This window comes from Pleurodeles waltl, chromosome 11 (genome assembly GCF_031143425.1).
Source record: "Pleurodeles waltl isolate 20211129_DDA chromosome 11, aPleWal1.hap1.20221129, whole genome shotgun sequence".
Classification (NCBI taxonomy): Eukaryota; Metazoa; Chordata; class Amphibia; order Caudata; family Salamandridae; genus Pleurodeles; species Pleurodeles waltl.
Genome location: NC_090450.1, coordinates 72,911,252 through 73,199,609, shown reverse-complemented (window position 1 = coordinate 73,199,609; position 288,358 = coordinate 72,911,252). Strand labels below are relative to the sequence as shown.

At 44.4% G+C, this 288,358-nt stretch overlaps 1 long non-coding RNA gene across 1 annotated transcript; it reads right to left on the bottom strand.

The window, feature by feature from the left end:
- Nucleotides 1-106,619: 106,619 nt before the first annotated feature.
- LOC138266561 (uncharacterized) lies at nucleotides 106,620-241,962 on the bottom strand. Its single transcript, XR_011199548.1, has 3 exons — nucleotides 241,859-241,962; nucleotides 198,644-198,714; nucleotides 106,620-106,671 (listed from the first exon to the last, which is right to left on the bottom strand). It is a non-coding gene; the product is annotated as an uncharacterized lncRNA (long non-coding RNA).
- Between the last annotated feature and the right edge of the window lie 46,396 nt (nucleotides 241,963-288,358).

Below are 288,358 nucleotides of genomic sequence, written 5' to 3'. Positions count from 1 at the left end.
TCGAAGGGAGCAGCCACACTAGTGATGATTTTGAAAAATAATTGGCATATATTATTGACTGATCAAGTTTTAGGGTCTAGATTCTCATCAGTGCCACAAGTTACATATAGGAAGAGTACCTCTATCAAGGACCATTTGGTCCACAGCCACTATGTTGATAAACAGCCTGATTTGAAAGCCACACAGGATTTCCTCCCTGTTTACAATGCAAGGCATGCAAACAGAGCTCTGTAGTGAAGGAATATTAGACTGCAGATAGCCAAGGTTCCTGCAGATCACAAAACTGTTAAATTGCAATTCAAGTGTTGTGATATATTGTTTGATATGTCATGTGATAAAATGTATGTGGGCAGCACAATATATGTGGCAAAAAAGAGGATACTGGAACATGTACAGGCGATTAGCGAGGCTGACACAATCTACCGAGTGGCACGACATTTCCAGAGTGAGCACGGTGGCAACTGTAACTGATTGAGGTATTTACGTACATAGCAGGTGCCCATTGAGGAGAGAAGATGAGTCAGGGTGAAAAAACCTTGAGAAGCTTACAATCTCAATACATAATTGAGCTGCAGATAAAGGTCCCTGGGGCCCTTAATACTGAAGAAGAATTATGGTCACACATTGGATAAACAGGAATTGGGTGGAGTTATGCTTTCAGAGGAAGGAGGCTGTATCATGGGAGTAGGTCTTACACATTCTCCACATGGGGATAATTATCAGATACCTGTATAATAAAGGGATATCTAGGGTGTATATGTAATGGTGTCAGCACCTCAAGAGACTGCAAGGAGTGACGCACACCGTATGATGATTTTGGCAGCACAAACAGTTGGGTGGCCAAGTTTATGGGGCTCACTGGCATTTGAATATTGAACTTGTTTGATTTGCTTTTTATTACCTTGATTGATTTTTGTTAATGCTTATAGTGCTGCAAATGCCCTCAACCTAAAGAGATTTGATGTATAGACACAAATATGAATCACGTGGTTTTAATTATGTGATGTACCCAGGTAACGATGATTGAAGAGAGATAATTTTATTTTGGGTCTATATATGTTCAAAGATGGACGCCGCATAGTGATGGAAATTAGCGTGCATTATTTATGTTTATTGTCTTGCAGCGTGACTCAATAAATTGTGGTTGAAAGAGTTAAAGGATGGCAATTTGTGGCTAGTATCTTGACATTGAGGAAGGTTCGCAGCCAAAATGCGTTTGTCAATTTTTATTGCTTCAGTTGGGTGTGAATAAATTCACAATACGGATAGTTGCCCACATGAGTGCACATTCTTGGAATAAAGTTATAGTTTAGCGTGGGACGTCCCTCACGTAACACTGCACTCGCTAGAATAAGAAGCGGTGGTTTGACGGATTGAGTTAAATATATATGGAGTGCATCCAAGTGAAATACAGAGCGGCTGATTCAAATTGCCATCCTTTGTTTGCACGTGTTGGTGATTCCAAAGCTGCCCAAGGTTTATGGATTCCCTTGGCGGGCATAGAAAAAATTGTCAAAATACAGAAATATTTTTGACTTTGGACAAAACATGGCGAAAAGTGCAAGAAACTGTATTTTTTTTTAAAAAAAACAAGAAACTGTATAGTTTTTTCTACAAGCAAGAAAGTGTATTGTTGTTTTCTAAAACTGCAGGAAAGTGTATATATGTATTTTTTTTTCATAGAATGGCATTAACAAAATGTTTGCTTTGTTGAAATTACCCTCTACCCAGATTTCAGGAACAGGCACTGTTGCAAAAAAGATCATTTTTTTTTCCTACAGTGGTAGTTAATTTTTTGTATTTTTTGACATTTTACCTACCAACAGATGGTGGTGAAAACACAGGTGTGAATCTGGAAATCTATTCATTTCTTAAAAGTAGGCAAAATTTGAAATGCAACAAGCATCATTTGTACAGCTCATTTTAGAAGTTAGGTTTCTGGTTGGCAGAGGTATGCACCCTGTCCAAGAGGGAAAACCACAATCCTCGTCAGGGGAAGTTAGATCACATCACCCACCATAAATTAACCTGTGCTCACCTGCTGGTAGCTTGGCACAGAGAAGGCAGGCTTAACTTAAGACGCAATTTGTAAAATATTTGTGCAACACTTCAAACAGTAACACAGTGAAAACACTTTAAAAAAACTCCACCCCAGTTTAGAAAACTATATTATATTAATATGAACAAAAGAAGACCCTAACATCAAAAATCCAATAAGTATAAATGGAGATATGATTTTTTAAAAAGAATAAATGAAACTGTTTTGCTTAAAAACTTAGGTCCATATTTATAGTTTTTTAGCATCGCATTTGCATCATTTTTTGACGCAAAAACAGCGCAAATTTGCAAAATACAATTGTATTTTGTGGGTTTGTGCCATTTTTGCGTCAAAAAGCGGTGCAAATGCGGCGCAAAAAAAGTATAAATATGGGCCTTAAAGTGCCAACTGGGGCTATTTAGTTGCGCAAGACTGAGGTAAATCCAAACATTCAGACAGAGCGCGATGGAGTGCGGGCGAGATACAAGGACCAGATTGGCCTGCTGAAAGAGTATCTTGGTTAGCTGTAAACGGAGCCCAGAGTGTGAAAAATTCTTCAAACTCCGCGAGCAGGGTGGAGTTCACTGTCCATCCCTAATCTTGGTTTCCAGTTGCATCAATGTCGAGGACAAGATGTGAGGAGCAAGGTGGTGAAACGTCATTGTTGATAATTCTGCTGTAGCCGGTGCATCAGTTCCGAGCCATGCAAAGTTGGAGATGCACAGGAATGAAGATGATGGGCCACGCCGTTGGCAATGCAAAACCCCCAATCCTCGCAGAAGTGGCGGTGCTTTGACATTGATGAAGCTGTTGTGTTCTCAATTCTCATAGCAGCGGTGATGCATCAGTATCAAGGGAGTTCCACCAGTCCCAAAAAGCACCACAACGACGTTGCTGTGTGGATTCTGGACTGGAGAAACACTTTATACACACTTTCAAGGGCCCATGACGAGATTGGCACCACTTGGCAGGGCAAAGCTCTCAGAAGGCAGAGTGCAGGTGCTATAGATGATGAGATAGAAGTCTTTTGTGTCCCTGAGCCTTCAGAAGAACAGGAACCAGCCAGAAAACCCTTGGAGTCAATCTGGGTTCAAGTGAGCTGGGTCCAGTCCTTCATCAGCGGGGCAGAGGGAAGTATTTACAAGGGTATAACAACAGAAAAGCAATTGTTCCATATCAGCAGTTCAGAGTGGCAGTCCTTGTAGCACTATAGCAGTCCTTCTTCCTGGCAGAGTATTCACAGGTACAAAAGTGTATTGAGTTGGTAGGGTCAGAGGTCCAGTACTTGCATCCAGTTGTGACTTTGAAGTGGGAGTGACTTCAAAGAAGGGCCTTTGAAGAGTACAGAGGTGAGTCCTTCCTCCCTGGCACAGTCTCACTACAGGAGGGTGTGTAGCCCTTTGTGTGGTGACAGGACACAGCTTATTCAGGTATACGTGTCGGGCTGTTACCATCTACTCCCTCCCATCCTGGCCAGGGTGGCCCGTTAGGATGTTGATTGTCCATCAGTTACATCTAATCTTCCTTTGTGTGTGGCTGTCTGGAGGGAATGCACACGAGCCCAGCTGTCACCCAACCAGAGGTGTATTCAGCAACATGCAGAAGGCACTAGGTGATTTAAAGTAAGAAAATGCCAACTTTCTAAAAGTTACATTTTTCAAATTGTAACTAAACATCTGATGTTACCATTAAAGATTTATTAGTACAATTTCATAGGTACTAAACATGAGATAGCTACTCCTTTTCAATTAGGAATTACAGCATATTAAATGTAATAAGGAATCTCCAATGTTATCCTATGAGAGGGTTAGCCTCACAGCCATGAAAAAATGAATTTGGGAGTTTTTTCACTACCAGGACATATACAAATTAATACGTTTATGTCCTATCATATCACTCTACCCTTTGAGCTACTTAGGGCATCCTCTACGGGTGGCTGATATGTCATAAAAGGGACATTCAAGGCTTGGGAAGAGGTTTTAAATGCCAAGTCGATTTGGCAGTGTACAACACAAAAACAGGCTCTTATATAGCAGGCCTGAGACATTTTTAAGGCCTGCTTGAGTCGGTGGCACATGTAGGGCTGCAGCCCCACTACTAGTACGTAGTTCACAGGCCCTGGGCACATGTAGTACACTTTACTAGGGACTTATTAGTAAATTAAATATGCCAATTGGGGATGTGCCAATCAAATAATGTGTTACAAATTAGGTCTCTAGTTGGCAGTGGTTTGCACCCTGTCTACGTAAGGAACCTCACTCTAATCAGGGTGAGGGAATCACACAGCTTAGACAACCCCTGCTCATCCCCTTGGTAGCATGGCATGAGCAGTCAGGCTTTTCTCACAGGCAATGAGTAAAGAATGTGTACACACATACACAGTAACACAGTGAAAACACCACCAAAGTACTCCACACCAGTTTAGAAAAACAGGTCAAAGCGACAAAATTCAAACATACAGAAGTAAAGATAAAACGTTTTAAAAGTTGACATGAGTATTAATCTATAGGAATCACTAATTGTACCTTTTTAGCACAAAGTACATGGGATGTGTCAAAAACAAAGACTATGGCCCTCATTCTGACCTTGGCGGTCTTTTCGCAAGACCGCCGAGTTACCGCCGCGGTGAAGACCGCCGACCGCGGCGGTATGCCGCTGTGCGCATTCTGACCGCTGGGAGCGTTCCGCCGGAAAACCGCCAGCAGCCACACTGGCGGTCGGCGGGAAAGTGGAGACTGGTCAACCTCCACCGCCACGCCAGCAGAACACCGCCCACAGAATTACGACCCACATTTCTGTGTGGCGGTCTTCTGTTGGCGGTCTTCTGTTGGCGGTCACCTCCCCATGGCTCCTGTCACCTCCCGGAGGACCAACGCACAAGGTAAGTTGATCGTCCGTGAGGGGAGGGGGTGGGGGGGGTGTTGTGTGATGTGTGCGTGCATGGGGGTGTGCGTGTGAGTGTGTAGAGGGGGTGTGTGAGTGCGTGCATGCGGGCGGGGAGTGCTGCTGTGCCTATGGGCAATGTGTGTAGTTCGGCAGGTGCGCATGTCGGCATGTATGTGTGCGGGTATGTGTCCCCGTTGTGTATGTGTGTGTGTAGGGGGTGTGTATATGTGCATGTTGGGGGTGTGTGCATGTCGGGGTGCGTGTATGTGCATGTCGGGGTGGGGGTGGGGAGGGGGTTCGTACCACCTCTGGGGGGTGGCAGGGGGGTGGAGGGTGTGGGGGGAGGACTCGGGGGGGCAGTGGAAGGTGGGGGAGACCCCTATCAGTGCCAGGGAAGGAATTCCCTGGCCCCGATAGTGCCTACCGCCATGGTTCGCATGGCGGTTCCCGACCACCAGAAACCGCGGCGGTAAGCAGGGTCATGATACCGTTGGCGGTCTTGGGTCGACCGCCGGACCGGAGTGCGCAGACTCCAGCCCGTCGGTCATGACCGCCGTGGCTGTCGGAGTGGGAAGTGGCGGTCGGTCGCGGCGGTGACCGCCGCGGTCAGAATGCCATTTTTTATACCGCCGGTCTGTTCGCGGTCCGACCGCCGCCTCTCCGCCGACCGCCAAGGTCAGAATGAGGGCCCATGTGGGCCACGGGGTTGGCGAGGCACCGAAAATCAAAACAATGCATTGGTTCCTTACTACGGAGGGGAGGTGATGCTTTCATTCTTTCCTTGCAGGAGAGGAGATGCGTCAGTTCCTCACCAGCAGGGGAGGTGAAGCATTTATTTTTTTCTCGCAGGAAAGGTGATGCATTAATTTCCAGCCACACATACTTGGTTCCTTACTGTGGTTTGGGTCAATGAGAAATTGATGCTCTGGGGATGATGCATGGAAAATCCAGATGTGCTGTGTTGCTGGTGCTGCTGGGAAACAGGCACTGCATCAGTTCTGCAGCCTCAAGAGAGGCACTGTGTAGATTCTTCTGCCACAGGGCAGGCGCTCTGTCGATTTTTCTGCTGCGGCACATCAGTGCATGGATTTTCTTCTTCAGGTCACCAGCTTACACTTCCGAGGGCCCACGGACTGGAGTTGATACCACTTGACAAGTCAGGAATCCCGGCAGAAGAGTCCAGACACTGGCAGATGAAGTCTTAGATGTCCCTGAGACTTCTTCTTAACAGAAGGCAAGCTCAGTTCAAGCTCCTGGAGAACCTTGAAAAGCCGGATGTAGAAAGCAAAGTCCAATCCTTTCATTCCAAGGACAGAAGCAGCAAGAAGCAGGAAAGGATAACAAAGCGGCAGGCAGAGTGGCAGTCCCTCATACAGCATCCAGCTCTTCTTCCTGGCAGAATGTCTTAAGTCCAGAAGTATTCTAACTTTGTGGAATCAGAGGTCCACTTCTTATACCCATTTATGTCTTTGAAGTAGGAAAACCTCAAAGAAAAGTCTTTGTGGTGTACACAACACCCCTTTCCTACCCTTGCCCCAGACATGCTCCAGGGGGTCGGAGACTGCTTTGTGTAAGGACAGGCACTGCCGTATTCAGGTGCAAGTGTCAGCTCCTCCCACTACTCTAGCTCAGGAAGACCCATCAGGTTATGCAGCTCCGTTTGTGTGACTCTCAAGAGTGAATACACAAACAGCCCAACTGTCATCCTGATCCAGATGTGTATTCTGCAAACAGGCAAAGGCACAGGATGGTTAGCAAGAAAATGCCCACTTTCTAAAAGTGGCATTTTCAAACTTACCATTCAAAAACCAACATCACCAAAAGATGTATTTTTAAATTGTGAGTTCTGAGACCCCAAACTCCACATCTCTATCTACTCCCAATGGGAAACTACACTTAAAAGATATTTCAGGGCAAACCCCATGTTGCCCTAGGGGAGAGATAGTCCTTGCAGAAGTGAAAAATGATTTTAGCAGTATTTCAATATCAGGACATGTAAAACTAATCAGTACATGCCCTACCTTTCAAACACTTCACTCTGCCCATGGGGCTGCGTTGATCCTTCCGTGGGGGTGACTTACCTTTAGTAAATGGGAAGGTTTGGGCCTGGCAACTGGGTGCACTTGCTTGGTCAAAATGGCAGTTCAAAATTGCACATATAGGCACTGCAATGGCAGGCCTCAGACATCTGTACAGGGCTATTCTGTGGGTGGCACCATTAGTGCTGCAGACCCACTCGTAGCATTTGATTCACAGGCCCTTGGCACCAATAGTGCACTACTCTAGGGATTTACTAGGAAATCAAATATGCCAATCATGGATAAACAAATCACCCATACAGTTTAGACAGAAAGCACTTGCAGTTTAGCACTGGTCAGCAGTGGTAAAGTGCCCAGAGACCGAAAAGACAGTAAAAACAAAATGCAGCACACAAACAAAAACAGGAGGTCAGAGGCAAAAAGTTTGGTGATGACCCTGCAAAACGGCCATTTCCAACACCATGTTTAGAGGAGAGAGCACAGGCACTTTAACACTGGTCAGCAGTGATAAAAGGCTCAGAGTCCTAAGGCCAACAAAAAAAAAATTCTGCAAAATATGAGGCAAGTAGGAAAAACTTTGGGATGACGACCACCCTAAGGCTGTCAGGTCTAACTGCTCACTTGTGCTTTTCTCAAAGAAGTTAATCATTGTGATAAAAATAATGAAAGTAAGTTAAAAAAAAGAATAGGTGACAGTATTTCATCAGTAAGTCTTTGCTCTATTCTGGTCACAGGGATATGTTAGTGTTTTTGGTTGTTTGAAATCGTGCAATACCCTAAGCCAACAGGTGAATGAAATATGAATGAAAAATGGGTATCTGGGAAAACTGTGCATTTTTTAAAATATGTCCAGGATATTGAGTCCAGAACTACTGGTTATTTATATGAATTCTTAATTCGATGGGTGGGGGTGAGAGGTGGGGGGTTACCAATACTATCCTGTAATTAAGATGGCATTTTGTAAAATGTGTTCTTTCTTGCAACTGGCTTATATTTGAAAGCCTAAAATGGAGAGTAATTTAAATGATATTAACAAATGTTCTACTAATCTGTTTCCTACACTTCTCCCAATAAGAATGGTACCCCACTTTTATGTGTGGGCCTATATACAGTGACATTTTAGGCCCTAAAAAGAAACATGGAGACATCATATTTTGGCTATGGAAAATGATCAGTTTTGACAATGTGGGCACCTGTGAATTTTTGGCCTTGGTTCAGCTGCAACCCAGGGAAACCTACCAGGACAAAACATTTCTGAAACTTATACACCCAAGGTCATTTGACTTGTATTTATCCAACTGTTTTTCTCATCCAGAAAGCTTAAAAATATCAAACTTTGACTAGTGCTAGAATCACACATTATCCTCACATTTCTATGAGGTGGAAAGTTCTGGAACTGTTTTCACACTTTTCCTGATAAAAATGGAACTGGTCAAAGTGTGAACTGCGTGAAGACAATGTAGTGCCAATGAGGTTTTCACAGTTATAGTTTTAATATGTTGTAATGACATGTTCAAGATTCAGCCACACTTAGGAGGTAGATTTGCAAATGGGCGAATAGTGGGAACATATGGTGGTAAGACTTTGGGCATTGGATGGACATGCTTGAGTTTTCTGACACATAAATATTGGGAAAGTTGCCTTTTTCCCCGTACTTTGACATTCTAAGGGCATTCTATGCTTAAAAACATATTAGAATCCAAGCAAGCAGCACCACCCTGATTTGGCAGGGTTCCCTGGTTGTCAGTTAAACCAGAACCCAAACAGTGCAGCCATTCATCATGGCAAATGAGAATACATTTGTTTTTTTTTACATAGTTTTAACACATAGAATGCATGGCCTAGCAGAGATGTGTAGACCTCTCATCTGCCTACTCTTGGGGCTAGAAATGTTTTCCGATGCCAGAGCATGGGGACTGATGCCAAGATGGTCCAGCACCCCACCTACTTCCTTCTCTCACTTTATTACCTGGTAGTGTGATGAGATTTCATCCCCTCCCTCTAGTTGTGCAGATTATGGGGGTCATTTTGACCCCGGCGGGCGGCGGTCGCCGCCTGCCTGGAGGGAACCGCCATATGGCCGACCGCGGAGGCCATTCTGGCTTTCCCGCTGGGCTGGCAGGCGACCGCCAGAAGGCCGCCCGCCAGCCCAGCAGGAAACCCCTCCCCACGAGGAAGCCGGCTCCGAATGGAGCCGGCGGAGTGGGCATGTGCGACGGGTGCAGTTTGCACCCGTCGCGTATTTCAGTGTCTGCTAGGCAGACACTGAAATACACAGTAGGGCCCTCTTATGGGGGCCCCTGCTGTGCCCATGCCATTGGCATGGGCACGGCAGGGGCCCCTAGGGGCCCCGCGGCACCCCCTACCGCCATCCTGTTCCTGGCGGCCGAACCGCCAGGAACAGGATGGCGGTAGGGGGTGTCAGAATCCCCCATGGCGGCGCAGCAAACTGCGCCGCCATGGGGGATTCCAAGGGCAGTGGTAAACCGGCGGGAGACCGCCGGTTTACCCTTTCTGGCCGCGGCAGAACCGCTGCGGTCAGAATGCCCTTTGGAGCACCGCCGGTCTGTCGGCGGTGCTCCCGTGGCCGGTGACCCTGGCCGTCACCGGCCGCCAGGGTCTGAATCAGGCCCTATGTATGTACCATTTGTACAACCTATCAGCTCCTCCAATTACAACTATTAAACAGTGGAGGTATTTTCTCCAAATAACTTGTAGAAGCTTGTTATGACAGTGTTGCCATGCATTGATGATCATTTTTCCTCACAAAATGCTACATAAGGATGTAAAAGCTCAGTCCAGCTGTAATCGTTATTACGATTTAGGGGTTTTGCCTCCAGATTTACTGATGCATACCTCTTCATTTTTGCCTTACATTATTGGTGTACGCGAGAATTGTTTCTGGTAGACAGAGCTTTAAAATGACAGTCTTTGTTTTAAAGAGCATTTTAAATAGTAAACCTGTTTAGCTTGACGTTTACAAAGTTTCTTCTGACAACATCAATAAAATATAATTTTGTAAGATTTTGCCTCAGTGATGTTCCCCGGCAGTGTTCTGATAGAAATCTCTTGTGGTTGTTTTCCAATTATACTAGATGCACGTCATCAAGGGAAAACTTGTTGCATTGTAGGTGGTAAAAGTAATTCCCCTACTATTCTTTTCGCACAGCAGGAGGCTGTTACAAAGATGGAACTTCCTACACTTTCAAAACCTATGTGCCCTTTTCTCAAGAAAACCCATAGCTGGCCAATGCTCCCAAAAACATTAGTTTCTACTACTTGCCTGCTCTGCCCCATCAACAAACTTATTCTTACTTGAACTCTTCCCATGCCCCTTGAAGCACTTGCACGTGGCCACTTGCCCTTTCATCTCCCCTGAATCACTGGTTATCCTGCCTTCCACCACTCGACAAAGCACACCCCCAAGGCTTGCCCCTACCCCAGACAGTAGAGCACAGCCCCTTTCTAGGCTGTCTGAAGAGTTCTGGCTGCCCCATCTTCCTGTGAGAACCAATTGATGAACATCAGCCAGGCCTAAAGCACTAGTTGATGTGTGGAAAATGACTTAGCATTAGAATAATAGTGTGAAACAAAAAGGTGGCATGTGAATGCATGCAGGACTTTGTGTGTGTGTTTGTGAGCAATCATGTCTATGAGTATGAATGCTGTCTTAATGTCTATGAGTGTGTTTGTGTGAATATATGTGTGTTTATTTCTTCATGCATAAGTAGTATGCATTTCTACTGCCCGCTTTGGTGAAATGATGTCTTTCACACAATGGTGGACATTTCTGGAAACTTGTGGGTCTCCAGGGGATGGTGCCTATTTCCAAACTGGTAAAATGTTGTCTCTGGCACAGTAGTGGTAATTCTTGCCAACATGTGGCCATCCATGAGATGACCCACCCTTGCTAAAATACTGGTCTTTCTATAATGGTGCTTTTTTCTTGCCAACTGGTGGGTTTCATAGGGATGGTGATCTTGGCACTGGCATGGTAACATTCTGACCCTTGCACAGTGGTGAACCCTGATGGTTGTAGTAGTTGCCTCTGGTGTCCTGGAGGTCCATCCTACTATAGCTTTGCACACTGGGCCAAGGACATGAATTCCTCAATTGATTTTCAGTGTAGTGTGGGCGAGCAGACCAGGCTTCTCAGGGTAGTAGTGTGGTGGGCAGAGGCTCAGATCTCACAGTACAACAACCAACAAAAGAATGCACTGCCCAGCCCAGTGCTTGTCATATTAAAGAAAATAAGTATGTTGATACCACACCAATACGAAATATTACACACATTAATGGGCATTCAGATACAGGACCCTATTATTCGATCTTTTGTCCCCAGTTAAGTTTTAGATAATTTATAATGCCCTCTCCTAATTCCTGTGGTGCCCCTGCTATGTATAGTATCTAGCAGAGATAAAAGGCCACAGGCAAAACTCAGGCACAACTGCAAGTTCACCAAGAGACTACATGGTATGCAACTATTAGGTCATTTCTTTCAGATCTTGGACAAAAGGATTCACACTGGCAAATGTTAAGTTTCGAACAGCAGGCTTAACTTTATGTTTCAAGATACTGTCTCTCTGCCTCTTGTTCTGTAGTCTTGTGTTATGCGTTCAAAGTGGGTGCAGTTGCGTGAGGTGCTGAATGACACATTCATTGCACTATTGGCATCTGTGTCAGTGGTGTGGGACCAAAGGCAAAGGTTTCTCTACTCACTTGGGCTGTTAGGTCAAACAAAGCAGCAAGCCTGATCAGCAGGTGCTGGTCTTCAGAAGGTGCAGCCTCAGGGCCCCAGGTGGGGTCCTCGGTTTCGGGGGTGATGGTGGTTTTCACAGGATGTGCCAAATGCCCATAGTTTCTTTGATCAAGCTGCAGATGTGCTGTATAGCAGACTGTAGTTTTGTCTTATAGATTCTTCATGCAGTTTGCCACATGAAAAGTGCAGGCATATCTCATGATTCCTCATGTCGTGAGTTGGTTCTGGCTTCACTTGCAACAAAAGTTGGCTCCAATTGATGCTTCTTGCTAGAGCCATGGCTGGGGTTCTGCTCCTGAACAGTCTCCTTCCCTCTCTGAGCAGGTAGGCTGGCTTTGAAGCATTAGGCAGATCATCAGCTTCTTCAACAAGTAGGGTCCAGGTACAGTCTCCTTACCTCTTGAAGACTGACTGTCATGGAAACACCTTCCGTGGTTTCACAATACCTCTTTGTGGGATGGTTTGGATCCTACCTTCATACTTATTTTCCAAACAGCGGTTGTGGATCCACTGTCTAATTTTCTCTAACTGGTTCGAGGTGGTTTGCTTTTTCTTGCTGTACTGCAGACATAGGGGGTCATTCTGACCTCGGCGGTAAAAGGCGCTTACCGCTGGTCAGAAGACCGCCAGAACACCGCCGCGGCCGCGGTAAACCGCCACGGTCTTTCTGACCCGCAACTGGCAAACCGCCAAAAACCCGACATCCACAAAAGTCCGCCACACCAAAGGTCAGCGAAAAATTGGCAATGACCAAACCTCCACCGTCACACCAACAGAAATACGCCCATTCCATTCCGACCCACAAATCCACGCAGCGGTCTTTCAACCGCGGTATTCCATTGGCGGTACACACCGCCGCGGTCAAAATACACACACACATAGAAAACTCAGCCACATTGGTCAGTTTGAAACACACACACCTGATACACATACTAACACCACTCCCACACACCCAACACAATATAAAACACACACCCACATCACCCACAAACCCCTGCGACCTGAAATTCTTGACGAAGGCTAGAGAGAGAGCACAGAATTGACAATCCCACAACACAGAGGCACACTACACCATCACCCACACAGAATCCACGCACCAAACACCACACACCACCACACGCACCACACTCATCACCATAAACGCCACCCCACACCTCATCCACACCACCCCATGGCACCCCAAAGACACCCCAGGTTCACTGACGCAGAACTCAGGGTCATGGTGGAGGAAATAGTCCGTGTAGAGCCCCAGCTCTTCGGGGCACAGGTGCAGCACACCACAATTGCCAGGAAGATGGAGCTATGGCAAAGGATAGTGGTCAGGGTCAACGCGGTGGGACAGCATCCACGCAATCGGGATGACATAAGGAAGCGCTGGAACGACCTACGGGGGAAGGTGCGTTCCATGGTATCAAGGCACAACATTGCGGTGCAGAAGACTGGCGGCGGACCCCTACCTACTCCCCCAGAATTCACAGCATGGAAGGAGGAAGTCTTGCACATCCTGCATCCTGAGGGCCTCGCAGGAGTAGGCGGAGGAATGGACTCTGGTAAGTCAAATCTCCACTACTGCTTCCCACCCCCACCCCACCTGCATGCCAAACCATACCCCCACCCTCACCCCCACCCCCATCACACCAACTCCTTGCAAATGGCTCACCATCACAACCCACCCATCCCAACACCAAGCCCTGCATGCGACCACAAAGCATGGACACCCATCACCAAAGCATGCCCACTGCACACACACATCACCCCCACAAGCCACCCTCACAAAAGCCCCCACAAGGGAATGCCTGCACTTGGGTACACGGACACCCACCCATCACACGAAATGCCACACACAGAAGCAATAACCATACCTTTAAACCCCTGCAGGACCCGAACGCCACCACACCGCCACAGAGGGTACAGAGATGTCCATCCCACCCCCAGAAGAGGCCCCCAGCGATGACAGCAGCTCTGTCTCCCTGGACCCAGATGACCAGCCCGGCCCATCGGGGACCTCTGGACAGTCGGTTCCCCACAGACAGCCACAGGCTACACCAGACCCAACCTATATGTAGCACTTAAAATAAATCACTTATTGCACATAAAATAACAGGAGTCTGCTTGTATTCTTAACAAATGTATTACACATAACGGTGCAATAATGTCCAGTTACTTTGTGATGACAACATACCAATATCCCTGTTGTCCGTGTCGTCCCCGTCGTCTTCCTCCTCTTCACTCTCCCCAGGCTCCACAGCTGCTACAACACCACCATCTGGAGCATCCTCCTGCAGAAAAGGCACCTGGCGTCGCAAAGCAAGATTGTGAAGCATACAGCAGGCCACGATAATCTGGCACACCTTCTTTGGTGAGTACATTAGGGATCCCCCTGTCATATGCAGGCACCTAAACCTGGCCTTCAGGACCCCGAAGGTCCTTTCTATGATCCTCCTATTTCGCCCATGGGCCTCATTGTACCGTTCCTCAGCCCTGGTCTGGGGATTCCTCACTGGGGTCAGTAGCCACGACAGGTTGGGGTAACCAGAGTCACCAATTAGCCACACACGGTGTCTCTGTAGCTGTTCCATCACATAAGGGGTGCTGCTATTTCGCATGATATACGCGTCATGCACTGACCCAGGGAACTTGGCATTTACATGGGAGATGTACTGGTCAGCCAAGCAGACCACCTGGACATTCATCGAATGATAACTTTTTCTGTTTCTGTACACCTGCTCACTTTCTTTGGGGGGAACCAAAGCCACATGGGTCCCATCAATGGCACCAATGATGTTGGGGATATGTCCAAGGGCATAGAAATCACCCTTCACTGTAGCCAAATCGCCCACCTCAGGGAAAATAATGTAGCTCCGAATGTATTTCATCAGGGCAGACAACACTCTGGACAAAACCTTAGAAAACATAGGCTGAGACATCTCAGATGATATGGCCACTGTTGTCTGAAAAGACCCACTTGCCAAAAAATGGAGTACTGACAGAACCTGCACCAGAGGGGGAATCCCCGTGGGTTGGCGGATGGGGGACATCAGGTCTGGCTCCAGCTGGGCACATAGTTCATGTATAGTTGCTCTGTCAAGCCTGTATGTAAGTATGATATGTCGTTCTTCCATTGTCGACAGGTCCACCAGCGGTCGGTACACGGGAGGATTCACCCTTCTCCTTGCAAGTCCCAGCGGACGGTGCCTAGGAAGGACAACATGGAGCACAGAGTCAAGCAACCCACAGGTTCGTTCACACAGCTTGCACAGTACACGAATCGCTATGCATTGAATGGCTTGTGTGAGTGGCAATGCAAGGCCTAGGCCTGTGTGACGCAGTAGAAATTATGCCATGTGGGCCCTTGAAATGGCGGCTGCCTGACCTGAGAAGTGTGACAGTGGGATGTGAGGTCAATGCGCTGGCGTGGCACACCGTGGCGGTAGGCGGTCAAAGACCGCGGTGCTAAGCCGCATTGGTTAACATTGCACCCTATGGGCTTCAGTAGCCAATGAGGATGTGCGCCTGCGGTACGCACCGCGGCGTGACCGCCATTTTCTATCTGATTAATCACTCGAGACCTGATCATCCACAGGAGAGGACCTATACTGCAAGTGCTGCTGTGACCTCGGTCTGGGAGATACAATGGCTGCTGCGACTGGGGAAAGGGCCCCTGCCTTCACTTCTGAAGAATTGGAGAAACTTGTTGATGGGGTCCTCCCCCAGTATGCGCTACTCTCAGGTCCTCCAGACCAACAGGTTAATACACAGGGTGCACGTTGAATGGGCTATGCCTGTGTTGAGTGGGGTGTATGTAAGATGGTGGGGAGGGGAGCGAATGAGGAGTGCAACGCACGAAAGATGAGAGCATGTGCCACATGGCAAGGTTGGGGAGGGGGGGGCCACTCACATTGACCAGGCAGAAAAGTAATGAGATTTCCTTTACCACCCTGTACATGTCACATAGGTCAGCGCCCATCAGAAGATCGACATTTGGCGTGCCATCGCCAAGGACGTCTGGGCCCTGGGGGTTCACAACAGACGGGGCACCCACTGCCGAAAGAGGTGGGAGGACATCCGCCGCGAGACCAGAAAGACCGCCGAGTCTCTGCTGGGGATGGCCTCCCAGCGTAGGAGGGGTGCCAGCTGCCAATTGACCCCCCTGATGTCCCGGATCCTGGCGGTGGCCTACCCCGATTTGGATGGGCGTGTGAGGACATCACAGCAGACACAAGGGGGTGAGTATCAGCACATTCCGCTATCTTTGCGCGCAGTGAAGGTGTCTGGGTGGGGGAGGAGGGCTGTGGCTATCTCTAGGCCAGGGCGCATTCTGTAGGCTAGGCCCCTCCGTTAGGCATGGCCCTGTGCCCCCGGCCCCCACCTCTGTAGGGTGCCAAGTACAGCTATTCATGGCCCTGTGTCATCTATGTGTGCATTTGTCGTCCATAGACCTGTAGGCCTAGTCACAATAACTGAGTAGTGTACCCCGATTGCGCGGCCTAGTGCAGGGGGCTTCTGTGTCTGTCCTCTACGACAACGGTGTTGCCAATGCATGCACTCAACCTGTCTTCATTTCTCCCCCCCCACCCATTTTCTTTGTCTTCCTGTTCATGTGTGCAATAGCATCATCAGGCGGAGGAGAAGTGGCATCGGCGCACGAGGGAGCTGCATCTCACATGGCCCCGGAGGGCCATGCAACAGACTCCGAGTACACCAGTGAGATGGAGGGCGAGTGGAGCTCCACAACGGGGACCCGTGGAGACGTCAGCGACACCGACACGTCCTCGGAAGGGAGCTCCCTTGCGGTGGCGGCAACATCCGTGCCCACCGCCACAACAGGTACAGCCGCCACCCAGCGCACCAGCCCCGCCCTCCCAACAGCCTTCGCCCCGTGCCCGCTCGGCCAGGAAGCCGGGCATCTCCTTCGCCCCAGGCACCTCAGGCCCTGCCCCAGTTACCCCTGCTGCCCTCAGTGAGGAGGTCATTGACCTCCTGCGGACGCTCATTGTTGGGCAGTCTACCCTTTTGAATGCCATCCAGGGTGTAGAAAGGGAGGTGCATCGGAGCAATGCATACCTGGAGGGCATTCATTCGGGTCAGGCTGCCCATCAGCGATCGTTCAACGCTCTGGCCTCAGCACTGACGACAGCCATTGTCCCTGTCTCCAGCCTCCTTCTTCTGACTCCCTCCACCCAGTCTCAGTCTCCTGTTCCTCTGCCTATCCCATCCACACCATCAGACCAGCCTGCACACACCTCTACACCCAAGGGCAGCTCATCCAGACATAAGCACCACAGATCCCACAAGCAGTCACCCAAGCAACATCCAGATGCAGACATGCCAACAGTCACTACCACCTCTGTGTCCCCCACCTCCTCATCTCACTCCTCCCTCCCTGTGACGTCTCCACTCACACCTGCATGCACACCACCATCAGCCAGTACTTCCATCACCAGCACACCCTCCATTACAGTCCGCACACGTGCAGTCACCACCCCCACTGCCATTTACACGTCCCCTGTGTCCTCTCCCAGTGTGTCTGTCACCCCCTCTTCCAAAACACACAAACGCAGGCAGACACCCACCCAACAGCCATCCACCTCACGACAGCCTCCGTCACAAACACCTGCACCCAAAGACAGCACACTTGACTCTCCTACAACCACATCCTCTTCCTCCACTCCCATACCCACTACACCTACCCGTCCCTGTCCTTCCCAAGTGCAGTTCCTTTCCAACCTTGAGCTCGTTCCAATCACTGACCCACCCCCTCCATCTGGTAAGAGTAAAAAAAGCACCTCAGCCACCACCAGCCCTGCATCTACTATGACCATAGTGCAGGGCTATTGGAGTCCACCAGCTCCTAGGGCAGGAACATCGGCCAGCAGCAAGGGGACAGCCAGCCCACCCCCTGGGAAGAGGTAAAAAAAAACTAAGGGCCGGCGCGACATGCCTGAGACGGCTGCCACCAAGGACAGTAGCGGAGAAGTCAGGCAGCAGGCGAGCTGCCCAGGAGGGCCCCACCAGCCCCATTCCGGTTGTGACGGACGACACCCACGGGCCCAGGGCCCCGCCGTGAGAAGCACCGCTGAACAGGGGCCCGCCGTGACAAGAACCGCTGAACAGGGGCCTGCCGTGAGAAGAACCGCTGAACAGGGGCCCGCCGTGAGAAGCACCACTGAACAGGGCCCTGCCGTGACAAGAACCGCTGAACTGGGGCCCGCCGTGACAAGCACCGCTGAACAGGGCCCCGCTGTGAGAAGCACCGCTGAACAGGGGCCCGCCGTGACAAGAACCGCTGAACAGGGGCCCGCCGTGAGAAGAACCGCTGAACAGGGCCCCGCCGTGAGAAGCACCGCTGAACAGGGGCCCGCCGTGAGAAGAACCGCTGAACAGGACCCCGCCGTGAGAAGCACCGCTGAACAGGGGCCGCCGTGACAAGCACCGCTGAACAGGGGCCCGCTGTGACAAGAACCGCTGAACAGGGGCCCACCGTGACAAGCATCGCTCCGCTGGGCCCTTCCTGTCAAGCACCGCTCCGCTGGGCACCGCCGTCTCAAGCACCGCTCCGCTGGGCCCTTCCTGTCAAGGCCCGCTCCGCTGGGCCCTTCATCTCAAGCACCGCTCCGCTGGGCCCTTCCTGTCAAGCACCGCTCCGCTGGGCACCGGCATCTCAAGCACCGCTCCGCTGGGCCCTTCCTGTCAAGCACCGCTCCGCTGGGCCCTTCATGTCAAGCACCGCTCCGCTGGGCACCGCCGGCTCAAGCACCGCTCCGCTGGGCCCTTCCTGTCAAGCACCGCTCCGCTGGGCCCTTCATCTCAAGCACCGCTCCGCTGGGCCCTTCATCTCAAGCACCGCTCCGCTGGGCCCTTCCTGTCAAGCACCGCTCCGCTGGGCCCTTCATCTCAAGCACCGCTCCGCTGGGCCCTTCATCTCAAGCACCGCTCCGCTGGGCCCTTCATCTCAAGCACCGCTCCGCTGGGCCCTTCATCTCAAGCACCACTCCGCTGGGCACCGCCGTCTCAAGCACCGCTGGCCCATTGACAGTGCCGGTTCTGTGTCGAGCAGGGCTTCACGAAGCACTCTGGGCACCATGCCTCCTCCATTAACAGTGGAGTCGGTAATCCATCTGATGGACTGTGGCTTTGCACTCCCCAGGATGGCACAGTGGGCAAGCCACCCACTGTAGAGACCTGTGTGACTGTGGCTTTGCACTCCCCAGGATGGGACAGTAGGCATGGAGGCCCCTCGTGGATCGGGCGTCGTGGACTCATGTGGCTGAGGTGCCCCCCCTTCCCTTCCCCCTGAGGTGCCTGTAGTTTTATCATCTGATGCCCCAGCAGTGTTGTCTCCAATGGTATCTGGTCTTGTGTGTGGGCTTTGCCCATGTGTTTGTGCACATTGGCCCACGGACTATGGAACTTTGACAGAATGGGCAGGACTTATTGCCTATGTATATATTTTCAACTATGTTCATTCCTTATTTTGTATCTTTCATATTGCATATTTCCCATGACTTCAATGGAGCTATTTATACATATATTTTATGGATCATTTTAATTGTGTCTTTGCATTATTCCGGTGGGTTTGGGGGGTGTCACTCTGACTTGTTGCTCTGCATTGGGGTGTAGGTATTTGGGGTGGGGGGGTGGGTGTATGGCGTATGTGTGTGCCTGTAAGCTTTCCTCCTCCCCCCTCCCCTGTGTCGTAGGTGCAGTACTCACCGTTGTCGTCTGCGCCGGCGTTCGTACTCGTGGTAGATGAGCAGGTAGACAATAGCTGGTAGGATGTTTAATTCGGGTTCCATGCTCTCCTTCTTCCTCGTGGAGTGTGTAGAGGTGAGCGTTTTCCCGTTCGTAGTCTGTTTCCGCCGTGTTTTTATCGGCGGGGCTCCCGCCCCGGAAAAGGTGGCGGATTGGTGAGTTGTGATAGTGTGGGCGGTACATGGTCTGCCTCCTGCCTGTTGGCGGTGACCGCCGCGCTGTTTGTCTGTCCCGCCGTGGCGGTCGGAGTGTTAAAGTGGCGGGAGGTGCTGGCGGTTCCCGCCAGGGTCAGAATTCCATTTTTTGGACCGCCTGCCTGTTGGCGGGTTGGCCGCCACTTTATCACCGACCGCCAGAGTTGGAATGACCCCCATAGTCTTAGTGCCAGGTCCTGGCTCGCACACCAGGTAGTGATGAGGCTGGCTTCAAGCAGGATTGTCACAAATATGCGCAATGTGAAGTGCACCTGGACTTCATCAACTTCCCTCATCTAGAAATCAGAGGAAAAACAAGAGTAGACCCTGCCCAGAAACGTACTCATGGTTAACAAAATAATCTGCGGACTCACCCTTCTGCCCCACCTCTCATCTACCAAATGTAAGTGGTCAGAAAAAATCACTCAACAATTAATTCCTAAAAATTCCACGTAGAATTACTAATAGTTGTGTCTCAATCCTCCTTGACTTCAGTGTCCGACTCTCTTCATTCCAGGAATCAAGGCAATACACTTTTAGTGTTTGGGCAAGTTGTATTCACCCGTTATGTTGTGCCATGCTAAACCAGTGGCAAGCCTAAAAGATCCCACTGGTTCCGGCAATCATACACTTACCACACACAGAGTCTTACTATAATCAACGTGCCTTGTGTAACTTGTGCATGTGCACACTGGACATGCACATTGAATGTCGTTTCAGGGTCTGGGTGTTACCTCTAAGTGGAACTTTACATGAATGGGACAGGTAGCTCCAGTCCTCCTGAGACAAAAAAGTAAACAGCTACAATAATCAGTACACTGCTAACCCAGCCCCATGTCGGTAAAGAGGGCATGAATGCTGCACCAATCCACTTCATAGAATAGGCTTTGGACCCTGGTTTTACCACATTTAGGCCTAGACATCAATGTGCATGCTAGATTAATGTGTAAGCTGGGTCAAGAAAATGATGGGGTACCAGATTCGGAATCAGTTGTGCCACTGAGAGCATGGGTACAAGTCTGTTTACACTGTAGTGTACATTGTCATCCCAACTATGGTCATTCTTGAAGCACCGTGCACAGTCATACTGCAGCACTGACCACTCATGGCCTAATGGAGGTTCTAGCATTATGGTAATAATTCCTGGTCTTCTATGCGTATCCACTACACAATGATGCCCAAACCTAGCACTATGTTTACCTAGAACAATGGTGGTAAGCATGGTTGAAAGTCTAGCAATACGCAGGTGTTCATTGTACATCTATGTTAATTCTTGACATAATATGGACATCCATGGAGCACAAATCTGCTACATTGAATTATGCTAATAATTATTGTGAGAATGAATGGTTTGATGGTGCCTACTCAATCATATTGCTGGCCCTGGGATAATGAAGATATTTACGGTGAGCAGCTGAGGTTCATGGAGCAAAACGTTAACATCAATAATTTTGAATATGTTAAAATCCAGGAGCATAAAGGTGACAGTGAAGATGAACATATGCAATAGGTACCCTGGTATAAAATGTTACCAACCCCTTTCATAATTTGAGGAACAAATACCTCTTTGCAAGTGCTGAGGTTTTGGAGAGATGGTTTGGCAAAGTCAATCCTATTGAATTTGTAAATGCTTATCATACTTGGTGGTACCTTTTTCTGAAGAAACCATGTAGGATCACATCCTGTAATCTCCAAGTAGTAAAGCATATTGCACTGCTATTTTTGGGTCTGACCTACAGACAGAATTAGTTGTGTCACCAGCCACATGTAATAACAAAATAGATAAAAAATACATACATATGTACATAAATGGTGGTGGTTGGTGGGGGGTGGTTTGGGGAAGACCTCTGCATTCACTGCTCTGATTCAACTCTAACTCACATTTTGCTTCCCCTAACCCAGCAAATAGCTTAGGGTACTGGTTCGTCCCACTTCAGTTATTGTCTTTTTGCCTGATCTCATGCTTTCAAATGATATGCATTAAAACTAAACTTATTATTTCTATATGTTTTAAATAAAGTTACCTGCTAGCACTACTGTCCCACTAAAATAATGCCATGTGAAATATGCTTTCAATAAGAAAATATAAAAAATGTAAATGTTCCAATGTTTTCCTGTTAGCAAGATCAATGCTGCAAGCTTGTAGTTTCTCCAGTTAAGTTTTTAAGTTTGGTGGAATGTTATATCCTTCCAAGATCACGGCTTTGCCAGTCAAGTAGAAGGTGATTCGATGACCTAATGAGTCAAAAACATTGTGCTATTTTAGGATCTTAAGGTATATTGGTATGGTCGTATCCACCTTATTAATCAGAATATAGTTATTAAAGCTTCATATCAAAATGTTAAACAATAGTAATTCAAGAAACCAAATGAAGTGAAATTATAGCCACAAATTTGAAGCTTTAATGAATGTTTGTAATGCCATGCATTTACAAATTCAGTAGGATTGACTTTGCCCAACCATCTCTCCAAAACCTGGGCATTTTCAAAGGGGTATCTGTTTATCATATTTTGAGATGCCATGCATTTACAAATTCAATAGGATTGACTTTGTGCAACCATCTCTCCAAAACCTGGGCATTTGCAAAGAGGTATCTGTTCATCAAATTTTGAGAAGGGTTGGTAAAATTTTATACCAGGGTACCTATTGCATATGTTCAGAAAGCAGGAGAAAAATGTGTCTGTGGCAGCTTACTTTAAGACTCGCTTTTGATACTACAAGCAGGACAAGGGGAACCTGCCTACTTCTGTAAAACTGGATGCCCCAGTTGAGATCATTTGACGAAGCATACTCAAAGGGGTTGGGGTGGATTGCCAGTTTTTTCATCATGGGCTTTCCTTGGATGGCAATTCAAATTGGAGACTTTGCCCTTTTTACCCTGACAAGTTGCTCTTGTGTCAACATAGCATGATTTAATTATTGATTTTGGTGCCTTGTGGAATCTTTATACACCTGCTTGAGAGCGCTTATATGAGCCACACGTAGACATGCATATTATGCCAAAGTTGAAACATTTACTTTCTTTAGATAGATACTAATGGTGTCTCAGTCTAAATAAAAGCTGAAGGCACATAACTAGAACTGTAGCCATCTGCTATCTTAGAATTGTAAATAAAACTGACCAAACATGATATGATAAAAAAAAAAATTAAGTTTAAAAATATTTATTTAGATAATTAAACTGCTAATATACGATAATCAACAAAGTGGGTATAGACAACATTTTCATTAAATAACAAAAGATAGCACTGAACATTGTATCTAAAAAGTACAAAATAACCAATCAAATAACATATTTGATAGATAAGGAAAGAATCAGAAGATGAGAATCAAAGAAAAAGATAAAAATGAAACCAATATAGAAAAACTAAAACAAAAATGAAAGCCAATATAGGTGTTGTTACAAAAATGTAAAAGAGGTAAACACAATAAAATATCATAGAGCCAACATAAATCGTAATATACGACAAAAAACATTAAGAGAAACAGCGGGATTTTAGTTGTCCTCTCATATTGTGAGGGACTCATGACGTTCATCTGTCTGCTATAAGGATTTAGGGATATTAAGGTGGCAGAGAAGTGAAATATTACTTTTATTAGCAATATGTTTGCCGACTATTTCAAAGAAAAGAGCACACAGAAGTAAAACATATCAAATCAGTAAAAAAAAAGCCCCTGTTCAAAATATATTGATAGTTTTTCAGATAAAGTTGGATCACAGAAGATTATTATACAACAGAAGGATTGATACCGTGCATATTCTTCAGCATTACAAATTGGATTTAACTGTCTCCAAATTCCTGTGCCCAATGCCCATGTCATTTTCCTTTAGTGGGTCTAATATGCATCAGTTCTTCTGGTCCTCATTCAAATACTGTGTTTGCTCAACTACATACTTCTAAATAACTATAACTATATGAAACTCGATTAAATTTAATTTGCACATGTCAGATGTAAGTTTCTGTCTTTTAATGTAAGCAGTAAGTGTACACAATATAAATCAGACTACAGATAGTAATCAGCCCAACCAAGAATGAAACTTCCAGCTTCAGGTTAACTCCGGAGAAAACATCCATTTACTATCCAATGCAGTTTGTATGATTGTTGTTCTCTGCCGTCAATGCTGTGGCTTTAGGAGAATGTTAAATCTTTGGGGTGAATTATTTCGTCATTTGAAGAAGCAGCTCTCACAAAGCTCTCGCAAAGGAGTTACGAGCCCTGCAAAAGTAAGAAGATAAAATCTGTTTTAAAGCATATGGAAACATATATTCACTATATGTGAAGCCTTTAGCAGATTTTACATGCAATCCCAATAAATGTGCATGACGGGGCGTGTGACATCATAATAGAGAGATACATTTGTGCCGGTATAGGAGTAAACTTGTCATGGTAAACTCTGGGCGAGGTGCGAATGTGAAAGTCCGTAACACACGTATTGACAATATATTTTATTAGATTTTACAATGCTTTGTTCAAAAACAGAAAAAGGGAGCAACCATCATGTAAACATTCATTCGCCTCTTGATCACCATATCAGCTGTTTAGTTATACCACCTGAAAGACTGGGAACTAAACTTCAAGGAGGAGTGGTGCACAGTTGCGGTCACGGCGCGTAGAAGGGGTGGGGCGGCGCATAGGAGGGAATAAAAATAAAATTAATAAAATAAAAAAAAACACTTACCTCCATCGCCACCGCCGCACCGCTCCATCTGCTCCTCTGCTCCCAGCCTGACCTGCGGCCAATCCTGATGCTGCTCAGAGAAGTTTCAGGATTGGCTGGGAGCACCCAGCCAGACAGACTGGGAGCCAATGCATGCTTTCTCCAGCCCGGCAACTATGTTGCTGGGCTGGAGAGGGTCTACTGCACATGTGTGTTTGGCTAGCCCGACACAGCCAGGCTGGTTAATGCCTGTGGCCCTTCCCATTTTTTCCAAAAAACGATAATAGACACAGGCCCATATTTATACTTTCATAGCGCCGCATTTGCGCCACTTTTTGACGCAAAAACGGCGCAAACGTACAAAATACAATTGTATTTTGTAAGTTTGTGCCGTTTTTGCGTCAAAAAGCGCATCTAATGCGACGCAAAAAAAAGTATAAATATGGGCCACTGTTTATTATCGTTTTTTTGTAAAAGGTTTGCAGCTGCTGCTGCTGCTGGAAGGGGGTGATGCTCCTCCGCCCTAATGGAGGAGCCGCCCCTGATGGTGCACTGCACAGAGGACGTTTACTAAACAGCAGAAAGATCACAAGCATCGGGTGCCCTGCAGGAAACAACAGTATATAGGATAGTACATTGTATGAGGGGGCTGTTTAAAACTAGAATGCCCCCACCGGTATAGAAGATAAATTACTTTTCATTTTTTCTGCCCTCTTTATAAGAATTTTCAGAAATACTAAGGGAAACCGTTAGTGCCATATGTTAGAGGACTTTACATTTACATAATAGAATAGAGCCATTGAGAATCATTAAAGGGAAATTATGTGGCACAAGCCTGGACTATTATGCACTTCATAATTGGCAGCTGTCTGTAGTGAAACACTCCTTTTCATCAGACCACTCAGGACATTACGGTCTGGTTTGTCAAATTTTGAAGCCTTCAAATAAAGAAATAGCTTCATAAAAAAGCTAAATTTGAGGTATTTTTTGTAATAGGCATACCGTTTGGCTTGCATGCACAACCAGGACCTATCTTGCAGCAGTGAAGAGGTGTGTGTAGACTGGGGCCAGAGAGGACAGATTTCAACTTTAAAGCTGCACTCTCCCAGGCACCACCTTGCCGTCGCATTTCCTCCCATGAATTACGCAGTGCTGGAGTGAGCAGATACTGTAGCCGGCTGTAACCTCCTCTTATCCTAACTGAGGGTGGTTTAGCAGCTGCTCCCTCCTGCACTAGGTATTTCACGATGTAAATGATGTGATGCGGGCAGGGCATGGAATGACTTGCCACATTGGAGACAGTACTGAAATGGGCAGTGGGTAAGGCAGTAGACGAACAGCATGTGCAGAGGGGAGCAGGCTATTGATGTGGTGCGACGAACAGGAGGACTGGTGCCACTGGGAAGGGAATAATGAGTGTTGCAGGAGGACAAGTGGCATTGGGTCCGGTGTAGTAAGGAAATAGTTGCTGAGGAGCAAAAAATGTTATGCCACGGGAAAGGGATGTAAAAAGTGCTGGTGCGTGATGGGGTTGTTTCATGAGGTCAAGTGACACTGTGGGAAGGGTGGGGGGGGAAGACTTGCCTGCAGGGAAACGGATGACAAGGGAGACTAGTGCAAAAAGAACAGATGATAGACGAAATGCTGAACAAACCATACATACACACCCAGTTACAGATGTTGGCCTAAATCCATTGTTTTTTCACTCGCCAGGCCATTCCAGTTTGGAGCTAGCCAAATGCAAATCAGTCTTGACCCTGCTCCCCATGGAAACAGTCCAGCCCAAACCACTAGACCAGGTACTCCCTGGACCAGAAACAAGCACCCTGGGACCAGTTTTGAAGTATTACCTCCCCCCCAACCCATCAGCCAGGCTCGCCTGAATCCAATGGTGTAGAGAGCCCGGGACCCACATCTGAGCATACCGTTCCCAACTAGGGAGGCAAATGCAAAAAAAACAGATGATGTACTGAATGCTGAACAAATCAAACATTTACACTCAGTCACAGATCTGGGCCTAAATCCATCATTTTATTTCTCACCATGTTATTCGAGTTTGGACCCAGCCTTATGGAAATCAGTCTTGACTGGGACAATAACATACCTGAGGCATCCCTGTGTCCAGCAACCTTTTGCTTCTTGCAGGATGTAAGGTTGCACCTTTCTGGTAGCGTGTTCCAGAGGGCAGTTTACGTGGGGTCACAGAAAGAGAGAAAGGGACACAATGCCTCTGTCCTGGCCTCCCTCTTGTACTTGGCTCAGCAGCACCACAGGACAAATCAATGACTTGTTAAACAGTACATCTTTATCAATATGAGATATGTTTTTCATAGGAATCCAACTCTTTTGGATCAACCTTTACATGACCTTTAGCTCAGAGAGACTTAGAATATTTCAGACATGTTACCTGCAATCCTGGCAAAACACTTCATTCTCTAAGCCCAATGACATGTTAACGTTTCCTACAATTTCCTTCAATTCATGTAATGTTATAGTATTTTGCAAAGGACTGCAATTGGCCCATCATTCAACTCAAAGTCATGCCATTTTGACAAAATGTGCCAGTGTCATTATCATGAAACTTTTTTGACAAAGAGCTTTCAGTATCTATAGAGAAAATGACATACTGCCATGACAATTCTCTCAGCTACTCCTTTGACTCTGAAATTGAGAAATAACAACCAAGAATCAAGTCACTCTCACTGAACATAACACAATAAAACAAAGCTTACAGATAACAAGCAACCATCTAAATGTGATGAAGTTCAGCTGTATATTAGAGATCTAATCTAAGCCTTTGACATAAGAGCATGTGAGCACCAATAGCAAGGACACAGCTAAAAACCCAAGAGACAACAGATGTAAGGGAGAAAAAGGCAGCAATGGCTACGTTGAAGAAATTGAAATTAAAAGAACTGGTTCCATATGCCATCTTTAGTTTTTCTTTATAAACTTGTGTGACTTGTGGCAAAACATAGTCTCTCCCAGTGCTTCACATTGCGAATATGTAAAGACCAAAATCTTATTTAGAGCTTGGAGGAGTGGGAGCACTGCCCCAAAGGGCAAATTCTTCAACCCTGGTAACCTTGCAGTTCCTCCAATCTATTGGGTATAAATTTTGTGAAGTGCACTTTCACCCTGGAGCACCTAGGGTCCAATGAGTGCAGATCAAAGAATGAGACTGAGCTAGAGATGCCTATTATGCAAGGGAGGAGCCACGTTTAAAACCTTGCTGAATTCCAGTAAATAACATCCTTGGCAAATGACAGGGGGAGATGATTCCATTTGAAAACAACAACTGAAAAGGACCATTATCTTTCCACTTTTGAGACTTGTAAGAAGCATTGCTTGGCAGATATCAGGGAGTGGGAAGAAGGATACCAATAATAAAAAAAACTGTTAAGAAACCCGTCTGCAGGTTACACACCCTTCCGAATAAGGCACATAAACATGAACACCACATGCTGCTTGAACAACAACCAGTGAAGACCATTCCAAGGAGGTGTAATATTTCAAAATTAGTCAGGCTGCTGTGTTTTGAATTACATTTAATCTAAATAGATGCTGGCTGTAAGCTCTGGATAAGGTACACTACAGTAACAAATGATTGCTAAAAAAAGAACTTTTACAATCAGAATCTTGTGTGAAAACATGAACTATCCTTCTCAATGAATGGAGGATAACAAAGCTGGGTCTCACTACTCCCCTGATATGTGTTGCTGTGTCAATTTGACGCCTAGCTTGATATCCAGGTTCTTGACACAACAGATGTCCCAAAAAGAGTTTTGCCAGAATGTGGTCGGAGTAAGCAAAACAAAAGCTAAGATCTCCAATTTGTCTCTCTGCATTTAGCTTTAACTGGTTGCGGCTCTCCCAGTTGGCAAGAGATACAGACAGCTATATACATTATGGTGGTCATTCCAACCCTGGCGGTCGGTGTTAAAGCTGCGGCCAAACCGCAAACAGGCTGGCGGTAAAAAAAATGGAATTCCGACCCTGGCGGGAACCGCCAACAAAGACCGCCACATCAACACACCGCCTGCCACGGCGGGACAAACAAACAGCGCGGCGGTCACCGCCAACAGACAGGCGGGAGTCAATGTACCGCCCACCCTATCACAACCTACCAATCCGCCACCTTTCCCGCCGATAAAAACACGGCAGAAACAGCCATTTCGAACGGAAAACGCTCACCTCCATACACCCCACAAGGCATCAGGACAGCATGGAACCCGAACTCCACATCCTCCCAGCGATAGTCTTCCTGCTCCTCTACCAGGAGCACGAACGCCGGCGCAGAAGACAACGGTGAGTACTGCACCTACGACACAGGGGAGGGGGAGGGAAAAAAATACGGGGACACACATATGCGACACACCCACCCCCACCCTCACCCACTACAACACACACATCAATGCATAGCAATACAACACAGTTACCCCCCTCCAAACCCCCCCGGAAGAATGCAAAGACAAAAGGAAATGATTCTAAACATTTGAAAATATTGTATTACTGGCTTAAAAATATATAACACATCAAATACTCTTATATACATAAATGTACAAGTCCGATCATTGCAGCAGGCATTGTCCGTGGACCACTGGGCCCAAATCACATCGGCAAAGCCCACACAGGATACCTGACTCCAACGGAGAGAACACTGCAGGGGCATCAGATAGCAAAACTACAGGCACCTCAGGGGGAAGGGAAGGGGGGGCACCTCAGCCAGATGAGTCCACAACGCCAGATCCACGAGGGGCCTCCATGGCCACTGTTCCATCCTGGGAAGTGCAAAGCCACAGTCTCACAAGTCTTTACAGTGGGTGGGTTGCCCACTGTTCCATCCTGGGGAGTGCAAAGCCACAGTCTCACAAGTCTCTACAGTGGGTGGCTTGCCCACTGTTACATCCTGGGGAGTGCAAAGCCACAGTCTCACAAGTCTCTACAGTGGGTGGGTTGCCCACTGTTCCATCCTGGAGAGTGCAAAGCCAAGGTCTCTCAAGTGGATAACAGTCTCCACTGGTTCTGAAGGGGGACTGGTGCCCAGAGTGCTTCGTGCAGCCCTGCCAGACACAGATGCGGGCCTGCCCCTGCCGCTAATGGGCCAGCGGTACTTGAGATGAAGGGCCCAGTTCAGCGGTGCTTGAGACGGCAGTGGCCAGTTCAGCGGTTCTTGAGATGAAGGGCCCAGTTCAGCGGTGCTTGAGACGGCGGTGCCCAGTTCAGCGGTACTTGAGATGAAGGGCCCAGTTCAGCAGTGCTTGAGACGGCGGTGCCCAGTTCAGCGGTGCTTGAGACGGCGGTGCCCAGTTCAGCGGTAATTGAGATGAAGGGCCCAGTTCAGCGGTGCTTGAGACGGCGGTGCCCAGTTCAGCGGTACTTGAGATGAAGGGCCCAGTTCAGCGGTGCTTGAGACGGCGGTGCCCAGTTCAGCGGTACTTGAGATGAAGGGCCCAGTTCAGCGGTGCTTGAGACGGTGGTGCCCAGTTCAGCGGTACTTGAGATGAAGGGCCAAGTTCAGCGGTGCTTGATACGGCGGTGCCCAGTTCAGCGGTGCTTGAGACGGCGGTGCCCAGTTCAGCGGTACTTGAGATGAAGGGCCCAGTTCAGCGGTGCTTGAGACGGCAGTGCCCAGTTCAGCGGTGCTTGAGATAAAGGGCCCAGTTCAGCAGTGCTTGAGATGAAGGGCCCAGTTCAGCGGCTCCGGCCATGGGTGGAGGTCATTTGCCACCTGAGCTGTGGCTGGCGGGGCCTTCCTGCCCATCTGTCGTGTGGCTGGCGGGGCCCTCCTGGGCTGCAGTACCGGGCCTGTAGGTGTCCTCCTGCCAACCTGGGATGGGGCTGGCGGGGCCCTCCTGGGCTGCAGTACCGGGCCTGTTGGTGTCCTCCTGCCCACCTGGGATGGGGCTGGTGGGGCCCTCCTGGCCAGCTGGTCTGATGGCGGTCTTGTCGGGCGTGCTGCCCTTCCCAGCCTTCCCTGATCGCCTGTGGCCCTTCACCACTTTGTGCGGTGTGCCAGCTGGCTCAACACTTCCTGCTGGAGCCATGGTAGGGGTTTTAGTCCCTGGTGTTTTAACCCTCTCGAGCCGGCCACTGCCTATCTTCGGATGTTTCTCCGGGGGTGGGCTGGCCGTGCTTTGGCTCCGTACTGAACTGGCTGCCCTTGAGGGTGGGGGGACTCCACAGTCCATGGCAGACTGTCATGACAGGTCCCGGTTTTTGTGGTGGTTGAGGTGCTGACTGGAGTCCTATGACATGGACGGGGTGGGGGAGTTGTTAGAAATAGGTTAAGTTTGGACAGGAAAAGCATTTTAGGAACAGTGGGACGGGTAGGTGTAGTGGGTATGGGAGTGGAGGAAGAGGTTGTGGTTGTAGGAGTTTTAAGTCTGGTGTCTTTGGGTGCAGGTGCTTGGGCTGGAGGCTGTCGTGAGGTGGATGGCTGTTGGGTGGGTGGCTGCCTGCGTTTGTGTATTTTGGAAGAGGGGGTGAAAGACACACTGGGAGAGGACACAGGGGACGTGTAAATGGTAGTGGGGGTGGTGACTGCACGTGTGCGGGGAGTTCTGGTGTGTGTGCTGGTGATGGAGGTAGTGGCTGAAGATGTTGTGCATGCAGGTGTGAGTGGAGACGTGACAGGGAGGGAGGAGGGAGACGAGGAGGAGGGGACAAAGTGGAGGCAGTGGGTGTTGTTATGTCTGTACGTGGATGTTGCTTGTGTGAATGCCTGTGTGATGTGTGGTGCTTATGTCTGGCTGAGCTTCCCTTGGGTGTTGAGGTGTGTGCAGGCTGGTCTGATGGTGTGTCTGGGATAGGCAGAGGTACAGGTGATAGGGTATGGGTGGAGGAAGTTGGAGGGGGGAGGCTAGAGACAGGGACAATGGCTGCCATCAGTGCTGAGGCCAGAGTGTTAAACGATCGCTGAAGGGCAGCCTGACCAGAATGAATGCCCTCCAGGTACGCATTACTCTGGTGCACCTCTCTTTCGACACCCTGGATGGCATTCAAAATGGTAGACTGCCCAACAGTGAGCGTCCTCAGGAGGTCACTGACCTCCTCACTTAGGGCAGCAGGGGTGACTGGGGCAGGGCCTGAAGTGCCTAGGGCGAAGAAGATGCCCACCTTCCTGGGTGAGCGGGCATGGGGCAAACGCTGAGGGGCTGCTGGGAGGGCGGTGCTGGTGCGCAGGGTGGCGGCTGTACCTGTTGTTGCGGGGGGTACAGATGTTGCCGCCACCACAAGGGAGCTCCCTTCAGAGGACGAGTCGCTGTCACTGATATCTGCACGAGTCCCTGCTGTGGAGCTCCCCTCGCCCTCCGTCCCACTGGTGAATTCTGAGTCCGTTGCATGGCCCTCCATGGCCATGTGGGATGCAGCTCCCTCGTGCTCCGATGCCACTTCTCCTCCGCCTGATGATGCTAATGCACACATGAACAGGAAGACCACAAAAAAGGGGGGGGGAATAAAGACATGTTGAGTGCATGCATTGGCGACACCGTTGGCGGACAGGACAGACACAGAAGCCCCCTGCACTACGCCGCGCACTTGGGGTCGACTACTCAATCCGTGGGACATGGCCTACAAGCCTATGGGTGACATCTGCACACATTGATGACACAGGGCCATGAATAGCTGTACTTGGCACCCTACAGAGGTGAGGGGCGGGGCACAGGGCCATGCCTTACGGAGGGGCCTAGCCTACAGAAATCGCCCTGGCCTAGGGATACCCACAGCCCTCCTCCCCCACCCAGACACCTCCACTGCGTGCAAAGTCACCAGGATTAGAGTGTACTCACCCCCTTGTGTCTGCTGTGATGTCCTCACGCGCCCATCCAAATCGGGGTAGGCCACCGCCAGGATCCGGGACATCAGGGGGGTCAAAGTCCGACTGGCACCCCTCCCATGTTGGGAGGCCATCCCCAGCTGAGCCTCCGCCGTCTTCCTGCTCCAGCGGCGGATGTCCTCCCATCTCTTGCGGCAGTGGGTGCCCCGTCTGTGGTGGACCCCCAGGGTCCGGACGTCCTTGGCAATGGCACGCCAAATATCGATCTTCTGGTGGGCGCTGACCTATGTGACATGTACAGGGGGAGAAAAGTATTCATCACCTTCCGCATGCTCGATGTGAGTGGCCCACCATCCCCACCCTTGCCATGTGGCACATGCTCTCATCCGTCGTTTGATGCATGCCTCAATCGCTCCCCTCCCCACCATCTTTCATCCACCCCACTCAACACAGGCATTGCCCACAAAGCATGGTCCCAGTGTACTTACCTGTTGGTCTGGAGGACCGTAGAGTAGCGCATACTGGGGGAGGACCCCATCCACAAGTTTCTCCAATTCCTGAGCAGTGAAGGCAGGGGCCCTTTCCCCAGTCGCCAGAGCCATTGTCTCTTCCAGACCGAGGTCACAGCAGCACTTGCAGTGTAGGTCCTCTCCTGTTGAAGATCAGGTATCGAGTGATTAAGCAGATAGAAAATGGCGGTCACGCCCATGGCGGTGCGTACCGCGGCAGTGCGTACCGCGACCGCCGGCGCACATCGTCATTGGCTCCTGAGACCCATAGGGTTCAATGTTAACCAATGCTGCTTTGCGCCTCGGTCTTCGACCGCCTACCGCCACGGTGTGCCACGCCAGCGCATTTACCTCACATCCCATTGTCGCACTTCACAGGTCAGGCAGCCGCCATTTCAAGGGCCCACATGGCTTACTTTCTACTGCCTCGCACATACCTAGGCCTTGCATCAACACTCATACAAGCCATTCAATGCATTGGGAATCGTGTTCTGTGCAAGCTGTGGTTACGTACCTGTGTGTTGATTGACTCTGTGCTCGCTGTTGTCCTTCATAGGCACCGTCCGCTGGGACATGCGAGGAGATGGAGGCATCCTCCAGTGTACAGACCACTGGTGGACCTGTCGACAATGGAGGAAAGACATGTCATACTGACATACAGGCATGACCGAGCCACTATTCAGGAACTGTGTGCCCAGCTGGAGGCAGACCTGATGTCACCAATTCGCCAACCCACAGGAATCGCCCCTCAAGTGCAGGTTCTGTCAGTACTCCATTTCTTGGCAAGTGGGTCATTTCAAACAACTGTGGCCATAGCATCAGGGATGTCCCAGCCTATGTTTTCCAAGGTGTTGTCCAGAGTGTTGTCTGCCCTGCTGAAACACATGCGGAGCTACATCGTTTTCCCTGAGGTGGGGGATTTGCCTACAGTAAAGGGTGATTTCTATGCCCTTGGACATATCCCCAACATCATAGGTGCCATTGATGGGACACATGTTGCTTTGGTCCCCCCCAGCAGGAGTGAACAGGTGTACAGGAACAGGAAGAGTTATCATTCGATGAATGTACAGATGGTGTGTTTGGCTGACCAGTACATCTCCCATGTTAATGCCAAGTTCCCTGGGTCAGTGCATGACGCGTACATCATGCGGAATAGCAGCATCCCTTACGTGATGGGTCAACTCCAGAGGCACCGTGTGTGGCTAATTGGTGACTCTGGTTACCCCAACCTGTCATGGCTACTGACTCCAGTGAGGAATCCCAGGACAAGGGCAGAGGAACGGTACAATGAGGCACATGGGCGGACTAGGAGGGTGATCGAGCGAACCTTTGGCCTCCTGAAGGCCAGGTTCAGGTGCCTCCATATGACATGTGGATCCCTATTCTACTCACCAAAGAAGGTGTGCCAGATCATCGTGGCCTGCTGTATGCTTCACAACCTGGCTTTGCGATGCCAGGTGCCTTTTCTGCAGGAGGATGGTCCAGATGGTGGTGTTGTGGCAGCTGTGGAGCCTGTGGAGAGTGAAGACGAGGAATCCGAAGAGGACGACATAGAGAACAGGAACACAGTGATACAGCAGTATTTTCAATGACACACAGGTAAGAATCCACACCGGCATATTATATTTACTTAAAGACTACTACCTCTCTACTGTCTGACCTTTTCCCCCAGTGTATGGTAACTGAGTTGTGACTTTCCCTTCCGATTTCAGAGCTGTGGGCCCCACTGCGTGACATCTGCTTTGTTTCCCCATGGACTACAGCTGTGTGACAGTGGTATTTTGTCATCACAATGTAAATGAGCATTTTGGCACGGTCATGTCTAATACATTTGTTCAAAATCACAGCCAGACTCCTGATTGTTTTGTGCAATAACTGTGTTTATTACAGTGCTCTATATTGGTGGGTGGTTGCAAATCGGTGAGGGGTGATGGTGGAGGAATGTCCATGGCAGAGTCCAGACTACTTATATCACAGGTGCATTGTCCAGATGCCTGTGGAAAGTGGATCAGGGGCAGTTTAAGGATGGACAGGGTGACAATGTGGGACAGAGGGATGACAATCAGGGAGGTATCCTTTCCTGGCGGGGGTCTTGGCATCTTACTCTGTCTTCTTCCTGGATCTCAGGGCCCGCTTGCGGGTGGTTCTCCTTCTGCAGGGGGTGGGGTGCTGGTGGCCTGTTGGTCCTGTGGCGGGGCCTCCTGTCCACTAGCGCCGGCAGAGGTGGTAGGCAGTTCTTGGTCCATGCTAGTGTGAGGGGCCCTTTGTGGTGCCACAGTGTCCCGCAATGTGGTGACTACCTGATTCAGAGCCCTACGATGGTGCCCAGGGCGGAACTGATGGTTCGTAGTTCCTCCCTGAAGCCCAAATACTGTTCCTCCTGCAGGAGCTGGATCTCCTGAAACCTGGCCAGTACCGTCGCCATCGTCTCCTGGGAATGATGGTAGGCTCCCATGATGGAGGAGAGGGCCTCGTGGAGAGTGGGTTCCCTGGGCCTGTCCCCCCCCTGTCGCACAGCAGCCCTCCCAGTTCCCCTGTTTCCCTGGGCCTCTCTCCCCTGGACCGTGTGCCCACTACCACTGCCCCCAGGTCCCTGTTGTTGTTGGGGTGGTGGGTTAGCCTGGTGCCCTGTAGTGGTGGACACACCGCTGATTGACGTGTCCTGGGGACAGAGGTATGGGCCCGCTGGGTGGGTGCTGTGCTGGTGTTTCCAGAGGGGGGAAGGTCTGTGGAGGCCTGTGACTGGGTGAGGGGAACCGACTGTCCAGAGGTCCCCAATGGGCCCGGCTGGTCATCTAGATCCAGGTGGACAGAGGTGCTGTCATCACTGTGGGCGTCTTCTGGGGGTGGAGTGGACATTTGTGGACCCTCCTGTGCGGTGACGTGGCGTTCGGGTCCTGCAGGGGTATAAAAGTATGGTTATTGCATCTGTGTGTGCCATAGCGTGCAATGGGTGGGTGCCCGTGTACCCCAGTGCTGGCATTCCCGTGTGGGGGCTTTAGTGACGGTGGTTTGGGGGGGGGGGATGGGTATGTGCAGTGGGAATGCTTTGGTGATGGGTGTCCATGCTTTGTGGTCGCATGCTGGGTTTGGGGTTGGGATGGGTGGGTTGTGATGGTGAGACATTTGCAAGGAGTAGGTGTGATGGGGGTGAGGGTGAGGGTGGGGGTATGAGTTGGCATGCTGGTGGGGTGGGGGGGATGAAGTAGTGAAGATGAGACTTACCAGAGTCCATTCCTCCAGATACTCCTGCGAAGCCCTCAGGATGCAGGATCGCCAAGACCTGCTCCTCCCATGTTGTAAATTCTGGTGGAGGAGGTGGGGGTCCACCGCCAGTCCGCTGCACCGCAATGTTGTGCCTGGATACCATTGAACGCACCTTCCCCCGTAGGTCGTTCCACCTCTTCCTGATGTTGTCCCTATTTCTTGGGTGCTGTCCCACAGCGTTGACCCTATCGACTATTCTGCTCCATAGCTCCATCTTCCTGGCAATGGTGGTGTGCTGCACCTGTGTCCCGAAGAGCTGTGGCTCTACCCGTACAATTTCCTCCACCATGACCCTGAGTTCATCCTCAGAAAACCTGGGGTGTCTTTGCGGTGCCATGGGGTGGTGTGGGTGATGTGTGGGGTGGATTGTGTGGTGCTAAGTGTGGTGATGTGTATTGTTGTGTTGTGTGAAGTGCGTGGTAATATTGCTGGGTGACAGTCAAATGGGCGTCTGGGTGCTCGGATCTCTTTTCTCTGTGCGTGTTCACGATTCTGTTGGAGTGGAGGTTTGTGGGTGATGTGGGTGTGTGTTTTATATTGTAATGTGTGTGTTGGAGTGGTGTGTGTATGTGTATCAGGTGTGTGTATTTGTAATTGTCCAATGTGGTGGTGTTTTGTAGAAGTGTGTGTATTTTGAGCGCGGCGGTGTGTACCGCCAATAGAATACCGCGGTTGAAAGACCGCCGCGTGGATTCGTGGGTCGTGATGGCATGGGCCTATTTCTGTTGGCGTGACGGTGGAGGTTTGGTCATCGCCAGTTTCTCGCTGCCCTTTGGTGTGGCGGACTTTTGTGGATGTCTGTATTTTGGCGGTTTGCCTGTTGTGGGTCAGAATGACCGTGGCGGTTTACCGCGGCCGCGGCGGTGTTCTGGCGGTCTTCTGCACGGCGGTAAGCGCCTTTTACCGCCAAGGTTGGAATGACCCCCTATGTGTGCAATAGCCATTTCATATGGATCCTAAGAATAATGGATGCATTCTAGGCATACATAAAAAAGTAAAATCACTTGATTAAGATTGTTAATGAGAGCACACATAGATTAAATAAAAAGGGGACAAAATTAAGCCAGTAAGTACCCAACAGGAAATCTATTGTAGGGAAGACAAGAAGTTGTAAAGAACAATTTTCTGAGCATAAGTGGTAAACAGGTCTTGATAAAAGATTAAATTGGAACCTCAAGCACTGACGTCCAACTTCAGACAGAGACCACCACTTTGGTTCCAGAAGGCCAGCTAGTCCTTACCACTAGAGCAAACTCCTCCTGACTGGGTTTCTAAAATCCTCCTTGGACTCTAGACTATTTAATGTGATGAAAAGCACCAAGAATACATTAGTGGGGCTGCCACTAGTTCCACAAGTGTAAATATCCCATTTCCACTATGGCATGTGTGTCATCACTGATTTTCCCTGCCCCAATCTTTCATATGAAGAATGTTGAACATGAGCAGGGCAACACAGAATGACCCCTTCATGTTGGGGGAAAACTTCTTGTATGTCAGGTGATTTGTATTTATTTATAGGAAACAAACTTTGGTAGATTGGTTTCTCTAAATAAAAAAATTAAACAGGTTTACAGAGGTGTAATATACAGTTTTTTGTATAATGTTTGCTTTCTGCATTAAATTAGGTACTTGTTGTTGTTGTGATTATTTGAATAAGCTTTTCGTGCCATGACGGTGTCGGCAGATTTCGAGGTTTGAGAGTTTCACGCTGTGGGCAGTTGCCAGCAGCCTCTCGTCCTGGATGGTTGTTGTTGCTGTTGTGGGTTCTTTTCCTGAATAAAGAAACTTACTGGAAAATCGACATCTGTCCATGGAGGATTTATTTCAGGAAATACTGTCTTGGGAAGATACGTTCATCTTCTTTCCCACATTTTATGGCGCCAGGAGTGGGGTGAATTTTTCTTTGCCAGACGGGAAGGAATAATTAAACGGACCCACCGACCTCAATACAATGTCCGGAGAGTTGGAGATTTCGGTGCTTGCTGCTTGTTCCAGACAAAGTGAGTTCAGAAAGAAAAAAAAAGTATTAATCGTGCGCCCCTTGCCAGTACTGGTTGCCTGTCAGTCATGTGACGTGAGGAGTGCAACTTTGTTGCTTGGATACCCAGTGACGCACACAACGCGCTGTGTGTTATCCATCGTGTGAAAGGAACCAGTTGCTAGGATACCAGTTGACGCTTCCTATACTTGCCAACAAACACAGATTTTGGACAATGTGTGCCGTGTTCGATGCAGTCGTTGCCCAGTTATTGGACCTGTAGTGTGGTTAGTTTTACGTATTCATTGCGCTTTAGCTTCAGGCTTTAGGCCTTTGTGCATTTTGCCCTGAATATATTTTATTCGTTTGCTAATAGCTTAGAGCCTCTGTGCACTTTGCTCTGCATGCTTTTTGTTAGGCTTCGTACTGTTATTTTCAAATAGCCAGTTCTACGGTGTTGTTTTTTATTCATATCACACTGTTTTGCCTACTCTGCACTAGAGTTCTCCATAACATATTTACTCTGTGCTTCAGTCAAGGATACAGTCTGGTACATTGCCGATAGACGTGGTAAGAGTTTAGACTCGGCATTCCTGCGTAGGGACATTTTGTGATCTCGCTGACATGTTAGTTATAAAATCACTTCCTTGTCCCAGTACACGCAAGAGGGAGATTCCGACCAGGGAACCACAACTTGACGCTGACTGCCTCGTTGCAGATGCTGAACCAAGATCACAGGTCTTTGCTCAGGTATGAGGGCTGATATCCCCATAGTGATTCTAATAGGCAAGCTAGAAGCTTAACATGCTGTGCTCTAGATAGAACAAGCAGAGGGAGAGTAGAAACTGTTTGACAATATGATAGCTTTGTTTTTATGTTTTACTCTCCTGGTAACTATCACAATCCTACTGTGTTGTATCGTTCTGGTTATTGCGGCTCACGCCTTAATATCTAAAATACAGTCGTTTTATTAAAACATTATATAAAACTTATACTGTCTTTGTCATTTGTATATGAGATCATATTGGAAATAAGAGAGTTGGTTTGGATCTGAGTAACCACGACTTCCCTGAGAAGTTCCAAAGATGTCATGCGCTCGGCTGCCAAATCATTCCTTCCACATGGGAGAAATGAGGCACTGCTAGTTAGCTGGAGCAAAAACCGGATTTAGGGTGACAGAGTTCTTTACACGTGGGTCAGACTCAGTCCCCCACACCGTTATCGATCCTGCTACCTAGAAATCCAGTAGTCTCATTTAGAATAATGAGAGCCCACGCGCCGATTTGGTTAAGGAAGGGAAAACAAAAAAAAAATAAACATGGTTGTCTGGTTACTTCTGTTCTCGGAGAAAAGACACCCGCCTGGACTCATTGTTGTATAAAATGGAATGTTACAGCACTCGTTGACATTTGTCAGATAATAGTCTCGTTTACAAATCATTGATATTTCATAGAGAATAGTTTCATTCATATGTTGTAAACTAAGAAGGTGTGTGTAGTGCTGTTTTAGATTTTTGGGGTAGTGTTAATTTAAATAGTAATAATATCTGCTGGGTTCTTCTGTTCTGGTTGCTTGGTTGAAGAGTGATGGTGATTTGTTTAACATTTAAGTCTGGTTAGCCACCTCATTTTGTCCTGTGATGGCGTCATCCCAAGGAGTTGTTCAACCTCCACCTTTCTTGCAGAAGGGTGGAAAGCCAGATTTAAAGTAGTCTAAATGGTTAAGGATTTTTGAGAATTACCTTACAGCAATCGATGCCAATGGTTTCTCGACAGTTAGGAAAATGGCCCTATTGCTTAACCATTTAGGTGTTGCAAGGCAGTGAGTTTTTGACAATTTTCCACCTATTTCTGCACCTCGTAGTGAAGTTTCTGAGTGGAAAGTGTATGTAGAGGGAAAAGAAAGAATGAAAATGCAATACTCAGATGAATCCAGTGTCTTGTTGGAAAGGTTCAATTTTGCCATGTACAGGCAGTCAGCCAAAGAATCTGTTGAAGAATACGTTGCTATGCTGCGAGTATTAGCGGCCAAATGTGATTTTGGTAGCAACGTAGATAGATATATAAGAGACCAATTTGTTTTTTTACTGTTTTTCAAAAAAGATACAAGAACGGCTCCAGGATTTTCACAACCCCACCTTAGCAGAGACAATTGATATTGCAAAATGTATTGAAAGGTCTATTGTCTCCTCTAAGGTTTAGTCTAATCATGTCTCTCACTTAGCGGTTAGCTGTGTAACAGAAGAGAATTCTATTTGTGCTATTAGCGATAAATCGTTAAAATAGCAAAAGCATCCATTGCAAAACATGACTCTGTGTTTTAGGTGTGGTTCATATAATCACATTGGGAATAATTCCTCATACCCAGCCATAGGTAAAAGGTGTATGAAAGTTTGCAAAACAGGACACTTTCAAAAAGTGTGCAGAGGGAACAAGTTAAATCCAGGTTTAACTAACAATTTGTCTAATGTTCAAATTAGCAATGTATATGTGAAGGATTCAGAGGAGGATGCCCAAGAGTGTGCCAGTAGACTGTGTAAAATGATTCTGACTGTGGATATACCTAATCATTCAATTGTAGGGACAAAGAGTGGATGTGTCAAGGGACCTATATGTGAGGCTTTAATAGAGGGGAAACAAGTTATTGTCATGGCAGATTCTGGAGCACCTGTGACAATTTTGGCAGATAGCACCTTTTCTTCTTCATGGTCCAAATCTAATTTTTTGGAATGTCCAGATATAAATCCTAAAGCATTTGGTGATCAAGATATAGATTTACTTGGGTTTTTCCGGTCAAAATTCGAAATTTTAGGCAGGCAAGTTTTTACAAAGGTGTATGTTGCAGTAAATGGGAGAGACATTGTGGACTGGAAGGACCTAGCGAAGCTTTGAATTATTTTACGTCCTGGTCATAACATAGAAATTGTTCTAGGAGATTTGCTGAGTGATGCCATTTCAGGTCTGTTGGTATTGTCTCCAGAGTTAGTATTGGACGAACTGAAAACTAAATTTCCCAAAGTGTTCTTGGATAAAACTTAAGAAAGGAGCCATACCTATAGTTCATAAGGTTAGACCGGTTCCGTTAAGCATCAGGCAGAATTTGAAAGAATTATTGGACAAATTGGTTTCCGGGAGAATAGTTACCCCTACAGACTTGTTTGAGTGGATTTCACTCATTGTTCTCACCAAAAAAGTTCTAGCGATCTTTAATTGTGCCTGTACTTAAGATCTCTTAATTAAAAACATATTCGTTGATTGTCATCCACTTCCCTACATCCAAGAGATGATAACAGGTGTGGCCAACTCTAAAAACAAATCACCAATAGATCTTCACTGAGCATATCATCAGATACCTATGAGTAAAGATTCTCGCATGCTTACCACGTTCGTCATCCCTTTTGGTGCATTTAAATATTGTAGACTTCCGTTTGGGATGGCCTCTGCTGCTAGCGTTTTGCAAAAGATGATGGACACTTTGTTCAGGGATATTGGTAACGTTGTGGCTTTTCAAGACGATATTCTTGTTCACACTGACGGCTGAAAAGCATGTAATAATTTTGAAGACATTTTTTGACATTCTACAATCCTGTGGTATAACAGTTAAAACGGAGAAGTTTAAGTCAATGGTTGAAGAGGTTGAATATTTAGGTCACAACATATCTGGTGACGGTATAAAACCCAAACTTTGCAATTTGGAAGCTATTAAAGGCGCTCCTCCTCCTGCTGATAAAGATGCCTTACGTTCATTTTTGGGGTTGTGCAAGTACTAGGCACGTTTCGTGCCAGTATATGCCTTAATGGTTCAATCATTAAGGTCTTTACTTAAGAAAGGCTAAAGGTTTATATGGGATGACCAGATTGATACGACGTTCCAGAAGGTTAAGGAATTAGTTTTATCTGCTCATTCACTTAAAGCTTTTGTTCCTTTTGAAGAATCGTTCATAACTTAGGATGCCAGTTTGAAAGGTTTAGGTGCTGTTTTTGGGCAGTGGGTCAAAGGACAAGAAAATACTGTAGCATTTGCATCTAGAACACTTTCTGAAGAAGAGAGCAACTACAGTACCATTGAAAGGGAGGCTTTAGCTTGTGTGTGGGCAGTACAAAATTAAAAAACTTCTATATGGGATAATAGCTGTGACGTATATACCGACCACAAGCCATTAGTGTTTCTGCTCAGTGGAAATGGGCTGAGAAAGGCTTCTGCTCACCTGGTACGGCTATTGTCTAAGCTACAGGAATATGATCTAAGAGTAAAGTACATACAGGGAGGGAAGAACACTCGGGCTGATTGTCTTTCCCGTATGCCACTACAGTATTCTGGTGATGAAATAGAGAAGCAAGATCATAAGTGTGTGGTTGGGTTGGTTGATGCCATTTCCGCTTATGATGGTAACATTACGATGAATGAGTGGAAGACAGCTATGACAGAAGACAAACTCCTACTACAGGTTTTCCAATTTATCAACAGTGGTTGGCCTTCAGAGATGAATCTAAGTAGTGAGATGAGAACTTATAGTCACATAGCCGGTGAGTTATCATCTGAAAATGATATTTGTATGAGAGGTAATTTGTTTGTTCCACCAAATGGCTTAAGAGACAAAATTGTGAAGATTGCTCTTGAAGGGCATTTTGGAATTTTGGCTACTGTTAAAAAAATTTAAAAAGCGTATCGGTAGCCTGGTCTAGATAAACAGGTTTCTCACTTTGTGAATAATTGCTCACAATGTGTGATTTTCGACAAACACTGGAAAAGTACAACTAAACCTTTATGTCCTGTTTCTTTTCCTGATAATGCATGGGATAATGAACCATTGATTTTTCAGGTCCATTTTATATCTTGCCAAAAGAGATGAGATTAATAATTGTTGTGATAGATTATTTTTCAAAATGGATGTATTAATCATTTGTTGAAAATGCAAATTCTGAGTCCGTAATCTCATTTCTTGGAAAACTCTTTTATTTAGAAGGTTCGCCTTCTTGAATTGTCACTGATAATGGTGTACATTTTACTTTTAATAAAATGGGAGATTTTATGAGGAAATATGGCATTAAACATTCACAAGTGGCATTGTACAGTCCTGCATCTAATGGCCTGGTGGAAAGGGAATACCGTATTTTGAAGGAGGGTATACAAACCACTGTTTCTACCAATGTAGACATTTCTCAGTTCCTTCAAGACAAGTGAAGTGAAGTGAAGTGAAAATTGTATTAGCAAAGTCAATTAAAACCATCGCTATACACACATCCATGCTATATATATGCTCAACATACTCTTGGTTTAAGAAAAAAATACACATACTTTTTTTTTTATTTATCCTGATCCTAGATCATGTCATAAAATATATCTGCTTATACCTGATTAAAGCCTACTCAACTAGTTTTATCCTTTGTTATTGGTCTTAAGTTCAGGCACTTACTTAAGTCAGTGTAAAAGCCACATTGCATCCTAGTTACTAAAATTAAAACACAGTCGATTACCTAAGATAAATAACAGAAAATGAAACCTAATTACTATTGACTGCTTAATAACTGGGAACTACAATTTACCATTTGAATACTCATGAGTTGTGGACAGAAAAACCAAGCACATGCTGCCTACTCGGCTATTTTCTCCATTTCTTTATGGGCCTGAACCATAAATTTAGTCCCCAGACAAGAAAACGGGATTGAAAGTCCACTTAGGCAACTGATAACTGCGGGCCAGCATGAGCGTATATTTAGTGACCTAAGAATATTTTTCAAATACAATCTCCTATGATCTGACAATGCCTGGCACACACAAAATATATGTTCAAGTGTCTCTTGTCTATAACCACAAAGTCAGCAAGAATGTGTCTGTGCTTGCTGTCTCCATGGAAGGACCATATCTTTAGTTTCCATCATAGCAAATCTCAACAGTGTAAATTGATGTTTCAATGACTGGGTGAAGGGTGATGCTAGGTAATCCTGAGCCCGTAGAGATTTATATGATGTTAATACAGTCCAGGCATGTCGTCTTCCTGCAAACTTATGTGTGTCAAAAGTTGCTCCTCGATTTCAGACCAGCATAGTTTATTGATGGTGCCAGTCTCTGCCGCTCGCATTCTCCAGCAAAATTTGATATAGGCACATTTACTCTGATGTTCATAAGTTTTCAAACCAAATTCTAGGTGAACCTGAGCAGGGGATACTGATCACAGGATCCGAAATACTGATTTATAAGCCTTCGTCTGAACTTGGTTACAAAAAGTTGCATCCTTCCCCAACATTATTTCAGCTCCATAAGTAACTGTTGGCATTAACCGTGCTGCCATAACTGAAAGCAAATGATTGTATAACAGGCAACTCAAATCATTTTTTTGTACTTTAAAACCAAAGGACAGGGAGTGGGCTTTTGCTTGGGCAACAGCATTCTGTGGTTTGAAAGTCAAGAGATGATCCATGGTGAATCCCAAATATTGTCTGTAGGGACAGCCTCCACCCGTGTTACATTGATGAACCATGATTTTTTTTTTTACTTCGTATCAACCAGGCGGACAACCTTAGTTTTACTCAAGTTCAATTCCAGGCCTTGCTTTGTTATGTATATATTGAGTGCGTCAGTACTATGCTGCAATCTGACTGGTGTTTGACTGAGTAAAACTATGTCATCTGCATACTGTAGCCATGCTATTCCTTCCCTGGCCAAAACAGGCAGATGACTATTTACAGGTGCTAGGGCATCGGCTAGATCTGCAAAGTGTAGATTAAACAGCGTGGGAGATAGTACACACCCTTGTTTTAATCCTTTTGCTGTTTGAATTCTGTTGATGAGGTGGCCACCCTTCTTAATTTTTACTTGCATCCTGGTACCGGTATACAGGTCCATCATTGCATTCATTAGGCTGCATTGAAGGCCCCAACCTTTCAATTTTTCCCATAAGCGGGTTCTTGGCACGCAGTCAAAAGCAGCGTTCAGATCAATGAAACATGCAAATAACCATTTATTCTTAGCCAGGGCTAGCAGGTTGGTTGAGGCTCCCATGCCAGCTCTGAAGCCTGTCTGGCTTTGTGGTATTAGTTGTCTTTCATATATCCATTCCGATAGTTGTTGCAGTAAACAGGCTGCATACAGTTTGGCTTCCACATCAATCAAGGCTATCAGTCTATAATTAGAGGGGGCTGCAGGATTTCCTGACTGGTATATCGGGTGGAAAATGCTGCCTTTCCAAGCATCTGGTAGCCGTGTGGTGCTCTGGAAATCATTGAAAAGCAGCACCAGATAATAAGCCCAGAATGTGGTCTCTCCTCTGAAAAGGGCATCAGGATTCAATTCTGACCGGCTGCCGCTTCCAATTTTTAATTTTTGAATGACGCCTGTCAGCTTTTCGATATCTATGTTCATTAGAGTGTGTTCTTGTTCATTGTCAGACGGGGAAAAGTCTGTTTTCAACTTCACTCTAAAGCCAAAGTTTGTCTTACTTGAATCTTTTACAACCTGAGAGGCCTCCTCCTTCACATGATGCTCTGGGATTGAATACATTGTTAATACGTGGGCTTCCTAAGTGGCAGCGTCTATGCCTGCATTCGCTTGTCGATTTTTTCCCTGACTAAGCCCATTTACCAATTGCTAGAACTTTTTTTTGTTCTTCTGTTTGTTGAATATAAGGAGCTTGGTCCGCAAATCTTCATGATATCTCTGTTTTACCATCCAGCAATTTGTCTTGTATTTATCTCTTAGTTCAAAAAGCTTTGTTTTATCTGTGTTCTTTCCCCAGTGAATATCCTTTGCGACCTTTTTTATTCGCTAGAGACTTCGGCCCATATTTATACTTTTTAGCGCTGCATTTGCGCCGCTTTTTAACGCAAAAGCGGCGCAATCTTAAAAAACACACTTGTATTTTGCAAGTTTACACTGCTTTTGCATTAAAAAGCGGCGCAAATGCGGGGCTAAAAAAGTACAAATATGGGCCTTGGTTTTTTAATTTGCAAAGAATTTTGTTGTACCATGGCTGTTCCACTGCTCCACTTTTAACTTTGTTAATTACCTATATTGCCATGATTGGTGGATGCTTTTTAATGCTGAATTTGTTCAATAGAGAATCACACAAATGCTTCCATGTAGTCGCCCATTCTCCTGGATTATGTTCTGCTTGTTCCTGTTTTCTTAGTTTTTCTTTAAGCTTTTCAGTGTCTTCAGTGGTACCTATACAGTGACACACTTCTTCCATCACTTTCTCAAGGCCGGCCCCCTCCATTTCAGTTTTTTGGTATCATAAGTCACTGGGGCAGAGATTGTGATATTTGCAGAAGGTAGCCGATTCCATTTGTGCCGTATCTTAATAAGATGTGGGAAGTGGTTGCTCTCTGAGCATTCTTGGATCTTATATGGAGAGATCAGTGGCAGTGTGGTTTCAATTTTGAATGTGAAGCCAATATTTGATTTTTTTAGTGCCACTTGAATGGTTACTAGTGCAGAGAAGGACGTCAACGACACAAGCCCAGTTTTTCTCACCTTTTATTCAGATGTATTCCGTTGAAGGGTTTTGTTCTGCCTTTACTCAAATCTGTGTTAAAACCCCCAGACACAATGAGGGTAGCATCCTTATATTGCCTCTGCAGCATTTTTAAAATACTGATCAGTATTTCCATATTTTCCCTATTTCGAGCTTTGTTCGGATGAATATATACATTGATCAACAGTAATGTTTTGTCAGAGCCAGAGGAAACCTGGGGTTCCAACTTTATTTGTAGCAGCCAGTCAATTCCCAAATCAATTAGTCTGATGACCCAGTAGATTTTTGTAGAACTGTATGTTGTGAGGCCACCCTTGGGGTGTCCGCATCTTTGACGTTGTTTTGCAGAAACGTTCTTCCCAGTATATCCAGCAATTTGAATCAGCTCCATACACCATGTTTCCTGGAACAAGATGATATCGAACTGTTGTGGGAAGCTCGGAGCCACCACATCGGTATCCAGGTTTTTTAAACGGTGGGCGTTCCAGAAGCATATGTAGATGCTTTCTTCAGATGCTGGATTTTCGTCAGGGCCAATTGTGGCTATTATCTCTTAAGTTTTGCCTTCCTGCTTGTTTGAGAATTGGAGGCATTCCAATAAAAACTTGTTGATACATTTTGTGATGGAGCACACTTTGGTGCTTTACTATTGTTAGGTGTTCCCGTCTACTTGGGGAAGTTTCTACCCCAACCGCTCCTTTTGAAATTGAGCCGCCCTTCTTTTCTTCTGGTAGCAAAAGGTTGGAATTTCGAAGCAGCTCTAATTTTTGTAATGCGGTGCCCCATGCACTGAAAGTGTCTTGATGTACTAAAATGTGATTGATTATGACAGACGTGGCCCAAGATGTTAATGTTGCCTCTTTGTCGTTGTTATTCGGATGTGGAGTAAACTCCATACTCATCAATTCAGTCGGAAGATATGAGCCAGGGACTGAATTGCATTTATTAGATTTAATACTGTACCTCTGTTTAAAATGTCAAATGCCCCCTTCGAGTCATAGCAAGGGACTAATAGTAATTTGTTATCTTCTGAAGCCACATTCTGGTGCAATGTCTGAAGTCCTGGCATTCTTGTTTGTGCTGCACTATTTTTACTGTTATCTGGCCCAGGGTAGTGCTCATTATTAGAGATCTGCTTATTGTTTTCCACAGACTGGTTAAACAAGTTTGTATATTATTCAGCACTTGCACATTTTTGGTTATGTTCCCTGTGTTTGCCAGCTCCCAACATGGCATTATCCCACTGATTGCCTTGACCTGGGCACTGACAATTAATAGTTCTGTTTTCCTGGGATTCACTTACAGCCACCTCACCATAAAAAGGGCTTCTGCCCGCTCTCCGCTGGAAGGGGTGGGGGTTTTAGATGTCTGTTGCTGCAGTTTTAGTTGACTACTGGGAGCACTTGGTTTGATTGTGTGGTTGTCCTCGCTATACGGCTGCACTTCCCTCATCTGTCTTGATTTTATCCTACTTACTACCTTGTTACTATTTTCAATTCTTGCTGATTTCTTGCTCTGCATGCTGTTGGATTTGGTGAATGACTTCCATATGCTGTTTTGCTGGACCCCCTTTAATTTTTTTTTGTGCTTTCCTTTGTTGTTTCTTTTCCCTTTTCATGACGGGGATTCCTGCACTGTTAAGTCGTTGGTGACTGGTTCCACTGACCCACCCACGGGCAAGCCTATTTCTTGTGTGTTGAGACCTGACCAACCCTCTATACTACTCGGAATCCTTTCCTGTCCGGGAGAGTGTGGGATTTTTGCTTTCATGTGGGGGATCCGCTACGTTGTGAGCACATTCCCTGTTCTCAGGGTTTTTGTGGGTCAACTCTCTGCTACAGCTAGAGTGGTCTTGTGTTCTAAGAGTCTGAGTTTTTACCTCTTTCAAGATGTCATTTAAAATGTCTATGGCCCTTTGTGAATTTTCGCCTAGAGTGGCGCACTGGCATGACACCTGCTGTCTATACGAGTGGGTTTGAGCCCTCTTTATCAGACTGTTCAACACTTGGAGCTTCTTGTCAATGCTCACAATATGGACTGCCAAAATGTTGAGTAAGTAAGAAATTGGATGGCTGCGGACATTGCGTCCATAGTTGATAGCAAAGCCTTCAACTAATCTCCTGTGTCTCCAGATGTTTGCGGTTCCACACTAAGTTTAGCCCCCATAATAGGGTCCAATGGGGCATTTGTTTCCTCTTGTCGGTCCAATCTGCTGCAGTTACCCAAGTTTCAAATGTCATTGGACTTAACGTTTTGCAAAAAAGAGTAGTCTTTCCTTGGTGAGCTTGTACTACAGGTGGATCTCAAAGTGGCTTTTAGGGTTTCCCTGGCAGTGTGATTACCTAACAGTATTTCTGAGCAAGTTTCTGAGAGATCAATTAGTGGATGTTCCTCTATCATTATACAATCAATATTGTTTTCTTCTTGCAGTGGTTGTTTAATATGTGATGTAGAACACAAACTCTCACCCCAACTATTCCAGTTACTAAGATTTAAAGTAGAATGTGGGTCATTTTGGTGAATTTCTGCATTGATCGTTAAACCTATGTTTCTAGTCTGGGGATTAAATGTGTTTATTGCTCCTGTGTCGACACAAGACTTTTCCACATTCTGGGGGGTCTTCACATCAACTGCGGCTGTTACTCAATATCGTTGGCAAGCAGTAGGGAGGAAGACTCTAAACCTTTTGAAGCGTCAATGGAATTCGCATCCATCTTGGTGATCAAGAAGTCAGTGATTTTGTATCCTGCCTTTTTAATTTGGCTCGGTGATTTATAAGATCTTTTCTTGGAGTTTGCCGGGTTTGGGGTGGTTTTCCTCTCAGTGGACTCACTCCTTGGCTGAATCCGACCCTCCCCTGGGGAACCTTGTCTTTTTGCTGCTTTTTTTCTTCCCAGGGTTAGTGTCATCCGTACTACTTCACCAAGGTTGACAGACTATGGATCTCATTACAGCCTCTGCGGTCTTTTAAAAAGACCACCAAGGCTGCGGGAGCCAGAATACCGCCAGTGCCAGCGGTATTCCTGGCTCCCTAGTATGACTTTTCCGCTGGCCCAGCGGAAAAATCACATCAACATTGCTGCCGGCTTGTAATAGAGCCGGCGGCAATGCTGATGTGCAGCGGGTGCAGTAGCACCCATCACGCATTTCACTGCCCGAAATTCGGGCAGTGAAATGCGTGACAGGGCTATGCCTGGGAGCCCCTGCACTGCCCATGCTAAGTGTATGGGCAGTGCATGGGCCCCCAGGGGCACTCCAAGTCCTCCTCACCACCAGCCTTTCCATGGCGGTGTCTACCGCCGTGGCCAGGCTGGCGGTCGGGGACTCATAATCCCCAGGGCAGCGGTGCTTGCACTGCTGCCCTGGGGATTATGCGGTATGTTGGAGGGGCCGGCGGTGTGGCTGTGGCTATTGGGCGAGGGTCATAATAGCTGGCGGAACACCTCCAGCCTGTTGGCAGTGTTACCGCCAGCTTACCGCCGGCCGCCAGGGTTGTAATGAAGCCCTATGTCTGGGTGATAAAGCCGATAGTAAGTTCTTGCACAGGTCGAAAATGATTTGGCAGCTTCCCTTACACACAAGCCGCACCGGTCGATTACTGGACGCTTCCGTGCTGAAAGGGTGTGCTGTAGCCTAGTCCCTTTGAAGAACTCGCGCCCTCTGGCTTACCTCTGATTCTCTGATCAGTCACTGAGTTTCCGTGTTGTGGTTTGTTATTATAGTGGAGAGCAGGCCTCTTCAAGCTTCTGTGCCTCTCTAAACCTTTCAGATTCCTTTCAGGATCCCCAGGTTCCTCGAAATACTGTACACAGATGAATGCTGAGGGGAGGGAGAGGCTGGGTCACACCATGTCGCAGTCTCACAGTCTCACAGTCTCTTTGTGACTGCAGCTCTTTTAGCACCCCAGGATTCCAATTGGTGCAAGCCTAAAGGAGTCCTCGAAGTACCATGCACTGGTGACTGTCAGGGGGAGGAGAGGCCAGGTCTCACAGGCTCTTTGTGGCTGTGGCTCCTTTAACACCCCAGAATTCCAACTGGTACAAGCTTGTGGAACCTGGAGAGTGCCTGGAGTACCTGGAGAGTGCAGCACCACAAGCGCACCCCTTGTATGAGGCTCCGCACTGGAGGCCCCATGGCACCGCAGCTCTTTTCCAGCTCCTCTCCGGTCCTCTGGCTCCTTTCTCACCCGTAGTATTTGTATATCAGGAGGTAGCTCACCATGCGCTGCGCGACCACTTGTGACGCCTCCTTACGAAGCCCCGAGGCACCTAGGGCTCCGTGGCTCCTCGACTCCGTAACTCGTCGGCTCCATTGTCTCCTTTCCCGAAAGCCCTGCCACAAACCACCCGCCACTAACGGCACAAACGCTTGCAAAGTGCCACCTCGCCTTCCTCTGTCCACTCCGGTTTAACAAAGCGCAGAACAAACTGTGCTCCTACAGTTCTCTATTTCTTTACATCACACATACTGGGTCCATGAATGATTAGAAAATAAAATCCTTCAACAGAAAATTTGGGCATACCACACTACACTCCATTCTACTACTGCGTTGACTCCTTTTATGCTAATTGGGGAAGGAAAGCAGTTACTAATCTGATACTATCTTGGCTCACGTGAAAGAGTACATATAAAGGGAATGGAATGGAAGTCTTTGAATTGACCAAATTAAAGAACACGGTGTCAAACAAACAATTGATGCCGAAAAAAAATTATGACATTAGAAATAAAGTGAAAGAGTCTCAGGTTAATGTTCAAGACCATGTGTTGATAAAAAAAATGCAAAGGGTTCTGAACGGGAATCCAAATTTTCTGTGCCTATTAAAGTCATTAAAGCGACCAAGAGTTCACTGTTGTTGGAAGGAAAGGGATGGTGGAATACGAATAGTGTGGTACCGAGTTCTACAGAGCAAGCAGAGATTTTCAAAAGAGTATATTCTGACTGAGATAGTCAGTGGATTGCATACAATGGGGTTTTTTACAACTTTGGAGGAGGTGTTAATCCGTCCCAAATGTGACGGAAATACCACCAGCCGTATTACGAGTTCCATAGGATATAATGGACTCGTAATACGGCTGGTGGTATATCTGTCACTTTACCGTCACTTTTGGGACGGATTAACACCTCCTCCAAAGTTTAATAACCCCCAATATGATTTCTACTGACATTTCTATTGGGGTTAGTAATCAAACTGATGAGCAATTGTTTCACTGGTTCCTCCAGAGACTTTGTTAGATTGGGGGAAAAGTAGTATTGGAGAAGTCTCAACTGCTGATGTCGGTAAGGATGAGAATTCAATTGGGTGCTTTAAACATGCTACTTTCTTTGCACACAGAGCAGTCAGGGATCTCTAAACAAGGCAGACAACCTTACCTGGGTCTGTTTTAAATTGGAGATTAATAGTTTTCTATTGAACAGAACTTACACCAATCGAGGCCTGAAGCAAGGAAGCCGGATTGTTTGTTGGCCGCTCTGAGCCCTTTTTTAATATTTGGAGTAGTTCACATCTTTGTCTTCATAGCGTTCTTCCACCAAAGTTATCTAATACTAATGTGTGTCCTGTATTGTGACATGTTGAAGATTCTAAAGGTACCCAGGGTTTGTAGATTCCCCTAAAGGTAATTGGGAACAGCACTGAAATCTAGCAACATTTTTGTTTTGTTTTTTAAAAGAATAGGAAAAAAGTAATGTGCAAGAAATGGTGGTGTTTTTCTAATGGCATCAGTATAAGCCTGGCTGTAAGACCACACTTGTCCTAGCTTTCAATAATGGACAGAGTTGTAAAAAATCACCTTTTGCAACAGTTTTTGCAATTTTCCAAGAAGCAGTCAATACGAGAAGTGAAACCTGTGAGTAAATCAAGAAAACTATACATTTGAGCAACAGGCAATTTATGTAGATAACTAATGGTTTTCTCAAAGGAACTAATCATTGAAATAAAAAATATTTGAAATAATAACGAAAACATAGACATCTGTATTTTTGGACTTGATGGAGGATCTAAAAACGTTATACAGAAACACCCAACTGCTGCTTTCTGGTTACAGGGATTTACTGTGTTTGTTGGTTGTCCAAGAACACATGACACCCAGAGTTGCAGCTTAATAAACATTTATCACTGTGTGCTGACATGCACCAATGCATAAGTTTAAATCTTAGGAATTACAAATTGGTATGTAGGAAATTTAATTTTTGAAATGTGCCCAAGAATCTGAGTTTGAGAATACTGGTTATTTCTATGACTGTGTTTGAGGTGGCCCATGATATCATGTTATATAGAAGGCATTTTGCAATATGTGTTATTTCTTGCATAATGACTTAATTTTGGAAGCCAAAAATGAAGAGAAATTCAATAGATGGGAGTAAATGGTCTGCTGTTCTTTGTTCTCAAACGTCTCTTGATAACAATGGTGCTCCACTTGTGTTAATGGGCTTTTCAATTCTAAAAGGAAAGATTTTTCCTCTAAATGTCAATCTTTCTGAGGATGCGGATAGCAGTGGTATGTAGACCCAGATTTTGCTGGCACCCAAGGAAACCTTCCTAAGCCAGACATTTCTGAGAAGCAGACTGCCGGAGAGCCCTGGGTGGTGTGACTATCATGCATGTCCTTATGCAGAATGCACATGTCCTTACCGAGAATATCCTACAAACACTAACGGTTTGCTAAATTCATACAACTTTTTTTCAAATTTCTGAGAGGGAATGTTCTGGAATTTCTGGGGGATTAAGAAAAGAACTACCACCCAGCATACTCACATTTCTCCCAGTCCCAATTTTGCAGGTGGTCCTATAACCGTTAAGAAAACACTCCAAAATGCAGCATTGAAGCATCAAGGTTTTTCCACTGAATATCAATCTTTCTTAAGATATGGATAGAGGCAGTATCTGGGTTGAGGGTAGGAAGGCACCCAGGGATACCTACCAACCCCAGAAATTTCTGAAAACAATACACCCAGGACAGACCAAATTAGTATGGCCTGCTTGAATCACACTACTTTTTCTTACTCATAATACCCAGCAAATTTCAAGCTTTGGCTAAAATCAAAGAGTATTTCCATGATTCTGTGAGGGAAAGTTCTAGAATCTGTGGGGTCAACAAAGTTCAAACCACCCAGTGTTTCTACACTTCTCCTAAAAAAAAGCAGTGCACCAATTGTCTAAATGGGCCTATTATCCGAAACAGAAACTGGTCCCATATTAGACTGTCAACTTTGAATGTTTGAAATCAATTTAATTCCAATGTGATTATAGTGTTTGTCCTTCCCCCTGACATGCATGAGGTTCACCCACACATGTTTTATTGGTTGATGTGTGGGGATGCATGATCAAAGGACTTCAGTCATTGGGTGAAAGTGCCCAAGATTTCTGTCAGAAGATTGGGGATGTGTTTTTTTTACCATTATTAAATTTGTAGCCAATTCTGGGTAGGCAAACAAGCTAACACCCATGCAAGCCACAACCTCCTGTATTCCTAAAAGTCTGGGGTTGGAGGATTCCCTGGTAGCCAGCTGACCCAGAACCAGAATATTGCAGGCATTCCCCATGACACATGAGAGGAAATTGGGATTTATATGGACATACTTTTGACATATAGGCTCCCACAAAGCGGCTACACCTGCAATGGGATTTCCTCTGAGGGCAGAGGACCGTCTTGGGTGTGGGGGTCAGTCACAATGCCAAAATGCTTCTGCACCTCACCCTGTTCTGTGTATCCCTTCTTTCCATGGTAGTCTGGAGGGCTTTGAATCCCCTGGATGGGCAGATTGGGGCATCTATCTCCACATCATGTGGGTGGTGAGTCAGAAAGCCCACCACCATCAGGGACAAAATGTAAAAAACTGAATTAGGTTCTGGTTCTGCCCATTCTGACAATTGTTTGCAGTCACAACCATGGGCACCAGAAAGTCTTTTTGGCTCCTGAAAGGGATGACTGGAAGGTTCACCTCCTTTCATCTTGCCACAGTGGGCAAAAGGCCCAGTGGAAACCAGACGGAGTTTAAAACAGAAATGGTGAGGGGCATTGTTACTTCTGGCATTGGGTGCTATTCTCAGGCACCAGATAGACTTTCCCCAACTGGGAAGGCAGAATGTGAGGTGTATCCTCTCTTGTCCAGCCCATATGTCAAAACTACCCTTGAAAAATAAATCCACATTTTGTCTTGCTGCCATGGGGATGGCTAAAGTATTCAGGCTCTGGACCCCTTGGGCAGAAAGATTGTTTGCTCTCCATGGTGGTAATCAGTAGCCAGAATAGACCTCCCTCACCTCTTTTCTTTGAATTCTTGGTTTCAAATTACACATCATATGTACTGACCCTGTTTGTGCAGTGATGCACCCTTAATTAGTTGTGCCGGGCATAGACCAGAAGAGTGCATTCAATTACAAAAAACACTCTGTCCTCAGAGCATGTGCAAATTCTGAAAATCTGAGGAAAGGGCATTAGTGAAACACATAGCCTTGGGTTGAAACCGAGGCTGTGTCTTTCAATAGAGGTGGACTAACTACTCTTTGAAGAGAAGGGTGCTTGAACATCCTTGGAACTGCTGTGCCCCCTCTGCCAAGATACACCTTCAGGGTCTGCATTTACTGTGCACCACCTCTATGTATTCCAGTGTACCTCCCAATAAGTTTTTTTTTATCTCTGGACTCATTTCCATACCATTGCAAAAGTGTAAAGGCAAAGTGTTCCCTCGTTTGCATGGAGACACACACCATGAAAATGAGTAAACGCCACCATGTGATCATGCCTCTACAAGATCTGTCCCAGCATCATCCACATGGCAGAAGATGCCACTCAAGCATCTGCGGTCCCTTCTACAATACCAAGTTCCAGAGGGGCAAGGAATGGGAACAAATGCTCAGTGCTCCCACAGAGCACTCTGTAATATGGCTCCTGGTGTACAGTTCACTTTCCGCTCTCCCATGTGGATAGCAGCTCGGCTTTAAAACCGCCAATCTGTCCACTGGGAGGGCAGCAAGATCTTTGGGTCTTTTGAGCCGGGAATGCAGCATAATGAAATGACGGACTGACCCCTAACCAATTTATTTGTTTTATTTGAATGTATTCTTAGTACTTAGTGTACTTTCTTCTCCCTCCCATGGGAAAGATTATATTGGGGGTAATGACTTTTGGAGCTTTAGGGTTGGGGGGATAGCCCGATGCCAGGGCAGGCCAGCCTTCACCCATTCTATTTTTTTTGTTTAAACCTATACCAGACACATAGTGGGGTTTCTCTCCTTTTCCTAGGGAGGTCCGGATGGGGGTAGATCCAACAATCTTTCCCAAGGAAAGCAGAAAGATGTTGTGCTTTAGAGATGGTTATTGTGTCTGGATGCCAGGACAGCCCTTTTTTGTTGAAAACCAAACGCCCTTTGTGTCTAGTGTGCTTTCTGACTCCCACCTGTTGGGGAGGGCAGACTAGGGAATTTAAACTGCAATATTCCCTGCCTGCTAGAAGGACTGCTGGGTTCATTACATCTCAACATTGTAGAAAAAAAGATTGAGAATACACATATTCTACAAGTCATGACTAATTTTATTTTAATTTCTGTTTGTGTGAGGAGATTCAGTTTCATCATAGGGAACTGGATCTTTAGAGTATTTATGACTTTTTGTATCAATTTTAAATATCAGCTCGAAGGAATCAAACTAATATGCTGACAAATTAAATATGTATTCTTTCTCTCCACAATGATCATAATGGAGAAAGTATGTGGCTATTTCAATATTGATTGTTTCACAAATATAATTATGATAGTTTTAATTAACTATACAATAAATCTAGTTTCTCCAAATTCCGGTCAGTCAATTTTGAGGAGACTACAATTTTTGTACACAAAAGTATTATTTAACTGTGGACCCCATTCTCAAAGATTTTACTATGATTAGATTTGACTGACCTTTGCATTGCTACTGTTTACAAGTGTATTGCTGGTGTACTCCTGTTTTACTTCTCTTTTTCTGAGCAGATCCGGCGATTTATAAAAATAAGTTACAGCAAAATCTTTTTATTTCGAGCCCTGTAACTTCTGTAAAATAGGGTCACAGTAAATTAGCTAATTGCACACATTTTTAAACGGTAACTGGGTTGTCTACTAGTTTTAATTGTGAATTTAAGAGATGCTGGACAACTCCGGGCTTGAGCATACGGGTGTACTTTCTCCATTATTCTATGTAGGCCTTTCCCTGTATTACTTCTCCCAGCATTATGTAAAATATCCTTTTTCTGCTTTTATGACTGAATATTTTTACTAGAAGGCCCGGGCTGCCCGCAAGTATGTTTGACCCAGACTCTCACTATTTCAATGTAGCTTCCGTCTCCTAAGAATGAGTCTATTGTGGGCGGGATGAATAAAAAGACTTTTTGAATTCTGAACAAAAATCTGCCTAAAAGCACAAAGTTGCACTTTTTCTCCTTGAGAAAGTACCAGGAGGCCTGCAAGGGCCATTGAAGTTTTGTTTGAGATTTAATGGATTAACCTGGATTAACTTGTTTTAAGCTCCCCGAAGCGTCTCCCGGGACTGATGTCTTTTGTCAGAGCCGCATTTGGATTAAAATATAGTAGTTAATTGATCTCGATGTCCTGCGTGTTTTTGTGGCATTACCCCGCTTACAGAGGAGCACAGTCCATTAGACAGACAACCCAACAACTCACTCTCTTATTCTCCCTGTGTGGCAAACGGTTCTGTGCAATGAAAAGGCGGCGGGGGGTTGAGAGCGCGGTAGGGACTCTTTATTGTATGTGCTGTCATGATAGCGTTTCATCTTTTTTTGTCATCTTCCGGTGGCTCGCTTTCTGATTCTTTCACTGGTCCATTTGTACACGAGGAGCCATGCACTATCAATTAAGCTCCGCCTAAAACTCCAGCTGCCATGGATATTTGCTAGCACAGACTTAACTATAGTTTATGCGCCCTCCTGCAATGGCAATTGAGTCACGTTCAAGTCAGCCATTCCAGCATTACCCTAAACATCATCTACAATTCCCATAATGAATAAGGAATATGTGAGCTCTCCGATATTTAAATATGCACAAGAAAAAAATTGGAATTCGACATGGCATGAGATAAAAAATGGAATTTTACAGCAATCACGTGTTTTATTCATGTTTTTTTCAGTTCATATAACTCACAGTCAAACCTGACTAGAATGTGTACTGATGTTTATCTACAAACACAATGAAAACTCTAAACCCACTAGATTCATTTGATTCATGCCGATTGCTCTGGTTAAGAGACCCTTTACCCTACTTCAACTTTTCTGTAGAAAGGCTACTTGTAGGCTAGCAGAATTGCCCAATAAACTCAAGTAGCAGGATCAACAAGCCCTTCTGCTGGTGTACTGGAGTCTTTTCTGCATTTAACGTTCTTATCTGAGAATTATAAGTCAATATCACAAAACCTACTCAAATTATGTTCTGTAACACACATTTTTATGTAGCATACACAAACCAATTACTTGACTTCTAAATGCACTGGTGCCAGAGCTTGTCTGCTGATGTGAGTTTGCCAACAGAAAGGGTGCACTCTGGAGATGTACATGTGGGTACGTCCTGGCCTAACGAGTAATTGTAACATTCGATCAGTATGTGGTTTCCCAGTGGATGGAGTATTGTTTTTTGCCTTTTAAACCCCTGTGACATTGGTATAAATGTGGGTTGTCCCTCAGGTTTGCATAGATGCAGAGATTCCAGTCTTCTCATCACTTGGTGCCTTGTTGGGCCCTGCATTGCATCGGAAGGTTACTATTTTCCCTAAGTCACAGAAGAAGACTATACTGTTGGATGACCAATGCTGCAAGTGCCATTAGAAGCTGAGGACCAAGATTGTCAGCTTATATTTTGACTTATGTATTTATGTAAGGTACTTATTTTTCTTAAGATGTATAAAAAGGAGTCTACTTAGGTATGAACTTGGCCTCAGTTAGAGCTAACCATAGCCAAGTTGCAAGTGTTCACCTGTTAAACCTCGAAAACAACTTTAATTTCTCGCAAAACATAATTTTGTTTTCTTAGGTATTTCTTAGCATCTCCTGCTCTATGATGCTGAGGGCACGCAGATGTACTTAAACATCGACTAGGTGTTATATTTTCTGAAATGGGAGTGGTGGACCTGCAATAAGTGTGTTGGAAAAGTGGAGCTATGTGAGATATGTATGTATGTATGAAGGTATATGATATTACTATAGTGTAAACCAAGCCAATAGGCAGCAGAGCACAGTACATGGTCACAGATAAGCATATAGTCAATGAGCAATAGACTGCATTGTGAAGTTGTGTTCTTTAAAGAGGTGAGTCTTCAATTATTCCTAAACTGAAGTAGCCCGTGGATGGTCCTGAAGGAGATGGAAAAGTTGTTGCAGATTTTTGATGCATAAATGGAAAAAGTCATGCTTTTTACACTTCTTTGTCTGAAGGCTGATGGTGCTTTGACCGTGATGGTTTATTCTTTGGAACTAAGGGCCAGATGTAGCAAAGGTTTTTACCCATTCTGTGTCTATGGGAAAAAGTGTTTGTACATATGGCCCTTAGACGGTCATTCTGACCGCGGCGGTCGGCGGTCGCCGCCCGCCAAGTGGTTCCCGCCGAAAGATCGCAGCGGACATTCTGGCTTTCCCGCGGGGCCGGCGGGCGACCGCCAGAAGACCGCCGGCCGGCCCAGCGGGAAAGCCCCTTCAACAATGAAGCCGGCTCGGAATGGAGCCGACGGAGTTGCAGGGGTGCGACGGGTGCAGTGGCACCCGTCGCGATTTTCACTGTCTGCAAAGCAGACAGTGAAAATCTTTGTGGGGCCCTGTTAGGGGGCCCCTGCACTGCCCATGCCAGTGGCATGGGCAGTGCAGGGGCCCCCAGGGGCCCCACGGCACCCGTTCCCGCCATCCTGGTTCTGGCGGTGGACACCGCCAGAAACAGGCTGGCGGGAAGGCGGTCGGAATCCCCATGGCGGTGCTGCAAGCAGCGCCGCCATGGCGGATACCCTGGGCCAGCGGGAAACCGCCGGCTCCCCTTTTCTGACTGCGGCTTTACCGCAGCGGTCAGAATCGCCCAGGAAGCACCGCCAGCCTGTTGGCGGTGCTTCCGCCGCCCTCCGCCATGGCAGTCATGGACCGCCAGGGTCAGAATGACCCCTTTAGTGATCTCACTAACATAGAATGGAGAATGAAATATTCTGACCTTACTTAGAGAATGGTGAGGAGCACATACTAAGATCAGGAAAGACTAGATAGCATACTTAGGGCCTGTTTGGGTACTCCGTCACAAATGTGACAGATATCCTGTCCGCCATAACAATTTCCATAGGATGTTATGGAATGTAATATGGAGGATGGAATTTCCATCATGTTTGTTACGGAGTAGCCCCATCCACCAAACTCTAAATCAGGCCCTTAGTTTGTATGTGGTCTCTTGTCTCTTTGACAATCCATTAGCTAAACATTAAGTTGGATAGCTTATTTCCATCTTTTATCTACAGATCATAAGACTCAGCTAGACAACTACATATCTTCAGCTGGTTTGGGTGAATTCGTAGAGGTTTAAGACCTGTTGAGAGCAAAGTATATTTTTTGGGTCTGGTGGATGACAAATGTTCATTACATGGTAAGTGTAACTGTGTATACATTTACAATACATTTTGTCCAGAACTCGGGGTGAGTCAGGGTTTTATTAAATTAATAATAGGTGGACAATCTGATTAGGGACATTTCATCATGTGAAACCAAACATTCTGGTCTGATACTTGTCTCTGGATATTTATTGCTCTGTGACCATAGAGACACCTTTGGTCACATGTTATAACATATATCGTATGTTCATGCCTATATTGTTTTTCTCCTATTATGAACGTACACACATTATGTATTATTGGAGTTCTTCAACTGTGTGTTAATATTGTAGTCACATTTGAGGTTGAGCTCATGTGTTGACTTGGGTATGCTACTGGTCAAATAGAAGATGTAAAATGTGAAATACTATATTTATGTGATGTTTGAATATTCAATTTACTGGTGTGGAATGTAAATTTTATAAATCATGATTATTTTTCTTGCAGCCCTAAGCAAGCTGTAGAACAACTGCGAAACACGTGTTGGCTTTTGCAGGGCAATTTTTCTTAATTTGTCAGGATTGATACTTACGGTATTCTTCAGTCTTAAAAATCGGCGATTGTTAGATCATATATTTTCTAATGTTTCAAAAGACTAGATTGGCCTAGAGATACAATCACGATTTTCACATCTGGAATATGAACTTTATTTTGGAACTTGTTATGCATTTGATGATTGATAGATTTCAAATTTGAGTGTGGTACACAGTAAGGAATTTTGGGCTCTCATAATGTAATCATTATAGAATTGGTAAATTGATTCAATTATAATCACAGTAAAATGTGATTTTTCTGGGCATCCTTGTGTTTTAACCTGTTCCCCACATCCAAAAAGGATATTACTTGTCTGCAGGCATGCCAAGAACCACCAGGTTGGTGAGCTTGTCTGCCTGAATAATGACGTGCTTATTGTGATGATATATTCCTTTCTGTTGGGATCCCAGGCTACATTGCTACCTTGTAATCGAAGGCTCACTTTTTAAAATAAGCTTGCTCTTTGTTGGTTAACTTGTATGTGCATACTACTATTGGCAGTGTACGATGAGTGAATTTAAAGGAATAAATGACAGGACAGTCAAGGATTCTTTTGACGTTAGTTTACTTCATTTGTACCCAATGATATGTTTAGATCTGTATTATTCTGCCTTTTGATCACATGCAATTGCATTAAATGCTGCCCGTCATGATCTCTAGTTATTTCCCTTGCATGCTTTGTGTCTTCATATGTGTGGTGTCAATTTCATCCATCACTTGGTCCTTTAGTTCACATCATGGACAAGATTGTTTTAGTGTTCGAGTAGCAATCAACATTTGTTGTGCCCTGCTGCTTGTTCTGACTCCAATCTAGCTTCTAATATACCATGTAATGTTTTGCTTTTCTACTACATTACCTTATTTGTTATGTTATGGGAGAAATATTCATTATATCAGTTGAAAGACGGTTCGAGGTGGCTGGAAGCCTGCATGCAATCCCCTTTGTGTCGCAGTCTACAAGGAATACACAAATCGCAACGGCAGAACCATTGATATGCATGTGATCACGGATACTGGCAGAAGGCACGAATGGTTAAGACAAGAAAATGAAACTTTTTCAAAGTAGCATCTTCAGAATTGTGACTTACACTTCGACTTGACAATTAAATAGGATTTTAACTCTTTTGCTGCTAGGCCTCCCCTCCCCCTGAGCAGTGCTAAGCCATTAAGGTTATTTGGCAATTTGGGGTACTTTGCGCATAGGCCTCCAACTCTAACTTTTGTACACATAAACTATCCATGCTAAATTTGTGTACTGTTTTCCACATTCTGGGAATTCTAAGGGTACCCTGGGTTTGTGGAGTCCCCTGGAGGGGACTGAGAAAATAGGAAAAATATAGCTATAATGTTTTCAGAAAGTAGGGAATAAGTGCTCCAGATAAAAGTGTCTGTTTTCTCCCTAAAAATAGCATCAATGTACAGTTTGCTGTATTAAGCCACAATCTTCCCAGCTTTCAGGAACATGCAGAGCTTAGTCAAAAAAACAATTTTTTTACCCCAGTTTTGGTATTTTCATAAGAGGTAACCTATTTTCCCGATTTGTTTTGCTCTCATCCCACTTCCAGTTTGAGGTGAAAACCAATGTGAAACTGATAGGTGATCCAGAAAAGCAGCTATAGATTTCTGAAAAGGAAAGAAAATTTCAAATGTAGCTAGGGTTCATATGTGTGAATCTTTTAAAGGTTTTCTTAAGGAAAATAACTGTTAAAATAAAGAAATATTTAAAATGATTGAGAGAAAAAGGACGTTTGTGACAACATTTAACTTTTTGTCACATTGGCCGATTGACAAAAGCAATATTCCATTTTGCCTGCTAGACTCTTCTGGTTACCAGGATATATAGGGGTTGTAGGCTCTCCAAGAACCCTATGTACCCAGAGAAAACAACTGAGGTGCACCATACAATGTATTTTAATTGAGTACAAAGTATAGGCCAATTCTTACAGCGAAATAGGCAGAGTGAAAAATGGCTATTAAGGAAACATATTTATTTCAGAAATGACCACAAGATATAGGCCCTCATTACAACAATGGCGGTCGGTGTTAAAGCGGCAGTAATACCGTCAACAGGCCGGCGGTAAAAAAAAGGGAAACACGACCATGACAGAAACCGCCAGCACAGACAGCCACTTTAACACTCCGAACGCCACAGTGGTAGAAAAAAACACTGCGGCAGTAACCGCCAAAAGACTGGCAGAAGACAATGTATCGCCCACTGTATTACAAGGCACCAATCCGCCACCTTTTCCGGGGCGGAACCAACGCCATCAAAAGCACGCTGAAACAGTACTTGGAACGGAAACCACTCAGCTCTCGACACCCAAAGAGGAACCAGGACACCATGGAGCCCGAGTTACAGGTGCTACCATTGTTGGTTTACCTCCTCTTCTACCAGGAGCAGCAAAGACGGTGGCGACGACCAAGGTGAGTACTGCACCTAGTACACAGGGGAGGGGGAGAGGAAAAAGAGAGTGACACAAACACGCAACACCCCCACCCACAACACCATACACACAAATACATGCCGCAACATTACATATACACCCCGTAACCCTCTGGAAAAACGCAAGGACAAAAGGAAATGATTGTAACAAGTGTAATCATCTAAAATTCAGATATGGAAACAGGTCTGTAACAGATCAGTATATACAAATATGTACAGCAACTACACAAGTCTGGATAGTGTTCCATTCATTGTCCGTGGACCAGTGGTCCCAAAATGAATGGGTGAAGCCCACACATGATACCTCCCTCTAAATGGAGAGAACACTGCTGGGGCATCAGGTCGAAAAAAAACAGGCACCTCAGAGGGAAGGGGAGGGGGACACCTCAGCTGGATGAAGGGACGACGCCACTGCTCCATGAGGGGGCTCCATGCCACAGTCTCACAAGTCTCTCAAGTGGGTGGTTTGCACACTGTTTGGTCCTGGGGAGTGCAAAGCCACAGTCTCTGAAGTGGATCCTTTCTTTTCTCCACTGGTGCTGGAGGGGGCTTAGTGCCCAGAGTGCTTCATCCGGCCAAGGACTGGGGAAGTGGATGCTGTTCTCCACTGGTTCTGGAGGGGGCTTAGTGCCCAGAGTGCTTCATCCTGCCAAGGACTGGGGTAATGGATGCTGTTCTCCACTGGTTTTGGAGGGGGCTTAGTGCCCAGAGTGCTTCATCCTGCCAAGGTCTGGGGTAGTGGATGCTGTTCTCCACTGGTTCTGGAGGGGGCTTTGTGCCCAGAGTGCTTCATCCTGCCAAGGACTGGGGTAGTGGATGCTGTTCTCCACTGGTTCTGGAGGGGACTTAGTGTCCAGAGTGCTTCATCCTGCCAAGGACTGGAGTAGTGGATGCTGTTCTCCACTGGTTCTGGAGGGGGCTTTGTGCCCAGAGTGCTTCATCCTGCCAAGGCCTGGGGTAGTGGATGCTGTTCTCCACTGGTTCTGGAGGGGGCTGAGTGCCCAGAGTGCTTCATCCTGCCAAGAACTGGGGAAGTGGATGCTGTTCTCCACTGGTTCTGGAGGGAGCTTTGTACCCAGAGTGCTTCATCCTGCCAAGGACTGGGGTAGTGGATGCTATTCTCCACTGGTTCTGGAGGGAGCTTAGTGCCCAGAGTGCTTCATCCTGACAAGGACTGGGGTAGTGGATGCTGTTCTCCACTGGTTCTCGAGGGGGGTTTATGCCCAGACTGCTTCACATGGTGTGTGGCAGTTCCCATTCCCACACCTGGGTGTCAGTGCCACGAGATTTCCTGGGAACAGGTAGCATGATACTCCATGGAGGCAGAGACACACTCCACCCTACGGCGACTCAGCCTGTCAACTGCTGGTACTGCCAGTGCTGGTTGTGGTGCCTCATGTACGCTGTGCAGGGTCCCAGACGTCTCCTGCAGCCTCGGACGACTGCCCACTGGGGATGATGTCCATGTCGGCTGTGGTGGCACAGTCTTAGTACGTCGCAGGGCAGGTGGCGGTGGTTGCGGCGGTGTCAGCGGCGGACATGTTGGCGGTGGTACATGTGTCAGCACCTGTGGAGGGAGACACCAGGACATCTCCTGCAGCCTCGGATGGCTGCCCACTGGGGATGATGCTGGGGACTGGAGCAGAGGCAGCAGACATGCAGGTGGGCATGCTGGTGGCGGTGCAGGTGGCGGTGGTTGCAGCGGTCTCCACCGTAGTGCAGGTTGCTGTTCTGACCGGCAGAAGGGGTGTCACCAGTCCCTCACCCTGAGGCTCCGTAACCTGAGCTGACTTCCCTTTAGCCTTGTGTCCCTTCCTCACCTTGGAAGTCGCTGCTGGGACCTTGGCACTGTCCTCTTTTGTCTTGGAAGAGGCCTAGCTGCTTGGTTGGTGCGGTTTGTCCTTACGTCATGTTGTCCCCTTCTTCACCTTGGCAGGTGGTGGAATAGGGTGATCCTTGGCCTCATTAGGTGGTGCACTGGGAGCCCTGATGGGTGGAGGATTTTGTGGCGGAGGTGCTGGGCTGGGATCTGGACACCCTGGCCCTAGGGAAAGGACGGGGGAAGGTGTAGGGAAGAGGTCAAAGTTAGCGAGGAAAAGTTTTTTAGACACACTGGGACTGGAAGATGGAGGGGGTTTGGGAGTGGAGGAAGAGGTAGTGGTTGTAGGAGGTGTATGTCTGCTGAATTTGGGTGAGGGTGAATGGGATGGAGGCTGTTGTGAGGTGGATGGCTGTTGAGTGGGTGTGTGCCAGCATTTGTGTAGCTTGGGGGGAGGGCTCACAGACACACTGGGAGAGGACACAGGGGACGTGTGAATGATAGTGGGGGTGGTGATTGCACGTGAGCAGTGTGCAGTGATGGGCGTGCTGGTGATGGAGGTAGTGGCTGAGGATGTAGTGCATGCAGGTGTGAGTGGAAACGAGACTGGGAGGGAGGAGGAGGACATGGAGGAGGGGGACACAGTGGAGGCAGTGAATGTTGGTGTGTCTGCATGGGGATGGTGCTTGTGTGAGTGCCTGTGGGATGTGTGGTGCTTATGTTTGCCATGTCCACTCTTGTGTGTTGATGAGTGTGCATGCTGGTCTGATGGTGTGCTTGGGATAGGCTGAGGTACAGGGGATTGGGTCTGGGTAGTGGATGTTGGAGGGGGAGGCTGGACACAGGGACAATGGCTGTCATCAGTGCTGAGGCCAGAGCCTGAAATGCTCTCTGTTGGGCTGTCACGCCAGAATGAATGCCCTCCAGGTTACCATTTGTTTGCTGCAAATGCCTCTCGACACCATGGATGGTATTCAAAATGGTTGATTGCCCAACAGTGAGGGATCTCAAGAGGTCAATAGCCTCCTCACTGAGGGCAGCAGGGCTGACTGGGGCAGGGCTTGAGGTGCCTGGGGCGAAGGAGATGCCCACTCTTCTGGGTGAGCGGGCACGGGAAACTCGATGAGGGGCTGCTGGGAGGGTGGTGCTGGTAGGGGGGGCTGGCGGCTGTACCTGTTGTTGCGGTGGGCACCGAGGTGCCCGCCAACGCAAGGGAGCTCCCATCAGAGGAGGAGCCGTTGTCGCTGGTGTCTCCTCCTGTCGCCGTCCTGGAGCTCCCCTCGCCCTCCATCCTACTCGTACCTTCAGACTCCATACATTCACCCGCCAGGGCCATGTGGGTTGCAGCTCCCTCCTGCTCCGGTGCCACTGCTCCTCCGCTAGATGATGCTAATGCACACAAGGACAGGGTGACAAAACAAAAAGGGGGGGAAAGACAGAGGAGAGACATGGTCAATGCCTGCAACACCACCACCATTGGCGGACCCAACACACAGGGAGCAGCCCTATGCTCTAGGCCATGCACTAACAGTTCAGGGGAAAATCACATGCCCATGGTGGACTGTGCCTATACCCATTTGATGCGCACCTGGAACCCACAGGAGCCTGACTCGGTGTAGAGGGCCACTACCACTTTTGGGGTTGGACTGGCACTGAGCCTGCCTAACAATGGATCTACCCAGGCACGCTTGCCCTGCCCTAGGGGAACCCACAGCCCTTTTCCCACACCCAGAAACCTCATAAAGCGCGCAGAGTCCGCTGCATGAGACAGTACTCACCCCCTTGTGGCTGCTGTGATGACCTCAAGCGTCCATCCAACTCCGGACATGCCACCGCCAGGATCCGGTACATCCGGGGGGTCAGGGTGCGACGGGCACCCCTTCCACGTTGGGAGGCCATCCCCAGCTGGGCCTCCGCCGTCTTCTTGATCCAGCGGTGCAGGTCCTCCCATCTTTTGCAGCAGTGGGTGCTCCGTCTATGGTAGACCCCCAGGGTCCGCACTTCCTTGGCGATGGCACGCCAAATACCCTTCTTCTGGTGAGCGCTGACCTAGAGGAAATATAAAGTAGGAATGGATTTTACTCCCCCGTCCGGTTATTCTTACTCATTGGCCACAACCACCCACCTTGGCCCACAAACACATACACTGACCATCCTCACATGCTGGCTTCTGCCCAACCCCCACCTGTATCTTCTATTGACGCCACTCCATACATTCATGTCCCATCCATCATGCTCACAGTGTACTCACCTGTTTGTCTGGTGGACCGTAGAGTTGCATGTACTAGGGAGGACACCATCCACCAGTTTGTCCAACTCCTCCGCAGTAAAGGCAGGGGCCCATTCCCCAGACACTGTAGCCATTGTCGCTTCCAGGTCACAGCAGCACTTGCAGTGTAGGTCCTCTCCTGTTGAAGGTCAGGTATCAAGTGAGTGAACAGATAGAAAATGGCAGTCACGTCTGCGTCAGAGCGTACAGTCACCGACGGCGTACATTGTCATTGTCTCCTGGAACCCATAGGGCCCAATGATAACCAATGCTGAATTGCGCTGCGGTCTTCGTCCGCCTACCGCGACGGTGTACAACGCCAGCGCAGTTACCTCATTTTTCCTTGTCCCTCCTTACAGGTCTGGCAGGCCAACTAACCATTTCAGGTGGCCACATGGCAGGCCAACTAACTGCGCCACAGCAGTTTTGTGCAGGAATACGGACATACAGCGCTAAACACTGATTACATCACATTTATTCTAAACACCCTTGTGAAACCTATGTGGTGTATGACCCTCTGCTCACCCTTATCCTCCATAGGCCACGTCCGCTGGGGCAGATGATGAGATGGCGTCATCCTCCGGTATACAGACCCCTGGTGGACCTGTCGACAATGGAAGACAGACACATCATCATTACCTACAGACTTGATTGTGCCACAATCTATGAACTGTGTGCCCAGTTGGAGCCAGACCTGATGCCAGCTATCCACCAATCCCACAGGAATCCCCCCTCTAGTGCAGGTCCTGTCAGTTCTCCATTTCCTGGCCAGTGGGTCCTTTCAAACAACAGTGGCATGGCATCAGGGATGTCACAGCCAATGTTCTCTAACATGTTGCCCAGAGTGTTGTCTGCCCTGCTGAAACACATGCGCAGCTACATCGTGTTCCCCAGGTGGAGGATTTGCCCACAGTGAAAGCTGACTTCTATTCCCTGGGACATATCCCCAACATCATTGGTGCCATTGATGGTACACTTGTGGCATTTGTCCCCCCACAGAAATGAACAGGTGTACAGAAACCGCAAAAGCTACCATTCTATGAATGTGCAGATGGTGTGTTTGGCAGACCAGTACATCTCCCATGTGAATGCCAAGTATCCTGGCTCAGTGCATGACGCCTACATTTTGAGGAATAGCAGCATCCCGTATGTGATGGGGCAACTCCAGAGACACCGTGTGTGGCTAATAGATGAGCCCAAGGTCCCAACACAGATTACAGAGATATTTGGCTTGGTAGAGTCCCTAATGGTTGGTGTATGTCTCACAGTTTGCCCTCTATATTTGCAGGTGACTCTGGTTACCCCAACTTGTCATGGCTACTGACCCCAGTGAGGAATCCCAGGCAAGGGCAGAGGAACGCTACAATGAGGAACATGGGTGGACTAGGAGGATAATTGAGTGTACTTTCGGCCTCCTGAAGGCCAGTATCCGGTGCCTCCATCTGACAGGTGGCTCACTATACTACTCACGAAGAAGGTGAGCCAGATCATCGTGACATGCTGTATGTTGCACAACCTAGCTTTGCGATGCCAGGTGCCTTTTCTGCAGGAGGATGGGCCTGATGTTGGTCTTGTGGCTGCTGTGGAGCCTGTGGACAGTGAAGAAGAGGAGGCAGAATAAGAAGATATTGACAACCGAAACAACATCATCATCTAATACTTCCAGTGAGACACAGGTAAGAGACTGGCACTCCTCTCATATCAGACTACTGTAGGACATTGCATGATTCTGCCTTTTTGCCTCTATGTATGGACCCTGACAGTTCGCTTTGGCTTTCCATTTTACAGATCTGTATACCACTTTCTGCCTTCTGCTATGTTTACTGCTGCCCAACAACTGTCTAACATTGGTATGTGAAAATGAACATTGACATTGCTATTTTTCTGAAAGTTTGCAATGACACATTTGTGAAAGTACAGACTGACTCCAGATTGATTTGTGATTCAAGGGTGTTTATTTCTGTGCTAATAAGTGGAGGGGGCTGTGCAATGGGCTGGGGTGATGGTGGAGGAATGTCCATGGTGAAGTCCAGTCTATTGGCATCACAGGTGCATTGTCCAAGGACGCATAGGAAGTGCAGTAATGGCAGTTGAAGGTGGACAGGGTAACAGAGTGGGACAGAAGGGTGCAAATAGGTGGTGGGGGGTGTAAAATCGGCAGGGGTGATGGTGGAGGATTGTCCATGGCAGAGTCCAGTCTCTTTGTTTCACAGGTGCATTGTCCGAAGGGGCATAGGAATTGGAGCAAGGGCAGTTTCAGGGTGACAAAGTGGGACAGAAGGGTGACATTCAGGAGAGTCCTATTTCCTGGCGGGAGTCTTGGCAATGTTCTCTGTCTTGTGCCTGGATCGCAGGGACCGTTTGCGGGGTGGTTCTCCTTCTGCAGGGGGTGGGGTCCTGTGGTGGGACCTCCTGTCCTGGGAATGATGGTATGTTCCCATGATGTTTGAGAGTGCCTCGTGGAGAGTGGGTTCCCTGGGCCTGTCCCCCCCAGTCACACAGCAGTCCTCCCAGCTTCCCTGTTATCCTGTGCCTCTGTCCCCTGAACCGTGTACCCACTGCCACTGACCCCAGGTCCCTGATTCTCTTAGGTTAGTGGGTTTGCCTGGGAGCCCTGTAGTGGTGGTCACACTGCTGATTGACGTGTCCTGGGGACAGTGGCATGGGCCCGCTGGGTGGGTGCTGTGGGGGTGTTTCCTGAGGGAGGAGGTTCTGTGGTTGTTTGTGACAGTGGCAGGGGAACCGACTATCCCAAGGTCCCTGATGGGCCAGGCTGGTCATCTTGATCCAGGCGTGCAGAGCTGCTGTCATCACTGTGGGCCTCTTCTGTGAGGGGACTGGATATGGCTGGCACCTCCAGTCCGGTGACGTTGGGTAGGGGTCCTGTTGGGGGGTAAATGCATAGTTATTGTATCTGTGTGTGCCCTCTTGTCCAATGTGTGAGTTACCCTCTACTCCTGTGGTTGGCTTATTGTCTTTGGCCTTGTGTGATTGTTAATTTTGGGGCCTGGGTGAGTATCTGTACTGGACATGCTTTGCTGATGGGTGTCCATGCATTGGTGTGACATGCAGGCCTTGGGATTGGGATGTGTGGGTTGTGATAGTGGAGTATCTGTGGGGTGTTGGGCTGATGGGTGTGAGGGTAGAGGTAGTAGTTTGTGATGGCATGCGGGAAGGGTGGGGGGATATAGTAGCAAAGGTATGACTTACCAGAGTTGAGTCCTCCTGCTACTCCTGCAAGGCCCTCAGGATGCATGATTGCCAAGACTTGCTCCTCCCATGTTGTTAGTTGTGGGGGAGGTTGTGGGGGTCCACTGCCAATCCTCTGTACTGCTACCTGGTGTCTGGATACCACTGAACGCACCTTCCCCCACAGGTCGTTCCACCTCTTCCTGATGTCATCCTGTGTTCTTGGATGCTGTCCCACTGCATTGACCCTGTCGACAATTCTCCGCCATAGCTCCATCTTCCTTGCAATGGATGTCTGCTGCACCTGTGATCCGAATAGCTGTGGCTCTACCCGGATGATTTCCTCCACCATGACCCTGAGCTCCTCCTCAGCAAACCTGGGGTGTCTTTGAGGTGCCATGATGTGGTGTGGGTGATGTGTGAGGTGCTGTCTGTTGTGATGTGTGGGGGGATATGTTGGGGTGTGTTGTTTGAGGTGCGTGGATGTTGTATGAGTGATGGTGTTGTGTGCCTGTGGATGCTGGTGTTGTGTTTGATATTCTCTCTCTCTGGGCTTCTTCCAAACAGGTCGTTGTAAGGGGTTGTGGGTAATGTGGGTGTGTGTTTTATATTGGATTGGGTGTGTGGATGTGGTGTGTGGATGTGTGTCAGGTGTGTGTATTTTGAATAGTCCAATTTGGTTGTGTTTTGTAAGTGTGTGTGTATTTTGAGCGCAGCAGTGTGTACCGCCAATGGATTACCACGGTTGAATGACCGCCGCGTTGATTCATGGGTCGTGATAGTGTGGGCGTAGTTCTATTGGCGTGATGGTGTAGGTTTTGATATGGCCAGTTTATCACTGACCTTTGGTGTAGCGGACTTGTGTGGGTGTCTGAATTGTGGCGGATTACAAGATGTGGGTCGTAATACCTGTGGTGGATATCTGCCGGGGCGACGGTATCTTGACAGCCGTCAGCACGGCGGTAAGCGGGATTTAGAGCCAAGGTTGTAATGAGGGCAATAGAGCTTAGGAGCAATGGTTATTTCTACATCTCTGAATTCGTGGGTAGCCTTACTAGTGTATGATTTTGAGGATAGTTTTCAAAATGTCCTCTTTCTTATACACCGGCTTAGATTTGAAAGGCACAAATGCAAGGAAAACCAATTGGTAATAAAAAATGTCTACTATTCTATGCTCCTACAAGCCTCCCACTAAAAATGGTACCTCAATTGTGTGGGTAGGCCTAGTCCCCATAATAGGAAATGGTTAAAAATACAACATGGATGCAGAACATTTTTCCACGGAAAGCTGACCCACTTTTTCCAATGTGGTTAGCTCTAAATTTTGGACCTTAGCTCACCTGGCACCAAGGTAAACCTAGCCAACCTGTACATTTAGAAAACTAGAAACGTAGAGGTATCCAGGGTGGGCTGAGTTGTATGGCTCTCCCCACGTTTCTTTACCCAGAACACCCTGCAAACCTAAAATATTGAATAAAAAAACACATGTCCCTCACATTTCAGTGCTGGAAAGTTCGGGAATCTGTGGGGAGTCAGAAACTTATTTCCATGCAGCATTCCCCCAGGTCTTCTGATAAAAATTGTACCTCATTTGTGTGGGTAGACCTAGTGCCCGCAACAAGAAATAGCTCAAAACCCCAAAATGGGCGCAGCACATTTTTCTACTGAAAATCAACCCTCTTTTTCAAATGTTGGGAGCTCTAGATTTAAGACCCTAGCTTAGCTAGCACCTAGGGAAACATGGCCAACATGTACATTTTGAAACTGTAGACACCTGGGTTATCCAGGGTGGGCTAACTTGCATGGTTCTCACCATGGTTTTGTATCCAGAATAGCCCGCAAGCCCCAAACATTGAATAAAATGAACTAAAATGAACACATTTTCCTCACATTTCTGTGATGGGAATTTCTGGAATCTGTGGTGAACTACAAACTTCCTTCCACTTAGCATTCCCCCCAGTCTCCTGATAAAAATTGTACCTCACTTGTGTGGGTAGATCTGGTGACCCTGAACGGAAATGGCTCAAAACGCAACAGAGACACAGCACATTTTTTCACTGAAAACTTCCCATCTTTTTCCAGTGTGGGTAGGTCAATATTTTGGACCCTAACTCAGCTGGCACCTAGGGAAACCTAGCCAACCTGCAAATGCTTGAAAGCTAGACACCTAGGAGTGTCCAGGCAGGGCTGAGTTGTGCGGCTCTCACCACGTTTTCATCCCCTGAATCCCTTGCAGACCTCAAACTTTGACTATGAACACATTTTCCTTATATTTCTGTGATGGAAAGTTCTGGAATCTGGAGGGAGCCACTAACTTACTTCCACCCAGCATTCCCCCAAGGCTCCCTATAAAAACGCTACCTCACTTGTGTGGGTACACCTAGTGCCCACAAAAGGAAACGTCCCAAAACACAACATGGACACTGCACATTTTTCCACTGAAAACAGTCCCTCTTTTTCCAATGTGGGTGCTCTAGATTTTGGACACTAACTCGGTTCGTTGTGACAGAAGATGAAGGTAGTCAAGAGGCAGATGCATTACATAAAGCAGCCTTGCTTCAATGAGTATCCCTGTAGTGTCAGCATTATCCACATTAGCAACATCTTTTTCTCTGGAATTTGCCTGGGTAGTGGTACCACAAGAGGCAAAAGTCCAACCTACTATTTCAGACATGTTTAGGCAGAAGCCCTATGAACACAACCACCTAACAGCATGTTTGTACAAGGAGAAGCTGGCTAAAATGTTAACACTAGACCTACTCCCATTTTTGTGGAAGAAGTGGGTATTTAGAATTTGTGGCAGCCCTCTGCCTGAAATGGATGGTACCCATCCAGACCTTTTTCACCAGAGTTGCTGTTCCAGTGCTGCACCATGGTGTGCTATAATAAGCTGGCCAAGCTATGCAGCAGAGTGCTGTTCAAACCATCCACCTGACGACAGAAATGTGGACCCTTTGTCAAACAACTGAATACATGTGTATCACTGCATAATGGATCTCTTTGGTGTAGGTTAGGTAACAGCTATCTACAGGCCTCTGCCCTGAAGAATGTTTTAAGGACATTCAGTGGTATACAACAGTAGTGATGTTCGCCATAGGGAAATTCCATGCATCTGTAAACGTCCTGGAAGAGTTTAACCCCAAGGTGCTTGAGTGACTTCCCCCCAGTATTATCAGAATGGGATTTGTTTGCTACGGACTATAGTCAAGGCCATGACAAATGGTGGATAATTCAGGGTTCTGTTTTTGGTGCATCGCATTAACCTAATTACACACATAATTAACAATATAGTGGTACTCTGCAGAAGAATCTGGACTAATTTCAGTCATTCTTTTAAAGACCTGAAGTAAGTGAGGATCTTTCAGTGTATTAATAGAGTGCAGTTAAAGCCCTCATACAGGAAGTGGCAACACTTTGGAACTCAACTTATTACATGCAGCACGTCTGTTTGAACAGTACAGACCATTCAATGACTATGTCCTTCAAAGTGGAGGGGATGCAACTAGAAAAAGCATGACAATGGAGGTGGACAAATAGAGGCTATTCAAGTGCCTGACACAAATGGTACTTCCTTTTAAGGTTTTCACATAGGAAGCTAGCAAGGAGGACAGTACAATGAGCCAAGCAATCCCGTTGTTGCATCTAGAATAGGATCATTTGAAAAAGGTGGTCGAAAGGTTTGCTGGTGTGAATGAAGAAGCATATGTGTTGGACCAGAGCCTAATCCTTTGCTTGGCTGTTAATCCAAAGCTGCAAAAAGAGGTCATGTCCTCCATTGAGTAAATATGAGCCACAATACTTGATCCGTGGTACAAAATATACTAACCACTGACATTTCTTTTTCAGAAATTGATATTTTACTTAACAAGACTTGGATTGTTGATCAAGTGAGAGACCTGAAAGAACAGCGGAAGTTAGAGGCCTGGATAGAAGTTCTGGCATGCAGACGTCAACCCCCAGAGCTTAAGTCAAGTGCAGCGGCAAAGGCAACAGAGGTCGAGAAAGTTGCAGCACCAAGGACCATTCAGATGATGGTCAAGACTATCTGAATGCCCCAAATTAGGTCCGCATGGATCAAAGCACATTGGTCTACTGGTATGAGAAGATGTGACAATAGACAGAGCCCAGCAGGCTGGCAATAAAGTATCTGGCTTGTCCAGTAGCCAGTGTGTCTTCTGAGTGCATGTTCAGTCCAACTGGGACTGTTGTTATAGTCAGAAGGATCAGTCTCTCACCTCAAGATGTGGAGATTGACCTTGATTAAAATGAACTAACACTTTATACCAAATCCAAGAAACAGTGTTCCTCTCGTCCAACTCTCTCATCCTTTGGAATGCCCTTTTGGTCCAATTGTGGGTTATCAAATGGGATATGGACCAATTTAATCCAAGTCAAAATCTTGGAGCTATAGAAGATTGAAAAACCCACAGTGTAGCCAATGCGTACATTTCAAGCTTGCATCATATATTGATTAGAATTTTAGAATTGACACATTGAGTCAAAGTGGTAAATCCAAAGACTGTTTATTGGTGCACACTTGAACAAAGAGCCGGTACGTGTTTCGCCCCCTATGGTTTATCTACCTGTTTTTTTTCAAGGCTGTAAGAATATAACAACAAGGTCAGTTTTAGAAAAAAGCTATTGAAAAAGACAAATTTGATCCCATGCATTTTCCATGGTCTAAGTGGATAGAGGAAAGTACCAAGGTATACCCAACACGTTTGGGGTAATGTAAGCAAAAAAGAAAAGATAGAAAAAGAGATAAAATCTATCACCACTTGTGAAAAAGCTGTGGGGGAATCCCAAAGAGATTAATTGTGTCCAGATTTTCTTCAATTATAGGTGAGTCATACAGATTTAGGTACGCAAACGGTTAATAGGACAGGTGCTGGCAAAATATAGTTACAGCCCATGGTAATGACACCTCTTATCGTGGGTGCATTGCTGCATGCTATTATATTACACATATGACCAAAAGGTGATAGAAGTTATGAACATAGCATACCTATCTGTAGTCACCATAATAAATCAATTTTTTAGAAGCACATATTAACTGGTCAGTACACTCAGTCTATGTGAGAAAAGATATATACAGTAATGGTCTGATATTGCAATATGTTATTAGAAAAATATTGAAATATATAATTACAAGTAGAAATCAACTGACATTATCGTATCCATATCCATCAATGAACATCATGCGTTTCAAGATTTGTAAGTAAGTGTAAATGACAAATGGAGCCAATGCTAATACATTGATAATGCGTCCCTAGAACGTATATTCATACAGGTTCCGGGATGTAAGACAGGAGAGTTGTTAAAACAATGAGCTCATTATAACTAGAAATAGACACAGTGATAATGTTTGTGCAAAACACCTAAATGTTACATCTTCCTTCCTAAATAGTAAGTCATGTGATCAAAGTGAAGACACACACTGGTCTATTTTTCATGTTAGTTGGACAGATTAGCTCGTTATCCCAAAGGAGGAACTTGCAGATTTTAGTGCCCGTTTCATAGGGTCTCTTACCAGTTTAGGGAAGACGATAATATCATGCACAAACAAAAATTATCCTGGGTTAAATCCCTCATGGTAACTCGGCGTTCTAGTCCAATGCCATACTTGTTTTGGAATGAGCATGTCGTCCTGCTTCTATTACCATGGCCCAAAAGGAGGTCATTCCGGATTCGTATTATCGGCAGCCATGATGGAAAGGCTACTACAAGCGAATTATACTTGTGAAATCAATAAGAGTTTAGTGGTATAATCTCATGGGAAAGAGGAGCAGACTACCGGAGCACATATCACCCTTTATTTGCTATAAATTATAACAAGAGGACCCCAGTATTTTATCATAGCATTACGTATCTCGTGTCCGGTCCGGCATTAACCATTGTTACAAGCGTAGTACTATGTTGATTGTCACTACAGATCCCTGTGCTTACAGTCATGAACTAAGACTAATTATAAAGAAATATAGGCCCCCATTATGACATTGGTGGTATTTTCTGATTACCACTGTGGTGACGGCCGCCAACATACCGACGCGGATGCGAAAATCCATCCACCAGATTATGACACACACACACACACAAAACTGACAGAAACCAGCCACAACCACAAATCCACCAGACCCAACGAACACGATAAACTGTCGGAACTAGCACCCATACCATTAAGCCAGTAAAACAACGCCCTCCAAATAATGTCCCACGAATCACCACAGCGGACATTCAACGGCGGTAAACTATTGGTGGTGCACACCGCCGTGGCAGAAATGGCCACCCAAAAACGAAACAAGACAAGATTGGCAAGTCTAAAAAAAAAACTAACACAAATACACCCACCCCACACACCCACCAACAGCAGTATAAAACACCCCCCCACATCACCCACAATCCTTTGCAAACACAAGAAGACCGTAAAAACCTTGCCAGGCCATCCCAGAGATAATTGCAGTCATACACCACAACTATCCATTAATCCGTCACGCAACACACACCACATCACTCAAAACCCTCTGCACAATACACACCACACAACACCCATGTCCCCACAAAGGCACCCCCATTTCACTGATAAGGAGTTGCAAGAGATGGTGGATGAAATGGTCAGGGTAGAGCCACAGCTGTTTGGAGCACAGGTACAGCAGATCTCCATTGCCTAGAAGATGGAGCTATGATGAAGGATTGTGGACAGGGTGAACGCCGTGGGAACAAATCCACGCACAAGGGACGACATAAGGAAGAGTTGGAGCGACCTACGGGGGAAGGTGCGTTCCATTGCAGCAAGGCACCAACTTGCCTCAAGAAGTACTGATGGTGGACCCCCACCTCCTCCCCTACAGTTGACAGCATGGGAGGAGAAAGTCTTGGCAATACTGAGTCCTGAGGGCCTCACTGGAGTAGCCCGAGTACTGGAAACTGGTGAGTCACCATTGCCAACCTACCACCACCCATACCTGCATGCCTTGTCACCCCCTCACCCTGACTCCCTTCACCCCACTCCATCCCACACAGTGCACCACCCCAATTACTACACCTAAATGTCTACTCCTGCATGCCATACCCACTGCAAGCACATCCCTCCCAGCTCTGCATGCACACCCACCAGCATTGCATGAATAGCATGTAGAACTACCAATCCCACAATCCATCACCACACACTACCAAAGGTGGGAGGACAACACCAATATCATAGGGAAAGATAGAGATGTGGAATATGTGACAGACAATCCCCCTAACAAATCATTCACATCCCCACAGGTGCACCAGCCCATGACAGCGGCGAGGAGGTGCCACCGCAACCCAGTCCACCATCAAAAGATGCCCTCAGTGATGAGAGCAACTCTGGAGGACTTGACCTGGATGAACTCACTGGCCCATCTGGGACCACAGGTCACTCGCCTACTACATCCCACAGCCAGTCCACCACAGGACCCCCCCTCAGACTCAAACACCATAGCAGCCAGCCAATGCCCCCAAACATCTGTCCCCAGGACAGGTCAATCAGTGGTCTGCCCACCTGTACAAGGACCTGAGTTGACACCACACAGGCAAGACGATGAAGGTCCTTGTGTAAGTGGGAGTGGGCACACCGTTCAGGGGACACAGGCACAAAGGGCCACTGACAGTCGGAGGACAGCTGTGCACCAGGGGGAGGCCAGGCTCAGGAAACCGACTGCCCAGGAGGCACTCAGAAATATCCTGGGGGCATAACAACAATCCCAGGACAGGATGGGTCAGGTGCTCAACATCATGCAAGAGAACTAGCGGCTGCAGGGGGAACACCAACAGGAGGTCATGCAACAATTGCAGGCCTTAAATACCACCATAGCCTCCATTGCAGGAGTGCTGAGTGACATGGCGAACATCATGCGTGAGTAGACAACACACCAGCGGGCCCCTTCCACCAGCCAGTGTACTGACCAGCCCTCCACATTTGCTGCAGCTAGTGGATAGGAGGCCCTGCCACAGGACTCATAGGCCACCAGTACCCCTCCCCCTGCAGAAGGAGAACCACCCCACAAATGTTCCCTGCGACCCAGACAGATACCAGAGACAGTTGCCAAGACTAAGAACATCACCAGGAAATGAGCCCCTACAGAATGTTCCACTGAGTTACCTTGGACTTCCATTGCTCCTCTACCTTTGGTCCCATGGACACTGGACCTGTGCTACAAACAGACTGGGCTACTACACTGGACCTTTCCCATGCATCAACCCACTCTATTGAACCTTTCATTGTTTTTGTAAAAGTCAAATAAACACCCTTGAACAGAACTAGAGTAATAGTGCTTTATCAGTAAGAAATGTGTAATGTATTAAACTGTATTGAACTGAATTATGTGCAAATGTCCTGTAATGTGTTAATCCATACAACAAATGTGTTCCAGCAGTCTAAGTACACTGTTGTGACAACACCAACATCTGAAATAAGGGAAGGTATAGGTGACAGTCAATTGGGATACAAAGATGGTGACTGGTGCAACACAACAGCCATGCAGCACTTTATCAAAATTGAGACATGCAGAGATCAACAGTCTTACCTGAGTTTCATTGGGAGAACTGCTGAATATGTGTCCTGTGGTCCACATCCTCCTCCTCACTGTCCTCAGTGTCCACTACTGCCACAGGTGCATTGTCACCCCCTCCTCCTGCAGATAGGGCATATGGCATCTGAGGGCCAAATTGTGCAGCATGCGGCAGACCACCACAATCTGACAGACCTTCTCAGGGGAGTAGCATAGGAATTCACCTGTCAAATGGAGGCACAATCGTCCTTCTACGCTCATGTGCATCATTGTACCCATTTTCAGCCCCTGTTCTCAGATTCCTAACAGGGGTCATCAGCCAGGATAGGTTTGGGTAGTCGGAGTCACCTGGAAGAAGTGAGGGACACACATTAGCCATGCACAATGGAATGGGGTATGACTCCAGTAGGCATACACTGACATACATTGGGTGGGGACTCAGGCTCACCTAAGAGCCACACTCTGTGACTCTGTAGTCGTGCCATCACCTGTGGGGCACTGCTATTCCTCAAGACATAGGCATCATGCACAGATCCAGGATACTTGGAAGTGACATGGGAGATGTACTGGTCAGCAGGGCACACCATCTGGACATTGAGAGAGTGGAAACTCTTCCTATTCCTGTACACCTGTTCATTTGCCCTGGGGGGACTGAGGCAATATTGGTCCGTCAATGCCCCTAATCACATGTGGTATGCATCCTATGGTGTAGGAGTCAGCCTTCGCAGTGGGCAAATCATCAACCTGGAGGAATATGATGTAGCTGCTCATGTGTTTGAGCAAGGCAGCCAAATCCCTTTCAAGCACAATCGAGGACATTGGCGGTGACATTCCTGCAGTCAAGCCAACAGTCACCTGGAAAGAACCAGTTGCCAGGAAATGGAGCACTGACTGTACCTGCACAAGAGGGGGAATTGTTGTGGAGCTACAGATAGCAGGTATCAGATAAGGCTCTAATTGTACACACAACTCTGTCATTGTGGCCCTGTCCAGACGCTAGGTGAGTATGATGTGCTGGTCCTCCAGTGTAGCCAAGTCCACAAGGGGTCTGTACACGGGTGCTTGCCTCATCCTCCTATTCCTCTGCAGTAGTTGGTATCTAAGTGAGCCAAAAATAAAATGGGTGTGACTACAGGACCTATGGACACACAAAATCATAGTACACAGAGCATGTTTGTATGTATGTTGGACATCAGATTTGTCTAGGTATGTACAGTCGACTCCAATGACGGACATAGAAATTAAACAAAATAGTATCAGCAGTAGGACATGGCAAACGCCTGTCCTGCATGCAGGGACAGGTGGAAGTGACCTCACTCCACCAGCGTTAGGTGTCATAGCGGTAGGCGGCCTGCATCAACATGCTATTCCTCATAGGCTAACATGGGGCTCTGTGGAGTACAGGAACCAATGCTGATCAACACCGGCGGTGACGGTGTTCACTGCCACGGACGTGACCACAATTTTCCTTCTACAACTTCACTTGATTCCAGACTTTCCACGGTAATACATCTCCTCTGAGTGTGCTGCTGTGACCTGTGTCTGGAACCTGTCATGGACTGTGCCACAGGGGAACGGGCCCAAGCCTTCATGTCGGAAGAGTTGGAGAAGCTCATGGATGGGGTCCAACCCCTGTATGGGCAGTTGCATGGACCTCCAGACTAACAGCTGAGTGAATAATGGGTACATTGCATGAGGCTGTATGTAGATGTCTGTGTGTGCTAGCAGTGTTGCATTTGAGGGGGTATGGCTGCAGGCAATGTGAATGACAAGGGGGAAATGTAGTATGTAAGCCAATTGTGTGACAGGCTGGATTGTTTGGTTCATGGTGTCAGGAATCCCCAAGGTGCCTCCTGCATTATCTGTCAGCATCCCCAGGGATTAGGGTTAAATCATATCTCTGTTCTTGGTTAAACTATCATGTTTCTAAGTAAACATAATGTCCTGTGTTACACAGTTGGATTTATCAATGCTTTTTTTACCAATGTTTGTTTGATAATGTGAGCAGGTGCAGACAAGTGCTTCTAATTGGGTGTGGTGTAGACATGTGCTTCTAATTGGGTGTGGTGACTCATCCACATGTGGAAACTCAACTGCTTTCCTGATTGGCTAAAAATAGCAGAGTGAAGCATGCCTCCCTGCTTGGCTTTTTTTGCTTCCTGATCTCAGAATCTGATTTGGCAGTCCAGACCCTGCTGTCATCCTCGTATTTAGGACTTTTGAGGCAATTCTTTTCTTCGTTCCTGTACCAGCTGACACTAGGCATTTCTTCAGCACTCCAGAAAAGACTGCAGCTAAGTGACTATGTGTAATGCCAAATGTCCACTCTGGGTTTCAATAGTTAGGGTGGCACAGTTTGATTTTGTTTCACTGTGTGTGTAAAAAACCCTTCCAAAGCAAATGCCTCAAACTTGAAACACAGGCATGAATGACACAATTGAATCCAAGAGTTATGCTATTAGAGAACGAAAAGTCACGTAAATGCTCTTTTAAAATTGCACTGTCACTTTTTGTAGTACTTGGGCTCAAGCAGATTTCCTGAAGCACATTTAGGCAAGTAACTACAATAATAATGTAGAATGTTTAGAAATGCATTTGTCTCTTCATGATAAGCACTCTGAAAAAATACGAGGTCTGAAATACACCAGCTGTTCTAGGAAAGCGCAGCACTCAAAGAACAAACACACATGCACACAGAACAACAGCCACTGCCTCCACTGTCTCCCCAATCCTCCTCCTCCCTTGCATTCACATCAGCACTCCCGCCTGCAGGCACTGCATCAAAAGTCCCAGATCCGGCCAACCGGTACAGCCTTACCCACATTCACCACAACAGCAGGCCTCGCAGACATGCACCCCACACATCACATGCGCAATCACTACCAACACCATCACCACCTCACTTGCAGACACCACCACAACATATATCCTGTTTATCCTCCCCCCACCCTGTCTGCCCCCCTCCCTTGTGTGCTAGGCAGCTGTACTCACCATTGTTGTCTTCATCAGCGTTGGTGCTCCTGGATGGCGATCAAGTGGTACAGCATCAGGATGACTTCCAATTCTGGTTCCATGGTGGCCGCGGAGTCCTCTGTGTCCCTGGAGGTGAGGGTCTCCTTTTATATGATGTGTTTCTGCCAGACTATTGGTGGCGGTCCTACTGCCCGAGAAATTCTGGCAGTCTGCTATGTCATAAGATGGTGGGCGGATCCGTAGAGCTAAATGATCCTGTGTTGTGAGGAAGAGAGGAAACCAATCAAACAATATTTGATCTCAGTGTCGTCTAAAACTGTCTGCCTACGTTCATTGTTTTCCATCCCTCCGTAATAGTCCCAGATGTTATCCTACACTGATTATTATGTTCTAGAGAAACATTCAATACAGGTCCTTAATATTTGAAGGCCATGATGGGGCGGTGTAACAAGAAGAATATGGTGTTAAAATATCATCTATTGAGAATGAAAAGATACAATTAATGATTACCATCCCTCATTAATTATCCTGGTCCTAACTATAATCCAACCTTGATGAATACCATGGTGTAGAGGGGTCACTCAATATACATCTCAACCTGTATTGGGTTCTGAAATGGAGAACTGTATTTTATCCTGGCATTGTGTTATGTTAGTCCTTATGGTTCTTTTTCTAAGTCATGGTCCTTCATGTGGGACATGTTTGGGGATACAAGGGGAGGTTCCCACTTACAGGTCATAATTTGACATCATTACCACCAGCCTGTTGAACCCTGGCATTAACCCTGGCAGTGATCCCTCCCATATACAGCCAATGTACTACACCAACCGCCAGCGCGGTACGAACACCGAGCACGGCGGTAGCCACCTACAGGCAGGCAGAAGACAAGGATCTGTCCACCATATTATGACATAGCACACGCCACGATTTCCGAGGTGGTAGTAACGATAGCAAAAGCCGGACGGAAACACATAATTTAAAAGGAGACACTCACCTCCAGGGACACACAGGAGTCCGCGGCCACCATCGAACCTGAACTGCAAGTATTCCCAATGCTATACCACGCCATGGCCGTCCTGGAGCATTAATGCCGACGAAGATGACGACGGTGAGTACAGCTGCCTAGCACACAAGGGTGGGGGGGGAGAGTGACACATACACGCACAACACACACCATACACACAACACACACCCAGAAACACATGCACAGGAAAATAACAGTAACAGAACCCCAGAGTAAATAAACCTAGTACACATAAACAGTTCCAACCACTGGATTCCTTTTTGTATGAATATGTAAAATGCTAAAAACATGTACAAATGCAGAAATAAATAAATGCAGGTCCAAAGGCCAGTCCAAAGTCACTAATGCCCACAGGGCAAAGTCCAAGCTCCAACTTGACTCCTGACAGCATTGGGACTCCACTGTTCAGGGGCATCAAGTTGCAAATGGGCAGGTACCTCAGGGGGTGGTTTGGGTGGGGGTTGCATCTAATTGTGAGGAGGCACCTAGCTCACTGGTTTTGGAGGGGGCTGTCTGCCCACAGATTCTGGAGGGGGCTTCCTGCCCACTGGTTCTGAAGGGGGCTACCTGCCCCAGGATGAGAAGGGGGCTTCCTGCCCACTGGTTCTGGATGGTAGCCCTTGGCCTCTGGTACCGGATGCTGCTCCTTACCCTCTGGTTCCAGATGCTGCTCTTTGGTCTCCGGTTCCGGATGTTGCTCCTTGGCTTCTGGTTCCAGATGCGGCTCCTTGGCCTCTGGGACCAGATGCTGCTCCTTGGCCACAATTTTGAGTGGGTGCTCCTTGGCCATTGTTGCAAGCGGGGCCTACTTGTCCAGGGATTTTGTTGGGGCCTCCTTGTTCAAGGATTTCTGTGGGGCCTTCTTGTCCAGGGATTTTTGTGGGGCCTCCTTGTCCAGGGATTTCTGTGGGGCCTCCTTGGCCTTGGATATCTGTGGGGCCTCCTTGGCCTTGGATTTCTGGGGGGCATCCTTGGCCTTAGATGTCTGGGGAGCCGTCTTGGACTTCTGGGGGCCTCCTTGGCCTTGGCTGTCTGGGAGCCTCCTTGGCCTTGAATTTCTGGGGGGCCTACTTGGCCTTTGGATGTCTGGGGGGTCTCCTTGGCCTTGGATTTCTGGGGAAGCCTTCTTGGGCAGGGATTTCTGAGGGGCCTCCTTGGCCTTTGAGTTTTGAGGGGCCTCCTTGGGCAGGGATTTTGTTGGGGCCTCCTTGGCCCTAGGTTTTGGAGGTGCCCCCATGATCTTGTCAGTCTGTTTGGGAGGGGGCGGCACTTTAGCCCTCCGTTTGGTGGGGAGGAGTGTCCTTGGTTGGGGGAGCTGGCTTCTCACTCATGTGCCCCTTAGTGGCAGCTGGAGACTTTGGGGTGGAGCTGTGTCAGACTAGGTGCTTGAGGTACTGGGCTGGGGTGGTGTGAGCTTCCTCTTATAGGCAGGACGGGGGGAGGGGTAAGGAAGAGGTCAAGGCAGGCAAGGAAAAGCTTCTTAGGAACAATGGGGCGGGATGTGGGAGGAGAAATGGGAGTATAGGTAGAGGGAGTGGTTGTAGGAGGAAGAGGTGTGCTGGACTTGGGTGCAGGTGCATGGACAGTGTGCATGTGTGAGCTGGATGGTTGTTGGGGGTCTGAGTGTGAACATGTGTGTTTACTGGAGGTGGGCTGACAAGGTGGGGAGGACAAACATGACGTGTGGATGGATGTTGTGGTGGTGTGCAAGTGAAGTGGGTGTGCTGCATGAGGTGGTGGTGACTGCGCATGTCGAGTGTAGGGTGCATGTCTGCGGGTCTGCTGTTGTGGTGGCCCATGCTGTTTAGGTGGCAGGATCTGGGACTGTTGTTGCAGTGCATGCAGGTGTGAGTGCGGATGTGACTGTGAGGGAGGAGGAGGGGGAGTAAGTGGAGGCAGTGGATGATGTGTGTGTGCATCTTGATGTTGGATGTGTGAGTGCTTGTGGACTGAAGTGTGCTGCTTGTGTTTGTCTGTGCGAGTCTTGTGATTGTTTTGGGTGCATGCTTGTCAGAATGGGTGCATGGGATGGGTTGAGGTGAGGAGACTGAGACTGGGTAGTGGTACTTGGAAGGGGGACGGATGAAACAGGGACACTGGCTGCCGTCAGTGAAGAGGTCAGAGCCTGAAATGATCTCTGTAGGGATGCCAAACCACAGTGGATGCCCTCCAGGAAGGTTCTACATTGCTGCATCTGGGATGCCAGCCCCTGGATGGCATTCACAATGGTTGACTGTCCTACAGAGATGGATCTCAGGAGGTCAATAGCCTCCTCACTGAGTGCAGCAGGGCTGACTGGGGCAGGGCCTGAGGTGCCAGGGGCGAATGAGATGCCCACCCTCCTGGGTGAGCGGGCACGAGCAACTTGATGGGGGGGCTACTGTAAGGGTGGTACTGGTACGGGGGTGGCGGTATAACTTGTAGCTGGAGTAGTCCCAGAGGGGTCCGCCACCACCAGGGACCTCCCATCGGAGGACGAATCAGTCAGTGGTGTCACCTCCTGTCCCACCATGGTGCTCCCCTCACCCTCCATCCCACAGGTCCCGTTGGTGGACTCTGCCTCCTGGGTCCCGTGGGCTGTAGCTCCCTCATTCGCCGATGCCCCTTCTCCTTGACCCGATGATGCTAATGCACACATGGACAAGATGATAAAAGGAGAGGGGAGGGTAGAGAAAGGGAGCACAGGGTCAATCTCAGCCTCAACAACACAGATGGCAGACATATCACTGTCACACAGTCTGGGACTGAGAATGGGCAGTATGAACCACAATGGCATACCATTGGATAAGTACCACAACAGGTAGGGGCCAAACACTGCCAGCTACACACCAGGTGGGACCAGCTAAGCCCTGTCTGAGATGGGAAGCCACCTACCCAGCTATCTAATACATGCTTTCCACCCTTTTAACCTGAGCTGGACCACGCATCAATATCTGAACTGGCATATTGGGGCATCCACTGACTAGTACTCTGCACCCAAATACCATGCCAGGCAACAGAGATGGTTGACAAACACACTGCACTCATCCCCTTGTGGCTGCTGTGATGCCCTTAAGCCCCCATCAAGCTCTGAGTATGCCACTGCTAGTATGTAGGGCATCAGGGGGGTTAGGTTCAGACGGGCACCCCTCCCTCATTGGGAGGCCATCCCCAGCTGGGCCTCTGCGGACTTCTGGGCCCAGTGTCCCAGGTCCTCCCACCGTTTCCTGCAGTGGGTGCTCTGCCTGATATAGACCCCCAAGGTCTGCACATCCTTGCCGATGGCACGCCACAACCCCTTCTTCTGATGGCCGCTGACCTGCAGAGGAAACACAGAAGGTGTGACACCATGAACCTGACAATTCAGCCTGTCATACATTGGCCCACAAAAAGCATTTCCCCTCATCAGGCACACACATGACCCGTACCCCTGCATTGACATTCCAACAGCCATACCACCCCCACCTGACACACTGCCAGCACACACACACATCTCCATGCAGTCATGTTGCATGCAATGTACCCATGGAGTACTCAGCAGGTGGTCTGGAGGCCCATACAACTGGCCATACTGGGGCAGGACCCCGTCCACAAGGTACTCCAAACGCCTCCGACTTGAAAGCTGGGGCCCTTTCCCCTGTTGCACGAGCCATGGTAGGTTTCAGACACATGTCACAGTAGCACACACAGTGGTGATGTCATCCTGTGGAAAGTCATGATTCAAGTGAAGTGGTAGAAAGGAAATAGTGGTCACATCCACAGCAGTAAACACCGCCACCGTCGGCGTTGATCAACAGTGGTTCCCATTATCCATAGGGGGCCATGTTAGCCAATGAGGAATTGCACAGATGTGCTGACCGCCTTCCGCCGTGACGCGAACGCCCGCAGAGTGAAGTCACTTCTACCTGTACCTGAATACAAGACAGAGGGTGCCATTTTCTAAGGCTGGTACACATGAAAAGATTAATTAGTGTGTCATTGTAGTTAGAATGTACTCACCTACACAGTTCCAGTGTCCAACATACAAACATGCTCTGTGAACACTGCTGTAGTGTGTTCATGGTTCCTGTTGTCACTCCTTTCTTACATTTGGGTCCCTTTGGTACCAATCACTGCGGATGAATAGGAGGAGGCACATACCCATGTACTGACCCCTTGTGGACTTGGCTACACTGGAGGACTGGCCCATCATACTCGCCTATTGTCTGGACAGGGCCACAATCACAGAGCTGTGTGAGCAATTGCAGCCTGATCTGCTGCCTGCTATCCATAGCACCACAGCAATCCCCCCTCCTGTGCAGGTACTCTTAGTGCTCCATTTCCTGGCAATAGGCTCTTTCCAGGTGACAGTGGGCTTGGCTGGAGGGATATCACAGCCTATTTTCTCTATTGTGCTTGCAAGAGTTTTGTCTGCCTTGCTCAAACACATGCGCAGCTACATCACATTCACACAGGTAGATGACTTACCCTCAGTGAAGGCTGGATTTTATGCAATGGGACATGTACCACATGTTAATGGGGCCATCAACGGGACCCATATTGCCTTAGTTCCCCCTAGGGCCAATGAACAAGTGTATAGGAAGAGTTTCCACTCACTCAATGTCCAGATGGTGTGCCTGGGTGACCAGTACATCTCCCACGTCACTGCCAAGTATTCAGGGACAGTGCATGATGCCTCTGTCCTGAGGAATAGCAGTGTCCCACAGCTGATGGCACAACCAGAGAGGCACAGAGTGTGGCTAATAGGTGAGCCTGTGCCCCCACCCATTGTTTGTGAGTGTATGCCTTCAGGAGTCATAGCCCATACCATTGTGCAGGGCTAATGTGTGTCTCTTACTTCTTGCAGGTGATTCCGGCTACTCAAACCTGTCCTGGCTCTTGACCCCTGTTAGGAATCTGAGAATAGGTACAGTGATGCTTATTGGTGCAACAGGAGGATTGTAGAAAGGACCTTCGGGCGCCTGAAGGCTAGGTTCAGGTGCCTCCATCTGACAGGTAGATACCTATGCTACTCTTATGAGAAGGTCTGCAAAATCGTTGTTGTGTGGTGCAAATTGTACAATTTGGCCCTCAGATGGCATGTACCCTATCTGCAGGAGGAGGCGGGTGACAATGCAGCAGTGGCAGCAGTGGACACTGAGGACAGTGAGGAGGAGGAAGAGGAGGAGGATGTGGACAACAGCTCAGATTTGAGCCAGCAGTACTTCCAATGACACTCAGGTAAGACTGTTGAACTAAACATTTCCACATTTTAGTGTTGTACTGTGTGACTGCAGCAAATACCAGTCATTCCCTTTGCATCCCACCTGACTGTCACCTATGCCATCCCTTATTGCAGATGATGGTGTTGTGTGTACTGCTGTGATGCGTACAGACTGCTGAGACACATTTGTTGAATGGATCAGCATGTTACTGGACATTTACACAGGCTCATGCAGTTCATTACAGTTCATTACATTGCACATTACCTGTAGATAAAGCACTATTACTCAAGTTGTGTCCAAGGGTATTTATTGAAAATTGTTCTACAATGGGAAGTGCAATAGAGTGGGGTGATGCTTGGGAATAGTCCAGAGTAGTGGTCCTGTCTGTTTGTAGCACAGGTCCAGTGTCCAAGAGGCCATAGGAAGGGGAGAAATGGCAGTTCAAAGTGGACAAGGTGACACAGTGGAACACATGGGGGACATTTGGAGGGGCTCATTTCCTGTCAGTGGTCTGGTGATTGTCTGGGTCGCAAGGAACGTTTGCAGGGTGGTTCACCTTCTGCAGGGGGAGGGGTGCTGGTGGACTGTGGGTCCTGTGGCAGGGCCTCCTGTCCACTAGCTGCAGCAGATGGGGAGGGCTGGTCAGTTGACTGGCTAGTACAAGGGGCCCACTGGTGTGATGTGTAGTCCCTCATGATGTTGGCCATACCACCTGATGTGTAGTCCCTCATGATGTTGGCCATACCACCCAGCATCCCTGCAATGGAGACCATGGTGGTGATTAGGGCCTGCACATCTATCTTGATGTCCTGGTGGTGTTCCTCCTGCAGCCGCTGGTTCTCCTGCATGATATCTATCACCTGACCCATCTTGTCCTTGGATTGCTGGAAAGCCCCCAGGACATTAGTGAGTGCCTCCTGGACAGTCGGCTCCCTAGGCCTCTCCTCCCCCTGGTTCACAGCTGTCCTCCAAGTGTCCCTGGTGCCCTGTGCCTGTGTCCCCTGAACAGTGTGCCCACTGCCACTGACTCCAGGACCCTCATTGTTCTGCCTGTTGTCTTGCCAGTCCTTGAGGTCCTGTGAGGTGTGAACTGGGGTCCCTGTACAGGTGGTCACACTGCTGATTGATGTGTCCTCGGGACAGAGGCCTGTGGACATTGAGTGGCTGCTGTGGTCTTAGATACTTAGGGGGAAGGCTCTGTGGTGGACTGTGTGTGGGCTGGGGTAGCCGACTGACCAGTGGTCCCTGATGGGCCAGGGAGTTCATCCAAATCCAAAACTCCAGAGTTGCTGTCATCACTGGGGACATCTTCTGTTGGGGGACTGTAGCTGTGACACCTCCTCACTGCTGGCATTGGCTGGGGGACCTGTGGGTATGTAAGTGGTGTATTATGCTACATGTCTATTACATATTCTGCATCCCTAGCTTCCCCTATATTGTTGCTATTGCCCTGCCACCTTTGTTTATGGTGATGTATTGTGGGATTGTTCGTTCTCCATGCTGTGCGTACATTCCTGGTGGGTGTACATGCTGGGTTGGAAGGAATGTTCATACAGTGAGTATGGCATGCACAGCTTGCCATTTATGTTTGTTAATTGTGATGGTGCACTGTGTGGGATGGAGTGGAGTGATGATTGTCAGGGTGAGGGGTCGTGGTGGCATGCACAAGGTAGTAAATGTTGACTTACCAGTGTCCTCTGGCAACTCCAGTAAGTCCCTCAGGATGCAGTATTTCCAAGACTTGCACCTCCCATGCTGTCAGCTGTGGGTCCCCCACCAGTCTGCTGGATGCTGAGCTGGTGCCTTGTTGCTAAGGAACGTACCTTCCCATGTAGGTCAATCCACCTCTTCCTAATGTCGTCCCTTGTTTGTGGATGCAGTCCCATGGTGGTCACCCTGTCCATGATCCTCCGCCATAGCTCAATCTTCCTGGCAATGGATATCTGCTGGATCTGTGCTCCAAACAGCTGTGGCTCTACCCTGACTATTTCCTCAACCATGACCCGCAACGCCTCATCAGTGAAACGGGGATGCCTTTGTGGGGACATGAGTGTTGGGTGGTGTGTGTGTTGTGCAGAGGGTGTTGAGTAATGTTGTGGGGTGTGGAGTGTGTGGTGCGTGATGGATGAATAAGTGGTTGTGGTGTGTGTGTGAATTTGTCTCTATGATTTGCGTGGCTAACTACTGCGGTCTTTTCATGTTAGCAAAGGGTTGTGGATGATGTGAGTGTATGTTTTATAGTGCTGTTGGTGGGTAGGGTGTGTGTAATTGTGTCAGACGTGGGTTTTTTGTTCTGGCCAATGTTGTCTTGTTTTGTCTTTGGGTGACCTTATCTGCCTGTGGCAGTATTTACCTCCAATGGTTTATCGTCATTGAATGTCTGCTGTGGTGATTGGTGGGTCATTATTTTGAGGGTGTCATATTGGTGGCATAACGTTATGGGTGGTAGTACCGACAGGTTATCACGTTCAGTGGGCCTGGCTTGCGGATTTGTGGTTGTGGCTGTTTTCTGTCAATTTTGTATGTACGTGTCAAAATCTGGCAGATGTTTGCCTCCACGGCGGTATCTCGGCAGCAGTCACCGTGGCGGTATTTGGAATTTACCACCAATGACACAATGAGGGCCATAGTGTTGGAGTGCAGTTCACCATTTCAAAAACAAATACGGGTTGAGATGTATGTTGAGTGACCTCTCTACTCCATGTTATTCATCAAAGTTGGATTCTATTTAGGACCAGGATAATTAATGAGGGATGGTAATCATTAATGGTATCTTTTCATTCTCACTAGATGATATTTTAACACCATATTCTTCTTGTTACACAGCTCCATCATGGCCTTTAAATATTAGGGACCCGTACTGAATTTCTCTCTGGGGCATAATAATTAATGTAGGACAACATCTGGGCCAATTGCAAAGGGATGGAAAACAAATGAACGTAGGCAGACAGTTTTATACGACACTAAGATCAAATATTGTTTGAGTGATTTCCTATCTTCCCTACCACACAGAATCATTTATCTCTACTTTTACCATACTTGAACATTTTATCTCTTTATAATTAGTCTTCCGTCATGACTGTAAGAACAGGGATCTGTAGTGACCGATCTCTGGGACACGACAATCAACGTAGGACTTCGCTTGTAACAATGGTTAATTATGGACTGGACACGAGATACATAACGCTACGATAAAATACTGGGGTCCTATTGTAAGCAAATAAAGGACAATAAGTGCCCCAGTAGTCTTCTCCTTTTTCCCATATAATCTCTAATTGATTTCACAACTATACTTCCTTATAATAGCCTTTCCATCATGGCCGCCGTTAATATGAATCCGGAATGACCTCCTCATGGGCCACAGTAATAGAAGTAGGACAACAGGCTTATTCCAAAACAAGTATGGCATTGGACTAGAACGCCGAGTTACCATGAGGGATTTAACCCAGGATAATTTTTGTTCGTGCATGACATTATCGCGTTCCCTAAATAGGTAAGCGACCCTATGAAACGGGCACTATAATCTGCAAGTTCCTCTTTTGGGATAACAAGCGAATCTTTCCAACTATCACGAAAAATAGACCAGTGTGTGTCTTTAATTCGATCACATGACTTACCAATTAGGAAGGAAGATGTAACATTTAGGTGTTTTGCAAAAACATTATCTCTGTGTCTATTTCTAGTTATAATGGGCTTATCATTTTAACAACTCTCCTGTGTTACACCCCTGAATCTGTATGAATGCACCTTCTAGACACAAATTATCAAAGTATAAGCAATAACTCCATTTGTCATTTACGCTTACTTACAAAATTTGAAACACATGATGTTCATTAATGGATATGGACACAACAATGTCAGTTTATTGCTACTTGTAATGATATGTTTCCATATTTTTCTAATAACATATAGCAACATCAGACCATTATTGTATATAACGTTTCTCACATAGAATGAGTGCACTGACCAGTTAATATGCACTTCTAAAAAATGGATTTATTCTGGTGACTACTGATAGGTATTCTATGTTCATAACTTCTGTCACCTTTTGGTCTTGTGGTAATATAACAGCATGCAGCAATGCACCCAAGATAAGAGGTGTCATTAACATGGGCTGTAACTATATTTTGCCAGCACCTGTCCTATTAACTGTTTGCGTATCTAAATCTTTATGACTCACCTATTATAACTGAAGAAATTCTGAACACAATTTATCTCTTTGGGATTCTCCCACAACTTTTTCACAAGTGGTGATAGATTTAATCTCTTTTTCTATCTATTCTTTTTTGCTTACCTTGCACCAGACGTATTGGGTATACCTTGGTACTTTCCTCTATCCACTTACACCATGAATAATGCATGGGATCAACTTTGTCTTTTTCAATAGCTTTTTCTAAAACTGAAATCGTCATTATATTTTTACAGCCTTGACAAAACTCTAGATAGATAAACCCTAGTGGGTAAAACATGTATTGGCTCTTTGTTCAAATGTGCACCAATAAACAGTGTATGAATTTACCACCTTGACTCAACATGTCAATTCTACAATTCAAAAAGATATATGATACAAGCTTGAAATTTGCGTATTGGATACACTGGGTTTTTCAATCTTCCATAGCTCCAAGACTTTATATCAAATGATTACACTGTTCCTGAAACAGCTCAGAAGAAGGATATGGTCAAATGGCCACGACTCAGTTATGTTAGCAGATTCACTTTTGAGCAAACCTAAAGAGCTTGAGGAAGAACTCTACTTCCCTGACTAAGTAGCTCACAGCAGAACTTGTAAATATCATCAAACTGCTTTGAAAAATAATTATATAAAAGAACATTGATATATTTGGTGTCTGTCTTATGCTGCCCCATGTGACATGTATGGAGTCGACAAGTGTACACACAAGAAGCTTCTATTTCCTAAAGAACATGAAGGCAGTGCCTTACATCCCTATCCTTCTTTTAATTCTGTAGCTGGGCTGCTAGTAATGATCATTATATAAGACTGCCCTTGAGTGTATCATTTCCAAGGGAGAAGTGATACAATAGGCAAATGTATTATGCACCACACTTGGGTGAGTAATATTGACTGAATGATGATTCATGTGGTGGCTGTGAGGGTGTTGAAAATTTATTTTTAAACTTGATTTGTAAGGTTTGGGGCACAGGGGATTATTCTGACTGAATTCTTGCCTTGTTTTCATAGTTCACTATAATTACTCACATGGTCCTTTTGTGTACTTCTTTTTTTACAGGTCCTTCCAAGAGCATTGATTTTATTTAACAAAACTGCACAAACTGCTCAAATTCCTTTACTTTTCTTGGTCATCAACACTACTGCTCTATCTCATTCAGGTCAGCATTTGGGAGGGGACTACCACAACAGCCAGAAGAAGGAAATTGCAACAATACCTATCTACTTCAATGGGAAACCAACAACATGGCTCAAAGAGGCCTACTCGTTGGATTGGAGCGAGATGTGTGTTGATAAGGAAAATGTAGAGTAGTAGCTCAAATGTCAAACTCTTATTAAGAGGTTGCGCCTTGTGGTCTCAGGGGACTGTCACTAGACATGTCACATGAAGGATGCACACAGCTAAATGTTATTGACATTAGTGAGACTGATCAGCCGGGTACATGTAGCTCCTTGTCTGGGTTTGGTGGTAATAGATTGTTCTCAATTCTCAGTTATTCACACACTCTGCACCAGCCTATGCGCTGCCCTCTTGACCCTTATCCACTATGAAGTTTACCTTGACTCAACAATATTGGCATTTACTTTTTTGCATTCAATAGGCCCTCTCTTCTTCTAGACGAAAGCTCCCATAACACTCCTGCTTACCGGACTGGTTCAGCCCTGCACCTAAAACAGACATTCAGAGAAGAAGAATGCTGATGCACCATCCATTTTGGTTTTTGTATACAGTATGATTTTCTCTTCTTAACAATAACAATTTTTAGAAGGGTCTGGTCCTTCCTTATTTAGTATTTTTGAACCTTAGGTTACATAACAATTAAATAATATGGGACTCTAGCTAATTTAATAATTAGATGACATGGGACTCTGGGTCTGAAGGAATATATGTACTTGGTAACTGATCTGTCATCTTCCCGCCCACAACAGACACGAGGATGTGCTGTTCATCAGCATGATGAATGTTGTGTTTTTCTGTGTCTCCCTTTTCCCGATCTCCCTCTTCCTATCAATGCATGAAACCCCTAACCCTCTTCCCTCAGGTTGAGTGATCTATTAAGGTGCAACTTAATCACTTAAACCATAAATGGATCACACACTTGGTGTGCCGGATAAGGTTAAAGGGACACCCCGTGATACAGGATCTTCTTAGCTAAACAACATCCCATGCCAGCCCCACTACCCATCCAAGCATGAAAGGGGCATCCCCATAATGCAGAGCCTTGGAACAAAGTCTTTTCAAAGACAGGTAGCACTATTGTACACTGTGTCACAAATGTAAGAAGTTACACTTTGCTGTAAGTTTATTCTTGTATTGTAACTGTACCATGAGTACATTTACGAGTAGTAACTGTACAGGTAGTAACTAACTAGTAGTAACTCCTTTAAAAAGAACAGCAGTTACTACTCACAAAGTTACCACTCATAAAGTTAGTGATGGAAAAGTTACTCTGTAAACTGCAAGAATAAAGTAACACCAAGATTGTAGCTTCCTTTACCTTTGTGAATAAGGCCTTGTGTTGCCTAAAAAATCTTTGCAAAATGGAGTAACCTTCCCCTGAGTCTGAGTCCTGACTCAACGTTTTGTAAATTTAGTTTTAATTGTTCTAATATTTTGTATTTTCAGAGTCTTAAAAAAAAAAAAACACAGTCTCCTGCGCTTTCTATTTGTTTTGCATCCGGGTGGACCAAGTCCAAGTGGGGGAGGCCCAATGGCCCCCCTTGCTTCTCTGGGGACCACCACTCCCCGGGGCAAATATTTAAAAAAGAAAGAGTATCCCTTTGGGAACCCCAGGCACCACTATCTCCCTGGGGCTACACTGAATTATGAGCAGGGGGGCCACGTAGCCCTCCCACTGCCTGAGGACCACCACCCCCGGGACAAATATTTAAAGAAAGGAAAGGGGGGCCTTTAGGAACTCACCAACCCCAGGACCACCACCTCCCCAGGGCTATGCAAACGTTGGAGGGCAGCTGCAGCCAAGTCACAGCAAACACTTCCGTTTTTGATAGTGGGACCTGTAAAACAGGTCCCCATGTCAAAAATTGAAGCTTTCATCTCTGTCCCCTGCACCAGGGAACAGAGATGATATACTTCTGCAAGCATGAAGCTGCTGTCAAAGCAGCTCCATGCTTGCTGAAGCAATGGCACCATGGGGGAAGCCTTAAGGCATCTCCCAGGACAGCCATTAAAGGGCATTTTTGTAAAATATTTTTTAAAAATAAAAAATGAGAAGGCACTGCGGGGGAGTCCTTGAGGGCTCTCTCACAGTCCCAGATAGCTCATAAAGGGCTGGAAAAATCAATAAATAAAATCCTATAGCTCAGTGTGAAGTTTACTAAACTTTCACACTGAGCAGGCAGGCCAGCTAGACTTGCTTCCCTTTTTTTATTTATTTTGACCACTGACTCCACTTTTCACTTAGCCTAGCAGCACACCATCACATTGGTGACCACCAGCTTCATTTTGATTATTGACTTCATTTTATGCTTAACTTAGCTTTAGCCACTGCCATGTTAGAGGTGCAGACATTAGAAGTGCAGAAGCTGCAGGTATTTTTCTGTGCCGATGTTATGCATGTGTTTTTTGCTTATGTTTTCACTCTACGTGTCTGCGTGTTGTTTCTCATCAAGGGCTAGGACATAACATGGGGAAGTCAAAGAGATAAGGATTTATTAGGATGATGTTTATGATACGGCAGGGAACAGTTTGGTTTTGGAGAAGCAACTTGGGATCTTGGCCAGTTCCAATGTGTTCCTTTCAAAACTGACCTGAAGTAGCCAACATTTTTTGAACAACAACTTATGGAGCTGAAGGAGTTTTCTAGAGTTCTCCTCTCTGGCTTGTTTAAGGTATATAAGAGACCAAGACCAAATTGACCGGGAAGTAAGTTGAGCTCTGGGGTAAATAGGGATGTCTGTGTCCATCACAAATTCCCGTGAGGGTAGTTTTTTCTCTCTTTCTTCACAGTCGACCGGGTTCAACGGCTTGTTGCTGGCAGCAGGGATGAAGCAAATTCAACTGTGTCCCATGATGAAGCATTTTTAATTCTTGTTATTTGCTTTGCATTGTGCATGAACATGTATATATATATATATATATATATATATATATATATATATATATATATATATATATATATATATATATATATATATATTATTTGCTTTGCATTGTGCATGAACATAATATTTGATAATCAAAATGTATTTGTCATTTAAATACAGTAAGAACACTTTCCAGTATGAGCCTTACACATTTGCACTTCAAAAAAAAAATAAAGGAGGGAAACAACTCTGGTTGGCCTCAAACCCTCAACTCTGAGAGTTGAGGTCTGTGGCTATTTTGTTTAGCCCTTTATGGGCTATTCGGGACTGCTGGGGAGCCCTCATATGCTCCTTCACGGTCCCTCTAGATTTATTTGTTTAATTTTACAATGTGTTCTTTCTTCGCTTTCTGAGACTGTAGGGGAAGCCTCAAGGCCTCCCTGCGGTGCCTGACTATTCTTTTTATTTATTTCATTACATGCCCTTGACTGGTTATCTGGGACCGCAGGGGGAGCCTCAAGGCCTCCACTACCTTTCCATTGCTCCTGCAACCAAGGAGCTGCTTTAAGTAGCAGCTCCCTGGTTGCTGAAGTAAAGCTTTCATCTCTGTTCCCTGCATGCATATCTGTGTGCAAGGAACAGAGATGAAAGCTCAGCTTTCTGACAGCAAGACCTGTTTGACAGGGTCTGCTGTCAGAAAACAGAGTGTTTGCTGTGACTTGGCTGCAGCTGTCAAAGCTGCAGCCAAGCCACACCAAAAAGCTAGGTCCCGGGGGTGGGCACACCGGAAACTAGCAGGAGCCGGCCATGGGGGGGTAGTGGTCCCCAGGGACATCAATGGCTCCTCAAGGGGGGGCACACGGTCTCCCTTAAACAAGTATAGCCTTTGGGAGGTGGTGGTCCCTTTCGGACACCCTTCACTTTTTTTAAATCTTTGCCCTGGGGAGATGGCCCTGTGGCCCCCTCGCACTGAATACTATCAAAGCCCCGGGAAGGTGGTGGTCCCCAGGTCAGGGTGGGGCAGGCGTTCCCCTTATTTAATTCATAAAGAACCGAGGAGGTGGTGGTCCCCTGGGCAGCAGGGGACCATGTTGGCCAGCTTGTTAATTGAGTAAAGCCCATGGAGTCCCTGGGGCTGTGGAGAGGCAGACCGTCCGCCCCATGCCAATAATTTAGCCCCAGGGAGGTTGTGGTCCCAGGGGTGAAGGGTGGGCCAGGCCCCCCCCCCCCCCCCAGACTCCAATAAAAGAATTTCCCCAGGACTTGGCCCACCCAGGGGCTTAAAAAGGACGGAGCGCAGGTATCCACACTTCATTTATTTATTTATTTTTATTGCTGATCTGCTGAGACTCGCAGCGAAAATAAAAAAAAATGCTGTTTAGCCTGGGGGGAGGGGGGCCCCACCACCAGAGCTAAGGGTCAGGGTTTGCGTTCCCTTGCCCCTTTTCTTTTTTTTACATTTTTTCTGGGACCTAGCTGCTAAGATGGCTGCCAACACTGGTTGAATCAGATTTTGGTAGGTGATCAGGAGGGGTAGTGAATCCTTTGTGTCCGTATACATACAAATTTGTTTCCCCCTTAATTTTTTTTAAACTACTGAACGGATTTACACCAAAAGTTTTAAAAAAGGTCACTTTGTGGACTGCTTATGTCTTCACATATTACATCACTCAACGCATGTTCTATGATATCATTTACAAGATCACTGATGACATCACAAATGTCATCATTGATGACCATCACAGATGACATCATCGATTGAGTGTGCTACTTTGTTTGATAGTTTATAGAGTGGCGAGTAGCTATCTAATTTTGTACATCATGTGTTCAGAAAATGGGTGAAGTGTTTATAAAATGCATGTGCTCATGATGCATGGAGTTTGTGTTGTGTTATTGAACATGTTATAATCTTTACATTGAAAAGTAATTGGGTGCAGGTGACAGTTGATGACTAGTGTCCATTATGTTCCACACAAGTTTTTGGTACTGCAGAAAAAGTTTCTAGCAAGGCAAAGATTCTACGTACTATATACTAAGTATTGTAAGCAGCCTTGCGTTATTAGACACAATTGTCTCAGCGTGTCAATTTCCACTTAACATAGAACACGGGGTACACAGCTTACTAACGGTGTGCATGTGCTTGCTTTGGAAAATGTCACCACAGTATGATGGCTGCAGGTACTATAGGCCTGATTTAGAGTTTGGCAGATGGGCTTTTCCGTCACAAGCATGATGGATATCCCATCCGCTGTATTACAATGTTCATAGGATATAATGACTCGTAATACAGTGGATGGGATATCCTTCACGTTTGTGATGGAGTAACCCCATCCACCAAACTCAAAATCAGACCCTATGATCTTTACCAACTTCAGACCTTGGATATTTTGAGGGAATAGTCACTCTTTGGACAAGTTTTGCACAGAGTTTAGTCTGTTCTTCATGGATAGTTTTTAAATAGCCTGTAGTGTATTTCTGATGAGAGTTTTACTGTCTGCAAACAATCTGGTACAGAGTAAACTGTCAGCATACAGTAAACAGTATTAACAGTACCCACCTTTCTACTTATAGCTACTTCTTTTCTCAATGCGGTTCAGTGACTGTCAAGGGTCTGATACAAGTAAAGACTGTCTGTAGTAAGGCATTATTTATGTAAAAAGGCTTCAGTATCTAAAGGAACTTATTTACAAGGCTGTTGCACCACAGTTGCATCACTTTTTGAGACGCAACAGCAGCACTAACCATTAAATCATATTTATGAAGCTATGGAAAGCCACTTTTGTTGGCTTTGAATGGCCACAAAAAAATGGATTGAGGCAAGGCAACGCAAATGCTGCAATGGTTTACTCTGGAATAGGGAGGTGTTCCATGGGTGTTGCAATGGGTGTTGCGATGGATGTTCCCATGCAATTCTCATGTGTTTTGATGCATCCCCAGATTTTCAAGACCTTGTAAACCTGGGGATGCACCAAAACCAGCGCAACAAGGAGAAATATCACTATTACTACTAAGAGTATTTGTACTCTTTCTATGTATTCTGCATTCTGCAGCACATATAAGAGGACCAAAAGGGCACCAGCACAGGGAGAAAGGAAAGGAATGTGCAGTATTGTTTAAATATGGAGCTTTCCTGCCTTTTCCCTTTGACGCATGGCAGTGCCACAAGGTGACTTGCTGCACTTCCCTGCAGCAACTCATAACTGTATGCACCAGTATACACCTTGAACACTGTATGCAGGATAAGATACCCTTTCATTGGTGGTTGATAGTAAACATGTGATTAGCTACCCATGAAGTGTATATGGTATAGGTTCAATGTTGCACCATAAACAATAAGTTTGTTTTATCTATGGGGGCTGTATGTATGATATCAGTAATGATGCTTCATATTATTCTGAGTTAGTGTGCCCTAAATGTCATAGCTCTAATGCTATACCTGCTAATAGAGCACCATGTACACAAGAAATGTTGTTGATGTCATTAGTGATGTCAATAATGTCATTTAAGACATCATCAGTGATGTCATAAATGATGTCATAAAACAGTGATGAAATATGAGTGATGTCATAAGCAGTGCATTGTAGTTAGCTCAGCTAACTATAACTGTTGAATTTCTGTGTTTTTGTAGGTAAAAACTTTAATGTTGTCACTGACATTACATAACTGTAACGTTTCTTTATCCTTTGGTTTTTGCAGTGGATTTCTACATATTTTTAAAAAACAAAACAGATCTTTGTTATCACAGCTAACTATAACATTACTTTAACCTTTTATTTTTTTCAGTGAATTTCTAAGTTTTTTTAATGTAAAGTAATGTTTTATTACCATATGTAAAGCCAACCCCCCGCCAATTCGGCCGCACTCCCGCGGCCCCCATTACGACATTCCCGCCGGCCCAGCGGGGATGAGGCCGCAACATAGGAGCCGGCTCCTAAAGGAGCCGGCGGTGTTGCGGCCGTGCGACGGGTGCAGTTGCACCCGTCGCGCTTTTCACTGTCTGCTATGCTATGTCCTCTGTTAGGGGGTCCCAGGACACCCCTTACCGCCAGCCCCTTCCTGGCGGTGCAAACCGCCAGAAACAGGCTGGCGGTAGGGATGTCATAATCCCCAGGGCAGCGCTGCCCTGACGGATTATCACCGCCGGGGCTAAAACAGGGGGAACCGCCGGCCCCGGCGGTGCGACCGCGGTGATACCGCCGCGGTCGTAATAAGGGCCTCCGTACCGCCAGCCTGTTGGCGGTACGGACGCTACATTACCCCTGGCGGTCTCCGACCGCCAGGGTCGTAATGACCCCCCTAAGGTTTTTTAAATGTAGGGGTCATTATTCCCTCCTTCCTGAGCCTTAGTAGGTCCTGGTGAACCCTTCCTCCAGGTCCTTTTTTTGGGAGGGAGGAGGACAAGGGTGCCTCCCTCCCCAAGCCTTATTAGACCCTGGGAACCCCATCCCCATGGCCTTTTTTATGAAAGGGGAAAGGGCCCATGTGCCTCCTTCCCTGAGCCTTATTAGGCCTTGAAACCCCATCCCCAGTTGGCTTTTATTTTAATTAAGGGGGAGGTGGCCCCATGCCCTGACCCTTATTAAGCCCGGGGGACCCTATCCCCCAGAGCTTTACTTAAAATAATAGGGAGGGTAGCTGTGTAGCTCCCCTCTCCAAGCCTTGTTAGGCCATGGGGTTCCCTTTATTGAGCCTTTTTTTGCCCTTGGGACCACATCTTCCTGGGCCAGAATAAAATTAAGGAGGGATGGGAAACAATCTTCTGTGCTTGCATATATTACTGATGGTTTACTACACAGACCTAGTAGGAATATCCCTCAAATTCCCCCTCTGGTTTGAATATGGTATTAATCAGCGCTTGGGTGAAGTCAGCTCCTGCCAGTAGTGACTCACATGTTTTGTCTCTCTTAGATGAATTAATTGAATTACACCAACAATATGCAACAGTAATAGTGGTGTTGTAGTTTGGACTCTTGCTCTGAGCAAGACTGCTGGTCTCAGGATGACAGTACTTTCGTTTGTAGGTGACTAAGGGGGTCATTCCGACCCTGGCGGTCCATGACCGCCAGGGCCGGGGACCACGGAAGCACCGCTAACAGGCTGGCGGTGCTTCCAGGGCCATTCTGACCGCGGCGGTAAAGCTGCGGTCAGAAAAGGGGAACCGGCGGTTTCCCGCCGGTTTTCCCCTGGCCCAGGGAATCCTCCATGGCGGCGTTGCTTGCAGCGCCGCCATAGGGATTCCGACCCCCTTCCTGCCAGGACCAGGATGGCGGGAACGGGTGTCGTGGGGCCCCTGGGGGCCCCTGCACTGCCCATGCCACTGGCATGGGCAGTGCAGGGGCCCCCTAACAGGGCCTCATAAGGATTTTCACTGTCTGCTTTGCAGACAGTGAAAATCGCGACGGGTGCCACTGCACCCGTCGCACCCCTGCAACTCCGCCGGCTCCATTCGGAGCCGGCTTCCTTGTTGCAGGGTCTTTCCCGCTGGGCCGGCGGGCGCCCTTTTGGCGGTCGCCCGCCGGCCCAGCGGGAAAGCCAGAATGGCATCCGCGGTCTCCTGACCGCGGAGCGGCCATTTGGCGGTTTCCTACAACTAGTTGTAACTGTTGTCCAAACCTTACCGGCTCATTAGCAGTACCTCACCAGAAACACAATAGTAAAAGGTGATTTGTAGCAGTTGCTTACGCATGGACTCAAAGTAAGATTTCTCAGTGTTGTCGTGGTTAAACGGAAATGACCCTTTTCTCACAGATATCTTATGTCTCATACAAACAAAGGCAATAACACAGATGCAGTGAAGTTATAATAGTTTTTATTCAACATGACTGCAATTTGCGATAAGTTGCATGAACTGCAATGATTAGAATAATGAATATACCAAGCAACAGTATTGTGAAGAAGAGAGTCATTGTTATGAAGACCCCACCATTTTGCAATATATGAAAGAAATATATATATATGTTATAAGATGGAATATGCCCTAATACCCTAAAGAGAATAGGTCTAACCTCCTACCTAAAGGGGAGCTGGATTTGTTAAACCTAATCTGCCAAAGCCGTGTCCATGAGAGGAGCCCCCAACCCTTGTTACCTTGGAATGAGGTCTCTATCTCAGACTCCGCAGGGACACGAAGACTGGGTCAGCGTCAAGATGACTGCAGCATCGGTATCAGCGATGGTGGCGATGCCCTCTGGTCGGAATCCCTCTGATTATCTGTCTAAAGTGTGATGTATTTATACAGATCTACAAGGTCCCCTGACGTAGGTGTAATTCAAAACAATAGATAACAGGCATGCTTGGGACGGCAATTAATATCAACAATCCCTCGAAAGTACAGAGAGGGAAAATCCCTAAGTGTGAACACCTACTGTTTGTTTGTCTTTCGTGCTTGATTTTGACGCCTTGGCGCAGTGACACTGATAATAAAACTCATAACAAGTGGCCTAACTATAAACAAGGCCGCCATCTTAAAGGAAATAAATAATTAAATGGACTAAGACAGAGCAAGCTAAGTAGGTTAAAAGTCACTAGGTGACAGGGGCACGAGTTTACAAGCCTACGGCTAAGCTAACTCCTGTTATCCCGTTAAAACAAACTAGGATTCACTACAGTGGCAGGAGATTTTAATGTATCCTTCAACCTTTCACCTTACATTAGTGCGCTAATAGAACAGGAGAATGAACAATTGAACATTCCTCATTTAACGGGTAAATATCAGCATTATTTTTCCATGGCTGCTTTCAAACTAGCCTCGATGACTGTTGGCTAGGGCCTAAGGGATTTCAATGGATGCACTCATTCAGATTCTTAAAGGGCATCCACCTTCATAAGAGACCTTTATTTGATAATTATTGATTATGTCTCTTTAGATGTTAAGCCTCTGTCCACTGCTTGTTGATATGAAAGTTGAAACTCATATAGGCAGCAACCATAACCCTCTGATCACAGTCTTTTCTGGGGATTTCCTTAGTTGGGCTTCAACTGGCTGTCATACCATGGTACCGGAACATATTCAAATGAACAATCATAGAAGAGTCTCCCAGCCACATGTCCTATCGGATCATAGACTACATTCAGAGTTATCTGATTTGTTTGTTGCTTTTGTATCTGATTGTGAAGGACTTCCTCCCACTGCAGTCCCTATTCTAGATATCCATGAACAGTTTTTAATAACAACAAGATATATATTTAGAAAAAAGCTGATCATAAGCAAGCATCTTCTGTGAAGGAAGAAGAATGTTTCAAGCCTGTGTCCCAAGTAGCCGATTAAGTACTAAAGACAGCTGCAAAGGGTGTATACATGCAGAGAATTTAGAGGCCAGGATGAATTATAAAGTGCACTTCCAAAAGCCAAGAGCAACTGGGACAAAAAGAACTGGTGGGATTTGCTGTGCACTGTCAAACTGAATGATAATAGATCTTTCTGGCATATAACATCCCACGGAAGTGTTGACAACCTGAGCACATACCACTATAATATTCAGCGGAGAGGTAGGTTGCCCACTCTTCTAAGCTTTATGCCCAAAGAAGCTTGATGATTTGCTCCCTGGCTTGAGGCCTAGAGCTCCCACAAAGGATACACTAAATGCAGATGTAGGGGAGGATAGCACAATATATTTTAGCTTAGAGGATACTTCTACTGCTATCAGCCACCTAATATCAGCGAAAGCCCCCGGCCCTGATAAAATACCTGCCAATATGTTTAAATCGGAGCCCAGAGTTTGGATTAGCTATGTCAATCTGCCATCAAATGCCATTTACGCTGGGGGGTGGGAATCCCCGAGTCCTGAAGGGTGGGGTGGAGATAATTCCTGTTAATAGGAAGGGTAATGCCTGCAGTATATCCAATTATAGGACTATAAGCTTTATTGACAATTTGCAGAAGGTTTTTAAAGGCAAGTCCTCAATAATCTGATAAACTGGACAGATGAAGAACACATCCTGTCCCCACTCGAAGCTGGCTTTCGCACAAACACTAGTATTTCTGATCAGGTCTTTAGATTTACCCTTTTTTATTGGAAGTATGCACTGATGAATAAACAAAGATAATACTTGGCTTTTGTAGCTCTGACAGCTGATTTTGATCTTGTCCCTCGTGAGAATCAATGGAGATCTTTAGTTGAAATGAGAGCTCCAGGGAATTTGATCAACCTTATTGCAAGATTACATGATAAGTACTATGCTTACTACTGGGGTAGTAAGGGTGATTTGACTGACCCCATTTTCATCTTATGTGGCGTACACCAGTGATGCATTCTTACCCCCACCCTGTTTACATTGTATATCAATGATGATGTGGTGGATAAACCTATGACATGAACGAATGATTCTCCCGTCTTGAATGGCAAGAAGCTCCCCATACTTCTTTTTGCGGATAATTCACTTCTTATCTCCAAGACGCCTTTTGGGTTACAGAACATAACAGATAAATTTGTTGGGTTTTGCAAAGTGAGAAGCCTTGAGTTCAATGCATACAAAATGAAATACAGGATGTTTGGGACTGGTGTAGCTAGGAACTGTGTAGTAAGGGCTGGCAATGAACGTTTGGAAAGGGTCCACTGTTTTAGCTATTAGGGGTTAAATTATCTCAGACGCTTAAGTGGGACCCTCAACTCAACAAGAATTCCCTGTTAACACAACATAGAACTAAAGCAATCCTTTGATTGCACAAGAGAATTCTCTCCCACTCAATATCCCACACTCTCCAAGTGTACAGTGCTAAGGCACAGAGTGCAGCGTTTTTTTGGAGCTGACGTTTGGGGATGTGCTGACACTCAGAAGTTGGCCATAGAAGAAAATAACTCTGTAAGATAGCTTATTTCAGTCCTCTTATCCCTCTATTTTCCTTGACCTAGGTATCAATAGATTCTCTGACGTGGCAGAAATGAGGCCCCTTGTACATTTGCTATGTCTCTGGTCCATGCCAGACCTAATCAAACATAGGAATTTTGAAACTGATACCTCAGGCCCAACTGTATTTGTTCTCAAAGACTTCTTGATAAGTGTATGGTTCAAGTGTGCTACATTGTTGACATAATTGTCCTACCAAGCCATAGATTTTAAAACAAACAAAGGCATTCTAACACTGTTCAGGGCTAGGTTTCTGGTGTAAACGTGATACTTTGCAATTTGTAAACTTTGCACTTTGTGACTTTGCATTCTCATATTGTTAAATCTACAGCATTTACATGATTTTGCACTTTAGGTAGTTTTACAAAGGTACCTTTTGCAGGTTTGCTGCTTAGATGTTTAAATGACCATTGTTTTATGTTATGATGGGAACTTTCAGAATTGTTCTCAGTCCTTAAAGGTGATCAATATGCATACCATTGTAGTGTTTGTTTAAATAGACCAGCGGAGACCATCCCATAGTTGTTTTAACGAGAAGTCTTCTGTCACAATTACTTATTCCCAATCAAAATGTCAATAATTTTTATCTTCATATATTTATTGTTATTGTTCTACGCTGTGGTTTTTTGTATTTTTATCATTGCATGCTTTGACGGTTATGATAACCAAATAAGGGGCAAATTTACAAGCCCCCTGGCGCCACCTTAACATCGCCATGAGAATGAGTTTTCTGCTATGTCGTAATTGCGAAGTCACTTTGCGACCCCTTGCGCCACATTATGCTTGCATCAGGCATAATGTATGCAAAGGGGCCGTTCCGGAACAGGGAGGGCCAAAAGAATGGTGCAGTGAAATGTACAAGATTTCACTGCTCCATTTTTTTCCATCATTTTTAACACCTGCTCAGAGCAGGCATTAAAATGACACTCCCATTATATTCAATGGCCTCCCTGTGGTATGCTGCACTAGCGTCAACATTTTTGACACATGATGCAAAGCGCCACAATAGTGTTGAAAATGTTGACACTATTGTGGTAACAACTGATATGGTGCACCGTATTCTAAATACAGCGCAACCATGGTGTCGTTAGGTGCCGTATGTGGCGCAAGAAAAGTGGAGCATAATCTATGATGAACCACTTTCTTGTATATATGCTCCCCATTACTTGTGAGACTAAATTAGATCCTTACACAGTGCTAAATGGTTGCTTGTCACAGAAACTGTCTAGATATGCGCTGCTTCGGCTGAAAATGTAGCAGCTTTGGGTAACATATCTAATGTAAACAAAAGAACATAACAACACAATGACATAGACAAAACAACTTTTACAAGATAACAGGGTACATCACAACAGCACAATCAAAACAGAATGCAACCAAAAACTGCAAGTAACAATCACAACCCATGACTGGTTAATAGCACACCCCACAGGAACACCGATCAGTACCTACTGAATATTAAATAACACAAATGCTCTATTATTTGGTGGTAGATATTGGGCTGCTCAATAGCCAAATGCTTGAATAACCTATTCAAGAATAAATATGAATGAATTATCACCCCAACCCCAATGTCCATACCTGGTGTAGCTTTGTGGCATCAAGCTTCACAATTAATTTCTTGACAGAGGGACCACAGCTTCCTATTCCGTGTGTGTTTCTTCAGATTTCAGATGTTTATTTCACTGAAAAGTGTTCATACAAAAAACATTAAAAACACTTTTTGCCAACGTGTTTCGTTCATGAAATATCTGTTTTTAACTTCTTCAGGACGTTTGTGAAATAACATGCCACATAAATTAATTTAAAATAATTGAAAAACTGACACACTTGTCCCAATCCTTTTAATGTATATTCTGACTATTATGAGATCATAAAGTATTTCCTCTCGTAATCAAATAATTCCACTCTTTACAAATTTAAATGAGTGACTTATGTCCAGGAGCCAGGAGAGATACGAAAGCCTCTGTCCTTGTGTAAGACTCTTCAATAAAATGCTGTTTACATGAGTACAGATGCCTCTCCTGGGAGGATAGGGACATAACTCGCCCAGTTTGATTTTGAAAGAAGTGTAATTGTTTGGCTATGATGCACTGTACAATCGCACAGCAAATGGGATGCAGGCAGAAAGGATTACAACAAAGGCAGTGTAATACAAATAAACCACATTGCAACACTGCACACTGCAAAAATGCAGCACAAAAGCAAAGCAACATAAAAAACAACAGAACACATCATCATCACAGCAAACTGCCCGACAATACATTTGCATATTCATCCTTGTCACAAGTCACGACCTCAGGTTCCTGTTTTAAAAATACGGTGGTAAATGGAGTTTGTTGCAAGCACTGATTAAACTTACGGCCAAGTACATAAAAATAGACTCAATAAAAAATGTTTCGTGATCCGGCCCTAGATGTCCATTCTTTTGTACTCATCTATGGATATCACGTTTTCAATTCTCTTATGACAAAAGAGAGATGGTGCCCTGAATCACAGTGTTGCACCTCATTTGACCATATATCAGATATTCTAAAAATAATATTTCTAGCGGATAGAGATAGACAGGCAGTGGTAGACAGAGGGACTGGATGCCAAGAAGAAGACAAAAGGCAGGCAGTTAGGTAGACAAATAAATATTTTCCTGTACAAAATAAGGGCCTCGTTTACCCTTGTGCCACCATGGCGTCACATTTAGTGACGCTCCAGTGGCACAATGCTCTTCACCATCTTTACACGGCTTAACGCCACCTTGAAAATACGGCCCCTTCACACGCATCATTTAGTGTGGAAGGGGCATGCAATGGGGTCTTTGGTCATTCCACCGCAACACCCATTGCATTTTGACACTGCCCCAGATTTACGAGGAATCGTAAACCTGAGGTAGAGCCAAAAACGAATGCCACCCGAGGGGTGGCGATAGCATGGTGCAACAAGGAGAAATACTTTTATTTCTCCTAATTTTTGCTTTTTCTATGTGCGCTGCATTCTGCAGCACACATCGAAAGAGCAAAACACCATTAATGATTGTTTATGTGTGGGAAGGTGTCCCTTCCTGTACATAAGAAATCCTTCCCTGCAATGCAGGCAGCTAAATTTAACACCAGCGGTAGGGGAAGTACAGGGGTGCCAGTATTTTTGTAAATACTGCGCATCCCTGCGTTTCTGAAGTGACGCAGCACGGCACTGCTAATTTTGGCGCAGCGGTGCGCTGCTCCACTTTGTCATAAATGAGGCCCCAAATATTATATACCGATTCAAGACATTGGGGCCTTTTGGCAGCACAGAAATACATTTTGTAAAGTATGCACATAAGATCAAAATATTTAATTATCAATTTACAGGCATCTGCAAAGAGAATCTCATGCACACCTTTTTGCGAAACCAACAAAACAGCCCTTCCCCCAGATAATACGTAACATGCTGCAGGATTTAAAATTAATATAAAAGCGTCTTGTGGGTCAAAGATCGGAAATAAGTGGTGCTCCAAAAACAGGCAGATCTGAGCTCCATAATGCCATATTCTTTAATTTTCAGCCAAAAATGGGCAACTTGTTCAGGGCGAATGCTAGTGTGAGCTGAAGATTTTATTATTAATCTGGAAGGCTGCTGAATTTAGGGTCACACTGAGGGTTGATTAGGTACACGATGCACAAAGCTCTCCTCTCTTGAGGCTATTGAAAGAAGCAAGTAATTTAGATTCAGAATTGGTCTTGGATAAGCTCACTCCATTAACGACCATTTTCAATTTCAGCTATACAATAAACATCAAGCTCAGCTAGGAAATTAGTACATTTGGCAAGGTATTGGAAGAGAAGGGTGGGTCTTTGACAAGATGACACTTATCGCCAAAGCTTCAGTTAATGAAATGCTTGAGTGGTATCTGCGTTTGACATATTTTGACATTTTTTGAAATCACATCCAGCATTTTTTTCCTGCAGTGTTCTTTTCATGTGAAAGAAAATCCGTCTATCTTTAAAATGAGCAAGGTAGCACTGCACTTTTAATGGAGACAAAATATACAGAAAATGCATACTGGCATGGTCGGGAAAAGAAGATAAATCTTATTTAAATATTACTTATGCTAAACAACAATTTTTTAAAAAACCCATTTCAATTGGTTTTAAGACCTACATATGCGCTCCTCTTTTTAAAAAATAAATTGCGCGCTTTAGAATTCTAAAAAATATCAAACTAAGCAAATATTTGCATATGGGTGAATTGCTGTGAGGAAAAAATATAAAGCACATAAGGATACATTTGTGAAAGTACATTTAGGTCCCCAGCAATGCTGATTTAGGCGCAAACAACGTTTTGCATCTGAATGGACTTTTCAAGTCATGCAATATTTTGACTGACCTGGTGTTTTTCTCTGCTTGCATTACTGACATTTGTGTGCTGAAATATCATCATGTTCTAAGTTTTTTAGCAAGGGGGAAATATGCAGTATTACTAGGTTTCCCCCTTTCTAAAATAGGAAATAGCTGAATTTGGATTAATGCCGGTTCTGATTGGTCAGGGCATCATTACAAGTTTCACGAAAAAATTCCTGTACTTTCCCTGTCCCCACTATCACTATAAGGGCCTAGTTAATCCAGGGGTGGAAAAAAATATGAAACACACGTCAGTGTGTCTGTGCCGATTCCCATATGTTTACCCACTGTTTCATACCGAAATTTCAGTTGCTTTCAGCTCCGAAATCTCTATGTGAGAAACCACAACTTGTAATCTCTATGGGGACTGCAGGTCCTGTACAAACAGAAGTGCATGTAGGTCTCTTGCAAAAAATTACTATCAGGTGCTCAAAATAAAGCCAGTGGACTAAATAATTTCCACTGTGAAGAGGGTTGAAATATATGTTGAGATGAGCAATATATATTATTCTCTTGGGTAAATCGATCACATCTAGGTCTTCTCAAAGCAAATGTAGTTCATTTACAGATACATGTTGAAAACTTAAGGGAAAGGGCAGAATCAAAGTAAATTACTTGGAAAGGAACATAAATATATTACATGATTGAAACTTTGTTCCAAATACTAATTCACCATTAACATTTAATATTAAAAAAATGTAGTTAATAGCTATTATGAATGAAGGCCCTATTTGTGTCTCAGTGGTAAGCATACTCCGTCATCATGGAGTATGCTTATCGCCAAGATTATGGTCCACCCACCCAATTTAGATGCGGGTGGACCATATAAATAGTCTCTGAGTCATCTGTCTCTGAGTCATATCGTTATTTTGGAAAAATCATACATTAGAAGGAAAACCAAAATCTTACTTAGTCTTCATTAGGGAAGTCCATTAAAAGGGGAATAGACGAAATAGTAACACGTTTAGATCATTCAAATGCTAGGATCCAATTGCCTAATTCATCACATTTATGGACTAAGGCATTAGACTCCAACATGTCAGTGTGGCTAATGATCTCAGCACATTACATACAATAGAAAACTCATAAGGAAGGATGCCACAATAATTCAGAACAAAAAGCAGGATATTTAGAAGCAAGTGTCGAAATTAAAAATTGGAATGTCATATTGAGAACAATATAAAACCTTCAAGTAAAGTAGAATAATTGAGTTTTGACAAAGCAAGAATTTCATAATCTTTGCTTAAGGAGATCAACTAAGCCCAAACACTGATCCAGAAAAGAAAAAGGGATTCATTAATCCCCCAGGAAATTCAAATCACAGAAGAAACGTTAATATTTTAGCTGTCGTGTTATGGAATATCATTTCAGGCAGATAATGATTTAACATTTTCTATTGTCCCCTACTCAATTTGAAATGTTATGTCTTTATGAGAATTAGTTTACAAAATGTTCTTATATGCAAGATTGTATGCTTTTTTTGAAAGCAAGACATATAGCCATGCAAAGTTCAGGAATGGGGGGTTAATAATGATTTACATCAATAACCATTAAGAAATCTAAATAACAGATTATGTTAAATCCAACATTACTGATAATTAGATGTTATTCTCCCACCACCCTCAAAAAGCACACATTCCTTCCCTTTGCAGGAGTAACTTGCAAGGGGACAAAATGGCCTGCAAAAATGTAGTGTATACCCTAAAAGTGTTTTAAAGATTGTCCTTATTTTGCTTTGCACTGTTTCAGAAAATCACCTTTCTAAGCCATAGGTGGGTACATTTGTTATAGTTTACAATCCACCATAGAGGCAGGTTTTTCTCTTTAACAAGGCAGATTTGTAGGTGGGTGGTTGAAAAGTCTCCTGATCTGCCCTGTAAAGAAGTAACATGAAATTTAAGATTTTGCACACCCAGATGGCTCACTGTAAGTAACTCATTAATGTTTTCTTAGATGTGAGGACCCTTGCCTTTCCACTGATTACATGATTACCGCACAGGCAGAACATGGCTAGAAACTCATGGCATACTTGATTGATTAAGTAGCTTTCAATGAAGAAAAGAAATACAATAAAAACATTTAAGCAACGAGACAAATCTGTAACACAATAAATAATTCAACACTAATTCAAAACAAGGTCTGATTCGAACTAACAACTAACTCATAAATGAATTCAACCAACAATGCATTGCCCATTCAAGTTTTTGCTATAAAAGTAGCCACAGCCCTTCATTGGAAGTGAACCATAATGGATGCACTGATTGTAGGGGAACAACATGTCACTTGATGAACACCTAATTTTTTTCTGTAACCAAATTAAGACGTTTTTGTCTGCATGTAACACATTACGAATCCCATGTGCTGTTTAACAGCAACCCCTTACACTTTGCAAGCATTATTTGTAAATCAAGCATTGCTAATGCCAATACTAGCTTTATGGTTAAATTCTTTTTTTTTTTGGAAAGATATGCCACAAAAAGAAAAAAAAGAAAACATATCTCTGTCTAAATGTAGCAAACATAAGCTTCCGATAAACATTTTTAAATGCAAAAATAACCAATGTGTATAGTTTTAGTAGAACAAAATAGATGTTTACAAGCAGACAGGTATACTTAGAATGAGCATAAATCATGTTTAGTTTTAATACACATCAAAGGGAAGAAAGGGTGCTACAAGCTTTGATTTACTATAAACAGATGATATGGTTTAAAACCATAAAGGTGACAAAAAAGGATAAAGTATTGAAAGAAAAAAATGCTGGCAAGTATCATCCAATCAGCTATGGTGTGTTTAAATGTAAAATCAGGCCCCCGAGGCCTGGCACAGATGTGCACTACCTTTTAGGCAGAATAGCTAATGTGATCATCAAAATGCCATCACTCACAATGCAAGAGTGCCAAGGGCAGAAGCTTGAGCACCCGTTGAACCCTGCTGTATGCTGTAGTGGGCAGAAGCAATATATAAAGGGTGGCTAAACAGACCAATAGATGAATAGGGTTGACCAGGAGTCCTTCCATTTATGTTTTTAAATACAAAATTGTATCCACTCAATTAATTACTCGAGACTTTCACAACACATAAAGATGTCTCTAGGCCAGACCTAAAGGCCATTCATGAGAATTAAATTTAGCTGAATGTTACTCAAGATGCTGCTATGGCATTTGTACCAATATTTTAGACAGTGGCTAATAATGGTCATCTACAACAATTGGAACATTGTTTAAAATATTGAAGAAAATAAATGTTTGTGTTTTAAAGTATGAACTTTGAACATAGGTAACAGTCTTTGCCTGTTTCCTTTGCGAGTTTCTGAAAGTTTAGATTTGACCTTTATCTATAGATTTAACTGGTAGTTTTGGAGTTCCCTAAATAGTTACCTAGGCCCCTGTTCAAGCAACATGGATGTCGTCATAAAGATGTGTATGCACAGCGAACCACTTAATTGATGGTTACAAAGACTTTGTTGTTGTCTATCTAGGTTAGTGTGTACACACGTGTATGCATCCTATTTATCCAAAGTGGGCAGAAGGTAATCTCTGCTGCACTACATCTACTATGATACATTGGCTCCCAACAGAAAACAGCCAGAGGACACCATAAGGCAGAGTGGGTCTTTTCCTGTGGTAATGGTTATCATCTTTCAAAAGCAGAATATCTAAGATCTTCTCTTGAAAAGCCTGCATTAAGCAAAGCAGAAGACTTTACAAAAATCAAAAAGACAATGGCCCTCATTACAATCCTGGCAGTCGGTGTTAAAGCAATGGTAATACCGCCAACAGGCCGGCGGCAAAAAAATTGGAATCACAACCACGGCAGAAACCGCCAACATAGACAGCCACTTTAACACTCCGACCGCCACGGCGGTACAAGCAAACAGCGCGGCGGTAACTGCCAAGCGACAGGTGAAAGACAATGTGCCGCCCTCCCTATCACAGCCCGGTAATCCGCCACCTTTTCCGGTGTGGAACCAACGCGAATAAAAACACGGCGGAAACAGTACACAGAAGGGAGCATCGCTCACCTCTCCACACACCAAGGGGAACCAGGACGCCATGGAGCCAGAACTGCAGATCCTTCCAGCCATGGTCTTCCTGCTCCTCTATCAGGAGCTCCAAGGACGGCGGCGACAAGAACGGTGAGTACTGCACCTATAACACAGGGGAGGGAAAAGAGAGTGACACACACACGCAACACCGCCACCGCCACCCTCCCCCACAACACCATACACACAAATACATGCTGCAACATTACACTTACACCCCCCACCCCCCGCTTGAATAACGCAAGGACAAAAGGAAATGATTTGAACGATTGTAATCAATAAAAATCCAGTAGTCAAAACTCCAAATCCAGTATATATAATTATGTACACCAACTACACAAGTCCGGCTAGTGCACCAATCATTGTCTGTGGACCACTGGGCCCAAAATGCGGGGGCGAGGCCCACACTAGATAACCGACTGGAAATGGAGAGAACACAGCAGGGGCATTAGATCAAAATGAAACAGGCACCTCAGGAGGGGGGGGAACCTCAGCCTGATGAACGCACAACGCCACTGCTCCACGAGGGGGCTCCATGCCCATTAATGTGTTCTGGGGAGCGCAAAGCCACAGTCTCACAAGTCTCTCCAGTGGGTGGGTTGCCCACTGCTTTATCCTGGGGAGTGCGAAGCCACAGTCTCTCGAGTCTCTCCAGTGGGTGGGTTGCCCACTGCTTTATCCTGGGGAGTGCAAAGCCACAGTCTCTCAAGTCTCTCCAGTGGGTGGGTTGCCCACTGCTTTATCCTGGGGAGTGCAAAGCCACAGTCTCACAAGTCATTTCAGTGGGTGGTTTGCCCACTGCTTTATCCTGGGGAGTGCAAAGCCACAGTCTCACAAGTCTTTTCAGTGGGTGGGTTGCCCACTGCTTTATCCCATGGAGTGCAAAGCCACAGTCTCACAAGTCTTTTCAGTGGGCGGGTTGCCCACTGCTTTATCCTTGGGAGTGCAAAGCCACAGTCTCACAAGTGGATAACAGTCTCCACTGGTTCTGGAGGGGGCTTTGTGTCATGAGTGCTTCACCCTGCCAAGGACTGAGGTAGTGGATGTGATACTCCACTGGTTCTGGAGGGGGCTTTGTGCCCAGAGTGCTTCATCCTGCCAAGGACTGAAGCAGTGGATGCCTTTCTCCACTGAAAGTGATGCTTCATGGAAGCTGCCCAGGCTCCTGAAGCTCACCACCAGCCTCGGACGACTGACAACTGGGGATGGCAGCCATGTCTGCGGTGGTGCCACTGGCTCAGGATGTCATGGGGCCGCCGGCGGTGCTTGCGGTGGTGTCAGTCGCGGCGGGTTCTGTGGCAGCGGTGCATGCGGCGGGCTCCGTGGCAGCTGTGTTGGCGGCGAGCTCTGTGGCAGCGGTGCTGGTTGCGGGCTCTGCGGCGGCAGTGCTGGTTGCGGGCTCTGTGGCGGCAATGCTGGTTGCGGGCTCTCTGGCGGCGGTGCTGGCAGCGGGCTCTGTGGCAGCAGTGCGGGCGGCGGGCTCTGTGGCGGCGGTGCTGGTTGCCGACTCTGTAGCGGCGGTGCTGGTTGGGGGCTCTGTGGCGGCAGTGCTGGTTGTGGGCTCTGTGGCAGCGATGCTGGTGGCGGCGCAGGTGGCGGTGCAGGTGGCGGTCTTCTCCGCCGTACAGGCTGGCGTCAACGTGGAAAGAAGGTGTGACACTGGTCCCTCAGTTGGTGCCACCATGCCCTCTCCTGACCTGCCCTTCAGTTTCTGGCCCTTCCCTACCTTTGATGATGGAGCAGCTGTCTTGCCACTATCCCCTTTCGTTTTCCCTGACCCCTTGGTGGCAGGTGTTTTCTGCTTCTCCCTCCGGGATGTGGGCAGCTTCTTCACCTTGGCAGGTGGCGGAATAGGGTGATCCTTGGCCTCATTAGGTGGTGCACTGGGAGCCCTGATGGGTGGAGGATTTCGTGGCTGAGGTGCTGGGCTGGGATCTGGACATCCTGGCCCAAGGGAAAGGACGGGGGAGGTGTAGGGAAGAGGTCAAAGTTAGCGAGGAAAAGATTTTTAGACACATTGGGACTGGAAGATGGAGGGGGCTTGGGAGTGGAGGATGAGGTGGTGGTTGTAGGAGGTGTACGTCTGCTGAATTTTGGTGAGGGTGCATGGAATGGAGGCTATTGTGAGGTGGATGGCTGTTGAGTGGGTGTGTGCCAGCATTTGTGTAGCTTGGGGGGAGGGCTCACTGACACACTGGGAGAGGACACAGGGGACATGTGAATGATAGTGGGGGTGGTGATTGCACGTGAGCAGTGTGTGGTGATGGGCGTGCTGGTGATGGAGGTAGTGCATGCAGGTGTGAGTGGAGATGAGACAGGGAGGGAGGAGGGAGACGTGGAGGAGGGGGACACAGTGGAGGCAGTGGATGTTGGTATGTCTGCATGTGTATGATGCTTGTGTGAGTGCCTGTGGGATGTGTGGTGCTTATGTTTGCCTGAGCCACTTTTGTGTGTTGAGGTGTGTGCATGCTGGTCTGATGGTATGCTTGGGATAGGCTGAGGTACAGGGGATTGGGTCTGGGTGGAGGAAGTTGGAGGGGGGAGGCTGGACACAGGGACAATGGCTGCCATCAGTGCTGAGGCCAGAGCTTGAAATGCTCTCTGTTGGGCCGCCTGGCCAGAATGAATGCCCTCCAGGTATGCATTTGTTTGTTGCAAATGCCTCCCAACACGCTGGATGCCATTCAGAAAGGTAGACTGCCCAACAGTGAGGGATCTCAGGAGGTCAAAAGCCTCCTCAATGAGGGCAGCAGGGCTGACTGGGGCAGGGCCTGAGGTGCCTGGGGCGAAGGAGATGCCCACCCTCCTGGGTGAGCGGACACGGGACACACGCTGAGGGGCAGCTGGGAGGGCGGTGCTGGTAGGGGGGGTGGCAGCTGTACCTGTTGATGCGGGGGGACAGAGGGGCCCGCCACTGCAAGGGAGCTCCCATCAGAGGAGGAGTCGCTGTCAATGCTGTCACCTCGTGTCCCCGCCATGGAGCTCCCCTCGCCCTCCGTCCCACTGGTGGCTTCTGACTCTGTTGTTTCACCCTCCAGGGCCAAGTGGGATGCAGCTCCCTCCTGCTCCAGTGCCACTTCTCCTCCGCCTGATAATGCTATTACACACAAGAACAGGGACACCACAAAAAGGGTGGGGGGAAGACAGAAGAAAGACATGTTCAGTGCATGCAACACCACTACCGTTGGCGGACACTACAGACACAGCAGCCCTCTGCACTATGCCATGCACTTATTGTTCCTAGATTATTCACCTGCCCATGGGGTAGAAGGCCTAAGCCCCATTGCTGCACACATGGAAGTCACAGGAACCTGACTAGGTGTAGATTGCTCTAACCAGTAGTGGGGTTGGGGTTCCACTGAACCTGCCTCTCAAGGGACCTTGCTTACTAAGCTCGCCCCAGCCTAGGGGAACCCACTGACCACCTCCCCCACCCAGACACCTTGTAATGCGCGTGGAGTCAGATGAATGTGACTGTACTAACCCCCTTGTGGCTGCTGTGATGCCCTCAAGCGCCCATCAAACTCTGGATACGCGACTGCCAGGATCCTGAACATCAGGGGGGTCATGGTGCGACGGGCACCCCTCCCACATTGGGAGGCCATCCCCAGCTGGGCCTCCGCTGTCTTCTTGCTCCAGCGGCGTATGTCCTCCCATCTTTTACGGCAGTGGGTGCTCTGTCTGTGGTGGACCCCCAGGGTCCGGACATCCTTGGTGATGGCACGCCAAATATCCATCTTCTGGTGGGTGCTGACCTAGAGGAATAGTATAGGGGAAAAGGAAGATCTTTACCCGTCCGGACCGTCATACTCATTGGCCCACATTCCCACCCTTGCCCTGACACACATACACTCACCATCCGCTCATGCAGGCCTCAGTCCCCACCCCCCATGTATCTTTAATCCACACCACTCCAAACAGGCATTGCCCATGCAGCATGGTCACAGTGTCCTCACCTGTTTGTCTGGAGGACCGTACAGTTGTGTCTACTGGGGGAGGACCCCATCCACTAATTTCTCAAACTCCTCGGAAGTGAAGGCAGGGGCTCTTTCCCCAGACACATGAGCCATCGTCGCTTCCAGACTGAGGTCACAGCAGCACTTGCAGTGTAGGTCCTCTCCTGTTGAAGGTCAGGTATCAAGTGAGTGAACAGAGAAAAAATGGCAGTCACGTCTGGGGCGATGCGTACCCTCACCGCTGGCATACATCGTCATTGGCTCCTCTGACCCATAGGGTCCAATGTTAACCAATGCAGGATTACACCGCGGTCTTCGACCGCCTACCGCGACGGTGTAGAACGCCAGTGCAGTTACCTCACATCCCCTTGTCCGACCTTACAAGTCAGGCAGCCGCCATTTCAGGGGGGCCACATGGCATTTTTAATAACTGCGTCACACCTATCTAGGCCTTGCATACACACAGTAACAGGCACATTGAGGATTAATAAATATGTGAAAATGACATTTTGTGATACCTCAGTGTAGGCTGACTCTCTGCTCGCTGTTCTCCTCCATAGGGCACGTCCGTTGGGGCAGGTGATGAGATGGCGGCATCCTCCGGTGTACAGACCGCTGGTGGACCTGTCGACAATGGAAGAGAGACACGTAATAGTCACCTACAGATTTGATCATGCAACAATCCATGAACTGTGTACCCAGTTGGAGCCAGACCTGATGTCAGCTATCCGCCATCCCACAGGGATACCCCCTCAACCTGGCTTTGCGACGACAGGTGATTTTTCTGCAGGAGGATGGTCCAGCTGGAGGTCTTGTGGCAGCTGTGGAGCCTGTGGACAGTGAAGAAGAGGATATCGACAACAGAAACAACGTTATCCAGCAATACTTCCAGTGAGACACAGGTAAGAAATGTCACTGCCTCACACATCTCATACTATTGTTTGAGCTGTCAGAAACCTGTCATTTTCACCCAGTGTATGGACCCTGACTTGTCACTTTGACTTTCCATTTAACAGATGTGGGTCCCATTTTGTGACCTCTGCTATATTTCCTCAAGACCTACAGCTGTGTTTCATCGGTATGTGGACAATTAAATTGACAATGCTATATTCCATGGTTTTTGCAATTACACATTAGTGAAATCACACACTCACTCCAGATTGTTTTGTGCTTGATGTGTGTTTATTTCTGTGCACATAGGTGGAGAGGGGTGCCAAATGGGCAGGGGTGATGGTGGTGGATTGTCCATGGCAGAGTCCAGTCTATTTGTTCCACAGGTGCATTGTCCGAAGGGGCATAGGAATTGGAGCAAGGGCAGTTAATGGATGGACAGGGTGACAACGTGGGACAGAAGGGTGACATTCAGGGGGGTCTCATTTCCTGGCGGGTGTCTTGGCAATGTTCTCTGTCTTGTTCCTGGATCTCAGGGACCGTTTGCGGGTTGGCTCTCCATCTGCAGGGGGTGGGGTGCTGGTCCTGTGGTCCTGTGGCAGTGCCTCCTGTCCACTAGCGCCGGCTGAGGTGGAGGGCTGTTCATCATCCAGGCTAGTGTCAGGGGCCCCTTGTTGTGCCACAGTGTCCCTCCTGGTGTTGACAAGATCCTTCAGCACCCCTACAATGGTGACCAGGGTGGTGTTAATGGACTTCAGTTCCTCCCTGATCCCCAGATAGTGTTCCTCCTGCAGCCGCTGGGTCTCCTGAAAGTTGGCCAGTATCGTTGCCATCGTCTCCTGGGAATGATGGTACGCTCCCATGATGTTGGAGAGGGCCTCGTGGAGAGTGGGTTCCCTGGGCCTGTCCTCCCCCTGTCGCACAGCTGTCCTCCCAGTTCCCCTGTTTTCCTGTTCCTCTGTCCCCTGAACCGTGTGCCCACTGCCACTGCCCCCAGGTCCCTGATTTTCTTGGGTTGGTGGGTTTGCCTGGGTTCTCTGTAGTGGTGGACACACTGCTGCTTGACGTGTCCTGGGGACAGAGGGATGGGCCCGCTGGGTGGGTGCTGTGCTGGTGTTTCCTGAGGGGGGAGGCTCTGTGGTGGCTTGTGCCAGTGTCAGGGGACCCGACTGTCCCAAGGTCCCTGATGGGCCGGGGTGGTCATCTTGATCCAGTTGTGCAGAGATGCTGTCATCACTGTGGGCCTCTTCTGTGGGGGAACTGGATATGTCTGGAACCTCCTGTCCGGTGACGTTGGGTAGGGGTCCTGCAGGGGTGTAAAGGCATGATTATTGCATCTGTGTGTGCCATCATGTGCAGTGGGTGAGTGACCCTGTACTCCAGTGCTTGCATTCTTGTCTTGGTCCTTGTGTGATCTTTAGTTTGGGGTCTGTGTGGGTATCTGTAGTGGACATGTTTGGTGATGGGTGTCCCTGCTTTGGTGTTGCATGAAGGGCTTGGTTTTGGGATGGGTGGGTTGTGATAGTGGGACATATGTGAGGTGTTGGAGTGATGGGGTGAGGGTGGGGGTATGTGATGCCATGCAGGTAGGGTGGGGGATATAATAGTTAAGAGTTGACTTACCCGAGTCCATTCCTCCTGCTACTCCTGCAAGGCCCTCCGGATGCAGTATTGCCAAGACTTGCTCCTCCCATGTTGTTAGTTGTGGGGGAGGAGGTAGGGGTCCACCGCCAGTCCTCTGTACTGCAATCTGGTGTCTTGAGACCACGGAACACACCATCCCCCGTAGGTTGTTCTACCTCTTCCTGATGTCATCCCTAATTCTTGGATGCTGTCCCACTGCGTTGACCCTGTCGACGATTCTGCGCCGTTGCTGCATCTTCCTAGCAATGGAGGTGTGCTGCACCTGTGATCCAAATAGCTGTGGCTCTACATGGATGATTTCCTCCACCATGACCCTGAGCTCCTCCTCAGAGTACCTGGGGTGTCATTGTGGTGCCATGATGTGGTGTGGGTGATGTGTGAGGTGGTGTGTGTTGTGATGTGTGAGGGGATTTGTTGTTGTGTGTTGTTTGAGGTGCGTGGATGTTGGGTGAGTGATGATGTTGTGTGTCTGCTAGTGTTGTGTCTGGTGGTGTCTCTCTCTGGCATTCTTTCGGAATTTTTGGTAGTAAGGGTTTGTGGGTGATGTGGGTGTGTGTTTTATATTGGATTGGGTGTGTGGGAGTGGTGTGTGTATGTGTATCAGGTGTGTGCATTTCGATTTGTCCAATGAGGTTGTGTTTTGTAAATGTGTGTGTATTTTAAGCGCGGCGGAGTGCACCGCCAATGGAATACCGTGGTTGAAAGACCCCTGCGTGGATTTGTGGGTCGTGATAGTGTTTGCGTATTCCTGTTGGCGTGATGGTTTAGGTTTTGTTTTCGCTAGTTTATCACTGACCTTTGGTGTGGCGGGCTTGTGTGGCTGTCTGTATTATGGCCGATTCAGAGCTGTGGGTTGTGATAGCTGTAGCGGAATTCCGCCGCCACAGCGGTGTGTTGGCGGTCTCCAGCACGGCTGTAAGCGACATTTACCACCAATGTTGTAATGAGGGCCAATGTGATTCTTCCTTTCACACTACAACTGTCCAGGCAACTTCTAATTTAAGATTTGATCACAGGCAGGTTGGATTACTGTAATGCACTGTACATTGGTCTTCCAGGGCATCTGATACAAAGATTGCAACTGATCCAGAATGTTGCTGCCAAACTGATATGTGGTCTTGGCAAATTAAAAAAAAGTCTTTACGCACCTTTGGAAACTTCATTAGCTCCCTGTTCATGAAAGATGTGGATCCAATGCCATGTGCCTTTGTCGCAAAGCCATCTTTCAGATGTAGCATACTTACTACATTTCAAACCTGTTTAAAACATATACTCCTCCTAGACCACCATGATCAGCCTCTCTCAACTTAGTAGTTATGTCTAAGTTCAGTAAGGCAAGAGCTGGGGGTCGTGCCTTTTCTGTGGTCACAGCTCAGTCGTGTAACAAACTCACTACTGAGCTATGTTTTGAGACAAATCTTCTAAAATTTCAGAAGGCTCTAAGAACATATCTGTTTAACTTAAAACGATCTGTATGTCTTACTCTTTTATCACCAGGACACCTCTGGGTAATAAACTAATAATAATAATATTGTTATTATTATTATTGTCATTATTTTTAATGATAATAATAACAATAATAAGCCACATTCACAAAAACAGTAAATCCGTGCCATTGTACTACATATCAGTGGAGATTTATTACATTTTGCAATTTTCAAACATTTCCAGTAAGATGTATGTAAAACTGCCACAGTATAAGGGTTCACCATTTCCTATTTCCTGATTAAACATTTTACCTACAGTTCGCCTACACCTCTGCTCAATCACACTCTTATTTTCTGTTTCAATTTTCACTATTGGGGAATCATTTTCCTCATGGTGTTGCTCTTTTGTCTACAGCCTCACCCACGCCCCAAAGATTTGTAAGGCTTCTAGTTCCTTTTCTAATATGAAATCAGACGTACTCCAACCAAAAGTTAAGCAAATCTCTGAACATTTGGGAGATTACAAAGGGTCAGAGAGGAGTTTGTGAATGCCCAGAGACAAATGTGTTTTTGGGTGCTCACAAATTCACAAGGCAAAACACACATTGAACCGCTTACATCCCACCCTCTCGCTTGGCTCTTACTGATGCATAATTGCATGCTGCCATGGTGTGCATTTATGCACAGTGAATGCATTTACATCTGATGAGTATCCTTTTGTAAATGCCTGACTGGAATTCAAGTGCAACTGTGGAATTCAAAAATATTAAGTCACTACAAAATATTTGTGAATCACCCCAACTGTGTCTGAATACTCTGTGTCTCTAGATCCTAGAGTGTAAAAAATGTATGCCAGCTCAAAGGAAACACAATGTCATCTCTAAAAATGAGCATAGGAGAATGCAGAAACGTGTGGTTGCTGCATCAAGATGATGTTCTAGAAACACAGACATTGGGTTTAGTTCAGAATTATTCTGACATTTTCTTTTTTGCAGCTTGTTCTAGAGAACGTCTTACTTTCGACTTTGTTCTAGGAAGATGATGTGGAAGCACAAAGCCATAGTCTAACAATGAGTGCAAGGAGTTTACAAAGTTAACCTTTGCCAGCTTCATGAAATCTTTTTAAAAATCGCACACATGCTGAAGTTTAAAAAAGTGGGTATAATTAGAAATAAGCTTCAAACCTACTTTTTGGAAGAGAATTCTCATGCAAAAAAAGATGCTTTGCCTAAAAAGTCCATGATCTCTGATGATATCAATTACATGAATGACTTGACTGCCATAGAAATGGTGGCAGACTGAAAAGGTAGCTATAGTACCCCTAATAGAGAGGGATTTAACCTCCAACATGTTAGGAAGACTTATATCAGGGCATAATAATGTATTCACACATTTGCTAATCTTCCCAGTGTGCTGACAGAATTTCTTCAAACATTGACAAATGTTGATGGACTTTTCACTAAAATACTTTTACGCTAAAGTTGCCATTCCTGTGGATGATACAACCATTTTGGCGTAGAACCCTCTGCAACCCTAACAGCAACTCTAAAAATGATGGATTACTGTCTGAGTTGGAATGTCTGCCAACATTGCTGATCAAGTATTCACCGAGCAAAGTAAAGACCAAACAAATTCTTGATGTCATGCAAGATGAAGTCCTGAGTTCAGATAAGTTAATCAGAGCCTCAGTGAAGGTAATCTTGTGGTGGTATTATCTCACCTGATTTTGTGAAATGCTGTGCATAATCTGGAAGCTCGGATCATGCACACAGAAATCCTCCCTATCATCCGCGTGTACTTCACCAGCGACTTCTTGACAACATTCGATGTTTTCAGTGATCTAATGCATGGTATTGATACATGTGGTTGATTCATATCTCACGTTATTGATGAGCAAAAGCGTGCATCACAGATATGTGATAAAGGTTTTATTAATGTGTTCATCTTTCAATTTGTCTCACTCAAAGTGCATGATCACCCCATCCTTTATAAATGTAACTAAACATGGATGGACAACCTTTACAGATGTTTATAAAAGTATTTGACTCTTCTTCGATGTTTGTTTTAGTAAAGGTTTGGTTAAATGCCACAGTTTTTAATCTGGTTTCAAAGATAATGGCTGGAAGACCAAAGATAGAATGTGATCACTAGGGTGAGAAAGGTGACAGACAAGGCAACATCATTATTTGGTCATGGTAATCTTGCAGAACCCTTTTTCCATCCAAATGTTTCTTTTTAAATCACAATCCCTAAACATGGTAAACGCAGAAACACAATATTGACTACATCTTGTTTGATATGAAAGCATTTTCATACTTGATACCACCCATACATTTGAGGTCACCTGGTCTGATTTACAAAGAAAGCAAGAAAAGTATCCGCGGAGATTTCCACCTCTGCCTGCATTTACTCTTCCAGTTTTCTGCAATTCACAAATTTTGCAAGTTGAAGGCATGTAAAGCTGAGCCAGGCATAGGTTTTCAGGCATACGTCTGAGGAGGTCATGTGACATTTTCAGTGGGATGCTATACTACACAACTACACAAAGTTGAAATAGGATTCTCCTGTGCAGATGCAAATTTTTTCACTGTGGGAATATATTTTTCCCCATAGCACAAGCCTTTTATCTACACCAATCATATTTGAGAGTGATCCATTCTTCTTCCCACCATGGAAAAGGAACTGTGCTAGCCCTTGGCTGCAGTACGAAACCGACCTTTTCCAGGGTAGAAAAGAGAATAGGAGGTGTTTGTGAATGTTGACATACAGCTAGATTTATGGGTGTTCGGAAACTTCCAAGGTAGACCACCACTTTCAGGGTTTATGTCTGCCAGAAGCCCCTTTAAGAATACTTGCAGACATAAGTAAGATATTTTTTCAGTCACATTTACCTTTCTAAACACTTTTATATTAGATGCTGTCAGTGAGTCTAATTAGGGACTCTTGCTTCACAAATTCCTGAATTGTATATAAATTCAAAAACAAGTTGACTAGCAGTGTCCCACATTCTATACAATCTCATGTAGCTTAGAAATGATTCATTCATTAGCTTTTCTAAGAACAAAATATATTTTAAATATGTTATGAATCTTATAACATACTCTGATTTGTTTGTTTGTCTATTGTGAAAATCACTTAGAAAAAAAGAGAGCATGGATGAAGCAAAAGTATATACCAAGGAAACCTTAAATGGTCATCTGCGAATACATCGAGTTAAAATGGTGTTCAAATGGTTTGTAACAGAGATCAAATGATATGAGGACTACACACAGTTTAGAGTCTGGTCCTCGTACCACTACCCTGGGCAAATGCAAAACAAAAAGGTATTCAGATTTTAGTTATTTAAGGTAAAGTATGGACTAAAACAGGTATTCATACCTTTACCACTGTACTCCTTGGAGCCTTCAATGTGAATAATCATACACTCTAAAGGCATACTGGTACATAATTTAAGCACTCACTCCCCAGAAAGACATTACTATTGTGTAAAAGAATAACAATAGTTCACTTAAGTACTAGGCGGCTCATATATATAAAACTATCCTCTTTAATGAATTCATTAATATAGGCCTTGGACTAAAAATAGGACAAACCATAGCATAGCTGTTAGAAATTGTGTTATTAGTTGTGCAGAATGTGAGTTACAATAATAGGTCCACAATTGTCTATTAATGGGAACCAAGTACCCCATTGCAACACTCTGACTCTCTTTGCCCTTACTATGATGGCAAACAATGCCTATGAAACGAGATTAACACGGCATGCCTGCTTTGTCGACATAAAGGCAGCCTGCGATTGGTCAACAGGTTGCTGCTTTAGCAGAAGTTAGCCAGTTGGGGGATATCCTGGAATACTTTTGAAAGAAATCCAACTGCTTTGAATAGATAGATGGATCAAGATTATACTAGGCTACAAATATCGGCCTCAAACATGTGTGTGCCAAGATTTTATATAATACCTTTATTTCAGACCTTCCAACTGAACTGTATTTGGCAAACACCCATACTCTGAAATTAGGTGGGAACCCTTTTGGCTAGCATTGTCTAAGCAGATGACATAGTATTGTGGAGTCAAACAAAAATCGGCCTCCAAAGATCGCTAAACATTCTTGGTGAATACAGCAAAATAATTTTAAGAAATCAACTTAAAGGAGACAGAGGTGATAACATTCACCAGAACTTCGAAAAAGTCAGGCCCCTGGTAATTAAAGAATGCACAGCGTTCTCAAGACAGTGAGTAAAACTGTCTAGGTGCAATTGTAGACTTAAGATTCTTTTTCTAAGCTCCAAACCAGCACTGAAAACCAAGGCGGCTTCACTATAGTGAGTTTTCTTCACATTACAAAATGGTCTGTGGGACCAGTCAGTGCTTCCGCTGCTGATCGTGCTGCATGCCAAACCCTCTCTTATGGGTGAAAACTCCTGTGTGGCGGGAGGCGAAAGAGATAGTGACACTTAATCCCAAATTCTACAGCTAGCTTTTCAGTTTGCCCTGTACTGCTTCATCTGGCCAAATTAGACTTGGGTTTGGCCTTGAAGATCAGTGACATGCAAGGTAAGGAGCATTTTTTAAATTCTGTTTCAAACTAAAATATGCCACTTCAACCTTGTTGGACTGTTATGGTAAGAGATATTGAACCCAGTTCGGAAATCGACCTTTAGAAGCTATTTTACAATCAGCTTGAAGTCTCTCCAAGTTCAGCAGTTATAGGATCAGCCTCTTTCATTCGCATGTCTAAAAAAACAATACAAATACTACCTGGGCCAAGTAAGTTGAAACTTTTCTTGAAGATAAAAACAGGTTTCCCTAGAGCTCTCATGCTTGCATCATGATGAACAGCTAATTTGGCAGGGAACCTTTTCAGGATAGTTGCTACTGATAGAGCGGTCCGTAGTAATAATTTACCTGTGTTCGGACGCTCTTTAGGCCGATGAATCTTTTGACTAAGTGGGAACTCTCTGTACTCTTAATCGACCGATTGCATCAAATCAATAATCAATAACGAACATAGGCAATACCTTGATCAACATAACACTTAACAATTAATCCAGAATACATTTCGACGAACCCTGACCTTTCAGTCAGGAATAACCACACCAGTCTATTCAAAGTTAGTGAATTTTATTTCCCTATATTAACAAAGCTAGCACAATATAGATGTGTCTCAACACCAAATGATAAACATATATGAACATTAATAGCTGTCCATAACGGCGGAACAAGTGTAATCTATGTAGCATTTGAATCACAAGGCATTCGATAATGGCAATGCAAATCACTAATACGATAATCTGTAATGAACTAATGGCATACATTTAGTCAGCCTAACAAGATCTCAAATTGCATCGTGCAACATATGGAATCCTCGTCTAACCTCAAATTAGCATCAGCATGTGGGACTTCATGCAAAAACAATTTAGCAACATTAATTTAGAAAACTCCTAACTAGGGCTCTTATCAAAATCAGCAGTTGGTTACCTAAAAGAAACACAATGCAATTTTACAATTTTCCTTTCATATTTACCAATTACGATCAGCAATCAAGGAAGTCTTCGTCTCACAGGTACCGTCCTTCGGTCAGCATGGGTACCGTTTCTTGATCAGCATGGGACGGGGCATAAGGGGCAGGGGTGGACGGGGCAATTGCCTCACGGCGGCAGGGTAAAACTACTACTTCATGCAAAGGGACAAATCAAAGTTAAAGTCTCTAGGTCAAGAATCATTTAAAGTCTCTTTCTCTCGATTAGAGAAAGAATCAAAGTCTCTTTCAAAATGACGTCGCAGCAAAGTGGGCCATAATAGCTACGAAGTCAAAATGGCGGGATGTCCGATGATAGAGAGAGAGAGTTTCCTCTCGTGCACCTGGTTTTTATAGACAACAGTTCAAGTCCAGTAGGGTCTTCCATTGGAGGGTTCATAGGTTAGCTTCAAATTGACCAATCAAAAACGACAGTTCTCAAGCCTTTACTTAAGCATACATTATCCTTGGAGATGGGTACGCAAGTTGCAACATTGTCTACCAATTAGCTCACTTTCAGAGCCTCCATTGTCCGCACCTGCAAATCGACCTTGAAGTAAGGAGAAAATATGCCAGGCTGGCACGAAACCTTAAGATAAGCATGTGAACAGTTTCTGTGGAAAAGTACAGCTTCAAGCAAAAATACACGTTTATTAGCACAGTGGAAAAATACGAGCACCTAAACCGTGAGACCGGGCAACTAGGCCAAAGCCTCCGCTAAAGTCATGCTAAGCTAAAGCAATTCAAACAAGCAAATCGTAGCACACGTTTATGATTATGTCGGATTAGTGCAATTCTAATACACCACGTTATATAAAGCTCGCGTATAAATGATGGCAAACTACTCTGAGGGCACATTTTGTCCCCGTACAATCTTTATTAGTTCGGTTAAAGTCACACATGATTATTTCACACTACGTTTACGCTTTAATAAATCAAAACCTTCATTTTCTGCTTCATCAGTCCCTCCTCTGATGACTAGTTGTCATCACACCAAACCACGCCCACAAATTTTATTCCATTAAAATTCTGTCAGTTCTCTTTTCCTCTTAGTTCCCCTAGTTTGCGCTTTGTATTCTTCTGCCATTCTTTTCATAATTTTCTCTTCTTTTCTTCTTTTAATTCTTTCCATAATCATTATTATTCCCCTTTTTATTCCCCAAATTCCAAATATACAAATTATTACTATTAATATTCCTTCTATTATTTTCAATAGTATCCCATTCCAAATTCCCCCAATCCAATGTCCCACTGAAGCAAGTCCCTTTCCAACCTTCTCCCACACTCCTGGTTCTTTCAGTTCCTTCAAATCTGCACTCTCTTTTGTTAGATTAGCAAGCATAGTTTTAATTTTCACACTATTGTCAGGTATATAGGTACAACAGTGTCGCGCACCAAGCATTTTGCAAACGCCACCATCCTTTGCTAAAAGAATGTCTAAAGCAAGCCTATTTTGAAGAGTCATAGCTCTTTCCGCTGCAAGTTCATCATCTATCAGGATTATAGCACCTGAAAACTTTGTCAACATGTTATCCACTATAGTAGACAACTTTCGTATCTTGATGGAATTCAACACAACTCCCAATGAAGGAATCATGGCTCCAAATATATCTCCTACCACAGCAGCTGCGGTCTCTCTTTTCTGGATACGATGGGATCCAGATGTCTTTTGAATCATCGATACGTCATCCAGTTGATAAACCTTTGGGAATACTATACCCAAATACCATCTCCCCCACCATCCCTTTGGAAGACGGTAATAGGCATTATACCCACAAATGTAATATACACCTGGAATGACAGGGTCAAGTCCGTTCATCATGAATGTCCATTTGGCCTTAAAAATAAACGTATGTTTACACTCACTCGCTCCTACAAAAATATTGTCGTAATAAGATTCACCTCGATATATACAAAATTCCTACATGCCAAGCACCAAAAAGCTATTTTCCCTTGTGTCTTTATAGCGGCAAAATCATAGTTATCTACTGAAGTCCTCTTATGTAGCTCTTTTTCTAATTTCGCCTTCATTTGTGCCCTTCTATCATCTGTGCGATCTAAAAAGCTTATTTCTACAGCAGAGACTGAGCAAGTAAGGTTCTCCCTATGAGCATGAGCCGTTTCAAAAGGTTGCATTGGCTCGAAAAATTCCCTCATTATTTTGGCATCCCAATCTTTAGCAATCTGGCTTAGCTGCGCTATTATAGGAACATAAGCAAAGGTAACATCATAATTCGAATACAAATACTGTATGTTAGTTTGACCATAAAACCTAGACATTACTATACTACATGTAATCCCATATGTAAGAGGCATGTGGTGATAAGTTACCCCTTCCTTTACTGATGTCGGTATCTGTGTACACACATAACAATCTTTCGCATCCATAGTCTCAACATACTCTGTTAGCAAGCGATAGAAAACGTTATACGAAAGCTCTTTCTTATCGTGCAAGAGCCTCTCATCCAATGCTAGTCTTTTCAATGGTGTTAGTTCAGTGACAGTAACAGGAGCAAAAGTAGAAGTCTCAATATTCTCACTCTCACCCTTTCCATGCATTCCAAGCACAATTGCCATTATTATTAGTACACATGTAATTACCAAGCCTATACACACATATTTACAATATTTCTTTCTATTATTTTGCGTAGCGTACCTAGTCATGATCTGTATAGAATCAGAGAGCTAGAAGCACCTATAAATGAAACTATTTAGCGATTCAGTTACAAAGCTGAACGAGCGCAAGGTTCACACCGTCTTCTTCAAAAGGCCAGTCACTTATCGGTTAGCAGCATTTGTCTCAATTCGGCAATAACTCAGTCTTTATCTGTTTAGCAAGTCTCATCCGGTTTAGCAATGTCTCAGCTGGTTGTTTCTTTCACGTTATATTGTAGCAAGCAATATCATTTACTATCCTTTCAATCGACAGAGTCTATGAAACTTTTCTTTTCTATTGGTATCTCTTCTTCTTCTTCGTTCTCGATGCTTAGAGATACAAACTCGTCAGTCCAATCGTCATTGACTGCATATGCCCATTCAGGACCGGAATATCTCCTGTTTGGTATCCTTTTCCTTTTCAATTTTGCTTCTCTTTTCGACTCTGCCTCGCTGGCACTTTCCTCTTTTGTCAAGTCTTTTTCCTCACTTGACGATTGTTCCACGACAGTCACTTCCTTTCTTTTCTCTTTCACTTTTGGCCTTCCTCCTTCGTTCAAACTTTCTTTACCCCTTTCTTTTATTGGTGAGATACTTAGTCTTCTCTTTGCACCGAGTCCATTTGATGGACCTGCAGTCTTTTCTGTGGAAGCTTGAACCTTTTCCTTTTGTTCTGCCTCGTTCCCTCCTTCTGGGGAATCAATCACGTTCTCTTTTTCCTTTTCTGTATCGTCTGCTTCTGGGAAAGCCCTCCTCTGATCAGGCTCTCCTGCCTTTTCACCTTTTTCGAGCCCTTAGTCACCGTTATTTTCTTCAGGCTCTTTATCACTTTCAGCTGCTTCAGGCTCCTTGTCACATTCAGCTGCTTCAGGCTTTTTGCTACCCTCAGCTGCTTCAGGTTGTTTGTCACCTTCAGCTTCTGCGTCGCTGTCTGAACTTTCTCCTTGGTCTTCCCCAAGCGAGTTGGTGTCCTCGTCTTCAGAGAATATCTCTTTTTCTCCAGTTTCTGCCTGTTCGCTTTCAGTTCGGTTCTGTTCTGTCTCAGCACTCAGCACTGCTTTGTCAGGCACTGGTAGTTTCAGCGCTTCAACTTCCTCATCTGTGGGACACAACACCTTCTTTGTGTGACTGGCGTGAATCCAGTTGGGAACCCCCGCACACTTCACAGCGGTAGTTGTCGTCAGGATCACTTGGAAAGGGCCTTTCCAACGGGGTTCCAGACACGACTTTCTCACGTGCTTCTTTACCACGACCCAGTCACCTGCTTTCAGTGCGTGTTCTGGACCTTGGATCGGTGGCAAGGTGGTCGCTTCCACCTGGTGAGAAAAAGAGCGAACCACGTCAGCCAGTCCTTTGCAGTAGTCTAACACCATATCATCTGTAATATTCAAAAGCACGTTTGCAGGAACTGCAGGAAGTCTCATAGCCCTGCCCATGAGAATTTCATGCGGAGACAATCCAGTCTTTCTATCAGGAGTGTTTCTCATTGACATTAGCACTAAGGGCAATGCGTCAGGCCATTTCAAATTTGTCGATGCACATATTTTTGCCATTCTCGATTTCAGCGTACCATTCATCTGCTCCACCAGTCCTGAGGCTTCAGGGCGATAGTTACAGTGCAGCTTTTGCTCAATGTTCAGCGCTTCGCAAAGTAACTTTATCACCTCGTTATTGAAGTGACTTCCCCTATCTGATTCTAAAGAGATCGGGAATCCGAAACGTGGTATCAACTCCCTCAACAATAGCTTCGCAACTGTAAGGCTGTCATTTCTACGTGTGGGGTATGCCTCAATCCAGTGACTAAAAATGCACACAATCACCAACACATATTTCAGACCTCCATGCACAGGCATCTCAATGAAGTCCATCTGCATTCGACTAAAAGGCCCGCTTGCCCTACCAATGTGGCTCGCGTTCACAACTGTTCCCTTTCCTGGGTTCATCTGCTGGCAAGTGACACATCGATGGCAAACTGCTTCTGCAGCTTGACGAAATCTTGGGTTAAACCAATCAGTTTTGAACAATCTTATCATGGCATCTCTCCCTAGGTGAGCCTGCCCATGATAGAACCGCGCAAGCTGTGATAAGAGACTATTTGGCAAAACAAAATTTTCCCTCATGTGAAACCCATAACTCGTCTTGTCTCTTTATACATTGTGATTTAATCCAGGAATCTCTTTCATCCTCCCTGACATTATTTTGTAATGCTTTTAATTCATCTATTGTATCTACGACCTTCAAGGCAAATGCTTCAGCTGGTTCGAGTTCTGGCTCATTTATCGTATTCCAATCATCCCTGAGTAATATACAGTTCAAGGCACAAAATCTTACGACTTGATCCGCATATGCATTTCCCAGAGACACATAGTCCTGTCCTTTCGTATGGGCACTACACTTTACCACTGCAACTTCGGCTGGCACTTGAATGGCGTGTAACAATTCCCTTATTCTCTCCCCGTTTTTCACTGGGGATCCTGAAGAAGTCAGGAAACCTCTCTGTGACCATAGTTGTCCAAAGTCATGCACAATCCCAAACCCGTATTGACTATCTGTGTAAATGGTGACTTTCATCAATGCAGACAGTTGACATGCTCTTGTAAGGGCTACAAGTTCTGCTACTTGTGCAGAATAGACTCCTTGAAGCCATCCCGCTTCCAAGACCCCTGTTACAGTACATACAGCATATCCTGCTTTCAAAATCCCCATCCCGTCTCTTAGACATGAACCATCAACAAAAAGAATTTGGTCATTTTCATCAAGTTTAGTATCCTTAATGTCCGGTCGAGGTTTTGTGCAAAATTCAGTCACCTGAAGGCAGTCATGCTCGACGTCTTCAGCGTTCTCAATTTCGGCATTTTCTCCAGGAAGCAAGGTTGCTGGATTCAACGTAGTGCACCTTTTCAGCTGCACGTTCGGTGAGCCCAGAATTATCGTTTCATACCTTGTGAGTCTTGCTCCAGTCATGTGCTGCGTTCGGGAGCGGGTCAAAAGTATCTCAACTGAGTGAGGGACCATGACTGTTACTGGGTGTCCCATCACTATTCCTTCACTCTGAGTGAGGCTGATACCAACTGCTGCTACGGCGCGCAAACACCCTGGGAGTGCTGCTGCAACCGGGTCCAAAGTAGCTGAAAAATACGCTACTGGTCTGTTTACGCCACCATGGGCTTGGGTCAGGACAGACAGAGAACATGCATCACGTTCATGACAAAACAATGTGAAAGGCTTCGTGTAATCAGGCATACCTAAAGCTGGAGCCCTACACATGCATTCTTTCAGTTCAACAAAAGCATCCATCTCATCTCCTTTCAGCTCAATTTCATCCAAGGCATCCTTCTGGGTCAATTTCAGTAAAGGCTTTGCTAGAGTCGAGAAGTTGGGAATCCACTGGCGACAATAACCCACCATTCCCAAAAACTTCCTCACCTCCTTCCTTGTCTTTGGTGGACTCATTTGAAGTACGCTTGTAATTCTTTCCTTCATTATTCTCCGTGACCCTTTCTCTATTTGGTGACCCAAGTACTTCACTTTCTTCTGGCAGAACTGCAATTTGGAAGGAGACACCTTATGTCCATTCCTTCCCAAATGATTCAACAGAGCAATGGTATCGGCTGTGCAGCCACTTTCTGTCTTTGATGCAACCAGTAAGTCATCGATGTATTGTACTAGGGTTGACTCGAATGGCAATTCTAATTCTTCCAAATCTTTCTTTAGAATTTGATTGAAGATTGACGGTGACTCAGAAAACCCTTGAGGAATTCGACACCAACTGTATACTCTGTCTAGGAATTTGAAACAAAAGAGGAATTGGCTGTCCTCATGAAGAGGCACAGAAAAGAATGCTTGTGACAAATCGATGACTGAGAACCATTCGGCATCGCAAGGAATTTGAAACATTATCACAGCTGGATTCGGTACGACAGGGCAGCACTTGACTATGATGTCAATTATTTTCCTCAAATCCTGCACGAGTCGGACCTTTCCACTCGGCTTTATTAGTCCCATTATTGGTGAATTACATGGACTGCTTAACACTTCTTTCAGTACCCCCTGCTTTACAAATTCGTCAATGAGTTGAGAAACCTTCATGAGGGTATCTTGTGGCATGTGGTATTGTGGGGTCTGGGGAAAGATTGCATTGGGCTTTACAGCCACTTTCACTGGTTCCACTCCTTTCATCAATCCCACCTCTTTCCCTGTCATATCCCACACTTCCCTTCCGACTGTTTCCCGTAATTCAGCTGGGATGTCCTCTTCAGTTATCATCGGGAAAAGACAAATCAGAGGATACTCTTCATCGACAGTTTCCACCTCATCCCCCTTTACACTGTCCTCTTCTTCCCCATCACTGCTCGTCTGTATTGTTATTCCTTCGTTCGAACACATGATCGAACAACCCAATTTGCAAAATAGGTCTCTCCCTAACAGTGCTATCGGCCTTGAGTCACATACCACAAACTGATGTACCCCTTGATAGTTACCGATGCTGACTGGTACCGGATCTGTAATTGGGTTCGTCAGATGTCTGTTTGCTACTCCCACCACTTGAACTGTCGTCACTGAGAGTGGCAAATTTGGTACTTCACTGCTCTTAACTGTTGAACGGGTGGCTCCCGTGTCAACCAAGAACGAGACACGATGACCCATTACTCTTCCTTCTACGTACGGACCCCTTTGATCAACTTCCAAGGATGCCGCAAGCACACAATCTCCTTCTTCTCCTGAACTTTCACTCTCCCATACGTTGTTTATTCCACTCTCACTGTGTAATGGGAACTGTTGTACGGTGCCATTTGTGCTCATTACCTGACCCGAGACCTGTGGAGGAACCATCACTTGCTGCTGACTCATTGGTGCCAAGGGTATTTGCATTTGCTGATTAGGTACCATAGGTAACTGCTGTTGCATTGGCTGCATTTGCGTCATCTGCATACGAGGCATCTGCATCTGCTGCGGCTGCATAGGTTGTAATCCCTGCAATTGATTTACGGTCTGAAAATTTGGGCTTGGACCTCTCAATTTCGGTCCCCTCATTGTCTGAAATGCATTGACATCATTGTTTTGCTGACCAACACCTGCACCTGCACCTGCACCTTCCTGCACCACCATCGGGCACTCGCGTTTCCAATGACCTACAATTCCGCACACGTGACACGGCATCACCTTCTTCATTGCCTGCACACCCGTCACAACAGTGTTCAAATCCGGACCATTATTCACAAAACCTCCTCTGCCTCTGGCCTGTGGCTGAAACGCCATGTTTCCCTGTAACTGCAACTGCGGTTGCGGTACCTGCTGTTGGAACCCTTGCATCCCTTGCAAACCCTGCAAACCTTGCAAACCTGTTTGAGCTGCCTTAAGCTGCATCATCATCACCTTCTCTTTCAACCTTTTCTGTTTCACTTCGATTTCGTCGCTACAGTATTTCGCATAATTCAACACCTCATCAATCGGTTTCGATTGCCAACAAATCAAATGCGACTTTATCATCTGACTTATCTCTGGCCTCAGCCCTTCCACAAATCTGAAGACAAAATGGAGCATGTCCTTCGCCTCTATTGTTTCCGTGCCACTGTAATTCTTGAACGCCTTCAACAACCTCTCATAATAACTATGAATCGACTCTTTAGCCTCTTGGGCAGTTCAATCAATCTTCTGCCAATCCACGTTTTTCGCGGGTACCTTCGTTTTCAAATGCTCAATCACCTTATAGTACAAGCTCATCACCATAGGTGATGGTGTGCCCGTCTCCCTGTTCCTCTCTGGTTCACTCGTCGGCCAACCTACAGCTCTTTTGCAATCCTCCCACAAATCTGCCGGAACCACAATCTCAAAGAGAGTGTTCAGATCTTCCCAGAGACATTTAGCAAGCTTCACAAACCTGTCAGTCTGTTGATACCATTCAATCGGTTTCTCTCTCAGTTTGGGAAAATCGTCCGTAAAAGACTGAATGTCGCTTCTGTGCCATGGTACATGTACTAATTTTCCCCCTGCTGTCTCCCTCATTGGTAACATTGTTACTGTATCACTACTCTGCGGTCTTTTCTCATTGTGCTCTGTAGCACTGTCCCTCCTCTTTTCCTTCCTCTTTACCCACCTGCTTTCCCATTTGTCTAAGCACCTCCACACTTGTGCACTCTGCAGCAATTCTCTAAGGTGTGTCTTCATGCCTGCTGACCTCATGTGTTCAAAATCTGTGGTCCCAAAATCTAACCTGTAGCTCCTGCTCAAGTGTTTCATCTTGTCTATGTCAACCCCGTTTCTGTCAGCTGCTTCTTGCAGACTCTTATGTACCTTGTTCACTTCCTTCGTAATCCTGGGACATAGATACCTCAGCTCTTCTTCCGTGTAGGACTCTAACCTGTTCACACCCATGGTCCCTTCCACCAATTCTTGTGCTTCCATGTTCAACCTGACCCTATTCATATAGTCTTCTCCTTTCCCACTGGCTGAATTTTGTGTGGAGTTTAGACTGTTGAACCATTGTGTCAACTGTTGCGCATTCACCCCCATCAGCGTGGCGTTCACATCGACTGCCATCGATGGTTGAGGCAACTTTTCAGTGTTCGATGTTAAGGGTATTATCAGTGGGGGGCTCGACCTCACCAGTGTTGACTGAGCACATATGGGACTAAACTCCATCAAGGACCCAGACCCAGTTGGCTGAGCCGCTATCGGACTTATCCCTGGAGTGTTTTCTATGCACCTCCTTTCGGTCCCATTCTGCAGCATTGATCCCTGACTGCTCGGACCCAAGTTAGGCTGACTATACAGAGGTACCGGTGGACCTACAGTAATGGGTAGTGATATCGCGCCTGGGTTCTGTCCATTTCCCATGTTCTGTGGCATGTTCATGCCCACACCAAGGGTCATCATTGCCGGCATGCCCATCTGACTCCCCGTCATCTGAGCATGTGCAGTTCCTCCCTGCATCTGCTTTTGGGGCATCAAAAACTGAGTTGATTCAGCTTGTCCCATTGTTTGGTTGTAACCATTCTGTCCTCCCATTGCGGCTGGGTCTAAAATCATTCCCGTACAATTATCGCTGCTGTAATACCTTGGGACCCGCGACTGATAATTTTCTGCTGGTTTTAACACGGGCACATCTGGATATATTCTCCTAACCTGCGGTATCTGCGGGGTGAACAATAAACTCGGGTCCTTTGGTCCCGACGATGCTCCTGAACTCTGGGTTTCACTGTTCTGTACCGATGCCGGAGGGGCAGAACTGGTACTTGGACCTTGTCCATTCTCTGCATAAGGCGGTGGACGGTCGTTCAGCAATTGCATTATTAGCTCCTCATCCTCTAACTCCTCTTCTCTTCTCAACTTTTCCTCGTCCTCTCTATCCTTGGAACACTTCCTGTCTGTCTTACAGGTGGCCTTCTTACCTGTCTCCTCTCCTTCCTTAGTAATTGCGGGGAACAATTTTATCCCCTGCAATACATCTGACCTCCACACCTTCTGTGCATTATCCCACCTAGCGTCCGCTAGTGTCTTTTCTACCTTTCTCATTCTGGTCTCGAACTTCTTCTGCTGTTGCTGTCTGGCCATTAATTCCCAAATTGCTAGAGCCTCAAACTGTGCTGGCCTTGGAGGCACCTTCATGTCGTACATCGTGAATCTCCAATTCTCTAGGATCCTTATATTGAATGTCCCATGTATCGGGAATGCTACGCTCCCATGTTTCTCTGTCAACTTGTGCCATTGCTTTAGCCAAAGGCACGGAGCTACCCCCTTCTCTTCCATTACAATGTAAGCTGGTGTACCTTCGGGCGGCGTCTCCTCTCCTACGCTCGCTTTAATGTAAGACTCCCCCTTCATCGCACTCCTGAATGCTTTAAAGAATTTCATTTTCTCGTCCTTTTATTTCACAAAGTTTGTAATCAATAGGTGACTTTAATTCCCGGAATACTCTTCACCTGCCTTTCCCCTTCCAATCGAGCCCCACGGACTGCGTCCAATCCGTGCGCGACCCTTCTCTACAACCAACCTATCCCAGCGCGGCTCCTAGTGACGTCACACTCACACACACTGCGGCTGACAAAGCCTTGCGGCTAGTCTTCCTTCACTCACCTCCTCTCGTAACAACTTCTTGCATGTATCGCGAGCTACCAAAAAATAAAACAGATCTGTCGGTTTACTACAGGAAAGGTAACACAATCGCTTCAGGACCTTAGGGACCTTTCACTAGCCTCGGCCGCTATTCCGTCTTTCTCAGTCCCCACATTCGCAAGCAAATCTGACCCGCAGATCTACTCTCAACTTGTCAATGATCTGTTCTAGTGCACTTAGAATCTTGTCAAAGCCCGAAGTCGAAGTTTCTTTCACTCCCTAACACACGTACCGACTTGTTGACCACGCCCGATCAACCTACTAAACTGCCCAGACCACAACATGGATCAACATACTCCGGAGTCTCTTGACCTCGCAGGGCCCGTCTCAACAACAACAACCACGTGGACCTTTTTATGCACAAAGCGCCACACGCACATGAAGTTCGACGACTTCCCTACTCTCACACTCGGAGTCGCACCTCCGCTATCTCTATGAAGTTCGATGACTTCACTACTTCTACACTCGGAGTCGCACCTCCGCTATCCTCTAAAAGGAAAAATCCTCGCAACCTTTTCACACACCCTGCGGCAATAAGCTGTGCAAGCGCAAAACCCTAACTTCACTCATACCATCACTAGTACCGCCAACGCCGAATCCACACCTCCATTCTCTCCATTCGCAAGCTCCGAGATCCCGGGAAAGTCGCGGTGGACCTAGCCCATCATCATTCTGTCAATCAGTTTTATCCAAGAAAAATCTAATTCAACTTCTCGAATGAGGTCTCAAAGGGCGTAAGCGTTAATTCAACACCATGTACTTTAAGAGTACAGGGTCCCAAAAGACGTAACCGTCCTCTGCTACCATCTACTGATAGAGCGGTCCGTAGTAATAATTTACCTGTGTTCGGACACTCTTTAGGCCGATGAATCTTTTGACTAAGTGGGAACTCTCTGTACTCTTAATCGACCGATTGCATCAAATCAATAATCAATAACGAACATAGGCAATACCTTGATCAACATAACACTTAACAATTAATCCAGAATACATTTCGACGAACCCTGACCTTTCAGTCAGGAATAACCACACCAGTCTATTCAAAGTTAGTGAATTTTATTTCCCTATATTAACAAAGCTAGCACAATATAGATGTGTCTCAACACCAAATGATAAACATATATGAACATTAATAGCTGTCCATAACGGCGGAACAAGTGTAATCTATGTAGCATTTGAATCACAAGGCATTCGATAATGGCAATGCAAATCACTAATACGATAATCTGTAATGAACTAATGGCATACATTTAGTCAGCCTAACAAGATCTCAAATTGCATCGTGCAACATATGGAATCCTCGTCTAACCTCAAATTAGCATCGGCATGTGGGACTTCATGCAAAAACAATTTAACAACATTAATTTAGAAAACTCCTAACTAGGGCTCTCAGCAGTTGGTTACCTAAAAGAAACACAATGCAATTTTACAATTTTCCTTTCATATTTACCAATTACGATCAGCAATCAAGGAAGTCTTCGTCTCACAGGTACCGTCCTTCGGTCAGCATGGGTACCGTTTCTTGATCAGCATGGGACGGGGCATAAGGGGCAGGGGTGGACGGGGCAATTGCCTCACGGCGGCAGGGTAAAACTACTACTTCATGCAAAGGGACAAATCAAAGTTAAAGTCTCTAGGTCAAGAATCATTTAAAGTCTCTTTCTCTCGATTAGAGAAAGAATCAAAGTCTCTTTCAAAATGGCGTCACAGCAAAGTGGGCCATAATAGCTACGAAGTCAAAATGGCGGGATGTCCGATGATAGAGAGAGAGAGTTTCCTCTCGTGCACCTGGTTTTTATAGACAACAGTTCAAGTCCAGTAGGGTCTTCCATTGGAGGGTTCATAGTTTAGCTTCAAATTGACCAATCAAAAACGACAGTTCTCAAGCCTTTACTTAAGCATACATTATCCTTGGAGATGGGTACGCAAGTTGCAACATTGTCTACCAATTAGCTCACTTTCAGAGCCTCCATTGTCCGCACCTGCAAATCGACCTTGAAGTAAGGAGAAAATATGCCAGGCTGGCACGAAACCTTAAGATAAGCATGTGAACAGTTTCTGTGGAAAAGTACAGCTTCAAGCAAAAATACACGTTTATTAGCACAGTGGAAAAATACGAGCACCTAAACCGTGAGACCGGGCAACTAGGCCAAAGCCTCCGCTAAAGTCATGCTAAGCTAAAGCAATTCAAACAAGCAAATCGTAGCACACGTTTATGATTATGTCGGATTAGTGCAATTCTAATACACCACGTTATATAAAGCTCGCGTATAAATGATGGCAAACTACTCTGAGGGCACATTTTGTCCCCGTACAATCTTTATTAGTTCGGTTAAAGTCACACATGATTATTTCACACTACGTTTACGCTTTAATAAATCAAAACCTTCATTTTCTGCTTCATCACTACTCGAAATTCACTAAAATTCAGTTTATAAACCGGGGTTTGAGCAACCTACCCACTCTGGTCTACTGGCCCAAATGGCTGGTAAAGACCACAGATAAAACATGTAGATGGTGTTATCAAGAACAAGAATTCATTCTTCATGTCGTCTGCATCTGCTGTCCCCCCATTCTAGTATTTTCGGACTGCACAGTTGTAGACAAGCTTTTATTGAATGTTATAAAGGGAACACAGTTAACACTCTAACCATCACATTTTTAACCACTGCAGCCAAAAGACTTTAAACCCAATAAAGTAGCTTTTATTCAGAGCACTGGCACATTGGCACTGTAAGAACAAATCATGTTTTAAAGCAAATTAAGGATTTTAATGAAATTTAGATTTTTTAGAACCCTGTTCCTGATTTGCTTTTTTATAACACTGTATTTTGTAGTGCATCTCTTAATATTGTGTGTGGTTGTTCTGCAAAGATTTTAATTAACTGTGCAATAAAATTAATTTGAATTTGACTCTCTCGGGGTAGCGAAGCAGAGCAGTCCAGAGAGTAGTCAAGGGATGAGGTGTGAGCTCGTAATCTCCATTCGCTGGTACGCAGCAACAACCCTCAATAAATAATTGTCCTGTCAGTTCTTTTTTCTTCAAAAAAGGATATGTACATTTATTATATACACATTGCTAAACACTATTCATTAAATTACAAATATATACACCAGGCAGATTGAAATACCTTTCGTGACACTCTCAAATCACATTTGACTCTCAGTGGGCTATGTGATTGGAGGGTGCATTATAACCATAGCCCCACCTATACAAGATGAAACACCACACTACAAGAGGGTGACATTTTAAATAAAGTAGGCCTACTGACTTTCTCAAAGTGTCACAACATTAATGTATAAGGGAGGCCTATTGACTTTGTCATGGGGTCACCTCATTAATTAAAATGATAAACATGTTAGGATCAATCATCATATTCGCTCACTGTTAATATAAGCAGTGTAATGGTTATGCATAATCATTGTGAATGAGCCATTTAAAATAATACATTCTATTCAAGGAAATCACACAGAAAATATATTTGAATCTTTCTTTAATCATTTTGTGCCACCTAATGCAGCCAGAGAATCAACGATTCGGGGTCTGCACACTCTCAAACTGTAGCGTGAAAGGTCCAGCCCTGAGAATGCTTGAAAAATATAAATCGCATCTTCAAGTCCCACATCTTATGATCTGGGATACATATGGTCAGTTCATTGAAGAATATGTTGGGTGGGAGCCACTGTACCCTTTCCAGCCACCCACATCACATGACCATTTCATTTGTAGTATCCCTGCCCCTCAAGGGAGCGCCACATGCAAACAGATGTTCAAAAGTCTGCGCAATGCATTATTGGGTGCTGCCACCTGGGAGTAGAGAATATTAATGAGTGGCTCTGTCCGCGCTCTCTTTTTTGATATGGTGGCCTCACACTGCTTTTTCATTTGATTTAAAATCTGAGGGTCATGTGGTGAAGGTTGGAAGGTGGGGGCAGTCTGGTGAGCCCATTCCTAGCTGCCCTGTCAGTTCCCTACTTGTGAGTAACCCAAGTGCAGCGTGTAGGAACTGGCATTTTTTTTTAATCCTGCTGGGAGAACAGCTCATCTCCTGTTTCCACCTTAAACAGGGGCATCAGTTCCTCACTGGTGCACCGCCTTTCCCAGACATCGGCACAGGGAGGCAGCAACACGCGCAGGAGCGAGGGTCCCCCAGGCAGCTGTAATTTTTGCCGGGTTGTTGGACTTTTTTGTTTATGCAGGGTCATCCCCATTCTTTTTGCCCCTGCCTCCTATTTTTTCTGACCTATTGCTGTTGGCTTTTGAACTCTGAGCACTTTACCACTGCTAACCAGTGCTGAAGTGCTGCTTCTGCCAGAGAAAGAGGGCAAAGACTGGACTTTGTGTGCCTTCCATCTTTTGAAGAAATCTCCAAGGGCTTGATTTAGAGCTTGCCTCCTGTTGTTTGAATTCTCAGGGACAGCAAAGACTTCTCTCTGCCAGCACCGGGAGTCTCTGGAGAGATTCCTGCTCTGACAATGGGTGCCCTATCCAGTCCCTGGGCTCTTGAAAGGAAAGCTGGTGAAAATCCAAGGAAATCGACTTCGGACGACTTTGGACCGATGCCGCTGCTGAATACGGTGACGCCGCCTGCACCCGACTCCATGATCCTCGCTGGAACGCGGCGACCTTCGCTGGCCCGACATCGCTGCAGCCCCGCCAAAGTCCGCGACTCCGTGGAAGCCACCGCACCACGTAGTGACCGACGCGGCTCGAAGTGCGCAGATTCAACGTTTCGCACAGATGCCGCGATCCCCGACTTCGTGCATCGGTTCGTTTTCATTTCTTCACCAAGGTACTGTACCTGGGGGTCTACGTGACTCCGTGTCCAGCGCCGCTGGTATCGGATAGTTCGGAACGACTCCGTTACGACACCATGTTAACATCTCATCAAAGCATTTTGTGTTTCTAAGTGCTATTTTTTAGTTTAATCTTTAAAAATTCATAACTTGACTTGTGTATGTTGGATTTTTGTCGTTTTGGTCTTGTTTTGTTTTGATAAATATTTCCTATTTTTCTAAACTGGTGTTGTGTCATTTTGCAGTGTTTTCATTAAGTTACTGTGTGTGTTGGTACAAATACTTTACACCTAGCACTCTGAAGTTAAGCCTACTGCTCTGCCAAGCTACCAAGTGGGTAAGCAGGGGTTAGCTGAGGGTGATTCTCTTTTATCCTGACTAGAGTGAGGGTCCTTGCCTGAACAGGGGGTAACATGACTGTCAACCAAAGACCCCATTTCTAACACCGGTCCTCTGCAATATTTTTCACTGGCTTTAGAAGGACACCTTTGTTTTGCATTGACTTCCGGAGAGATGGGGGCACCCGTGTGCAAGTAGCATTTGTGGGAGTGGCCCCACACATGCACCGCCCTTAAGGGATTTCATGTAATCAATTGCACACTACTACTTGAGGCCCTGGGCAACTTCAGGAGGAATTCTGAGAAGCAGCAGCAGAGGACCATGTACTCCATTTTTTTTCAGTCATGTTAAAATGGGCAAATCATCAAAGGAACATAAAACAGGCCCCGTTTGGCTGATTGTCTTTTCCCTGGGCTCATTTTCATCCGGTTGGAACGGTCTAGCCACCTTCTCAACAGGCCTCCAGACCACTGTTTGGGCACACTTTTCAGGGATCTGATTTTACTGTCTCCCTACACCAGTCTTTTTCTGCTCCTTGCTCCTGGTAGTTTTCTCCTGCTGCTGGGGAAGTCTTGTGCAGACTCTTTGCTACCAGGCAGCAGAACACCCTCCTTTGCACACTCCTAAGCCCCAAAGCCTCCTGGCATTGGCTGATGAGCAATTGGGTTGGCAGTAGAGTCCAGATCTTCCACCAGCTGGTTCTCATGGAACATAAGTGGTTCAGTACCACTGGCCCTGGTGAGACCCATGTAGTACTGGGGTGAGCTGCAAATAAAGTCCTTAGTCCATTTTTGCATGTCAGTAAGTAGCTTCTCCTTCCAGCTGTCCATGATTCTGTCGTCATCACCTTCACAGTCCAGGGACGTCTTTCTGTCTCTTCCATGTGAAGGGGTTTAGTAGGAGGGGTGGAAATTTCTAGATCCTAGGATCCAACATCATCCTTCCACCCCTGTCCCAAACCACAAGCGCAGCATTATGGACAATACAAAATGAAGCTTTCTCTGTGAAGAGCTGCTCTGCAAGCGCCAGACCCAACCCTAGCTAACATCACTATCAGATAACTTTTCACCAAAACTTCAAAGTGAAGCCCCTCTTGTGTTGGCTCTAGATTTCTGTGTTTACTGCCTTGTTCAGTGGGCCTAGTGCTGACACACTCTAGGTGCAGTGTGACAACTAATTATCAGATGCTGATTTTCCCATTACCCCCACCCTCAACAAGGAACTGGATCAATCGCTGATATTTGCTACCTGTGAGGAGGTCTTTCTTTCCTCTGTTGGAGAGCGGAGTAATTAAGTAGCCCCAATAGATGGGACAAAGTCCTGTAATCTGATTATGAGTTGAGCCAGGGAAATATGACAGTTCTTGACGTCCCAGAAGATGTACATGAATGTTATTGAAACCTGCAAAATCAAACTTGGCATGCATGTTTTACCCCAGTTCGACACATTGTTGGACTGTGTAGGTCTAAGTGGAGCAAAACTGTACTTCAAGGCAAATTTTCCCACATGTATAATACAGTGAAAACACTACCAATTTTCCTGTAAACTAACTAGCTTCTCCATGAAGGCCCACTCATATTACAAGGCCCCCTCCCACATTAGGACATATCCATGTAGAGTCTCTTTTGCACCAGGCTACCTATGTGCAATTATTGAGCTGCACTTGACCGTAGTCTCACATGCACAGGTATCTATTTCTGCATAAAACAACCATACCCATTACACAGTTACCACTTCACTAACGTGCAAGGGTGCCTGCATTGGAGCTAGGCAGCGCGCAGTGTGTGGCAGCACAAAGAAAGAGCAGAAATGCGCCATATCTTGAAAACGATGAGCATTTCTGCTCATAACCTTTCAGGCAATGCACAGCAGCAAGCACATATGCCCCTTCATTTCTTCATAACTTAAATGACAGCTCTGCTAAGTACCTGAATACTTGCTACTTATATATTCCACCCTTCAGCAACAAACATAGGCCTGAGTTAGAGTTTTGAAGTATTGTATGCAGAGAACCTGGCAGGCAAAAATAACTGATAGCAGCGAGAAACTCTGCAATTATGAATGAGCCCCCCTTAGAATGGTGAATCGCTATGGGCCCAGATTTACCAGGCACAGTATTCCAGATTGCAGGAGATTTAATGCAGGCATTTACCTCCTACCTTGAGCGGATGGTGAATTTCTGTTTCTGCAAGGATACCCGTACAGGGTACAGAAGAAGGAGGGGCTGTGGAGAGTCAGGAAAGGTGGTGGTGAATGATGCTTGGCAGCGCAGAGCTTACATGAAGAACAAGTCTGGGCTGCAATGCAGCCCTTTCCAAAGTGATTTTTACCAGTCACAATTTCTAGCTGGTGAAATCGGGTCTGGTGTTTCCACACCCAGATTTGACTGGTCACACTTATGATTCCACTCAGGGATTCCACTTTGCTTGATTTGTAATCAGAACCTAGGTAGGTGACAAATAGTGAGAACCCCACCTAACAACTGTAGTGTTTCACAATATAACCTACAGATTTCTAGTTTTCCCACAAGTGGTGAAATTATGCATGTTCTGAGAAAGTCAAAAGAAAACGTGTGTTATGGTACATTTTAACATTGGATGTGCAACTCTACAGCCATTCAAACAACAAGGGCCCAGTGACAAACATTATGTAAAATGGCCTGCTCAGTAGTGTGCACGGAAACCTGTGACTGACACAGCCTTTCACAGTATGTGTGTATGTATGTATATATTATGTGAATTTCCAAAAGTTGTACAATTCTTTACACCTATGAGTAGGAGTACTTACACAAGTGCAAATGTGAATTGGTCCTGTTTTTTATTAGGTGAGTGTTGGTGCTCCTTACCATTTTGTGGTAGATGGCTAGTATAATTTGAATCTCTTTACTGCCACCAGACTGCTCTATCATACGTTTTAATATTGATTGATTGTCTCCTTAGAGAATTGTGCTGTGTTTATTTTTCTCGCTGGGTGATTAGAATTCCAGATGTATTTTGACAAGAATGTTAATATACACATGAATATGCATTTTTCATTATCTCAAATTATGCTGGTGCCCATTTCAGTTCTCAAACTGAAAAATAGAGTGCAGGATCAGATGGTAGACATTTATAAAGAATTCTTTAAAAATGAAGTTCCTGCAATCATGTTTATTTAGTGCTGCAAAGAGGGAGGAACTAAAGCAGAGCTGGTGATTTCTTTGCCAATAACAATACCAGTTGAACTTTGTGCCATACAGAAAACACCAAAGCACCCACTACAGAACTGCAGCCTTATATATAGTTTCTTCAATCCCATTCATCACATTACTGGATTAGTCAATGGCAGACAATTCAATATTAATTACAAGCGATATTCGTTATGGCTGCACCAATAAATGTTCAAGGACAACACGGGTGCACTGTCATTGGATAAGAATTCAGAAATTCTTTGAGTTTTAAAAGCTACTTAAAGGTGAATGTGGCAGTGATTTCTTTTTTCTTAAAGATGTGTATCTTGTCACATTCTTATATTCTATAGTGTCTTCTCCATTTTGTCCGAGTCAAGTTAGAATTCTCTCCGTCTATCATGTACCTGATTTCAAACAAATTAACTAATGAAGGATGCAGCCTTATACTGATCACATAAAGAAGATGCGTGTTGTCAACGACTTTTTTTGACCAGTATTTTTTTTTGGCGAAAATATTGACCTGCCAAAATATTGAGGGCAAAATAAGTATAGATTTACTATTCTTAACTCATTTCTGTATCCCGTGAAGATATGTTTGTATCATTACGTAAGAATATATAGGTAAGTATAGATTTACTATTCTTAACTCTACTGTATACCGTGAAGATATGTATGTATCATTAGTTGAAAATACATAGGTAAGTATAGATTTGTTATTCTTAAATCCACACCTAAGTACCCACAAGGTATTGGCTTTTAGGTGTGGAATTAGAAATAGTACCATCAATACTTATCTATATATTCTTACAATCATAGTATTTTTGTTGGTAATATTACCAGTACTGTGGTATGTCAGTATTTCAATGTAGCTATTTTGGTAGCAACTAGTATGCCCAAAATTAAAGGTTTCAACAGGTCTCAATTAAGTTGCCAGCAGTATGTGCTTACAGACACTCGGGACTGTGCTAAGAGGCAAAGACCAAAATGATATTCTCCAAGGCTAATCAATATCTGCTTGCTGTACTGTGAGATGCAAGTTGTCCTAGATATGTTCCAAGGTCCCCATTCACAGCAGTATGCAGTTCAATTTATTAGAATACTTAGCAGTCTATAAGCAACAATTAAGTCAATAATGCTCACCCCGAGCACCAGTCAATCAATTTTAATTTAGATAGATTTTGATATAATCATTAGCTGCCTATGATAAAATTCTCTCTCGCCACAAATAGTTCTATGTTTTAGTATTCCCAATGTAAGACCCAACTACTGTGGCATTGCCCAGATTCATTGCCAGCATCTACCCCTACTTTCAAAATTAACAAGGCAACTGCATCTAGGCTACTGCGCCCATAGTCCGCTTCATCCTTAATACATTATTGGCTTGGCCAGCTTTAATTGGCTGCAAATCAGAGTCCAAAACAATAAAACAATGTTCTTCACTCTAAACTTGTGTATTCTTCTTTAGGTAGTAATCAGTCCGATCTTTCCATACCGGAAGTAACATTTTCTAAAAGTTTTTATTTGATTATTAATTTTGAATCCTACAAATTGTTCAGTTTGGGCGTTTTTTCAAGTGCTGCATCACAAACCTTTTTTTTTTAAGAATAAGAATACAATCAGCATTTAATTGGAGTAAACATTTCAGGCAATTGACTCAAACAAACCTTGAAAGGGGTCATCAAACCCCATTTTGACATTTAAACTAGTCAGTGGTGTCCAGCTACACTAGAAGGTAACAGCTGCATAATGTGCACAGAGGACCATTCTGGTACCTTGAAAATAGAACCCTCCAACTCCACAGACTGTGCAAATGGACTGAAGGCTGTTGGAAATCCATAAATGTAACAAACACTCTGCATTCTTTTCATGCAACCCATCCGCCTGCAAGGGTTTGCAAGCAGGGTTTGTCCCCTAGCGTACTATAAAGCGTGCTTGTACCCTAGAGATGGTGGTTTGTAAATCTATCCATCCCCATAATCTATACAACAGAAACTTTGCCTAAAGAGTAAATTAGCAGCAGAATACAATGTGGTGATGGGACTGTAAGGAAAAAAGGTTCTCAAAGTCTGCCTTTTAAATGAGAAGACTGTACTGGCTCTCCTCGATTCCATAAATAACCTAGAACCACGTTCAGGGTTCATTAAATGTGTCTATACTGTTACCTTAACCACTTCGCTGCCAGGCCTTTTCCCCCTCCTGTGCCGAGCCTTTTTTTGGCTATTTAGGGCAGTTCGCGCTTAGGCCCTCATAACTTTTTGTTCACATAAGCTGCCCACGCCAAATTTGTGTCCTTTTTTTCCAACATCCTAGGGATTCTAGAGGTACCCAGACTTTGTGGGTTCCCCAGAAGGAGGCCAATAAATTAGCCAAAATACAGTGAAAATTTCATTATTTTAAAAAAAATGGGAAAAAGGGGCTTCAGAAGAAGGCTTGTGGTTTTTTCCCTGAAAATGGCATCTCAAAGGGTTTGCGGTGCTAAAATCACCAGCTTCCCAGCTTTCAGGAACAGGCAGACTTGAATCAGAAAACCCAATTTTTCAACACAATTTTGGCATTTTACTGGGACATACCCCATTTTTACGATTTTTTGTGCTTTCAGCCTCCTTCCAGTCAGTGACAGAAATGGGCATGAAACCAATGCTGGATCCCAGAAACCGCAACATTTCTGAAAAGTAGACAAAATTCTGAATTCAGCAAGGGGTAAATGGTGTAGATCCTACAAGGGTTTTCTACAGACAATAACAACTGAAAAAAAAAAATATTGAAATTGAGGTGAGAAAATCTGCAATTTCTCTCTACGTTTTACTCTGTACCTTTTTCCTGCAATGTCAGATTTTTGAAAGCAATATACTGTTACGTCTGCTGGACTCTTCTGGTTGCGGGATATATAGGGCTTGTAGGTTCATCAAGAACTCTAGGTACCCAGAGCTAATAAATGACCTGCACCCTGCAGTGGGTTTTCATTCTGTACCGGGTATACAGCAATTAATTTGCTGAACTATAAAGAGTAAAAAATAGCTATCAAGAAAACCTTCGTATTTCCAAAATGGGCACAAGATAAGGTGTTGAGGAGCAGTGGTTATTTGCACATCTCTGAATTCCGGGGTGCCCATACTAGCATGTGAATTACAGGGCATTTCTCAAATAGACGTCTTTTTTACACACTCTCTTATATTTGGAAGGAAAGAATGTAGAGAACGACAAGGGGCAATAACACTTGTTTTGCTATTCTATGTTCCCCCAAGTCTCCTGATAAAAATGATACCTCACTTGCGTGGGTAGGCCTAGCGCCCGCAACAGGAAATACCCCAAAACACAACGTGGACACATGACATTTTTTGACAGAAAACAGAGGTGTTTTTTGCAAAGTGCCTACCTGTAGATTTTGGCCTCTAGCTCAGCAGGCACCTAGGGAAACCTACCAAACCTGTGCATTTTTGAAAACTAGAGACTTAGGGGAATCCAAGATGGGGTGACTTGTGGGGCTCTGACCAGGTTCTTTGCAAACCTCAAAATTTGGCTAAAAAAACTCATTTTCCTCACATTTCGGTGACAGAAAGTTCTGGAATCTGAGTGGAGCCACAAATTTCCTTCCACCCAGCATTCCCCCAAGTCTCCCGATAAAAATGGTACCTCACTTGTGTGGGTAGGCCTAGCCCCACGAAAGGAAATGGCCCAAAACACAACGTGGACACATCCCATTTGTTTACAGAAAACAGAGGTGTTTTTTGCCAAGTGCCTACCTGTAGATTTTGGTCCCTAGCTCAGCCGGCACCTAGGGAAACCTACCAAACCTGCGCATTTTTGAAAACTAGAGACCTAGGGGAATCCAAGAAGGGGTGACTTGTGGGGCTCTGACCAGGTTCTGTTACCCAGAATCCTTTGCAAACCTCAAAATTTGGCTAAAAAACCACATGTTCCTCACATTTCTGTGGCAGAAAGTTCTGGAATCTGAGAGGAGCAACAAATTTCCTTCCACCCAGCGTTCCCCCAAGTCTCCCGATAAAAATGGTACCTCATTTGTGTGGGTAGGCCTAGCGCCCACGAAAGAAAATGGCCCAAAACACAACATGGACACATCCCATTTTTTTACAGAAAACAGAGGTGTTTTTTGCCAAGTGCCTACCTGTAGATTTTGGCCCCTAGCTCAGCCGGCACCTAGGGAAACCTACCAAACCTGTGCACTTTTGAAAACTAGAGACATAGGGGAATCCAAAATGGGGTAACTTGTGTGGCTCTGACCAGGTTCTGTTACCCAGAATCCTTTGCAAACCTCCAAATTTGTCTAAAAAACACATTTTCCTCACATTTCGGTGACAGAAAGTTCTGGAATCTGAGAGGAGCCACAAATTGCCTTCCAACCAGCGTTCCCCCAAGCCTCCCGATAAAAATGGTACCTCACTTGTGTGGGTAGGCCTAGCACCCACGAAGGGAAATGGCCCAAAATACAACATGGACACATCACATTTTTTCACACAAAACAGTGCCTACCTGTGGATTTTGGCCTCTAACTCAGCCGGCACCTGGGGAAACTTAGCAAACCAGCACATTTCTGAAAAACTAGACACCTAGGGGAATCCAAGATGGGGTGACTTGTGGGGCTCTGACCAGGTTCTGTAACCCAGAATCCTTTGCAAACCTCAAAGTTTGGCCAAAAAAACACTTTTTCCTCTCATTTCGGTGACAGAAAATTCTGGAATCTGAGAGGAGCCACAAATGTCCTTCCACCCAGCGTTCCCCCAAGTCTCCTGATAAAAATGGCACCTCACTTGTGTGGGTGGGCCTAGCGCCCACGAAAGGAAAGGGCCCATAACACAACGTGGACACATCACATTTTTTCACAGACAACAGAGGTGTTTTTTGCAAAGTCCCTACCTGTGGATTTTGGCCTCTAGCTCAGCCGGCCCCAGGGGGGGCAGAAATGGTCTAAAATAAGCTTGCCCCCCACTCCCTCCCGGGGAGCGACCCTTGCCTACGGGGTCGCTCCCCTTGCATGACTGCGCAAAAAAAAGATCCCCAGTGCCTAGCGGTTTCTGCCCCCCCTTGGGGCAGTTCCACCTAAAATCGGCCGATTTGCCCCCAAGTGGGGCAGAAATGGTCTAAATACAATTTGCCCCTCCAGGGGAGCGACCCTTGCCTAAGGGGTCGCTCCCCATCTCTAAAAAAACAAACATACAAAAAAAAAACACAAACAAAAAATTAGCCCTGGCGCCTAGAGGTTTCTGCCCCCCGGGGGCAGATCGCCTAATAACAATAGGCCGATCTTCCCCCAGGGGGGGCATAAATGGCCTAAAATAAATTTGCCCCTCTCACCTCCCCCCGGGGAGCGACCCTTGCCTACGGGGTCGCTCCCCTTGCGTAACGGCGCAAAAAAAAAGATCCCTGGTGCCTAGCGGTTTCGGGGCAGATTGACCTAAAATCGGCCGATCTGCCCCCAAAGTGGGCAGAAATGGCGTAAATACAATTTGCCCCTCTAGGGGAGCGACCCTTGCCTAAGGAAGGAAGTCGTTTAGAATGGGGAGACAGGAGAACGAGGAGATAGAGCGATGGGAGATGCTGATGCGATTTGCTATGACCCAGACAATTTTTCGCTCTGCTTAATGACTTGCTAATTTTACTTATAACCATCCTTGCCCTTATATTGCCCGTTATACTTTACCTCCTTATGAGGGAAGTGCCCTTTTACCCTTTTTACCTGAGCTGAGTTCCTGACTGATGGTGAACCAACTGATGTCCTGAGGACGAAGACAGAATCTGTATGCTGACCCAATACGGAGGGTAACTATATGACAATGAAATTGTGATTGTCTGTTTGCTTTTCCTTTCTAGTTACCAACTGCTTCTTTTGACAGAGTCCATAGTTAGAGGTTTTCCAAATTCATGTTACTAAATTGTTTTGCATGAGGCCCAACATGCCAATGCTAATTCAAGGTTAGTTAAGGGGTTGACTAAATAGACGCAAATAGACAAATGACTGAATCTATACTTTGTTGAACAATGCGCTAACGTTACTTTGCTGAGTTTGATCTATGTTGACGCCGTGTTACGTTCTAATACTCGTGATTCTTGCTTTGATGAAGTATTGTCAGAGTTGCCATATTGTGACTATGCTATTGTGCTTTTTGGTCTTGAGATTAATAAACTTGCCAGTAGAATTGTAATCAATAGGGAATAAATATCACAAAACGTACTAAACTGGTGTAGTTATTCATGACTGAAAGGTCATGGTGGTGTCCTGAGTCTTATTAAATGTCTTTGACTAAAGTGAATTGCCTTGTTTTAATAAATATTGATGACGTTATTGACATATTGATTGACATATTGATTAGCTATCTCGTCCTAAGGTGTCTTCAATCAGGGTCAAAAGATTCTTTGGCCTAAAACGAGTCCCAAAGTGTATAAATTAGGCATAAAGGGGCGCGTTAGCAAGAGCTATGTTGTGGTAGGATTAGTTCTCCACTTCAGACTTAATGACAACTTTACTTGCTTTCGAGTTGAAAAAATGGTTATGGAAACAACTGCTAAGGACCAAATCCTTTTAAAATATAACATATTTTGCTGAAATAAAAAAAATTGTGAATTAGAAGTGTTTTTCAAAGAGCTGAAAATTATTACATTTCTTTACATTCTAGAAATAATACATAAATGGCTATGTCTATGGCGGCCTGTTAGAACTGGGTTCCTGGCTGCCAGAATTTCATTTGTTTCACCCTGAACAAGTAGGAACCATCACTACTAGTCAGGGTAAGATAGATACACATTTTAAATTGACCTGTGCTCACCCTCTGGTAGCTTGGCACAGAGCAGGCAAGCTTAACTTCACATAACGTGTATTTGTAAAGCACACAAACACCCAAAAGGTATTTTGGTGCTACTTAAAAGATGTTTATTGTTACCCAACTCAATGGTACTAATTTTATTGACCTCAGAAGGATTAAAGGCCGATTGAACACACCAGAGTTTAAACCTGTGACCATGAGGTCAGACACAGGCCCTTACAGTGGATGCATTAGTCCACTAAGCCACCAGATGTACAGAGGCACTCTATAAAGTATGTGTGCAATCTACATACACAGTAACACAAGGAAAACACCACAAAAAGACTCCACACCTTTTTATGAAAATAGGGAATATTTGTCTGAGTAAAATGAGACCAACACAACAAACTGTAAAAGTGGAGATATTAATTTTTAAATAAGAAACCAAAAATAGTGCCTAAATGTCAATAGCACTAAAAAGTTACTTGACGTTGTGCTAGACAAGGCTAAATCCAAAGTTCAGGCCGATCATGATGGAGAGCAGACTGGCTACAAGACTCACGCAGAGCCCGCTCATAGAGTACTTTGAATGGAGCAAAGTGTCACCGACGAGGAGCAATGCGAAGGTAAGGTGTTGGTTCAGATCCACACAGTCAGGTTGATGCATCTGTGTTGAGTCTCAGAGTCATGTCCTATGTCTGCATCAAACTCCACTGAGATGAAGGCAAAGAGCAATTGTGGAGCGGTGCAGATTATTGTTGTTGGCCCGCGCAGCCTGTAGAACCGCTGTCATTCAGCAGCCTCTGCGTCAGTGTTGAATGGCTATGCATCAGTTCTGATCAGAGCAAAGGTGACGATGCATCAGTTTTGTAGTAAAACAACTGCAGTCCCCATGTCTGAGGGCCAGGACTGGAGGGGGCACCTTAGGCAAGGGTAGGACTCACAGATGGCAGAGTGCAGCAGGAAAATCAGAATTGAAGGGAGACTTTGATGTCCTTGGACTGCAGGAGAACAGGGGGCAAGCCAGCAAGCCCGTGCAGTCACCCAGGGTTAGATGAGAGGGTCCAGTACTTCCTCGGCTGGGCAAAGATCAGCAAGAAGCAGGGTAGCTCATGAAGGCAGATAGCAGTCTTTCTTGGAAAGCAGTCCAGCAGTGTGAATCTCCTTGTAGCACAGCAGTTCTTACTTCAGGCAAAGTTCTTTTCAGGGTCCAGTAGTGTACTGATTTGTGGGGTCAGAGACCTAGTCCCACCTAATTTAATTTTATTGACCTCAGAAGGATTAAAGGCCGATTGAACACACCAGAGTTTAAACCTGTGACCATGAGGTCAGACACAGGCCCTTACAGTGGATGCATTAGTCCACTAAGCCACCAGATGTACAGAGGCACTCTATAAAGTATGTGTGCAATCTACATACACAGTAACACAAGGAAAACACCACAAAAAGACTCCACACCTTTTTATGAAAATAGAGAATATTTGTCTGAGTAAAATGAGACCAACACAACAAACTGTAAAAGTGGAGATATTAATTTTTAAAGAAGAAACCAAAAATAGTGCTTAAATGTCAATAGCGCTAAAAAGTTACTTGACGTTGTGCTAGACCAGGCTAAATCCAAAGTTCAGGCCGAACATGATGTAGAGCAGACTGGCTACAAGACTCACGCAGAGCCCGCTCATGGAGTGCTTTGAATGGAGCAAAGTGTCACCGACGAGGAGCAATGCAAAGGTAATGTGTTGGTTCAGATCCACACAGTCAGGTTGATGCATCTGTGTTGAGTCTCAGAGTCATGTCCTATGTCTGCATCAAACTCCACTGAGATGAAGGCAAAGAGCAATTGTGGAGCTGTGCAGATTATTGTTGTTGGCCCGCGCAGCCTGTAGAACCGCTGTCATTCAGCAGCCTCTGCATCAGTGTTGAATGGCTATGCATCAGTTCTGATCAGAGCAAAGGTGACGATGCATCAGTTTTGTAGTAAAACAACTGCAGTCCCCATGTCTGAGGGCCAGGACTGGAGGGAGCACCTTAGGCAAGGGTAGGACTCACAGATGGCAGAGTGCAGCAGGAAAATCAGAATTGAAGGGAGACTTTGATGTCCTTGGACTGCAGGAGAACAGGGGGCAAGCCAGCAAGCCCGTGCAGTCACCCAGGGTTAGATGAGAGGGTCCAGTACTTCCTCGGCTGGGCAAAGATCAGCAAGAAGCAGGGTAGCTCATGAAGGCAGAGAGCAGTCTTTCTTGGAAAGCAGTCCAGCAGTGTGAATCTCCTTGTAGCACAGCAGTTCTTACTCCAGGCAAAGTTATTTCAGGGTCCAGTAGTGTACTGATTTGTGGGGTCAGAGACCTAGTCCCACCTAATTTAAGATGCATATCATGTACAGTGCTCAGCTGATATTTCAGTTACATTTTTTTCTAAAGCAGCTCAAGAATCCAAGAGCATGCATTCAGCTCAGTTGCCGAACGGATGTGTATGCGACATGGAAGTGCAACAAAGTCTGAGCAGCCAGGACATATTGATATGAGGTTAGGCAAAGGTCTCTGAGCAGGGGCTAAGCCTGCCCTGTCCTATTATTGACAGGCAAGTGTCCATGCAGACATCCAAGGGCAAGACGACCTCTAGCACTCCTTGCAGATTCTCTTGGAATCTGCTGGTGAGTACAAGTAATATGTGTCACTGGTGCCAATCATCTTTAATAGCAATGTTGAGCTTCTTAAAAGACACTTAAATGGCAAGGACTTTATTTGGATGCAAAACACATCACAATTAGCCTCCATTTATTAACTACTTTTCACCCTTATTGTTTTTTTTTTTTAATCTACTGGATTTCTCTTGAACGTGGCCCTTTCTTCATGGTCATCCCCAGACTTCTTGCCTTTTCCCTTTACCTTTTACTGAATTCACTTTTGTTAGCTTTAGGAATCTTAGCACTTTACCACTGCCGACCTGTGCTAAAGTGTGTGTGTTTTTTCCCTATAACATGATAACATTGACTTATTCACACTAGGCATGTTTAATTACTTTTAAGTCCTTAGTAAAGTGCACTACCTGCACCCAGGACCTGTGAATTAAATGCTACCAGAGGGCTTGCAGCACTGATTGTACCACCCATGGCATTAGCTCTTCAAACATGGCTCAGGCCTCCACGGCAGAGTCCGGGTGTGCAGGTTTAAACTGTCATGTCAACCTAGCAAGTTCACCCTCTTACAGGTCCTAACCTTTCTTCTTAATACATATATGTCAACCCTCGGGTAGGCCCTGCATGGCTTCAAGGGCAGAGTGCAGTGTATTCAAAAAGTTGGACATGTACTTTTTAGTTTTACATGTTTAGGTAGTAACAAAAACACTTACATTTGTTTTTGATTACTGCATGGCCCATCTGTCCTATAGGTTAACATTGGGATTACTTAATACATTTTATAAGTATAATTTCCAATTGGGAAGAGATGGGACACCCAAGTTGGGTGTCTCTAGAATCACAATTTAAAATCACAACTTATGGTGAAGTCAGGTTTCAAATTGTAATGTCTAAAAATGCCTCTTTTAGAAAGTTGGCATTTTCTTGCTTTAAATCATAAAGGGCCACATGTACAAAGCCTACTTGTGACTAGAAAAATGCTTTTTGGAATGTACAAAACCCAAATTGAGATTCTGTAACTTGTTACCAAATCGCAATTTGGGTTTTGTGATTCGGTATTAGGAAGGGGCTTGTTCAGGGCATCCCTTCCTAATACTGAATCTGAATGGTATGTATGATTGTTTTGTGACCATGAATGTGGTCACAAAAATAATCAGAGTTAGCCCCAATTTCAAACTGGTGTTAACCATTCGCAAAGGAGAAGGAGTCCCCTTTGCGAATGCATGTGAAAACGCATCCCATTTTCCTTTAAGGAAAACGGGCTTTGTTTAAAAAAAATGATTACTTTATTTAAAAGCAATCACAGACATGATGGTCTGCTGACCCCAGCAGGCCAACATCCCTGGGAGTTTTGGGATTCCCATAGGGTCGCAAATTGTGACCCACCTCATTAACATTAATGAAGTAGGTCTATTTGCGACACACCGCGAATCGCAAAAGAAACTCAGTAGAGTTTCTTACATTTGGAATTGTGATTTCCTAATTGCGATTCGCATGGAATCGCAATTAGGAAATCGCAATTCCAAATGTTCATACAAGTGGCACCTAGTGTCTCCTGTCTGCCTCTGAATGCACATCTGGGCGGATGACAGCTGGACTTGTGCTTTCCCTCCAGATAGCCACACACCAAGGGAGCTTAGGTGTGTCTGAATGGCCATCTCCATGTTGACGCCCCATCCTGGGCAGGATGGGTGGGAGGAGCTGACACTTACACCTTAATGGGCTGTGTTCTGAGTTGCCCTAACAAAGGGCTGCATGCACAACCCCCTGTACTGTTTCTGGATTCAGGGCAGGAAGGACCAGTACTTTGTGCACTCTCTTTGAAGTCTCCTCCACTTCAAAGGCACCACTAGGTATAATTAATGGACCTCTGACCCTACCACCTCAGTACACTTCTGGAACTGGGAACATTCTGCCAGGAAGAAGGATTGCTGTGCTGCTGAAGGGACTGTCAACCTGCTGTATTCTACTGGACTTTGCTGTACCTTTGCTTTGCTGTGCCTGCCCTGCTGACTGCTACTCTCCTTGTCAGTGAGTGAGAAGGACTGGCCCTGCATCTCTACATCCCCAGAACCAAAGTGACTCCAACGGTTTGATGGGCTGACTCATCAAAGACTTTGTTGAACTCTGTTACAGCTTTTGGACTCAGACACTGTAAGTCCTACCCTGCCAAGTGGTGCCAATCCGGTCCTGGGCCCTTGGACGTGGGTTCTGCAGCTGTCTCTACAGAAATCCATGCATCACATCACTGCGCGGATCAGAACTGATGCATCTCTCCTTGACATCAACATATCACTTCTGCTGCTGAGGACAGAGACATTGCAACACCAACTGAGCGCCCAGAACTGGTGCATCGCCCTCAGTCCTGACGCATTGACTTCGCATCTCCGGCTGCGCAGCTCGACGACGATGCATCCCCTTCGTCGCAAAGGGATCGCTGCCACACTGCTGTTCCAGGACATTGCATTAACAACTGGGCATCAACAACTGGGCGGCTCAATGATGACGCATCCCTGACTGCGTGGATCAGAACCGATGCATCACCTTTGCATCATCCCCTCACTTCTCGATGTCAAAGCAACCCTCCAAACAAGGTACTTTGTCACAGGGACAAGGTTGATTCTTGTAGCAAGCCCCGGGTCCATCAGAGTCAGGCTGAACTTTTAGATTTACTCTGGTCTAGCATGCCCAAATAGGCCTTGCTGGCACTTTAAGCTTCTAAGAACTATATTTGATGACATTCTTTAAAAATTCATATCTCTACTTCTGCCATTTGCATTTTGTTGTTTTGATCTTGTTTTGTTCATTAATTTAAGCTCTATTTGTTAGACCTGACAGCCTTAGGGTGGTCACCCCTAACTTTGTCCCTGCCTCCTCCACTTTTTGGACACTGTTTTTGCTTGTTTTAGGGCTCTTCGCACTTTATCACTGCTAACCAGTGCTAAAGTGCATATGCTCTCGCCCTTAAAACATCTTGACATTGGTTTATACCCAATTGGCTTATTTAATCTATTTGTTAGACCCCTGTAAAGTGCACTACATGTGCCCAGAGCCTGCAGATTAAATGCCACTAGTGGGCCTGCAGCACTGCTGTGCCACCCACATAAATAGCCTCTTAACCATGCCTCAGGCCTGCCATTGCAAGGCCTCGGTGTGCAGTTTCACTGCCACTTTGACTTGGCATTTAAAAGTACTTGCCAAGCCTTAAACTCCCCTTTTTCTACCTATAAGTCACGCCTAAGGTAGACCCTAGATAACCAATAAGGCAGGGTGCTATGTAGATAAAAGGCAGGACATGTACCTGTGCAGTTTATATGTCCTGGTAGTGTAAAACTCCTAAATTAGTTTTTACACTGCGGTTAGGCCTGCTCATTTCATAGGCTAACATTAGAGCTACCCTCATATACTGTTTGAGTGGTAGATTCTGAACGGAAAGGAGTAGCAAGGTCATATTTGGTATGAGCAGAATGGTAATACAAAATCCTGCTGGCTGGTGAAGTTGGATTTAATAGTACTATTTTAGAAATGCCACTTTTAGAAAGTGAGAATTTCTCTGCACATAACTCCTTCTGTGCCTTACAAGTCACATCTGGCTGACTTAGTTGACAGCTCCCTTGTGCATTCCACTCAGACAAACCCCAAACACAGGATGCTCAGTCTCACTTGCACACATCTGCATATTGAATGGGTCTTCCTGGGATGGGAGGGTGGAGGGCCTGACACTTACATGTCAAAGGACAGTAGCCTGCTCTCACACAAAGGACTGCCACACTCCCTACTGGGACCCTGGCAGACAATATGGAACTGAAAGGGGACCTTGTGGCTTGTAAGCCACTCTTTGAATTCTCCCCACTTCAAAGGCACATTTGAGTATTCAAGCAGGGTCACTGACCCTGCCAACTCAGACACTTCTGGACAAGATACCACTGGTGAAGAATCTCTGAACGAGAACCTGCAACTTGCCAAGAAGAACTGCCTGGCTGCCCAAAGGAGTCACCTGGACTGCTTTTCCGAGAAGGACTGATGCCTTGTTGTTGCCCTGCTGCCTTGCTGCTCTCTGGCTGTGCTGAGAAGTGCTCTCCAGGGGCTTGGATAGGGCTTGCCTCCTGTTCCCTGAAGTCTCAGGACCAAAAAGACTTCATTCCTTCAAAAGAACTCCTAGTGCAGCAAAAATCGACGCACAGCCTGCAAGAAACTAAGCACAGCCTGCAAGAAACGATGCACAGCCTGCACTGCGGTGAGAAAAACACCACACGCTGAACCAGATTGATGCAGCCCGACTTTCCGAAGAGGAAACAATGCAGTGCCAGCATTGCGACTGCAAATTCAACACATGGCCCACTGGATCAACGCAAAGCCGAGCCTGAACGACACAGCGCAACTTCCTAAGAGGAATCGATGCAGCGTCCGGCATGTGGCAGAAATTTCCAGGCAACGCACGCCAGATTGACGCAGCCCCTGTGACTCAGTTTTAGACGCCCACGATTTCAACGCCACGTCCCCGGGGCTCTCAAAAACCCCACAACCCAAAGAGGATCCCAATCTCTGTGCCGTAAATCGATGCCCAGCCTGCCCTGCATGAAAACTCAATGACGCATCATCCGTGTGAGCCATAAAAATCGACGCACACCTCCCTGTTTTCCAGGTAACTCCTCCTCTGCAGTCCCTTGCGAAGAATTTGAACGCAAACCAGGTACTTTGTGCTCTTTAAATCATTTTCTAAGTGATATTTCAACATGTACTTATTGAATCTTAATCGTTTTGACCTGCATTTATCCAGATCAATATTATATAGTTTTCTAAACACTGTCTGGTGTATTTATGTGGTGTTATACAGTGTTATTGCATGATTTATTGCACAAATACTTTACACATTACCTTCTAAGTTAAGCCTGACTGCTCGGTGCCAAGCTACCAGAGGGTGGGCACAGGATAATTTGGATTGTGTGTGACTTACCCTGACTAGAGAGAGGGTCCTTGCTTGGACAGGGGGTAACCTGACTGCCAACCAAAGACCCCATTTCTAACACTATTGTTCTAAACAGGTGTGGATTATTTTTGTGTGTGATATTTTCACTGTTTACTGTGTTAAATGTTGTACAAATACTTTACGCATTGTCTCCTACGTTAAGCACGCCTGCTCTGTGCAAAGCTACCAGATGGTGAGAACTGGTTAATTTACAGTGTGTATCTGGCTTCCCCTGACTAGGATTGGGTTCCTGCTTGGACAGAGTGCACACCTCTGCCAACCAGAAACCCAATTTCTAACAATGTCCTTTGATGTTGTTTCACTGGGATATCTTATTGAAATATTATGCCTTTCAGGCCATGAGGCATTCATGCACTTTTGCTCTACAAATAATCATAACACAACATAATGAGACAGAACATACTGATCTGGCAGTCAGTCACACTCTGCACAGAGAGTGGATGTTAGGGTTTAAAAAACCCTGTGGTAAGGAGTTCTCCTATTCTCCTGTAAGGTAAACTAAGTTGTGTTAGTAAGAAGGAATCATTTTGCATGGAAGCTACGTACAATTGACGTTAGCCCCTCTCCAAGAATAATTGCCTAATGGGTAATTTCGGTGGCAATCAGGGCCAAATCTGTAATAACTGTTTCATTGCTGATCGTCAGAAAAAAAGAGATGTGCAAAAATCGGTTGATTTAGTTTTGTGTGATTATGCCAAATTTCAGAAAAATTAAGTGAAATTATTTCTTGCATCCTTTTCAGACGCGAGGATGTCTTTCATGCTAAAAATCCAAGTGCTGCGAAGACCAGCTGCTCATTTTCTGGCAAGTCCCATTGTTTTCATGTTATCGCGATAGGATTTTTGCACAAATTACAATTAATTACATCACCAGGTGTAATCTCGCAATTTCAGGACTTTTGCACAAAACAAGCTTAATGCAAAATGTCAAAACGTTCGTTAAATTATGCGGCATAACCAAATTGTACTCAGACCTAGAGTATAAGGCTTTATCAACTGTGCTGTCATATGGGAAATTTCACAAACTGAAGGGTGCCTGTGGCTGAATTTCTTCTTTCAGGTCTGGGGATATATTATGCATAATGCCTCAGTGGCGCGCATGGAATATGAGCTCGCTTTGTTTGCACTATGGTAGCAGGTAAGGGACCGTAGACGCTTGTGCAGCCCAGTCTGTGATTATAATAGCCCTGGTGCGCATGTATAATGGAAGGGCCACAGCATAATCACTTTGCTTATGCCCCTGCATACTTTTATGGCCCCCAAACCCCCTAGGCGCAGTGCAGCTTTATGACAGGGCACACTATCCCAGTATGTCCCAGATGCACATTTTGAAAGGTGCGCCATAGCACAAATTAGTAACACGTGTCCAGTGGCATAACAAAACTTGAGCCCCCGCCCCACCCCCCTGCAAAGTACCTGGTGCGGGGGCCCTTCCCCACTGGACCCAGTCAGGGGCCTGCTGCCCGTGCCCAGTATACTGCCTTGGATCTCGGGGATCCCCGCACCGCCCGGGCGGCGGGGGCCTTTGTTAGGCTACTGAGCGTGTCTTATGTATAATACAGACAATAGTGTTTGTAGGGCACAGAGGAATCTCTGCTTTGTTATTACAAATATCACTTGCCTAGAGTCATTCACAGTAAACAAGGCAACTTGCCATCTGTTTTGGAAGAAAGATTGATTCGGCCTCACATATTATTTTTCTTAACAGGCTCCTTTTACCTTCACTGCACAGGGCAAGGTTAACGTTGAAACTCATTTATTATTTCCCATTCGCCCAAGCTTTGACATTTTAGACCGGCAAATAATTCCGTATGTCGCCTATGGATGCTGATCTTAACACACAATGAGAAGCGACAATCTCTAGATGAGAAGAAGTCTATGTTTTTTCTGATACTAAATGCAAAATAATTGTTATCATCAAATAAAAACTAGTTTACTCTTTTAGGCACTGTTATATGCCTTAACTTGACCAATATTCAATGAAAACATACTAATGTGCATTTAAACCACCATGCCTTTGCAGATAGAAGCTCAGGTTTGGTTAGATGTGATGCTTATCCTATTTAGCGAACCCAATCTGACATTTAAATGTATGCAATATAAATAAATCCCATTTTACACTTTACGCAAAATCTGCAACCGCTGTGTCTCGGTAGTCTTCCCAGAATTACAGAATTACATCTTAATTGTACAAACATTATGTTCACACTTTGGTATGAATTAATTAGTATAATTAGGCAGCTGCCTAAAATATTAGTCTGTGTGGCTTAAAAACAGTCATACATGCGATATTTTATGGCATGCTGTATGTTATTCATAAAAATGGAATATGTTTCAGTTAGTTCAGTTTATCACACATACATAAGTACACCTCTATTTCCATATATATATATATTCATGCATAGTAGGTAGCTATAGTTAGGACCTAGTTTCTATAGAAAAAGTGCCTTTTGTTTTCTAATGACTTTGGCACCATTTGATGAATCTTGATGAAAATTTCCAAGAAAATACGATGCTCAAGTCAGTATCTATATGAAACATTTTGGGATGATCCGTCAAGCGGGGGATGAGAAAAAGGGGGACCCCAAAACGCTTTTCCCCAATTTATTCATCCATAGGGATTTTGAACAGAAATAGCGGCCGAACCACTGGACGGATTTACACCAAATTTGGAAGAAGGCTTTTTCCTTGTCCAAAAAGTGACCTGTTTGTGATTTGGTGTGAATCTGTTCATTGTTTTTTTAGGAAAAACAAAATTTGTGTATATAGGGATGCGGATCCTCCTCGAATCCTGGGGAAAAACAAGGCCCTGATTGGCAGGCCGCAACCTGGCAGAATAGTTGCAGGCACCATTTTGTTTCTCGCATTCCATGGGGGGGGGGTTGGAAAAAACTGTCTAAAAACCATATAAGGGGTCAGGATACATGTATTCTAACCCCATATGAAACATGAAGGGGTCCCTTAGGGGCAAAAAAATGCCAATTGTTCTGATTATGGCTGATCCACGGATCCAAAGATCCCCCTTGATTCTCCTCGGATCCCTCTCAGACCCTCCTTGGATCCTGGGGAAAATCAAGCCCCTGAGTGGTTAGCAGCAACATGACAGAAATACTAAAAGTGTGCATTACATAAATCATAGAAGTTCACTGAAAATAAAAAAGTTCACAGGGACATTAGAGTTAGGTTCATGTTTTATCCATACAGAAATTCAGCACTCATAGTTAAACTTATAGTTATACATATGTGAAGAAACTATAACTGGTGCCAGAAAGTAACTTTGGGCAACGAGTTATAGTTTTTTAACATAAGTATAACTATAAATATAACAAGTATAAATATAACTGCTGAATTTCTATGGTTTTGTATGGGTGAAATGTAAACCTAACTATCATGTCCCTGTAATCTTTGTTTTTTTTAGTGATATACATATATAAGTACATATACATATATATACATATATATATAAAACCTAGTGACAGTCGCCACTAGGTAGTTATAGTTAGGGCGTATTTTCTATTGAAAAAGCATTTTTTGACTTACCCTTGTCTTTGGCGCCAGTTAATGAATCTTCAGAAAATTTCCCAAATTAATTTGACACTCACTTCAGCTGCTGTCTGGAAAGTTTCGGGGTGATCCGTTAAGCAGGGGCTGAGAAACAGGGGGGACCCAGAAAGCATTTTCCCCTATGCATTTTTTCATAGGGTTTCTGAACACGACCACAGAATGAACTGCTGGACGGAATCACACCAAATTTGACACAAAGGTAGCTCTTGGTCCATAAAAAACCCTTTTTGTTATTTAGTGTAATTCTGTTCAGTAATTTGGGAAATATTATAGAAAAAACACATTTGCCTATATAGGGACGCAAAGTCTCCCCAACCTCTCCTGATCTTGTGCTGAGATCTGATTTCTTTCCAACACTTCAACCAGGATGTGTTGGCAGCCATCTTGGGACTTGGCTTCGGAGAGTCCCAGAAAAAACATAAAAAAGGAAAAGGGTGCAGGGAAGTGACACCCTGACCCCTTAGCTCTGGTTCCCCGCCAGGGCATAAAAACATTTTTTTTTAAAACATTTCACCAAAAATCACAACGGATCCGTGAATCCATCAAAAATAAGCATGGGCTCCCATGCTTGTTTTGTATAGAGCCCCCGGGTGGGCAGGGTCCTTAGAGCATTTTTTTTTAAAAGGAGGGGGCACCCGTGTCTCCCTCCTAAGGCTCATTGAGCCACGGGGACCACCAACTCCCCTTTGCTTTATCTTTAATAATGGATGGGGGCAGTGCAGACCTCTCTCCTTAGTTTCTAAGAAGCCCAGGGACCACCCCCTTCGAGGGGCTTTTTTTGAATCAGGGAGGGGGGACGCATGGCCACCCTGCCGGGCCATATATCGCCCAGGGACCACCACCTCCTCAGGGCTGTCCCATGCTCAGAAAGGAGAGGGCCACACAGCCCCCCACTTGGAGCCAATTGGGCTGATCTTTGGACCATTAATCAGCTCACAAGACAAGTTTACCATTGCAGGGCCACTGCTAATGCAAGCATCTATTAACAAATCATCCCCAGTGTGTGAAAATAATCTAAATGCAGAAACCCGTGAGGAAAAATGTACACTGCCTCACATTGTACTTTTGTGTTTCCATATACATATACAGATATATATATAGTTATACATAGAAACAAATATATATATATATATATATATATATATATATATATATATATATATATATATATATATATATATATCATCAGTGATGTCACTGACCATGTCATGAGTGATCTAATATGTGAGGTCTTGAGCAGTGCATTGCGGTGGTGTAAATTATAGATAGCTCAGGTAACTATAACTGTTGAATTTCACTGGCTTTGTAGAAGTGAGATGTGATCCTAACTATAACATCCCCATAACCTTTGTTTGTTCAGTGAATTTGTAAGTTTTTTTTTCATGCTATTCCTAACAATAACATCCGTGTAACCATTGTTTTTTCAATGAATTTCTAAGTTTTTTTTCAATGTTGTTTCCTAACTATAACGTTCTTGTACCCTTTGGTTTTTTTAAGTGAACGTCTAGGATTTTTTAAATTTTATTTCATAACTGTATCCACTAACCTTTGATAGTCAGTGTGTGAGAGAGTGCATAGATGTCTTAGTAGGTCTGTGAGTGGGTGTGAGAGTGTCTGAGTGGCAGTCGCGGCTGGAGGGAGGGAAAAGTGGTGGGACGTTGAGGCACGTGTCGGGGGTTAGTGGAAACAACAACAAAAATATAATAATTTTTTTAAAAAACTACCTTTCTCACTGCACTGCGCCGTTCTGATCCGCTCCCCTCGCTGCCACTACTTGCAGGCACAAGCTAACAGCCTGCCCTGCGGCCAAGACTAACGCTGCTTTCATGCTGCTGGCAGCATGAAGCGCGTTAGGATTGGAAGAAGCACCCTGGGTAAGCACTCTGTCAGAGTAGAAGTCAGCTTGCTGTCTCCAACCCCGCAACACAGTGTGGGGATGGAGAGAGCCTAGTGTGCATGTGTGTTTGGCCGGCCCGAGATGTCTGGCAAAACATACATGCACACTGAGGGGAGTGTTGTGCACTTCCCCCAGGTCCCTATCACACCCCACGGCCCGCCCCTTTTACAACAAACCCATAATAAACACAGTTTAATATGGTTTTGTTGTAAAGGTTTAGCAGCTGCTGCTGATGGAGGGGGGGCAACGCTCCTCCGCCATAGCGGAGGAGCTTCCCCCTGCTGAGTGGGTCTGTGAGTGGGTGTGTGAATGCCTGAATAGGTCTGTGAGTGGTTGCGTGAGTCTCTGAGTGTGTCTGTGAGTGAGCACATGAGTTTCTGACTGGGTCTGTGAGTCAGTGCATGAGTTCCCGAGTGGGTCTGTTGAGTGGGTGTGTGTTACTGAGTGGGTCTGTGAGTCAGTGTATGAATCTCTGAGAGGACCTGGGAGTGGGTGTGTGAATGTGTGACTGGGTGTATGAGTATGTAAGTGGGTTTGAGTGGGTGCATGAGTGTCTGAGTGGGTCGGTGTTGAGTACATAAGTCTCTGAGTGGGTCTGTGAGTAGGTGCATGAGTGTCTGAGTGGGAGTCTGAGAGTGTGTGTGAGTGGGTCTATGAGTGTAAGTGGGGTGTCTCAGTAGCTGCGTTAGTGACTCGGCCACAAAGTAACTGCACCTGCCCATTTATCCAAGAAGATTCCACAGTTTTGCACAAAATGTCTATCCAGCTGAAGTACTTTCTACTGGTTAGATAGTAAGTGCTACCTCGTTGGGTATATGTCCAGTGTGTTTTTTACACTATGGCTGCATAATGGATCATGAGGAAATGTCTTCAGCGACCTTGTGTGAGTTTGGTAATGTGACTGTTCCTTGTGCATCTTTCTCCACAATTCTGTGATAACATGAATCCTCCTGTGGAGAGGCCAATGAGACTACAAAAACATAAATCTCCCCCAAACCAGGGCCCTTCCTCTTAGTTATATAACATAAGTGTTTCATTCTTTGGTAGCCTCATATTCCTTGGCATCAAAAACGCGCCAACAAAATCAGAGGCAAATGCACTGAGGGGCCCTGTCCATCATCCTGGCAACAGGCGGATAGAGCTTTGCATACTAATAAGGTGGACAGGGTGGGGCCAAGTGGGCCAAGATTCTAGGCGATTCCCACATTTTCATACTCAAAGCAATTTAAAGGGAGAACCATGGACTTTGCTCTCACCAGGAGAGGATAAGAAAGAACCCACTCCTCACAGTCATGTACAGATTGAGCTCCAATAGATCAAAGATGCATTCACCTCCACAAAGGATTTCAGATTGTTTTTCAATATGGAATCACCGCGTAAACACATTGGCTTTGCCTTCATCAAGCCCAGGAGCTAGGACCATTTGTCCTTTCCAGAAGTGGAGCTTCAACTGGGGCACCTGCTATGTTTATATTTGTAAGTGCATCCTGTTGAGGTTTAATTTCTTAGTTAGTTAATTCAGTGCTACCTCGTTGGGTAAATGTCCAGTGTCCAGGAGGGGAGCTGTGTGGTCCCCCTCCCCTGGCCGATTTCAGTCCCGGGGACCCTATAATCCAGGGCCCTCCAGTATTCAATGGGGAGGGGGACCATGCAGCCCCCTTCCCCTGGCTGATTTTGGCCCCAGGGACCCCATCTACCAGGGCCCACCACTATTCAATGGGTGACATGGACCATGCAGTCCCCCTCCCCTGGCTGATTTTGGTCTGGTGGAACCCCATCCAGTGGGCCCTGGCCATGTCTCCTGGGTGCATTCCAGGGCACCCAGTGTGCAGTGGGACTGTAGGGGGCTTCAAGGCCACCACTGTCCCAACCGGCTCCCCGTGGGAAATGGCATTGCTCCTGCACACAGGGAGCTCCTGAACATGCAGCTCCCTGTGTCCAAGAGCAATGGTTTTGCCCCTTTCCCTGTCCACATGTCTGTGGGCAGGGAAAGAGATGAAACCTTCTCTTCCAGCGAGCAAGAGCACTGTGACACCTCTCGCTCACTGGAAGCAGAGTGTTTACTCTGACTTGGAGTGAGCTGTCAAAGCTCCTGCCAACTCAGAGCAAACAGCTATGTCCTGGGGTTCGTTACCCCGGACATAGCAGGATCGGGCCCTGGGGGAGTGACGGTCCTCCAGGGCCATTACTGGCTCCAGGGAGGTGGGGGTCCCCAGTGCCGGGAGTACATTATTTGGAACCCTCTAGCGAAGTGGTGATCGCTGGGACCACCCCCATTTCATAGTTATACTATTTTGCCCTGGAAAGGTTGTGGTACTTGGGGCACAGGGGCCGTGCGGCTGCCCCACATACCATTCTCGGCTGAAGCCGAGTCCCAAGATTGCTGCCAACACTTCCTGGTTGAAGTGTTGGCAGCCAATCAGAGCTCTGCATTTCCCTGCACAAGCTTGTTTTTCTTTGCAAAGTAGTCAGGAAGGATCCGCGGCCCTGGATATACAAATTTGGATTTCCTTAAATTTCTTAACAACCACTGAACGGATTTCCAATAAATAACAGAAAGCACAATCTGTAGATCGAAATCTAGCTTTCTGCCAACTTTACCGCTGTTCAGGTTGTAATCGTGTTCAAAACTCTTATGGGAATTAACATGGAAACACACATTTTTTGACCCACTCCCCCTTTTGTCTCGGTCCCCCGCTTGACAGACCTCCCAAAACTTTAATTGCGCAACAAGATTTACTGCCACACTTTTTTTGAATACATTTTGTGAAGATCCGTCGAACGGCACCAAAGATGGAAGCAAGTCACAAAATGCTTTTCCTGTGGAAACGTCTTAACTCTAAATACCTACTGGCCAGTATGTAATATAATGTATATACACATGGGAAGGGTTAAAACTTTCTCCTTTATTCACCAAAACCTGGAGACGTGTTTCGGCCCAGCTGGGCCTCGGTCACTTGACCTTAATATACATGGTTGCCTATATATAGGCAAGCAAACATAAAAACATGAAAACAGTAAAGTACACCAAACTGTGAACAAGGAGACGTCATATTGAAAAGGAGCAAAACACACCGTAGTGTGTGAGCATAATTATTCTACTCACATAAAAAACCTTGGGTTATTCTTGTGAATTCGAAGTTGTTTTTCGTGACACTGCCGCTACTGCAGCTCTGGCTGTGACTACAGCGTTACTTGCACGAACTATAAGCCTTCCCGACACTTGTCTTAACTTACTAGGCTGACACTTGTTGTATGTGCCTCATAGTAGGAAATGTGCGGTACCAGCTGAGCCCATGCAGTGAAGTTGTCTGACTCCATTATGCCTTGGAGGACTTCCACTGGAAGTGTCACCCAGCTAAATGAGTGTGGCACCGACCAAGACCTGAGCCTCTTCAATAGGCCGCATTAGGGGGAATAACAAACATTTAATTGCCTAAACAGCCAGCCCTTTGAATGCTCTGATCTCCTGAGCTACCACTTTTTGGATTTGCCTGACAGCACAAAGAGCGAAACCAGTCTAGAATAAGGAGGCAGTGGCACTGCAAGCATACATCTGGCTTATGGAAAAGATCTTCTAATTCCCTAACTTTGTCAAACTACCACCTATCAAACAAAAGAACAAGGGTAACAACACAATCTGGCACCAGTGTGAACCTACAGAATTATTGCCGTAAAGGATCAGTGGTTCACAGAGGCTTCCCGTCCCAGAGGTGAGAAATAGGTGGGGAGGAGGCTCTCAATAGTGGTATGGGGGCATACAGGTAAGAGGACACATTTCCCCTTCAAGCATGCGGGTTCCCTAACCCACACTTACTCATGTCTCTGGGGGGTAGATTTGGCTACAGGATTTGAAATTGGCAACTGGAACCAGATACTATTGATGGCGACACAGTATTTTCCAACACAAGACCTGTACTTTTCAAATGCATTCCAAACTAGTTAAAGGACCAGTTCAGTGTTTATGATTTCACATTGCAGGTGGGGTACCTAGATTTATCTAGGGGAGAGGTTGTGCTCCAAGGATTTTGCAAACAAGATCCTGATTTAGGCAAAATGGCAGCACAGAGGGATGCAAGAGAATGCAAGAAATCGTTTTCTAGAAAAGCGGTTCCCAGACAATCATCAACAAATAAACCTGATGAAGGTCAATTACTTAAAGATAAACTGAACACACTTGAGAAACTTTCAAAAAGTTAGATATTGAAGTGGTGGGTGGGAACCTCCCTACAGAATTATATGGATGCCAACATTATCACAAGAGGTTTATGTATCTACGCCCTCATATGAGTCTCCTAACCCTAAGATGTTGGAGGAGTGGTCCGAGAAATGAAACAGAAGCTCTAGGACCATGCAGAAGATTCTAATCAAATATGCATGGTCCAATAGAACGAAAAACTTAGACGAGATTGAAACTTCACAAGAGGAATTAAAAGAGTGCGGAAACCAGGAAAGTATAGACAAATTAATTAAGGAGATGAACATCAGGCTGGAAAAAATTGAGGTTGATATAAGAAGGGAAAAGTAGAGAAAATATAGTTGTGACTGTGATGACTATGAGCAAGGTGGAATTTATACCTTCAGCATGAATATGACAGCACAAATAGTGTGTAAGCACACTCTAAAGGTTCCCCTACGGTCTACCACACAACTATTTCTGAGAAAGGTTCAGGAGACGAATTTACCGTGACCTCAGATGTGACTGAGGCCAGTGTATCAGAAAAAGGAGGAAAAAAATGACCAACAACTTTATTAAAGCAGTACTGCCTCCTGCGAAGGGGGCAGATGATTCCACAGTCAGACAATGTTAACCAGAGAAGAAACAGAGGCAGAAAAAGGGGAGCAAGAGGGTGAGGAGCAGGAGGAAGAGGAAGAAGAGTACAAAACAGAGACAGAACAGACAGCGAGAGCATGGCAGAGGGCCAAATAGTTGACTAATACAGAACTCTCAGTAATTTCAACCAGGCCTGTCCTTTTGCCCTTCGAATAATGTTAACTATGTGGAAAGTCGGATTGACCTGTTCCGACTTGTGACAAAATTCAAGTTAAAAAAGAGCAGTGATATTGATTTGCTTGGGACCCTGCGTGAATTAAATCAAGGAGAATTCACCTTGGGCAATGTGAAGGATCCTATTCTCCTATTAGATGAGTTAGGCATCACAGATGATAAATCAGCCCTCACTAAATTTTAAACCACCTCTGTTTTCACACTGCAGTTGCCTTTTGATATGATAGGTACTTTCCATAACAAAACTATTAGATATCTGAAAAAACTATAACACTGGCAACAATACATTATGCACAATATCACCAGAGCACAACATCAGGCATTAGAGAAGCCAGCTGAGCTGCGGACCCCAATGTTATGATCAGGCCAGCAGACAAAAGGGGCAACATTGTTATCCTTCCCAGGGAACAATATATAAGAGAGGCCATCAGGCAACTCAATGATAGAGAGTGCTACCCCCATATGCAAGCAAGAGCGCATTCAAACTGTTATCACATTTTGAGCCGAATTGTATTACCTCAAAAAAGATTATCCTCAACTCTCTGTCTTTTATCTCCTCCCGAGGATACACAACAGCAGTACTGGCACCCCCCCCCCCCCCCCCCCGGATGTCCCATAGTGTCCTGAAGAAACAGTAGCTTGGACAATACTTCCAGGTATGTTGATTTCTTTCTGAGTTACTTTGTTTCCACATTTTCCATATTTGGAGATACTAAGAGATTTCTCCAAAGGATGGAGGGCATTCAATGGCAGGAACGCTTTATCCTGATGACCTTGAATGTATGCTCATTATATACTGCATTCCAGTACTCGATGGCCTCCAAGCCTGTGTATATTTTCTATGAGCAAGACTCATTTATGTACTGCAGCATACCAAAATGTTGGGGGAGATGATTGATTTCTGTCTTAAAAACAACATATTTATGTTCAATTGCAATATCTACCACCAGTTTAGGGGGGCAGCAATGGGGCCGCAAAGTTGTTTCTGGGCTGGTGGCAAGAGCAGGTATCCATCACCAAAGACACAGCACAGGATATGAAAAATTCCATCTTCTGGTTCAGTTTTTTCAATTATCTTTTTATCATCTGAAGAGGTACTGCAGAGACTACGGAAGCATTTGTTAATACATTCAGAAGGAATTCCCTCAATTTAGACTTCACCTTTAGTACCAGCAGGACCAGAATAGATTTTCTTGATGTTGTGGTAGAAGTGGAGGGTGATCACCTCACCACCAAACTGTATTGCAAGCCTGCGGCCAGCAACAGTCTTGTCTGTGCCTTCAGCAGCCACCCAGAGACTCTCAAGTGGAATATTCCTTATGGGGATCTGCTGAGGGCTAGAAGAAACTGCAGTTACCAGGAAACTTTTCTTGAGAATCAGGACATCATGTTTGGTAGTTTCAGGGAGAGAGGTTACCCTTAATGGGTCCTCAAGAAGGCAGTGGAAGGAGTTTCTCAGAAGAACAGTGAACTTGTTCTCTTCCACTATAGTTGTGGATGAAGAAGGTGAAGATAAATACGGATACATTATCAACTACAATATCCAGCACAACAGGTAGCGGAGATTCACAGGGGCAACTGGTAAACCCTTTCTACAGCACTGTGGTAGACGTAGACCATACACTTGAGCATAGACCCAGCGTCAGTTACAGAAGGAGTAAATCCTTGAAGGACACTTTGGTCCAAAGTGATATCACCGGTAGAGACACCACAAGATTAAGTAGTCTACAAGGTTTCTTTCCATGTAAGAAATGCAAGGCATGTAGGTTTAATTGCAACAGAACACATGACATAATCCCAACTGCCACATTTTTCACATGTAGCTCTTTGTTGTTTATATTCTCCAGTGCCCCTGCGGTAAACATTCCATATGGAGCCCCATATATCAGGCCAAAAATAGACTTTTAGAGGACATGAGTGCCATTGAAAACAAAGATCCACAGTACCGGATGGCACACCACTTCAATGAGATGCATTACAGTGCCAGAAGCAAAAGGTAATCGTGTTTTGAACCTGAGGCGCCTTGAATCAAGGTATGGCTTTGATCTTGAAATGAAATTCCCAGAGTGTTGGAACACTGAGGAGGAGCTTGGAGTACACCTTGGGGATTAGCTCCCATTGTGCTATGATGTCAGCCTGACTGAATTTATCCTTGTTTTGTATCCTTTGTCTGGTAGTGGTAAACATCTTTTCTCCCATAGGAGGGAAGGAATGGACATACTAACACCACTGATGGATTGCCAGCGTTTGTTCCCTACCCTATTTTGTCATCGCCTCTCCATGCAACAGACACCTAAGACTGAGTTACTCGTTACCACTATGGACTGATTATGCTCACTTTGAGCTAAATCTATGGATCTATACATCTAGGGCTCTTTCTATTGTTATAGGTAGTTGTAGTTAGGACGTAGTTGCTTTAGAAAAATGTGTTTTTACTTACCTATATCTTTGGTGGTGGTCGATGAATCTTCATCAAATGTTTCAAAAAAATTCACTAGTCATGCCAGCTGCTGTTAGGAAAGTTTTGGGGTAATCCATCAAGTGGGGCCCAAGAAAAAGGGGGGTCCAAAACATATTATCCCACATTCATTTTTTCATTGGGATTTTGAACAGCAATAGCACAGTAACCACTGGACAGAATTACCCCAAATTTGGCAGAAATGTAGCTCTTGGTCCGGAAAACGACCTTTTTGTTATTTGGTGTAAATTTGTTCTGTAGATTGAGAGGAATCAAAGAAAATCCAAATGTGCATATATAGGGGTGTGAAGGATTCACAACCCCTCCCGATTTCATGCTGAGATCAGATTGGTTGTCAATACTTCAACAAGGAAGTGTTGGCAGCCATGTTGGGACTCAGCTGAAAAAAGAAGAAAAAAAAAAAGAAAAGGGGCCAGAGTACAGACACCTTGACCCCTCAACTCTGGTGCTGGGGTCTGAGAGGGACTCACCAAGAGCAAAAATGTTTTTTTTTTATTTTCATCATGAGGGGCGGTGGATCTGTGGATCCGGGGAAATATGTATATTTTTATAAATGTAGCGCTGGCTCCCGCGCTCCGTCATTCAGAAGCCCCCGGTAAGCCACCTCCCTAGGGCATTGTTTATTTCAGGGCGGGGGACCGTGGCCCCCACAGCCCCGAGTAGTGCTACTGCCCCATGGCATTTAGCACATTGTATGGGGGAGGCAGTGTTGCCCCCCGCAGCACCAGAGACCACCAGCTACCCAGGACAAACTGTAACAAATAGAAAGGGGGTCTGTTTCAGACCCGAGGGCCCTGGGGACCACCACCTCCCTGGGGCTATTTTTGTGATAGGGGGCCACGCGGCACATTTCAAAGAGCCACTAATGGCCCTGGGGACCACCACCCCCCAGGGCCACTCCTGTTATTTCCTGGGGTACCCACCCCCAGAACAGAGCTGTTTGCTGTGGCTTGGCAGCAGCTTTACAGTTGCCGCCAAGCCACAGCAAACCCTCTGTTCCAATGAAGGGAGAGCTGTCAAACAGCACCCCCTGCATTGGAGAGGAGGTTTCCTCTGTCTGCAGTCTTGCAAAGATGCGGGCAGACACACAGAGGAAACTGCTCTCAAAGAGAGGGAGCTGCTTTAGCAGCCCCCCTCTCTGTGGCAGCAGTGCTGGCTCCCACAGGAGTCAGAGAGCCAGTTCGGACAAGGGGGCCTTCAGGCTCCCCCCGTGGTCCCAAACATTGAGACTGGATGACACCCAGGTTACATGGTCAGGCCTCAGGCGATAGGATCCCCGGGGCTGAGCTCAGCCTTGGAGAGGTGGGTCTTGCGGTCCACTCCCCCCCAAAAAAACAAAATTAGTCTAGGCCCTGGTGGATGTGGTCCCCGAGGCCAAGATCAGCCTAGGGAGTGGGGCCGCACAGCCCACCTCCCCACCAGAAATTACATGTTTAGGCTGTGTTCTGAGGGATGGGGCCCCCAAAGTGAGATCGTCATGGGGAGGGGGGACCACGTGGTCCGTCTCTCCCACAACAAAAAAAAATGTTAGGGCACTCCCCAGGAGATGGGATCCCTACGGCCAAGATCGGCGTGGCCCCTATAAACACCCAACCCCATGCCGTGCACAGCCTTTGTTGTCCGTGGCCAGCCCCTGCAGCCAAACCCTATAACAACCCAACCCCGCACTGGCCTGCTCCTCAGGCCATACCTTCCACTGGGCCCAGAGTAAATATTTACATTTTTTTGGGGGGCTGCGTGACCCCCACTCCCAGGCTGATCGTGGGGGTTCAAGTTATAGTTACCTTAGGGCATAAGTTATAGTTACTTGATGTTAGAAATGGGGTCTTTGGTTGGCAGTCAGGTTACCCCCTGTCCAAGCAAGGACCCTCACTCTAGTCAGGGTAAAGGAGAATCACCCTAATTTAACCCTTGCTCACCCCCTTGCTTGGCACAAGCAGTCAGGCTTAACTTCAGAGTCTAGGTGTAAGGTATTTGTACCAACACACACTGTAACTCTGTGAAAACACTACAAAATGACACAACACAGGTTTAGAAAAATAGAAAATATGACCAAAACAACAAAAATCCAACATACACAAGTCAAGTTATTAATTTTAAAAAGCAAGAGAGTCTTAAATCCTTGAGAAAACAGTAAAAACACTGATAGCGTTGGAAAGTACCTGGGTAGCGTCAAAATAACACGCATGGGTGAGTGTGCATCGGAAAAGGGTAGCGATGCATCGATTACTCACCCGCAAGTGAGACCGTGTGTCGTTTTTCCTCCTATGGTAGCATCAGCGTGTGTAGTTTCTTCTCTCCGCAGGAGAGCGTTGAATTGTTTTTCCACGCCCAGCGATGTTACGTCAAAAATCCAGCCGCACGGTATCAGGAAACTGCGATCTGTTGTCAGTCTCCATCATCAGGTGTTGCGCGTCGTTTCTCCAGCTGCATGCGTCGATTTTCCAGCCGCGATGCAGGTGGAGCGACGATTTTCAGCCGCAAAGCCGTCGGCGCGTCGTTTCTCAGCCGCACCTTGGAAGGCACGTCAAAATTTTCCCCGCACCGCAGTCTGTGTGTGGATTTTCAGTCTTGGTCTGCCAGCTTCACCTTCCAAGGCCCCAGGAACTGTATAGGGCACCACTTCGCACGGCAGGAGTCTCAGTAGAGAGTCCAGGTGCTGGCAGGAGAAGTCTTTGATGGTTCTGAGACTTCAACAACAGGAGGCAAGCTCAGGACAAGCCTTTAAGATTTCTTCACAAGCAGAAATGCACAGCAAAGTCCAGTCTTTGTCCTCTTGCACAGGCAGAAGCAGCAACTGCAGGATAGCTCCTCAAAGTACAGTCACAGGCAGGGCAGCACTTCAACTCAGCTCTTCAGCTCTTCTCCAGGCAGAGGTTCCTCTTGATGTCCAGAAGTGATCTAAAGTCTGAGGTTTAGGGAGCTCTTCTTATACCCATTTTGGCCTTTGAAGTAGGCTTACTTCAAAGGAAAGTCTCTCTTGTTTGTGAAATCCTGCCTTGCCCAGGCTAGACCCCAGACACACACCAGGGGATTGGAGACTGCATTGTGTGAGGGCAGGCACAGCCCTTCCATGTGTAAGTGACCACTCCTCCCCTCCCTCATAGCACAGATGGCTCATCAGGATATGCATGCTACACCCCACCTCCCTTTGTGTCACTGTCTAGAGAGAGGTGCAAACAGCCCAATTGTCAAACTGACCCAGACAGGGAATCCAGAAACAGGCAGAGTCACAGAATGGTATAAGCAAGAAAATGCCCACTTTCTAAAAGTGGCATTTTCAAACACACAATCTCAAAACCAACTTCACTAAAAGATGTATTTTTAAATTGTGAGCTCAGAGACCCCAAACTCCACATGTCTATCTGCTCTCAAAGGGAATCTACGCGTTCATCATATTTAACGGTAGCCCCCATGTTAACCTACGAGAGAGATAGGCCTTGAACAGTGAAAATGAATTTGGCAGTATTTCACTGTCAGGACATATAAAACACATTAGTATACGTCCTACCTTAAACATACACATCACCCTGCCCATGGGTCTACCTAGGGCCTACCTAGGGGTCTCTTACATGTAAGAAAAGGGAAGGTTTAGGCCTGGCAAGTGGGTACACTTGCCAAGTCGAATTGGCAGCTTGAAACTGCACACACACACACTGCAGTGGCAGGTCTGAGACATGATTACAGGGCTACTAATGTGGGTGGCACAACCAGTGCTACAGGCCCACTAGTAGCATTTGATTTACAGGCTCTGGGCACCTCTAGTGCACTATAGTAGGGACTTACCAGTAAATCAAATATGCCAATCATGGAAAAACAATCAACAATACAATTCACAGAGAGAGCATATGCACTTTAGCACTGATTAGCAGTGGTAAGGTGCTCATAGTTCTAAAGCCAACACAAACAGGTCAGAAAAAGTAAAGGCAGGAGGCAAAAAGATTGGGGATGACCCTGCATAAGGAAACAAGTCCAACAATTGAGATAACTCAAATAATAACAGGTGAATTTCTATGGTTTTGTATGTTTAAAATGTGAGCCTAACTATAACGTCCCTGTAGCCTTTGTTTTTAAGTGAATTTCAGTGTTTTTTTATTAATTCTATTTCTTAACGTCCCTTTAACCTTTGTTTTTTTCAGTGAACATATATATATATATATATATATATATATATATATATATATATATATATATAGTGATTTTCACATAAAAGATGCAGAAACAAAATAGTGTGAAGGGAACAAAAGGCATACATATATGATTGTAAAGCACTTATACAATGGTGATCCTATACATTTGGGAGTTGCGACTTAAGGAATTATTTTGCATTAAAGTTCATATGCCAATTGCGGTTTGACCCACTTAGGATGTCAGAGTCATCATCAGCTCCCGGGCTTATGTCCTGGGAGCAGTACAGCTCTCTCATTCCTGGTTCTATCATGCCCTCCCTGCTAACTCTACCTAGAATATAGATAGATTTATGTGTGTGTATGTATTGCAATTGTCTATCCATCTATCTATCTTATATAGAGAGAGGTAGAGAGATGCAATCTGTGTGGTCATAAGTAGAGCATGGAAGGGATCACAAGCTCTAGTTAGCTCAGTAAACTATAACTGGTGAATTTCAGTGTTTTTTAACTGACATTTTCACCTAACTATAATGGCTCTTTAACCTTGGTGTGTTTACTGTGAATTTCTAGGGTTTCTTTATACATCTATTTGGGATCAAGTACACGTTCCATGCATTATAAGGATATTGCAAGTGCCCAATGAAATTCATCATCACATAGAAGAAGGAACCCAAAGGCTGAGTTCTTTTATGGTTATGGAAGTCCAGGGTGACTTTCAATATCCTTATTGTGTACAGCAGAGGGGACTTTATTCCTCATAATACATGGACACACATCATCTTTCCCACATATCACTTAAATCCTTGGTGTGTAGCTCTTTCACGTGAAAGAGAAAGCATGTTTGTACACAAGAAGGTTAAAAATATAATCTCTATTGCAACATTAAACAATCAAAAAAGCTGTTAGATATTTGTTGCAAAAAGATATTAGAATCAGTTTAATACATGTCCTTTTATGAAAAAAGGTGTAGCAGCTCAGAATGTAATAGAACATGCTGAAAGATTCTACCTTTTCAAAATTACTCAAGGTGTATTAAAATAAACATACTGCCAATAATATCTCCTTTCTGTTTGACACTGTACAGCTGGAAACACAAAGCAGAAGAAAGAAAAAACATGTTTCATATACGTTCTTCAAACAGCTGCTTTAATTATGCTCTATATGCACATACCACAGGAGCATCCTGCAACCCCAAAATGACAGGGATATTAACTATCAACATACAACATTGTTCTATTAGGTGTCATTAAACCTCATCCTAAACCATTTGTACAGCACTTGAGTATTGTATTGTGAAGCTACGAGGAAGATATCATGGAATGTAATTTAAACAAGAATAGTACATATACACTTGAATGCAGCAAATACATCGACTCTATCAAATGTGTAATAGACAACTACTCAATACAGTGTCAACATACAGTGCTCAATCAATTGTGCTGGTGGCGCGAAAAAGTAATCACAATAAAAATATCCGGGAACGATGGAAGGAGCTCAAGACATCATGCCAAAAGAAAGTGAAAAGTCCATAATTATTGACCAACGAAAACACCATACTGCACAAAATGTCAATCAATTAAAGTTCTTCTAGACACCCTTTCACAATTCTCAAATATGTATGTTCTTTTTAATTCAGAAATATGGACTCTTCACTTTCTTTTTGGCATAACGCCTTGAGCTCCTATCTTTCCTGTGTATTTTTATTGTGATCACGTTTTTGCGTCGTCACCGTTGATTGAGCTCCCTCTTCTACAAATGATTTAGGATGAAGTTCATTGACACTTAATTGTACCCTATGACATGCTTTTCCCCTCAGCTGCTGGCTGTGGCAGAAGGCATTATGGCAACAGAACTCAACTATAAAAAGCTGTTACAGTTGAGCGGCTACTTAATTTCTTTATAATGGATTACAGGTATGTCACAAGTTGCCGACTGTAAAGAAATTAGAGACGGACTTTAATTCAGAGTTTGCACAAACCCATATATATATTTAACTACTGGAGTAACCCAGTGCTATCCATGCTAAGCTAAAAAATAACGCATGTTGACATTTTTTCAGCAAAGTCTTTAATCCCAGGATTAGCTAGTGCCTTCTGTGCCAAGCTGAAAAATGACAAAAGGATTTCACCATTCCAGAAACAGTATTACAGCTTTCGATTGGTGAAACGCAATTAAAAAAAACAAGAATACAAAATGTAGTGGCTACCACGTGTCGCTTTCCGTTAGAGATTGTCATAGATGCATAGCTTGCTTAGACACAAGGTCCTACCCAATAAAGGTGAAAACCACATGATTACAATTTTAAAGTACAACATAATGTACGCAGAACAACAGTTAGGAACTCTTGGAAGTTCACTGATTTAGGTGGAGAACTGCTTCTTTTTATCAATCACATCCACAACAAAAGATGCTCCACACATCTAGCCACCTCAAGGTGTGTTACATATACACATTCTGCAATGATAGCAGTACCAGATGGTTTTTACAAATACATTTTGAAAAAGAGTTTCTATCATGAGTATGGTAATTTGGCATTTGGATTGAAAAGAATGAAGTACATATCCGTGCGTGTGTATGTGTGTATGTGCGTTTGTGTGTGGGTGTGTGAATATATACATATCTTCATAATAAAACACTTTTGAGATAAATCTGGGCTACTATAATCTTCAAAAACATCTGTTTGATGTTGTCATACTGATCTGATTTCAATAATGTATCAATATTAATAATTTGGTGAAAGTAAATGAAAACAAAAATGTGTTTGATGACGATAGAACTTAAAATAGATATAAAGTTTAAAATATAGCTGCAAGAAGTTAAAATACAGATGACCCTCTGCGTAGAGCTTCTGTGCAAGAGCAGAATGCCCTATAAAACTTTACTGCAGCGTCACTAAAATGAATTCAGTTTTCCGCCACCGACTTTGTGACTCTGGTGTCAGCTGGTTAATATCTGAAAAAGAAAGTCTCCAATAATGACACATTACAGAAAAGCTACTTTATACATATGGAAATTAAACAAAAGGATGTGTTTGAACAGGTGGACCCTTAAAAAGATTTCTAATTATTCTGGTACTGCTGAAATTATTTCAATTTTGCATCTCAGCGGATATACATCTGTAAGCTGAAAACAGGTGTTCATCAAAAGGAGATAATAAAGAGATGCCACAGCCAAAACTTGGAACCTCGCCTGCATGGTGTGATGACAGATAAATTGGAAAAATCCTTCTAAACGTCTCTCTTCTGCAGAAGGAGATTACACCTTTTTAGAAAGGCAAAACATGGGGTTCAATTATGTATTGTCTTGGCATGTGGCTGTGATGAAAGAGAGAGTCTTAAGCATCAATAGACCTAAACTAACATCCCAGATGGGCTTCTGAAAAGAAAAAACCTTCAGCAATCCACCTGCATAAAAAACAACTTCCGTAACTAGAAGAACGACAGCATTGAATGCTTCTCCTTTACCCCATCCAAATTGTCCATTTATCTTGAATGTAAATTTCATGTACCACTTACAGCCTGTTTCTGAAAAGAAACAATAGTAATCTTTGTAGAAATCAAACAGTCCACACTCTTGAGATAACACTGTCACCAAAAAATGTCTTCCATACACAGCTGTCTCATAAGGCACGAATTTGTATAAAATCTAGAGGAATATCATTTGTATTTGCTGTTTTCTTTGCTTCTCAGTTTCCTGCCAGTTGAATTATATATGTATATATAAATACAGTACACAGCCTTCATAGCAAAATTACATTTCTGTTCTGCTTTTTGCTTTCTCGGCTAAGATAATTTTAGAGTTGTAGATTTATTAGGGGTTGTTCAGAGGTGCCAAATCATTTTTGAAAATAGGATTGTGCAAAAACAGCTCTAAGTCGATTTTATGAATTTTTCGGTATTTGAACATTGTAGAATGCCAAAACACTGACGCTCATTCACTATCCAGTCCCTATCTGTGAGATTTACAGAAATAATGCCTGCTCTTCCTGCTTTCACAGGAAATTGGATCTGCTCAGGGGCGTAGCTTTGGGGTTGGTGAGGGGAATTGGGGGCAGGGGGGGTTACACCCCTCATAATAAATGTATTTTCTGATAAATAGTTGGGTACAGGTGCTTTCAGTCCAGTATTGTGAGATGTCAGTCGGATTTCAGCAGGAATTTGTACATACACACAGACCAAAACACACACCAACTCTCTCACTAACTGCTTTGGAGATCCTCAAAAATATTGCTTATTTTACACACTATTGTATTTTCTGCATTCATCCCCCTTTCCACTGCCCTTAGGACACTATCATGCACCCTGTTTGTTGTATAATACATTTTGACATTACGTGCCAGTCTGATTGTCAGAAAATCTGAAGCTCACACCCACCAATCTTAATGACCAAGCTACTTCCCTGGATGTGCTTTCCAACATAGTAATGCAAATTTTATCCAGCACTCCAGTGGTGTGCTGGGCAGAAATGTCTCTGCTCAGAGTAGAGGTGAAGAGTGGCTACCTTTGATCGGGAACCGTTTTTTATCTGAGAAAATAGTGGTAGAAGGCTATGGAGGATCAGAGGGAGGAGAGAGTTTGAACTGAGATCCTCCATAGATCTTCCACTTGCTTGCCATGTTGTAGAGGATGTCGTTTTTAAGAAGTTTGTGGATCAGGTGAACAAGTCTGAAAGTCATCCTACCACTGGCAGAGAGCCAGCAGAGAGCATGCAGTATAATGATTATGGTGGTCATTCTGACCCTGGCGGTTCGAGACCGCCAGGGCCATTCTGACCGCAAGCACCGCCAACAGGCTGGCGGTGCTTTTTTCCCCATTCCGACCGCGGCGGTAAAGCCGCGGTCGGACCGCGATTTCTGCCCCGCCGGCTATAATCCCTGGGGATTATGACCCCTTTACCGCCAGCCTGTTTCTGGCGGTTTTCACCGCCAGGAAGAAGCTGGCGGTAAGGGGTGTCTTGGGGGCCCTGGGGGCCCCTGCACTGCCCAAGCCACTGGCATGCCACTGGCATGGGCAGTGCAGGGGCCCCCTAACATGGCCCCGGCCAGCTTTTCACTGTCTGCCTAGCAGACAGTGAAAAGCGTGACGGGTGCAACTGCACCCGTCGCACGGCCGCAACACCGCCGGGTCCATTCGGAGCCGGCTCCTGTGTTGCGGCCTCATTCCCGCCGGCCCAGCGGGAATGTCAGAATGGGGGCCGCGTGAGTGTGGCTGCATTGGCGGCCGCATGGCGGTCGCCCGCCAAGGTCGGAATGACCCCCTATGTGTTCAGAGTTACTAAATAAGGAGATTATAAATAAACAATTCCTTACTGGTATAAAATGTAATCACTAAATCATACAAGACTGAATTTTTCCAAAACTTCAATAAAAAGTTGCAGCTCAGTAGGGCTATGATGAAGAGCTATATTTTAATAAAAACACGTAAAATGGTTACATGTGGGGGTATTCAGGTGATTTTCACATAAAAGATGCAGAAACAAAATAGTGTGAAGAGAACAAAAGGCATTCATATATCATTGTAAAGCACTTATACAATGGTGATCCTATAAATTTGGGAGCATTAAAGTTCATATGCCAATTGCGGTTTGACCTACTTAGGATGTCGGAGTCATCATCAGCTCCCGGGCTTGTGTCCGGGGAGCAGTACAGCTGTCTCATTCCTGGGTCTATCATGCCCTCCCTGCTAACTCTACCTAGATTACTTCAGTGCACCTGTCATAACAATACTATGGCTCACTGGTGACTCTGTGCCCCGGCTAACACCTTCTGATCATGTCAGCCTTATAATATATTTTGATGTCCTGATGATGGCCCGACATCCTATGTGAACTGGAAAGCAATTGACAATCGACCTATGAACTTTAATGCAAAAACATGTCCTCAAGTCATAATTCGTAAATGTATGTTGTATAAGTATTTGGGTCATATATGTCTGCCTTTTGTTCTGTTCATACTTTTTTGTTTCTTTATTTGCATTGTGTGAATCACCTGAACCTGAAGCACGTCACTAATTTACTAGCCCTAATTATATTACATGTCTTCATCATAGTACGTCTGTGCCGTGGTCTTCCAATTGAGTTAATGACACTGATTGTGTTGTTTGAGTTAAACATTTTATATTATTCCAGTAAGGAATTATTGTTTATTTATTATCTTGCTGGTTCACTTCTGATCATTGAGTTTTCCTTTGTTCTTAATTAAAGATCTGGCGATTAGGCATTCTTCAGAATGTAAGGATGCTTTTAGAAGAGCTAGGTGACTTTTTGGATTACATTATAGGAGCGAGTTGACATAGTCAAGTATCAATGAGATTAGTGTTTGGGTCACAAGTTTGAGATGTTGAGCTCTGAAAACGAGTTTGATTCCTTGAGTTAAGCAAATCTGGTGATTAGATTTGAAATGTTAGCTAAGGAGTTAATATGTTTTTGAAGGTTTAAATGTGAGTGAAGTATAACACCCAGATATGTGACATTGTCAATGGTTGACAAATTATAGTCAATGATGCTGGCAGAGAGAACCTATTCATGGACAAGGTTGAGAAGAGATGAGGCATAGTTCTGTTTTGCTGTCAATGAGTTTGAGGTGGTGGGTGGTCATCCAGGTTTAGAATTTCACGTGTTTTGCTGACTAAGGTAATGTACTTAGGAGTGATGACCTTCAGATGCACCATGTCTTGAAGGAATTATAGGCCCGAGTCTCTAATAATGTTGTTTATTATGACTTGGGACTGGTTGTTAGTTATGAAATAATCCAGTTGAGATCAATTTTGTCAAAACCCATGTAAACGTTTAATGTCTGAATAAAGGCATTGTGTTCCACAATGGCAAAAGCTGTAGAGAAATTAAGGATAATCAGCAGACAGGAGTCCACTTTATCTATAATACAAGGCATGTCATATATAGAGTGTAAGATGACAGTGTGTAATCTAGTCAGCCCAAAAGCAAGATTGGTAGATATATAGGAGTTTGTTTTCCTTGCCAAACAATTTTAGTTGGTCATTTACACAACTTTCCAGTAGTTTTGCTTTGGAACAGCCGGCTTGATATTAGACCAAAGTTGTTCAGGTCTTTAATTTCGCAGAAGATTTAACAGGGGTGTAATTTAGCCCAGTTTGAGAAAGTCAGGAAAAACTCCTTGAGCGAATGACAAATTAATCCACTTGAAACTATGGGGAAGCAGAGTGTTAAATATTTCTTTGAAGTTTGGCCGGAAAGTGGTTGGAGGGGTCATCAGAAGGTTTGATGTTGGTGATAATGTCATGAAGTTTCGTTTATGAAATCATTTTGAAACAATGATTGGACCTCCAACTGAGAAAGAGATATCACTTGCAATAATGAGGTCACTTTCATGTTGGTGGGTTTTGACAGAGTTGAGCAAAGTCACTCTAGGAGGAAAAAAAGGAGGATATGCTATTACTCGGCTTGCCCTATTGTAAGTAGAAATTTCCAACAAAAGAATTTGTGTTTAGAAAAGCTGAGTTGGGTGGTGATGTGTTCCATGCATTACTCAGTGAATACACTGTTGTAACCACATTGGTCAGATGGGTGGTATTTAAGTGTATTATGGTATCTTTGGGGACAAAGAGCTTAAGTTTAACTGAAAAAACATTAGAAGTTGCTGAGAGAGCAAGAAGATAAAGCCACCAATCGTGTAGAGTTGCAGTAAATAATTGCTACTGATCTTCCAATCTTTCCCAATCTGTTTTTGTGTAAAACGGAGTAATCAGAGTACAAACGTAAATAGTCTGTGATACTTCAATGGGGCAGGTATCTACTAGGATCAGAGACAGAGGTTGTGATTCAGAGTAGAGTCTGCAACATTGATGCAGTGATAAGATCTCTTGGAATAAGGAATAGTGTCAAGTGGGGTGTGTTTCCCTGGCAAAGCCCTGTGACTTGGGTGTGATCTAATGCTGCCACAGGTAGCATAATTCATCTGTCCTTTTTCCTTTCAGGATGTTCTTGGCTAGGTTACTAGGGAACAATTCATTAGAAAGTTTTTATACTATGAGATCACTATTTTTGGAGGTCAGATATACTTTGTTGATTAGGGTTTTCATAGTGTCCATTAGAAGACGAAAGGTTGGTCCATAAATCAGATGGAATGACTTGGGGAAGTGGTCTTTTTCAATGAGTTCAAGGTCATTAAAAGGCAATGAGATATTTGCACCTGTGGATGAAATGCCAGTAGTCAAGGGGTTGGGTGGGTGGTGTCTGTCTTGAGAGTTGGAGTTAGAACTAGTGGGAGAGGGTAGGTCGGAGAAGGTTGGGAAAGAAAGTGGGAGAGAAGGCTTTAGGGTGAAGGAACATATGTGTAGATGTCTCACATAAAAGAATGGAGGAAGAAGAGTTTGTATCAGGAGAGAGAGGGCATGATTTGGGATGTTAAAAAGGAGTTGAGATACGTGACCAAACAAGGATTTGGTCGTAGGAGAGGACTGGTTATGAAGATAATGTCAGAAAATAGATTGCATGTACCATTATCTTCTGCTTCATAAAGATGGAGAGGCTGGCATTAATCAGAGGTGAGGGGGGGATGTCATTTTCTGACTCGGTTGGATTGAAATTTTCTGTGAAATCCAAAAGAAACTCTCAAATAGTTCTTGCCACAGAGATGTATTGCAGGAGGAAAACATCAATTCAGTCTTTATGTCACAATCTTTTAAGGTGTGGTACTGCTCAGCAATGTTATGTTATCTTATGCAGTATCACCTGGGAGGATATCCTAGCACTGAGCAGGTGTAAGTCTAGCCATACCTAGGAACTAGTGGGATGACTCAAAAAAACAGGTCTTCACTTTCTTATGGAATTCAAGAAGTGAGGAGGAGGCTCTTATCTGTGGCGGCAGGTCATTCCATGGCTTAGGAGTGATGTAGCAGAAGGCAAGACCTCCAGAGTTGGTTTTCCTTATATGTGGGATTTTTGCAAGTAGGAGTCTGGAGGAGCTGAGGTGTCTGGAAGGTTTGTGAAAGCAGATGGGATTGTTGAGGTAAGCTGGGCCAGTGTTATTTAGTGCCTTGAAAGTGTGAGTCAGGAGTTTAAATTCTGCTCAATTGCGAATCATGAGCCAGTGGAGCTCATTCAGGTGTGGTGTGATGTGAGTGCGGGATGGGGGATTGATAGCGATTCTGGAAGTCGAATTCTGAATGGTCTGCAGCCTTCTGGTTAGTTTTTTGTTGGCTCTGTGTCTCCTCTGTCCATAGTCACGTGAATGTCATCCGTGGTAGCAATTAGGGGTGGGCGATATATTTTGCTCTGCCGGTGGAGTTGGTAGAGTTTTGGCCAATCTGTGTTATGGTTGTAACATGGATTTCCAGCCAAATTCCACCAACCACCGTGTGGCAGAGTTTTTTGTTGTGTGCAGCTTGCTAACGGAAAGTTTGCATGCACCAGCGAGATCTGGGGTCTTCTAGCATGATTTTCAGTCAGTAGGAGTGCAGGAGTTTGTGACCGTTTGTAGTAAAAAAGTTGTCACTCAAGTAGAAAATCTACTTGAGAGGCAGCAAAATCAACTCAAGAAGCTGCATCCTCTGGCGCATCGTATGTTGCAGTTTATGCTGATTTTGCAGCATGGAACGAGCTCCTGGTTCTAAATCACAGTGCGATGTGCCTATTTTCACCCATTTGCGGAATTCAACGGAATCACACAGTGTTTTTTTGTAAGTCTGTGTCCGTTAAACTCCATGAGTTCCACCCAGGCCTAGTAGCGATGAGGGAAGTTTCGATGATGTGTATGGGTCTGAAACCAGACTGAGTGATGTTGAGTACTTGGTGGTTGTTGAGGTATTCAGTGAGGTGTCTGTTAATGATTATCACCAAGATCTTTGCCAGGAATGGTAGCAAAGTGATTGGTCTGCAGTTGGCGAGTGTTGAAGGGTTCACAAAGGGTTTGTTCAGCAGTGGGAAGACAGTTGCATGTTACAAGAATCTGGGAAGATCATGAAAGAGGTAGAGGCATTCAGAATGGGTGTGAGAATGGCACTGCTCGGTTGCAGTCAGGATTATGCAGTGCTCTGCAGGAGAATATGCTGTAAGTTTTTTTTCAGGAAAATGATGATGGTTACAAAATCTTGCTAGAGTTCTAGATTTTCGGCCATAATAGTGAAGGGGAGGGATGGCAGGGTTCAAGTTGAGGAGGGAATACCTTTGGGAAACAGTGTGGTACTGAGAAGAAAATGGGGGCCTTAAGAGTTCCAGAATCTGGGCGTGGGCCTTTAAGACACTGCACTGATCTGACTAAGTATCCCTAAACATGATTCCTATGATAGGTCTTATTCTGACAAAGGTTGGGCTTGTTACAGAGTAGAGTCTTGCTTATAGATGAGGTAGGGCTTGTCACTGAAAGGAGATTCAATTGTTCATGAGTTGGACTTGTACTAGGAAGAGACAAGTTTTAAAATGAGGTTGGTACAGTTGAGATAGGGATTGAAATATCTTGGCTGCCGGGATCAATGCTGCCATAATCTCAAAGGCCTAAGGTTATAGAATGATGAATCTAAAATGTGAGGTAGAGGTTGCAGGCGAAGGAATGTAAGTAGTAGAAAAAACACGTTAGGAAGCACCTGCAATATGGCTGCCACTGAGTTGCTTCCTCATGAAAGTTGGAAGGAGAAGCTTATGAGAAACAGTACTGTTGAAGAGGTGAGACAAAGGAGAAAAGAAGATCGCTGCTACCCGAGGAGAGATTTATGGTCTATTAAGCAATCTTGGATTCAATAATGTGGGCAGCAAACAAGGGGGCACACAAAATAGCAATTTCAAACCACTATAAGGGATCCTCTAGGAAAGCAATAGAATTGAATTTCCCACCATCAATCCAATGTGGTGGGAAAGCAACTGTTGCAATCCCAGTGGTGCAGATTGGCCCGCCGGGGCAGCTGAGGACCACATCATTGGAGTTTTCTGTCAGTATAGGCTTTTAGAATGAAAAAAGTGGGACTGGAGATTCGATGCAAATTCAAACTGGCTTCTGCTTTGCAATACTCAGGAGAAGGGCTTCTCCACACCGGTGGACCAGCTTTATGTCACCATTAAAGTGAAATATCCCAGTCACAAGATTAGGGCCTGAGGCAGCCACCAATTGATTGTTCAGGAAAAAGTCAGTAAGGTGCCTGCTGGTAGCAGTGTTCTTCATGTACACTAACAAGAATTAAACTGCTATCTGATTCCAGACAGTGTTCTCCCCTCCATCATGAAACAGTATTTCTGAGAAGGATCATAGCCTGGGCAATGTAAGTGGTTAGACTTTTTTATGAAGAGTCCATGCCCCTATACAGATAAAGTCTGCCTGGCAGATTGGACACATGGATGAAGCATACATTTGGGCAGTGCGCTGTGTTATTTTGGCTCTTAAAGTCACTAACAACCACCATCAAGTTTCTGGAATTGGAGGAACAGTAACAACAGGCAGAAACATGCTTTTCCCAGCAGTACCCTGCTCGATTTTGAGTAATAAACGTTTTAGCTAGCGAGGTGTATTGCACACGTTTTGTACAATGCATAAAATTGCATTGTATGTATTTGCATTCATTTATGAAAACAGCACTTCTACCAGATGCACTGTGAATAGTAATGCAGAACATTATGACATTGGGAGCAGAATGGTTACAATCATGGTGAGGTTGCTTTTTGATAAACAATAACAAATTACTCTTAGATTAATTTGATTGGAATTATACTATAGTTGGCCGTTTGAGTCAGCCACCCTGGTCCTCAAAGGTGAAGTGATTTGCGTTGAAAGCAGACGTGAACGTAGAGAGACAAGCTTTGGCTTTCGCTTCTCGAGTACTGGTGTTCACGTAGAATGGAAGGGCAACCTTGTGAGATGGACTACGGACACAGCCTTGGTGAACAGCCACCAGTTAGGGCAGAAGCAAAGATTTTATGTGACTTGTGCCCTTTTGCCTTTTTGGATTTAAAAAAAAAGGTGTTCACACAGAAACAGAAGGTGATGGTTTAAAGGTAAAACGAGATGAAGGGGCAAAAAATATGTCTTACGCATGAAGGTCCTCTCGAGAATTGAGCTTATTCTGGGAAATGGTGCATAAAGCAAGTGTTGGAATGTGGAGGAATGTTGCAAATCTGGCAAGGAATCGCTGACAATATTACTATGATGCGGAAAATTCTTATTTGCTTTACGAGTGACACTCTAAGGTTCTAAAAAAAATTACAAAATTGTTACATAACTTATATAGTGGCAGTGATTGTAGCTCAGACCATCTGCAATACGCCTAGTTTGCGAATCTTTAATGATATATATCAAGAAATGTCAAAACAGTACAAATAGATACATAGGAAACATAGTGATAAATGTCACTGATCTCCCAACAAAGAAGTCTGAGTATTTTCCTAACATCCAAAAGGGATGACAAAAGGAAACAAAACATATAAAGCTTAATCTAGCCAAGGAATATTCAGGCCAGGGGAAAACCGACTACTTCATTACACTACTCATTTCAAATTAAAAGTAGCCCTGGGCGGAGTTCGCAGAGTTCTGCTATGCGGAACTCCGCGAAGTGGCGAAAAAACTCTGCCGCACTATTGGGTAAGCCACGCTGTTCACTCAGATTTTCAGCGGCAGGAGTTTCTCCCGTGCTGTAAACATTTTACAGCGCAAATGGATTAATATGGAGCATCAGAGGGTGCTAACTTCTTTCTGCCTCTTGAGTAGATTTTCTACTTTAGCGGAATGTTCCTCAATGCGAGCGGCAGCTTTCTCATCGAGATCGGTCACAGCCTCCGGCGATCGCTCACGTTCAGAAATCTCTCTCATGCTTGCCAACTTTTCGGTTTCTCTCTTTCATGCTCGCCAATTTAACGTTGGCGAGCCAGAGGAAAAACTTTTTCGGAACCTTTAGGAGGTTCAGGCAGAGAAATAGTAACTTTCTAAAAGTTACTTTCCCCCCCAAAAAATTAAATGTACCTTCGCCAATTAATTGGATATCTAATAACTATATATATTAGCTTTCTAATGGCATTGAGCGACATTTGTAGCTATTTCCTGACAAAAGTAACAGATAAAATTTTATAATCTTTACTTTGAACATTTCTAGGATTTAACTACAGCCTGCCAGTGAAAATAGCTTTTGGTGCCTGAAGGAACATGCCTATCTTAATTTTGCACATATTCCACTTTTGAGTGACAGAAACATCATGTGTACAACAAGGTGTACTTAGGGGTAACATTTTAATAGTTAAAACTAGTTTTTATGGCCTTTCAAAAAGGGGTAATTTGACATATTAGACAGCTGGTTCTTAGGTTGCTGCACTCAGGCTACACATGGTAGGCCTGAAGCTACTCTATACAGACCACTTCTGTGGATGCACCATAGATGCTGCAGTCCACAGGTGACAGTTAACTCTCAGGCCCTAGGTGTATCTCCTACACCATATTCAAGGGACTTAAAGGCATATTAAATATGTCTATCAGGGGTAAGCCAATTTAACTATGTTTAAATGGGGAACACGGGCCCTTTATTCCTGCTTAACAGGAGTACTAGCGCACTGCTTCTATGTTCTTCAAATTCAGCAAAAAAAGTAAAACAATCTGGGGTGACCTGGCTGATTCACTATGTGTGTGTGTGTGTGTGGATGTAAGTGTGGGTGCATGTGTAAGTGTGTGTGTGTGTGTGTGTGTGTGTGTGCTTTTGAGTTTAAAATATTACGGTTCAATGGAATTTTTACCTACACTACAAAGTGACTTTAACCTTTTTTCATTTGCTGAGGTTTTTTTTTAATGTAAAGTATGATATTATTACCATTCCTAACTTTAATGTCAATTTAACATATGGGTCTTTCAGTGAATTTCTACACTTTTATAATGTAAAGTAAGATTAATTAATATCCCAAACTATTTCAAACCCCAGTATGTAGTCAACTCAATATATAAAAGAGGCCTAATGGTTTTGTCACCGGGTAACTACGTCAATCTACAAGGCAAGCCTATTTGCTTTGTCAAGAGTTCAACACATCAATATATGAAGGCAAGTCAATAGGCTTTGTCAGGGGGTCGCTCATCTTCTCGCTCATCTTCGCATTCAGCATTAAGGCCAATAGAATCCATAACCACATTTGTTACTGATAACAAGTATTGGAATATGCATCAATAAACATTTTTAAAAAGTATTTTATTTAAAACAACAATATATATGTGACAGGGGACTTTCTTTTACATTTCCCATGCCATGTAATGCAGCCAAAGAACCACAATAGATCTCCTAACCCGTAAAGCAAAATCTCCACCTTAAGGATTGCTTGAAAACAATATAAACTTTTCTTGGGGGCCTCTTTATTTAGACCACAGGAAACATAGGGTTAACTTTAAGTGATTTTTCAATAGGGCTACTGCACAAACCATAAGCCCCCAGAAATACTCCTAAAACAACTTTGTGGTGCTCCTGCCCAGTATGGAGCACCACAAAGCAAAAACAAATATGCTAATTAGCTTTTCTAGGGTTCCATGAAGCACTCCTTGCCGAAGCAGTGATTCATAAATCAGCAGCCACAGCCGCTCATTTATTATTATTGTTGGTAGGCTCTTGACACATTTTTTCATCTACCTTTTGTGTGCCAGGGTCCCAAGCAGGATAACCCCAGCTTGCAGTAATTTGCAGCCCCGCAACTCTTTAAGCTTCTCGCAGGCAGCCCCTGTCCTGGCCTCGTGGGAGCCAACAACATTTCCTTTGTGTTCCCAACAAGCAAAAGCCCTGCATGTCTTGAGGACGAGCAGGGAGTAGTGTGGCCAGTGCGACCTGCCCTGCCCCAGACATGGGAGGAAAGGGAAATGCGCCAGTCGCCTAAAGTTCACACTGTCGCAGGGCATGGAGACGCTGGGATAGTCTTTAATCAGCACAAAAAGCATGTGATCCCCAGGGCCATGAGTTGATGCAGGTGGGGTCCTCACATCCCTTTTGCCAAATGAAAATAAAATGAGCACCGGTCTCCAGCCCCTGGCCTACCCCAGAGAAAAATTAGTAAAATACAGGAGATTGCCATGTTTTGGGGGACTGCTGTGCAGTAAATTTTTTCCTTTTTACATTTTGGCCAAAGGCTAGAGGGTCAGAGTATTTCTAACTCCCCCCTTATTTCCTCTTTTAAAAACATATTCAGGTTAAGGGATCAAGTCCTAAAGTCCTATAATAGCTGCTACAACATTTATATTCATGTTGTGTCAGCTAATCAGGGCACTCTCTCTGAAAAAAACTCTAAGTCAATCAGAAGGCTAGTATTTTTGAATGTGAGCTCAAAAGTCCTGATATCTATACATTTTTAGGCTTACATTCTCTAAAACTACTGAACAGATTTACACTAAGTGACAAAAGGCATGCTTTCTGCGTTAACATCTAGCTTTCTGACAAATTTTGTGTAATTCCATTCAGTCGTTTCGCCTGTTCAAAAATCCCTTTGGAAACTTCATGTAGAAATTGCTTTATGGAACTCCCTTATTCCTTGACCCATGCTTGACAGAGCACCCTGAAACTGTTCAGGAAGGAAATGAGGTGGATGAACCTTTAAAAAAAAAGTTTTATGAAGATTTATCAAATGGAACCAAAGTTATTAGGAAAATACAAAATGGATTTCCTATCATAACTAACTCCTAACTATAACTACACAGTGTCAAAGCCACTGTGCAATATATCTACATATAGCTATATCTATTCGAAAAACAAAAGAGAACTTTGGGTAGTTCCCAAGTTTAGGTGGAGAGCAGCCAGGAACTGTTGGCAGCCATTTTGAGACTCGGCTTCAGTCGCATCTCAAATAAAAATGAAAAAAAAGAAAGGAGGCAGGGCTCCCTGTGATACCCCATCCCACATCCCTCCCCAGGCTAAAAAGCATTTTTTTAAATCACGGCAAAAATGGCAAATAATTATTAATTGTGTGTGATTGTTTTTTTAAAAAGCAAGGGCAGTGTCCCGCTTGCTTTTATTTTTGCCCCTGGGTGGGCCAGGTCATGGGTAAATATTATCTTAAGGAGAAGGTGCCCCAGGCCTTACAGAAGCCCGGGGGACCGCAACTTGCCCGGGGCTTTACATATAAAGTATGGGGGGTGCACCCCACGCCCAGGGGAACACTTGAAAAAATATGTGGGGGTGTGCTACCTCTCCAGGCCAAATACTTGGTAAAATATGTGGTGGGGCGCAATGCCTCACTGAAGCCCCAGCAGTGTCACCTCCCTGGGGCAATGATTACAATGTATGAGTGGCCGTGCACCCCCCCTGCAGTCCAGGGGAGTGCCACTTTAACAAGGCACTCAATAGAATATATGAGGGGGCACATGGCCCCCGCATCCTGGGGTCCACCACCTCCCCTGCTCTCCAATACGTCTGCCATGGACCCCGGGGACCACCGCTTCCTCAAGGCTAAAAGGAAACGATGAAAGATGCAATGCGCCCTCCCCCCCTCGTGAGCGCATTCAAAAGTAATGTCAGCTCCTGTCTGGAAAGTTTTGGGGTCATCCGTCAAGTGGGGGTGAGAAAAAGGGGTGTCCCAAAACGCATTTGCCCAATGTATTTTTCCATAGTGATTTTGAACTGGAGAAGCTCCTGAACACTGGACGGAATTACACCAAATTTGTCAGAAACATGGCTCTTGGTCCAGAAAGCAACCTTTTTGTTATTTGGTGTAAATCTGTTCAGTAGATTGTAAGAAATTAAATAATATCCAAATTTGTTTATATAGGGACGTGAAGGCTCTGCGAACCCTGCTGATCTCGTGCTGCGATCTGATTGGCTGCCGACACTTCAACATGGAAGTGTTGGCAGCCATGTTGGTACTTGGCTTCAGCCAAGTCCTAGGAAAAGAGGTGAAAAAAAGAAAAGGAACCAGGGTAGATACACTCTGACACTTTAGCTCTGGTGCTGGAGTCTCAGAGGGACCAGGCATTTTGTTAAAATTTCCAGTGAGAATCACAGCCATATGCGGGTCTGCTGAACTTTTTTTTTTTAAAACCAAGCCCAGGCTCCTGCACTTGTTCACTAAACCCCCTGAGTGGGCAGATTCTGGGTGCAGTTACAATTTGAATGGTGGGGCATCCTGACCCCCTGCTGCCCTGGGGACTGTAATCTCTGGGGCCCACCTCCCCGGGGCTTTATAGAAAATGGATTTGGGGTTGCTGCCCAGCCCTAGGTCCCACCATCTCCCAGGGCTGAAAATGTGCATGTGTGCGGGGGCTGCATGACCCCCTCCCACAGCCCCGGGGCTAAAATACCATAATGTGAGGGGATCCAGGCAGTCCCCTGGCCCCAGGGCCATAACCATTGGAGGAGTAAAAGATGGCCCTGGGGACCATCACCCACTGGGGCTGGCTCCTGCTATGTCCTGGTGTGCCCACCCCCGGGACTTAGCTGTTTGCTTTTGCTTGGTGAGAGCTGACAGCTCCCACCAAGCAAAAGCAAACAAAATCCGATTTTGTAAAACAGCTCCCGCTGGCAGAAAGCATAGTTTTTATCTGATTCCATGCACACAAATAAGCATGCAGGGAAACAGATAAAAACATTACTCCAGCAAGCAGGAAGCTGCTATTTAAAGCAGCTCCCTGCTAGTGGGAGCAATGCCGGCTCCCACAGGACGTGGGAAGCCAGCTAGGACCACGGGGCCTTTTGGCTCCTCCTGCAGTCCGGTCACTCTCTCTTTCTCTCTCTTTTCCATCCTATAAAGGGATGGAAGAGAGAGAGAGAGATTGTCATTGAAAGAGTAAGATTAGCAGGATGTTTGGTACAAATGTTATAGTCACATTTGGATGCAGAGTGGAACAGAGTCCCTTATGGCCTAACAGTCAAGATCTTGTGCTGTCACTCAGTAGGCTGAAGGTTCAAATTCTAGTATGGCTTGGCAGTGTGTTTGTTTATTTACTAGTGTTTTTATTGTTAAACCTTCCTAGTAATGGATCATTCAAGTTTCTTTCCAATTACATGCAAGGGTTGACTGTCATAGGTATGTCTGAAAACATCACAGTAAGTAGTCACCTATGGCCTAAAGGTTAAGGTCACAATCCCTTGCACTGGAAGTTGAGGATTCTACTCCAGGTGTGTCTGTGGTCATTTTCCTTTAAAAAAAATGTTGAACTTCAAAAGTTTAAGGTTCATAATGAAAGGTGATCGCACTCTTTTTAATTGACAAATACATTTTTATTTTCAATATGTCCAGAAGTATCTCATTCTAAATGCATTGTTCAGCAAAGTCTAAAAAAAACTCACTGGCTCTCTCCCTCTCACTCTCTTTCTCTCTCTAACTTTCTGATTTTCACTATCTTTCTCCCACTCACACATCCACTCAGACCCTCATGCACCCACTCAGAGCCTCACGCATCCACTCACAGACCCACTCACACACACTCACTCACAGACCCACTCAGACTCTCACACACCCACTCACAGACCCACTGAAACCCTCTCACAGACAAACAAAGACACTGGTGCACCCACTCACAGAACCACGAAGACACTGATGCACCCACACTCACACCTAGACAGACACTCTCACAGCCACTATCACACCAAGATACACCCTCTCACACCTATTCTCATACCCAGAGAAACAGGCTGTGGGCAACTCCCATCGCACATGGCCAAAGGTTAGGGGGTTAGAGGGTTAGGGGGGGTTAGCCACAGGGTCTGACTGCAGGCCAAGCTCTGCGACCAACCCCCCACCACGCAGTCCCTTTGGGGTTGGGTGGTTATAGGGGGTTAGCCGCAGGCCACCCACGGCCGTAGTTGGATTAACCTATAGTAATAACAATTACTTTACATTAAAAAACAGAAATTCACTGAAAAAAACAAAGGTTGCAGGGATGTTATTGTTAGGAAATAAAATTTAAGAAAACATAGAAATTCACTTAAAAAAAATCAAAGGTTACAGGGACATTATAGTTAAGATCACATTTCAAAACATAGAAGTTTCCCTGTTATAGTTAGAGTTATCTCAAGTAACTACAACTCGTGCCCTAAGGTAACTCTAACTCACACCCTTACCATGCACTGCTAATTACCCCATAAATTATGGTACTCATGACATCTTTGATAACATCATTGATAATATGAATGTAATATCTACAGTGAAACTTTTGACAAAAAACTGTTCATGGTGGAGGGGTGAGTTATAGAAACCTTCAGGCGCGAGTTATAATTACTTGAGATAACTCTATAGCAGGTGAATTTCTATGGTTTGGTACATTTAAAATGTGAGCCTAACTATAACGTTCGTGTAACCTTTGGTTTTTAAGTGAATTTCATTTTTTTTTTTTATTCTATTTCTTAACTATAACGTCCCTGTAACCCTTGTTTTTCTCAGTGAACATATATATATATATATATATATTTATATATAAATATATATATATATATACACACATATATATATATTTATTTATCAGCCGAGATACTAGCTTTTTTATACGTACATGATGTTTTTTTGGTATACATTTCGCCTTATATGCTTCTACAAGATGGCACCCATGGTTTTCTAGAAGGACTTGTATATATACTTTGGATTTTGTGATTAGTCCTTCTTTTGTGTTTGTGATTATGTATTTATAGTTGTTGTTTGTCACACACCCCCACCCGTGAATAAGGCTACGGCTGAAACGCGTTGGGAGGAATACCATTTCTTTCTTCTTTTTTACAATATATTTTGGAACTATTCGTTTGGTGTCTTGATCTCTTGTTGGATTGAATGAGGGAACTTATAAATATTTTATGGGATACCCGAACCCATATCAAGACCGCCATAATAGAGCTTTGGCAAAAAAGCGCGAGCCCGGGGCTTTTCCAAGGCTGAAGAAGGGTGGGGCACATGCCCAATTCCCCCCAAAAAATATTCCAAATCACCCAACCTGCTGCGTCCTCTGGCACCGCCGCAGGCTTAGGATGGCAGGGTATGCCTACCCTCCCCCTACATGTTTTTTTTAATGTATTTTCAGGACAGGTTACCAATTTCCTGAGCCTTAAAATAGCTGCCATCGCTCCTATGTTGATGTGATGGCAACCAATCAAATTAGATCTGTCGGCGCGGCGGAGCCTCCGCAATTTGCGTTAGATATACATTTTGAACCTTATTTCTCAAAAAATACTGAACAAATTTACACCAGATCACAAAAAGCACACTTTCTAGACCAAGATCTAGCTTCCTGCCAAATTTAGTGTTAATCCTTTCAAACATTTTGACTGTAGTTTGTCTAATTTTCCTACAGAATATTAATTTGGGAACATGTGGTCTGGGCTCCCCCTTTTTCTTAGCCCCTGCTTGATGGATAACCCCAAAACACGCACATAAAGGGCCTCATTACGACTTTGGCAGTCGTAATGAGCTGACTGCCAAATGACTGGCAAAGCCACAGGGAGGAGGCTGCGGTCGTACAGGCGGCCTCCGCCCACCCCCCCATTCATATCACGATTTTTCCCCCCGGCTGACCGCTGGAAACAGTGCCAGGGCATTGGCCTTGGACCAACATCACCTTCGGAATGTTTAAGGTCTACAGAAAGTGCGCATTCTGAGGGTGCTGGCAAGGGAGACACTGCGGTGCAGGGACCCACTGTGGCCCCCAGCACTGCCTTTCCACCAGCCTTTTCATGGCCGGGACCTCACCATGAAAAGGCTAGCGGAAAGAGGACTCGTGATCAGCACTGCAGCACTAAACTCAGCTCCGTCATGGCTAAGCATGACTCTGACCGCCGCCACCACGTCGGGATCCATGATCCTGGCAGTGTCGGTGGTCCCCTGGTGGTCAGACCTCCGGGGACGCAATCTGGCAGTCTGACCACCAGGAGTGCGGCGGTCCGACCGCCACCACGGTTTGGAGGACCTCGGAGTGCCAAACTTGTAATGGGGGCCATAATGTTTAATCATACAAAATTGATGACTAAATATGTTATCACTTTTTTTTTAATGAATTGTTTGCTTATTTATTACAGACATATTTAACCATAACTTTTAATCTATGTACTATATATTGGTAAAAACTGAATATATATATATTTTTTTATATTTAATAAACATGTCTTTTGAAGAGTTAACGTGCTTTAAGATTAAAACTAATTGTCTCCACCGACAGGTGAAAAATTACTAGTAGTAACTTTATACTTGTAAATTCAGTCTTTGATTTCTCTACCACATGAACTGAGGGGATAAAGATATTAGGTCTACACTTAAGTGTAAATCTACACTCGGAAATGGTGAATAACAAAAAGTGTAAACTTAAGTGTAGCTGTAAACACATACATGATTAAATAAATATAGTATATGTACCTTCGTAAATAAATGTATGCATATTTACCTTTGTAATTGGGTCCCAAAAAGTCCATGATGGCTCTGGGGATGAATGGATGCAGTTTCTGACATCTCTCCCTACAATACAAAGGAAAAGCTGTGAAAGCTGCTCGTTTGATTTCCATATTTTCCCATCCACCTCCCTTTTGGATGGTCCGTTCTCTGCTATATGGCCAGTGTTAACATGACTTCTGCCTTCCTCCTGCCAGAGACCAAGCCATTGCATGCAAGGAGGATGGTTGCTAACAGCTACCTAGTAATGTGTATTCAGTCTCTAGAGTAGTGCTGTGAGGCAAAACCATTATAAACAAGGTCACACTTTTCTAAAGATATCTTTCCATTATGGCTATCAAAATGTACTTTCAGCAGAGAATTAGTTGTTTCAAAGTCGAATATAATTTTGATCCATAAATGTAACATTTTCCTAGGTCAAGATGCAATAAAGTGACTTTTATTCATATTAGACCTGTTCATGGAAAATGTAGTTTGACCTAAATAGAGAGTGTTGGACTTTTGCTTATGCAGGGTCATCCCCCGTCTTTTTCGCCTCCTGCCTCCTATTTTTTTCTGACATGTTGCTGTTGGCTTTTCAACTCTGAGCACTTTACCACTGCTAACCAGTGCTAAAGTGCATATGCTCTCCTGTTTAAATTGTATGTAAGTGGTTTATCCATGATTGGCATATTTGATTTACTAGTAAGTCCCTAGTAAGGTGCACTAGAGGTGCCAGGGCCTGTAAATCAAATGCTACTAGTGGGCCTGCAGCACTGGTTGTGCCACCCACATAAGTAGCTCTGTAATCATGTCTCAGACCTGCCCCTGCAGTGTCTGTATGTGTATTTTTACACTGTAAATTCGACTTGGCAAGTGTACCCACTTGCCAGGCCTAAACCTTCCCTTTCCTTACATGTAAGGCACCCCTAAGGTAGGCCCTAGGTAGCCCCAAGGGCAGGGTGCAGTGTATGGATAAGGTAGGACATATAGTAATGTGGTTTATATGTCCTGACAGTGAAATACTGCCAATTTCGTTTTCACTGTTGCAAGGTCTGTCTCTCTCTCATAGGATAATATGGGGGCTACCTTTAAATATGATTAAAGTGTAGATTCCCCTAGAGAGTAGATGGACATGTGGAGTTTGGGACCCCTGAACTCACAATTTAAAAATACATCTTTTAGTAAAGTTGATTTTGAGATTGTGCGTTTGGAAATGCCACTTTTAGAAAGTGAGCATTTTCTTGCTTAAACCATTCTGTGACTCTGCCTGGTTTGTGGATTCCCTGTCTGGGTCAGTTTGACAGTTGGGTTGTTTTTCACCTCACACCAGACAGTGACACAAAGGGAGCTGGGGTGTGATCTGCATTTCCTGATTAGCCATCTCTGCTAGGAGGGAGGGGTGGAGTGGTCACTCTCATCTGAAAGGACTGTGCCTGCCTCTGACAATGCTGTCTCCAGCCCCCTGGTGTGTGTCTGAGGCCTTGCCTGGGCAAGGCAGGATTTCACAAGAAGGTGTGAGTCCCCTTTGAAGAAAGGTGACTTCAAAGACTAAAATGGGTATAAGAAGGGCACCCAAACTTACAAACTTTAGAAACACTTCTGGAACCAAGAGGAACCTCTGCCTGGAGAAGAGCTGATAGCTGAGGAAAACGTGCTGCCCTGCCTGTGACTGTGCTTTGTGGAGCTTTCCTGCAGTGCTGCTTCTGCCAGAGTAAGAGGGCAAAGACTGGACTTTGTGTGCCTTCCATCTTGAAGAAGAAATCTCCAAGGGCTTGATGTAGAGCTTGCCTCCTGTTGTTGAAGTCTCAGGGATAGCAAAGACTTCTTCCTGCCAGCACCTGGAGTCTCTGGAGAGACCCCTACTCTGCTCTGTGGTGCCCTTCCAGTTCCTGGGACCCTGAAAGGAGAGGCTGGCAGCCTAAGGACAAAAATACACGCACCGAGCGCCGTGCGGAGAAAAGATCGACGCGAATCCGATCGCGGCTGAGAAAACGACGCGACGCCGGTTCCGCAGCTGAGAAACGACGCCGCAGGAAACGCGACCGAAAAACCGACGCCCGGAGCAGGAGAAACGACGCGCAGCATCGCTGACGGAGGCTGAGAGATCGCACCCTGCGCCGCGGGACTTTCGGATCATCGTGTGGCTGGCTTTTTCAACGCGCACCGCCGTGCCGAGTTGTTTTCGACGCACACAGCCGTGCAGGGTTACTTTCGACGCACACCGCCCGTGCGGGGTTATTTTTGACGCAAACCAGGTACATTTTCACGCTAGCAGCGCTAGTGTGGTGTTACAACTACCTAAAGACTCTTTTTATTTTAAACCTTTAAAAAATCATAACTTGACTTGTGTATGTTGGATTTTTGTCGTTTTGGTCTTGTTTTGTCTAGATAAATATTTCCTATTTTTCTAAACTGGTGTTGTGTCATTTTGTAGTGTTTTCATTAAGTTACTGTGTGTGTTGGTACAAATACTTTACACCTAGCACTCTGAGGTTAAGCCTACTGCTCTGCCAAGCTACCAAGGGGGTAAGCAGGGGTTAGCTGAGGGTGATTCTCTTTTATCCTAACTAGAGTGAGGGTCCTTGCTTGAACAGGGGGTAACCAGACTGTCAACCAAAGACCCCATTTCTAACATTGGTGACCAGCGGTCGGGATTGGACTTGTATTTGTACTTGACATACAGTAATTAAGTGTACACTACTGTTTTGATCTCAGACCACTACGTGACCACATACTACTTGTTTGGTGATCTTTTGATTTTTCTCTTAAGGACTCTTTTTATTCTACTTCCATGATTTTGCTGATCCCTTGACTGATTCTTTTTACTTCATTGGGAAATTATTTTTTTCTGCCTTTTGGAACTTTGCACTTGTGACCATCATGTCTCAATCTGGAGATGCAACAGCTGGAGCTGTGTTTGAAATGGAGAAACTGAAGGAGTACTCAGTTGCTCAATTGAAACAGTTCCTTAAAGATCTTGACTGTCCCACTGAGAGCTCCACCAGGGAGGGGGAGCTGCAACAGGCACAGAGGGCCTGGGTGACAATCAAGAAGGCTGGAAGGCACACAGAGGAGGAGAATATGGGGGGGGAAGTGCAGAGGATACACAGTGGTGTAGTGGAGGAACCTGTTACGCCTGGGGGGAGGGTCCCCAGGAGGGGTGGCAGGGTGTCACCCAAGGGTCTGACTCCTGAAGAGTTACAGGACAGACAGGCAGAGAGGGAGTACCAATGGGAGCTGAAAAAGCTCAATTGGGAGTTGGAAGAAAGGAGGAGGAACTTAGAGATTAAAAAAATGATTTATGCTTACGAGCTTAAATTGAAAGAGCTGGAAGTCATGAGGGCTGAGTCCAGCTGGAATGGTGGCAGCAACAATTGTATATCCAGTGATGCTGCAGAAGTGCACATGCCCAGAGAGGTGGTGCCCTACTTGAAGGAGGGAGTTAACACACGCCAGGAGGTTCAGGGGTATGAGGTAGCTCCAGTGATGCACAGGGTCCCTGAGGTGGATTGGGGAACTGGCCTGGGGAGTCATATTCCTACTGGTGGGAGGGACACTCTACTGACTCTAGGTGAGAGTGACAGGGAGAGGGGTTCCCCCCAGGTAGAAGTCCTGGTTATGGAGTGTGAAAACATCCCAGAAGAGTGTGGGTTGAGTGTCAGGGACAGTCAGGTACTGTCTCACCAGTCTCAGGAGGGTGATGTGGGGTGCTTTTTCAAGGCAGAGTCACTGGATGGTTGGGTGAAGGGTACTTTGGTTAATTCATGTGAGGGGCTGAGTGATGTAATTGCTGGAGAGCATATGTCTAGTCCTTATTTTCCAGAGCTATGCCAACACCAGGTGGAGTGTGAGTTCTCTGACCCCAGGGAGCTTACAATGGAGGCAGACTTCTGGGTGAGTACCAGAGAGTCTGAAGAGGCATTTGGGGGTGCTCCTGAGAGGAGTGATCTAGGTAGTTCCCAACCAGGTGAGGTAGGGAAGGATTGTAGTGTCCCAGGTAGGTCCCAGTGTAGTGGGATGGGTGAGGGACCCCATGTCCAGTCTCAGAGGAGAGGGAATGGGGATGGGTTGAGGCCCAAGGTGCCCGAGATCCGGTCCCAGGTCCTGGAGGGTTCCCTGCGGGAACACCAGGAGGGGAGCCTAGCCTGTACCATAGGGCCATCTGTTGAGGGAGACCCCACAGTGTCAGGAGAACTTGGGGGGGCGGCTGTAGCCAGCGTCCCACCAGTTCTGGTGTCTGGCAGTACCACTCCTAGTGAGGGGGTGCAGAAGTCCAGACAGAGGGTTGAGAGGGGGTTGCGGACCCCAGTGGAGAACCTGGAGGGTCAGGGGTCAGCTCTGAGAGCAGAGCCCCCCATGAATGACCTTGGTAAGACCATTTCTGGGTTGGGGGGAATCCAGACTCTGTCAGATGGGCAGAGGTCAGGAGACCTGTGCCAGCCAGACTCTTGTGTGGCCCTTCGGGACAGTGTGTCCCTTGAGGGGGGTAAGTGTGCCCCCCTGGAAGTCCTGGTGTGCCAGGCAATGGTTCAACCGCAGGGTGGTGACTCTGGGTTGAATGATCAGGTTCAGGGGGTAAACTCTGACCTGATGGGGGGTAAGTGTGCTCCCAAGGAAGTCCTGGTGTGCCAGGCAGTGGTTCAACCGCAGGGTGGTGACCCTGGGTTGGATGACCAGGTTCAGAGGGTAAACTCTGACCTGGTAGGGGGTAGGTATGCCCCCCAGGAAGTCCTGGTTTGCCAGGCAGTGATCCAGTCTGTGGGTACAGACCCTGGATTGGGAGGCCAGGTTAAGGGTGTCCCCCCTGACCTGGAGGAAGGGGCTACTGCTAACAGTGCCCCTACCATGTTGTCTTCTGGGGGGGCCACTCCTAGTTGGGTGGTCCAGGACCCCAGAGGAGAGGGCAGGGGGAGGGAAGCCTCACCCCTGGCCCTGGTCCAACCTGAAGGTACAGACCCCAGGTTGGAGGATCAGTTGCAGGTTAACATCCCTGCACTGGTGGAAGAATTGTGCAGGACTGCTTCTACAAGCACCCTGACAGTTTTTGACTCTGGGGGTGCCGCGTCTGCCGGGAGGTTACAGAGCCCCAGAGGGGAGGACCAGGGTCAGGTTGTCATCCCTGACCTGGTGGAAGAGAGAGTGGTCAAAGGGTGCCAGGCACCTGGGGCTACCACCCCCCACTCTCCACAGTCACAGTGGTTAGAGAGGCCTGAGGTCGGGCTCTCATCCCTGACAGTTGTCTGGGGCCACTGTGGCTTGCTGTCCTGGTGGACAGAGTTGCCCCTGGGGGGGGAAGGACGAGAGTCACACCCCGGGGGTGGAGTGGGCAACACCACTGTGTTGGCCCTGGTGGTACTATCTGCCCATTGCAATACATCTGTGAGCAAAGTAAAGTTAGGTGTTGCACAGATGGTGTCTGTAGATGTGGAGAAGGGTTCCCCATGGGTTAGCTTAGTGGGCCCTGAGAGTATGGACAGAGGGATCCAACTGGAGTCAGGAAGGCGTAGAACTGGAACATGCCCCTGCTGTTGTGGGCCTGGGTCCCTGTTCTATCGCCCCAATCAGGGAAGTACATCAAGGTATTGATTGTTCTCCCCTGGCTTTAGGCTGGTAGGGGGTCGTGTTGGACTTTTGCTTATGCAGGGTCATCCCCAGTCTTTTTCGCCTCCTGCCTCCTATTTTTTTCTGACATGTTGCTGTTGGCTTTTCAACTCTGAGCACTTTACCACTGCTAACCAGTGCTAAAGTGCATGTGCTCTCCTGTTTAAATTGTATGTAAGTGGTTTATCCATGATTGGCATATTTGATTTACTAGTAAGTCCCTAGTAAGGTGCACTAGAGGTGCCAGGGCCTGTAAATCAAATGCTACTAGTGGGCCTGCAGCACTGGTTGTGCCACCCACATAAGTAGCTCTGTAATCATGTCTCAGACCTGCCCCTGCAGTGTCTGTATGTGTATTTTTACACTGTAAATTCGACTTGGCAAGTGTACCCACTTGCCAGGCCTAAACCTTCCCTTTCCTTACATGTAAGGTACCCCTAAGGTAGGCCCTAGGTAGCCCCAAGGGCAGGGTGCAGTGTATGGATAAGGTAGGACATATAGTAATGTGGTTTATATGTCCTGACAGTGAAATACTGCCAATTTCGTTTTCACTGTTGCAAGGTCTGTCTCTCTCTCATAGGATAATATGGGGGCTACCTTTAAATATGATTAAAGTGTAGATTCCCCTAGAGAGTAGATGGACATGTGGAGTTTGGGACCCCTGAACTCACAATTTAAAAATACATCTTTTAGTAAAGTTGATTTTGAGATTGTGCGTTTGGAAATGCCACTTTTAGAAAGTGAGCATTTTCTTGCTTAAACCATTCTGTGACTCTGCCTGGTTTGTGGATTCCCTGTCTGGGTCAGTTTGACAGTTGGGTTGTTTTTCACCTCACACCAGACAGTGACACAAAGGGAGCTGGGGTGTGATCTGCATTTCCTGATTAGCCATCTCTGCTAGGAGGGAGGGGTGGAGTGGTCACTCTCATCTGAAAGGACTGTGCCTGCCTCTGACAATGCTGTCTCCAGCCCCCTGGTGTGTGTCTGAGGCCTTGCCTGGGCAAGGCAGGATTTCACAAGAAGGTGTGAGTCCCCTTTGAAGAAAGGTGACTTCAAAGACTAAAATGGGTATAAGAAGGGCACCCAAACTTACAAACTTTAGAAACACTTCTGGAACCAAGAGGAACCTCTGCCTGGAGAAGAGCTGATAGCTGAGGAAAACGTGCTGCCCTGCCTGTGACTGTGCTTTGTGGAGCTTTCCTGCAGTGCTGCTTCTGCCAGAGTAAGAGGGCAAAGACTGGACTTTGTGTGCCTTCCATCTTGAAGAAGAAATCTCCAAGGGCTTGATGTAGAGCTTGCCTCCTGTTGTTGAAGTCTCAGGGATAGCAAAGACTTCTTCCTGCCAGCACCTGGAGTCTCTGGAGAGACCCCTACTCTGCTCTGTGGTGCCCTTCCAGTTCCTGGGACCCTGAAAGGAGAGGCTGGCAGCCTAAGGACAAAAATACACGCACCGAGCGCCGTGCGGAGAAAAGATCGACGCGAATCCGATCGCGGCTGAGAAAACGACGCGACGCCGGTTCCGCAGCTGAGAAACGACGCCGCAGGAAACGCGACCGAAAAACCGACGCCCGGAGCAGGAGAAACGACGCGCAGCATCGCTGACGGAGGCTGAGAGATCGCACCCTGCGCCGCGGGACTTTCGGATCGTCGTGTGGCTGGCTTTTTCAACGCGCACCGCCGTGCCGAGTTGTTTTCGACGCACACAGCCGTGCAGGGTTACTTTCGACGCACACCGCCCGTGCGGGGTTATTTTTGACGCAAACCAGGTACATTTTCACGCTAGCAGCGCTAGTGTGGTGTTACAACTACCTAAAGACTCTTTTTATTTTAAACCTTTAAAAAATCATAACTTGACTTGTGTATGTTGGATTTTTGTCGTTTTGGTCTTGTTTTGTCTAGATAAATATTTCCTATTTTTCTAAACTGGTGTTGTGTCATTTTGTAGTGTTTTCATTAAGTTACTGTGTGTGTTGGTACAAATACTTTACACCTAGCACTCTGAGGTTAAGCCTACTGCTCTGCCAAGCTACCAAGGGGGTAAGCAGGGGTTAGCTGAGGGTGATTCTCTTTTATCCTAACTAGAGTGAGGGTCCTTGCTTGAACAGGGGGTAACCAGACTGTCAACCAAAGACCCCATTTCTAACAGAGAGGAACAGCTTTTTACAAGTGTTGACTATGGGGCATACTTTCCCCAGCATGTCCTACTTTTGCATATTGAACAATCGAGCCATACAAGTTTACAAGGTACACTTTGGGGACTACTTAGGTAATATATTAAAATTGTTTTTTCTACCTGGAAAAAACACTTTTAAAGTCCCTGCTTAGCATCTTTGACAGATCACAATGATGCTCTCTGGAGCCATACATGTTTGTCCCACATACGACCCTAAACACAACCAGTGTATTTTCTGCACCATCAACCATGGCCTTCATAGACAGTTAAAAAAGCAGATTAGGTGAATACAATGCACAGTACATCATTTATGGGAAAAGCATACCCCACTGTGGAATTCGTCAGCGCTGTCATAACACAAAGACTTATTTCGATCTGATTAGATCTAATAATCATAATGTAAAAAACTTGGACATCAGGAAGACATAACATAAACCTATTGTATAATATACGCAAAGCATCATGTCACATCTACACTGTGTTTGCAGTCTATCTACCCCAGGTTCACTAGGTGTTAGAGAAGCAAATCCACCTGTCTTCCAATTTACCAAAGATGAAGTTTCCTCGCATATAAAATTGAAACTCAAGTTAATAACCTTATTAAATTAGCAAAGAAATATTATCATTCCAAATCATGTTTGTCATAAAACTACTACCAGGAAAACATGTTTGGGGATCCTAAATTAAAATCATGGAATGTAATGGACTATATCGTAGATAAAAGCGAGGTGTCATTTTAAGAGCTTTGAAAGAATCAAAATCTGATATGTTAAGAATTTAGGAATCTAATCTGCAGTGTGCTGAGGCTAAATAGGTATTACCACCTTCATGACTTTTGAAACCCAGTGGAGCTATGTTCAAAAGGTTATTGGAGAGAAAATAGGGGCACTGCAAGCATCCCAAAAGTCTGGTATTCTTTTTAAGCAATGTCCAGGGGAAGATTACCATATTTTCTGAGGCTGACCTAACCACATAACATATCATAGCAGTTTGCCAGTTACAAAATCCATACCTCAGAACCATTTCATTTATATGAGTGAAAGGCAGAGCTAAAGTAGAATAAGACGTTTAAGAGCACAGCAATATTAATATGGAAACATAATGGCCCTTTAATGTCAACATGAATACATTGTTTCTAACAGAGTAAAAAGGTATCGCTGACTCAAAAGCTGTATGTGTCATTCTTTTGTGGCCATTTATGAAGGATTTATTCTGAAAATGAACCAGAGCAGCACGACCCTGTTAATCAGATCAATAATTTTATTATACATCTAGATGATAGATAACACATACTAGAAGCTCCAATAACATTATCTAAGCTTAATAAAATCATCAAAAATCTTCCCAGTGAGAAGGTGAGAAACCCGGATGGACTACGCTACAAATTTACAAATTGTGCACACAATTTAGGCAGTCAGTTTCACCTAACTAGCTGACACTATTTGAAACAATTGTGTTGTGAGAAAATGGATTGTTGGTTGAGTGGGGAGACTAAGCAAGCCATAACCCTTGTCAGGGTGTCCCACCATATCGGGACTACAATAACCTGTGCTTAACCCTCTGATAGCTTGGAACAAAAGCAGTCAGACTCAACTTAGAGATAATTTGTAAAGTATTTATGCAACAAATAAACAGTAATAAAGTAAAAACACAACACAAGGAAAATTCAAAACCAATTTAAAAAGAGTAAAATGTAATAAATTATTTAACACCAAAACATCAAAACTCCAATCAGTAGAACTGAAGAATTTAAAAGATGTCAGGTAAGTTAAGTACCTGAAGGCGCAAAGCGCCACTGGTGGTTAGCTGGTTGTGCGGGACAGAGTGAAAGTCACAAGTTCAGGCTGATCACAATGGAGTACGAGCTGGATACAGGGACCAGGTTATAATGCTGAAAATGTTACCTTCTAAAGTCCAGCTAGAAGAGGTTGATCATGGTAGAGGAGGCCATGAGGAGCATGGGCAGCTTCAGAAATGTATCAACCTAGGCAACAAGCAAGCGGGACGTCAAGGATGGCCATCGCTGTAGCAAAAAGATTTTGTCAGGCGTCATGGGTGGCCGTCTTTGGAGATTCACGTTGGCAGTCACCACAGGCTGTCAATGCTGTAGCGTGAAGTGCAGATCTCATGTTTCCAGTCATTGCTGGTGGTCAGTGTAACACAAAGAGTCTGGTTTACTGGAGCTTCACATTGGCTCTTAGCACGGACAGCAAGATCTTGGCATGAATGTTCCCATTTGAGCTTGCAAAGAGCCCAAAACGTCAGGATTTCTCATTTCCTTTGAGGAAGAGCTCAATTAAAACCACACCAAGGGTCCAGGACCTGGAAGGCACGTCTTGGGGATGAGGAATTTACTTCAGCAGGAGTCAGGCAGGTCTGGTTGCAGCAGGCCTCTGGAGCTTGTTGTGTCCCTGAAGCTCAGAACAAGGGGTCAGCATGCTGATACCTGAAGTCACTTCAGCCTAGGATGTACGGCAGAGGTACTTATTAAATGTAATAAAGTAACTGTTGGAAAGTGGGTCATTGGTAGTGGTAAGTATGAACCTACTGCTGGCAATAAGGCCACTAACCAAATAAAGGTTCAGTAAAGGTCTCAGTAAATTAGCCCCTTGCTCAACCCTTGGTAGCTGTAACTCAGCAGGCAGCCGTATCTTAGGAGACAAGAGTGTAAAGCATTAAAAAACACCAATACAGTACATAAGAGAGACACAACACACTATAAAAAGCCCACCAATTTTTTAAAATAGGTATATTTTTATGAGTAAATAGGCACCACGGCAACAAAAATCTAATGTAGGGAACCGGAGTCATGAATCTTTAATGAAGAAATGTGTTCTAGTGCTTAGGAGCACACAGCACCAACTTTGCCCAAAATTCTCTGAATTTCTCCAAACTTCAGGAGGTGAAGTCCTCCTTGCAGATGCAAAGGGTCCAAAACACAAATCCAAGGGTCTGGAATCTCCTGGATGGTCCTTGGAAAGTTAGACCACAATTCCCACAATGCTTTTGGCCAAATCCTTAAAAGGTCACTGGATGCACTTCTGGATGTGGACTCTTGCTGGAGATGATGCAGGTGAAGCTCTGTTAGCCTGTAGCTGCAGGGAGTCCACTCCTGAGTCATTTCTGAAGCAAGGCACAGTCCCCAGGTCTGTAGTACCAGATTGTGCAGCAGTGACAGTTCAGTCAGAAGTGCAGGCCAAGGGTGCAGAATCAGATTCCAGCCAGGCAGTCCTTCTTCCTTTTGAAGTTTCAGGCAGCCGATCTAAGAGGCTATACACCTCTCACATATTTATTCACAGCTCCTGGGCATCAGAAGGGGGGCCCTTCAGACCTGTAGACTGCAGGGTGATACCCAGATGCACAACCGCTTCCTCCAAAGTAGTGCATATTCCTGTCCCAGAAAGTACCATTCTTCCCAAATCCGTGATGGCTGCAGTTTAAGCAGAGCAGTCACAGCTGACTAATCCAACCCCCAGTGTGGCTCATTTCCATAGCTCTCCTCCGCCTAACCTCTGCAAATCCCTTCCTTAAGTCTGGTATCTCACTGAGGGGTGGGGGTAGGTGACCTGGCATTCTCTTCCTGTCCTGCTCTCCTTTGAGGCTTGAAGTTTTATTACCCCTCCCCTTGCTCTGGCATTACTGTGTAGCTGTAGATTTGCCATTCACCAGATAGCCTCTCCCCTGGACACAACTTATCACTTAAGCAAAGCAGCTCTGCTAATCCTGTTAGCAGTGACCCATCAGAGAGGAGCTTCAGAAGGATGAATTTTAGCTTACAGAAAGAAAAGCCTTATTATTTATTTTCTGTACAAGTTATGATAATTTAATCAGTGTCAAATTGCTGGATTTATCAAAACAAATCTTTTAAGTCCTTGAATGACTTTTCTATGCTTTTCCTTACTATAAATACAATAAGATACAACACTGGAATGCAGGCTATGGAGCCCAGTGTCAACAATAGGGGAAAATGAAATGATAATTTTTTTCCATAATCAGGGTTTATAAAACATATTTTATAAGGCCCCTGCTTATAGTTACATGATCCCCCCCCCCGGACACCTGGTGGACACCTTGGGGATATGTAATATGTGAACATAGATCATCACATTTAAAGTGTCCAGAGAACCAAAGTCAAACTGGGACACCAGTTCCATTTAAATGCAGTCTGCAGACTTAGGCTGCATTTAAAAATGACAGAAAACCTCCAGAAATGCCCACATGCAAAGGGCAGCAATTCTGCTGGGCCTCTACTTCCATGCCCTATTCTGTATTAAGGTCTTATTATATTGTATTGTAATAGTATTTATATAGCGCTTACTACACCTGATGAGGTGTTGAAGAGTTTTTTTGGCGAGTAGCATGCTACTCCGGAGCCCAAGAGGAATTAGTGGTGGATTAGTATAGGGAAACATGAGTTCAGTTTTAGTATTTTCATCAGTTAATTTGAGCAGAGGATATGTGAGTATATTGGTCGGATTGGCTAGAGTAATGGAGGGATAGAGCAGGGAAGAATCCAGAAGTGTTAATTGGGAATTCATAGTAATAGGATGATGCTTGGGCACAGTAAAGGAGAGTTGGAGGAGAGAAGAGTATGTGGAAAGGGTTAGGGAGATCATAGTAGCAGGAGGGGTTTTGTATGAGTCAAGGTGAGATGTAATAAAAAAGGAGTTTTAGGCTTGGCAAAGGGGCTAACTTGTCAAGTTGACTTGGGAGTCGAAAACTGCATACAGATTGCAATGGCAGATCTGGGACAGTTTTTAAGGGCTAATTAAGTGGATGACACAATTAGTGCTGTAGACACACTAGTAGCATTTAACTTACCAGCCCTCAGGCGTAAGCCACCTTTACCATGATTTAGGGAGTGAGCACAAGCACTTAAGCACTGGTTAGCAGTGGTAAAGTGCACATAGTCCTAAGTCCAACAAAGCAAATTCAGACAAATAGGACGGGTGAGGGCAAAACATTTGGGAAAAACTCTGCAGAGAGGGCCAGGTCCAAAATGTAGGACCTGGGAAAGCATGGAATCATAAATCAAGCAAATATCTGCTCATTCCAATGCTAAATGCAGGCAGGGAGCAGCATGGTCTTCTCAACCAATTCCTTACTTAATTCCACTCACAGATTATGAGCCACAGTATAACAAAAAGACTAGATACTGTCTAATTAAGTTAGTGTGGGAAGAGCATCATTATTTTGTCACCTGGAGAAACGTCCATGATCTTGATGTGAACTTAATAATGGCCTTTGATCTAGCTATTCCTCAGAAAATGCACTTCGTTGTCACGTGTTGACACTTTCATAGAGAGTAAAAAGGCATTTGATAAGGTTGGTTGGGAATTTCCATAGTATATTTTATGTTGCCTGCAGGTTTTTGGAACACAACATTAGCGCATGTTGAGCCTTTACATTCCCAATGACAGGGCCCTCTGAACAATAGAAATGTGGTGAAAAAGGAACAGCTGCCCACTTAACCCTGCTCTGTTCACACTGTATATCGAGTCTTTATAGTAACAATAAATGATACACCAATAATTACTCCATCCGATTTAAATTAATGGCATCCCAAAACAGTTTTTTACACACAAACGTATGCTAGTTTACTGTCAAAACGCAGAGATTGCATGGTCATGTTAAAGGTTTTTTGGGGTAGTGACAGTTTATAATCACAATCACTATCCCTCATTAATATTTATGGATTACAGAAAGCAGACATACCATATGAAGATACACAGATAGACGAAAATGACAGCCCATCAATGTATTGACATTAACAATATTATATTCTAAGTATAAATCCAATAAGTCGACCATAATGAATGAAGTACTGAACAATGGCAATGAGTTGTAGACTCTTAAAATCGAGTAACACAAAGAGATTGGTAGTAACTCATAATTTCTACCTAGAAGCAATTCTAGGTGCTGAAAATATCAGTTGTTTGACTTTGCAAACTACAAAACTGTAAGTTGTGTAAACAAATGTCAGTTATGGTTTATATGAAGTTGAATAATAGTAGCACTAATGAGGAAACAAATCATCAACAAACCCAACACAATTTATAAAATCGAATACTAAAATGATCATGTTTAAAAAATATAACTTTTATTTAACATGATTAGCTGTCTTAGCCAGTGCCCTAATATTTATATCACAGGCACTTGGTCTGAATCTGCATTGAGCATTTGTATAAAAAGAACTTGCACCTCCAATCTTGAGCACCATTTTCAGTTCAATCAGTTAAAACCCAAGAGTTTTACAACTATTCGACTGCTTGACCCGTTCCTTTCACGCACTGCGACTCACATTATGTCACAGTTCGCTAAACTTTGATTTTTCAAATGGGTTCTTAAGAACCTCAATTAGAAATGCTGCACGGCTTTAGGGTTAAGGTTTAATGCAGCAGTTTAACCTAAAGATTGCCTCTGTCAACACACCACGGAGAAAAAGGCCCCAGGTGCATAGTCTGTAGACATGATTATTAGTCCCAATTATTCAGCTAAGGGGCACAGCTAACACACAGAATCAAATCCTTCCGCTGGGTGTCGGACGCTAGCGGGACACTATTGTCCTACAATTGCTCATTTTGGAAGCACGGTTTGAGCACCGAAATGAAACTTCAGCAGGCCAACAGACTTATTTATTTATTTATTTATTTATTAATATTAATATTATTACTATTATTATTACTATTATTATTATTATTATTAGTAGTAGTAGTAGTAGTCGTAGTAGCAATATTTATTTATGTATTTATTTATTTATTTATTTATTAGGGCAAATCACACTGCGGATTGACGGAATCATAGACTGTCAGAGTTTTGCAGCATTTCCTATCATTTCCCCATTAGCAATATGCTCATGTGTGGATTTGTTAGAATTCCAGGGTGGGGCCACACGCAGCAGTTGGTGGGTATTCACACACTTTTTGCTGGTCATTTCCATGTTGGTGTCTAAGTCGGGGATAGCGGTAAATATTCAGATTCGAACTGGGGAAGTGGTACACTCAACATTGATCAGAGTCTAAAGGAAAGAGTTTTCCAGGGGAAATAAAGAAAAAGTACACAGGTCAAGTGTACTTTTGCATTCCATTACTGCAAGCACACTTGCATATTCCCACTTGCATATTCCCATCTGTGTAGAAGGTAATGCTTGTAAGCAGTGGTTCCCAACCTTTTGACTTCTGTGGACCCCCACTTTATCCTTACTGGAATCGGGGGACACCCACTGAATAATTATCGGAATCCAGGGACCCACCAATGAGTTATTACTTAAAGCTGAGGACCTAATCTGTTAATATTATATCATTTTAGAAGCAGTCGCGGAGCCCTTGAGGAGTCTTCGCGGACCCCCAGGTTGGGAACCACTGCTTGTGAGGATACCTGGGAGTGTGAGTCAGCAAGAAATTCCAAATAGTACTCCTAGAATTCTTTGGAATTCCTTGACAGGTAAAGATTTACTTAGAAAATAGATCGGATCTAGCCCAATACATTTTCAAATGTGAAAAAGGAAGTTATAAGACTTTATACTAATAATGATAGAATGTGTGGTCTCCACAATGACTGGAAAATACTAGAGCTGTAAGGGTGGTTTGAGGATGGAAAGAAAATTCAGCATTGAACATCTAAAATGTTGGTGAGTTTTACCACTGCTGTACACTGAAAACAAGCACTTACACACCAATTGGTCTTGCATTTAAAAATAAGCAGCAAGGTATTGGCTTTTCTAATGCTTGTTTCATTTGGCAGCGGCAAAACCATGAAATAAAAAATAGGCACTGTAGTGTGTGCATGAGCTGTACAGCCACAACGTATGCGTATAACATAGTAGGAATATTTGGTGTTTTTATTTTTACATAGAAAGCATAATTCAAAAATGGCCTCTAAGGCAGGAAGCTATGATGCATGTGCCAAAGCAGCCACAGCAAAGCGTTTTCTTTCAGAAAATGCCTTTCTAATATTTGAATGGTATTTTCTCAAATGAAACTCATTCTATGAAGGACACCAGTGCATGTGTATGCACTGGGGAGAGCTGACACCCATTTCCATATCATAATTTAAAAAGGGAAATAAGTAGCTCAGTAGCAGTGTGCTGCTGCTGGACTTTAGGAAACTGGAGTATTTCTTTCAGAGATGAGAACCCACTTCAAATATTTATCCTAGACTTTGTCAGGATGAGCCACAAAAGTCACTAAACAAACCTATGCTCACACCTCTGATAGCTGTGCCAAAGAGCAGTGAGGCTTAGTTTTAGAGGCAATGTGTAAAATATTTAGGCAGTACTCAAACAGTAATAAAGTAAAAAGAGAATACAAGAAAATCCCAAATCAATTTAAAAAATAGACTATCCTAATGCAAAAGTGATATAAACATGACAAAAATCCAATAAGTAGAACCAGAGACATGTGTTTTAAAGTTTGATTTAGAAATAGCAACAAAAACCTCTATTCTCCTACCAAGGTTATCTGGCCTCGCTCAATTGTGTCAAAGTCAGAGATAAGTCCGACCACAATGGACCTATGTTTGGATACACAGACCAGGTTCCTCACAGTGAAAAGATACCTTCTGACTTCGATTTTTTTATATAAGTCTTAGTGGGGTCAGGCAGCCAACTGGACTCAAGGGATGGCTTGATGACGATGAGGAGCCACTGGTTGGGGTTTGGGAGTCAATCAAAAGGAGGAGTAGCCTCTGACCACAACCAAGGGTCCTGAGCCTCGGGGAGAGTACTTGGGGGAGAGAACTCACTCCCTCGGAGGCCAGCAGAGGATACCAGGTCAGGTCCATTTGGGACTGGTCAGCTGGAAAGCAGGTAAAGCCTTCTTGAAGCTTATTGGGTCCCTGTAGCTCAAGCAAGATGTCAGCAAACTGACCCTTGTAGTCACTGTTTGGTGTTTGATTTCAATGCAAGCAGGTCAAGTCTTATGCCTAGTAACAATCCTTTGTCCACCCTCTAAACCAGCTTTGGGCATCCCCACTTTCCACTGGGTTTGGAGCCAACCTGATTAGAAAGATAAAAGGGAGGAAGACCTGTTCTGAGTTTCTGCTACCAGTGATAGGTTCAGCATCCTTTGAAGCTCCAGGAGGGTCTTGGCACAGCTGCCCCAGGCCATCCTGTCAAGGAGGGAAAATCCCTACCCGCACCCAATACAAATCTCACCACAGGGCCATCTGTGGTAAGGTGACAGTAGGCCATTAGTGGAAAGGCCTTTTGAATTTAGATAGGGACTTTCAAGTAAATTTCATGTGCCAATTAGATGTATCCCAGTTTTACCATGTTTAAAAAGGAGAGTACAAGCATTCAACTGCTGATTGGCAGGAGTGCACAGAGGTCTACTTCCAGCAAAATGAGTTCAGCACCAGAAGGCAAAAATGTGGGGGAAGACCATGGTCATTCCAACAGTAATGACTCATGCACAATTTTAGAAGAGGAGTGCAGAGGTGCTTTCTTCTCAGGGGCAAAGTGCATTCACACAAGAAACTTAGGGGGTCATTCTGACCCTGGCCACGGGAGCACCGCCAACAGGCAGGCGGTGCTCCCGAGGGCATTCTGACCGTGGCGGTTCAGCCGCGGTCAGAAAGGGTAAACCGGCGGTCTCCCGCCGGTTTACCGCTGCCCCATTGAATCCTCCATGGCGGCGGAGCGCGCTCCGCCGCCATGGGGATTCAGACACCCCCTACCGCCATCCTGTTCATGGCGGGAAACCCGCCATGAACAGGATGGCGGTAGGGGGTGCCGCGGGGCCCCTGGGGGCCCCTGCAGTGCCCATGCCAATGGCATGGGCACTGCAGGGGCCCCCGTAAGAGGGCCCCGCAAAGTATTTCAGTGTCTGCTTTGCAGACACTGAAATACGCAACGGGTGCAACTGCACCCGTCGCACCCCTGCAACTACGCCGGCTCAATTCTGAGCCGGCGTCCTCGTTGCAGGGGCATTTCTGCTGGGCCGGCGGGCGCTCTTTCGGAGAGCGCCCGCCGGCCCAGCGGAAATGTTTAAATGGCCGCCGCGGTCTTTTGACCGCGGGGCGGTCATTTCACGGCGGTACCTTGGCGGACGGCCTCCGCCGTCCGCCAAGGTTAAAATCACCCCCTTAATTTCTCTGTGCAAAGTTCTCAAAAATGTCACATGACATAGGAACTATCTCCAACTGTTTCTCAGGATTGGAATATTGGGCTAAGGGTTGTGAATGTCCACAAAAGGGAATAGTACACCAAAGCATTAAAGTGAAACACAATTTCAACCTATATTGAGTCAAAACACTAAACGATGAATTGGTTGGAGATTCTCCTGTAATGGTTTGTAATTCCCAACTTCAAATTCATTGATTGAATTTGAAATATAAATTAAAAATAAAGGTTTGGTTTGTTGTACTCACTCCTCCACAGTGGATCTTGTATTATTTCTGAAGTGCACCTCTTGTATCACTGTGCAACATATCAATTTTAGAAGGATTTACATTATACCTAATGACACTATAATCCAACATTTCCTGTTGCAATCAGTAAATACTTCTATAAAGACTAAATAAAATTGGAGATAGTTGCAGTCTGCTACGTCCTATATTAAGGACAAATGTCTGCAACAACATTTGCATCTGTGCCATAGCTGACATTGTTTCCTAAGTGCCAAAAAAGGTGCCTATCTGTATTATATTTGACAGGCTTGAGGGTACCCCCGGGTGGACTTCCCAAACTGCAGTCCGGAGCTCCTCAGGGATATCACTTTGGTTAGTCCCGAGATAGGGAGTTCCTTCGTTTGTCTCCCCAGTCTGAAGTGTCATGGGGTAAGCGCACCAAAAACCCCACTACACATATATTGTTGACAGCATTTTATTTTGTGTTATGCAGTATCTGTCTTCTGAGGTGCCTACTGAACTTCCTATATATTCAAGTCCAGTAACTTGAGAAAGAAGGAGCTCCCTTTGTGTTCCAGTCTAGTCGGTATGTTCACAATTTTTGTGAGCATGGCTTTAGAATATTGATTGGGACCATTGAAGCATGTGCACAAGGTAAATGCTTTAGAAAACTGTAGCAGGGTGTTTGTCCAAATTTTCCTGAGCTGTTCACAAACATGTATCTATAAGAATGGTGTTTGCAAGATGGAGGATGAATGCTGCCTACTAAGCCCCCTCTGATATCTGGTCTTAATACTATGTACTGTTACACTACTCTTTTCTTCTGTATTTTATTTTGTGTGCTTTCTGTTTTATATTTTCTATAGTAATATTTTTCTAAATGTTACATGTAAATATAAACATAGATTCTTAAGGTATTATCAAAGTGTTGTGTACATAGAAATCAAGGAAGCTTAGTGAGGTCAACTTTTTATTACAAACTGATTAGTTGAGCCCACTTTCATAGGGCTTAGTGGTTCCAGCGACTATGTGCCTGATACTGATGTTCTTTTCTAAATTAATACCGAGATTTTCTGTTTCATCAGCAAACAATCTCGAGAAGTTATTCTGGAGGTTTTAAAAACCTTTTATAGGAGAGGGTTAGAAAGCCTTGTATTTCAATTGAAAAATCCCAATTTGCCATGTTCCATGTCATCTGTGTCAAATAACACTATTGCCAAGGATGAAAATTAGAGCTCAGAATAATATTTTTGATTTCAGGGAAACATTCTTATTAAGATCGGACATCCTCCTAATGCAGATATTCAGTTATGAATTATCTTAGACAGTATGTTCGATAATTATGTAAACAGCATTCACTTACATAATTTGCTCGCTTACATTTTCATTCTCACATTTGAAAAAAGTTGCTAAATTGGTCCAATGGAAAGTGCATGTTGGTGGTACCTCTTGTTGAATCTAATTATATAATATCCTCATTGTTTGGACCATTATATGACCCAGCATTTTAAATGTTTAATTGGTGCATCAACCCTGGGGAAGGCCTCTGTTACTTGCAACATCCCATTCTTCTGTGGAGACTGCTATTGACCATGATTGGATCCGTTCCTATCACTGGCCCTCAGCCCAGCCACACAAGTGGAGCAGAGGTTTTATTGATACAGATGGGTCAATGCTGGGTGGTAGGAATTTTGCGGATTCCTGTCGATACCGGACATTTCCATCACATAAATGTAGGGAAAATGCCTGACTTTGGGCAAAGTTGGAGGTTTGCAGGGCTTTGTGAGTAAGAAAATAGTGTGGATTGCATGTGAAGTGTGCCACCCTGGACTCCTCCAGATGTCTAGTTTTCACAGGTGTCTGGTTCTGGTAGGTTTTTCCAGGTGGCAGCCTATCCAAGTCCAAAAAGTGCAGCCGTTCCTCAATGCAGTTTGGGACGATATTGGGACTTAGCCAATCTCTCCTGAGCCACATGTAAAAGCAACATGCAAAAGAGTCAAATGGTCTCATGCTTGCCATTGGGATGAGATGTTATAGCCTGCAGGGGGAGCAGAAAGACTGTTGACCCCTTCAGTTAGGGTGAGGGCATAACCATGCCCATGGTGGTGGGCAGATCCACCCTTCTATTTTGTTTTTTTAATTCCCTGGTGTCTAGTGGGCTATCTGACCCCCAAGGGGCAGATCAGGGGTAAATACCCCCCCTCTATCCCCTGGGGCAGAAAGACAATGTCCCCATTTATATAGGGTGGGGGCATGGCCACCCCCGTGGTGGGCACCCAGCACTCTTTTTAAAAATAAATATTCTAGGGGCTTGTGCTTCCACGCGTTAGATTGGGGGTAATTACCACATCTGCCCACTAGCGGGCAGAAAGACTGTGCCTATTTGTTGAAGGTGGAGGCACTGCCCTACACTTTTCTAAAAAAATAATCTCTGGTGCCTAGCGGGCTTTGCCTCACTGCCCTCCCTGGGGGGGAGGGGCAGAATGGTCCCGATTTATGTGGGGTGGGACAATTGCCATGCCCATGGCGGGCAGCCCCCATCCATCTTTTATATGAAAAAGTCCCTGGTGTCTATGGGCTTTCAGCCTCCTTCAAGGGTCAGAATGGGGGTGTAATAACCCCCACCTGCCCTCCCAGGGGGCAGAAAGACTGTGCCCATTTTGGGGGTATGGGGGCATTGCCATGCCCATTCTGGGCAGCTCCCACCCATAGACTTTTCTAAGAAAATAATTCCTGGTGCCTAGTGGGCTTTCTATATCTCCGGGGAGCAGATCAGGGGCTGGTCCAGCCCCAGTATGTAGATTTGCAAAAAGGTGGTAAAATAAAGAAAATGCTATGGTAGAGATTGAAACTGCAAGAATTCAATCCCTGCTACAGTGGTAGCCCTGGCATAATCAGAAATGCTATTATCAGAGCTCTTACGTAGTGTGATTGCTGCCATAATTTGTTGCCAAACTACATGGCACCAAAGGGACAAGTAGATTTTTTTACAGGACAAGTATATTTAAGAAGCAACCTGTCCCATGGACAATAAGATATTTTATTAAATTCAACACCCCTGAAAATGTATATGTCTTGTATGTCTTAATATTGCACTGCTATTCTCTACAAACGTTCAATCAATTCTCACTTCAAATGCTTAGGGGCCTGATTTAGAGTTTGTCAGACAAGTACTCCATCACAAACCTTTTGGATATCTTGTCTGCCTTTTTACAAGTGCATTATATCCTTATGTACTTGTAATAAGATGGAAGGGATCACGTTGCGATGGAGTGGCCATCTGCCAGACTCCGAGGCCTTCATTACAAGTTTGGTAGAATAGAGTGGTGTATTTACCACACATAGTAAGTATCATTAGCCCATGAAGAGGTATTTACCACGTTTGATAAATACCTTTTATTCTGAGTTTACACCAGGAAAATGAAGCAGAGCATGCAGAATTGTTTTTTTTACGCACTTAGGGCCTGATTTATATACTACGGATAGCCTGTTGTTCTGCCAGGATGATGGTGTAAATTACTCAATTGCCCCTGTCGAGTGACCGCCCACCAGATTTATAAATGGCCATCAAACTGGCAGCCATTTATAAAGCATTGGCGGGAACAGTCATCACGGCGGTTCTTGCCAATACATTTTGCTGTTTGGTGCAAGGATCCATCATCAGGATGGAGCCTTGCACCAGTTTTCTTGTTTTATTTTCAAAAAGAAAACCCCAAAATGGATTTTCTTTTTTAAAATAAAAAACAAAATGCCCCTTCAGCATGGGAGTCCTCTCCCATGACAAGAGGATCATTTAGCAGTTTTAACTCCCTCTTATCACCAAGGCTTTTGTACTTCCAGTCGCTGTAAAAAAAGAAAAGTTTGCAAAGAGATAAGAATTTAGCCCTTAACTGATAATGAGGGCCAAAATAGGTCCGTAAATCTTTTAACTGTCAAAGTGTTGATAGAGTACAACTCATCATACCATCATTTAGATCTCACTCATCATACCATTGTTCTTATTAGTGTATTTCTCTCACACATGCTGATGCTGCACACATTTTAGTTCTTTTTGTTAACTCTTTGTTGTAAAGCAGTCTGTCACTCTTTAGGTCTAGTAGCATTAGATCAAAAACTCAAGTAATTCTAACATTGAAAATATGTATTTCTTTAGTATTGCTATTATCTTCATATTTCTGCTTAAAACTTTCATTGTTCTTCTGCACCTCTCTCCTTCCTCCGGCCTCGTGTCATACCCCTAGAACTGATCCAAGTAATTGCAGTGATACTGTTGAATACAGGAACCCAACTGCTTCACAGAAACTGAGTACTACGGGTTAGATCAACTTTCCTCTGTTTATTTAGCTGTTAACTATGCCCCCCTTTTGTGTGTTCTTTCATTTACTTAATAGGACTTTTGGACATGTTAGCACGTCTGAACTTAATAAGTAAACCTATAAGTAAACATTTTGACTCGCAATTAAGATGTTCCTACCATAACTCCATTACATGCAGATCGATAATCAATAATTAATCAATAACATCAATAATCTAATCAAAGCTTGAGCCATTTCACATTCTAAAGTTACAATGCAATTTGATTAACCTTTTGCAAAGACAATATCAAATACATTTATTCAGCAAAGGAAAGACATCAAAAGTTATTCCCTCTAGCAGACATTCATTAGTAAGAATCCCTTAATCCCTTAACTAACACCAGATTGGCATCAGCATGCTGGGCTTCATGCAAAACAATTTAGTAAACATAAATTTGAAAAACATCTAACGATGGCTCTATCAAAATAGTGTGGTTGGTACCTAGAAAGAAAAAGAAACACATCAGTAACACGCTAAGATAGTCTTCATCATCAGGACATCAGCTCAGTCAGTAAGGCATCAGGATTCAGCATCAAAGTTCAAAAAACGCAAAGTCGTAAGTATAGAGGTAAACCCTCAAGAAGAATGGGGAGAGTGGCGAATGGCAAATGCACAATGGCAGCTCCTTCTCAGTGCAGTCCGGCAAAGGCCCATATTTATACTTTTTTAGCGCCGCAACTGTATTTTGTAAGTTTGTGCCCCTTTTGCATCAAAAAATGACGCAAATGCAGCGCTAAAAAAGTATAAATATGGGCCTAAGTTAGATTTCCTAAAACTATTTCCCAAGTCCCTATTGGTCAAGGGATTGCATGATCACACTTTGTTCAATAAAACTAAAACTTCAAATCTATACTTTCTACTACTACTCAGTTCACATGGTGCTGATTGGCCCTTCTTGTCCCGTTCTCATCATTCGGCTCGTCAGGTAACATTAGTGTTGCAGCTTGTACTCCAGTCAGTTTCTCCACTGCTCTTCGCCTGAGAAAGTCAGTCTTACACACATTACACTCATATTGTTACATTTAGCAAGAACAGCATCTTCTAGCAATCGGTTCTCATGAGAAAGACTTCTAGCTACGAGCACATTTTAGGCAGCACAGTGGAAAATCACAGTTTAATTCTTTTAATCGGTTTAGAAATACAGCTTGACATGAGGCCATGCAACTAGGCAAGACCTATGCTAAGTTAAAGCCTGCAATTAATAAAGCTAACACATAATGCATAACCCTCAATATGAGTTACTACTACATTAATCAAATATAAGCTCCATGTTTCATATTAATAAGCCATTAATAAGTATACTTCATGAACATTGGCAGCCACTCATCGTGATCACATTTTCAAATGCGTGCGTTATTCTTCTCTATATCATTACATTTTCTATGCAAATCCCTTACTCAGAATACATGAATACTCATTAATATTTTTTGTTATTACACCTGCTTCTGCAATCCCTCCTCTGATGACTAAATATGTCATCACACTAAACTATCACTCACAAACATTTTTTTGCATCAGCTAAAATTCTGTCATTTTAATCCCTTCACACTTTTGTTTCATTTTCGAATTTTCCTTAAACAATTTTTCCCTTTTCTTTTCTTCCCTCCTCTGATAGTTTTTCATTTTTTTCAATATAACCATACTACACAATTTACATATTCTGCATGCTCCAATTATGCAAATCACAATAATTACTATCCCTTGTATTATTTTCAATAATATCCCTTTCCCAGTGTTGTTGAGCCAATTTCCCACTGAAGCAAATCCTTTGTCAACTTTCTCCCAAACACCTGGTTCTTTCATTTCTTTCAAATCAGCACTCTCATTAGTCAGATTAGTAAGTAAGCTTCTAATTTCTTTACTATTATCAGGAATAAACGAACAGCAATGCTTCAAATTAAGCATTTTGTAAACTCTGTCATCTTTTACTAAAAGAATGTTTAACACAAGGCGGTTCTGAAGAGTCATAGCTCTTTCCGCAGCCATTTCTGTATTCATCAGGATTATGGCTCCTGAAGCATTTGTCAGCATGTTGTCCATAAGAGTAGACAACTTTTGAATCTTTATCGGATTCAGAACAACTCCCACTGAAGGAATCATTTCTCCAAATATATCTCCAAGTATATAACAGAAGGAGACTCTCTCCTCTGTTTCATATGATGTAATTCCGTCACTTATGAAAACTTCTTCAAGTCATCAAGTTGAAAATTCTTTGCGGAAACTATTCCCAAATAACACCTCCAATACCATCCTCTTGGAAGACTTAATAGGACCACAGATGTAATATATCCCAGGAATCGCCAGATCCTATCCATTCAACTTAAATGTCCATTTACTATGAAACAAAAACACATATCTACATTCACTCATTGCCACAAACAAAGTGCCCGTTTGTGATTTAGGCTTTTATATACAAAGTTTCCCTACGTGTTGCGCGTCTAGAGCTAATTTCTCTTGGGTTTTAATCGCACTATCATTCTTGTAAGTCCTCTTCTCTAAGTTTTTTTCTATCTTCTCCTTCAATGCCTTTCTCCTGTCATCTGTGGGATCTAAGCAAGCATGTTAGATTGTTCCTGTGAGCGTAAGCTGTGCCAAATGTTAGTGCAGGCTCAAAGAAACCCCTTATTAATACTATGTCATTATCGTTAGCTACTCTACTCAAATACCTAATTATAAGGACAAATGAAAACACTATATCATAATTTGAAAAAAAGTACTGAATGTACTCCTGGTTATAGAATCTTGTTAGCAACAAACTACAACTTATGCCATATGTTAGTGGCAAACTATGATAAGTAACTCTTTCTTCAACTGATGAAGGAATCTGTGTACACACATAACAATTCCTCGCATCCATTGTCTCAACATACTCATTCAACAAGCGATAGAAGACATTAGAAGAAGAATCTCCTTGGGCATTTGTACTCTCATGCAAATCCTTCTTTTCTAACCTAAACTTCTCTATTGCTGTTAGTGCAGTAGTTGTTTCAAAAGCAGAAGTATGGTTAGTTTCATTCTTATCAAGAACAGACATTCCCACAATCCATACCACAAACAATATCCCACATACAATCGCCAAACCAATACTCGTATATTTACAGCACCTACTTTTCCTACCCTGCTGGCTAAGGTTACTCATGATCTGTAAAGAATCAGAAAGCAGAAGAGAAATTTAGAAAAAACTGCAGCAAAAATCAAAAAACAAAATTTTCTTTCAGCAGTTATTTACATCTCTCAGTCTTTCTTCCAGGATCCCTTGTCAAAATCGGTAAGCAGCTTGGCAAAATCAGGTTTCAAAAAGTCAAATCAGATTATCAAAGTCTTTTCCGGTTACTTTCAACAGTCTGTTTCTCAAAAAAATGTTCAGGTTGTTTCAACAGTTCAGTTCATCAGCTTCCTTCAAGTGCCAAATTATTGACCTGGAATGCCTCTATCAAAACAAAAAGAAAAAAATTATTTCTGCCATACACTTGTAGTTGGATATCCCCATTCAGGACCTGGGTATCTTTGACTTGCTATTCTCTTTCTTTTCAACTTTCGATCACCATTCAATTCTCCTTCACATAGATCTCTGCTTGTTGTATCCACTTCTTCTTCAATTGTTGTTTCAAAAACCGCTATCTTTCTCTTTGCTTGTGACTCTGGCTACTTATCTCCTTTCTGTGGACCCTTGGTTAATGTCCTTTTCAGTGTTGAACTTGAAACGTCTCCTTGGTCTATGGTGTTTTCTCTTGACGGACCTGCAACTGGTTCAGGAAGAGTCAGATCACAGTGACTTTGATCCGCCTCAACTCCTTCCCCCTAGGGGTCTGGCAATTGCTCTATTTGTCTCTCAAAATTGCCTGCTTCTGGGAAAGCCCTCCTCCTACTAGGCTCTCCTGCTGCCTCAATTCAGATAGGCTCTCTGTCACCCTCCTTGAGGTCTTCTGCTTTGTCTCTCGCAGGAGTGGCTGAACCGTCCGCAATGGGCTCAGATCCGGTCTCAGTTCCCCTTTGTTCTCCTTCCGGTCCTGAGAATTGTTTTGTTGTTGGTGGCACTTTCAACAATTCTGCTCCTTCATCAGTCGGGCATATCACTTTCTTCGTGTGACTGGCATGGATCCAGTTTGGAAATCCAGCGCACTTCACAGGTGTGGTATTTGTCAGAACTACCTGGAAAGGTCCTTTCCAATGAGGCTCCAAACACGTTTTCCTCACGTGTTTCTGAACCACAACCCAGTCACCGGCCCTCAGCTTGTGCCCTGGTCATGGATTGGTGGCAGTGTGGTGGACTCCACCTGCTGAGAGAAAGAGCGAACCAAATCAGCCAGACCTGTGCAGTAGTCCAACACCATGTCATCTGTAATGTTGACAAGTGCATTTGCAGGCACCGCTGGCAACCTCATGGCACAGCCCATAAGGATCTCATGCGGCAACAATCCTGTTTTCCTGTTGGGTGTGTTTCTCATTGTCATCAGAACTAAAGGCAGTGCATCGGGACATTTCAGATTCATGGACGCACACATCTTTGCAACTCTTGACTTCAAGGCACTATTTATTTGTTCCACTAGTCCTGATGCAACAGGGCAGCAACTACAATGCAACTTCTGCTCAATGTTCAATGCTGCACACAGTAATTTAATTAGTTCATTGTTGAAGCAGCTTCCCCTACCTGAGTCTAAGAGATCGGAAACATAAAACGTGGTATCAGTTCCCTAGCAGTAGTTTCGCTACTTCAATCCAGTGACTTAAAATGCAAACAATCACCAACAGATATCTCAAACCTCCACACACAAGCATCTCAATAAAATCCATCTGCATTCTGCTGAATGGACCTCCTGTTCTTCTAATGTGGCCCACATTAACCACTGTCCCTTTTCCCGCGTTCATTTGTTGGCAAATGACACAAGGGTGGCAAACTGCTTCAGCAACCTGTCTAAACCTTGGGTTGAACCAATTGTGTTTGAACAGACGAACCATGTCATCCCTCCTCACATGTGCTTGACCATGATAATACCTACCGATTTGAGATAACAGACTATTTGGCAAAACTAACTGACCCTCTTCTGAAACCCATAATTTATCTTGTCGCTGTACACATTTCATTTTACTCCATGAACGTTTCTCCTCCCTGTCAACATTGTCCTGTAACATTTTAAATTCCTCCAGCGTATCAATTACTTTCAATAAAAAACTTGGACATGTTTCATCTCCTTCAGGTAACAATTCCCACTTATCTTTTAACAATATACAGTTCAATGTGCAAAACCTTGCGACTTGATCCGCATATTCATTTCATTTCCCAATGACACTAAGTCCTGAGACTTGAGATGTGCATTGCATTTCACCATGGCAATCTTTTCAGTCATTTGAATGGCATGCAACAGTTCTTTAATGCTCTCACCATTCCTCACTGGTGAACCCGAAGAGGTCATGAAACCTCTCTGTGATCACAACTGGGCAAAATCATGGACTATTCCAAATCCATACTGGCTATCCGTATAGATGGTAACTTTCAGCTGAGCAGAAACATGGCACGCTCTAGTAAGGGTTACCACTCAGTAACTTGGGTAGAATACTCGTCTTGAATCTAAGAAGCTTCCAGAATACCTGTAATTGTGCACAAGGCATATCCTGCTCTTAGTGTCCCTGAATTGTCTCTTAGACAAGAACCATCAACAAAGATAATTTGGTCATTCTCTTCCAATTGAGAATCTTTTATGTCAGGTCTCGGTTTTATGCACAAGTCAGTTACTTCAAGACAATCATGCTCAACATCTTCCAATTTTTCAATTTCAACATTTTCATTTGGAAGTAAGGTTGCCTGGTTCAGCACTGTACATCTTTTCAATGACACATTTGGTGACCCTAGAAAACTCATTTCATATCTGGTCAGTCTTGGACCAGTCAAATATTGGGTTTTCATCTTTGTAAATAGGATCTCAATAGAGTGAGAGACCATTATAGTCAAGGGATAGCCCATCAGAATGCCCTCACACTGTGTAAGGCTCTGCCCAACTGCTGCAACTGTGTGCAAACAACCTGGTAAGGCTGCTGCAACTGGGTCCAAACTGGCTGAAAAATATGTTACTGGGCGGTTTACACCTCCATGGACCTGCGTCAAGACAGACAAAGAACATGCATCACGCTCATGACAAAACAATGTGAAAGGTTTTATGTAGTCAGGCATACCCAAAGCATGAGCCTTGCACAGACTCTCTCTCTCAATTCAGTGAATGCTTTCATTCCGGCCTGGTCCAACACTATGGGATCAGTGACTTCCTTATGAGTCAGCCTTTGCAATGGTCTTGAAATGACTGAAAAATTGGTAATCCATTGGCGACAGTAGCCTACCATCCCTACAAACACACTGACATCTCTCTGTGTGATTCATTTGCAATATTGTTGTAACCCTTTCTCTGAATATCTTTCTGGATCCCTTCTCAATCCGGTGACTCAAGTATTTCACTTCTTTCTGACAGTATTGCAATTTAAGCAAGGACACTTTATGACCATTCTTTCTCAAATGGTTCAGCAAAGCAATCACGTCATATTTGCACTTGTCCTTTGTCTTGGACGCAATCAGCAAGTCATCAATGTACTGTACCAAGGTTGATTGGAAAGGCAATTCCAACAACTCTTTTTCAAGATCTGATTGAATTTTGAAGGTGACTCTGAAAACCAGTGAGGAATTCGACATTAACAATATACTTGGTCCAAAAATTTGAAACAAAAGAGAAATTGGCTGTCCTCATGAAGAGGCACAGAAAAGAAGGCTTGTGACAAGTCGATGACAGTGAACCACATGGAATCTGAAACATGTTCACAGCTGGATTTGGCACCACGGCACAACATTTGACCACAATGTCATTTATTTTTCTCAAATCCTGGACAATTCAAACTTTCCCACAGGGCATTTTCAAACCCATTATCAGTGAATTACATGGGCTGCTCAATACTTCCTTCAAAACTCCTTGTTTTACAGTCTGCAATTATTTGTGCGATCTTCATAAGAACATCTTGTGGCATGTGGTACTGGGGAATTTGAGGAAAAACAGCATCCAGCTTTACAGTAACTTTAACTGGCTCAACTCCCTTTATCAGACCTATCTCTTTTCCTGTCATATCCCACGCCTTCTCTTTAACCATTCCCTGCAAGTCAGGATGAAGCTCCTTCACTGTGAACACTGCAAAAAATTCAATCAGAGGGTATTCCTCATTTATTGTCTCACATTCTGTCTCTGGGGCTCGGTCATCTTTATCATTGCTATTCATCTGAATCTCAATTCCATCATTTGAACAAGTAATCGAGCATTTCGTTTTACACAGCAAGTCTCTTCCCAGTAGGGATACGGGACTTGAATCACAGACTACAAATTCGAGCAATCCCTGGAATTTGCCAATTGTAACCTGAACTGGTTCTGTAATCAGGTTAGTCAAGTACTGATTTGCCTCTCCTACAATCTGGACTGTTTTACCGGAACGGGGCAAATTTGGGACTTCAACTGATCTTACTGTAGAGCGTGTAGCTCTGGTGTCAACCAAAAATGAAACTCTGTGACCCATGACTTTTCCCTTCACATAGGGACCCCTCTGATCTACTTCTAAGGAGGTTTCAAGCACACATGGCTCCTCCTCTGAACTTTCGCTCACCCAATCATCATTTATTCCATTCTTACTGTGTAAGGGACTTGGTGTACTGTGTTATTACTTTGGTTAAGCTTCTGACCTATGACCTGTTGAGAAAGCATAATTTGCTGCTGTTGCATTGAGGGTTGAGGTATTTGAATTTGCTGTTTAGGTACCATGGGAACCTGCAGCTGCACTGGCTGCAACTGTGTTATTTGTACAAGTGGCATTTGCACCTGCTGCATGGGTTGAGAATTCTGCACTTGATTCGCATTTTTTTGAAAATTTGGATTAGTTTGCTGAACAACACCTTTCTACACCAACATCGGACACTCCTGTTTCCAATGTCCGACAGCTCCACAAACGTGACAAAGCAAAAATGTCTTCATCCTCTGCACCTCATTCTGAACCACTGCAGTACCCAAGTCAGGATCGTGATTCATATTATCTCCGCGACCTCTACCTCTCATCTGGGGCTAAAACACCATGTTTCCCTGCTGCTGTGGTAGCTGTTGTGGAAAATTCCCGTGCATGCCTGTCTGATCAGCTTTAATCCCCACCACCATTGCTTTTTCTTTCAGCTTTCTCTGCTTCAACTCAATTTCATCACTATAATATTTTGCATACTGCAACACCTCATCAATCGGCTTTGCTTGCTAGCAGATCAATTGACTCTTAATCATCTGGCTAATTTCAGGTCTCAATCTTCCACAAGTCTGAACACAAAATGAATCATGTCCTTCACCTCAATTGTCCCTATACCACTGTAATGCTTGAACACCTGTAACAACCTCTCATAATTCGGATGTATAGATTCCTTTGCTTCCTGGGCTGTCCTGTCAATTCTCTGCCAATCAATGTTCTTGGGTGAAATTATCGTTTTCAAAATTTCAATCATCTTATAGTAATATTTCATTACCTCAGGAGATGGTGCACCTGTAGTTTGATCTCTATCTGGTTCTCTTGTTGGCCAATCTACACTCCTCTTGCATTCAATCCACAGATAAGCTGGGACCACTATTTCTAATAGAGTGTTCAAGTCCTCCCACAGGCAGTTTGCAAGTTTTACAAACCTGTCTGTCTGCAGTACCACTCTACTGGCTTCTCCCTCAATTTTGGATAATCATTTGTAAATTATAGAATATCACTTCTGCTCCAAGGGACATGAACAAAATCCCCTCTTGGAATCTCCCTCATTGGTAAAATGTTCACTGGATCTTGCAGCACATTTGCAGTCAGCTCCACAGAAACCCGTCTTTTTTTTTTTCTCTTTTCTTTACCCATCTGCCTCCCCATTTGTCTAATGCTCCCCATGTCTGGGCATTTTGAAGCAATTCCCTAAGGTGTGCCTTCATTCCTGCAGATCTCCTGTGTTCAAAATCTTTGGTCTTGAATTCTAATCTGTAACTCCTTTTCAAATACTTCGTTTTCTCTATTTCTATGTCATACTTCTCTGCCAGGTCCGCTAGATTCCGATGCACATTGCTCACTTCCCTTGTAATCTTTGGGCACAGATATCTCAACTATGCTTCTGTGCAGGATTATAATCTGTTCACGCCCCTTGTTCCCTCAATGAGCTCACCGACTTCCATGCTTAGCCTAGCATAGTTCAAATACTCCTCTCCCTTAGGAGCAATAAGGGGTATTCAGCTTGTCTAATCATTCAGTCAACTGCTGAGCAGTCAAACCTTGCAACAAGATGTTGTTGGCTTGGACAGGTGTCACCTGCTGTGCAACTGCATTCGGGTTCTATGGTGTCAGCAATTTCAAGCTCTGGCTAATGTTTGACTCTATCATAGTATCTGGAAGTACTCCGAATGGACTAAGTTCCAATAGTGATCTCGATCTGTTAACAGTATGTCCCACAGGAGAGACTGCTCGAGTGTTTTCGTTACGTTCTCCCCCTATTGCATTCTGTGACATGGCACCCTGTTCACATACACTGAGTTTCCTTTGCGAAATTAAGGGTATGGCTGGACCAACAGTAATAGGTAGAGTAATAGGTAGAGATATAGCATCTGGGGTTGGTCTGGTACCTAAGTTCTGTGGGAGAGTAACTCACATGTTCTGATTCATCACTGAAGACATATCTGACTGTGTCCCTGTTACTGGAGTGAATCTCTGCATGACTTGTGGCTGCACATGGGGCAGTAAAAGTGGAGTTGGTTCTGTCTGAACCAACATCAGTCTCGGGAAAACCTGTTCTGTATGCACCATTACGTTTGTAGCCATTTCCAAAATAGACACATCAGGCTTAATTATCTGGACCTGTGGGGGTTGCACCTGCTTTTGTACCACTGGAGTAGTAGGCGCATTAAGACTACCCTGCATCGGACTCTGTGTCATGCTAGTATTAACCTGCACTGGACTCACTGTCCCATTAACCTGTGTCAAGCTGAAGGATCAGCACTGGTGCTCGGATCACTTTGATGTGATGCATATGGTGGTGGACAATTTCTCAATAACTGTAAAATAAATTCATCTTCATCTGATTCTTCCTCCACTGTTGAGGTTTTCCTACCCTTCGTACTTTCGGACGGGCTCTTGTTAGTCTTTCTAGTAGCTTTCCTTTCTTCCTTCTCATTGTCCTACGTAATCATCACAAACAACTTAATTCCGTGCAAAGTCTCCATTCTCCAAATTCTCTGAACACTGTCCCACTTAGCCTCTGTTAATGTTTTTTCTGCCTTCCTCATTCTCCTTTCAAATTTCTGTTGCTGTCTGTCTACTAGTTCCTAGATCGCTAATGCCTCAAACTGTGCTGGTCTCAGACGGTGCTTCGATTCATATAGCACCATCCTTAAATGCTCTAAAACCCTCAGATTGAACGTCCCATGTGTAGGAAATGTTAAGTTCACATCCTTTTCTGTTCCTTTGCACCATTGCTTTAACCAAAGACATGGCGATACGCCCTTCTCTTCCATTATAATGTAAGCTAGTGTACCTTCTGGCGGTGTAGCCTCGCCTATACTCATTGTAATGTACGTATCTCCCCTTAAAGCACTCTTTAAAGCTTTGAAAAATCTAATCTTTTCGACCTTTATGGTATTCAAATCAAATCGGGATGTGACTTTTAATCCCAGAATTCTCTTCACATACCTTCTCAACCAATTGCGCCTCACGGATGGCTGCCAATCCGTGTGCGACTCTTCCTACTAACCAACCTATCCCAGCGCATCTCCAATGACATCACACTCACACGTACTGCAGCTGATAAAGTCTTGCGGCTTGTCCTGTCAAACTTTGATTCAAACAAGCTAATGCAAAAATCTCGATCACTAACTCAAAATCAAAAAATAAATCTGCTGGTTTACTACAGGAAAGGTAACACAATCGCTTCAGAACCTTTACAGACTTTTCACTGACGGCGCTTCCTGCACTTATAGCTACCCCTTCTTTCTCAGTTTCCCAGATTCACAAGCAAAATTCGACCCGCAAATTTTACTCTCAACTGATCAGTGGGTCTGTCCTGGTGCACATAGGACTCGCCAGATCTCAGTTAAAATTCTCTTTCACTCACTTCGACTCACACTCTGACTTGTCGACCACACCCAATCGACCTATTAAACTAGACAAATTACAACATAAAACCAAGTGTCTCATATACTTGTCAATATACTCTGGAGTCCTAGACCACGCATCAACAACCACATGGACAATTTTTAAGCACAGAGCGCCACACACATGTGAAATTTGATGACTTCCCTACTCTCCCACTGCGGAGTACACACACTCCTCCTACAACTTCATTTGGAGTACGCAAACTCCCTAAACCCTCACAAACATCACAATTCACCTGCAATTTGCATAAGCCATAAAAATGCAAAACCTACTCCATTCACACTATCACTAGAACTTCAAGAACATCCTCAAACAACCATTGGCAGGCTCCAAGATTTTGGGAAAGTAATTTCAGGACTTAGGGAAACATTTTCTCTCCAATTTGTATCATTGAAAAATAAATCCAAATCTCAGTAATATTGGACACCTAAAATAACAAATCATCAAGATACTACCATCTCCGATGATCTTTATGTCTTTCTGCTACAGTCTCTGTGAACATTTATGATAGCTTATTAAGGAGACAGACCATTGAGCTGTTACTACCTCTGTGAATACCTGTTATTCTATTCCGGACGTCTATGATGGGCTCTTAAGGAGACAAACCATCCGTCTCTGCTACCATCTCTGTTAACGCATCTGACCTTAATGAGTAAACTTACAAGGGGACGCGAATAGGTCAATGAACCTTTTGACTCGCAATTAAGATGTTCCCACCATAACTCTAGTACATGCAGATCGATACTCAATAATTAATCAATAACATCAATAATCAGTTATAATCAATAGGATTAGTAATCAGTAGGAGTCAGTAATTACCACACACCATGACGGAAACGTCATGAATAACCACACTTTTTCGTAAAGTTAGAATATTTATTTCCCTATATGAATAATGCTAATGTCACGTAAGATAATCTCAATTCAAATAATACACATACAGAAATATCACTGGCTGTCCATAACAGAGAAAGACGCGTATTCTAATCAAAGCTTGAGCTACTTCACATTCTAAAGTTACATTGCAATTTGATTCATCTTTTGCACATACATTTATTCAGCACAGGAAAGACATCTAAAGTTATTCCCTCTAGCAGGCTTTCATTAGTAAGGATCCGTTAACTAACATCAGATTAGCATCAGCATGCTGGGCTTCATGCAAAAAAATGTAGTCAACACAAATTTGGAAAACATCTAACTATGGCTCTATCAAAATAGTGCGGTTGATACCTAGAAAGAAAGCAAACAGTTTTAAGAAACACATCAGTAATAATATACCTTTCCTCAAATGGATCGGCAAGCTAAAATAGTCTTCATCATCAGGACATCAATTCAGTCAGTAAGGCATCAGGATTCAGTATCAAAGTTCAGAAAACACAAAGTTCTTAAGTAATTCGAAAGAATAGAGGTAAACCCTCACGAAGAAAAGGGAGAATGGCGAATGCACAATGGCAGCTTCTTCTCAGTGCAGTCCCGCTAAGTTAGATTTCCTAAAACTATTTCCCACGTCCCTATTGGTCAAGGGATCGCATGTTCACACTTTGTCCAAGAAAACTAAAACTTCAAATCTATACTTTCTACTACTACTCACTTCACATGTCGCTTTTGGCCCTCCTTGTCCCGTTCTCATCATTCGGCTTGTCAGGTAACAATATTGTTGCAGCTTGTACACCAGTCAGAGTCTCCATTGCTCTTCACCTGAGAAAGTCAGTCTTACACATATTACACTCATATTGTTACATTTAGCAAGAACAGCATCTTCTAGTAATCGGTTCTCATGAGAAAGACCTTTAGCTACGAGCACATTTTAGGCAGCACAGTGGAAAATCACAGTTTAATCCTCTAAGCAAACATTTTATTAATCGGTTTAGAAATACACCTTGACATGAGGCCATGCAAGTAGGCCAAGACCTCTGCTAAATTAAGGCCTACAATTAACAAAGCTAATACAAAATGCATAACCCTCAATATGATGTACTACTACATTAATCAAGCATAAGCTCCATGTTTCATATTAATAAGCCACTAATAAGTGTTCTTTGTGAATATTGACGGCCACTCATCGTGATCACATTTTAAAATGTGTGCATTATTCTTTTCTATATTATTACATTTTATACGCAAATCCCTTATTAGAATACATGAATACTCATCAATAATTTTTATTAATACACCTGCTTCAGCAGACATGGTGGCACCAAACGCTGATGCTGCTACAGCAACACTGACATTGCATTCAGTACTGACTGGAAGCGGGTCTGTAGGAGAGTCTAAGTAAGCAATTGTATTGCTAATAATCTGCCCAGCATGGAAGGCAGAGACATGTTGCTCTTCATTGAAAAGGTAAACACATACTCAAAGCTTATTTTAATCCTCAGCAGAGGCACACAAAATAATTTAGTTGCTTAGTCATAGGCTCGCCCACACTTGCATGTACCATTGTAGAAGCAGAGCAAGAAACTGTTGATATATGGTGGCACATCACTAGCTCTTTATAGTGGAAGAGTAGAAGCCAGATGTAGGTGGAGAGGATCCATTCCCACTTAATACTAACAGCAAGAGAATTATCAATAGTGTGAGTCCCAGGATCCACCACAGCCAAACCTTCTACTCATCTTGGTGCTTCCATGAGGTGCTTCTTAATGAGCGGGGTTCTATTGGACTTGACTTGATAGATGTATATGATGCTAGTTAGAGATTTTGCAGGGCACCCCTACAACACAAGAAAGTGTGAGGAAACCTCACTCCCTGACAGGTTCAAGTATTAGCTCATAAGAGAACAACGCATCCACTACAAATTTAGAGCTTTGAAAATTACTTATATGAAGCGGATGTGAGTGGCCATGAGTATTCTACATTGTACTCCTCAGCATAGTCAAACAGACATATAGCTAGCCTGCTAGTGATAAATGGAGGTGGCCGATTAACCTGGTAGGATGAAAAAGGCGTAAGTGGTGAAATTATTGACTTTGGTAATAGGACAGAGAAACTTTGGGTGATGACCATATGATGACTTCTGCAATAATCCACTGGGATTGATGGAGGTCTTAGTGGATTGTGAGGATGTGTGCTATTTTTTTAATTATCTTAAAGGTGTTCAGACAGGAGGAAGTGGTGAGGGGATGTTAATGAAGACCATTTTCATTTGAGGGTGGAAGTACGTACAGTTTCATGACAGAAGGTAAGGGAAAAGTGTGTATCAAATGCAGAACAAATGGGAAGAGGAGGGAGGTGAGGCTGTGATGTATGAGTGCAAATACACATAGGGCCTGATTTAAGGAAAGTGGAGCTTCACCCAGTGCAGTGCTACCTTCCTTGCGCCCGATAGCGCCCTCCTAACGCCACCATGTGTGCGCCGAAGCTAAGACACGGCGCATCATGGCGGTAGTTATGGAAACTAGTGTCAACATTTTTTACGATAGTTTGGAGCTTTGCAGGAGTAGCGTCAAAAACATTGACGCTAATCCTGCAAAGCCCATTGAGGCCCATTGAAAACAATGGTTTGCCTCATTTTAACTCCTGCTCTGAGCAGGTGTTAAAAGTGCCAAAAAAAATGACGCAAAGAAATCCCTTCGATTTCTTTGCACCATTTTTTCGGCCCCCCTTCTCAACAAAGGAACCCCCCTTCGCATGCATTATGCCTGGTGCAAAGGGTTACAAAGTGGCGCAATGCATGCATTGCGCCACTTTGTAAATATAGTTCAGCGGTTTTGGCCTCGTTGGGCCACATTAGAGGCGGTAGGGCCTCTTAAATCTGCCCCATATTGTTGCTAGTTTTAAAAAATGGCCAAAATTGTATTACATTTGCACACATACTACAGCCCCTTACGCTTGGCATCAGTGCATATTGCACACCACTATTTAGTTAGGGGAGATTAAAATCCAGTGTAATCTCATTTGTACTGTTTCAGCCTCATGACCTAATAATTATCGATATAATTGAGCTTGTGTTTCACTTACAGGCAAGCATCCACCTTCGTCGGACTGATGTACAAAGCTGCTATGCACAAAGGTTGCTGCACAGTTCAGCAGACCACCATCACGGCCGTCATTGACAAAAAGGCCGACTTTATTTCATTTCAAGCAGTAAATCCATTCCCTCTCAGGGGGCGAGGGTTCAGCGGGGGACAATCAGCCGAAAAGCGCTGGTCGCTGACCTAATGTGCTTCAGGTGAAGCATCCGTCTGGCTGTGCTCCCGGGACCGTATTGATTGCGTGTTTGAAGTGAAAGGAAGCAAGCTTTTATCAACGCGGTTTCTAATGTTTCTCCATTAAGCCCGCCCCTCGCGTGGCACGGCTGGCACGCGGCTGCAGGTGCCGCAGACAGCGTGCTCTTGTTTTAATGAATTGGAATAAGTTCCAGCTGCGAGCGCAATTTCGCCAGTCTTGCTCAGCGTGACTGCCAGTTCTCACAATCAGAAAGAATACAGCGCATTAGAAGACGGTGCGTGATTTTTCTTTTTTTAAAGCATTTACATGTCACCCCTGTGTCTGACGAGCAAGCTCAGCTCTGCGAGAACATCGACTTTGGTGCCTGCTCTCCTTCTGGTTCCAGGCCTCAGAACAGGCAGAGGTGCCATCTGGGGGTGACACAGGAGTGGGCAGCCTGCCGTGCAGTGTGGCAGGGCTTGCCAAGTTTGGCATTTCGGTGCCTAAGGTATATTTAAGCGACATGAGACAATTTCAGATTTTTTTACAATTGAATTCACTTTTTTAGTAAATGGACACACGAAACCATTTTAAAAGCTTAATATTAGAACACTCTAAATCAATTGGTGCATAATATGAAAAAGTTGAATGCACGAAACATTTGTAATTTCAAACTTAATTGTGCAAGGTTGCTCTGTTACTCTAGAGCTATGCTCGCCCAAACATGATAATAACGGGAACACTTATCTATATGTTATTATCTTTAAGGTATTTCGATAGTTGATATTCTAGGTACCTATGTACGATATTTGTTAGAATATTATTTAAGATGCACTATTCTGGATGTATCTCCCACCTGCGTGATACTGTTAGGTATCAGTCAAGGTCGTTATTCAGAAATAGCAATAGCAAAACCATGATATACAAGGTTTTCATTTTCTTGTGGTTGTCAAAGTTGCAGACGTTATTTCACTATAGTAAGCCCTAATCTTACAACAGTAGGTCGTGCATTGCAACCCACAAGAACTAAAGTGATGGACTATTATACCTTGTTATACACTGAACTGCCGAAAAAACTTATTGACAGGTTGTAAAACAATTCAAAATCATGTAGCATAAGTTTGCCTCATCCTTAGCGAGCATGCCCTCGCACAATCCGACTTCAAAGCTCTCCAATGGGTCCCACTGGAATCCATGTTTAAATTCAGAATCTATAGCTCCATCCACAAGACCTACTCGCTGAAACGATACAGTGGTCTTAAAAACCTAGCCCCACATTCCATCCCAGCGCCAATTGATTAAACTGTATTTCATCAACAACAAACACTGAAATGAGAAAATCATGGTGGGAGGTCAATGGAAGTCAGTGGTCCAAAACTGTGAGTGCTTTGGCCCCCAGCAGGCAGAGTCTGACACAAACTATTCAGATAACTCCCGAAGAACTCTTTAGGCGAACATTCACTTGATCTTTGGTTTTAACAAGAGCAGTGTTAGGGACCCAACTGAAAAAGGATGCTCCACCTTGTATTCAGCTGGATTCTACCTTCCCCTCTCTTCCTCCGCCACATTGGAGCCTTCTTTTCCATTCATTGCTCGATAGTAGCTGCAGGACTACATGTCTGGTGATTTACAAAAAATATATACAGATTTATATAAAATGAAAAAAAAAAAGTTGCAGTCCCAAATCCGCACACTTTCTTAGGAGCTCATTCATGGCTCAGTAAGAGAATGTTGAATATAATTTCCAATTCTGGAGTTTCACTGCTAGTGTCACAGGATGGATCGTTAGCGTGTATTTAGATGGAATCCTAGTTCTTATCACTCTTGTGAGCATTTTAACAAGCCGTCAGTACATGACTGTGCAACATTTTTGTGGAATGATTACCTTACAGTGGTAGTTTCAGACATCACTCTTGTTAGCCCGTTTGATAAAATGTTCAACACCGAGTTGGCCATCACACCTTTACAAACACGAGCAGAAGTGTTTGAGCAAGGAGATATCAAGATATATTTAGAAGCTGAATTTTCATGTTTGTGAGTTGAACCTTTTAAAATAAGTGACCACCGAGTATCTTTTGGTAAGGTCTACTAGTGAGGCAGATTGATCTAGGCACTGCACTTATCATTGATGTACAAAATAATGAACTGATCTCTGGTAACAACCCCTTTTCTAAATCCTCCTTAGACCCAGGTTAGTAAGTTTTGTTCTTTTTCCAATTGGATGTGGTTAGTTGATCACATTTGTGCACATTTGTCCTCATTATCATAATACTAAAGCATGCTGGGCATGTAGTGAGTTTCAGCAATAGTCTCCTTTATGAAATGAGATTAATTATAATATTAAGACAGGACAGAGAAAACAAATATTTGGAAAATTATTTGCAGCAATTCATGATTGAAGCAATTATTTTATAAGTGTTTAAAATAATTTCGGTGAAACCATCCAGTTCAATGGTTTCTCAAAATATCCAAAATTCTGTAGCATAATTGTCAACTTTTTAATTAATATTAATGTTAATTACTTTCCAACAAGGCACTCAAAATTCGTCAGAAAATCCTACTGGCTAAGCTAGAGGTGTCAGTGACTACCTTTTCTGTTACTTTAATTGTTGAGAATTGACAGCTTGCTGACATGTGACTGTAATATTTTTAAAGGAGGTTAAATGTATTTTTTTTTTAATTGCGTTAACCAGGAGGTCACCTCTTTCCCAAAAGTACTCCTTATCTTTCCCTCACTTCCCACTGACCTGATATATATCATCGCCTATTGGGAGAAGACATTGCAATTTCTAGAAATCATGGCTATGTTCTTATGTCATTGATAAAATACTCATCACCATCTGGCTGATGCAGAGAGTATGTTTCACGGCAGATCGGGCACTGATACCATTTTACAGTCTGATCATCAGTCTTTGTTAAGTGTACTGGTCGGAGGCATCATTATCAGCTTCAGTAGAAAAAACGCTCCCGTTATATGAAGAGAGATTGTAAAGCCTCTGTATGACATGTGACTGAACTCCACACTAATCCATCCACAAAGGTAAACAGGCTTCTCTAGTGGTAACATAGCCATGTTATCACTAGAGACGCCTGTTTACCTTTCTGGATGAATCTTGGTCGATTGAGCTAAGAAGCAAGATGGCCTCCCAAGAAAATGCATGAGGTGTAATTTATGCTACACAACCAAACACTGGTTACACATAAAGACATACTTAAAGGACCATATAAGGTTTCAGGAAAGAGAGAACAAAATAATAAAAAAAACAGTAAAAACATGAAATGAAGTTAATTTGATAAGTTGTTCTGAATTTAGGAGCGAAATCATCATAAACCACAGTAAATGAAAAGTAGTTCGATGTAAATTAAAGGGAAAGTAAAAAACCTCCAAAACAGCAAGACTTTCTGAACATTAAAGCCAATTTGGTCAGATCAGCCATGATCAGGGATAAGCCTGAGAGTGGCATACGGGCTGGTAGAGGTTTCACTTCCTAACTTAGATTTATTTTCATTTTCAACCAAGAAGTCGAGCAAGAAAGCTGTGTCCATTAAGCTGACTTTGAATGCAAATTCAGATGCCTCAAATGTTGGTGATCTAAATGTCCAGGAAGTTCAAAACTCCAATGAGAGAAAAGTCAATCCAGGTCAGTGTGGAAGCGATATCCTTGGAAGGAGTTTGACTACTCGGCCCACACCTATGGCTCAAAGATATCAAAAGTGTAGCACAAATATTTTGAGGCATCTAGTGGAAAGAAATCAATATGGTTTTTGATCCAGCATTGTTAAATCATGATGCAAATGCTATTGAAAATAGTTTGTACTCAGGTGCACCTCAGTGGAAGTATCTTACAACTAGGTATTTGTGCACCCTGAAGATATAGCTCAATTTGAATTCGATTGCAGACGTTTCAAATCAATCCCAGTTTCTATATGGATGCTCCTGCAGGATTTAAAAGGGTGAATGTCCAAATCAGATGCCATCTAAGTGTTGATACTTCCTATTCCACTCTGCGTGGTCAAGGTTATCTCTTGTCATGTGCAAAGGCTTCCAGAGGGTGATACATGTTCAACAGTTTCTTTGCACCATGTAGTCAGGAAAATGACTTTTCCAGGTATTGAATCAAGTTGTAGAAGTCAAACGAGAAGTAGTACTTCTAATCTTCCTCTGATGAGAAACACAATGTCTTATTACAATTGGCTGGGAGGCACACTGATGGACCAAGCATTATTTTTAAAAAGGAATACTAAAATGCCATATGTAAATAATTCTAATAAAATTGCTAATTATTTACCAAACTCTTTATTCAAAATTGTACTGCAGTGTACAGCACATTCTCCTTTGAGAAAGCCTAGTGACTCCAAAACCATCCCAAACTATTTGAAAGAAGAAAACCCGGGTGTTAGAAATTGGGTTTCTGGTTGGCAGAAGTATGCACCCTGCCCAAGCAAGAACCACAATCCTAGTCAGGGTAGGTCAGACACACACCATAAATTAACCTGTGCTCAACCTCTGGTAGCTTGGCACAGAGCAGGGAGGCTTAATTTGAGAGGCAATGTGTTAAGTATTTGTGCAACACTTCAAACAGTAAAACAGTAAAAACACCTCACAAAAAGATAGAACACCTGGTTAGAAACATAACGCTTAATTTAATGAACAAAACAAGACCAAAACCAAAAGAATCCAATAAGTAGAAGTTGCGATATGAATGTTTAAAGAAAACATGTAGTTGTAGTGCTTAGAAGCATAAAGATCAAATTAGTGTTATCTGTTCGCACTACACTGGGTGAGCTCTGAAAAGTCAGGCTGACCATTATGGAGCACGGGTCGGATACAGAGACCGGCCTTGGCTAGCTGAAATAGTACCTGGGCTCAGTGTTGTGTCAACATCTGAGGGCAATTCGAGGGATCCCACCTTCCCACAGAAAAGTAGTGAGGATGGAATTCAGCTCACAGAACCACAGTCATGGAATATCGTATGGGAACTTCTGTAATTGATAAAGGAATTGGGACAAGGACACTATCTTCAAAAATGGCAAACCGCCCAGTCAGTGTTGTCAGTACACTAGCACATCCAAGAGTTCGATTACAGTAAGGTGATGTTGCTTGCAACATTCAGACTTATTTGGGTATATTAATTACATCCTTGAATATCAAGTTTACAATAACAAATGCTTGTTAAATGTTCATTTAATGTAACCAATGCTTGTTGATTATGCACATTGTATCCCACCTGCAAAACTTGTGCCAACTGTAGCTGCCAAAAATGTGCTCTACACAATGAGATCTGTATTGAACATGTGCCACAATCAGGAGGATAAATGCTCATTTCCTTAACACAGAATCAACTGCCAAAAGATACATGTGCACATTTGATTATTTAAGGAGGCTTGTGAATCTGAGGCTTTGCTTGCCTTCGTACCTATTGCTCTGCTCACCTGTTTCCATTCAAGTCAAGCTCCTTGTCCTCCAGCCTGCCTCCAGTCGAGTTCCAGTGCAAGTCAAGGTCCTCGTTCTCCAGCCTGCCTCCAGTCGAGTTCCAGTGTTTCTCGTTCTCCGACCAGCTTCCAGTCGAGTTCCAGGATTTCTCTTCCTCCGGACAGCCTCTAGTCGAGTTCCAGCAATCCTTGCCCTCCAATCGTCTTCCTGCGGAGTTCCGGCTCTCCTCTTTCATCTTCTGGAAACAATCCTGTATTTCCTGTAAAAGAGAGAAAATAAAAAAGGTGAAAAAAAACAGTTTGGCTTCTTCTGACATTTTCAAGCAAGTAACTTCATTTCAAGGTAAAGAAAGATTAATCGCTTAAATGAAACAAAACAGAGCTCTGTCTTTTGAATAATTTATGACAATAAGAACCAGCATGATTTATTGTTTGGGTGGGAATCCAAAATATCGCTAAACAGACATTAAGGAAAGATTTATTTCCTGTAACAAGCGCTCCCCTGAGAATTAGGACATTGGAAATAGAGCAAGTTTATCAAAACTATTATTGGAAAGAGATTATGCCAGAAAACAAAGAAGCCCTTTAGTCAAGTTGATTGTTTTTTTAGTTAGGGCATTGCTTCAGAGACTCTGAAAGTATTGTAAAAAGAGGAAGAGGACTGTTTAGCTTTCTAGAAACATATGCACAACCTGTCAACAATGTATAATTTTGCAACAGTTTATGCAAGTTCATGTATTAATGAAGTAATTCTTTTGCAGCCCAGAGTCCTAAAAGCCAAGAACCCAGTATTTTGGGAAATCAGAAGTCCTGACACCCAACACGACATGCAGTCCAGGGTCCAGCAGTCCGATTCTGCAGTCCACAAAGCAGTAGCTGGTATTTTCTCTTTTTCTCTTCCCAAAACCCTCTTCAATCAATCAGTCAATCAATCAATCAATCAGAGATTTGTAGAGCGCGGCTAATCACCCATAGGGTCTCAAGGCGCTGTTTGTGGGCTTGCTGCTCAGTCAAAGAACCAGGTCTTGAGGTCCTTCCTGAACTGCTTCATTGATGCGGTGTGCCTGAGCTTGAGAGGTGTTCCATGTCTGGGCTGCTAGGTAGGAGGAGGATCTTCCTCCTGTTGTGCTTTTCCAGATCTTGGGGATGGCTGCAAGGGTGAGCTGGGAAGAATGGAGATGTCTGTTGGGTACGTAGAAGGAGAGGTGGTGGTTGACGTATGCCGGTCCCATGTTGTGCAGTGCCTTGTAGGTGTGGATCAGGAGTTTATATGTGATGCTCTTGTTGACTGGGAGCCAGTGTAGGTCTCTGAGGTGGGAGGAGATGTGGCTGTGTCAGGGGATTTCCAGGATGATTCTGGCTGCTGCATTCTGGATTCTTTGTAGTGTTGATTGAAGTTTCTTGGTAATGCCCGCATAGGTTTTGTTGCCGTAGTCCAGTTTGCTACTGACAAGTGCGTGGGTGACTGTCTTCCTCGTGCTGGAGGGAGTCCACTTGAAAATCTTCCACAGGAGTTGGAGGGCGTGGAAGCATGACGAAGAGATGGCATTGACTTGGCGGGTCATGGAGTCCTCTTAAGGACTTGCGAGAGGGCAATGTACTATTCATCACGGCCATGTTAGTCCTCACCGGGATTGAGGAATTATCATCGGCCCATCGGAGCGCCTTGAATCCAGGTTAGTGGCTCGCATAGAACAGTCAGAGACAAAGGCAGAACAGGCCAATCCTAACATCCTCCCTAAGGCGAGCCAACACCAGTCCCAATTTGAACATCCACAACACGTTACATCAGGTAACACAAAAATGGCCAAATATTTTAACCTGTGCTTAGCAACTCTCGGTTCGACCACCCAACCAAAATCCTGAGGACAAGTCCCTGCTGAGAATACAGTGGTTTGGACATATTAATATGGAGGCCTGAAGTTTCTCCAAAAATATGCATAATCTGCAGAATACTGGGCCTTGTGACATCAGGTGTCCCTCCACCCATTTGAAGCCCTTCACCTGAGTGTTCATCCTTACCTACGCTGCCAAAGGCTCCATGGCAAGAGCAAACAGTAGCGGGGACAATGGACAACCCTGCCGCATCCCCCACTGATTCAAAAATGCATCTGACCTGGTACCAGCTACCCGCACCAATGCTGTCAAATCGGTATATAGTAATTTAAGGTAACAATGAAACCGAGGACCAAAATTTAGGCATTGAAGGAGGAGAAAGAATTACTCCTAGCTCAAGGCTTTGTTGATATCAGCCAGGAGAATCACCGCCAGTCCCCCTAACCTTTTGGCTAGCGCCACTGGGTTATACAAATGCCGAATGTTGTGATAGGGTGACGCCATGGGGCATAAACCCCTCCTGATCAGGGTGTACCAAATCAGGGATGAGGTGTATCAGCCTGTTCACCAGAACATTAAACAAAATCTTGACCTCAAGAGTCAATAAAGAAATTGGGCGATATGCGGAATGCTCATCGGCTGGTCAACCAGGCTTAGGAAAAAACACAATCTCAACATGGTGCCAATCAGGCGGCAAGACGGCATTGGCCCCTTTAGCGAGGATCACCCCCAGCACGTGTTCCCAGAGCTTGGGCATATAAGCTTTAAAGAACTCATATGGGAAACCATTGGATCCCGGGGCCTTCCCAATATTTAGCCCTGCCAGGGCCGACGAGATCTCCTCCCTGGTGAGGGCGTTGTCTAGCAAGACATGGTCAGTTGAAGAAAGGGTCGAAAGGGAAGAGCCTGCATGAAGTCCAATATCTATTCCCGTGATAAAACCTCCTTCTGAGTGTAGACACTCTCGAAGTGGACAGCAAAGCTGATTGCTATCTCCTTGGGATCAGTGAGCAACATAGTGGATGGGTCTCTGACCAGGGACATAGAGGAAGATTGAGGAATATCCTGACATAGTCTATGGAGCATCTTACTCAACTTGTCCCTCCATAGGTATATATGGCTTTTCCACCACCAGCTAGGCCGATTTGGTCTCATCTAGCAAGGTCTGTTGGTATTGCTGCTGTAAAACACCAACTTGCCTGTGCACCACTTGGCCGTCATTCCGTTGACCGTGTGCATCTAACTCCACCATACATGTTTCAAGATCTATTAAGGCACATGCTCTTCAATGCCTCTGCAGGGTGCACAAGCTAATGTCCACCTCTTGCAACGTGGGTTTCAGAGCTTCCCACAGCATTGCAGGGAATGCCACGGAGTCAATATTATGAGAAAAATACTCCTCAATAGAGAGCTCCACGTGCATATGGTATTCCAGGTTCTGGAGGTGCCAGGGTGATAGGCGCCAGAGGAAGGCCGGGTGTTGGTGGCCCATGTGGAGATGCAAGTCCTCAGGGGAATGATGGGAAAGTCCCCTAGCCACTATGGTAATGTCAGAGACTCTATGCATGTATGTAAGTAAAACAAAAAAATAATCATGTTGATAGTAGGAGCCATGGGTGGCTAAAAAGAATCTATAACCCCCACAGAGGCATGAAGTGCCCTCCATACATACGTCAGACCTAATGCAGATGTAGAGGTGGATAAGTATGTTGTCCTGTCTCCTTGGCATTCCTTGTGGATGCCACCGAACTACAGAAGGGCTCACAACACCATTCCAATCACTCCCTAACACCTTGAGCCCCCTGGGAAGCTCACCCCACAGTCCCATCATCCCATCATCAGGTCCACAAAGGAGTGTCCAAGGGGGTTTGGGCATGAACACACAGTAATGTAAGAGATTCCCCGTACAATGTGCCTGTTACAGCACTGTATTGACTGTGTTGGTCTGTCCATGTATTATTATGCTGAAATAGGACTGAATTTTTAATGAAGACACCATTACCCCCTGAATCCCCCTCATAAACCCAGAGTGAAAGACATGTGGGCAACCAGGCGTGGGACCTTATTCCAGATGAGGTGAGTATCCTGGAGAAGTAGAACATCAGCCCCCACCCTCTTAGTGTGTTTCAGAACCGCCCCTCTTTTAACCTTGCGCAATAGGTCATTTACATTCCATGACACCACCCACAAGTGGCCCATAGGACTAGCCTGTGTTTTCTCGCACAAGTGAAGTGTGCAGAGAGATGGGCGCAAGGCAGGCATACAAAAAAAACAATAAAAATATAGCCAAAGACAAAACAACACAAGAACTACAGAACTACAAAAAAACAAGTGTCTAACCTTCCCTTCCCTTACTTAGAGAACAGGAAGTATCTGTTGTGCGGCAGACCATCCCAAGGACCCAACATGGAGCCCCACCAGGCCCGTTCCAAGGGATCCCTATAGCCAGAATGAACAAAGCAACAGGAAAATCAAGTATCCACTCGCAAAGCCTTACGGTCATTGGTAAGAAAGTACCAATCGAAGCTTGAAGGAGGTGCCAGCAGGAGTAAAAGAAGCCCCCACCATTGTCACTTAGGAGGTACTATGGTCGACGACTAAGCAGACAAGGGATCACCCCTAGTAGCAGGGGTGTCAGAAATTTGCTGGGAGCTCTTCTACAATGAAGGAGAAGTATTGTAGCACTTTGTTGGGGTCTTTGAAGACTTGTCACGTCTGTCCCCTTGCGAGGAGTCAAAGTCCATGCACGTTGGAGTATGGGAAATTTGCTGGGAGCTCTTCCACAATGAAGGAGAAGTATTGTAGCACTTTGTTGGGGTCTTTGAAGACTTGTCACGTCTGTCCCCTTGCGAGGAGTCAAAGTCCATGCACGTTGGAGTATGGGGCTTCATATGAATCCTTTCATTGGTCCATTGAATAACGTCCGCTGGCTTGTCAAAGCAGAGTGTTTGGGACTTGAGGACTTTTAGCTTTACTGGATAAAGGAGCACATACCTTGTTGAGATTGTGGAGTCATTGTTTGGCTGCCAGGAAGGATTGTTGTTGCTGCGTCACCATCCTGGTGTAGTCTGGGAAGATCATAATAGTTTATCATTGATACAGAATTTTGTCTTGAAGCCGAGCATGTTTAAGGATGTCATCTCTACCCATAATGTTCAAAAGATTTGCAATGACTGGGCTGGGCCTAGCCCCTGGAGGGAGACACCACACCAGAGCCCTCTGGGCCCGTTCGACCATAAAGCAAGAAGAAAGAGCCTCCGATTGAGTCAATGTAGGAAGCCATTGATTCAGGAAACGTTCCATCGAGGGACCTATGTACCCCTCAGAGAAGCCAACAAATCCTAAGTTGTTGCTGCATGTTATGCCCTCCACACATGCCGCCAGTTCCCTGGCCACTGAAGTAAAGCTGGATACCATTTGTTGCAATGAAGTAGCTGAGTCTTCCACTCCAGAGACCGGGGTATCGCCTCTGTAAATCTCTCCACAGCATTTTGTAGGTCTCGGCAGCGTAAGGTGACATTTGCACCCACTGCACCACGTTTGCTGTTGAGCATGTCTCAAAACTGAGTGATGGCTGCCAGGAGGGCAGCATTGTCAAGAAGTCGATACTTATGACCGCATGCCTCAGTCGGCAAATACTGACCCCCAGACTGAATATACTTGTTGAGGGTGCTTTGGTTGGCACCGGGTGGCGCCTTATCTTTAGCCATGATTTCAAATGTAATCTAGGGCACAGCAGCCCCTCTGGTATAGTACTGGGCACCACTACCGACCTACCTGACCCCACCGTGGCCTAGTGTAGGAGGCGGCAACAGCAGTCATGATCCAGGATCTTCAGTGGCTACGGCATCCTGGGGTCCACTGCCAGGACACAGACACAACTAGTAATGTTTAGGAGCAGGAATGAGGGGATGCACCACTGCAATCTACACCAAAACCTTACTCAGCTGTCTCCGCCACAGGTGCACCCTCCTCCCATGTGGCCCCCCACTGAGGTCTCACACCCTGATGAGCGAGCAGTCCGGCGGAAGTCCCAAGGCTAGGGCGCAATACTGTGTGTAGTTACTAAATATTGAAATGTCAGCAGTGTCATCTCAAAACACTCGCATGCAGAAGGGTGTTACGTGTAATAAGCCTTGAGGAGTCTGATTAAGCCAAGTCTCGCCAGGAGAATTTTTGTCTCAGGTAATTCAGCACCGGAGGTAGGCACCTGTTTATGGATCTGCTCTTCCAAAGGTATATGGCTGGGTTAGTGAAAGAAAAACTGGTGGATAATGGAGATTGTCACAGGACACCAGCAAACACTGAGGTATAACTTGGAAAGCACCTGGACCATCACGAATCCCTGGAAACCCCCACCCCTGTAGCTGCAGTAATCACTTATGTATTTCTTGAGGCAAGGGGGCTGAGGCCAGGCCGAGACGGACAGTCTGCGGCTCATTCATGCAGGCCAGTGGGTGTTGGAAATCCCCTGGGACGCATTTCATGTCGGGTTTAATGGTGCCTACAGCGTAGAACCCTGCCACACTGCCCGCGCATCTGGGACAGAGAGGGGTATACTGTCACTTTGTGTTATGAAAACAAGGCCTGCAAGCCTGACACTGGGACCTCCAATAGCAGTAATCATCTTGGGGCCTGCCACCTCCTTACTGGTGATCATCGCTCCCTACAGAGGGGACAAGTCCAGGACACCATCAAGTCCAGATGCGCCCCAATCGGCAACAGAATCCGGGCCCAAGAGCTCCAGGGTCACTGTGAGGGCCCCGCCTCGGTGATGGGCCCGGGTAGCAGTGCAAGCCATACCCAGTACATGAGGCAGGGGGAGAAATCGCAGTCTCCCACAAAACTGAGGGGGAGAAGCTGGAGGGTCTCTGTTGCAGAGCACCCTTCACCCCTGCATCCCTCAGGGCCAGGTCCACCACCTCCTCAGCTAAATGGCCTGCTTCTGCTCTCACTGCGCAGCCGCATTCAGAAGCTCATGCAGGCCTCTCCCTCAAATTAGCATCAGTGGGGGTGCCTAGCACCATCAAAGTGCAACCCTGCCACTGCAAGCACCCTAAGGGGACCTTGGCTCTCAGAATGGAAGTGTCACCTCAATGATGTGTGGCAGGATCATGTCAGATGGTAAGTGACCGTTCGGAGTGGCTCTAAATCTCCGCTGTCATGATCAACCCTCAAACCACACCCCAAGTGATCAATGTTACCATGTTTTAAGCAGAGAGAACATGCATTTTAGCACTGGTTAGCAGTGGTAAAGTGCCTAAAGTCCTAAAGCCATCAAAAAATGAGATCAGAAGAACAGGAGGTCTGAAGGAAAAAGGTTTAGGGGAAACCACACCAAGTCTAACACAGGGGTAGCCATCTTACAGTGTTGCTCCCATCTAAACTTCAATTCCACTATCCACTAACCATTTCAGCCCAGCACATTTGAAAGATGTGTTAACACCTTCTTCTAAACTATTCCACAATACCCAATGAGGCAGGGGAGACAGAGATTCTGGAGTGGTGCAGTTACTGAAAAGAGCTTAGGGTAATAGGGCTATTTATTAACAAATGCCAGGTTACTTGTGTCACAAATGGGTTAAGAATTTGGGAGAGTGGTACTTCTGACAGGAGGCAATCCTCAGAGAAGTGCTTGATAACTTCAAGGAGTACCAAATGTTTTTGAAGTAAAGAACACAACACAATAAAATGTAATGAGTAAAAAAAAAGACCAAGATCATCAATGTAGGTTAATGATTTTTTTTTATAGTTTTAGGGTAAAAAGCACGTAGAAAAGGTTTGGTGTTAATCAGAAGTCATTATTCCTGTTTGACCAGAACCTGGGTGTAATGTCAGACCAATTGTGATGGAGTAGAGGTCAAATACACAAAATGGGTCTTCCCAGTCAAAGATTTTACATTCTGACTTACGGGCTGATTTACCATTTGGCAGATGAGTTACTGCCATAACGGATATCCCATTCGCCGTATTACGATCTCCATAGTCTAATATAGGATCGTAACATGGCAGATGGGATATCTGTCAAGTTTGTGGTGGGGTAACCTCGTCCTCCAAACTCTAAATCAATCTCTGAAATTGAAGTCTGTATTTTGCTAGAGTCAAGGTCCAAGGCAAGGGTCCCTCAAAGTTGGGTATATCATCAAGTTCCCCCTGAAGTCATTGGTTTTGTACCATAAGCTCTGAAATCCAGGTGAATCTGTATTTCATATATGCCACCAAGACTTCACCCATTGGCTGGATTTATTAAGTAGCCTTGGTCAAACATTTTCCCGTGAGATTCCATCACCTTTGGGATGTCAAAATCCTTCAGAGCAGCAACACTGGAATCATAGCTAGGCAGGGTTCCACAATGCTGGATACCTTCAGCACTGAGTCCCGTTAAACAGTCTTCAGTGTGACAAGCAGCTCCAAGCCTGAACCTCTTGCCCATCTTGGGTGCAACCTTCCTGGGCAACACTCAGCACCTTGTCAAGATCCTCCAGACAAAATGACTAAGGCCCTTTTTGGACCGCCAGGGTAAAGGTGGCTGTACCACCACAGAAGGGCTCGTGGTGAAGACCGCCACATTATGAGTGGGGTGGTGTCTGCAAACCTGCCACATCCCCACTTGTACCACTATGGCGGTCGGCAGCCCCAGGCCAGAGCTGAGCATCTCCAACCCGCCTGTCCACAGAATACTGCCGGAGGTATTAGGAGCCAGCCTTCCACCATGGTTTCCACGGCGGTAGCACCAACACGAAAACCATGGCAGAACGGTTACAGGTGACAGGGAATTTCTTCCCTGTAACCGGTAAACAGCTCCTGCCCCCAGCAAGCACTGAACCCCTCCTCCCCCCACACCCTCAGCACGTACCAAACCCCCCTCCCCCACCCCGCCCCCTTTAGCCAAATCATTCCTCTCCCCCCTCCCCACATACATGCACACAACAACATCCATACACGTATTCATACACGCATTCACAGCTCCATGCATACACAGAGTCACAACTCCATTCATACAAGCATTCATGCACGCATACTCACACGCATACACACTTACATGCATACAAGCACTCACTTCAACATTCATACTCGCATACAGCCACGCTTTCACACATTCATGCACACACACAGTCACCACAAACTCACACACGCACACACAACACTCCCCACCTTTCCAACCCCCTCCCCTGTCAGACGATCACCTTACCTGTTCCTGCGAGTAGGTCGTCTTGCAGGGAAGGGGTGCTTTCACCGCCGGCAGCACCCTGCCAGCAGGACACCGCCCAGCCATATTATGGGACATAATATGGCGGGGGTGTCCTACTGGCAGGGTGGTGCAGGTGGTGGAACTGCCAGAGGGCCTCCGCCCACCAGCACAACTACTACCGGATTTCCGCCCAAAGTGTGGTGGAAATCCTGTAATACAAGTGATATGGTGGTGGGAGACCACCAGCACTGGCGGTCTCCTGGCACCTGTGGCTTTGGCGGTCTTCGTGGAAGACTGTCAAAGTCATAATGAGGGCCTAAGTCTGGGCTTTTTTTTTTATTCTGGAAAGTTTCCCCAGATCAGTCCTACAGCACGCTGCTCCTCATAGCAGGCTTCTATGCAATAGGTCTCTCTGCAGCCAGGCCACTGACAGGCTCAGGTCCCCAGTGATCACCTGGGCCCTTTTGAGATCAGGGGTCCTTCTGCTTTTCAGGCCACTAAATCAGGAAAAGTGGAGGCCAGCCACTTGACCCCTGGAGAGTAGTTCCAGTCCCTTGATATCAACAGGAGTTAAAAGTCCTTGAGTCGATAATTGAATCCTCTTTTTCCACATGGAGTCAGGAGTGCTCTTTCATCAAAGTCTTCTTCTTCGAATGGAGACCTCTCATGTCCAGAAATATTCAGAAAAGGTGGATGTGGCGGCACCAGATCCACTAGACAGTGACTGGAGAAATGCTATCATGCAACCCTAAGTACTTTCTTGCCATCACCTCACCTCTTATAGCACACTTTATATTTGCCTTACTGTATACTAACCTGGAGTGCTGTGTCATGACAGTAAAACTCAGCTGCCACCATACAGGCCTGTCTTCAGCTCTTAAGCCACTTTCCTATTCAGGTGAGCTCCCACCTGACCTGGGTAAAAAACTGTATCTTTTTCTGTAAGTAGGCCCTGGCTATCTAGGCAAGTCCTAGGAATTAATAGAAGAAGACCTCCTTGACAGATCCACGTTAAAAGAAAAGTGATGCTAAGGCTGCCCTTTGTTCTGGCAACTGTTCCTGTCCTCTCCTGCATAACTTATCTCTGCCAAGTGGTCGGCAGATAACACTCATTGGCCATTCCAGATCTCAGGGGGAGGCTGTTGTCCTCTGAACCAGGGATGTAAACTTTCCCAGTCAATTCCAACTCTGAAAGTGTAATGAGCGTCAGAATTGATTTCAAGTCGGTTCTCGCACAGGCATCTTGAAGCCCAGTTGTATTGTTACTTTTCTACTTACATAATCAATTATCTTATTTCACCATTAAATCAGATGTTACAAAGCAAGTAGGATATAACTTTGAACCATTTTTCTAGCCTTTTCCCAAACAAAGATAGGGAATTAATATTTTAATACAATTTTCCTTTAAGGAAAAGTCTAGCAAGGTTTACAAAACGAAATAGCTTTTGCCTTTTATTTCACGTTGAGAGCATGCTGACCCCAATAGGTAGTGTGCACTATTATTATAGATTAGCACCCTGCCCGTTGTGCTTACAAGAAACATATTAAGAGAGATTTATGAATACATAAAATCATTTTTCCAACATGGCACTGGCAAATTTCCCTGCCATGTGTCACTGAAATGCATTTAAACTACAGGCAAGTCAGAGCACAGTAGTGCTCCTGGCATACAAAAATTTTTGTTATATATGTCTGTGATGTAAATAAAAGAAAACGCAGCGCACATATGGCTTTAACTTTCCATGTCATAGGTTTTCTTTAGGCACCAGTTACAATGGACATACAGGGAAGTTAAATAGGCCAAATAGGGGGTTCCGATGTACAGAACATGTTCTAGATGAAAAGTACAGGCATTTTACTGCTGCTTAGCAGTGGCAAAGTGTGAAAGCCGTAAAAATAGGGGCCAGAAACATAATGGAAAAATTTGGGGTGACCATTGAAAAATTGCAGATCTGGTACACATGGATCCCTGCCACAAGACAGCCCTCCCCCCATCTTCATACCATGATTACTGCATCTGCTGTTGTAATATTCAGCCATTAAATGTCCTACACAGTTCATTAGGAGGTCAGAACAGGCCTTATGTACAGAGTTCTCCATCCCAACTATGAGTCTCTGCAGTTCTAAACTTACTACTAACTTATGGTTTGTGAATACCAAAAAAAGTAGTAAACCTACACAAAAGTGTAAGTTTACCTTTGTGAATCAGACCCTTAGTTTCATGTACTTTACTAGTGGTTCTCTACATCAGTATCTATGTGGACCACTGTGTTCTCAAGGAGATGTGCCCTTTAGTCACACACTCCGCAGGGCTGCTGAGGACTAGCTGCAAAATGAAATGTCACAGACATTTGTAGGTCATTCCCAGTAACTTTAGTAAAATCGTTCTGGGTGGACCACGGCTAGCACTTGCCTTTGTAGAAACTTTCAGTTCACTAATCCCAAACAGCGATGGTGGCCATTTGCTCTGTCGTTGTGCCCCTCATTGTCACAGTTCTTACATGGCCACATCAGATACAAGACACCAAGAGCATTTGCAGATGATGCATCTGCCCCCAAGTGCCCACACCCCAAAGAGCTGCTAGATGTCTCCAAGGTGGACGGCATTCTCTGCTGGATACAATTGACTCTTTATGGTTTGTATGTGAGAACGGCTACAAATTATTTTACAAGAGCCTTTTGCAGTTTCTACTGCTTCAGCTTTTTCTTCATTTAACATGTTTCGAGCAGATAGGTCAAAGCAAGAAAAAGAATGTATTTAAAATTTTTGCTGTCAATATAAACTTTGCACTTGTATAGCACACTACTCACCCAATAGGGTCTCAAGGCACTGTACGCATACCTCTGTGGAACCCCTCCTGGCTTTTCCCTGTGAGGTGCCCACTCCTAGACAGCCCCTGGGTGAAGCCAAGCATCCAAGTGCTGTGAATGCTGTTGTGGAGATTAAGCAAGCTATTGATACAGAGTGGGACTCATTAATTAGATTAGGCACCAAGGCGAGAATTATCTAGACCAAGGGAATTGAGCCCAAGACCCACCAAGGTGGGATCTGAACGCTGGTCCCGGACCAGATCGCTGCATCAGGGTCTGCTGCTCTAACCATTGTGCCACACTTCTCCACTATATACAATATAAAACGGGCATGTGGTGTCAAAGCACTGTTTGCTGGTATCTGTAAAATGTAAAGATAAGTGTTTATGAATGCAGCTGCACCACAGGCACCACGTCCACTTTCATATCCCAATCTGCATGCCAAACTATGCTGTAAGGTCAAATAAGTAAACTGACTACACTTGCGAGATACCGGAAACTAATCCAGGTGTTGGGCTTACAGCTCTGGAACACAGGGTGGCCACCTCACTCCAGATCATTATGGACACTGTTTCCAGTATTGAGCTTTTCATCTACAAACCAGTGATATCCGTTGTGTTATTCTAATTAGTTCAAATTAATCAGAACAAGACTGTAACACACAGAATTAATTACTTTATCACATGAAAGTCCAGAACTGGAAAGTGTCCATAATGATCTTGAGGGTGGTGGTCATACTACTAGAACATGTCACGTCCAGACCTCAGGATCTTTTCTAGTGTGACTGTGCTCAAGAAAGGAAATAAAAAACATGTCTGTGCAAAGAGACGCTTCCGCCCTTTCTCTGTGCTCCCATCGTTCCCCGGTCCCCTCAATGCACATGACCCCAAAATGTGCAAAGCGTCTATCCATGAAATCCATAACTAAGAAACTATCAGAAGTATGACCCACAATAGAAAAGGATACTTTAATGCATGGATAAGGGGGAGGACAATTGAAAGGATGTCCTTCACCTCCCAACAGTGCTATGAAGGCCTTCCATTAAATGTCCTCACTTTAAAAAAACATTTAAATGCATACATTAAAAAAAGAAACAATAAGTCTGCAGGCTAAAGAACTAGCTCCTTTTTCCGCCGATGCAGAGAAACAGAACGGCTGATATTCATTTTGTCATAATTTAAAATAGATTAGCATTCATAACATTTTAAATTATATTTCTTTGAAAACACACAATATTGTTTTTACAAAAGATCTGTTTGACAACAAAACTGTAATATGCTAACTCCAAATGCCTGCCTAACCCATTTAAAAGCCCTGAGTTTGCCAACAAGACAAATTGTGTCCAAGTGAGTCCTATAGATACTGGCAAGGAAAGATCCTGTTAGTGAAGGCTACAGATCCACTAAACAGGTAAAATGTGTTATTCAAAAAACCATAAGCAGTGAAATGATTAATCAAACTTATTGTACCAATAACATGACAATAACATACAAAACAGCAGCAGCTCGGTCTAAAAATGGCTCTCCAAACAATCACTAAACTAAAAATTAAGTATGTGAAATCACGCTCCATTTTGGTTTCCAAGCTTCCTATCTGCCCAAATGATTGTTGCAATTCAGAGTTGCCCATTCAGAATTAATGGGCAAATACACACTAGTTTCATTAATTTCTTTCCCCGTGCTCTGACCACAAACCGTGTTCCTTTGTATTGTACTTGTTCATGGCAGACATTAGCAAAACAAACATCGCCGACCGCACCCTTTCTTTCACAAATTATCATAAATATTTTTGTGTGATTCATCACAGATCACCCCTATTTCCGAATATATTAATTTCCCAGGTTTGCTCAACATAATGAACAACCATGTCAAGAGATATTCATGTTTGTCTGGTTCATAGAAACGCCTATCTTTTCTCTTTTTTTATCTATGTGCTAGTTTCTATGGAACGGTATCGAACCTTGTCAACACAACAAACAGAATTTGAACACCAATTAGCATTGTTGCCGTGTACTCAAAACTAACGTATATGTTATGAGTTTGTTTGCCCTTTGAACTTATGAACTTAAAATGAGTACACCAGAAATAATGTGCAGCTTTTTCAATACATTACATGTTCTGGGAGACCATGAATGTCACAAAGTAGTAGTTGGGGGTGACATCGGCTACCCCAATCTTGGTGTTTGATACTCCCTGCAGTGTACTTGACTCACAAGGCCCTATTCACCAAGATACTTACATGTAGTAAAGATGAGAGTGCACTCTGGGTGGAATCTCCGCGTGGCGCATTGCAGAGAGTGCGTCGTGCGGAGATTCCACCACAACTTTGGGCAACTTTACTATAAGTAAATACCTTCGTGTAATGAGCCCTCAGCCTTCATTGTTTGGAAGCATAAACATTTTGCCCTTCCCTTAAACTGGTAGCAGCAAATAAGGAGCTTGATAGGGAGTGAGAAAAAGCGTGATACACATGTTGTCATCGCTGGTCATAGCGTGCATGATGTCACTTCCGCTTGCCTTTTGCTGAATCGACGCCCATGGGCGTTACACTGATGTATTCCCTACACTTGCCTACAAATCAATCTTTTTCATGCAAGAACTTCAGCTATGTGAGTAATTTTATTTATCGATGGGATCATGAGTTTCAAATGACACCCACGAGTCATTTTGATGTTAGCTATTACTTGTCTGAATATCTATTAATTTATTTATTTATATTGATGAGCAAGACATTTCTATTGTTAATGCTGTCTAGAAGAACATTGATGATACATAGGCCAAATGTAAGTGGTTGACATAAACAAAAATATTTCCATTAGTAGCAGACGGTACAGTCTCCCAAAGGCACTCCAGGAATAAGTTGATGTATAGCGCGGTACTCGGTTGTTTGTAAAGGACTGGAGGGTTTTTTAGAGGGATGCTCAACCAGCTAAAGAAAAGTTGAAAACATGTTCTACCTCTGTTTGACTGATTGTGCTTCCTTCTCACCAAAAGCAGGGTGGGGGCATCAGACAGCCCTGTATGAACCAGCAGCTGCTAGAAGAACGGCTGAGGGATAGTTTGTTTCACCCAGCCATTCGAGGGAGAGGCTTCTCATGCTTTTGCACCACTTCTCATTTGATCATGGCAAACCAAAGGAATGTTGGGAGCTGCCATGCTCCCTTTGTGGTCCTGTAGCGAGAGACATAGACATCCACTGGAGCATGCTGATTGGCTGGTCAGCTCCCCCATTCCATTCTTGGTGCTAACAGCACTTAAACAGATGAACATCTAAATTTTCCTGCATTGCTTGGATTTCTTGCACTTGTCTTAAAGTTGCATGCCTTCTTAAGGAGCAGAATATGTGTGTGGGACTTTATTTTCCTTGTGTGTGGTTCTAGGCACCTACTGCACTTAACAAACCAATACATATCTGTCATTCATTTAGATCTTGACAAGCACTTCTCAAAATATGACATTTCCCTGAATTTTCAAAACGTTTAAGCTTGCCTGGTGGCTCTTCCCTGAAGGTATCTTTCAGAAATCTATATATTTATACACTTTTGACATGCATTGAAGATGTTCAACACGTGCATTAAGGATGTCTGGTCTCATACAACAGTTCTTATTAAATCACATTAGTCTTAAAAAATGGCAGACTTCAAAAACACATTGAATACCTCAGATCATTCAGAGAACAGTGCTTAAAATTGTTGGTCATTTTCTAAATTAAATGTATCACACTGGTTTCAAAGGCTTGACACTTTATCAGCATTTTAGAGCTGGGTTGCACCCTAGAGAATCTATGTGTCTATACTTGGACTAATTTGCTCATTAATACTAAATCGCCACATGCTTGCTTGCCAAATGCTCTCATTTCTTTCACACTCCCTATGCATAAGGTCAAAGTGTAATCTCAAACCTGCCATATAATGTGAAATTTGTAGAATCTGGGCTACTGGGGGTACCACTAGATTGCCTTGATATTTCATATAAGGAGTAATCCTAAAAATGCTCAATGATAAACCATACACTGAAAGGTAACTTGAAAACAAAGAAATAAGAAACACCATTTGCAATCCACTACAGACTCCAGAAACGCTAAAATGCTTATTGTGCAGCACAATTCACTTATTTTTTATAAGAAAAACATTCAATGCCAGAGAGAGGTTTAGCCAACTGCTGAAAACCATTACTGGTACACAATAGAGCGCCTGTTCAGTGGTGCTTTTTGCATTTTCATTCACTATGAATACATTTTCATGTTGAGCTTGTTCAATGCCCAAGAGCATATTTCCTTTCCATACCTTTGACACAACTTTAGTTACCCTTTTCCATATTTAAAGACTTTGAGGGCCATCTCCAGAGACTTATTTAGTTAACCCTTTTATGAACATTTATACTTAATGAATGACAGAAAAAACACATCTCTGAGGTCATAGAATATCCTCACTCCAGGATCCTATCCACCAACCTCTCAAATATGTCTTTGCTTTGGACTTCAACCTCTTAGAAAATTCCTCCACCATGACTTTGAAATAATCATTATTCAGCTTTTTGAAACAAAATAATGTTAATTCAATATTCAAATCACAAGGGGTTTGATTGAAGCATATACAAATATATGCACACAGTTATTCTAATAATGCAGTATGCCGTACTAAGGCACATACATGTGCTAATCCACTGAAGTGAAATTTAGGCCCTCATTATGAACATTACCGTAAAATACTGCCACCGACATTGTGGTCTGAACTGCCATATTCTGAACAAGGGATGGCTGCCACATGTGGCCCTCCGTCACCGCCAGGCTACTGCCGACAGGCAGCCTGACGATGGCTGAATACTTTATCCGACAAGGCAGCGCTGCAAGCACCCTTGTTCCTCCAGCCTTGAACCCACCAGGGAAAGGCTGGCGGAAGTGGTGCTCGCGGGCCCCCCTGGGGGCCTGTGCACTGCCTATGCACTTGGCATGGGCAGTGCAGGTGCCCCCGTGCTGTGCCCTGTTGCGCAGGTCACTCCCTGATTTACGGGCAGGGATCTGCGCGACTGGTGCTGCTGTCTATGTGGAGCCGCCGGCAATGTCCCGGCCCTGCATTCTGCTGGGCCGGCGGCCGGAAATACTGTTTTTACGGGCAGTGATCTGCATGGCCGGTGCTACTGTCTCTGTGAAGCCGTCAGAAATGTCCCGGCCCTGCATTCTGCAGGGCCGGCGGCCGGAAACACTGTTTCCGCCCGCCGGCCCAGCAGAATATCTACTACATGGCCAGCGGGGTCTCAAGGGGGCAGGCGGTCTGTAAAAAGAATGCCAGTATAAACACGGCAGGTTTCCCGCCGTGTTCATAATGACCCCCTTATTGTCAATAATTGTCAATGAGTTGCTTCAATTGTTGTCAAGTTAGCACTTATGTCCAAAGCAAGATGTGGAACATGCATCACCGTTTTGGTCTCATTGGTCATGAATATACAAGATCATCCTCAGGATTGTATGCTTAGGAAAAATGGCAGACCACTATGTAGACAAAATTAGTACAAGGTACATACTCAATGGTCTGAACACTCCACAAACAAGTAGCACTAATGTAAAAGTTCCAAGCGTCAATAATTAGGAATAAATCACCAGAATATCGAGGCCGGGGCATCAACTAAATATTCATTCAACTGACTGCTCCAATTAAGTTAATAAGACATTTCTTTGGGAGCAACTGTTTATACTAAAAGTATATATCCAAGCTCTCAATGGGTTATTGGGTTGCTCTATATCAATACTATTCTGTTTTTATCCCAGCAGGGACAGAAACAAAAAAATTATTGGGTTCTAGAGATATAACTTAAACTGTAAATTCCTCAAATAATTTATGTTGATGATGTAATGTGTAAATACGTAAATGCCCATATGATCTAATATGGTATGTTTAACCATCTAACAATCCGAAAATATGTACCAATGTGCAGTTTAGTGATGTGTGACCTAACTATTCTGTGACAATGTGGCTCTATAATGGACTTCTAACATTGACCCCGCTCCTATGTGCTTAATAAATGAAAATATAATTTGAAATAAAATGTATACTTATTCAATATTTGAAGTTGTCAGCAGATGCAGGAGACTGGCACTTGAACAGAAAGACGTGAACCTCAAAAACTGGACTTCATTAGAGAGTGGAACTCTGGGTCAGAGCCCATTTTATCAATGTCTTAAAATACAATCAGGCATTTCCAGTACCTTTCATTTTACTGTCAATTGCCTCATCCAAGGCATCATTGACCTGATGCAGGACAACCAGACAAGCAAATTTGTTAGATCACATTTTAAAAAACTGTTGCTGGATAAAGGACCTTGAAAATTTCAACTGTGGTTTGTATCTCCTGCCCATGTGACTGCAAGCAGACAAAAAATGTAATGGGACAAATTGGGGAGTAATTGATAAGTAATCACATCACAATATACTGCAGTCAGGTTTTCCCAATCGTCATGAAGTGGAGAATTCACAAGGAGTTTCAAGTGCACAGGGAGTTTCAAGAACACATTTTTAACAGTCCTTCACTGCTTAGTTCAGTTTTCTCATCTATTCTGTTATGTTCATTTGTATTATAACTTTAATTTTGGCCTCCCAGTGTACAGATTTAAAAGATTTGTTCGGATATTTGGTAGGGCAGCCTAAATTAGTATATTCCTTCTGGCTGGAAAGGAGACACACAAGCAAAACAGTTTACAGTTCCATCTTATGGTGCAGCTCGTAATGAACTGTTCATTATTTGTGGTCATACTATCCAAAATGTAGAAAGTTTTACCAATGGCAAGCATCAGACGATCAGGAGATACTCTAAATCCTTTGAGCTAAAGAAGTCAAACGTTAATCAATTCCAGAGAGTCAGCTTCATGGCTGACAAAGTCCAATTAAGAAACCAAGTTGGTAAGATTTTGGTGGAATGTCCAATTCTACACATAGCCTCATGAACTAAAATACTCTAAATGCATACATATTAATTGAGTAAGATGTTTAAATGATGTAAAGCCAGAAGTGGGGTAGGATAAAATATAAAGCAATAAATTCACTCTCATGGCTGAAAAACTAAAATATGCAAGCTAGCCTTAAAATGACCAAAATATTATTGTATGACACAAAGATATTTAATGGAAAATGTCAGAACAATGACTATACTGTGATGTGTAACCTTCACGTAACATACCACTTTATATTACATTCTTGGTTAGCAGTACTTTGGCCAGCAGACATTAATGACTTCACCCTACAGAAAAGTTTCATAAGTATTCAAACGATTATTTAAACTTAGGGGAAGGAAAAGGCAGACAATGCAACCACTAACGTGAACCGCAGGGTCGGTGTCAGATTTTTTTTCATCAATGATGGCAGTCCACCCACGCCTCCTTCCACCTCAATTGGACTTCTTGAGAATTAGACAGCAGAACTTACATCCCAGTCTGGAACGGTTAGGCAGGAGGTGGATGGCAACCTGCTTCTCATGCTCAATCATGGTTGGTGGAGCCCATTTTGATTCCATGTATGGACTTGGGTAACAGCGATATATATCAATTCACATACCCCCTTAATCCCCTACCTGCCAATGTATTATTGGCTGGATAGAATATTCACCAAGAAAAGGGTCTTAACCAGCCAACCCCAAAATAGGTCTATTGCCAGGATGTTGAGGTCCAGGCTTGATTAAGGGATATCTATTTTTGGAAAGTCTGCCTTAAAGATCATTCAGTCCCCTGTGGGCAGTGCGTTTGTATGCATCCAGGCATATCTTTGAGGCCAGGATCTTGCTTCATGCTATGCCAGGTCTTTGTCACATGCAATGTGCATCCACTCTGTCCTTGTATCCAACTAAAGGTGACCTTCCTCATCAATAATATATTTATTTTATTTATTTTAAACTAATTGACTCAAAAGCATAAAATCTATGTGCAACCCAGTTGGCTGAGACCTTCGGTCTCTTTTAATCTATCATTATAATTTGTTTTTTAATGCTGTTTATGTTGCCTGGAATTATTTTTAAATGTTGGGGAAAGTAGATTTTAGATTGTTCTAAACTAGTGTTCTACATCAATCCATTCCACATGTTGCTAAATTTGTCCATCATAAATGAATAAAATGGAATGAATAAAATAAACAATGACTCGTTCTTTAACTGTGGAAATTACTTTATGATATTAAAACCATTTTTCTTATCTTTGTAAATAGCAAGCAGAGTTCTTGTTTCCAGAAGTTTGCAGTTGCTTAGATACTATTGTTGGTGGTCATTTTCCTCATACACTTACTTTATAAATTGTGGGTTTTCCTGACAACTGATATAATTTGATTTTTGTTATCTCAATGTTGTTTTAGTTCTTATGTTTTCCAAACACCTCTGTTATAGTGCGAAGAGCCTCTTATGGTGTGATGCACTTTGCAGGCTTTTTAAATAGAAAAAATAATACCATGTAATTGAAAAATGCATTAAGGCTGATACCGGGCCCTTCTGGACACCAATACACCAGGTCATATTGTAGAAAAATATACTAAACCTGGTTAAAAGGCCATTAATAGTAGACTCCTGCTGACTCTAATCATGCTGAACACAGCAGGACTCTGAGAGACTCCTAGTCTTCTATAATGAAGCACACAACACTCTAAATGGCATTGGTGAATGTTAAAAAAATATAAAAATCCCACAAAGGCAATGTACTATACAATATAAATTTGTAGGTTTCAGGATCAAAAGGAAGATACAGGCATTTACAATAACACTGGAAAAGCAAAGGGATATTACTATTTGAAATGTTAATATAAAAAAATAGAAAATGTTTGTTATCACTTTTACGTGGTATTTAATAAATACATTATTTTCCTTGTTACCCTAACACACTTGATTAAACATTCATGAACATTTAAAAGCTATTCAGTGAAGACTATTTTCCATATTAAAGTATGCTATTTCTTTGAAGTTAAATTCAAAACACAATACAGATGTACAAAAATCAGGAACTGTGATTTCCAATTGCGATTCCACACGAATCATAATTGGAAATTGCATTTTCTAATGTAATAAACACTTATTTTGAAAATCGTGATTCCTAGAGTGGGCCCTATTCAGCATACCTTATAAACATTAGCCATCACAGGGATGGTGGCATGCTGGGGTAAGCAGACCAGCTTTTCTGGGATTGCTTGTTAATAAGGCAAACATATTTTTTAAGGGTACAGTTTCCCTTAGAGGAAAACAGGATGCATTTAAAAGAAATACAATAAGAATGTTAAGTTTTATATTGATGGTCTGGCTTGACAGTGCAGCTGTCACCAGACAATTATTTCAGCATCACTAGAGAGGGGCTTTGGTTTCACCCTCATGTTGGGAGACAGGAATAAATGTTTTAATTGGGCAAAAGTTTATGGTGTTTTCCTCTGACAGCAACATTGGACGTAGGAGGGCAGTCATTAAACTACATGGATTTCTAAGTATGGATAGACAGTGCATTTATAAGCCAGACCTGTTTTCATTGCCAAGGCTTGTGTAAGGGTAGGCTGTGCTCTGTGGTCCCATTACCTTCACTTAATAGTGTATTTTGTTTACATTCATTAAAGGGGCAAGGGACTGTTGGGGACCACTTCCCATTTTCAAAAGGTTTACCATCTCCTTCGAGGTGTTTGTAAATTATTAATGATTTGTGACTGGAATTTGGTCGCAAAAAATTTAATAAATTACCACTGCAAATCAGCATTGTGAAGGAAAGCCCTAAACACACCTCTTCCAAATATACATTCTCAAACCAAAATTGCAAATAACCAACAGATTACCAAATCACAGTTTGGCTTTTGTACATTTAAAAAAGCTTCTTTGCGGTCACAAATGACCTGATTCTGCAAATCGGGTTGTTTACGACCAATAAAAAAGCTTTGTACATGAGGCCCTTGGTTTGAAATAAGGACCCTCAAATCAGCATCTACAGCACAATCTTAATTCAAAGGTTTTCAAAGAATTGATGACGCTGCTACACTTCTACTTATGGGATAATATACTAACTTGTGCTTCTACTGATCATCATCTCCTAAAACTCTAAAATGCTAAAAGTTGAACATTCTAGGGAGGTTTGCAGCATCCTTTCTTGAACCTTCTATCAGTAAAGCATAAACATGTAGGGGCTAGTCAAAGACCAGGAAAGATAGGTCATATTAGATGTAAGGTTATTTTGGCATGTACTTAAGCAAGCTGTTACGTTTCTGTAATACAGAGAAACATCAAATCAAATGTTTTCTTTGTCTGCATCTCTAAATGTGTTTTATTAAAAAGATGGTGACTAAAGATTCTACCTTAATATTAAAACTATTTACCAAGATGCATATGGAAAGCATTGTGAACAGTTCAAACCAAGGGGTGTCAACATATTCAGTTTACCACCACCCATTGTGATTTTATTTAACTTTCTTTATAGCTACATACTGGTGTGGTGAGATTGTGCACCATGCATTTTAGACCTACTATCATCTGGTCCATCAAAAGAGCATCATCTGAGTACATAACCATGGTGATGAGTTGATCATTTACCTTCCATGAATATTTATAAAAAGATGGGACGAGTCACCAAAGTATTACAACACTACTTTGTCTAAGCCAAAGTCATTCACAGTGTGTATTGCCAGTGGAAATAGGGCATTTTATGAGGTTCTTGCACATGTTAATGTGCCAGTGTCTTGCCAGTATTATGGCCATAATAGTCTTGGCCTGTACTAATCTAAAGCAGTTTCATACATAAAACCTCCTACAGGTGCCAGTTAATGTGACAAGTAAATCAGGCTCAGAGGCGGTACCAGCTGGTACAGTGACTCTACTGGGATGCAGGGGAACGCAACAGAAGGATTTGGACTCTGCATCCAGTGTTCCCCAGTTATTGCTCATGCTTGGTTGCATTTCACAATGACCCATATTGCTCAACCCACACAATTGGAAGCTGTTTGGAAATCCAAAAAGAGCACACTGCATAGAGGGGAGCATTATCAGCAAAAGTGTGCCAGAACAAATAACTTAGCAATCTAGGACACGCTTGGTTATCTAGAATTAGGACTATTATGACAGTGGATGTGGCATAATATTTTAAGCAATTATAGAATTCACAAAAATACATCAACACTGTCTTGTCTTGTGTAAACAAAAAAACAAGTTTTTCCATCAAAGACGGGAAGTTTTCTTTAATGCTTCCAACATAACCAGTGCTTAATTTGCAAATAAACAAACAACAGGTGACAAAGTAAAGCTCAGGATTCCTCTGCAAGTTGCACTACTGATTGCAATTGCCATCACTGCCACATGCCACTATAAAGGCTCCCTACTAAACATCACACTCCTTTAAATGTGATAGTTTGAACAATTATAGGCCACGCAAAGCAGCAAGAGTGACCTGGGTACTCTATAAATATTTTATAAAAAGCCAATTGTCGGACAGATGTGCTCTTTCTATAGGAGTAGGCAGTCATGCTATGTGGTGGACTGTCATAAGTATTTGTTGGGCTTAACAATTAAGTGAAGGTGCCGAGCACTAGAAAACACCAGATCAAATTAACCACTGTACATAGATATCATAACCTGTAGTTAATAATATTGCCTAAAGCTTTGGCGCTCTTATCTAAAATTCTTAGATTTTACTATTGGAACCTGGTGTTTGAAAATCTTCAATAGATCAAAATAGTTTAGTAACACAATGGTGCACCATTGGCTGGGAGACTGGGGTCCTCCTTTTATGGAAAATGTCATTGAAGTATGCTAACTGATAAAATCAGAGTGCAGAGTTGAGTAACAAAATTATTTCCAACTGTTTTAAATTTAAGTGGACCTCTGATCATTACTCTTCACAATATTTCCTAGTCTTTATAACCATTCATGAATTACTGTTGGATGTCCATTCACTTTGTACCTTTTTGTTCCTCAGAACTTTTTTATATACCTGTTTCACCATTTGGTTTTGGCTAGGATTGCTATATGGTCCCTAGACAAAGTGCTCATTTCTTTCTGAAGGTGCATTTGTAATTTCAGGCAAGAGGGATCAACCTAGCACCTGTGTTGTTTTTGTTGATTTTAGGCTCCAAGGGTGTTGCTCAAAAGAAGCACATTTTAATGAGCATATTGATGAAGGAGATGTCTGCAGTGGCACATTTTATTGTATATAACAGAGTGCAGATAATTAAAGTTAATATTCATACTAATGAGCTCAACCTATGGTTATTGGTCCACATTGCGCTCTCACTTGAAGAGGTGAGAGAGGTCTGTGTTTTTCTGGTGTACTTTTCAGAGATACTGACTTGCTCCTGCAGAGTCAAGTGTGCCATGACACTTTGGAAGCACTTTGGATGCACCTCTGCTTTCGTGGAGAATATTACAAATCTCATAAATAACCACCTACCCCTATTGCAACTACAATTCATATGTAATGTTGCCTCCTTCAGAGCCGCAACCGCCATCTGCCGATGACACATCAAGAACGCAAGAAAGAATGCACTCCGGAAACGCATCAACTCCTCCACACACAACAGGAAGGAACTTTTCCCAGTCATCAATGAGTTCACAAATGCCCCCTCCGAATCCACCAGCATCCCCCATCGCAAGACCTCTGCGATAAACTCACCACTTTCTTCCACCGCATGATCCAAGACATCTACAACAGCTTCCTCCCGGAAAACCAACCCAGCATCAGAACCTATGACTGACCCACCCCTCTAGAACCCACCCACACCATCCACAGCTGGTCCACACTCACCACGGAGGAAACAGAAAGCATCATGAACAGCACCCAATTCGGGGCCCCGTTGGTCTCTTTTCTGCACCACATCTACGTCAGACGCAGCATATTCATCGCCCCCAAGCCCTGGAAAATGATAAACCCCTCCATCAACACTGACACCTTCCCGAGGACTGGAAACATGCCAAAGCACACCCCCTCCTGAAGAAATCCTTGGCCGACCAATCAGAACAAAAGAACCTCTGGCCCATCTCACTGCTACCCTACCCGGCCAAAGTACTGGAGAAAGCCATCAATATACAACTACAAAATTTTATCGAGGTCCATAACTCTCTGGACAGCTCCCATACCGGGTTCCGCAGCAACCACAACACGGAGACAGCTCCTCTTGCAGCCACAAATGACTTCCGATCACTTCTAGACCGCAGCCACACCGAAGTACTCATACTCCTCTACCTCTCAGCGGCCTTCGACACAGTCTCCCATAGCACACTATGCACCGACGTAGAAAATTGCGGAACAGCTCTGAAATGGATCCACCCCTTCCTCTCTAAAAGGGCTCAGAGGGTCAGGATCCCTCCCTACACATCTAAACCCACAGGAGTCCCCAAGGATCCTCTCTGAGTCCAACTCGTTTTAACAAATAAATGACCCCTCTCGCACCCATCGTCAGAAGCCACAGAATGAACATCGTGTCATACCCGATGACACGCAACTCATCATTTCCCTCACCAAAGACCCGGACACGGGCAAAAAGAACTTCCACTCAAAAATGGAAGCCGTCGCCACCTGGATGAGAGAAAGCTGCCTCAAGCTCAACTCTGACAAGACAGAGCTCAACATTTTAGGAAACGACACCTCAGCATGGGACGACTCCTGGTTGCCCACATCTCTCAGCACCTTCACCAACTGAGCATGCCGCAACCTAGGCATCATCACCGACTCCTCCCTATCTATGATCCAACAGGTAAACTCAGTCACCTTCACCTGCTGGCACACCCTCCGCAAACTCCAGAAATTTTCAGATGGGTCCCAACAGACTGCCGCAGGACAGTCACCCATGCCTTAATCACAAGCAAGCTGGACTACGGCAATGTCTCTACGCCAGCACCATAACGAGAAACATCAAAAAGCTGCAACTCATCCAGAACAGCGCCGCCTGACTTGTCCTTAACCTCCCACACCAAAAACATGTGTTCCAGCACCTAAGGACCCTCCACTGGTCCCCGATAGAAAAACATACACCTTCAGGCTACTCACCCACACGTAGAAAGCCATACACAATGTCGGACCGGCTTACCTGAACCACTGGGTCTCCTTCCACGCCCTTCGCCAGATCCCTCCGCTCTGCTCCACTGGCTCTGGCAACTATCCCTTATTTGTAAAACCACTGCCAGAGGATGATCCTTCACCTACATCACAGCAAAGAGCTGAGACAACCAGCCCCTATACCTCAGACAAAGCCCATCGCTCGCCTTCTTCAGGAAGAACCTCAAGACCTGGCTCTTTGGATGAGGCTCCATCTCCCCTCCACCCCTGCGCCTTGACACTCTCACTGGTGAGCAGCTGCGCTCTACAAAAACTGATTATTTGATTGATAAAATACAGACCTTGCTGGTACATATTTCTGGAACAGTATCACAGCACCATCTTGTCCACTGTAGCATCACTGGAGCTGATTGTTACTCATCACATATGACAAACTACTCACTCAACATAGGACACAGTTCCTGGAACCATACGTGCAAAGCGCTACTTCCTTTATATTGAACATCGCAACTGCGCTACACAGCTGAACAATTGTGTGCTATACAATGGCTATGATCACAAGAAGTTTTCTATGTTGAGTAGCCAACCAGTCAGATGTGCTGTTTGATGTTTTATACTGTTTGACCTGGACACATTAATATGTTGGTGAACAGAAGCAACTGTATTTAGCCTTTTTGTAACCTGTGCAATATATTCACATCTGGCACAAACATATTTGAAGGTATATAAAGGTGACCAATTTTGACTTGGTGCTATGCTGCTGGCATTGACATAGGTCCTGTACCTTTTGAAAATTATGAAATACCTCAGTGTGGGAGGCATATATCACTTGGAGAGTATCCATAGGCAATCCAGACTATATTTATGAATCCCTTAGGAGAGAGGTGTTTTGGACCCACTCTGTAAGTTCTGCTGCTGACCATGGGTGGAAACACAATCACTTGATTCTAAAAATTGTAATACACGTGGTCGTCTGCATGACAGTCTCTTATCAGTTGAGCTAAGGTGCTTTAAATTGGCAGAATGTCCACCATGCAAAATGTGTAAGGACTGTCAGGCAGAACTCTGGAGGTCGCATTTGTAGATCCTCTGACAGTGCCTACCGTTACATGTTGACAGCCGGTTAGCTCAATTTTGCAACTGACATCTTTCTTCATAGATTTTGTACATGATACAAATGCAACTGAAATTTTAATTTATGTTGCCAAGAACAGAACATTCACCACCACCAGTACCCAGTAGTAAGATTGCCCCAAAGAGATTGTCAAATGGTGGCAGAATATCTGTGGAAATTTCTCTTAATTGTAGCAGGACATTTGGGCTGCTGATTTTTTTATGCTTTTCATGTAAGTATCTTTGGAAAGTTTCACTGTCCCCTTTTTACAGTAAGGACTAGCAGGAACAGGTTGATTGTTTCCACAAGTCACTCACAGAATAAGCTCATTAGAAGTGATCAGCTTATTGGACAGAAAGAGGAGAATGAGGAATGTAGAGGTACACTACCTCCAGCTGTGCAGTTACTTATGAATCCAGTATGAGGAACATAACACAAGGTGCCAGAATGCTCCCTGCACTGTTTTCCACTCTCCTTTGTAAACATCTGTCTGAACTAATCATGCTACAGTAGCCATCCGTAGCATGTCAACATTGCCATCTATCTATCAGAAACCAGTGTGGCAGTTTTAGGTCGAATACAGGTTACAGTATTCCAAATGGCAATACAAAAGTCAGAGGTATGGGGGAAAATGTGGAGAGTTTACACATCTTGGCTCATACATAGTTTCATACAAATTCTATAAACATCTAAATTGGATTTATATCCACTTGCTTTGAGGTAGAAATACTGATACCTGTTCTATCTATTGCTGCCACACCGATTAGTGAGAGTTGTATGTCTTGGGAGAACATCTGGCAGCTTGACCTCCTCCTCTACCTTGTGTGTTAATTAAAATTGTTATCTATACCAGGGACTTGTGAAGAGGACAAAGAAAATGTATTATTTATAGACTTAAAATAAAAGGAATGTGGTGAAACTCTTTGATGCTGTTAGCCAGACAGAGTTGATCTTCGTTGTCACTTGATTTGACACTGGATTCCATCATTACTTTTAGCACTGGGGCATCTGTCTGTGACAATTATGTGGTGGTGATGCACGATTGAGGGGGAGGATGACACAACTGCTACAGAGAGTTATTGGGCAACAGAGTGCATCAGATTTTTGGTAATAAAATGCAGCAGTAGACAGTGATTGTTTCCTCAAGAGAAATGTGTAATACCACCAGAGGCATCCAAAAGAACATGAAATGACTTAGAGAGCTGACATCTTGTTGGTGATTGACCGGTTTATTCTACTTCATGGATGGAAACGTGTAAATGGAACAGTGCTAGGCAGCACAGCTGTTTATTTATGTTTTTGAATTGCATGTTTACAGTAATAGCATACAGAGCTCTGAATCAAATTATTGTAGTTGACTGATTAGAACCCAGCCTAGCTATGCTTCTTCTTTTGATCTGAAAAAAATTGCAGATCTCAGTCTTAAATATAATATAATAATGAGACACTTTTTGTGAAACGCTTAAGATGTCCACTAGCTCTTCTAATATCCTATCCCCATTGGTGAGCTCTTCCTATATTGTCAAATATACTTACCTGGGTGCATTTAGAAAGGTGGAATGCAACAGAACTCAGAAGGAAATTCTACCACACAGGGCACAGACCAATAGATCTACACAGTTTGCAACAGTAGCACTTTTCACTGGGGCCAATGTATTGGGGGGATGAATTACTTACACCAGCAAAGTCTCACAAGTGGTCCGTATTCTGAGCCACAATTATGTTTCCAGCTCATAACAGGAAAGTACCAAATCAAGCTCACTATAAGCAAGCAAAGGAGGAAGAGAGCGAAACGCTGCTCTCGCCCCACTTAAGGCAAAGATTTCAGAACCCTACCACAACAATAAAAAAAAGCCTGTACGAGTGGCCACAAACTCAAACATGAACAGAGAATCAAGGCTGACATTGTGTATTTCTGCTATTTCTTAAGAAATACTAATGCAAAAAGAACAGATGATGCCCAGAACGCCGAACAATATCAAACATTCACCCGTAGGTCACAGAACTGGGCCTAATTCCATTGTTTTTCACCACCATGTCACCCCAGATTGGACCCAGGCCAATGAGTCTTTACCCTGAACTGGAAACAAGCATCCTTGGACCATTTTTGGGGTATCACCCCTCATCAGCCAGGCTACCTTGAATCCAGTGGCGCAGTGAGCCCAGGACCCATATCTGGTGCAGTTAAGGAGGCAAATGCAGCAAGAACAGATGATGGATGGAATGCTGAACAATGTAAGACATTCACCCAAAGTCAGATATTTGGGCATAAATCCATCGTTTGTTTACCCACCGTGCAAATCCAGTTTGGACCCAGCCAAATATAAATAAGTCTTGACCCTGCTCCCCATAGGAACGGTCAGCCAGAACTGCCAGGCCAGCTCTTCCCAGAACTGGAAACAACATCCTTGGACCAGTTTCAGGATATCATCCCTTGGCAGTTCGGCTGTACTGTTAACATGGGGAGCAGCTTCAAGAATGAGTTGCACCACGCAAAACCCCTGAAAATGCCTCCCTGACACAGAGTAATGTAATGCATCGATTTGTGCTGCATTCCATTACTTGAGATTTATAAAGCCACTCAGGGACATGCAATGTGGCCTTTGAATGGCTTCATACATCTCACTTAAAGTTTGCATTTCTCCTGCACCACATTGCTTGGTGCAAGACCGCCACTAAGCAGGCCATAAATACGGTCCTCAGTCACCAACGGAACCAGACGTGACTATATTGAAATTCCCTGTGTACCCCATATTTCTCCAATATGGAATAGTAACTCAAGCAGAAAAGATTAGCTAGACAAGGGGAAGACTTCCACTGTTACTACAAGGAAGAACAGGAACAAGAGGAAACTGGCATGAATAACAAAAGACAGAGCTGGAAAAGTCAAACACCTCCCCTGTCACTACAAGAAAGAACAGCAAGAAGAGGAAACAGAGTCAAACAAAAAATGAGAGCCCAAAGATTCAAAATGGCACAATAAAATGATAATAAAACTATCATTGATGGTGCCCTTTCAACTGAAACAGGTGAATCTGCTTTTGTACCAGTTGCCCCAACCAGACAAGTCCCATTGAGACTTCCAACTGCAACCCTATCACTTGTCCCCTTTAGCAGACTTCTTTATTTCAAAAGATACTCACATTATCTAGAAATGACCTTCAACATAGTGTTAAACATTTCTGAACATTTAAAAACATTACATTATGATTTTTGCTTTCCTGATGCTTCATCTTTTCTCGTATTAAGTAGGTCTTTCCTACTCAACATCCTTTATGCTACCCCCTTTTTGAGGTTGGGCACCTTTGGTGACATAAAACAGATTAATCCCTTTGCTATCCCGGAGAAGCAAACCCCTTCTAAGTCACACGGGTGAAATTCAAACCCCAGAATTTAGGGTGAATAATTATGGACAATGTGGACCAATTTATATGCAGAAATGTCTTAACCAGACCACCAATTCCAAAGAAAAAAACTTAGCTGTGAATTTAATCAGGGATATAACACAGGTAATCCTTTCAGGGCATAGCAATTCTGATTCTCTACTTTACCTCTACAACCCGTAGGCATCCCACGGGCGTGGAGGGTCTTTTGATTTACTTCTAGCCTAGTCTTGGAGGTGACAGGCTTCACTGCCTGCACTGCACTCAGTTGATGAGCAGTATCTCTTTTCTTTTCTTCCATTCGTTTTTTTTGTATGTTTTTTTTAAATAAACTTTACCAGTAATATCCAACATGCTGAGAGTACCTGACTGGATCAGGTGTGAAGGAGCACTAGTCTGTCTTTTTTTAATCTAAACTGTTTTACTTGTGGTGCTCAGATAGTCTTCTAACATTCTTTAGACTGCATTACATAGGCATGCCGCCTATTTGAGGACCACTTTGGTGCATCTGCGCAGAGGCATGCTGGGGCACGCTAAATGATCACTGAAGGCAAGACTGCCTGCCCCTGTCCGCACCTGGACTGCACCACACTCTGAAATCACTGCATCTCCTAAACCAACTGGCTCCATTTATACTCTTACACAAATGTGCATCATTACTAGAAGGGAGACTAGCTAGGCAATTCCAAGATTTGTTCACAAAAAAGGAAAATAGGTTGAATATTAATCCCCTTTGCCTTGATTTCTGCAATTTTCCACTCCCTCACGTATTGTCCTAAATTACCATATCCCATCAATGAAAGCAAGGCATGCAATGAATTGTGGCTAACAAACAAGGAAAATGGCTTTAACTATTTAGGATTTGTGTTATTGTAATCCACAACTGACTTGTAGTTGGTGTTTCCTGGAGATCAATACCATGCCGTGAACAGTAACATACTTTCATAGCAGCTGAAAGCTCCTGTGGAAACCTAAAGATATAATAAAAGTATAATATTTGTCTTTCCTATCTGTTGGACCGGGCCCTTTCTGCAGGGTTGTCCAGGGCTTCTACAGTCTTTTCCTGAACATGTTTGTGGGAGCTATTAGGACTCTGTGCCCTTCATTCCTGCTAGCTAGTGTCTATGTGCTTACACTCTAGCATACACCAAATTGGTACATTTAATTCACTTATACGTCCCTCGTAAACAATATTACATGTTCCCAGACCTTGTTAATTAAATGCTACTAGTGGACTGCAGCACTCATAATGCCCCCCCACTAAAGTAGACCTGTAGAACATATCTCTGGCTTGCCACCTGTAGTGCACATTTAAACTGCTTTTTGACCAGATAAAGTAAGGCTTGTGCCAGACATAAACCTTCTTTTTTAATACCTTTCTGTCACCCCTAAGGTAAGCCCTAAAGGCTGGTGGGGCGGTGTGCTTGGTATTTAAAACGTAGAACATGTGTGTTTAGGTTTCTCGTGTCCTGAGTATGAAAAAACCCTAATGCCATTAGTAAGGTTATCTCTTCCACAGATTAACACTGGGATACCTTATTACACATAATAATTAATAACTTCAGTTTGGAGACAGATTGAATTGTAATTTAAACTCCTCTTTATTAGTAAAGTCAGAATTTAAGTTACCATTCTGAAAATGCCACTTTTAGAAACTTGGTAATTTTATGCCTAAACCAAATGTGCCTTTCTACCAATGTCTAGGATTAGAGACTGTAAATGGCTATCTGTGGCATTTTGTGCAGTTCTTCCAGATATGTTCATTGAGTGTAGGGCAAGGTGGCCTTCTCCTGGGCAGGATGTTCTGTTGGTTGCATTCAGCCTTCCTGGGCTACAGTAACTTCTAAGGACTGTCTGCTCTGCCAATGACAAATGCAGATCATATGTAGACCTGCATCTCCTTTGTTACTCCAGACTGCCTGGAGCCTAACTCAGGAAAGGGGGAAGGTTAGACAAAGGGGGCATTCCCTACCCATGAGCCTGCACTGGGTTTAAGAATAGCACCTTCAGAACTTCTTATCAGAACACTCCTAGAGCTGTGGAAGATTCAGAGGAAGGATTACCCTGCTGTTTGAAAAAGGAAGACTAGACCTTCTTGCGTTGAACCTAGGATCCTCTGAAGTGACTTCAAGGGTCAGTTGGCTGGCCTGTTTGAGGTAGAGGAAAGCAACAATCTTCCAAAGGTCTCCCTGCAACTGCCCATCCAACCAGCACCAAATGGACCTGCCTTAGCCCAGCTTCTGACCTCTGCTTGAGTGAGTACTGATCCCCAAGGTGTGTCCCTCAAGTTCTTGGACGATTGGCTGGCATTAGAGGTTTTAGCTTCTCATGCCTGCGAAGCAAACTCTTCCCGCCAAACAACAACTGTCTAGCGATGCATGCAGATGTGGGTCTCCAGCAACAACCTGCTGTTCACATCAGCCCAACGAAGACAGTCCACATTACCCAGAACTGCAAAGGTTCAGCAACGACCATGCCTTTGCATCAAACAGAAACCACCTGCAATGCCTAACCTGCTCCTCACACTGACAATAGTCTCCTTGCTTCAACTGCCAACTCAAAGCTACTCTGAAGCTCCCCACATGGACTTGGGCTCAGAGAAGGTAAAATCTTCAATAAGATGAGTCTTGTCCCGTTACCTGACCAGTGCTCCATCACAGTCAACATGAATTAGTTACTTTGATCTGGTCAAGAATGATCAAATACACACACTCGGTGCTTTGTGCTTCTTGGCACTGCTTTCACTAGAAACTTACAAAATTCATAACTCTGTTGTTCTGATTGGATTTTTGTTGTTTTGGTGTCATTTTATTTATTACAATTTACTCTATTTTTCTAATTTGGTTTGGGATTTTCATGGTGTTGTGTTTCACTTTTTTACAGTTTGAGTGTTTCATAAATACTTTACACATTGCCTTTAAGTTAAGCCTGACTGCCTTTCTGCCAAGCTACCAGAGGATTAAGAAAAAGTTTATTTATTGACTTTTGTGGTTTATCCTGACAAGATCTGCACTTTAATTTGAGTGTTGATTCCATCCCTCTCAACTAATAACCTAAGTTCTTAAACTAACCTTAAAACAAAAGGAAACAAGGCATATCCTCAGGTAGAACTTTGAAGTTAGCTAGTGTGTTGAAAGAGGATTGCCCACCCAACTGTCAGTTGGATAGAAAAGCAACACCCAAGAGCTCTTATTTAAATGGCTGTTATTCGAGAGAACAGTTGCACATAGCGCCTTCTTAGAGAGAGTGTCTAATATTTCCATGCTTTCCAAGGTAGGAGTTTTCCTGGAGATACTGGAAGAAGTCAGCAAGGGAATTACATGTTGTAACTTCTCATTTCATGAGGCCCAGGAGAAAGACAACACAGCCTGCAGGTTTCATAAGTGCCTCCTACAGCCCAGTGTGTGAGACTCTTCCTTTTTGCTCACATTTCCCTCAGGAATGCATCATTTTGGCCAAGCCAGCCCTGGTGCGCTTCAGTTTCAGCTTTCATAGGGTCATAGCAGTTCCTACCACCTTGTCCACAGTCAACATTCATTGTGGTTCAATATTACATGCTGCTAGAAACTCAAAGGAATGCGAATATTTAGACTTCGGTGCTCTCTTCTGCTCCTTCTCACTGTGGGTGAGGTTTGAGACAGCAAATAAATTTATTGAGACTACGGGTTCTTCAACTTCCACGTCATCCCACCTGAACAGTAAACAGCTTTCAGGCTTCACTCTCTGAATGGCACATGAAATTTCCCGCTCAGTCTCTCTTCAATTGCAAAATCCCACTAGGAACAGAAGATATGGCATACCTCATTCACAATAACTAAATTGGAACTCTCTCAACTTCCTACCTTTCCTCATTTCTGGAAGAGGGACTTGAATCCCCCTATTCATTTTCTTTTTCCAGTCCTGAATTTACTGTGGGTGGGGAATTATGTTACAATTTTTCTCTTCCCTATCTGTGCTAAGATAGTCTAAAGTTGCTAACTGTTCTCTTTTCTTTTCCTTCTATGGTGTAAAACAGGCTGAACATTGTAATTTGTTGCGTTGCAGGTCTGCTTCAGTTTGCTGTTTTGATTACATCACAGATGAATATTACTACATCTTTCTACCTAACTTATCTATTGTTGCTTTTCCATTCAATAGGTTGTTTTTCCTCCTGGTTTACAGGGGTTCCCTCGGAAGTGCTAGATTAATTCTAGTCCACGTTTCATCTTTCACAATGAAGGATTCTGTGAATAGCTTCAGGATTCAGTGGTGGCAGAAGAAAACTTCATACCATATCTCGACAAGAAGACAACTCAGGCCATCTACTTGAAACCAGCACTCGACACATGAACAGGAAACCTAGTGATCTGCAGACGAAGATACAACAGAGAAAACAGACATTGATAAGTTGAACAACTGCTCTAACCGGTGCTTGGTCTTTTGAGTGCTCAGGCAGTGCTAATTTTGAGCCAGTAATTGAAGCCTACCGGTACTCATTTTTTGGAGAACGGTACTTATTTTTCCTCATTAGACATTTACTGAGAGCCTGAGAGGAAAAATGAAAAAACTAGAAAAAATGAAAAAACTGTCATGAAGGGACAAAGCAGGAACCTGCAAGAGTGAGGTAAAGGGGCAGGGAGTGCCTGGTACTCGGACTATGCAGCCTTCAGTGTGCCAGCTGCAGGCTTCTGAGTGGAGCTGTGGGCACCAGCACTTATGTTTCTACAAATTAAACACTGTGCTTAGCTGCCCGTGAAAGCCAGTGAAAACATAAACTTGTTGTGTGCTTGTGGGACTACTCGCTTCCTACTGGCATTGAGTCATGATTTCACCGATTCACTATAGGGAATCCCATGCCCTCATGCAATGCTATATTTGTTCCCAAACCACACTAGGGTCTGCCAACTACTCTAGCGGTACCATGAAAAGAAAGACAATAAGTAATGGTAAGGGGACTTTTTTCGATGAGCCTTCATTTAGATTACCAGGAGAGACGTTGAAAATCACATCACAAAATACAATTTATTAAGTTCTTGGAAAGATGCAAATTGGGGGGTTAACAGGAACTGAAATAGAATCACCTATTTAGACAACAGAATGAGGAGCCTCAAATGACTATAGTAAGTTGCCACATAAATAATCAACAGTAAGCCAAGAATCTGTTGGAAAAATACTTCTAAACCTCTCTTCCTTAAGTTTTTTTTTTCCTTAAACTGATGTAATAAAATAAGACACTTCAATTTCAAAATGTACACTATGAACATAATATATACTCAAAACAATTAAGCAAATCGGCATTCCAAAAAATGTGAAGGTGCAACCAACCCAAAAAAAAACAAGCCCCCAATTCCTTACTACATGGCGGAAGTACTTCATATACTATAGTAAAACTCTTACTGTCTTTGACCCCCAACTATGACTATGCAATCCTTGGATAATTCAATAGGCTTAACACTTGCTTGTGACAATCAAAACAATAACACATTCCTCTATTTTGTAACCAAAGAAAGCTGCATTATACTTTTTAACACAATGCAGCCGATCTTTGTTAAAATATAATTTGCAAATACCCAATGGAGCGAGCCTCAACATTTAAAACATTAAAGCATGACATTACTTAAACTGTTTCATTTGAATTTACGCTTATTGCAGGTTATGTGTAGCAAATACAGATGTGTTGTGTAAGGGTTCTTTGTGAATTTAAAAAAAGAAGATTTATTTTACTGTACTTCAACTAAACTGAATCCCAAATCACAGCCAATATTTCCACTTCCTATTCTTTAAATAAATAACTCATACAGTGCTTGCATTTTTCTAAACAGTTGCTAAGAAACACAATGACATTTCCTAGCATAGTGCATAACAACATTTTATATTTATATACACTCGTTTTTGTCCAAAATGCATCCCTTGCATAATAATGAGGTGTTGAAAACCAAAGCTGTGTGTGTGTGTGTGTGTGTGTGTGTGTCCGTGTTAAAGTATTCACTACGCTCCTGTTTCCAGTGAGACTCAATTTAAATAGCCAGCCTAAACTTTTGCCTAGAATCGTGCACCAATTATAGCATGTGGCTCAACCAGGTCACTCTTATCAAGTGCCTTCTCCAATTTCTTTCCCCTAAAGCCTAGGTAGAGGTTGGATTTTGATACCTCACAGAAGATTAGTGTTCATATTACTAGATGTTACATCTAAAACACTGTAGATCCAAGCACAAACTTATCTTAAATCGTCTACATTTTATTTTAAAGAAGAGAAAAGTGCTACCAACCTAGGCAAGTTGCTTGATTCATAGCTTCAACAGAGTGTCACTAACATGATTAGTCAACGCACACTATCTCTCACTCACTACAAGGCAAATGGAATTATTTAACATAACTGGACCAACTTCAAGCTAAAGCCTACAAAAGGCCTACAAAAGTGTGTGTAAGCTGCCACAGTTTATAAGAGGTTGCCTAGTAAGATTAGAGCTGGGTCAAGAAAGGCAGAGGTGGGCCCATATGGGTGATTTTCTAAAGTACTATTATAGGTTTGCCACAGTTCCATCTAATACATTGATAACAGCAATCCGCTGTATCTTCACCCTACATAATCCCTAGTTGAACTTTCTAGGCACCGCACTGCAATCCTTACACATCAACCAGTCAGCTTTAGACTCACTGCTTCTTGTGCAATCCACCCTCAAAGTGACTCTGAAGAAGCAGATCACACTTACTTCAATGACAAAGGATCTGGCTAAATTAAATACTTAATAGAATAATAATCAGAGGGATGGGGAGGAATTATGGTCCAGTGTATGACTTCCCAAGTAATACGTTGATATATATAATACACTGTTCCAGCTAAGCAAGAGAGAAAGGATACGGGGCAGAGTCCTAAATTTTAGGAGCAAGAAACCTCACACAGGGACCCCCGAGAGGGATGGTTTGTAAATTTCTCCATCCCTGTTTTTTTTGTGTTATAGAGTTATTGACCATTACCTCTGTTTCACTCTTGCGACTATCTTTTAATCTTGGCCTCTATCCTTTATTTGGACTAATAAATTATTTACCCGCTATTTAGGTTTTGAGAGCCAATTTTAATCCCTAGCTTTCATCTCCTATTTTTCTATTTTTCTTACCCACACTTGGGGTCGTGGCATCATCACTAAAAAGATTTTGGGGCGGTGCCCGTCAGACATTGCAGTGCCGGTCCTACGAGGAGCAACTCCGATGATGAAGCATGACACCCTTATGGGTGTGTGAGGTTTCTTGCTCCTAAAATTTAGGACTCTCCCCCTGTATCCTTTATCTCTTGCTTAGCTGGAACAGTGTATTATATATATCAATAAATTAAATATTTCTCCGGTGGTAGCGGCCCTGAAACCATCCTACGAGTCTAGCCCGCATCTGCTGACAGTGCATCCATACATAATGTCTGCTTGTTGCAAATCATGACTGCAAGGATGATGGCCCTGAGGATTAAAGAGATGAATGCAAAATGGCAATCCCTTTCCATTATAACCAAATGCAGGCTTTGTGGGTGTAAACTTGAATTGTTTAGCCATCTTCTCTGCTGTTGCCCGGCACTAAGGATTGCACGTTGCACTTTGCTCAAACTTCTCTTTTTAAGCCAAAATATAAGGACGTGTGCACAAGCAATGAGCTTAAGGGCAGATTTATGGAAAGTGGTACTGCACTCTCTGGAGCAAGTGTGCTTTCCCTTTCCCCACAGTGGCTCCCTTTTTACCCCCCTTTACTCCCTGTTTCCCCTAGCTACCCCTGCTACAGGCACCCCTGAGCTGTGGCGGGATTCACCAACATCTCCGGTGTAGTCCAGCATTCTGCCTCAAACCATTCCTTGTAGGCGTCTCCCTCTGGTTTCTGGGTCCCACCGGGTTCTCGTCCCTCGTGTTCCTGTGAGGTGTCTTCTCCCTCTGGGCTCTGGCGTCTCTGTTGTCTTCCTGCTTGGGGCTTTCATCCTTCAGCTTGGAGCTTTCCTCCTCTGGCTCCTCACCAATGTCCTCCTCTGGCATCTCTCTCTACATCTCACTTCCCCCATCCGTGCACCTCCTGGTTGCTTTTCCTCTCTTTCTTTTCTGTTATCCTGGGATACTGACATTTGGCGCTTCCGTTTCCGGGTCACATTTTTCCTCCTCCTCCTCTGTCGACCTTCTAATTGGTTTTCCCAGTACGTTGTCCCCACGTTTTTCTTCCTGTTGGGACAAGTCCTTTGTTATAAAAGATGTGTTAGAGGGTCAGGTTCTAATACCTTTGTTTCCTTCCTGCAGAGGAAGCCGCTTACTCCAGGACAACAGACACAGCATCCCTAATTCAGGAAAGGAGTGGGGTCGGTGGGTACCTCAAACCCAACTTTTTAACCCTGCCCTGGTATGCCCTTAGAAGGTGTATGAGTTTTTGTCTGCAGTCCCCAGAGACCACTGTAAACCTATAACATTTTTATTAGTTAGCCCCGCTTAAGCAGCTAAAGCTGGGGGTTCATGGTGCCACTGGGTCAGGGCGAGCGGTCATGGTTACATTGTCAGTGTAGGAGATGGTACAATGGGTGCTGCGGACCACTTGTGCCATTTACCTTACAGGCCCAGGTTAGACGTTGACAACACATACTATGGACTTATAGGTAACTTAAACATGCCAATCAGGTGTATACCAATTTCATCATGCTGTAGCACAAGCACTTTATCACTGGTCAGCTAAGATAAAGGGAAAAGAGTTCTATAGCGGGCAAAACTAGTGTCAGCTAAAAGTCAAAGACATTTGCGGTAACCCTGCAAAAAGGGCACATTTCCAACAAGATCTATTTGCAAATTATAAACAGCTGCCCTTTATATATTTCAACTATTACTTTTTTCTACCACAAAGATAGTAGTCATCTTATATGTCTTGACAATGACAGCTATATTGGCCCACACGTGTTTAAAGTATAGCTATATTAGCAAATTATCCTAAAAAAAACCTGTTCTGTTTTCAAGCTACTTGCTCAGTGATTTTCCATGTCCATCATGGCATGGGAGTTATATATGGAACTGCCAATGCTGAAAGCATTCACAACCAATTTTGCCTTCGTGGGTTGGGCACTGCTCCTCCAGCATGAGGTCATGCTGTTGACCTGAAACCTCTCCCATTTACCCTTTTCCCACTATGACACACAGCCTTACTACAATGTTCCATTGTTACTGCAATATTCCCTTCTTCCTGGAGTAGCACAACCTGTGGGTGCTGAGCTAACTCCTATCTTCTAATTTTTCAGGGATGTCCTGTATCTGGCCAGACTATTCGCAAGAGCGGCTCTGTTGTTGTTTTTGGATATGCTTCTACTAAGCTCTGATGCCTAACTCGCTTGGGGATTCCATCAGCAGGTGGGCGTGCCCCACCTCAAAATGTCACAGTCTTATCTTTGGTAGCCAAAGGATGAGGTCTGCATGTGCAGGCTAAAATTGTGCACCTGCATAGGTCTCCAGTACCTGGGCTTGGATCAGCTGAGTAGCAAGGCTACATTGGCCACTAATGCTAGTAAAAAAAAAGGTTCCGGTATTCCTTTGGGTAGCTGGTAACAAAAACAGCAGAATAGAGGGGTAAAATGGACCCTTTGCAACTCGGTGCCCCAGCACCACAGTCCTCATTATAAGTTTGCTCATGTAACCCTGCATCTATTCAATCCCCTGCAACCCTGCATCATTTCCTGAACGGTCGTGTTTCCTCTTGTTTACTCTCTATCTTGTTTTTTTCTGCTTTTCACTCTCTTCTATATCAGTCCACTTTGCCTCGCCATTTTTCATGAATGTGTCAATTCTACACTGTATATATATATATTCACTTCTCCCTTTTCTGCTGCTTCACTCTAGTCTCTGTTTAAGTCCCCTCTCTTTACTTTCTCTCATTCTTCTATGATGTTACATCATTCCACGTTTCACTCTCTCCCCCACTCTCTTACCTTCTTTTTTGTATCTCCAGGCTTTCAGGCTGGATCCTATTACCTCTGGGATCCGGTGCCACCGCACCATCTGCACCATTTAAAGGTAAGCCCTGGCTTGGACCTATTTAGTCTAGAAACAACAAATTTGCAGCACGAAGACTACGGCAAGTCTCTCCTATCCGTGCTTGTGATGCAGAAGGCCTAACTCCTTTGACACATGCCTCATGTATGACTATTCTATAAAGAAACAACCCTATATAATGAAGAAAAACATAAAGAATTTTAAAAATCAAGTAGATAGTTGAGAAGACTAAAAAAATGCAACCATAGATCTATTGTGAGGTTAGTAATAGTTCTAGTAAAGTTTCCTGCATAGTTACCTAAAACCAAACCAATATTGATATTAAGTGATCAAACAAAAAATAAAGAAAAGGGTAACTAATCTATGTTAGCACTAAACATTAAACAAAAATATAACAACTTAGTTAGGACTTAGAAGCAACCATTCTACCAAGAAATTCCAATTGATATTACCATTTTTCAGAATTATTTATTGTTAGTCCTATATTAGTTATTTTAATTGAAATAAAGAAAAGATAGATAGATAGATAGATAGATAGATAGATAGATAGATAGATAGATAGATAGATAGATAGATAGATAGATAGATAGATTCTTCTTTTGGCCAGAGCCTGGCAATACCCCCTCCCCCCCCCAGGGATCGCTTGAGGCCCCCCTAGGGAGGCCCGCCCCCCCATTTTGAAGACCACTGTTCTATAGGTTCTGTGGTTGACATTTTATTTCCACCTGCTGTTCTTACTAATATTTTGCCCCAGAACATCTTAGGTACATTATGAAAACAATGTTGTTGTTGTTGTTTCTTAAAACCTATGATTGCTGCTTAGTCTGCAAGAGCTGGAATGATATGAAATTTAAAGCAACAAATGTATTTGCATAGGAAATATAAACATCACTGAAACACATCACCTGATGTAGATTTCTGGATTGCTGACAGAGCTTGAACATACTAGAAGTATATACAATAAAGAAAACATATTCCTGTTAACCTTAATGTCTTGGGAATCTAAGGCCAAATAGACTTAAGGTCTGGTTACTGTTTTGCAGATGGAATACTCCATCAAAACAAGAAGTATCCATAACATTTTAATTGCTGTAGGCTATAATGCACTTAGAATACGGCAGACAGGAAAACTGTCTTGTTTGTGACAGAATAGTAAATCAGATAAACTCTAAAGAAGACCCTTAATTATCCCGGTGGTAATCTGACCTAAAATAGCTTGGAGCAAATGCAGGTATTCGAACAAATGAGGTGCAAAGCTTTCCTAGGTTATGAGGTCTAAGTTTGCTTTTTCAGCTTCAGAATCTCATGTTTGTCCATAGTGATAATGGAAACTTAAATAAGGTAATCTTTTGTAAGTTTGTTGGTGCTTTGTAATGTTCATGGGCTCTGAAATCCCAAAAAATAGTGATGGAAGAGCAATATAGAATTCCCTTAGGGGTGGGCGAATCATTGAAGCCTTGAGCCAGCCAGAAGCCAGATGCCTGACTCTGCCTCAGCTTGACCGATTTTTGGCCATCCTGCCAAAAATGAGGAATGCTTTCATTTGGCTTCTTCCTGCCCCTTAGTGTCTACCTTTGTGTGTCAAGAATAAATACAAAGCATTAACCTTTAATGTAAAATGGGAAGGAGAGAGACAGATATGGCCACCTAGCTGCAGAATTGTGCAATGTGAAACCCAAGCACAGGCGATAGTCGCAGCTTCCACACTTGACCAAATTGTGCAATCCTAGGAAATTCATTTCACCATGCCTTGGTTTTCTTCATTTTCAAATGAGGAAGGGCCACATGTAGGTACGTTTTGCGACTCGCAAATCAGTAGCATCGCCATTTGCGACTGTGCAAAACGCGAAATGGTATGCACAAATGCCATTTCGGAGTCCCAAATAGCGATGCGACCAATTACCGAATTGCAAACATTTGTGACTCGAGTTTGCGTCTTGCAATTAAGAAATCACAATTTGTGAGTCGCAAACTGAATGTACAAGGCAATTGCAAATTTCGAATAGTTGTAAGTAGGCCGTTTTGCACACCCAGATTAGCCTTGATTCCAAACAGGTGGTAACCAGAAGCAAAATATAAAAGCAGACCCAGAAGGCATCTGGGTTTTTCAAAATGGCTGCACTCTACGTGATTGCATGGAGGAGGCAAATCCAGGCTGCCCAGCAGAGGAGGAGGGGGAGGTGGAGACACGAGAGGATATACAGAACCAGGCAGACCATATTTCAACAGACTGAGGAGGAAATATATGACAAATATAGACTGAGCAGCGCAGTCATCTTAGAGATGAAACCTCAGCTAGAACCCCAAACCCTGTGCTGCTGCTGCTCCATCCCCACAAATGTGCAAATGCTGTGCTCACTGCACCTCTTGGCCTCGGGTAGCTACCAGGGGGTGATTACAGTTGCTGGTGGGGTGTCCCAAAGTACCCTGTCACAATTCTTTAGACGGTTCCTAGATGCCATATTCGCACACATGTCCAAATACATATACCTTCCCAGGAATACAGAGGAAATACACAGCACCAAATTGGACTTCTACAGAACTGCAAACTTTCTCCATGTAATAGGGTGTGTGGACAGGACACATATACCCATATGTCCTCCTGCAAATCTGGAATATGTGTTCCACAATTGAAAATGTGCTCACTCACTCAACATCCAGGTGGTATGTGATGCCCATAATGTCATAACTGATATAGTGGAAAAATTTCCAGGGAGCACACATGATGCATACATATTTAGGCACAGTGGGATACACAAAAGCCTAGAACGTGGGGAGTTTGGTGAAGGATATTTATTAGGTACTGTGTAGTACCCACCAATGTCAGAAATACATTTCAATGCATAACCATGTGAAGCCATGCTTATATCTTCTGTTTTGTTACACAGGTGACAGTGCATATGCTCTGAAGCCATGGGTACTCACCCCATATCTAACACCTGCCAATCAGAATGAGAGGAGCTACAACATTGGACATCGGCGAACCAGAACCGTCATTGAGAGGACCTTTGGCATCTTGAAGTCACGTTTTAGATGCCTGCACAAAAGTGGAGGTGCACTCCAGTATGCCCCAGAGATTGCATGCAAGATTGTGGCGACATGTGCCATCCTACACAACATAGCAACCAGATGTGGGCTACATCTCATCTTAGATGGCACAGATTCTGAGGATGGGGAGCAGGAGCCATTACAATGACAGCCTGGGGATGGCAGCATTGCAATGGAGGGAAGACAGATACGGGATCACATAGCAACTCATTACTTTGGCAGGTAAGTGCCAACTGTAACAGCACTCACAAATGTAAGACACACATAGTCAGGTTGTGCAAAACAAAAATATCCTTTAATGTCAGGAGTGGCTTATAGCTAGCAGTAAAGAAGTATAATGTAACAAAGTCTGACACATTTAACTCATGTGCCTTAGGCTAAACCTAGGGAGACAACATCACACCCTCCTATGGCTACGACCACCATGGCCTTTACCTGGTTGGTCCACTGATGTCTGGTTGGCACTGCTACTACGCAGGATGCGGGCATCTGAAGCAGAAACGCGGCTTACGCTTGATATATCCTCACTGTCCTGAGGGGTGTCACCAATACCTCTTGCTGCCTGGGAGATATGAATGAGGTCAACTGCAGCAGTAATGCTCCCTAGACCCCTTGCCACATCTCCAGCAAAATGGTCTAGTTCTACCTGGAGCGTGACAGAGAGTCCTGATAGGTAGGTAGTTGTGGTGGCTAGGCAGCCAATGGACTGACTGAGCTGGTCCAAACGTGCAGCTGTGTTGTGCTCTCTGCGCCTTGCATGGACCTGATCCACAACCATTCCCCTACAGAGGTCATTGATGACGGTGGGGAGGTTGACCATGTTGGTGTTCATGGTGGATAATTGGTTTTCAACATTTCCAAATCCCTCTGTGAGGGTCTGCTGCATTCGATGCAGGTTCCAGTTCATCATCCTCATGTGTTTGTTTTGCAGGCGGTGACTGCTCAGTAGGGATGCCTCCAGTCCAAGGAACTGTTCTGTTGTGACATCCTCCTTACCTGCATCATGTGTCAGACGACGCCTTCTACGGCCAGACCCAGCTGTTAGCAGTGGCCCACTCTCACCCATCTGTGGCCCCGGTGTCAGGTTTACTGCCTCATTGTCCACATCTGTCTCCTCTGTGGTTTCACGTGCATGGTGACCAATCAGTGTGGTACTGCACTCCCCCAGAACGCAACGAAAAACAGATTTAATTTATGTTCAACTGACATATAGTTATCTTCTAGGGAGCTGATGGACTTTACACTTTACAGGTGATATTTTAATCTTATTTCAATCAATATTAATGTCAAGTATACGTAATAATTGACATTAATATTGATTAAAATAAGATTAAAATATCACCTGTAAAGTGTAAAATCCATCAGATTATATTTCTGTCTGTCGTAAATTCTGAGGATTTTTTCACATGTTTGTTACCTAAAGATTAATTTATTTCTAAATATATCACGATAAAACAAACCTACACAATCACACAAAACTTATTTTCAGAGCAATTTTACTTTAGAAAAAACGTTAATACAGAGAACAGGTCATTCTGTAAAGGCTGGCACAGTTTAGCCGGCTCTCGGAGCTGTATTATGACTGGACTGACCCACGGGCGCGCGGAAGGTAAACGGATCTGAAACATGCGGTCCCAGGAGAGACGTTTCATAGCATGGCAATGCTTGGATTTACTACGCAAATCCCATCTGTGGAGTAAACTGAGCGATTATCATTGTACTTTGGAAGAGCAGCCAGTTTTGTCCAGCCGGGGAGATGATAAAACGATTCCAGGAGCTGTGGGGACTTTCGAGGTCAATAAATTGAAAGTGAGCCCAGATTAGCAGATTGTAAATCCATGCCTCTGTTTGCGCGAGGATTCGCTTCCGCTTAATTTTCTTCATTCACAAGAGTTTAATTCATTTAGTTTGTTTTAATTTTATTGAACAGTCGTCTTCAGCGCGTGCCATAATAAAACAGAGTCCGAATAAAGAAGACGTAAGGATTCACCTCAGACAAGCCAAATTTGCATTTTTAACGTGTCTCAACACGGGCATAGGTTCGGAGGAGGAGGGGGGAAGGGTTTGGGGTGTTACACCCATAAATGTATTTTGTGATAAATAGTTGGGTGCAGGTGCTTCCCGTCAGGTATGGTCAGGTGTCCCTGGGTTTTCACCAAGAATGTTTGCACACATAGAAAAAAAACGCACACACTCGCTCTTCCCCTCTCTCTGTTTGGATTTATTGACTTAAAAATAATTTGCTTTCTCTCACTTTAGTAACCCTATCAATCCGCATGCCTCTCCTTTCCGCTAGCATCTAAGCCCCTCTTCCATGCTCTGATGCTCGTATAATGACAATATATTTCAAAGCGCACCACAATTAAACATACTTATCATAACGCTTCCCTGTCAAATGATTCAAAATGTGAGGGGAAAAAAGGCCCTGTTTGTTTTTCAATGTTATTTGCTGTTGTCCCAAAAAAAGACGGCTTTTGTACAGAGATCAGTTGTAATCATTAAACCACAAGCTCGCGGAGGCCAGGAGCCAGCAGAAACATATTTCCATTTTAGCGCCTTTAGCTGATGAAAGCGTCAGCTTAATATAATCAGCTGAAATCCATTTACCATTGAGCCCCCTGCGGCGCCCGGGGACTCTCTCCCCTCCGGCCGTATCTGTTCTGGAACAGGTGCTCTAATGGTAAATTAATTAGTCGGCGGAGATGCACCTTGGTCCCCGGCCCGGCGGGCCTCTTGTGGGTCAGAGACTCCGGGAGAATGCCATCTGGGCCCGCTTTCCCCCAGAGAGACTATCAAAGTCTGTGGAGCGCGCACTACAGAGCAGGGTTCAGATGACAATTAACCCCATTAGGCTTCGTTTTCATTTCAGTTTATAGTGTGTCAACATGTTGACTTCGCGCGTAATCCGTCTCACAGAATCGCGCGTGGCATTCTGGGACGTGCCGACGTCGGCAATTACAAAGGTGCATGACCCTTGGCTAAGGCCATGAGAACGTATTAAAGATATAAGAATCCGTTTTGAGTAATTTCACTTATTAAAACATATCTTTGGAGAACACCATTTCAAAAATAGTGATATAGGGCCAGTTTTACCCATTCTGTGTCTATGGGAAAATGTGTTTGTACATATGGCCCATAGTTCTTATTTTGCAAGTTCTT